Here is a 288,358-nt window from a genome sequence, read left to right on the forward strand (position 1 = left end):
AATGTCCCCTACCTATAATCACTTATTCGTCAAAGGTCTACCTCAGGTTTTAGTTTTAGAAAACCAAATATTGCTTGGTTTTGAAATTTTATAGAATTTTTTCAATACCCTTGTCAGTCTTGCAATGAATTAATCTATCGATTAAAAAAAACTCAACTCTTTATATTGTCTATATTGTCGCGTTATTAAAATAGCCAATTTTTTGCAATTTTGTTTTACCCCTATTTACCCTATTAAATGACGGAATTTTTAAAAATCCTTCATTTGTATTGAGCTTTAGGTTATTATATTTCAAATAAGCTATAAAAGATATTTGTATTTCTACTAGTTTATTTAAAATTTTGAATTGAAATTTTTTCCGCAAAATTTCAAGTGGAACGGGAGAAAATGGCGTCACTTTTTTGTAGTGGCTGCCCTGGTTCATCGATTTATAAGACGTTATCACGTCAAAAAATTTAACATAAAAATAAAATTTTTATTTTTCTCAGAATGACATCGTAAAATACCTATACTTATTCTTGCAAAATAAAAATATAATATAAACTCACTTAAGCTCCCTGAAACTCATGTGTCGAAAGTCATATTATAGTTTTAAGGTTAAAATTCATACGATGTACATTTCTGTGCAGAGAACTGACACATAAATGCAGATAGACAGACCAACTTGTGGAAATACAAACTTTCTTCCTGAAAAATTAAATTAAATTCCTTCGCAAAAGAATAAAAACCTCTGTGTGTGGGGCATTAAAAGTACAGTTCCCTAGATACTATATACATTTCCTCTACTACCACATCAAACGAAACGAATTGTAAAAAAAAAAAAACAAGATGAACTCTCATAAAAAAACCTCTAGAGTCACAAAAAATGAAAAAATGTGTGCGTTTTTAAGTCTCGCATTTCAAAAGTTCAAATGAAAATTGTAAATCTCGTCATAAACAAACATTAATGTTTATTAAAACGAAGCATTTTATTGCTATAAGACTTCTTCTTTTCTTTTTAATTATTCAGTTTGTGCAGAGGAAAAAGTTTATACTTGGGGACACAAAAAATAATGTCATATATGCAAATCCTTTTTTAGGTTATATAACTTTGAAATTTTCTTCTTCTTAAGTTAACTTTATAGCGAAATCTCTGTCTTACATAAGTCTCTGTAGGGACTTGATTTTTTTTATCTGTATGTTGGTTAAAGAACTTGAAATTGAGAGGTAATACATAATCGTATAAATTTACATAAGCCGGATTCATATAATATGAGTTTTTTTGGGTTTTATTTCATGTAATTATTTTTATTTTTTTAAGTTTCAAGACTTAACAGTAATTTTATGTGTGAGGAGAGTTGAAAAGGCTGAATGTTATAGTGATTATCGAATTTATTTGCAGGGAACAGAACCAAAAAACTTCCTCCATTTGAAGAAAAGCTTGTTATAGAACCCGTTCTTTGATTTGACTCTAGATAAATATATGAGGATTTGTGCTATGTTCGTAAAAATATCAGTTCTGTTTTGTTTTCATTGACTTCCGTTTTATAGCTCTTTACCCAGTTACTAAATTTCACCAGCTTCAATACGTTCACTACTTACTGGAGGAAGCAAGGAATTAGCTTCACATGAGAAATAACTTCACCTCTAGTGGGAAATATTTTCATATTTTTTCTGGTGAATCTTCTTTTCACTGGAAATTCATAACTAAACCAGGAAAAAGTGGAATTATTTCCCCCTAGAGGGGAAGTTATTCCCAATGTGAAGGTAGTTTCCTGCACCTTACTGCAACGAATTTTCCTGAAAAAAAAAAAAAACAAAACTACCACTGCATTCGGGTCAAACACTGTAACAACTGTAATTTATTTTGTTTTCAAATTATTTGAATTTTTTTCTTCTAGAAATGGGAAGGAACTCTTTTTGGTGGTTGGATTTTTTCTTGTTTCTCTTGATTAAATATATCCTGTGAAGAATTGTCATTTGATAAGATTTTTATGACGATCTGTTCTATGATATGATTCGCAGTGATTAGTTGAGTTAAAATCCACTGCCTTTTTATTAACTAAAAAATGGGCCAATTTTCGCTACAAAAGGCAACACCATATTATCCTGTTAAAAAAAAACTTAAAAAAACGCAGTTTTGTATTTTTTGCTCCCTTACTAATGGTACCTATGACCTATCATAGAACCGTTTTTAAAAGACTCAACTAATTTTTAGGAAATTATTTGCACGGAAGCGTTTGAATAAAATCGATTTTTTCAAAAAAAAACATTCATTATAACATTCATTTGATTTTCCAGGACTTTAATATTCAATATAAAAACTTTGCTGACCCTAGTTAGATTTTTATATTTTTTCAATAGATTCGCTAATGCAAGCGATCTTTTTAAGTTTAAAAGGAACCCTTTATAAAGTTTTAAGGTAGCCCATGAGACATGTTCCATGAAAAATGTCCCATGAGACATGACCCGTGAGACATGTCCTTTGTATATAAAATCTATAGTACTATCATGAAGTGCAATTTTTTAGTTTGTTCGTTACCTGAGTGGTCGCGAGGGCGCTTAGATCGAATTAATAATGGGAGAAAGGAGATGAGATATACATTTCTGTTTGAAATTTGACATATTTTTTAGTTCGTTCGCTAGCTTACTTTTTGCTAGTACTATAGATTTTATATACAAAGGACATGTCCCATGAGAAATGTCCCATGAGACAGACATATCTCATGAGACATATCTCATGAGACATATGTCATGAGAAATATTAGCGTCAGTTTAAAAATGACAACAATTCATCTGATCTCCGATGTTGACTCAACGACGATCACCGACGAACTGAATAATTTGATTAGATTAAGATTTGTTTTTATTTTGACTTAAAACTAGGCTTATAATTAGAAGGGGCCTAACTTATTTCTACTGACTAAATTGATATTTTTATAAAATATAAATACATATTTTTGTTGACTTAGGGCCAGTTTGTTCACAGTCGATTATCTTTTAATCAAGGATTATTCCATAGAAAAATCCATGATTAAAAGATAATCGAGTGTGAAGAAATCGGCCCTTAATCTATTACATGGAAATTTAAAAAATTGAAAATTTGAAAATTGAATAATTTGATTGTGATCTCACCATTTTATAGCAAAATGAGTTCGTTATAAAAATATTTAAGGCCCATTTGCTGAAACGAGTCTTAAATATTTATGTGAAACATAAACCCTTAAGTTCTACATTACGGTTTGCACGAACTTCAAACTGTGTCATAAATTCCTCTAAGTTTAACATAACTTAGGGGGAAGAAATAGTAGAACTTAAGCTGTTATGTTCTACCTAGGCACTTTTATTTTGATAAAATTGATGTCGGTAGTACAAAGGACATGAATTATTATCAATTTAATAAAAATAAACTTACATTCATTAACTTAAACCATCCACAGATGGTACAATTTACACCACAGTTTTTTGTATGAGGCACTATTTTGCTGTCATATTTCATTGACTAATTTTGACACACCAGCACATTTACACACACACACGAATAATTTTTGTTTAACCAATTAACACTTATTTTTGGCTCAAATATACTTTTTTACACTTTTATTCCGCAAGATAAAGACACAAACTTGAAAATTTAACGATATTGTTGTATATTAATTGCTAAATTGCTCAAAATCTATTTAAATTATTTGACGTTTCTATTGATTTGACTTTTGAATTTGAAGTTCTCAGCGATTTATATCATGAAAGTAAATCATTGCTAGGTTAAACATAAATATTTTTTAGCAACTTAGAATAAACTAAGTAAAACACAAGAGTTATGTTCGACCTAGCTAAGATGAGAATTTATGACTAGTATGAGCAAATGGGCCTAAATGTTTCATTAATTTTTTGTTTTTATTTAAAAAAAAAAGATTACAAGTAGGCCAGTGGCATAGCTACCCCTTTGAGGGCCCCTTATCCAAAATATATTAGGGGAACCATTCCCCTTTATTAGTACATACCCTTTTTCAACTAAAACACTTACACTTATGTGTGTTCAGAGACATAAAGAGTTCGGTATGGAGTATTGAACTGATTTAAAATAAAATGGCCAACTGGATCGCAGGGACCTCCAGGATCTTTAAATTTTCAAAACTTTTTTATGCAAATTATGTAAATATTTGTATACAAAAACAACTAAGCTAAGGGCTAAGCAATTTACATGTTAAATACAACAACACCTTAGCCCTTGCCTTTGGGCTTACACCAATTTTAAATTCTAGAAGAAAATTTTTCATGAATCAAGCTTTGCACAATTTATACCGAAGTTATTTTTCTATCAAACAGGAATTAAGGGTTTCAAAAACCTGAATATTTTCTGATAGAATTGCATGTGACTGTTAATTTGCCTATTATGTCACTTATCGACTTGGTGTAGAAACATTCGCGAATGTTTAAGAAATCAAACAAATTTTACAAATTCCAAATCGATTCGTTACTTTAATTCGGTTTATTGTGGGAGTGTGAATATTGTATTGTGACTTGGTTTTGAGTTCTGCTTATATTATTAGCTTTTTAAAAGAATTTTTTGAATTCTGTTAGAAGAGACACAAAAAAAACGTGACATAAGGTAAAAAAAAATTACCCCATTATTTCACCCAGTCATCACAAAACACAGCCAAAAACGATGTAATGAAAGAAAATCCCTTCAATATGTCTATCACCGAACCGATTTTCCATCATTCTCTATCCAACTAAACTTTTAAATTATAATTAAATTTCAATAAATTTCCACTCAAGATACACCTAACCATAACATCGTTTATCAATCATTCAAAATCATTAGTAATGCGGTTTCGTAACACATTTTATTCAAAAGAACCAATTACTTTTAAAAGCAATAGCTCTTTGCTAATTTTATTCACCTCCCTTAATCCCAGCTTACTAACAACAAAAAATATAAAAAGAAGAAAAAAAAAAAACACCTTTCTCACGCCAAACCATCTGGAAATCTAGAGACTTATTTGCTCCTTGACGCAATTATTCTATTCCTCTACTACCTACTCGCTATACTCGATAGGGACACCAACAAGACACCCGAACGAACGAACGAACGACAACGACAAGTTCAAATATTTCCACTCCTTAATATCATTTCGCTATCGATTGACAGCCACTCCTGAGGCGGAATAAATTTATTATACTCCATTACATTTACACACTAGATAAGGTATAGGTTTGGGGCTGATGGTTTATACAGAAGTGACAAGGGAAAGGCAGAAGGGTGTTAGATCGTTATATTTTCATGTTGAAAGTTGGAACAGTACCTCTCTATAGGTAACTTCTGGAGAATAGAGTAGCTGCCAAGTTAATCGCATAGCAACCTCAGGGTAGTCATAATAATAAATTGAAAATTTTCAAAACCAACGAAAACCTCCTTACACCTCAATCAGTCGTATCGTATGTAGGTGATGGGATTCTCGCTACCTGGATGCTGGTGGGGAGCATTCTGCAAAAGAAATTTGGTGACGTTGATGATGAACTATATACCGCAAACAAGAACAGGAAGTTTTGTTCTGCAAAGCGATTTTCACAATTCGTATAGGGACCGCATGTTACATGCGGTTCATTAAAAATAAAATGAAAAACGAAAAAATTGAACTCAACTAAAAATTCTTTTGCTTTATTTTTGTCTGAAATTTTAAAGTTGAATTTCACCACCAAAATTTTTTTCTTTACAACGACTTAACTTGATCCGCCTTTCGTTCAGTTTTTGAATGCTACATTTTTTTACAATTCCAAATTATCAAGCCTTCTAATGACACATAAATTAATCCTTGAAATACTCCGTCAAGCTTTGATTAGTAGGATGGACTATCACGCCAAAGGTGTAGGGTTCAAATCCAGCCTCCATTTGAACATTTTATGAATTTTGAATCTCACTTTAGTCATCATAAATCCAAATGGTTGCGAATTTTAATACATTAGCCTTTACCTTTAAATAGGATCGTTTTGTCAAAAATGTATTTATTATGATCTCACAAAAGACTATTAGGAATTCGATCAAATTGTTTTTTCTCTTAACTCGATCAATATCACTGGATTACAGCCAAAATGGACACTCAATCCCACTATTTTTTTCTTACGTACTTTGACCTCAGGGACTCGGAAATCACTTTAAAAAAAATTACGTTGGATAGGTTTTCGAGATATGATTTTTCAAAGTTTTTTGTCGTTGTTTTTTTCCAACCTATTTATTATTCGGGCTATATCTTGAGTTATAAACGACTAATCTGAACAGACATATTAAAAAAAAAATGGTGTTTAGCTGTGGTTTTATTGTATGCACTTTGTATTTAAGATTACTTTTTATCATTAATTTAAACCATAAAAACACTAAATGCAAGAAATATTTTCAAACATAGAAAATAGTAAATCTATTTTCATTTGGAACATTTTATAAAATAAAAAAATAGTTTCGGGATTTAGGATAAACGATATAATATGAGAATATTTTTTAGAAAAAAATTACCACTTTCTAAAATGTGTTGAAGGACAATGGTTTAAAAAAGACCAAAAACAGTAGATTTTGAAAGTCCATAGGTATTTTATCCAATTTTAACCGTATTCAGTTTTTGTGACCATTATTTTGCAAGATAAAGTATCTTCTTTTCTCTTTTACATTTTCAATATCTATAAATGCACAAAAAATAAAAATAGACCATTTCGTAAAAACATCAAAAATTTCGTTTTTTTTTTCTCTTTTTTGTACAGTTTTTCTTAATTTTTTTACAATATATCAATATTAAATTTTCTTAGAAGGATACACGTCGATAGGAAATTTAATCATCTACAAAAAATCTTTTAATACAAATTTTCAAATTCAGCTTGCTTTTCAAGTTATAGACAAAAACTCAAAAAGTATTAGAAAATTGATGGTTACAAAAATAATTTATCTATAGATTTTGAAGAAAATTATCTTTTTATCTTTGCCAGAAAGTGTACTAAACATAAAAAATTTAAAACTATGAGGATTCAAAAGATTTTTTTTTTCAGAAATTTTCTTTAAAAACTCAATTTTTTTGAAATGTTTTAATACATTGCACTTAAATATCTGGAGTTAACCAGAAAAGTTGTTCTTGTGTTTGTTGCTTATTTACTCAGCTTATTTACTCGGCTTTTCTGTTCAGATTAGTCGTTTATTACTCAAGATAAAGCCCGAATACTAAGTAGGCTGGAAAAAACAACGAAAAAAACTTTGAAAAATCATATCTCGCAAACCTATCCGAAAATATTTTTTTAGATAAGATTTTCGAGTTTTTCGAAAATAGTAAAAAAATCAGTTTTTGATGTCGGAGGTATAACCACAAGTATGATATATCAAAAAATCAGGAAAAATACCACGATTACAAAAATCTGGGTCCCTGGAACTAATTTATTTCCTATCAATGGGTAGTGGTGATTTTTTAAGATGTACCACCAGACGGTTATACATCTTGCAAAAAATAATATTCTGACTTTTGTATGAAAATCACTATTTCGCGACTCTTCAAGGGGTAATGCCGTTGTTAAAACGTCTGGGACCCAGATTTTTGTAATCGTGGTATTTTTCCTGATTTTTTGATAATATATAATACTTGTGGTTATACCTCCGACATCAAAAACTGATTTTGCTACCATTTTCGTTAACATCTGGCAAGGGTAATGCTGCGAATAAATCGTCTGGAACCGAACTTTTTGCACAAAAATCGGAAAAAATGCATTTTTCAACTTCCCATAAACCATAGAATGCCGTGAAACAAACCTGCCAGACTTTCGAATTCTTGATCAGGACGCTATTACCTACACATACAAATGACCCATTTTCGGTTATACCTCCACACTCGGTCTATATAATGTAAAAATTGTTTTTCAAATTACAAAAAACATCTATTTTAAATATTTTGAAATTTAAACCATGTTTGTATGGAATTTAATTTCTTGTCAATAACAAAAAAAAATTTTTTTAATTTTTTGGACACTAATATGTATGTATAAAACATACAAGTACTCAAAACAATTTAATTTTTTTTTTAAATCCAAAAATATTTTGGGAAATTATTTCTTAATTATTATTTAATTCATCTTAAGGTTATTAAAACGTTTTTAAATACAAATATTCGTTGGAATACTTTGTTTTTTTTTTCAATATATTTACATATGTATCTCAAAAATTTGGATTTTTAATTTAAAACCTAGACTTTATAAACTCAAGAATTAAACATTTTCTCCACTTGAATATCGATTTTAAGCTTACTTTTTAACTAGAAAATGTTAATTTTGATCACCTTTTATGGAAATCGACTGAAAATTGACGAAGCTAGAGTGTTGCTAATGCCTGAAGGCCTAACAATTTGCTGTCCTTAAATCCAGATTTTGGAAATATGTATAATTTTATTGAAAAAAACTAAGTATCTTCAATTTTAATATTTTCAATATGCCCTACAAAACGTATTATGTCGCACGGAAAAAATGTTTTCTAATTATGTTTTTTTTTTTTTATTGAAATGTAAAAATCTGTAACTTTTCTAAAAAAAAAAAACAGAATCCAAAAAATAAGTTAAATTAGATATTTGGCATATACAAATTATTTTATTTTTTCTTTCTAATAACATTATTAAAATCTAAAATTATTTAAAATACTTTTCATTCTGATTTTTGGTGAATTATTTCTCAAATATCAAACTTCACGGTTTTGACTTTCGTTCATATCTCGAGTTGCAGATTTAAAAAATTTTTTTTTTTATATGTGTAGTACAATATCTATTGATTCCAATATCAATCTTGTTTCTATCACTTTTTGTTAAGAAAATAGCTTTTTGACCCTTTTCTAAATTTATTATGTAGGTACCTGTTTACCCTAATCAAATTTCAAATTTTTAAAAATCCTTGACAGGATGTCACTAGGTAATCCATGTGCAAACTGTTTCTCTAGACACTAACTTCAAATATAACTCTCAACTGGTATAACGATGAGGGTAGGTCGTCCTATGGTGGGATCTTCTTACTCGATTAAAATAACATAAACTAAAAAAATCTTCGATTATAGTACGTATACGCCACAGTGCACCACAATATCGTAATTTATGTGCTCGCCTCAATTTTCACATTTAAATATGTACCTCTAAACCTCTTAGGTCCATTTTCTTCACTCGGAGTTGAACATAACTTGAGAATTTTTAATATAAAAATTCACAAGTTTTGTTCAACTCCGAGTGAAGAAAATGGACCTTAATAGACGATAACTAAAACTGTAATTTGAATTAATTTTCAACATTGTTTTTTCTAGTAATAGTTGATATAAAGGATTTTTTTGGTGCCCACGAAACCAAAACTATGTGAATAAATGAATTTCGAAAAAGTGAAATTCCCCTTAAAACAATACCAAACAAAATGACAGAACACTTGCGGCATTCCCACATGTCATCTGAAATGTAATAGATATCTTGTCACCATTAAATTGAAAAATTGAAATATTATATTTTGCACAGGGTTGATATTTAAATATATCATCTTTTTGCAACCCCTATTTTAAAAAAATAGAAATAAATACAAAAAAAAAATATGAAAGAGAAAAACAATCAATTGCACCCTTACAGAAAATAAAAAAAAAACTAAAAGAGTATTAGACTTTTGCTGTCAAATTTTACGATCGATTTTTTTTACTTTTTTTTTAAACAAAAAAATATGTCAATATTTCAAGGATATTTTCTGTTCCATTTTTTTTTTTTTGTTGTTTGCCATTGTTATCTGTTCGATTTTCTATATAGAATTCAATATCTTGATGTAAGAGGATATACTTAGCGGTGTAGGCGGATTAAAGACATGCGGACTGAATAAAGAAGAACACTTGTTGGTTTTTTGAAGGTTCGTCTTGTCCTGTTGATGACTACGAGTATCAGTAGAAATAAGAGTAATGTTGAGTATTTGCAAATTTAAGCTTTTTATCATATTTTTTTGTCTGCAAAATTTAGATGTTAATAGAATGGTTGTTGTACACGCAGATATTACGTGGAAGGAATTTTCTTCGATACACGCGTTTATTTTCTAAATCTGACCTTGGGATATCTCATTGAAATAAGAAAAAAATAAAATGTCTGTTGTATTTTGAGCTGAATAATGAGAATGATCAATTTAAATTTTATTTCAAGGATTATCGAAAGAAATTGTAATGAAATACAAAATTGAATACAATTCAATTGATTTGTAACGTCAGATAGAATGAGATTTTCTTAGAAATTTTTTGATTATGTAATTTGTATTACATTTATATTGAACAAATTTATTTATTTGAAATAAATAAAATCGACTTATTTTGTTGGTTTTTATAAATAAAAGCAATAAAGGGAAGCCATACAAAAACCACACAAGTAGGAGTATCTTTTTTTAATAGAACATTTTGACTTTGAATATCTCATAGCAGAACAATTTTAATTATGAGTTATTAGAAAAGCAAATTTATTTTGGAAATTTCATTTTGTGTTAAAAAATATGATTTTGATTTCAATTTAACTGAAAAATTTCTTGGTATTTTATTTAGAAAAGGTTATAATTGTTTGTATCAGTTGTGCAATTCTAAGAGTGAAAATAACAAGATATTAAACAATATATAATTTAAAATTTAGAATTTAAAGTACAAAAAGAATGCTATGTTTTAAATAATTAAAATTCTAAGAATTATGTATTAGAATTCAAATTACAAAAATTGTTAAGACTTTTTTTTATACAAATTTGGTAAATGTATATGAAAATAAAAACATAAAATTCGTTATTAAAATTAAAAATAAAACAACACATTTAATCATATTAAGATCCAAAAAAGTATGCAGTTTAATTTCTTTTATAAAGATGCATTTAAAAAAAAAAAATTCAAAATCGTTAGAGCCTTTTTTTTTAAAGCTATTTTTTTATAAATAATTCTTTGAAATAAAGTTTTAAAATAAAGTTGGTATGGTTTGCATTTTTTGACAATTTTATTAATCAACACCTTAAACTAAAATTTCAAAAAAAATTCAATGTGCCGTTTTCGAAAATTCGATTTTTCAAAAAAAAAAAAATTTCAAAATTATTTTTGATTTATATATTAAAACTATGTAAGAGCTTTTGTGTAAAAATTTTCGTTGAAATTAAGCAAATCGTTTGGGAGAGAATCAGATTTAAAAAATACGGTTCTATGGGAGGTACCGTTAATAACGCTTTTTGAAAAAAAAAAACTTTTTTGTTAAATAAATGTTTTGTTGCATTTTAAAGAAAAAAAAATATATAAATTAATAAAAAAGAAAGAAGTAGGCTTTTTTCTTAATATTATATTATGTTTTTGACTGTATCAATCTTGAACTACATCTTAAGTTATTGAAGCGATTTTCTTCAAACTTATAGAAGTTATAAGGTTGTCAGGTTCCCTATTTTATGCAAAAGCGTTTAAGTAACCCTTTAGTTAAAAAATTAGTAAAAATTTCAAAAAAAAAAACAAAACAAGTTTTCTTTTTGAAAAATGAATTTTTTGAAACGTAGCGTGTCTTTTAATTACACTGTGTTACAAAATAAAAATCATGTCAATTACTTTGTAAATGACCTAGCAGAGGTTGTAGTTATTACTGAGTACATCATATTTCGGCACTTGAAATTTTTCGTAGCCCCTTAAAATTTCAAGTTATCGTCAAAAAACTGTTTTTCATATTATTTTCAGATTTCAACGATTTTTTACTCAGCCATTTTTCGGTCAATTTCAGATTTTTTTTACAGTTTTAAACAAAAGAGTAGGTACTTGTTCTTTTTGAAAATATTTTTTTATTATGCTCAAACACCAAATTGGGTGTAGATTTTATGGGCTGAATCTCAAAGTACAACATTTTTTCACAGTTTTTTAGAGTTCGGAGAACAATAATAATGTTCATAAAAAAAATTTCAAAACACAAAATGTAGCTTAAAACGGTCTTCGGACTCTAAAAAACTGTGAAAAAATGATGTACTTTTAGATTCAGCCCATAAAATCTACACCCAATTTGGTGCTTGAGCATATTAAAATTTTTTTTCAGAAAGAACAATTTTTGACGATAACTTGACATTTTGGGGGTCTACGAAAAATTTCAAGTGCCGAAATATAATGTTCTCAGGAAAACCTCTGCTAGGTCATTTACAAAGTAATTGACATGATTTTTATTTTGTAACACAGTGTTATTTGAACAGCATACCCAATTTTGATTTGGAAAATGTTAGAAAATTTGTATGTATATAATGTATGTACAAAAAATTATCTTAATAAACATTTCTAAAGATTTTTAAAATTTGTTTTCGTTTGGATGTCAAAACCTTTTTTAATGATATTTTAGCGATGTAAAAAATAATTTAAAATTGATGGTACTATTTTAAAAAATGAAGATTGTTTTTCTCAAAAACGGTTCCCAGGTTTTTTGAAAAAATATTGATATTTTTTAACCAATATTAAATGATTTCTCAAAAAAGGAGTAAGGGACTTCACAGATTTCAAGGAAATAATTTTTTTTTTAAATGGATAATTTAGAAATTTTGTTAATATTTTTCGATAATTTTTTTTTTTAAATACCTAGATAAATTAAAAAAAAAAAATGTATATACAACGTGACTCCGCGTCGCACGATGGGATAAAATCGCTAAAAGAACATAATAGTGCCGCGTATAACGAAGAAGAATATTTCACGAACTTGAAGCATATTTAATATATTTTTCCAATAGTAAGAGCCAAAAAGTGCCTAAAGGTTTCCAAATTATTGCTTGTAAACATATTGTTAAATTTTGAGTCCCTATCCATCGCGATGCATCGGTTCTATCCCATTTCGCTCCATCAGTTTTTAAGTCTATTTACTTCAAATCATGTAGAGAAGTGCGACATAGTGGAAGCTGTTAAATTTCAATACCACATCTTGTTTTTATCTGCTAAACGCTTAAAAAAAAAAAACCACAAATCCAATTCATGCAACCCAGTTATAATCTTAAATTTTTCGTGTAGCTTTGAGAGCGTTTATATTTTCCTTTTCAACAAAGCCTATGCAAATGGTTTATCAAAAATAGAATAATCTAATCCAATAAAGCTCAGAATCAATATTTCGAGTTTTAAAATTCTTAATAATGTTTTTACAACTTTTTATACAGTAAATTTGTATTTATTTATTTATTTATTTTGTACTTAGGTTTAAGATATTAATGAACTATTTATTTAGTATAGATTAAAAGCATGTTGATGGTGAATAACGTGGATTTGGATTATAAGGTCCTGTACTCGATGTTGGTGGTCGTTTTGGGAATCCAGGTCGGCCACGGTTAGGAAAAGTCGTCGCACCAACACCAATCATTGAACTCAAAGCAGCAATAAGTGCAAAAATAACTACAAGAAACATTTTTGCGTTCATGTTGAATTATTTTTGTTGAAATCTTTAAACAACACTGATGATAGAGATAACCATTGTATTGCACTGATGCTTAAACAATTATGATGAGTATTTATATTTTTTTTATATGTATAAATAAAGTTTCCCTGTGAGATAACGAAATGTCTGTTTTTTTATTTGTTTGAACTTTTTATTATTTTATTTTGTTTTCGATTGCAATTTGTAAAGCACAAAGTTTATTTTGTGGGGGGATTCCTGGGAGAGTATTTGTAAAATGTACATATTGACTTTTTTTGTTAGGGTTCTTTGTTTTGTTTTTCTCGGTTTTATTTTTATAGGAAAGTAAATCAATCAAAAATGTAAATCACTTTCCACCAAATCCGGACATTGGTGGTATTGGATTTGGTGAAGAATTTAATTTCAAGCACGTAAACGTATTTAGTAGATATTTGTTAATATTATTATTTGTTTTTGACGAAAATATTTCTGTAAGCTTTCGCAGTACATGAAATGAATTTTTAGAAAAAAAATAATAATAATTAAAAAAATACAAAATTATCATGCACAATGTCATACAACAAAATCAGTTGATTTGTACATTGTACTTTGTACATCTTAAAAATATCAAAAAATTTCTTTGATTCCTACGGGTATGCAATGATTTAATTCACCAATAGGCTTCTCGCGGCTGTATTTCAGCAAAAAAGTTTCTATATTGATAATTTTTACTATATCAAAACTGTCTTATGAGAAATTTCTATTAGCTTCGTCTTTAATGTTACAATTTTGAAAGACCGTTTTCTTTTTTCATAAAACTACACAAAACTTACCATAACTTTAATCAGCTTTAATTTAACACTATTTTTAAAAATAGCAGGTACACATTTTATGAAAAAAGTACGTATACGCCACAGTACACTGAGGTTATTTTTTTTTATTTCTGCCTTTCGGGAATAATTAAAAAATATTCGAAAAATGAAGTTAATCACTGTGCAGTTCGAAGATTGGTATTTCTTGTTTATTTTGTAAATGTATTTAATCAATCTCAAAAAAATTTGCTGACGTACACAAACTTTTAAGTTAATGTTAAGAGTCTTATTCTTTACAGCTTTGCACAAGAACTCACAATTAGGGTTTCAATATTATAAAATACGTAACATAAGTATCAGGAGCGAACGCAGATGGAGTTCTGGGGGTTGAGACCTCCTCCGAAATATGTGTAATGGAAATGTGAAACTTAAACTACAAAAATAAATTTTTAATTCGTAGCCATTTTTTACTAAAGCAAAAAAACACATTTTTTACAGATTTTACCTTGTGCAGGTTTTCCCAAATAACATAAAATCTATAAGTTTTCTGGCAAACTTGTCATTGACTTTTTTGTTCATTATTGTATTCTTCATAAGAATAAATTTATAAAACACTATGTTTATGATACGTTTATCGAAGAAAATCGGCCCCAAAGTCAAAAATTATCATGGTTAAGAAAAAAATAATTCTATTTAAAAATTAATATCTGAGCAATAAAAAAAGATAATAACATTTTTTAAATGCAAGTACAAGCAATAGCATTTCTTCTAAAAATCAAGGTATTAATGAAGTTTTCATCATAAGTATTAACGGAGTTATTAACATTAACATGAGTAAAGGCATACCAAAGTAAGCGTTTTCTTAAATCATCGTGGAACAATTTTTTTCTTAGAATATACCCAAGAATCATCCCTTAAAATTTTCTTATCTCAATCCGGGACAACCTGTATATCGGAATCTTCACTAGCGGGAGTTCATATTTTAAGGAAATTTTTTGTTGGGTATTGCCTACAAATTTTTAAACGGGAGTAAGAAAAAACATATATTAATAGTTAATGTATTTTTTGAAACCTCAGCCGAAATTTTTGTCTATCTTCGCCCCCGATAGGTATGTATTTATATATAATTTCTTACACAAATCACATTCAAGAAGTTCGTTGTTTTGCCTTTGAGAATAGAGTTCTTAAAACATAACTAATAAAATATAAGTTCTTACCATGAAATGCTTTGTATCACAGATAACGAATTATGGATCCATTCAATTATTTTTCAAATGAGTATTCCAAAATGAATCAAGTATTCCAAAATCGTTTTTATACATGAATAAATAGTTTTTTTCTTTTTTACTATAAAATCAAATAATTTATTCTTATTTACAAACAAAACAAGAGTGCAACATTTCTAATCATATTATTTCTAATAGATACAAATTCGGACAATGATTGATAATATAATATTTCGACTCCTAAAAGTAAGAATATCAAAATATGAAAAAATCCCCTCACAACATTTTTTGTAGTTCACATTATTTCATCTCAAAGAGATAATAGATAACTACAAAAAAAAAATAAAACCAAAAAATTAAGTATTTTTTTTCTTAAACAAGCTAATAGAATTTTTATCGCAAACAAAAATATGTATAAATATTCATCCCAAAGTAAAATCTTCACCAGAAGTCTTCAGTTACCACATCGATTGACACAGATTAGCAAAACACATTTTCCACTTTACATCAAAATGAACGTAAACGTATTTCTTATTGTTGTTATGGCACTCATTGCTGTTTTGACAACTGGAGCTGAGGCAACATTTGGCGGACGTGGATCTGGACGACCAGGATCGAGTACAGGACCTCACAATCCAAATCCAAGATCACGCTTTTAAAAAAATTTGTTTTAAAATCTGTTATATATTTTTAATTTCAATATAAAATAAAGAATTTTTTTTTTAATTATAAAATAAAAGTTTGTTTGAATTTATGTCTGAAGTTCTGAAGGGTTCAAATTGGAAGTTGCATGCAGTAAAAGAGTACGTATACGTCACAGTGAACTAAATTTTTTGAAAAGTAGTTTTTGAAAAAAAAAAAAACATACACATTACACATTGATGGTTTTATTCACTGGATGAATATTAATAAGAAAACGGGCTCCAAGGTTTCGAATTGAGTAAACAAATGTATTATAGGTTTAATTAAAAAAAAAAGTCCTGACAATGCGACATTGTTTTCAATGTTTTCATACAAAATATCGATTTCTTAAAAATTAACTCACTTTTTTTTCCTCACTTCAACAAACTCATACTTGGCATTCTTATAATTTCGTTTTTGATTTAATTGTTATCGATTACTTCGAGTATTCTATTATTTCGTTTGGAATTTAGTTGTCTTTAGCTCACTACGATCTTAATTGTTTCGCCATCATTTGTTTTTTTTTTTTTTTTAATAATCGGAACAAATTCTTGCGAATGTTTCACGTTAATTTGAGGGTCCTTTAATTCTTAACATTCACAATTAAAAAAAAAACGCGAACTAATTAAAACTAACTAAAAAAAAATAGCAGACCTTTTAAATTTTACGCTGTGCTTACCTTTGAATCAAAATTCTTTAAAAACAAAAACAATCCATAAAACCTGATACCCAAGTAAACGAAAAACCGAATAAAGGATTGCGAAGTGATCCTGAGTAATTGTTTGAAAAACGAAATATCACAAATCAAAGTAAAAAAAAAAAACGAAACAAACAAACAAGCCAAGGTTAAAGATTTTCTACCATTTTTTAAAGTTTAACTGAATTTTTAATACTCCAAAACTAGCCGAGCCGTCATCAAATTTTTTGAAATATTTCACATTAAAATGATGAAATTTTATCAGAATCAAAATAATTTTGACTAAAATAAAACTAAAAAATTAATTTTGGAAATTTTTGTCATTAATTTTGAGGTAATATTTAAAATGATCTAAATAAAAGTTGTAGATCATTTAATTAATCTACAACTCTCACATTTAACTTTATTCGATAAGAGGTTACTTTTGCCAGAAAATAAAAAAAAACCTTTTTTTTACCACCGCAGTTACTCGGAAATCACTTTAACAAAAAATTACGATGGAAACGTTTTCGAGAAATGATTTTTCAAAGTTTTTTGTCGTTGTTTTTATAGCCTACTTAGTATTCGGGCTAAATCTTGAAAGTTTAGTTAATAAGCAACAAACACTAGAACAACTTTTCTGGGTCACTCCAAATGTTTAAGTGGAATGTATTGAAACATTTAAAAAAATCGAGTTGTTAAAGGAAATTTCTGCAAAAAAAACTTTATTACTGAAAGAAAAAATCAAAATCTTTTGAATCCTCATTGATTTAAATTTTTCATGTGAAGTACACTTCCTGGCAAAGATAAAAAGTTTTTCTTCAAAATCTATGGATAAACTATAAAGATAATATGACCATTTTTAAAACGATCAATATTTCCGACTTTTTCTGTTACTTTTTGAGTTTTTTGTCTATAACTTGAAAACAAGCCGAATAAAAAAATTTTAAATTGAAATATTGTGAAAAACCTAAGAAAAACTATTCATAAAAGAGAAAACAAATTTTTGATGTTTTTACTAAATGGTCTATTTTTATCATTTGAGCATATATAGTTATTGAACATGTAAAGTAGAAAAGAAGATACTTTATCTTTCAACATAATGGTCACAAAAATTGAATACGGCTAAAATTAGATAAAATATGGACTTTCAAAATCTACTGTTTTTGGTCCGTTTAGCCCGAATACTAAGTAGGCTGGAAAAAACAACGACTAAAAACTTTGAAAAATCATATCTCGTAAACCTATCCATAAATATTTTATTAGATAAGTTTTTTGAGTTTTCTAGGCTCAAATCTATACGAAAAGTATAACGGCACTTGGTGTCCACAAAATTTTTTATTTTTTGTACCTAAACTAGTGTTATTTGCAGTGGTTTCTGTGTTGGCAAAGCCTGCATCTTGAAAATTGTAGATTTCACAACACAATTGTCTTTCAGTATTGTTTTTGTTCAGCTGTGACAATTATATCAAAAGATCAATAAATTTAAAAGTGTTTACAATTTATTTTATTTCAGATTTATCAATTTCACATACAAAATTTAACTTTATAAATAAATAAATAAATAATATTATAGATTTCTGTTTAGCTGATTAGTTTCTTAAAAGCGACGTCTTGGATTTGGATTAAAAGGTCCTGTACTCGATCCTGGCCGTGGAAATCCATTTCCTCCAGGTCTGCGACCACCAAAAGTTGCCTCAGCTCCAGTTGTCAAAAAAGCAATAATTGCCATAACAACAATAAGAAATACGTTTACGTTCATCTTGATGTGTGAAGATTTGCTAACCTGTATCAATTGACTTGGTCGCTCAAGACTGATGCTGATTTAACTTTGGGATGAGTATTTATATATTTTGTTGTCTTCGATAAGACATACAATTCCATGTTTTGTTTTTTTATTTTTTATTGTGTGATGCCCCTTATCTTGTTGAGATGAAATGTGAAGTACAAAACACACTTCTAGGGGACTTTTCCGTACTTTTAGTGTACCTACTTTTTTATGACGTAGAGATTTATGTTCTTATCTATGTAGGTATAAGAAATTAGAAGTAATAAGCACTGGAAAGGGTATTTCATACTTTGAAAAGCTATTAGAGAAAAGTTCTTTTAATGATTTGTATTCAACTCAAATTTGTCTCATTAAAGCTTTTTGAAAATTCAATATTTAAAAAAAAGAGGTTGTCTGTAAAGCTGGTTTACGGACGATGATTTTACGTGATAACGTCGTCAGAAAACAGGTTGTGTGGTTTTGTTTAAAATGAGTCAATTGAAGTGTTTGATTATTTCAAACAATCATTATTTACAAGAAAAAGCTAAAAAAAAATAACTTTTTTCTTTTATCATTATATTAATTTTTTTATTTTAAAAGGTTACAAAAAAAAATTATGCAATTTAAAAGTCAAGTATTTCTTCTTAAGAATAAAAACATTTTAAAATTTTTACAATGCGCAAAAAGTACAAAAATAATTTATTGAAAACAATCATATTCAAAAAAAGCAAAAAAAAAAAACATGAATTTATCTTCTCACGTCATTAATTCCATTTTTTTCCAATTAGTCTTAGCTCAAAATATAATATTGATCAGGTCTATGAGACATCTACAAAAAGAGCTAGAATTTTTTGAACTCGATCAAATTTCATTAAAAAAAGCAAAAAAAAAAAAACATTTATTTTTATGTTCTCACGCTATGGAATCAATTTTTTTGTTTCACAACCTATACAAAATTTTATACCATGTGAAAGCTTATTATTTCACCTTTTATCAATCTCATTTCAAAGATGCCTACAGGAGAAGTTAGAATTTATCAAAGTCAATCAAGTCGAATTTCCAGACTGAGATTACGGTATTTCCCACACTGGTGGCTGTTCGGGGGGCAACAGATCTCCACTGGTGTTTTGAGGTTTTTCGCAAGTTTCTTGATTCAACATTGTGTAGCTGTGTGTGATATACCAAATGAAAGATAATTGTATCAGGATGCTCACATGAGTATAATATAATAGTATAATAAAATTTCTATCTGCTCTTGGTCAAAAGTTATAACCTGTTGAATTCTAAAATTCTGTTTTACCGTTATCTAAAAATTGTGTTTACGTAAATGATTAAAAGTTCGCACACATATAGTCGTAGTCATGGTCTATCATTACTCTGTACACTTTATTCCTGTGTCTCTTAAAGAAAAAAAAGATAAAAATAAAAAACGATGAAAATCGGTTAAAAACGGTCAAAAAACGTGTTTTTTAAAAACTTGTTTCTTCCGTTATTCAGTCAAAACTCACTAAAGGATTCTAAAAATGCACATGTATGCACAGCACATGTATATATATAAGGCCAAAACCTACATGTCCTATAAGACTGAGATTTTTTTAACGCTCCAAAGAAAAATCTACAAATCAAAAACTACCCAAAAATACCCCTAAAAAACAAGGTGTTTTTCAAAAAATCATATTTCGAAACGCAGGGTGTTGGAAAAAAAATCCGTATTAGACCCCTAATTTTTTTTTCTCTCATCTTTCACCTGGCACCTTTAGAATTGTCAAAAAAAATTTGTTTCCTTACCCAAAATCATCATTACGTGTACAACGTGCAAACAAAACGTTATAGCTTAGTTTCAAAATTATTTAGAATTTTTTCTTAGATGCAGTTATTCTTAAATTAGTCTCATCTATCTATAGCAGAAAAAAACAACTCTCTACAACTTCGCGTTTAGATTTTAGCCCAAATTTCATCTTTCCGTTCTACCCCTGTTTACCCTATTAAATGACGGAATTTTTAAAAATCCTTCATTTGGATTTAGCTTTAGGTTATTATCTTTCAAATAAGCTATAGAAGATTTCTGTATCTCTAATAGTTTATTTTTAATTTTGAATTGAAATTTTTGCTGCACTGCGAAAGTGCGAGAGTGGAACGGGAGAAAATGGCTTCACTTTTTTGTGGTGGCTGCCATGGTTCATCGATTTATAAGACGTTATCACGTCAAAAAACAATTTTTCTTTTAAATAATTGATGTTCAAAATTATTTTACTTACCCAAACGCAATAAAATTCCACTAGCTTTAAAAAATAAAATTTTCAAAAAATACAATAAAAACAATTATGCTTACCAAAAAATGTAAATATATTTTTTATTCATTTGTATAATTTACAGAAAAATTATTTTTTTGTTGTTGTTGTGTGTTTATATTCGTAGATATTATATAAACTTTTCTTACGTACATTTATAATAATTTTTATTTTATTATTTATTTTTTTATTAAATAATATAAAAATAAAAACAAATTTTTAAACTAAGTTTTACTTTGTTTTTATATAAAAAATTAATTACATATTTTGTTATTTTATTAAATCTGTTTTTTTTTTTTTTTAATTTTCAAGGAACACATTTTTTGAGATAAAAAAAATAAAACATTTAAACAAAAAAATAAATATAAAAATAGAAATAGAAAACAAAAAATTATTTATAGTTAAAAATTAAATTCATAAGTTTATACATTAACTAAAAAATATATACTAATTAATTACATTTATAAAGAAATAAAAAAAAGTTGTAGAATAAATTGCATTACGATTTTTCTCAATAACAAGAGTCTTATGTGTTAAGTAACATTTATTTTAATTTATTGGTTTTTTTTTTAATATACGAAGATATACATAGATATAGATAAATATTTATGATTAAGAATGCATTTTTTTCAGTTTTTTCTTATTATTATATATATATTTTTTTATGTATTTACTTGTTCTAGATTATGAACAAGGTGCACATATATTAACTAGATACATTTATTTATATATATAATTTTTTATTTATTTCAATTTTTCAGTATTCTATTTAATTAACAATAAGTTTTCTTAAAGGTATTCTGGAATTTTAATAATTTTTTTTTTATTTATAATCATTCTACATAATTATTTATATTGTTTTTTTTTTTGAAAAAGAAAATTTTTTAGCTGTATAAGTTTTAAAGTTCGTCTTGATATCAGCTTTATTTAAGCTGATTTTTGTTTGGCCAGATAAGTATTTATAATGTAAGTACAAAGTTAATGCTTTAATTTAAGTTGAATGACAGCGATTTTTAAGTTAGATTTAAAAGAGGTCAGAAGTTAGCAAATAACATTTGGAATGAGGTGGACTTTGGGTTTTTTTTTAAGTGTTTGGACTTTTTTTTTTAATGTGAAATTGGTCAATTTATTTTTAGTTTTGCTTCACAATCTTCAAGATATTCCTTATCAACTGTCCCAAGAACGTCTGAGAAATTTTTTACTGTTAGCAAAATAATAGGTTTTTAGTTTTTTTTTTGCATTTTAATTACAAATTGGCCCAACAGAATATCGTCGAAATAATATTTGGTTTTCGGGAACGATCGAAAGTCGTTATTTTTCATAAAGGCACCTTCCACAGATGGGCACTGGTTTTTGGAACCATTTAATAATATTAAATAATAAAAAAAATGCTAAATAAATTGTAAAATAGCTTTTGAACCTAGTGACCTACCCTCTCAAAAACTCCGAAAACCCAAGTGGCTCTAGGAAATGCACTTCATATGAACGCTTTGGATTTTCCAACTTAAATTTAATATACCCAAACTGAATTTCAGCCCAATATCTGAAGTTTTTTTCCGGTAATTATAGCCATTTCTCTTCTATAACTCCAAAATTAAGTGGCGCCCAACGCAGAACCAATTGTAGTTGAACTATGTTAATCACTGAACTTTTTCCTACTTTCTTGTTGCTGGTTTTTCTACAAACAAGTTGTGCGTGCTTATTACTTTAATTTTACTACGTAGAATAACTTCTTTCAAAAATTATAATGCTGTTGACAATATCCGCTGCAACACAAGATCGAAAAAAGTGGCAAACAAATTTCGTTGAAACACAATAAATTTGAGATGATCTTCAAAGCCAATATTGGAATAAGCATTCCAGGGAATACATATATTTGTATTCAATGATACCCCATCAAAATTACCTACTAACCTCTTTACACCACTTTCAGTTATTATTTTAATTTTTGTTTAGAAATAACAAAAACAAAAAAAAAAAACAAAATAATTTTATACAATTAATTAACATTTACTACATTATTTACAAATATATATATAAATTTTATTAATTTTTTTTAATAAGTTTCTTTTCGAATAAGTTACATTTGAATTCTAAAAAATAGAACACCAAATCTTCAAGCCATTTCAAAAATTAACAACAGTTCAATAAAATTAGATCCCACTTCTGATCCAATGTTAATAATTTATTTAAAAAAAAGATAAAATCAAAAATTAAACAAATTTTCCATAAAAAAAATTTAAAATTCAATTCATGTAATTTCTAACAAATAACAAACTTTTTTCCTAGTCACTGCATCTTGAATAAAAATAAATCAGAAAAAATACAAGTCTATTAACAAAAAAAAAAAAAAAAATAGAAAAAGTTTCAAAAACTTTTGTTTTTTTTTTTCAATTACTCACGAAGAATTCAAATATTCTTGCATAAATCAGGACAACTGGGAAAAACAAAAAACTTTTTCCCTTCTTTTAATATCATCAACCTTATGTTGCATGTCCCATGTCGGTTTATTAATAAAAACACGCAAAAAAACAAAAAACAAAAAGAAAAAATACATTGAAATTCAATATCGTAGTATCCTACCGCATTTCAATTAAATAGCAAAAACCAAAAAACAAAAAGAATAAACAAGGGCAAAAATAAATTAACAAATCAGGGCAACAAAAGGACATCTTTTTCTCTCCTGGATCAGATGTCACCATAGAGTCACCATCTCATCTACCACACCCGCATCAAGCATCACACACACACAGACACATTTATTTTCTCTCGCACTTTTTCTTATTTTTTTTTTTTTTTATATTAAATCAAACTTTCACCATGGAGATCCTTTGGATACCTACATATAAAAAGGATTCCATCACACACTCGTGTCGTGTGTCCAAACATGAAAAAAGTTTTTCGTGTAGTTGGTTGGTTTACTCCTTGACTCACGCTAATTTAGTCACAAACGCCCATCGCTGTGTATCCAGCGCTGAATTGCATCGTTCAGCTGATATACCATCCATATCATGGACATCTCTCGTATCCAGGCAAATGTTCATTTTGGAATGTTTGATGAAGCCACCGTCACGCATTGTCCATATTTGGTTCTCGGACTCATCGCAAATCTTCATTACCACCTGGGAGCCTCTAGCGAAATTGACAAGTGTCAGACAAAGGTCGTGATGTTTGATTTGGCCGCGCTTCGTTAGTGTCCATTCTTGATTGCCACCAGTGTTGTGACATTGATAGATGCCTATATTAAGGACATACAGAGATGTGAGCCAATATAATTAAGGACACAATTTAATTAAGAGCCAGAGCAAAAGTGAGAGTTATAAAATATCATGTCAGTCAATATGTCAAGACTCTTACCAACAGTTCCATCCATCAAATGGCCCAAAGTATCCAGGCAGAATGGGCCTTGTCGCAATTGACCATATTGCTGTGTATCTGGAACCTGCAAGTCAGGATACACATGTTCCAAATACCATTTGAATGGTTTGCAGTGAAGTTTTTCCTTAAGTGCCAGTCGGTCGTCAATGCTGGAAAAAGTTTTTTGTTCTTCCATCTTCCAAAAATTCTACTACTTTCAAGTTTTTTTAGTATACTTACTTGCCAAAGGGAATATTCTTAGCTAATGGAACGGCTGCATAATAATATTGCTTATAGTCATCCATCCAAACTTCGGCAGCCCTTCGGGTATTTCGAGCAAATACATTACCACTTCCTCCGGGAAATGTGTAAGGATGTCGTTTCCGGAATACATGACCAACTCTGCTGCATGGAATTATTTCCAAACTACCACCACATTGCCAAACTCTGAAGGAAATCTCAAGATTCTCCCCGCCCCAGACATCCATTTTCATATCGTATTTGCCCAAACTATTGAAATAGGCTTTATTGATGACAAATAGGCCGCCGGCAATCATTGGAGTTCGAATGGCAGAAGTTGGATCGTGTTGCCGTTGGGCACGTTCCGATGCACTCAAATATTCCCACTTGAATATCAAATTCCAATCGAAACCACCGCGTAAATCGGCTGATGCGCCAATGTATTGGAAATTGTCCATGCTGATGACATCGATGACGGGACACACGACACGTGTTGGATCTTCGGCAACACGTTCGAGCAGGGGTTCGAGCCAGTTTTCATTGCATTCAACGTGGCTGTCGAGGAAGGTTAGGACTTCGGCAATGGCGGCGTCAGCGCCACGAACTCGCGAACGGACGAGACCTTCGCGTTTGTCGTTGCGAATTATTCGAACTTTGTCGATTTTGGCTAATTCGTAGCCATCTTCAGCTGAAATTAGTGGGGATTTTGTGAGATATTGGAATGGGAATTTTTTTTAATGATTGATGGAACTTACGATGGTCACTGAAGTCGTCGACGAGGATTATTTCTTTTATTAGTCGTTCCGGACTTCGATTAAGGACACTGTAAGAGAAAATTGGAAAAAAGGCAATAATTGGCTGTGATAAATCAGTTAAAAAATGCTTTTCTCAGAAAAAAATGGGAGTTGTTAAAAAATCCAGTAAGGCAATAACCTTGTCATTTAAACCGAAGGAAACACTACCAAAAAAAACAAAAACCTTCTGAAATGCTTCGTAATTTAGCATTTTCGTTGCCAATTAAGCTCTTTAAAGGACCAGTTTGTAATTAAAGCTACAGCAAGGCATTCGTATGTTTTCAAAGTAATTAAGTTTTCGAAAATTTGAACTGAGAGATGCGTTTCTGCAGACCCAGGATGTATCTGAGAGAAGTATCTCGATTTTCTGTTAAGGATTTTAATTCTTGGAAAATGTTTGCTGACCCGAGACATTTTCAAAAGTTTCCAGTTGAGTAAGATGGATTTTGTGAAACAAGATCATCAGCATTATACAGCAGCGTCATATTTGCTATGTAATCTTCGGGAAATACGAAATTTAATGAATTCACGATTTACGTAGGTATTAGCCTATCATTACGAAGAAATTAATGACAGCTCCCATCACGTATGTAAGCATTTCATTGAAAGTAGTTTACGTGTATAATCGAATTTAAAATCCAAAATCAAAGGCTCCTTCATCAGTTATAGCTGATGATGGTCGATATTTTTAAAGGTGGCGCGTGCATGCATAATCTATAAATTCGTGTTAACCTTTTCAAATTCATAGAAAAGAGAAAGTAGGAGTGAAAATCCGTAGTTTTCAAACGAAAATTTTGCTTAAAGTGTATTTTTGCGGCTACTTGCTTTACAGAGATTTTTTCCACACTAATGAAATTCGGTACATGGCTTTTATTTGAATCAGAAATAATGAATCAAAGCCTTGGAGACCTCAAAGATATTTTTGGTAAAAGGGTGTTTTTTATGGTGCTCAAATTTTTGTGGAAAATGTATGACAAAATCTAGCATAATTTTATAATTTTTTTTTTTTTTTTTTTATTTGCCAAAAATGATTCATTTTGTTTTATCCATAAAATTATCTAGATTGACAAATGTGACTATTTTGAGTGAAAAAAAAATCAAATTAAATAAGTTCCCAGAAAATAAGTTTACAGAAGGATTGAATTTTCATTTCAGCAGGGATTTTCCAATGATAACAATTTTTTTTTTTTTAATGTGAAAAATTATTCGGGTAGCTTTAACAACTTTTACTTACGCTTTTTTCTCAAAACAATAAGTTTTTGAGTTTATGGATAGGTAAATCAAAAACTAATTCTTTCATCGTTTATCGCCTAAAATGACTGATAGCTACACTTATGACTGTTTTAAAACCAAATAGCAAACATTTCTATTGCAACCAGTTTAGAAAATACTAGTTTTTTTTCGTTCAGTGTATTTTAAATTTCATAATCTTACATTTTCTTTCACCACAAATTTTTTGCAATAATTGACTCAGTTTTCATAACTGTTGTACCTTCTTTTTTTTTTAAATACCTATTAAATTATTATACAAAAATCTATGGGAACGTAGGTAGGTGGCCAACTTTTTTAAAAATATGCGCGTCTAACTGCTGGAACACAATGGTGTCGGAGCCGGAGTCGTAACTGGAATAGCTGTCAAAGTATTGAATGTACGCAAATGCAAATTTACGAACACAAGGCGACGCAACTGGAATCGGAGCAGCAGCCGGAGTCGGAAGAGTTGACCAACTTTTAACTTTTACGTACGACACATGTGACGTTTGCATTTTTGACGTGAATAACTAGGTGATTATACCTACCTATTTTTTTTTTTTTTATAATTTTTCAATAAAAAAGTGGATACATAATGTATTTAAGAAATAAATGCGAACAAAAAAATATTTTCTGTGCGTACTTTTTGTGAGACATACGTTACGGCTCCGGCTCCGATTTTGCATTGTGTTCCAGCAGTAAAGGGAATTTCATAATGCACTGGTCAACAAGGTTTTTGCCACAATAAATTTTGTATTGGCCTCCGCTTTTGAAATATTACCGTTAGAAAATGCCAAAAAAAGTCGTTTTGGCTGTTTTCGAGGTTATGTTTTTATGTGGGGTAATTTATTATGAATAAATTTGCAACGGTATCTATAAGAACTGGTTTTATTCTTCCAAAAATGTTTAAATCTTTCTGATATCTCTTTTGCTGCCCGAGATATTGAAAATTTAGGTTGCGGTCTTTGACTCAGAAACAGCACTGGCCAACCAAATTAAACTTTTTTTTGTCACAAGAACCAAAATATACTTTTCTGAATATTTTTTGGTTGCTGGTCAGAAAAATTCTATTAGCCTTCGTTCTTGAAATATTACCGTTATTAAATGCAGAAAAAAGTTTTTTTTTTACAACGGTTATATTTCAAGAACGGAGGCTAATAGAATTTTTTTGACTGCGGATTCAAGTTCAGCAACCCAAAAACCTTCCGAAAAGTATATTTTGGTTCTTGTGGAAAAAATTCTGTGACCAGTGACTTAAACTTTAGATTAAGTTTAGTTTCTATTTGGCTTATTAACTGAAATTTAAGATATCTCGAGCAACAAAAGAGATATCGAGAAAATTTAAACAGTTTTTGAAAGAAGAATAACAGATATTATAATCTCAGTTCCCCAAAAACTACTAGAAAAGTATACTTTGGTTTTGTGGCAAAAAAAAGTTAAATCTCTGGAGCCCAAAGTACTGATGCAATTTTCTTTGAACATGGTAGTTAAGAGTTTTTAGTAATTCCCTGGAGGGAAAATTGAAATTTTTTACTTTACTTGTCATATGACTAAAATGGAAAAAGTTATTTTTCTCAAAAACAGCTCTAACGATTTTGATTTCTAAAAAAATACGTGCTCTGTGGCAAATAAAGTCATACTTTTGAAACAAGACAAAAAAAATTGTATGAACAATTATTAACAGTACCGTTGTCTTGATTTCTGACTTCCTCATAAACGACTAAGCCGATTTTAGCAAAATATTTTATATAGAAGCGTCTTAAAATGTCAAAAAATATTTAAAATCTGCTGTTTTGAATTAAACAAAAATTCAATTTTTTTTTAATCATTTTTTGCAAACGGGTTGATATTTTTTTTTTGAAATTTTGTTTTTATGTGTGTCGAATAATATTTTCTTCAGAATAGCATAGCTTTTTGACCTAGTCATGGAGTGACTGGAGGGTGGCCATACCGAAGGTACTTGAAATTTGGATTCAGCGGGTCGAAATACATGTCGGCAGGTAGGTTCGTTCAAAATTACACACCACTTTTTTATATGTGGAATTTTAATCAGTTTTTCAATGACTACATCCATTATGGTAGAAATTTTCTAAAAAAGCATGACTGAAATTACTTGTGACAAATTTGAATGCCAGCCAATTGATGGTAGCTGTCAGTTATAAGTGAAATTTTTTTTAGTGTTTTGATCATATTATTTATTATTTTTTATATAAAATAGAGATTTTGGTGCAAGCTGCCCCAAAAACTTTTTTTGTTGCCTTAGGTTTTCATTATTTTAAAATCAAAGTCATTTTTATTTTTCGAAAATTGAAATTATCAAATTAAATGCCTCTTTCATAATTCAAAGTTGAAAAGTTGATGGAAAAGAAAACTGCTCGAATCCAGTTTTAAAAATCACGCAAATATTCCAAACATTTTGTTTTGTTGTTGTTTATAGAAAAGAAGAAGTATGAAATATTTTAAATATTTTCACTTCTTGACTACCATTTAAAAAATCGATTAAAGATGAAAGCCGAATAACTTGAATTTTTCCTTACTATCCTAAGACCAGTGCCAATAATTTTTGAAAATAAAAAAATTATTAGCAGCATATGGGTGGTGGGAAAATTTAGGATAAATGGTATATGAAAGGGGAAAAATAAATTGCCCACAAAATTGGGGGAAAGGGGGTGGGTGGGCGAAAAAGTGGGGTGGGTGTCAAAAATCATGGTTTTTTACGATTTATGTCAAAACTAGATGTCCTATCGAAAAAAGTCAAATGCAAAAGTTGTAGGTAGTATAAATGTCTACAACTTTTACTCAAACAATTTTTTTCTATAACCACAAAAATATTGGAAAAAATGCAAAAATACGATTTTTTGATTTTTTATTTTTATCTCTTACAAAAATGATTGGATTTTAACAAAACTTGGTTAAAAACTACTTTGTTATGTTTTCTATCTACTTAAAATGTTTTTTGAGCAAAAAGTGAATTTTTGGATTTTTGACAAATTTAATTTGAAAAAATAGCCTATTTTTCAATCAAAAAAGTTACCGAAAAAATTTTTGATTTTTGAAAAGTTTGGAATGAAATTATTTAGATTAAAACCTATTAAAGTTTTTGAGATATTGAATTTTGAACGTCCAAAACACTATTTTTGTGATGTTTTGCATGGTAATATCTCAAAAACGTGATGTGATAGATTTTTTCTGACTTCAGCGCACAAAAATTAGAAAAATAAACTTTGATTTCTTTAAAACAAACTTTTTGACTAGTGAATTCGAACAGGGAAGAAAAAATCGAATGCCTTGTTCGAATTCACAAGTCAAAAAGTTTTTTTTTATAAAAACCAAAGTATATTTTTCTAATGGTTTTTTGTGCGCTGAGCTCGAATCCGAAGTCAGACAAAAACTATCACATCACGTTTTTGAGATATTACCATGCAAAACATCACAAAAATAGTGTTTTGGACGTTCAAAATTCAATATCTCAAAAACTTTTCACGTTAGAGCTATCCTAATGCTAGATTCAAATTAAGAAGGTCAAAGGCCATTAGAAAAGTATAATTTAGTTTCTATGGAAAATTATTTCTCGCCAATATTACTGTCATTTACGGAAAAATCAATCTTAAAAATCATTTTTTTGTCTTTTTCAATTTTTCTCAATATTTTCTAAAACAAAAGTATAGTTTTTCCACACAATCTTAAATAATAGGTTTTAATCTAAATAATTTCATTCCAAACTTTTCAAAACTCAAAAATTTTTTCGGTAACTTTTTTGATTGAAAAATAGGCTATTTTTTCAAATTAAATTTGTCAAAAATCCAAAAGTTCACTTTTTGCTCAAAAAACATTTTAAGTAGATAGAAAACATAACAAAGTAGTTTTTAACCAAGTTTTGTCAAAATCCAATCATTTTTGTAAAAGATAAAAATAAAAAATCAAAAAATCGTATTTTAGCATTTTTTCCAATATTTTTGAGGTTATAGAAAAAAATTGTTTGAGTAATAGTTGTAGACATTTATACTAACTACAACTTTTGCATTTGACTTTTTTCGATAGGATATCTAGTTTTGACATAAATCGTAAAAAACCATGATTTTTGACAAACACCCCACTTTTTCGCCCACCCACCCCCTTTCCCCCAATTTTTTTGTGGGCAATTTATTTTTGCCTTTTCATATACCATTTATCCTAAATTTTCTCACCACCCTTATGCTGCTAATAATTTGTTCAACTTTTGCCCTCTGAAAACCGGATTGGCACTGGTCTACCTGGCGAATACCACATTTACAAAATTTTTTATGAACATTGATTATGTAAACCATTTTTCCTAAATGAAAACAATTATTTTCCCAACAAAGAAAATGTGAATATAAAATACGATTTTTGAGGTTAGACAAAAAATACCTTGACTTTACAAATCTGAGTTTTCACTATAGTTCCTTCGACAATAACTAAATATTTGTATCCTTACCTTACTATCGTCCGTAACAATGTTGAACGGGCTTCGTTGTGGAATGTTATAATGACACTTGTCTCTGGCAAATCCTTTCTCCATTTTTTCTTACGGCACCTGAAATGATAAAATGAAAGAGAAAACAAAAACATTAAGAAAAAAATCCAAAACAAATTTTGTCTGAAAGAAATGTTTTTACAAAATTAGAAAACAGGTTTTATTTTTTTTTTTTTTTTTGGAAGAAAATATTTTTCTGATTAAATTCTAGAAAAGCAAAGAAGCTCTTGAATATACACAAGCCCAAGCAATTCCTTGCCTTCTACCCTTTTTCATGTGAGTTTACATAAATTGAAATTCTTCATTTTGATTAGCATCCCTTACAAGTTGGTTGGTATAGCAAGTTGATATCACTTTTGGGCAATCTTCTTATTGCCAAGAAGAGATAGATAAACGAGAGACACTCAAATTTACTATGTGCATGGAGTTGAAATGCGTAATATTCAGATGCATGCATCGAAGCTTACAATTTTGTGTTTGGTAACTCGATTAGTTCCTCAAGAACGACCAATATCCGATTGGGCTAAAGTATAGAGTGTTGGGAATGAGTTTGATGGAGTTTGAGTGACTATATCACAATCAAACGCCAGACCCGAAAACCACTAACTTTGACAAAAGATTCTGTATGTGTACGTTGATCCCAATCCTCCTGTCTATTGTAATATAATGGTATTTCATTCAGTTTGAATTTAATTTTAGATTTCATTTGCTTTTTGAAATTGTGCTGGTACTGAGTATAGAACACAATATTATGTACTCTGTAAGATACAAATCTGTTTAGTAATATAATGCCATATGTTGTATAGATGGACTTTGTATAGACAGAAGAGAAGATGTGAAACATTTGAGGGTGCACCAAAAAGCATTGGAATTTGTATTACACACACATATCTTTGCATTTATCCCCTTTGAATTGTCGGTTTTCTAGGTGGATAAACAATGTTTAATTACCTTGGAACAAATTTTGTTACGACAATATTGTGTAAGGACTTGATGGATAACAAGTTATTTGTATTGGACAGTAAGAAAATTTTGTTGAAAATTAAAAAAATCAAATACTAGAAGTCTAGTTACTTTAAACATCCAGCTGTGATTATTGGTTGAGTTGTTGAAAATGTTGACTAGGCCAAATCTTTTTCTAGAGAATCAAAACGATGTTGTTCAAAGACAATCAAAAAAAATTAAGAGAAATTTAAATCTTGGAAAATTTGAATAATATAATAAAAATAATTAGAGACTCTCACAAAGCATGCCGAAGAATTAAAAAATTAGGTAAAAACATTTCTTTGGGAAAACTGTTTAACTGATTGGAGTAACTAAAGCAAATTATTAGGGAACCCGGCCAAACAGCTCTGATTTTGACGATTTTTTTTTTTCAAACGTAGGTAATTAAAAATACTTTAAATACTTTACTTTAATTTAAAAATTGCCGATGTTGCGTATTGTTGTTTAAGATTAAAATTAAATTTTTTTTTTCATAAAACAAATGATAGCAAAAGATTCCCTAGGTAATTTAAGGAAAAAAAATATGAGTGAAAAATAAAATTTAAATCCACTAAATTTAATTAAGAGTTTTTTAAAAAAAAGGTCCTCAAACTCAGACTTAAAAAAAAAAAATGTTATTAAAAAAATTTATAATGACTTTTTTCCAAACTTTTTCTAATAAAATATGAATTTATTTTAAGAAAAATGTTGGCCATAATTATTGTCAGTTGAATTCCGAAGCAGAAAAGGTAATATATATCATACTTTTGAAAAAAAAAAAATTAAAAATTACTTCAATTTCCATGGTTTTTTTTTTTTTTTTTTTGATAAAAACTGAATTTTTGCATTGAAATAATTAATTTTCTCAAAGACTTTGGTAAATAAGAACTTTAAATTTTTGCTATTTAACTTTCAACAGTAAGGGTTATTAAATGAATAAAAAATAATTTTATGTTTAACTTTAAAAAAAAGTAAGTAAAATTTTTTTTCAAAACTTTTATTAAAAAACCGTTCTTCGAAAATGAAATACTTTTAAATTTTTTTCATAAACCGTAATACATATTGACATTTCCTTTTATAATTTCAAATCATACTAAATGCGGCCAAAAATATTTGAAAATAAATGCATTTTGTATTACGAAAAAGTTTAAAAAACGACATGTTAAAATTTTTTCAATAATTTTTTTTTTTTTCAAAAATCTGAGTTCAGTTACCATTCTTTCAAAAGCCCTTAATTCAATTAACTTAATTTTAATTTTAAAAATATGACTAGGCTTCTAGCTTTTTAAAAATGTATATTTAAATATTGTAGGTGTTGCCGTTATGTTCAAATATTTTTTTTGTGTTTGAAGTCAATTAATAAGAAAATTGCATCTATCACTTGAACGATGGAAGATTGTCCCTCACTCCCATATATTTTTTTCCTTGAATTTCCTAGACAATCTTTTGGCATCAATTAATTTATGAAATTTAAGAAAAATTTTTGAAAAAAAATTTTGTTTGTTCACAAAAATCTTCAATTAAATTTAAAAAATCAAAACGGCAACACCGGCAATTTTTAATCTATAGACTTTAAAGTATTTTTAATTACCGACGTTTGAAAAACCATATCATCAAAATCTAAGCTGTTCGGCCGGGTTCCCTAATATTGCCAATTATTGAGCTTTAGTTACTCTACTAATTAAAATAACCCAGTAACGTGCTTGCCACCAAAAGTAGGTACTGAAGAAAAAAAAGATGGATTTAAAAAACTTCTATCAATGTTCTTTGTTAGAATAGAACAGTCCGTTAAATTTGGCTCCCAGAAACTTTACCTCGGTTTTGGCAAGCTTCTGTTATGGACAGTAGTTGAGATTTGACAGAGTTTATTTTGAAGCCCCAACGCAGTCAAAACTCGAATAGTTGTATGCTACTTTCAATTCTTCTAGCGGCCTTTATGGGAGAGCCACATCCTGCTAGAGTTTTGAAAGTGGATCAAGAATTTATTGCTTTTCTGTGAATCCAAACAGCATAATAAGAACTGTGTTGTTTTCGCTGGAGTAAGTTTTCAGTCAGTCAGTGGTTACAATGGTCGGTGGCACAAAAGGCGTATTTTCCAGGTCACCTGGTTTGGTGATCTGAGTTGCCGTCTGGTACTGGAAGTCATTGAAATGCAGTTAAAAGGTTTTTAACATTTCAGCTCACTCAGCACCGTTTGGCGTAATATCTTCAACATTTTTTCAACAGCAAGCAGCGATTCGGATCATGAAGCAGAAGCACAACCCAGCGGTGCATTTCATCAGCAACAAAAGATTGGATGTAGATAGGCTGCAGAGAGACTTTGAACAAACCATCACACTCCCTCCAAAAAAAAGAAACTTAGTAAATACTGAAATTGATGCTGCTATTTATTATCTGGAAATGGCCATCAAAAGACAATTAAAAACAGCCAAAGACACCAAAGGACCGCTACCAACATTTCCTAGAGTGTAGAACTAACTCCAAACAACCAACATCATGTTCCTTAGCTCCATTCAACACTACAGCAATACACAGTTCTAGAAGAGACTGTTTGTCCAGATTGGACCTGATACTTTTAACCGAATTGAAAACGTACAACTAAGACGGATAAAGCAACATTCAGAAATACATAACTTTTAAGTAATCCAGTTGATAATTAAAAACTGTGCACCCCAGAAGAAATTGCGGAAAAAAACACTAGTTTACAAAAAAATAATTGGACCCCAAGTGCAGTTATACTTTTCGTATAGATTTGAACCCAGAAAAAAAAATATATATTTATAGGTTTTCGAGAAACGATTTTTCAAAGTTTTTTGTTGTTGATTTTTGTTCAGCCTACTTAGTATTCGGGCTATATCTTGAGTAATAAACGACTTATTTGAACAGAAAATTTGGCGACTAAAAGCTGATTAAATATGCAACAAACGCTAGAACAACTTTTCTAGTATGACCATTTATGTAACGATCAGTATTTTCGACTTTTTCTGTTACTTTTTGAGTTTTTGTCTATAACTTGAAAAGCAAGCCGAATTTGAAAATTTGTACTAGGTAAGTAATATTTTGTAGATTATTCAGTTTCCTATCGATGTGTATCCTTTAAAAAAAATTAAAATTTAAATATTGTAAAAAACTTAAGAAAAACTATTCATAAAAGAGAAAAAACGAAATTTTTGATGTTTTTACTAAATGGTCTATTTTTATCATTTGAGCATTTATAGATATTGAACATGTAAAGGAGAAAAGAAGATACTTTATCTTTCAACATGATGGTCACAAAAATTGAATACGTTTAAAATTGGATAGAATATGGACTTTCAAAATCTACTGTTTTTGGTCTTTTTGAACCATTTTTCTACTAAGTTCAATCGGTTCCCTTGATGGTTCCTTCTGTTGACAAAAGTATACATATATTCGTTCATCAGTTCAGTCATAACTTTAAAAAAACTTATCGTAATTTCACAAACGAGGTATCATTGGAGCCGTATTTCCTGTGAGCTAGTAATTATTTTATTTAACATAAAATTAAATACCTATAGCGCCCTCTACATGTTAAAACATGAACTTTTTTTTGTTATGTGGTGTTCATTTCATAGATATATTCTACCAATTATAACAAAGCCATATATTCTATTCTAACAGTTAAATGATTGTAAGCAATAATATGCTAAAGAAGTACCAGAATTTAGCCTTGAAGTCGTTTGAAAATTTTAATTTGGTAATTGCTGGGTATAGAAAAAATTCACCTTTAAAGAGAGCCAGAACACATTACAAGACAGAACAAATTTGTCCAATCTTATTTATTGAAGCTTGATTATGTTTACATATTTCCAATCCTCTTGATTTACTTGTGTCTGTTTTGAATAATGTATTTTGATTTGTAATTTCCTAAAAAGATTGACCATAAAAATCAACCTCAATGGATTTATTACACAATCGTGTTATTACTTTTCAAGACCTCCAGCAAAACCTCCAGCAGTTAACAGAGCAACAGCTGTGCAAAAATACAATACAAAATTGGTAATAAATATAAACGAAAATTAAGTATCTCTCTTCAACATGATAAGGTCAAACAAAATGCATCCATCACCCACTTTATTATTAAGAAGATCCTTAAGAACAACTCAAAACAAAAAACCCACATAATTATAATCTACTCTCCTCCTATTAGAAGCATGCTGTATGTATACTTGTGTGACCCCAAAGGCGTTAAACTGTTCTCGTTCTTCATCACCGACCACCGTCAAATGAATTGTCCGGTTTTTTTCTTGCAAATTTTCTACTTTATGTGATGATGAGTTAAAAGGTTTTAAGGATATCTTCTGTTTTTTTTTTTTTTCATTTTCATTTTATTTCTTGCTCATAAAGCTTAATCCTCTTAACCACCATGGATTTGGGAGAGATTTAATGGTTAAATTTATTATCCAATCCCCAAAGCGACCTAATTGTGTTAAAACAGAGAGGTAAATTTGAAATAATAAGACCGAGGGTTTATCCTTTTTGTTTATATATGTGTGAAGATTTGTTTTTCCTTTTTTTTTTTATTTTGGAAACCGCTTAAGGAAAGGATAATATTTCAATCCTATATATACACTTTACTTCCAAAAAAAAAAGGACACACTTCCGATTTCGTCCTTGTTGTCCTTGGTGCGAGGGAATTTTCATGAACCGAAACAAATGTTGTCCTCTCGTTTAGATTGTGTCCCAAAAATGTTTTGACAACTTTCGATAATTTCTCCGAATCTGGGATTGTATAGATATCCTTGAAGTCAGGATTTATTTCCTCTCTTTTTTTCGTATAAAGCAAAAACCAATATAATCAGAAAACGATTTAACCATTTAGATACTGTCAGTGCACTTCATCTGGTAAACAAGAGACATTTCGAAACATATCGAGATAAGTTTATTTTTTTTTTGTTTGATTTTCTGACTTTTCCAAAAGGAAAATTCCTTTGTCAACAAAATAAAAAAAAATAATAAAAAAAAAAGGAAATGATTTACACAATATTCTGCTCAAATTTATTGGAGGACCCTATTGTGTGTGTCTTTTTTGTAACGTTCGTTGCCTCTGAAGGGTTTTTATTTATCTGCTACTTGTTTTCCTTTTTTTATATTTTAAACAAAAAAAGGATATTATCTTCCTTCAAATACTCATATCGATATAATTCGAGTATAATAAACATTTAAACTGTCAATTCATTGCGTTTGTCCAATGAGTCGAAAGGATATCAGAGTTCCTTAACAAAACAATAACAACAACAAAAATATTATACAAAACAGAGATATCCTTTTGTGAAAAAGTCGTCGTTTCTTTGTTGTGGAGAAAAGCTGCCGCAGGCCTCAATATACTCTACAACAGCCTTCATTTTCAAATAAAAAAAGAGTATGGGTGTGTGATGGGGTATTTCAATAAATGAAAAGGACAAAAGAAAAACCCTTTTTTTTTTGTATGATGGCAAATCGGAAACAATATTTTTATATCTTTTATATTCCAATTTAACACTACAAAGAATTTATTATTTGCATGCAACATTTTATTGAATTGCTTGTTTTATAGAATTCAAGTTGTAGTCGTTGTCCTTTTATCATTTTTGGATGAGTTTTATTGCTTTAATCACCAAGTGGAAAACAAACTCAATCAGTATATAGCTTTGCAAAAAGGGCAAAGCGATTTTTCCTTTAAAAGAGGTGTGTTTGATTTTTTGTTTTCAAACAAAAAAGAAAAGTTATTTTGTTTCAGGAAATAAAAGTGACATCCTGTGTAAGTTAACTCAATCGATTTCACACCAATGAACAAGTTATAATTTTCTTTTTTTTTGTTCGTGTTTTATCTTTTGGGTTTTATTGCTTCAAAGTCAATCATGGACTATAGGACTAATAAAAACACTTAATGTGTTTCAAATAAAAATTTATAGGAATGAAAGGAAAGTTTTGTGAAAAAAAAATAACACGAAAAGGCTTTTGAAGCAAAAGGAATTTGATGTATTTTACTAGTTTTTATCATAAAATCTAAGAAGAAGAATAGAGCCTTTTAAAGTTAAAACAAGAAATAAATGTGTACCGGATATTGTTATTATTGTTCATTTATAGAAATTGTAATGAATTTGTTTTCTATGCTAGCATTTTTTGATCCAACATCCTGGAACCTGGGGGATTTTTCAACACCTAAGAAATAAGAAATAAAATTAGGGTCAAAAGTTGGACAACTTTTGCGCATACAGCTGCGAGCAAAAAAATAGCAGCGATTTGAAAAATATTTGGAATAAAGCATTAAACATTAAAAGAGTTTTGATTTTGGAAATTTTTTTAGGTAAAACTCCTTAAGTTTCCTGAAAATTAAAATTTTAGTAAAAATGGAATTTAATTTATTTCTATTAAGCTAAGAAATAATCCAAAAACAAAATAAGCCTCAAATTTAAGCGAGCAAAATAATGGCAGTGATTTTCTTTTTCTATTAAATTTAAATAAAACAAGGGCGAAAAAAGTTCAATTAAACTGTATTTTATTAGAGAAAAGGTAGTATTCGCTCCCATGACCGTTATTTTTAACTACCGCTTCGCAACGACCTTCCATGAAGTCGTAAAGTCCATGAGATCTTTGAGTTGCAATGATCACCAAACCTGCTCCACAACGGTTTATAGCTCCCGTTATTTTAAGTTTTGGCTTAAGACACATCTCCTTTTATATCCCCCCAAAGTTTCTAGAAGGGATTGAGGTCTGAAAGACTGAGCAGGTTACTTAATGACCTCAATCTTAGTATCTTGAAACCATTGTCTGGCTGCTCTGCTACTGTTTTTTGGGTTATTATCCTGTGGGAAGACCCATTTAAGCTTCATTTGGTGTCGGGGTAATAGAAGCATAATGTTTTGCAAACTATTCAGGTGCCAGAGCTGGATAATTATACTTTTGATACAAGATATAAGGCCAAGTCCACAGTAGCAGACCTTTCAGACCTCAATCCCTTCTAGAAACTTTGGGGGGATATAAAAGGAGATGTGTCTTAAGCCAAAACTTAAAATAACGGGAGCTATGAACCGTTGTTGAGCAGGTTTGGTGATCTATAGCACCTCAAAGATCTCATGGACTTTACGACTTCATGGAAGGTCGTTGCTAAGCGGTAGTTAAAAATAACGGTCATGGGAGCGAATACTACATTTTCTCTAATAAAATACCGTTTAATTGAACTTTTTTCGCCCTTGTTTTATTTAAATTTAATAGAAAAAGAAAATCACTGCTATTATTTTGCTCGCTTAAATTTGAGGCTTATATTGTTTTTGGATTATTTCTTAGCTTAATAGAAATAAATTAAATTCCATTTTTACTAAAATTTAAATTTTAATGAAACTTAAGGAGTTTTACTTAAAAAAATTTCCAAAATCAAAGCTCTTTTAATGTTTAATGCTTTATTTCAAATATTTTTCAAATCGCTGCTATTTTTTTGCTCGCAGCTGTATGTATAGTTTTTTTTTTTATTTACTCTCTATCCAATCTTTATAAAGTATTATTTCCTAGCTTCTTCTATCGGTTTGCTCATTCATTTTATTATCTATTTAATCAATGTGAACTCATAATTTGGTGGTAAGAGGAAGAACATTCCTTGACTAAAGAACCACAAAGTAACCTTTGTTACCATTTTCGTCCCATGAACCCTTTATGTCAACTGCATGACAAACATTTCAGCACAATTTGCGGTACCGTTTTCTTGGTTGATGTCACCAATTTTAGACCATGCTGGCTGTTTGTCCATCCAAATTTTATAGGATTCTTTCATACAAATTTTTTATCAAGAATTAATGAATTTTTACATCACTTTACCAAAGTTTTTCATCAATTAACGTAAAATTTAATTAAATTTCGGTGATATTTTTCGTTAGTCAACGTATTTTTTGATTAATTTATGCAAGGAACTTTCGTAAAGTAACGAATTTTTTGGTAAATTTTATGAATATTTTAATTAAATTACGAAAAAATATTCGTTAGCTAACGAAACTTTTCGTTCTATTAATTTTAAGCATACTCAAATTTTTCATTCATTTATCCCTAAATTTTTTAATAAAATCTCTGAAATTCAAAAAAAGTGGAGTGGAGCGATAATTTTTAACCATTAAAAAAAAAAAACATATTCTGAATTTTAATTTTTGAATTTTTATTGATGAGGGATATTCTAACTTAAATACATGGAATAAAAAAATTAAATTAAAATCATGAAAAACCTTTTTCTTTTTTCAAAATATTTTTTGTTTTTATTTGTTTTTATTTTTTCAATTTTCTCATAAACTAGAAGACATATAAACATATAGTTTTCACTGTTCGATAAGGAATCAATTGAGGTAGTTTTCTGGGTGAAAAATTGTTTTATTAAAATTCACAGTCTAGACAAAAATAGTATAAAATGAGTTTAAAAAAATTTTTTTTCGCCTATTTTTAACTTTGAATCGATTATTTCAAAAAGTATTAGTAATATTAAATTGATTTAAAAATAAGAATCAAATACACAATTTTGCCTTTCGGAAGTAGTATCATTTATTACTGTAAGTGTTGCCGTTGTTTTTTAATAATTTTTTTTTATTTTGATAATTTTTTTTAGAAAAATGACCCTCCCACCTAAACGGGGGGAGATAGACCCCCCTTCCAAAGAAAACAATGTTTGTATTGAGTTCCTCTACAAAAACCCGTTATCAAATCCTGGCGCCCAAGTTATCCTACTACGTGCCGAAACAACATTTTTGTTCTATACCTAAAAGCTCGAATTTCTGTATCTGGGTTTAAATCAAAAAAAATTTTTTTCTAAGCCAATTTTGAAGTGATTTTCATAAAAAATACCTCGATTGATTGGGAAATAAATATAGTTTTAGAATTTATTTTTAAATAGCATGTTGTTTTGAAAACATATACCTTAAATTGATGCCGAAGTTGGGCAAATGACGAAAAAAATGGAATTTTTGAACTTTGACAGCTTATAAATTCTAAGTGGTTTAACCGAGTTACATTTTTTATTTACATACATTGTTGAAAAGGTATGTATATCTACTATCAGAAACTGTAAAAAAATGGGTACAAAATTAACGAAGCTAGAATTTTTTCAATGGGTGAAGGTCTAAAAAACCGTTTTTTGCCCGTAACTCCAGATTTTGGGGGTGTTAGGGGATTTTCAAACACCGTTTCGTAATCAGTGCGAATAGCTCTACAAAACCTAATAGGTCTCCGCCCGCGTATATTTTGAGTGTTACACCGTGTAATTGGTTGCTAATATCTCGGGAACCAAACCTCAGAAAATAAAATTTAAGTTTTCAGTTATGAATAGGCTTAAATGGAACTTTCATTCAATATCTTACTCGAGGGACTTAAAGGAAATTTTTGAAAATCTATTTTTTTTTTTTGGATATGGGTTTTGAAATTCTGCAAAAAATGAATTTGTAAATTTTTGGTTTTTTTCAAAAATCTGAAAAAAATGATTTTGTAAATTTTTTAAGCAAAAACATAGCTCATATCTGTAAACCAAAACTTTTTTCGAGACTATATAGTCAAAGTCGGATTGTAAAAAAAGGATGACAAAAAGTGTTTGGTTGGTAATATCTCAGGAACTAGACCTCCAAGAAACTTTTGGTTTTCAATAATGAAAAGAGCTTGAAGACACATTTTTTTTAGATATCTCATTCGATGGATTTGGACAAAATTTTTTTAAAATGTATTTTTTTTTTTTATTTGTTAAGTTTGACCAATTTTTAAGTGTAAATATTCCACTGTTATTAGGCTTTTTTGGTTAACATAGAGAAAAGGCGAAGCAAACAAGTTCTATCCTATTATTTTTCACAACGTTTTCGATTACAAAATGATACGATCAGTTAAATTTAGATGTGCTAACCTCTTAGTTGTTTCCTTCTACAATCATAATTCTTTGCCGCCGGGTACAAAGGGGTTAAGTCATAAAATTGCACTTTTCGGGTTTTGATAAAATAAGAATAAGCTCTTTTTTCTCTTTTAGTTTGTATCAAAAACATAAGTTAAGAGATACTCTTTCCTATAAAAATAAGAGAATCAATGCTCAAAAATTCATCGATTCAGCTTCAATCGCATTTTTTGGCAAACTATCATTTATGACTTAGCCCCTTTGTACCCGGCGGCAAAGAATTCCTCTAGAAATAGTTACGGTCACTAGGTTAGGTATCGCTAAGTTGATTCTGATTCCTGCAACCATTTATCTACTGAAAATTTAAGCTTGATGATTAAAAAAGAATTTGAAGAATTTATTCAAAATAATTCAATTTACTTTCAAAAAAACAAAAAGGTCAGCTTAACGAGTATACCTAAAACAATTTCAATCAAATTCTAAACATTTGTTGCCAATTTTCCACGCCACCACCATATAAATTTTATTTTTTCCATTTTAAAGCCAAACGCTTCTATTTGATGACAAAATTCTATAAACTCCAATACTCAAATCCACAGTTTTTGACAGCAAATCTCAGCGAATTGGGCCAAAATCAATTACATGAAACCAAAAAGACTGACATACACAACAAAACTGTCGCATGGCCATTTAAAAAAAAAATCTAAAAATAAAAATAAAAAAAAAAACATCTAAAACTTTATGAAATAAAAACCCTGTCTGTCACTCAATTGTAATTTAATCCTACTGCCACCACAATACGCAAAAAACTCCCTCTCTCAGTGATAAAGTCTGATGATGTCGTCGTCGACGACGACGGACAGAAAATTTTACAAAAATGTAACTCCCTATTCTAATTTTGTTGTTTTTTGTTTTCCACCCAGAAATGGGAATTTTCTCTGACAGAAATATGGCAGTAGTATGCTAAGCAAAAAAAAAAAAAAAACCAACAACAAAGGAACAGAAACTCTGACGTTCAACACTCCTGTTGTATGCCATTTCAAGGACTAAAACTCCTACCGTCGTCGCGTCATCGTCAGTGACAAAGAATTTATAACCAAGCAACGTTTAGAAAAATATTTATTCCATTGCATCAAGTTTAAAAGGACGAACTGTGAACAAAAAAAAATAGAACAACAAAAAAAAATATCCCACAATATATGCAACTCAGAAAATGCAAGACGGCTGCTATAGAATTTGTTTGTATTAAACTAATTTTTTTTTTATATTTTCATACGAATAATACCAAGGATCCGTTAAGCTCCTGGTTGACGTTGAATAATAATAATTATTTTAATCAGCTTTCCTTGAGCTGTATATTTCAAATTCATCTTCTCTCCACATCCCCACACCACGAACAGTGAACATGTTTGAGGTTTTTATCATGACTCTCTCACAATGATGTGGTAGATGGCTTTTGTTTTCGAATATGGTATTGTAATGGAATGCAAAAGTTTAAGGATCTACTGTCCAGTAGATTTGTTCAAAAAATAAAAAAAATGCATAATGGAGTTTAATTCAAAGCAAAAAGAAAAAAGTAAAATAGAGAAAATGAACAAAAAAACACAAACAAAATCCTTTTGTTCGTTAAAATGGAATAAGGGCATCCTGAGAAGTTTCTTCTTAACTCTAAAGCTTCTGTTTGTGTGTGTAAGTTTGTTAGGTATTTGTTTTTTCTTTTATAGTTAACTTTAAAATTAAAAAACCGTCTTTTTTTTGTTTGCATGTCTTGACAAAGTATTTCATTTTTATAAACAAATAAGATAAATTTAAAGTGAAACTTTAAATAAGGTTTGGAAATAGTTTTGAAAATATTTACAGAATGTATTTTGTAGAAGTTAGTTGGTTAGAAATGTAAGTGTTTGCGGATTTAAGATACAACTAAGCATAAGCAGAAGTCTATTTATCACTTAATTACTTGGAATTTTGAAGGGAAATTAACACTCCTCAAGAGGTAACTTTTTTTCTGGTTGGTTTTTGTTAAAATTCCATCGGCACTGTTCAGAATCAACTTGCCCATGCTGAGTGAAGCTGATGTGGGCAAAATACATTCAGTTTTGGAAAAAGAATAAATAGTGGAGCTACGAAGACTTTTCATAATTGAGGAGCATTTTTTCAAAACTCAACAAACGCATTTTTTGCGAAAATGAGTTATTGGTATCGAAATTTTTGGCACGACCAGGCGCACAAGATGACGAAATAAAAATATTAAAAAAGTGAACAGTTTTAATTTAAAAAAATATTTAAAATCGAGCGTTTTTTCAAAAGTCAACAAAATGTCTCGGTTTAGCAAAAGTCCACAAACTTTGCCTATGGTTGGAAAGTAATTTATTATTATATGGGTTGTTTGGTTTTAGTTGTTTATTGGTATTTTTTTTACGAGGTGTAGGTATAATACAGCATCCTTTTTTTGATCGTATGATTCAAGTCCTGCCGTTCATTTGGTAGGTTAATCTGAGCTTCGGAAATCCACACACGGACACATGCCAATAAGCTTTACTAATGAAAGAGCACATGGAACTCTCCAAAGTAAAAATCATTTGATTGGGGAAATAGAGGGATATTTTATCAAGAAAGAGGTTTTGAAATAAATAAAAAATGTGACAAAAGTGATACCCAATGGAAATTTTTAAAAATATTCTATAAACCACATGCACCAAGAATGAAACTACCGTCGACTCCCTCTTAAACTTTCACGGGACACAAACATTTTTTTGAGTTAGAGGCAAATTAAAGTTAGAGTGATTAACATTGAAAATTTTGAAAAAGTTCGAGTTAGAGGGAAATTCAACTTGGAAATAGTTTGACTTAGAGGGAGTCGACAGTATTTTACGTGAAGTTTTTTTTTTGGAAATATGTATTTTTCGGCGTTAAATCACATAGGTAAATATTTTTTTATGTAGCTTTATTTTGATTTTACTTAAAATTGACCATAACAATTTTTATTACATGTATCGCACCCGTGACATAATATTGTCTCACCCGTGAAACTGATTACTCATTTTTCTGTTTATTTATAAGTATAACATTTAAATGTTATTTGGCTTGTAAAGGATTGAACTTAAAACTTAAAATAAATTCGCAGAGATTCTGTAAGAAAAAAAAAGGTTGTCTGTAAAGCCGTTTTAGGGACGATGATTTTACGTGATAACGTCGTCAGAAAACTCGATCAATTTTCATTAAAAAAGCAAAAAAAAAACATTTATTTTTATGTCCTCACGCTATGGAATCAATTTTTTTGTTTGACAACCTATAAATTTTATACCATGTGAAAGCTTATTATTTCACCTTTCATATGACGTATCAATCTCATTTCAAAGATGCCTACAAGAGAAGTTAGAATTTTCTAAAGTCAACCATGTGGAATTTCCAGACTGAGATTACGGTGCTTCCCACACTGGTGGCTGTTCGGGGGGCAACAGATCTCCACTAGTGGTTTGATGTTTTTCGCAAGTTTCTTGATTTAACATTGTGTGGCTTGTAGTTAGTCTAGCGTTATGTGTGATATACCAATTGAAAGGTAATTGTATCAGGATGCTCATAAATGTTTAATCATATTTCTATCTCCTCTTGGTAAAAAGTTATAAACTGTTGAATTCTAAAATTTTATTTTACCGTTATCTCAAAATTGTGTTTACGAAAATGATTGAAATTTCGCACACATATAGTCGTAGTCATGGTCTATCATTACTCTATATGTAATATTCCTCTATCTATTAAAGAAAAAAAGGTAAAAATAAAAAACTATAAAAATCGGTTAAAAACGGCCAAAAAACCTGTTTTTTTTTTAATTTATTTTTCTCCGTATTCAGTCAAAACTCTTTTAACGATTCCAATTTTTTGCACATGTATGCACATTTATCAGCCCTACATGTCCCATATAGCTTGAGATTTTTTGAACGCTAAAAAAAAAGCTAATAATCAAAAACTACCCAAAAATACCCCTAAAAAAGTAGGCTTTTTTCAAAAATTCATATTGCGAAACGCAGAGTGTTGGAAAAAAATCCGTATCAGACTCCTAATTTTTTTTTCCTTCATCTTTCACCTGACACCTTTTGAATTGTCAAAAAAAATTTCCCCTACCCATAATCAACATTTTTTCATACCCACAACACCTGATCAACGTTCAAACAAAACGTTATAGCGGAGTTCCAGAATTTTTTCTTAAATGCAGTTATCCTTAAATCAGTCTCTTCTATCTATAACAAAAAGAATCAACTCTCTACGACCACGGTTTTAGATCTTAGCCCAGTTTTCATCTTTCCGTTTTACCCCTGTTTACCCTATTAAATGACGGAATTTTTAAAAATCCTTCATTTGGATTATGCTTTAGATTATTACACTGGTTTACAAGGGTTTTGTTGCCGAAACAAAAATATACTTTTCTGAAGGTTTTCAGTGTGTTGAACTCGAATCCGAAGTCAGAAACAACTAATCAGCTCCCGTTTTTGAGATATTACCGTTAGAAAATGCAAACAAACGTTTTTTTTTATTTCTTCGGACCTTATTCTTTTGTATAAGGAAAATTGTTTGAGAATATTTAGTAACGGTTTAAGAACAGTTTTCCATCTTTCGATACCTGTTTAAATCTTTTCAATATCTTTTGTATTGCATTAAATTAAGTAAGTGGGTTTTTCTTCATATATCATAAAGGAGATAATGACGTTATAAAATTTATAAAAATACCAAACAACTGAGGATATCTCGGGCAGTAAAAAAGATATCGGAAAGATTTAAACAGATTTAAAAAGGTGACAAATAGTTCTTATAAAAACCGTTACTAAATATGGTCAAACAATTTTTCTTATATAAAAGAATAAGGTTCGAAGTACTGCATACTCTAACGGTAATATTTCAAAAACGGGAGCTGATGAATTTTTTTTGACTTCGGATTCGAGCTCAGCACACCGAAAACCTTTAGAAAAGTATATTTTTGTTTCGGCAACAAAAAAAAAAATTTAATTTTGTTAACCAGTGTTAGGTATCTTTTAAATAAGCTTTAGGAGATTTTTGTATCTCTAATAGTTTATTTTTAATTTTGAATTTAAATTTTTTGCCGCACTGTGAAAGTGCGAGAGTGTAACGCTAGAAAATGGCGTCACTTTTTTGTGGCGGCTGCCATGGTTCATCGATTTTTAAGACGTTATCACATCAAAAATTTGTTTGAAGAATATAATGGCAAATTAACCCATATGAAAACATGATAAACTCAAATTGAGAATAGGTTTTAGATGAAGCCGGGAAAAACAATCCAGTCCTTAAAATATTTTTGATGAAGGAATGTTTTTTGAGAGGTTTAGTTACGTGTGAGAATAGTATAACAGCTGGCATATTTTTTTGTTTAACTTGGTGAAAGTGTTTCATTGGTTAATTTAAAAAATTATCTAGATTTTAAGTGTGACAAAAATGATTCCCCAATGAAATTTTTAAAAATGTTTTACTCACCACATGCACTAAGAATCTAAACTCTCAATTCAACTATTTTATGTGAAGTTATGAATAGTTAATGATACTTAAAAATGGATGTATTTTTTTGCCGTGAAAGCACATAAATATTTTTTTTTTTTTGTTAATTAATCCATGTAGTTTAATACAGCATTTTCCACTTATCTTATTCATGACATAAAGTTGTCCCACCCGTGAAGCTGATTTTTATTTTTTTTTTTTATGTAAGGATACCATTTTTATGTTCGTTTTTAAAGGATTTTCGAATAAATTCTCAAAGATTCTGTAAGAACATTCTGTAAGGCCAACAAAGTACTAATGATTTAAAAGTACATATCGTCGCCGTATAAAGCAAAAATGTTCTAAGTAACAAAAAGCAATTTTTACAGGGGAAGATTTTTAAGTTTCAAATTGGTTTAAAGCGACAATTTTCTGCTCGGTTGAAATTTACTCAGGTTATGTTTTTTTAAAAAGTTTGTTCTTTTCTCTTGAATAAAATATACAAGTTTACCTCATTAGTAGGTGCATACTATTTTTAAATATTTTTTAAAACTAAAAACCCAAAATTGGACATAGAACTATTCCTATAAAAGTACGTCTTTTCCTTAAATAAAAAGTGGACTTAGAACAAAATATGATGGGACTTAAAGACTTAAAAGACTACTTCCCTGTTTTTATTGTTCTACATATTATGTCCCATTAAATTATATTATCTGAGGAATGAAATTTTTTTGACAAAAACGGTTTTCAAATTCGGAAAGAGCACCGAGCAAATTAGTAAAACTGCATCATTAACTTATTTTCGGTAAAAAAGTGGATTTAGAACAATTTTGCTTTACGCCAACAATTTTGACCCACAGAATATGATTTATCTCTAATTTGTTTGGTCAACTAAAGTGAAAACATACACAAAAAGCATCATTTATTTTGGAGTAATCATGTTTTTCCCTAACACCACAAATTTACATCTATCTGTTTAAAATTCATTGTTAAGCCCTAGGTATATAATTCTATTATGAATAATCATTTAATCTAGGGACTTCTAGTTCATTACATTTATTTAAGTTTTTTAATTTTGCCAATTTATTATTATTAAAATAATCTAATAGCTCCTTCCTTAAGGAGAAACAATGTCAACGAAAAAAATATCTGGCAAACACAAAAGACCTTAGGCCAAATGTCATTAACATTATCCCAATAAGAAAAAAAAAAAAAAAACTAAATAAAAATTATTCCTAATCTCCCCTTAAGCTTAATTAGACCTCATTTACAGATGAAAACAATGTTTCGCATGGATTTTCTATACAAAGGACCCTAAGGACTTTTGGATTAATGTACTGTGTTTTCCTTTTTTTTTTTGTCTCATTCTCTTGCCGCAAATTTTTCGGATTATTTTGTTGGTATTTTTTTTTTTTTGTCTGTTTTTATGTTTGGACATTTCTAATCCTACATTAATTGAGTTTTTGTCATATTTGATTAATGAACATGAACGAGAGCAAAAAGGACAACAAAAAAAAAGAAAAAACCAAAACTCACAAAAATATTATTTACTACTACCACCACCACGAAAGTGGCTCTGAATTCCTGAAACTGAAATATTTCTCTACACTTTTTCCCATAAAGGGAATATCAAAAAGAAATAAATTGTGACATTAATGAATTCCCCCTGCTGATACCAATTAATTGATTCCACGTCGAAATATTTTTCCGGGGGCTTCGTGATATTTTAGGATCACAGATTTTTATTTACCCTATACTCTCCCCAGTCAAGCCATTCATCACACCCCAACAAAAAAAAAACCACCATCGTACACAACCAAAATCTAAGGTACGTGTTTTTGTGACAAAATAACGAATAACGAATAAATAAAATGAAATTAAACACTTTGGGTGGGGCTTAATGTGGATTAATACAAATTCAAAATCGACCCTACCCCAAAGTCTCCAAAACAACAACAGCAAAATGCTTCTTTTCTTTTTTTTCGTTTTTGTCAAACCCCCGTGACACTTCAATCCATCCCCGATAAAATCCTTAATTATGGGAGAAAATCCTTTTTAAAAAATGTCTTTACCTCTCGAGTCAGCAAAAAAAAAGCTGTAAAGAGGACAAAAAAAAACACCAAAAATGTATATAAAAATCTTTAAGGACACAATTTCATTGTTAGCCGGCACGTTTCCGCAATAAGAAATCCTGTGTTTATTTTTGTGTATCTTGTTGATGTGGGGCAAAATTAAACGATGTCACATTGGACATATCAATTTCCTTCTGTCAGACTTTGTAATCCTTAGGTACTTTATTAATGAAATACACAACGGAGTTGTACTAACTTGCGTAAAAGATTTATGTCTTAAAGTGTGAGTGTGTAAATTTTGTGTGTAATTAAGGTCTAACTTGGAAAAGGAAAACCCCGAGAAAGAAGTGGTTAAATCAAAGTAAACAGAAATGAAAGCAACAAACAAATTTAATTGTAGAGTGAAATATATTTTTTTCTTCAAATAGAAATTTTCTTCAAACGAATGTTTTTTTTTTTTTAAGTAAATAACATTCCAAATCCTTTTTGTGTATAGTAAGGTGGAAAAGTAAACAAATTTTGCACTTTGTGATAAAAGCATGAAATATGCAGCGAAGTTGGTAGTAAAAGTAATTTTGAAATATTTGTGTACTTTGTACTACATCTGGAAGGGTTGATGCAAGAAGGTAGTCTATATTGCACTTGTGTTTTTGCATTTCAAAGTAATAAAACAGTCTCTGATATAGGAATAATATCGATAACTCTTTGAAAATAAATTTGTAGGAACTTCACACATTCCGCACAAGAACTAAGGATAAAATGAGTGAGCTCACACTCTTTTTTCAAGTTAAATCAATCAAAATATTAGAAAATAAACTTTAAATATTCAACCACATGAGTGAAAACAGTTTTTTTTACAAGCTTTAAATATTGTTTCGGTAAAAAAAATGTTACACATACGCCACAGTGAACCACTTTGATATTTTTTGATGTGATATCGTCTTATAAATCGATGAACCATGGCACCCACCACAAAAAAGTGACACCATTCTCTAACGTTCCACTTGAAATTTTTAGCAGTGCGGCAAAAATTTCAATTAAAAATTAAAAATAAACTATTAGAGATACAAAAATCTTCTATAGCTTATTTGAAAGACCTAAAGTTAAATATATTTGAAGGATTTTAAAAAATTCAATCTTTTAATAGGGTAAATAGGGGTAAAACAAAATTTCAAAAAATTGACTATTTTCTAAACGCGATAATCTAAAGAGTTGAATTTTTTTTTAATCAATAGATAAATTTATTGCAACACTGACAATGGTATTGAAAAAGTTCTGAAAAATTCCAAAACCAAGCAATTTATGGTTTTCTAAAACCAAATTATGAGGTAGACCTTTAACAAAGTAGTGATTATAGGTAGGGGAATTTTTTTTTTTGACAATTTGAAAAACGTCATTCGAAAGATAATAAAAAAAAAGTTAGTGGTCTGATACGGATTTTTTTAAGTCTCTGCGTTTCGAAATATGAATTTTTGAAAAACACCTACTTATTTTGGGGTATTTTTGGGTGAGTGTTTATTTTTTTTAATTTTTTATAGCATTCAAAAAATCTCAAGCTTATAGAACATGTTGTCTATGACTGTGCGCATACATGTGCATAAAATTGGTATTTCAAAATGGTTTTTGACCGAATAACGGGAAAAATAAGTTTTTTGTCCCAAGTTTTTTTTACCTTTTTTAACCGTTTTTTATTTTTATCTTTTTTTCTTCAACAGATAAATAAATGAAATTTATACTGTAGATATTTAATAGACAGGACTATATTTGAATCGATGATTGTTAAAACAACATAAGTAACATTTTTATTTTTTTTTCAGGAGAGACAAGAAACTCTGTATTTTTGACGGCGCGGCCGCATTGACAATTTTAGCTTTAAATTCGGTTTAGAGGCCTTGTTGAGAGTTGAAACTAACTAAAAGTTTTAAAAAAATATCTTTATCAAAGAAGATTTAACAAAAAATAAATATTTTTTATATGTTGTTTTAACACCCAACGTTTTGTTGGGAGGCAAAACCACTTAATTACTTGGAAATAATGTTGTTTTGACACTTATTTTACATCCAAAGTATTAGCAAATTTAATGGAAATGAATAAAAGACCATTATAATTCAGCAATTTTATTAATACATACATTAAAAAACAAGAACATTAAACAAAAAGGCGAAAGTGGACGTTCCACGGCCAGCAATGAATTTGTTATTTTTTGACGTAGTTAAGTCTTTCTAATATTGTGCAAAAGTTTTATCCTTGTGACGTAGGTACATCAAAATAGTATAAAATGCATTTTTGCATTTAACACTTTTTATTGATTGCCTCATTGATATAATTTTAATGTTTATTTGAAGTGAAAAATATGATGGTTTGTAATTTACCCTGAGTTTGAAGACCTTGATCTTTAATATCAAAACAAGAGAACCCAAATTAGAAGCCTTTTAAGAAAACAGTTACGTGTTTTTTTTTAAAGTTCGGATTTTCAATTCTTTGCTGGTTTTAATCGCTTGAAACCTCTCAAACTCGAAAACTCGAAGTTGATTGCTTAAAAGTTTATATTAAGATTTCTATTGGCATGATATTCAAGATTTTATCTTCATGCTCAGGTAAAATAACAGAGAATGATACTTCGTATTCAAAATAAAAATTAAATTCAATATGTCCTTCACATATTGCAAGATGCATTAACACAATACTAATATTGCAATATCTTACATTTTAAATGCAATGCATTGAAAAGTTCATAGTAAAACTTTTCCTTGGTTATAGTTTTTTCATTTGTAACTGCCGAACGTCCAACTTAGAATTATCTGTATTTATATCCATATTTTAAAGACCTAGAAAAATTTGAAAGATGCCATTCCACTCAAATGACCACGAACAACTGGCTGACAGTAAATCATCGAAAAAACTGTAAGAAATAACAGTTTACTTACTTCGTTTTTCCAGCGTTGAATGTAAAAACAAATTAATATCAAGTACTTAAGGTGTTTTAATACTCAATTTCAAAATTGGCAGAAGAGATAATGTTGTTTTAGCACTCAATGCGTATTTTAACCTCGAAATTTTATATGATCCAAATATCAAATCATGTTGGTTTTGCTCTCAACGCTAGTTCTACCCATAAGCAATACAAAACAGTTATAAAAGTGGTTTCAAAAAATTTGTCACTTATGTTGTTTTAACAATCACCGATTCATTTGTATAATTAAATATAATTTCAATCAATTTTGTAGTCACAATTTTGAGATAACGGTAAAATAAAGTTTTATTTTTCAACAGGTTCTATCTTTTGATCTAAAGCAAAAACAAATTTAATTTAAATTTATTGAGCATCCTGATGGTTTAACCTTTGATTTGGTATATCACACATAACCGTACATTGACTACAAGCTACACAATGTTAAATTAAAAAACTTGCGAAATACTTCAAAACACCTGTGGAGATCTGTTGATCATGAACAGCTACCGGTGGAATTTCGACATGGTTGGCTTTAAAAAATTCTAACTTTTTTTCTAGGCATCGCAGAAATAAGATTGAAACGTCATATGAAAGGTGAAATTATAAGCTTTTACATAATATAAAATTTGTTATAGGTTGTCTAAAAAATTGATTCAATAGCGTGAGAATATAAAATCATATGTTTTTTTTTTTTTGCTTTTTTTGATGAAAATTGATCGAGTTCAAAAAATTCTAGCTCTTTTTGCAGATGCCTAATAGACATGATCGATATATATATTTTGAGCTAAAGCAATAAGCTTTTAGGTGGTATAAAATTTAGTATAGGTTGTTATATAAAAAAAATGAATTTTTGGGTAATGGAAATGATTTTTTCACTTTTTTCAAAAGAAATTATTGTTTTTAATAATTTATTTTAATACTCTTTGCTCATTGTAAAAACTAAAAAAATTTTTTTGTAAACTTTTAAAATAAAAAATTAATATAATGAGAAAAGAAAAAAGGTAATTTTTTTTAGCTTTTTCTTGTAAATTATGATTGTTTGAAATGAATAAACGCTTCAATTGACTCATTTTAAAAGCACACAACCTGTTTTCTTACGACGTTATCACGTAAAATCATCGTCCGTAAACCGGCTTTACAGACAACCTCTTTTTCTATAATTACCACTCTTCGCGAATCGGGGGTAGAATAAACTGTTCCCTGCAAACTCTTCTTTCTTATGTTTGTCCAACCTGCCTAATTCTTCAAATCTTTTGATAAACTATTGTTCAGTTCACTGTGGTGTATGTGTAACATTTTTTGTTTGCTTTTAACATAAATTAAACTCGGTGCATTTTCGGCAATACTTGTCCTTGAAATAAAATTCCCTTTTATCCTTTTAAAAAAATATCCAAAAACTCTTAACTACCAAGTATGAAGTTTCAGTGTTCTTTGCTTGTGCCTTAAGCACAAAATTGATTCAATCCAAAATCGCCTATTCTCTATCGTCATAACGCCAACCTTGATGGTAAACTTGAACTCTATTTATTTTACGAAATCTTAATTTTCTCTACTGCACCAACATAAAAAGCCTATATTTACCTATCCACTTAAGGGCCAGCTACTTAAAACATCAGGGTCATTTTTAAACCACTACGAAACCAACCAAAATTCTATTTTTCTTACACAAATTTAATATTCTCACAGACACATGTTTAAAAAATTCAGCAGTTTTTAAAAGAAAACTTAAAAATGCTTAAAGCCAAAAATCCTGCAATTTTCTCTCTCTGCCAAAAACTACGTTCCGCTTGAATTTTCACACTCGAGAATTTTAAATTTTTTATAAAGCATCTACTTGAACCTTTGTAAAATAAACTGAAAAAAAAAAACAGCAAGAAAAAAAATAAATAGGATCAAAGGACTCTCCATCTCGTCTAATCCCGTTAAAAATAAATTCACTAGTTTTTCGTTGTTGTTGTTTTTGTACCTTCCTTGTTCTCCATTTACAAAACAAGGACACTGGAATCCGTGACACGAGTTGTTGATAAGGACGACAACAATTTTCCACGACAAACTTCAAGATAAATATAAAGAGAACATAAGGTTTACGTCTATTTTTGATGTTAGGTTAGGTGGTATAGCCTCAAGGTAAATCTAATGGTTCTATACAAAAATACCTTTAAGTTTAGTTCCTACTTCCTTTTTGTATATCTACAAGACGAACAAAAATATTCTTTTGACAAGGATGGTGTGTGTGGTTGAGAGAGGAATTCCTTTTTCTTTTTATTTATAGAAGATACTCTTTATGGAATGTAAACATTATAAAAAGGGGACAAGATGGTGTGGCACATCCTGTTTGGACAATTTGTTGTCTCTTGATGGGTTAAATGAAAGATTTGCTTGATTGATGATCAAATGAAGAGCTCACTTAGGAACACATAATTGACTGATAACAAAAAAAAAAAATGATGTAAAACATAATGAAGTTCTTTTCATAATTTGATTTCTTTTGAAAAGAAAAGGGTTTCAAGGAGGGCTCAAAGGACACACACAAAATAAGGAGTGTTTACATTCAAAGAAGTTAAGATTTAAAATAAGTCGTGAATCAGTCAGTTTTTGAGAAGGATAAAAGAGGATCTTTCTGACTTTGTTTTTTTTTATAGAAACTCTCTTTTCTTGTTTGAAGAGGTGCATTGGTGTGTGAAATATCAAAATTCGTTTGGGAGGGGGGTCCTTTTGCTTTTGTGGACGATTAAATTTTGATTGAATCAGGTACTCATCTGTGAGATTTTTTTTTTTTTTTTTTGAAGAAATGCAAAGTTTTACATTGAGGGCTCTTTTAAGGGTTCAAGTGGTTGGAGTGATAAAGAACGAATTTCTGGGAAGGACATCAAAATGAGTTTAAATCTCAAGAAGATTTTCTTTTTATCAGCTAAGGAGTATTAAATCAAAAAAAGAAATAATTTTCTTATTTATTTTTAAATCATTTTTATTTCAAGGTATGTATAACTTAGGATATTTAACAATAATTTTTAGAACTTAATAAACTTAAAAACGACGAGGCCTGTTATTGATCGGACTGAAAGGTCCTGTTTTTGGTCTTCGTTGTTGTGATTGAAGAGTATGACGACCTCCGTTAACTTGGGCACTGACTGGTGATATTGTTATTGTTATACCTGCGAGAACAGCAAAAAGTAGCCACAAAAATAATTTTGTATTCATTTTGAATATTTTGTTTTTGTTTTTTTTTTTTTTTTTTTTTTCAAATCTCGAGAAAAAATCTTATTCGGAACTTTTATTAATGACTAGTGATGAAGAATTAACTAAGAGATAAGTATTTATACCTACACAGTTCTAAGCTTAAAGTTTTTTTTTTATTGATAACACCGAGTTTGGGGTAAATTTATTAATTTTTTGTTATCTATAAGGTGATTTTTATTTATATTGGGAAGAACATTTTTTAAGGGGATTTTTTATTGCTAAATGCAATGACAAAACAAATGCAAACGGTGAATTTTAGCAGCGGAGAACTAAACAAGCCAAATTCAAGAATTTTTTTTTACTGAAATATGAGTTCACTATATGGGCAGGCCTATACTTTTAGTTTTAAAAAAAGAGGTTGTCTATAAAGCCGGTTTACGGGCGATGATTTTACGTGATAACGTCGTAAGAAAACAGGTTGTGTGCTTTTGAAATGAGTCAATTGAAGCGTTTATTTATTTCAAACAATCATAATTTACAAGAATTAATTTTTTTATTTTAAAAGCTTACAAAAAAAATTACGTATACCATTAAAAAGCCAAATATTTCTTCGACATAATAAAACCATTTTTAAATTTTTACAATGCGCAAAAAGTATTAAAATAATTTATTAAAAACAATCATTTCTTATGAAAAAAGTGAAAAAATCATTTCCATCACCCAAAAATCCATTTTTTTGATATAACAACCTATAATAAATTTTATACCACCTGAAAGCTTATTGCTTCAGCTCAAAATATATATATCGATTATGTCTATTAGGCATCTACAAAAAGAGCTAGATTTTTTTTAACTCGATCAATTTTTATCAAAAAAAGCAAAAAAAAAACACATAATTTTATGTTCTCACGCTATTGAATCAATTTTTTTTAGACAATCTATAAAAAAATTTATATCATGTAAAAGCTTATAATTTCACCTTTCATATGACGTTTCAATCTTATTTCTGCGATGCCTAGAAAAAAAGTTAGAATTTTTTAAAGCCAACCATGTCGAAATTCCACTGGTGGCTGTTCATGATCAACAGATCTCCACAGGTGTTTTGAGCTATTTCGCAAGTTTTTTAATTTAACATTGTGTAGCTTGTAGTGAATGAACAGTTATGAACAGATATACCAAATCAAAACATCATCAGGATCCTCAATAAAGTTAAATCAAATTTGTATTTGCTTTAGATCAAAAGATAGAACCTGTTGAATAATAAAACTTTATTTTACCGTTATCTCAAAATTGTGACTACAAAATTGATTGAAATTTTGCACAAATATAGTCCTGTCTATTATCTATCTACGATATAAATTTTATTTATTTATCTGTTGAAGAAAAAAAGATAAAAATAAAAAAATGTTAAAAAAGGTCAAAAAACTTGGGGCAAAAAAACTTGTTTTTCCCGTTATTCGGTGAAAAATCATTTTGAAATACAAATTTTTGGCACATGTATGCGCACAGTCATAGACAACATGTTCTATAAGCTTGAGATTTTTTGAATGCTACAAAAAATAAAAAAAAAAAAAAAACACCCAAAAATACCCCAAAATAAGTAGGTGTTTTTCAAAAATTCATATTTCGAAACGCAGGGACTTAAAAAAAATCCGTATGAGATCCCTAACTTTTTTTTTATTATCTTTCGAATGACGTTTTTCAAATTTTCAAACAAAAATTCCCCTACCTAAAACCACTACTTTGTCAAAGGTCTATCTCATGTTTTAGTTTTAGAAAACCATTTATTGCTTGGTTTTGAAATTTTATAGAATTTTTTCAATACCATTGTCAGTCTTGCAATAAATTTATCTATTGATTAAAAAAAAATTCAACTCTTTACATTGTCGCGTTTAGAAAATAGCCAATTTTTTGAAATTTTGTTTTACCCCTATTTACCCTATTAAAAGATGGAATTTTTTAAAATCCTTCAAATGTATTCAACTTTAAATTATTATCTTTCAAATAAGCTATAAAAGATTTTTGTATCTCTAATAGTTTATTTTTAATTGAAATTTTTGCCGCACTGCTAAAAAAATCAAGTGGAACGTTAGAAAATGGCGTCACTTTTTCGTGGTGACTGCCATGGTTTATCGATTTTTAAGACGTTATCACGTCAAAAAACTATGTATTTATTTTTTTCAGATTTTGGAAAAGGTTTTTATCCCTTGCCGAAAAAAATGCATTTTTAAAAATTACCTCCAAATTCATCGAGTGAGACATTAAAAGATAGGTCTTTTTAAGCTCTATTCATAAACTTGCAACCAAAAGCCGATATCTTTTGACTAAAGTCTCGAAACTAGTTTTAGTTTCCAGATTCGAGTTCACAGTTAACAGGCCTATGGATTTAGGTGAAAAAATTTCAAATTTATCTTTTTTCAGATTTTCGCGAAAAAATCAAGGTTAACCCCTTACCGATAAAAAAATGCATTTTTTTAAATTTCACCCGAATTCATCGTATGAGACATTAAAAGAAAGGTCTCTTTAAGCTCTATTTATAACTGAAAACAAAAAGTTTCTAAGAGGTCTGCTTGCTGAGTTATTTGCGTTACTACATTATTTCTCGTGAGACCCTGGCATCCGTTGGGGGCTCGGAGCCTCGGCTGCTGCAGTAATGAAGAAAAAATAAATTTTGATGCCTCAGATGGATATCAGTCAAAATATGACGTCTTCAAACAAAAGTGCAAATTATTCACAATTCGGCGGACGCAGCTCAATGATACCTATGGTAGGTTTTTGCTACAAATGGAAAGACGAATTATACATTTGTGTCTGGAAAAGAATGAACTTTTATAATTACTCTGCACTATTAGAAAAACACTATTTTGAAAAAGCTGAGAAGTTGTGTGAAATTGACTTCATATTCCAGCAAAATAAAACTCTTACCGACGTCTCTCGAAAGCTAAGAAACTAGTTTGAAGAGAAACAATTCTCGATTTGGCGTCTCAAAGTCCCAATTTAAACCCATTGAAAACCCTTGTTGATTATTTAGTCGACAATACAACAATGTTCCAGATCTTCGAAAAAAGAAAAATTTTAATATCACCGAATTAAGTAACATTTCATCTTTTAAATATCTCAACTAACACAATAACTTTTGTAAATTGAAATCTCGTAATAACTACTTTTTAAAAAGCTTGTATTGAGCTTGCTTCAGAATCTAATTGCTTTTAGAACTTCAAACTTGTTTAACAACTTCTAATAACTTGTTTAAATACTGTTAAAGAATCTTAACAGAAGAAAGCTTATTTTTCGGATAAATTTCGGTTAATTAACGTTATAGAAGCTTTGCTGAAATTACCAAGTTTTGTATTTGATTTTTGGTTTTGATATTAAGTAATCTAGCGCACACATTTTTTGGTGTTGACATTGCTATACAAAGTCTTCTGAAACTATCTGTCAAATCTCAAAGCTTCGATTGAGCTTCGGTAGATCTTCGTTTAAGCTTCTTATAGAACTTATAAGTACATTGTTATAAAGGGTCCAAATTTTATAACGTTCTTCTTTTTCCATGTCCTACAACCTTAATAAACTTTAACAGAAGCTAAAATGTAGCTTCGGTAATGCTTTTATAGGAACTGAAATGTTAAGTATTAAAATCCTCATTTCTCCTTATCTTAATTTCCCCCATTTAAATAAAGAAACCTTAAATAAGTGTAGCTATCTAATATGTTAAGAAAATACAAAAATAATTATCTTAAATTGATCAAAGACTACTCCAAAATAATATTCTACAAATAAGATCACACTCATATCTTAAATGAAAATAAACAATCATTTCATTAACAAACAAACACAAAACACATACATACATATTTTATAAGCACATAAATCTAGGACAACAAAAAAAAAAAAAACAGTTCAAGTGTAATGAAACCTTATATAATATAAAAGCCACTCAATTTATGTTAACAAATAATTCCTTTCAGAGTCTTTTTGAAAAGTCAAATAGGGTACCTACCTACTTTGTTCATTTGTATCTCTTACACACATCATTTCTCATTCTCTCATCTTCCTGTCTACGTTTACCTACATAAAAAAAAAAAAATACATTTTATATGCTCCCAAATATTTATACAGGAAACACTCAAAAGAAAAATGATGAGAAATGTTTTTCCATTCTTCATTTATTTCACACATGAATAAATGCAAATAGGTGTCTGTGTATATGGTGTAGATTGTACCTAACATTTTGATGCCAAATACCAAATCAAAAAGATGAGTTTCCTTCAATATCCTTTTTCCCAAAAAAAAATTCAGAGACAGAAAAAAAGAAAAAATTCAAATTCAGGACAAAAAGTTGTTTTTTTTTTTTTTTTCATTCCAAACGAATCCCAATCCCACATGATTGAACTATTTTCCCAGCTTTATCGTTGATTAAAAATATATATATATCTATGCTTTTCTATCTATCTGACAAACACACACACAAAGACATAGAAACAGAGAGGAAATACACCTCTCTTTCGTTACAACTCATCAAACCAGCTGATGAAAATGCCACCGAAGCATAAATAAGTACTTTTCTGAATATGAAGCGACCCTCTTCCTGGGGTTGAATTGTGTACTGTGTTCATTTTTGTAGGGAAGCACTTACCCTTACAGAAAAAAATCAACCCCTCTCGGCTATATTTCGAAAACCATATGGGTTTACATATCTTCTCCTAAAAACAGGCAGTATAAATCCTTAAAAGTTCGTAGAGAGCACCAAAAAACTAAACCAGGTTTTGTGTGTCCTCATGCTTGACAAAGCATCACCCAGAATCAATTCGAATCCTGGAACCAGATTCACAACCATCACCACAGATGGTATTTTTGCTTTTTTAAATTAATTTCATCTCTGTCTTCTTTATTCCAAATGGCAACTAATCAATCAATCGATGGGGGGAATCTAATTCCAAAGGCAAAGTCATCGTGTGGTGCCTGCTTCCGAATTCAACTTCAAATTCAACTTCAAAGCACAGAAAAACCCCCAAAAAACCCTCTCGAAAACCCTCTCAAAAAATAAAGAAAATCATAGCTTATTGAATCTAAAATCTATGTACTCACATTGGATGCCTTGTGTCGGGAACCTCTCGATTGCTTGGCAATGCATCACTTGCCTCCTGATTGAAGCGATTCCGTATGTACGGATCTTCTCCGGTCCTCAAGGCACCACCACGAATATATCCAACCTCATCAAAGTACTCCCATTCTGTACCGCTGCCTGTACCAACACCAGCGCCACCTGATGGTGAGGTTTCCTCCGGCATTAATCCATTCAGCCCCAGTCCGCCCACTCTTGGATGGGGAACCAGTTCGCCGGCTGATCCACCTCCACCGGATACGATGGCGTTTTGTTGGCGGTGAAATATGTGCTGTTGTTGTGGCTTATCGGCGCCGTAATTGCGCTGCTGCTGCTGGTGTGCCAAGAGTGGTGTAGACGATGGTTGGAACTCGTCCTGGTATTGGAGGGCTGTTGCCACTTCACGTAGCCGCAACGCTCGATTCTCCACCTGATGGAAACATGAGAGAGAAAAGAGAGAAACAAAAAGAAGTGATGAAGATAAATTGTGTATTTTTGGGAGCTTTTTCTTTTTTTTTTTTGAGGAGGATTAAGTGGATGCAATTAGAAATAGTATAGTATCCTTATGGTGAAAATGGTTGCCTTTGTCTGTATACAGACAGAGAGTTGGTACTACCTATGACGAAGAGAGAAGAAGGTTGATGAAAGAAAGCATTTAGTCACTCAAGATCAAGACAAAGACATGGGGATAAACCCATAGTTTCATCAAAAAGCACAAAAAACAGTCTTTTTATTTTTTTGAAGTGAATAGTGAATGGGGCAAAGGAAAGGAGTTGTGGTGGGTGTTTAATTCTAATTTAGATTTTATGTATCTCTCATGAAGGATTGGTTGTTCTCGAGAAGCTTTTCTCAGGAGTTGTAGGTAGGTGACTTTTATTTTACTCCCATAAGAGGTAGCAATGTTTCTTTTAATAGATTAAGGGCTTTTGTATAAGGAATGGAAAAATAGTTTTTGGCATTTAAATAGAAAAAATGTGTCGCGATGAATAAAAAGGAAGTTTTATTTGGATCAGATGTACAAAAGTAAATTTTAAATGGCTGAGAAATTCTTTTTAAAGGTGACGTCAAAAGGAAAATCCCCAGATGTGAGGGTTACACCATTAGCTTACAGTAAAAATAAATCCTTACTCAGAACGCAGAACGCAGAAAAGAATACCCGGAAGTCACAATTGATGCTGAACACCAGGAGGTTTTTGTATTGATCAGACCAAAACTATCGGCAACATACCACTTCGTTTGTTATTCTTCTACTTCAAGCAGACTTTAATATCGTCAAAAGAGAGTTGGGGTATTTTAGGGGATTGCTTTGTGAAGCAGGGGTATCCCACACGAAGAAAAAAGGCACATTAAAATAAAATGATGCCCACCTGAAATCCGACCCTCTTAAAACGGTACGATTTCCGCTTCAAATAAGTTGAATCCGCTTAAAGTAAGTGGATTACTTTTAAATTTGCACATACAAGAAATGGAGAAGATTTGTCCGCTTAATTTAAGACGGAAACCATCTTGGAAAAAAAACATGCAGAAATCCGCTTAATTTGTTGCGGAATCCGATTCTTTTAAATGGGCTGTATTTTTTCGAGCTGCAGCCTTAGCTGAACAAACTTGTTGATAACAGCTTTGAGTGATAACCCAGAGAGTAGGTAAACTGAATTTATTTCAGAACCAACACTAATGGTACCAAAATAATTTGCACGACTGGGGTCGCACGTACTTGCTCTTATGCTTAAAGTAACTCTAATGTTAAAGCCTTGTGTTTTTATTCAAGAAATTTAAAATTTGATATTTTGAAGAAATTTCAAAAGTAGTATACAAAAATTTTAAAAATTAAATTAAACAATTAAATCTCTTTTTATAGTTAATTAAACACCGTTTTAAATGATCTTTTATAAAAAAACCAAGTATGCCATTTTATTTCTTGTATAAAAAGGTATTTTAAGAAAAAAAAAATTCGAAAATCGTTGGAGCTGTTTTTTTAAAAAAATAATTTTGTATAAACAAAAATTTTCTAACATTGTTCATAAAAAAAAGTTGGTATGCCGTTTTGAAGAAATAATTAATTTACACATAAAAACGAAATTTAAAGATTTTTCGTCAAACCGTTTTCAAAAAATTGATTTTTCGAAAAAAAAATTTTGAAATATTTTTTTAAAAATCCAAAAGTGTGTTTTTTGAAAATTTTCTTAAATTTTAATATTACCTTTACTTAAACGCTCTTGTTTAAAAATTTTCGTTGAAAGCGGATTAGTCTTGTACGAGCTATTCATAAATCAAAAAAACTGTTCTGAGACAGGTACCGTTAATAACGGTACAAAAAATATTTTTTTTTATTTCAAAAGTTGACTCTTAAGTGTAATACTTCACACAAAAATTTTAATCAATATTGTTAGAGCCGTTTTTGAAAAAAATTAACTTTTCTATTCCCGTTATATGGCAGGTACCGTTAGTTTTGGTCATAAAAATAAAATTCCAATTTCCCCTCTAGGGAATCACCCAAAACTGCTAAATACCAAGTTTGAAGAAAATCACTTCACTCGTTTAGGCTGCAGCTTCAGATAGAGACAGACACACAGACAGACAGACAGACAGAATTGCCGGACTCACTTTTTTGGAATTCTCCACCATCGTAATGTCACGTAAAATTGTTATCTCGAGTTCGATTTTTTTTACGAATCCTAAATTTGCTGTATATCGCAAGTAAAAATGTCAAATTTTCCGAAAACGGCTTTAAGAAAATAAGTTAAAACTTTTGAAATATTTATTGTTAACAATGTGCTGAGAAAGCACCGTAAATGTTTAAATTTTGATTTTAACGAAATTTTGTATACAAAAACGTTAGATATATAATAACATTTTCAAAAACCAAATTTTTTTATTTCTTTTTTAAATATCAATATTTTTGTTGTCGTTTTTTTTTTTACTTTAGGTCGATGAATTTTTATAAAACATTGTTTTTATGTGTCGATTTATATTTTCCTTTGGCATACCAATTTTTTTTAATTTGTTTTACTAAAAAATTACTTAAAAGGATAAAATGTGAAAATACAACTGTTTTGCATAAAACTCTGAAGTCTGAAGCAATAAATTTGATTGAAAAAAAGAGGTTGTCTGTAAGGCCGGTTTACGGAAGATGATTTTACGTGATAACGTCGTCAGAAAACAGGTTGTATGCTTTTGTTTACTTATTTCAAACAATCATAAAGCTAAAAAAAAAGTCTAAAAATAATTTATTGAAAACAATCATTTTCATCAAAAAAAGCAAAAAAAACATGAATTTTTATTTTCTCACGTCATTAATTCCATTTTTTTCCCTAACAACCTATACAAAATTTTATACCATCTGAAAGCTTATTGTCTTAGCTCAAAATATATATATAGATCAGGTCTATGAGTCCTAGACAGCGTTACCACTTGCAGAAAAAAAGTCGAAGTAGATTTGAAGAAAAAATGGAAGTAGATTGAGAAAAATCGAAGTAGATTTCAATATATCCTTTTTTTTAATAAAAATCAACTAAAACCAAAAATTTGAATTCTTTCAAACTCCATATTTTCGGTATAAATATATTTCTATACATTATTTTATAACAATTTTTAGTAAAATATTTGGTTTTCTGCAAAAAGAAGTAGAATTGGCTTATATTTTGATAATTTGAAGTAGATTGTAACAGAGATTTTAAAATGAAGTAGATTTCGTTATTTTTGTGATGGTGCGAAGTAGGAAGTAGATTTAAATATTTTTTGAAAAAAAGAAGTACCTAGATCTACTTCAATTGAAGTAAAGTGGTACCACTGGTCCTAGAGCTAGAATTTTTTGAACTCGATCAAATTTCATTAAAAAAAGCAAAAAAAAACATTTATTTTTATGTTCTCAGGCTATGGAATCAATTTTTTTGTTTGACAGCCTATAAAAAATTTTATACCATGTGAAAGCTTATTGTTTTACCTTTCATATGAGATATGACGTATCAATCTCATTTCAAAGATGCCTACAAGAAAAGTTAGAATTTTTTTAAGTCAACCATGTCGTATTTCCAGACTGAGATTACGGTACTTCCCATATGGTGGCTGTTCGGGGGGCAACGGATCTCCACTGGTGTTTTGATGTTTTTCGCAAGTTTCTTGATTTAACATTGTGTAGCTTGTAGTTAGCCTACCGTTATGTGTGATATACCAAATGAAAGGCAATTGTATCAATAAAATTTCTATCTGCTCTTGGTCAAAAGTTATAACCTGTTGAATTCTAAAATTTTGTTTTACCGTTATCTCAAAATTGTGTTTACCAAAATGATTGAAACTTCACACACATTTAGTCGTGGTCATGGTCTATCATTACTTTAATTACTTTATTCCTGTATCTATTAAAGAAAAACAGATAAAAATAAAAAACGATGAAAATCGGTTAAAAACGGTCAAAAAACGTGTTTTTTAAAAACTTGTTTCTTCCGTTAGTCAGTCAAAAGTCACTAAACGATTTAAATTTTTTGCACATGTATGCATAAGTCCAAAACCTATAAGATTGAGAATTTTTGAACGCTCCAAAAAAAAGCTAAAAATCAAAAACTACCCAAAAATACCCCTAAAAAACAAGGTGTTTTTCAAAAATTCATATTTCGAATATTTAGAATTGTCAAAAAAAAGTTCCCTACCCAAAATCATCATTTTGCCATAGCCCCAACACGTGTACAACGTTCAAACAAAACGTTATAGCTTAGTTTCAATTTTTTTTAAATTATATAAGCTTATTAAGGTTATTATCTTTCAAATAAGCTATAGAAGATGTTTGTATCTCTATTAGTTTATTTTTAATTTTGAATTGAAATTTTTTGCAGCACTGCGAAAGTGCGAGAGTGTGTAACGTTAGAAAATGGCGTCACTTTTTTGTGATGGCTGCCATGGTTCATCGATTTATAAGACGTTATCACGTCAAAAGTTTTTACGTAATTCGTAGATTATTCACATTTTATGAAAAACCATCAAGATATGTTTTATAGCTACTTTAACTAAAAAAATCAATATTCGTCAAAAATTGTTTTCACCTCCAAATAGCATAGACTTAACATTGTCAAAAGAAATTACACTTACCTACATTAATAGACAAAAAGATTTCTTGTGTGAAGTTCCAACTTTTTCGTTACGAGCAATGTATACCTACAATCAAAATATTTTCAGTAACATTAACGACCTATGAGCTATAGGTACAACAAAAAACTGATATTTTCAAAAATGTATGTTTTAGGAAATACTGAAATCTTCGTAACGATCAATCGGAGGAACAAAAGAATAAAAAATCATTTTTTTTTCGGAAATACATATTATCTGAAAGTTTTGTGTAGGTATAATAAAATATTCCCAGATATGAATATTTCCAAAATTCAAGTTGAAAGTGAAAGTAAATACCTACCAGGTCAATAACCTTAGAAAGAAACAGTTAATAAAAACTCGTTAAACAAAATACAAACTCGATTTTGTTGACCAGTAAATCGAGTAGGTATTAAATAATGACAATCAATAACTTTTTCAACAGAATAGATGTTTTTATAAAATCATTTAAATTACTTTCTTTAATTCAACAACTAACACTCATCCAATAAAAAATATCGAAAGTCAAGTATATAATTAACAAAAAAAACAGACAAATTTATTTGTTTTAAAACAAACAACAACAAAATACTTGAAAAATTCCAGTTTATTTAATAAAATAAATCTAATCAAAATTCTTCTCACCAAATCAAATACCTACTTTTTTTTTACCCCCAAACATTTTCTAACAAATAAGCCGAAAACAAGTTCTAAATTAACTGCGGTGTGACTATAAATAAGTTTCCATCAATCAGTATAAGAAAACACCAAATTAAACTTTGAACTATTTTTATTATATTGTTTAGCGACATCGATCTTTAAAAATGCCATATGTGTGCGGAGTATCAACGGGGTGTCAAAAGCAATTAACTTTTAAAGACACAAACAAAAATGTTTCTATAATTAACTTGAATTAAATCGAATTGAGTCTCAAAAAAAAAAAAAAAACACTCACATCTTAACAACAAAAGTGTGTCATTCTAATCATAGAGCGTCTCGCAGTAATTGACATTGAACTTAGCATTGAAATTGATTGTCGCGAGATTTTTTTTTTTTTAGTTTTTCTATTTTATTGTATTCTATCAGGGTAAAGATTTATGACAACGACGATGTGAACCACTTTTATGAAATGATTATTTACTTACAATTTCGTTTATTTGATTAGACGCAAAATTTTTCGGAATTTTGGAATAGATACCTACAGAATTTTGAAATCCAGAATTTTGTATTTACAGAATTTTTGATTTACAGAGTTTTATAAAACAGGATTTTGAATTTTCAGAATTATTTTATAAAATAGAATTTTGAATTTACAGAATTTTAAAATACAGAATTTTGGAATGCAGAATTTTGGAAGCCGAATTTTGGCACATACAGAATTTCGGCAAACTTATTTCATCAATATTTAGCTCAAAATAAAAGTTTAAAATATTCAAGATAGCAAAACAAAATTTTTACTACTGGATTTTACTGATAGCTATAAATTGAGCCCTAAGAACTTAAAGCATAGATCTGTCCTGTATTCAAAAAAGAGGTTGTCTGTAAAGCCGGTTTACGGACGATGATTTTACGTGATAACGTCGTAAGAAAACTCGATCAATTTTTATCAAAAAAAGCAAAAAAAAAAAACATATAATTTTATGTTCTCACGCTATTGAATCAATTTTTTTCAATGACAACCTATAAAAGATTTTATATCATGTGATATATTTCACCTTTCATTTCATAAGGACATACTTAAATTTTTATAATGCGCAAAAAGTATAAAAATAATTTATTGAAAACAATCATTTTCATCAAAAAAAGCAAAGAAAACATGAATTTTTATATTCTCTCGTTATTAATTCCATTTTTTTTTCCTAACAACCTATAAAAAGTTTTATACCATCTGAAAGCTTATTATCTTAGCTTAAAATATATATATCGATCAGGTCTATGAGACATCTACAAAAAGAGCTAGAATTTTTTGAACTCGATCAAATTTCATAAAAAAAAAGAAAAAAAAACAGGCTATGGAATCAATTTTTTTGTTTGACAACCTATAAAAAATATATACCAGGCGAAAGCTTATTATTTCACCTTTCATATGACGTATCAATCTCATTTCAAAGATGCCTACAAGAGAAGTTAGAATTTTTTAAAATCAACCATGTCGAATTTCAGACTGAGATTACGGTACTTACCACACTGGTGGCTGTTCGGGGTGCAACAGATCTCCACTGGTGTTTTGAGGGTTTTCGCAAGTTTCTTGATTTAATATTGTGTAGCTTGTAGTTAGTCTACCGTTATGTGTGATATACCAAATGAAAGGTAATTGTATCATAAAAGTTTAATAAAATTTCTATCTGCTCTTGGTCAAAAGTTATAGCCTGTTGAATTCTAAAATTTTATTTTACCATTATCTAAAAATTGTTATTACGAAAATAATTGAAACTTCGCACACATATAGTCGTTGTCATAGTCTATCATTACTCTATATACTTTATTCCTGTATCTATTAAAAAAAAAATGATAAAAATAAAAAAACGATGAAAATCGGTTAAAAACGGTCAAAAAACGTGTGTTTTACAAAACTTGTTTCTTCCGTTATTCAGTCAAAACTTACTAAACGATTCCAATTCCAATGCTACATGTCCTATAAGTTTGAGATTTTTTGAAAGCTCAAAAAAAAAGCTAAAAATCAAAAATTACCCAAAAATACCCCTAAAAAACAAGGTGTTTTTCAAAAATTCATATTTCGAAACGCAGAGTGTTGGAAAAAAATCCGTATCAGACGCCTAATTTATTTTCTCTCATCTTTCACCTGGCGTCTTTAGAATTGTCAAAAAAAAATTCCTTTACCCAAAATCATCATTTTGTCATAGCCCCAACACGTGTACAACGTTCAAACAAAACGTTAAAGCTTAGTTTCAATTTTTTTTAGAATTTTTTCTTAAATTCAGTTATTCTTTAATTAATCTCATCTATCTTTAGCAAAAAAATCAATTCTCTACGACTTCGCGTTTAGATTTTAGCCCGAATTTCATCTTTCCGTTTTACTCCTGTGTACCCTACCTTTCAAATAAGCTATAGAAGATTTTTGTATCTCTAATAGTTTATTTTTAATTTTTAATTGAAATTTTTTGCCGCACTGCGAAAGTGCGATAGTGTAACGTTAAAAAATGGCGTCACTTTTTTGTGATGGCTGCCATGGTTCATCGATTTATAAGACGTTATCACGTCAAAAACATTTTGATTGAAAAAAATCCTTATCATTTTCTTTCATTAAACTGTTCAACATTTCTTTATATCTCCATTTATTTTTTCACTACCACTGAGATTTTAATAATAGCCAACACTTCTTTTATTTGAATTTTTCTTCATTAAAATAAGATTGTGACTTTTTATGTATGTGTGGCAATACAATAAACACTTCCTCATTTAATCTAAGAGAAAAAAAAATAAATAATCATAAAGAAATGGCCAATTAAGTTCTTGGTAAAGTCTCTTTTTATTATATTTCCCATAACCACACTCAAATTACCTAGTTATGTCAACATTAATTCCCAATGTGTCCTTTTTCTGACCAACCCGAGTTATAAAACAAGGATATAAAAGTCTAGCAGTCCACAGAGGCGAAGTTAATAAGAAAAATCATTCATTAAGCATGTTAATCATATATAGTTTAGGTTATGAAGAATTCTTTATGGTGACTGATGGAGTCAAAAGGTTATGAAATTAATTAAATAAATGGATTTAAGTGTAATTCAAGGAATTTTAATAATTTTTTGGGATTGGTTATTAGAACTTTATTAAAAAGAAATGGTATAGTAAAATTTTGTATTAGTTATTTCAAGAATTAAACTTGGAAACGAACTAAATTTTGTGTGTTTCAAAAAGCTTGTTAATGTTCAACTTTTTTTAATTGTATTTAAAAAGCTATCAAAAGTAAACAAGGTAGATAAATAAATGAAAAAAATTTAATGAACTTGTCCAAATATTTAATAATTTACAAAAGAAACCAAGTCAAAAGACACCGAAATTGTTTGATTAAAAACACCTCATTTAAATTAATTGATTACTGACATTGTTTTATTATTTGTTTATTTTTCTAACAGAAAGAAAACATAAACATTTTGTAATGACATTCAATTTAATTGAAAAAAAAAAACATCAAAAACACCTGGTGCTTTAAAATAAGCTTTTAACGGTATTGCTTTTAGATCCTTTTGAAATATAAAAAAGTACTTTATTGAAACCACTGAACACAACACGTGTCGAGATATTCTTTTTTTAAATAAAAAAAAATTCCTTTTTTTTTCGGGAATTAGGTACCTACTTCAATAAAACATCCACTAACGTATCAATATAAATAAGTAAAATAGTTGAAAATATGAGGACAGTGGTTAAGGTATTATTTTCTTCGAGAGAAAACAAAAATGGATTTAGGGTTTCAAGAAAAAAAGAGTCCTTGATAAAAAAGGGTAAAAAAAAGGATGATAACTACGGATTTCCACGAAATTCCTGAAATAGTTTTTTTTCGCTTAATAATTTATTTATTCAACAAAAACTTTGAAAATACATTATGTATCTACTTACTTTTACTTTGTGATTTAATTTTTAAAGCAAAATATATTTAAAAAAATATTGCCTCCTGATGTTTGTATTCAAATTTTAATATGATTTACATTTATGTAATTTGCGCGCGACTGGTGTAACTTTTTAGGGCGTGGCGACTACGGTTGTAAAAAATCATTTTTTTAAATAAACTAAATTCGACGAATATTAAAAAAAAAAATATTTAATGCACACATTTTTCATTGAATTTTTTTTAGCAGAAAACTTTTTATTTGCAATAATTTTTTTTTCAATGCAAAATATTTTTATTTGCAATAAAAAATTTATCTATGCAAATAATATTTTGTTTTAAAACCAAAATATTTTAGTGCAATAAATGAGTCGTTATAATTTGAAAGTGTTTTAAGTCACATTTTATATGCTTTTCAAAAATGTAATTTTTTTTAATCAAGCACAACAATTTAACGGATTTTTTGTAAAAATATTAAGTAGAGTAACTCACACACATAATAGTTGCAATATTTTATTAAGAAAAGAGATTCGTTTCAAGTGCCGTTAGTTTGAAAGTCAATTTAGTCTTTTTTTTACATGGACTTATACCTCTTTCAAATATAAGGACTCAAAATTTTTTTTAATGCCAAATTTTTTTCAGTTGCAATCAAATTTTTTTGTTTAACCCTTCGGACCCAGCGTTACTCTAATGTAACATATTTTTAAAAATTCGTAAAATATATTGCATTAAATAATTTTTTAGGTTTCGATGGCTTAATTGAAAGATAATAATGCCTTGTTACTGGATTATTACTAAAAGTTCGTCAAATATCATACTTTTATTTTTTTTTTTTGTCGAAAAAAGGACTGAAATTAATTTTTTTTTGAAAATTTTTGTTTTTTTTTATATATGGCCATAATTTTGAAAAAAAAAGATATAAAAAATGTTAATCCAGAAAGTATTTTGTTTTTAAGCTTAGAAGAAGTAGCATACATTATTGTTCCATAAAAAGTTATTTTCTCAGTTGCCCGACTAAATATTGATTTTCATAGCTTAGGTGCGAAAGGGTTAATGTGAATTTTTTTCAGTTGCAATAAATGTTTATTTTTTAAAGCAATATTTTTTTTGCCATAAATATTTATTTTTTACATTTTAAATGCAATTTTTTTTTAATTGATATTTTTACAACTTTAGCGAAGACTTAGCACTTTGTTTAAAAAATATTTAAAACACAAATTAAATAAAACGTTTTAAAAGTATTTTAGTTCGAAACGAATTATGTAAATTATCTTGTGTCGATATTTTAAAGAAAAAAAAAATGCGTCGCTTTTTATAAAATTAATTAAAATTTGAAATAATTTAGCGGGACCCCACTTTTATTGCAAAAAATTTTCCTAAAACTAGCCCTTTACCCCAAGTTAAAAAAAAAGGAATGTATACCCAAAAAGTAAACGAGTACAAAAATTTACATTTTCAACCTTTTTTTTCAGTCTGGAAAACTTACACAAAAATGATATAAAAAAGTTTGAGTTTTGCTTTAAGAAACAATTTCTATATATTTTTTTCACAAATGCACTATGTTAGCGAGAGAAAAGTATTTTTAATTTTGCCATATTGTGATTTAGCTGTACAATTTTTCACAAAAACACCAAACGCTATATCGTCCCGTTTCTGCGTGAACCACGTATCTACAAAGCAAATTTTGTTTAGTTCTTAAAAGAAATATACATTTTTCTTGAAATTAGAAATATGAATTGAACAAAAGGAAATCAAGTTATGTTTAAGACATATTGATTGAGTTGTTTCTACACTTAAACCTTTATAACTATTATTTCTGTAAGTTTTAGAGCAATGTTTAACAGAAAATTAAATCTTTTAAAAAAATGTACTTACGAGGTTCAAGTAGAAACGGGACGATATGTCTATGTCTTCTAATTTTTGAGAAAATTGAAAAATTATTTTATCAGATTTTTCTTTTTTCAAAATATTTTTTGTTTTTATTTGTTTTTATTTTTTAATTTTCTCAAAAACTAGAAGACATAGAAACATATAGTTTTCACTGTTCGATAAGGAATCAATTGAGGCAGTTTTCTGTGTGAGTAATTTTTTTTTTATTAAAATTCACAGTCTGGACAAAAATAATATAAAATGAGTTTAAAAAATTTTTTTTCACCTATTTTTAACTTTGAAATCGATTATTTCAAAAACTATTGGCTATATTATATTGATTTAAAAATTAAAATTAAGTGTACAGTTTTGCCTTTCAGAAATGGTATCATTTATTACTGTAAGTGTTGCCGTTGTTTTTTAATAATTTTTTTTTTTATTTTGATAATTTTTTTTTAGAAAACTGCCCCTCCCACCTAAACGGGGGGAGATAGACCCCCCTCCCAAAGGAGAAAATGTTTGTATTAAACTTCTCTACAAAAACCTGTTATCAAATCCTGGCGCCCAAGTTATCCTACTACGTGCCCAAAACAACATTTTTGTTCTATAGCTAAAAGTTCGAATTTCTGTATCTGGGTTGAAATCGTAAATTTTTTTTTTCTAAGCCGATTTTAAACAGATTTTCATAAAAAATACCTCGTTTGATTTTTAAATAAATATTATTTTAGAATATATTTTTAAAAGAGCATGTTGTTGTGAAAATATATACTTTAATTTGATGTCGAAGTTGGGTAAATGACGAAAAAAATGGAATTTTTGAACTTTGACAGCTTATAAATTCTATGTGGTTTAACCGATATACATGTTTTATACATTGTTGAAAAGGAATGTATATCTCCTATCAGAAACTGTAAAAAAAAATGGGTATAAATTTGACGTAGCTAGAATTTTGTCAATGGGTGAAGATCCAAAAAACCGTTTTTTGCCCCAAACTCCAGATTTTAAATACCGTTTCGTAATCAGTGCGACTAGCTCTACAAAACGTGATAGGCATTCGCCCGCGTATATTTTGAGTGTTACACCGTGTTATTAACTATTTTCAAAAATAGACTAGGAAAAAAGTAAGTGACAAAAAAAGTAAGTGATTTTGAGACAAAGTATGAATGTCTGCGAATTTACTTCAAATTTTTATATAAATTTTTTGGCTTCATAAACAAATATTCGTAGCTTCTATTTCAAAAAGGGGATTAAAATATAGAAGTTGGTGGATATATTTTAAAAGTGAGTTATTTATGTCACGGGTCAAATTAGACCTTGCATCAAAATATGTGTCACGCTTTCGTTGATTGATTTGGTCTTAACATTATTGCTTATAAATTCTTTTGAGACTTAATTTTTTTTTTTTAATATTCCACATCGATAAACAACGTCTGTATCAAATGATTGCTTGATATTTTTTATTTATCTCAAAACATAAAACAAAATGGACATAAAGATGCAATTACATTTTCGTCTGTGATAAATTGCTATGAAAAATGATATAAAAATAATTCTACTTAAATGGTCCCACAAATTAAACAAAATAAAACACATTACTACATCATAGAGTAATTTTAGGGGAAGAAACGAACCAAAAAAAAAAAAAAATCCCATTACATATAAATCCTTAACTTCACATAAAAATATCCATTATTTTCCCAAAAGCAAAATACACACACAAAAAATGATATTTTTCAATAAAATTTCTGACCAGAGAACAATAATAGAGTTTTTTTTGGTAGTTTAAGAGAAAAAAAAACTATATAAGAAAAGAGAAAATAAAAAATAAAACAAAAAAAATATAATATTCCAATTTGCCATGTTAAGTCATTAACTCGAGGCTCAGCTGTAACAGTAATATAAAAGCATAAAATGCAGCCCTATGGACATGTGCTAGTGCTCTGCTCTCGATGTGGCTTATGGCTTTATGGCCAAAATTCCATGAACTCATTGCTCCTACAGCTACGTAGATACAACTTCAAATAAAATTAGGGTGACCATTTCAAATTCTGAAATAGTTGTTATGAACAAATATTCACTTAGAACGATCAATGTCATTTTGAGAGCAATATTGACGGAAGACTAAGTCAGAATGAACTTTTTATCTTTAAAAAACTCGAAGTGATTTAAAAAAAAAATCATGAAAATCCTACAAATTGTCAAAATGGTCACCCCAAAGTTACTGACTATTCGAATTGCGCTTGAACTGCTCTACTGCCCACATTTGATTAATTTTGCTCGTAACCATGCCATGTAGTTGTCCGTCCGTTCGTCGTAGTTATCATCGTTGTCCGAGTTCGAGTCCTCATAGCACCAAAGCCAAACGAAACGAATGTAAAAGAATGGAAATTATTTCGAAATTGAAAGTTGAACGTCTAAAGTTGTAAGCACACAGATGGTTGGATTTGTTACTGGGGATGTTTGCTAATTGACAAACGTTAAGTTTAAGCAGAAAATATTCAAAACTTCAAATGCAGCGCAGTCTTCATCATGATGATTTTCAGTTCAAGGTATAATAAGTATTTGAAGAAGCAATTTAGCGTGCAGATGATGGTTTTTATGGAGAACAAAAATGGAATTATGAATAAATTAAATAGAACCTATCTCTTGTGGGGATTTAAGCAGAAATTAAATGTTAAATAATGTCAACAAATGTTTTGTTTTTTTTTTTCTATTTTACAATAATCTTTGAGCAAGTTATATAGATGTCATGGACATTAGAAATTAATATTTAATTCGGAATATAAATTATGATAAATGAAATAGAATGGTGTTTAACCTCAGGCTCATTTTGAAAGTAGAACAGAATTATGTATAGATGAATATTTAGACAATATAGGTAGTTCTTAACTTAAGAATTTTAGAGAGAAGTTAATGTCACATCACGCATGAAGCAAAAAAGTTAAAACAAAATAGTTAAAGTTTGCAAAACAAAAAAAAAAGTCGAAGAACGTCACATTTCATAGATAAAAATTCATTTTGAACTTCTTATATCTCAAAAACTTGACGTCATATATTTTTTTCGACTTCGGATTTGAATTAAGAATATTAAAATCTATGAGAAAAGTATATTTTGGTTTACCGAAAAAAAAAATTAATTCTCAGTTTAATAGAACATTGAAATTTTTAATTATATCATGTTTTCTTACTTAAAAACATAGTTGGCAACCATATAGCCCTAAAATATTCAATTTCTAATAAAACATAAATAGAAGAGATGTCAATATTGTGCTAATTTCAAAAATAAATCCATTAAATAGCGTAATAAGAGGTCTAAAAGTGTGTTTTACTAATTTGGCACTTTTTGAACTTTGTTTTCAAAGTTTTCAAAATTTTTTATGGAATATCTTCTCTAATATATAAAAATCTCATGTCGCAGTGTTTGTTACCAAACTCCCACGAAACGGCTGGACTGATTTTTATGAAATTTTGTAAACATATCGGCCAACATCTATTTTTCATACCTCTAAATTGTTAGGGTGGTCCAGCAAAATTTTTTCATATCTTCTTGGAACGATCTTTTCGAAATTTTTTGTGTATGTCGGGAAGTCTAAGAATCGGCCATTTGACCAACATGAATTTTTATATGATAAAATGGTTAGGGTGGTCCAACCAAAAAAATTTTCCAACCAAAAAAATTTTTAATCAATGTTACATGAAATCTTACGTTTTTTGAGTAATTAAAGTGTAAATTTGAATAAATAGGCCAAAATTGTAAACAATGATAAAAATTTTTTTTCGAATTCAAGCTTTTTTCATTTTTTGAATTTTACTAGAACATGTTCTATATACTAATGTAAAATTTTTTTACACCATCAGAAAAAAGACATTTTAACGAACGTCATGCTCACTGACTTTTTGAAAAAAGCTGATATTTTGACACGTGAATTTTCGATTGAAAATTAGAGAGTTTTTTTGGTATTAAGTCAAAATAAGGTGAACAAATTAATATTTTCAATCAAATAAATTACAGTGTATTTGGGACATAATAAGGTAAGTTTTCACCAAATTTCGTAGAAAAATTTTTGTTTTTGAAAAAGATAAAAATAAAAAACCAAAAACTCGGTTTTTTGAATTTTTCACATAAATTTTGAGGTTATGTGAAAAAATTGTTGATACAAAAGTTGTAGATCTTTTTATTACCTACAACTTTGCAAAACAACTCTTTTCGATCGGATTTGTAGTTTTGCCGGAAATCGAGATATACCATTTTTTACCATTAAAAACTCAACCCACCCACTTCCCGAACTCGGCTCGCCCGTAATTTATTTTTCCTTTAATTTTCATCATATTCACCTCCTTTTCCAATGGGTTTCATTCTACTATGATTTTTTTTGGTTTCAAAAATTATCGACCCTGGTCTATATTGTTTTCAAGAGGTTCAAAAAAGTTAGTTTTAAAACTCATATGAATAGCCTAAATTGGAAGTATTTCATATTCTTAATACAGAAACTTTAAGCCTGAAAACACATTTCTTTATTTATATGTTTGATGTTATGACCCGTATTTTTTTTTTTTTTTGGAAAAGATTGACACACTCCAAAATTAAAAGTAAATAGCGAAGTCCGCCGGGTCAGCTAGTAAATCTATAAATCCTAAATTTCTAGCTTATAGGTACTATTTTGAAAAAGAAAATTTTATTTAAAGGCTTGTTCTGGCCGCCATTTTGGAGCCGCTATTTTGAGTACTAAAAAATTTAGCAGCTTTTTCGTATTCTCCATACTAATATCCTTCAATGAATTTTGAAGCAAAAAAGTACCTAAGGCACCACTGTACGGCGGCGAACTGTTCTGGTTTCAGGCGAAATCATGAAGATCATCACAAAATGTATAAATCTGAAGAGTGTTGGCATCCAACCCATTTCTTGGATTAGGAATTAAAACTAGTGAATTTTGTAAGTTCACTTAAAATGCCAAATAAATTTGAAAACTAGAAACCACGTTATAACCAATTTTCAGGAAGAAGCTTTCAAACTTATGATAAATTCGTTTACTGGAAAAAAAAAACGCAAACCAATGGCAGCAATGGCATAGAATCAAGAACAGAAAAAGTTTCTTAAATTTTAACCAAAACTTTTGGAATCATCGAAGTAAGTTTATTTACCGAAGTATCCACTATTAATAGTTTACAAACAACATTTTCAGAAACAGCTTGATGAACAATGTGGCTACTGAATCAAAACAGGCTTCTGCAGAGCAAAAAAACAAACAAAAATAAATAAATTTATTCGAGTTGCAGATATTTTGTTACCTATTTGTTTATTTTTTTTTTTTTAAGAGAGCCTTTTTTTACATTTATAATCAATTGGCCCTTTCGGGTCGGATTTAAAACTACGCCAGTAATAAAAATGAAATAAAAACTTTTGCTCAGTTCCGTTTTGAAATTTTTAGAACAAGCTGCGCGTGTTTTCTTTAAGCCGCAGGAAGGTTCTGGGGTTTTTCTAGCTGCTCCACATGCTTATTCGTACACGGAAAAAAAAATTTGATAATAACAGCTATCAAATTACCATTTTTGAGTGACAAAAGTCGTCCAACAATTAAAATATCAATTTTGATATTTTCTTCTTCTTCTTCTCCATTATCGACAATAGTCATGATCTCGGATGGGGTCACAACTCTCCCAATCTACTGCTTCACACTACGGCTCCGCATGTGGGGTTCGCCGATCAATTTTGATATTTTATCATATCATTTTGACATTTTTTTTTTTTTTAATTTTAGGTGGATAGTGAAAATTTCACTTTGACAATTAAAATATCAATGTTGACTAGATTTTACGTTTTAGTTTATTATAATGAAACCTATTTCTTTCTTTTTCTTTTTTATTGTTTTTATTATTTTAAGTATTTTCTTCCTTTTTCAAAACATTATTTAAAGTGAATATTCTTTACAAAATAGTGGTGATATTATTTTTTTCTATTATAGGTGTTTTATTATTTTCTCCCAAACTATGTGAAGTAAAATCTTATTGCCGATCAAATTTTCTCAATAAATCATACATTTTACTTCGAAAAAACACAAAGCGCCTTTAAATTAGTACACATTAAGAATTTTTTATTTAATATTTTTTAATGAGAAATTGATACGAAAAAATGATAATAAAATATCAAAAAAAATTTCCAAAATGTGACATTTAAATATCATCCTGATAGTAAAAATATTGTTTTAACATTTTAAATATCATAAAACACATTTTATAGAGCATTTTTGGCTGATATTTAAAAAATGTTAAATTGATATTGGTTTTTTTTTTCGGTGTACCATGGTTGCTTTACTTTTCTTTTTGCTTGTAATTGGAAGGGTCCGGTATCTTTAGGTATGCTATATGCAGGTTTTAGGAATAATTATTCCACTTATTGTTTCGGAAATACCTATACATAGGTCTACTAACCTAAGTTTATTATTTAGGTTTTGCGTTGCGTCAAATGGGAACTCTTTATAGGTCTCGCGTTTAATAGATTGCATACATTTTAGAGAAAATTTCTGCAAAAAAAAACTTTATTACTGAAAGAAAAAATCAAAATCTTTCTAATCCTTATAATTTTAAATTTTTTGTGTATAGTACGCTTTCTGGCAAAGATAAAAAGATACTTTTCTTCAAAATCTATGGATAAATTATAAATATATGACCATTTTTGTAACGATAAATATTTTCGACTTTTTCTGTTACTTTTTGAGTTTCTGCCTATAACTTGAAAAGCAAGCCGAATTTGAAAATTTTTATTATGTAATTTTTTGTAGATAATTAAATTTTCTATCGATTTATATCCTTTAAAGAAAATTTAATATTTAAATATTGTAAAAAACTTAAGAAAAACTATTCATAAAAGAGAAAAAAAACGAAATTTTTGATGTTTTTTACTAAATTGTCTATTTTTATCATTTGAGCATTTATAGATATTGAACATGTAAAGGAGAAAAGAAGATACTTTATTTTTCAACATAATGGACCCAAAAATTTAATACGACTAAAATTGGATAAAATATGGACTTAAAAAATCTACTGTTTTTGGTCTTTTTGAACCATTTTTCTTTTCAGATTAGTCGTTTATTACTCAAGATATGGCCAATACTAAGTAAGCTGGAAAAAACAACGATAAAAAACTTTGAAAAGTCATATCTCGGAAACCTATCCATAAATATTTTTTTAAGATAAGTATTTCGAGTTATCTGGGCTCAAATCTATAGTATATAAAGTATAACGGCACTTGGTGTCCAAAAAATTTATATTTTTTTGTAAACTAGTGTTATAAAAGTCAATTTAATAGTAAGTTGGATGTATCAGTTCTTACTTTAAAAAAAAGTAATAAATAAAATTAACAGGCAAATTATTTCAAAAACCTATTCACATTTCCCAATAAAGCTTTAGTACGAAATCACGTTCGCTGATTTAGCCTAGTAAGCTATTCAAATTCAAAAAGTCTTTTAAATTCCATGTTTAAGTAATAAAGTCAAATAAAGCTTAAAATAAATTATGCCTTGTTGAATTAATTTGAATAATAAATACAAATTCAACATATAAAACAAATAAAAATATAAACATAATCTATTTTAAATCAAACAAAAAGAATATAGATACACGCATATATAAATTCGAAATAAAAAAAAACAAAAACAAGAATTAATCCATTCCATTAATTCCAATATTTTTCGTAAGCCACCTTTTTTGTTAAAAAAAAATGACATCAATTGATTTGGGCTTAACAAAAAACAAGTATATTGGCATCATCAGTGCCATTGTATTTATATACCGATCAAACTAATTAACAAATAAGATTTTTTTTTGTATTCCATTTAAAACAGAAAATAATTCAAAAAACAAAAAAATAGTCCAGCTTTGTTATCATTCAACCAAAGTGTCAATATTTACCACTTCTTTAATACTTAAGGCGCTTAATTTAAATTTGTATACGATTAATGCATTGCGCCATCAATTTTTATTAAATCCTCTTGGTTTTACAACTGCAAAACAAACTCATTATTAGGTCAATTACATTATTTCAGTCCATCAGATTTGTGTGTATGTTTTGCCAACTTTTATAAATATCACTCATTAATTTATAACCCCCTCGTTTGTCGCCAGCTATACGGTGTCAAATATTGTATACGTGTTGTCATAGTACAAGTACCTATTTCTGCTTCTTCTCAACCCCCCTCAAACCACTAAAACCAATTTGCTGCAACTAAAATTAATCGTTTCTATTTTAAACTCATAAAATATTTATTTAGATACACAAGTACATTATCTAGATATAGCTTTTCGGCTAATTCCCCCTAAAATTCTAAAATTAGAAAATTTATAAATTGGCCTGAATATTGCAAATGCATTAAAACGAATTGGCGAGGAGCAAAATGTGACAAACCATATTATCAAATAACATGCATATGAGTAGGTTGGTACATACATGTGCCCGTCAATGTTTTGTCACTGTCACCACTGAGGAGTGGTAGCAGTGACGTTATCGTCGCATCACATTAAATGTAGCTTGCTGGTTAAATTAACTAGAAAATTGCTACTGCAACTCATCATTAATTCCTAGCACAAAAACCAGCTTAGCTGATTTGATTAAACATTTGCCAACACACTGCGATAAACATAATTGAGATTTTTGGAAAAGTGGCCGTCTTAGGGTAAGGGGGGGGTACATTTGACTTTGCGTTTTTCGGTATGATCGTGCCCTTAATTAACAATAGTTTGGATGAAGAAAGAAGCTTAGTTTGATTTAAAGAAATTTTGCGAAATTTCGCAGTCTTTCATTAACTTTTCGCGAACTACCACTTGTTTTCGTGTTTTCTGTATTTCTGATCTAATTTTTGACCACCGGTATGTAAGCGATTTCTGAACCTACTAAAACAGTTTTTTTTAATGGTGAATAAATATTTTGATAGCACTAAGGTCCAATTTATTCACACTCCATTAAATTTAAAGTCGCCATTAAAAAAGGGAAATTTTAAAATTTGTATGCGATTTGACAGTTTTATAATTTTTAATGGAGCCTTTAAAAATAATGGAGAGTGAATAAATTGGGCCTAAGCTTAAAATCAAGTAAATTAAAAACAGCTTTGTAAAAAAATAGTATTAGTTATTGAAAAAATAGAAAAACAGTTCTGTGGCTCCTTCGGGGCACCTTTGACTTTTGCAATATGGGCACAGTTTTACGTTGATTTTGGGGAATTATATATTAAATAAATTATTTAAAAATAAATCGACATCGATTAATTTTGATTAAGATTTAAATGGAGAGATTTTTTGAAATATTTTATGGGTTTTTGTTTTTTCTTCTTCTTTTTAGAAAATAAATTTTTTGATTTTTTTTTTTTCGTTATATTGTTTAGTAGATTGTTTAAAACCAAAAAATTTTTTTTTTTCTAATTAAACAATAGATAAGCAAGATTCGCTGATAGTTTTAAAAATATAATGCACACGATGTGGGGTTTAATCCACCATTGTCAAATGTTCCCCTTTCAAAGTCAAATGTGCCCCGGTCCCGGGGCACTTTTGACAAAATGACTTTTTTTAGAAAGCATTATTTTTTTAAATGTTGTAATATGGTAAAACAAAAAAATTTACTGTTAGTATAATTTTGAATAGTCAATAAATCAAATACAAAACAAAACATTGGAAAAAATTAATTCGAAAATACAGACCTTTAAAAACTAAGTGTCAAATGTACCCCCTTCTCCCCTATTTTGCAAATAAAATTTCAAACAAATTATTTCACGCGAAATTAAAAAATTAAAAAGTAGGTAAATAATTTTAATCTAAATTTTAGAGAATCTATGCTTTTGAGAAAAAAAACTCATTTAATTAGGGTCATACTCATATTTATAGACAAAATACGGCCAAGCCGTTAAGGAGTTGTTTCGAAACTTTTTAATAGTAAAATTCCATTTGGTCTTGCAAATACACTAGTCTGGAAAATAAATAAATTGACCTTCGCATGTCAAAAATATATCAAAATGAATATGGAATACTTAAATACTATTATAGTGGAATGATATATTTATGAAGATTCGAGAGTGTTCGAATCGTTATGATTCATAAAGAAATGCAAAGATTTTACATAAGATCGCAACCAGTGGCTTGATTTTCAGCTGAAAAATATTAGTTTTTCCATATTTTTGCAAGGTATTTGTACCGCAGTTTTAATTTTTTAGCAATTTAACATCAAATTTCTGTTATATATCGACCATTCTTCTTGAAGTTGAAAAAGCCATTCAAAGGATCATAGCCCGTATGAAGCAACTTTCAGCGACACCAACCCTACAAATGTCACAGTTGACAGCTCGATATACAGAAACTAGAAATGATCGAGAGGAAAGATCTGCACTAGACTTTTCTTCGACTGATAGTTGCGGAAATCCATATACTTTATAGAAACAAGTGACTCTTTGAAGAGCCAAAAATCATATAATTGGCAAAGTAGGTAGGTACTGTAATCGATGAAGAAACTTATAGAAAATATCGACAATTAATTAATTAGAAGTAGGTAAATAAGTTAAGTCGAATTATTGTAAAACACAAATTCAATAAACCCAAATTGAACTGAATTGAGTGTGATTATCAAAGAAGGTGAATCAAACAGTGAAATTTTCTTGATCGATGTCAAAGGGATCGTCGAAAAATTCATTGACAACAATTCTTCGAAGGGAAATTAGATTGCAATTCGTTGAATTCAGATCAGCTTCGCAAGGTCAGGACCTTCCACGAGCAAGCGAGTGTGCTGGTTTACAGCCAGGAAAAGCGCAAAAAACGCTTCGTGTTTTAAAAAATGGCAAGCAACTTATTTCGAAAAATTTTCATTTGAACCATCGCACAAATAGTAACATTCTCTTTTTGAAGTGAAAACTTCTTTAGTATCGTAGTGATTTGAAACAAGATGAAACGAAAACGCGACACGAACATTCAACTTGTTATAACTTTTTTGTTTTAATAGGTAGATGAATGAAATTTGTAGATAGGTCATTAAATAAACTATAATTGTACAAAATTTCAATTAATTTCATACTCAAAATTCTGAGATAACGGTAAAAAGATGTTCTTTTTCTATACACGTTATTTCTTTTGATCTAGAGCACATACAAATTTGATTTGACTTTAATACGAATGCTGATAACATAACCTTTTATTTGATATATCACACATAACGGTACATACTCTACAAGTTACACAATCTTAAATTGAAAAATACCTCAAAACACCTGTGGAGATCTGTTGCCGATGACCAGCCACCAGTGTAGGAAGTACCTTAATCTCAGTCTGGAAATTCGACATCGTTGACTTTAAAAAATTCTTACTTCTCTTGTAGGCATCTTTGAAATGAGATTGATACGTCATATGAAAGGTGAAACAATAAGCTTTCACATGGTATAATTTTTTACAGGTTGTCAAACAAAAAAATTGATTTAATAGCATGAGAACATAAAAATAAATGTTTTTTTATGAAATTTCATCGAGTTTAAAAAATTCTAGCTCTTTTTGTAGATGTCTCATAGACCTGATCGATATATTTTATTTTGAGCTAAGGCAATAAGCTTTCAGATGGTGTAAAAATTTGTATAGGTTTTTAGGAAAAAAATGGATTTAATAGCGTGAGAGATGAAAATGATTGTTTTCAATAAATTCTTTTTAAACTTTTGTGCATTATAATAAATATGACTTTATTCTTCAGGAAATTTTATAAGCTTAATGGTGTAAGTTTTTAAAGTGAAAATTTCTTTAGTATCATAGTGATTTGAAACAAGATGAAACGAAAAATTGACAGGAAAAATCAATTGATTATAACTTTTTTGTTTTATTTGTTTTATTGAAGCGTCATATAAAAGGTGATATAAAATTTGTTACAGGTTGTTAGAATAAAAAAAGGTAGGTTTTTTTGATTTTCTTTGCAAGAAAAATGATGTTTTAAGGTTTCACTTCTAACACTTGTGAATTGTACACATGATTTTTTTTTTATTTCTTGGTTTTAAAAGTATTTCGATGAAAATAATTTCGATACATTAAGTTGACCATTCTACAGTCCAAGTCACAATCAATTTGACAATATCTGGTCAGTTAAGAAACTTAGAGGTGCAAAAAAGACTCCAGAGTCAATTACCTAAAGATTTAATGTTTATTTGGAACACTATACCTGTATCCACATAAAAAAAACCTCCCTGAGCCAATGTCTGGCCGATTTGTATACCAATAATAAAAGCTAGAAAAGGGCCAACAAAATACTTATTAGAAAAAGAATTTTTCTGAGATTATTTTTCTTTAATGTATTAAAATGAGTCAGGTACCTACTTAAAAGTTAAAATAACCATTTTTCAGTATAATAAGTTCTCGATCTACAAACAAAGCCTGCAAGGCAAAACCAATTAATAGCTTTCCATTTTCACCCGAGTCCGAGCAACTAAGATTAGATCCACTTTCTTGAGATAAAAGATACTATTAAAATCTTTGTCAATTCCATTGGACAATGCTCCTACACGTTTCGTATAATATGATAAGAATTTTAAAAGGATCTTGAGTTTTGGAAAAAACTAAGTTGATGTTTCAAAAGCTTTTGATAACTAGTTCTACATTCGTATTGAAGGAGAACACTGGGTATTTCTTACACAATCTTATCTTCGGGTCTTGCCGAATTGTATTTGGTAAAACCTACTGAGAAACTTTACTAAATAGTCGTTCAATACGAATGTGAAATTAGTTACCCAAATTAAATTTTCTCTTTCATTTAAATATATCGAACCTTAAATCAATGTGCATTAAGTATATCCTTTTACATCCCTGCCTTTGTTCCGCCCTTGCTTTTCTATAGTGAATACCTGTGCCAAACTGATGCCCATACTGAACAATCATAATTACTTAGCTAATCAATTCAACTAATTAAGCTCACAGACACGTGGATTTCAAAGGTGCTGCTATTTCCATCGACATTGTGTCAGTTCAATAGTGAGAGTCATATTCGGTTGTCTCTTTACAAAATACTGTCAATGTCCAATATGCCAATGACATAATCCATTCAATTACCTCCCATCAATCCATCTAATTTCCAAATTCCCAAAATAGACAGATAGATCGATAAATTCTATATACATACATTGGCAATTATTCGTTGTTTCATGATATCAATGTAACACTTTGACACCTTACTCTGGGTAATTTGATGGTTCCGACTTGTTGAGTTGGCCAAACAATATTAGAGTACGCGCATTTGAATTAAAAGAGAATTAATTTAAATTGATTTTTAAAAATGTGAGACAAATTATATAGCTTATGATTTGAATTTGATTATAATGTTAGCAGCTATTAAAATGTATTATTACGTCAGCTGAATTGGAACAGTTATTCATTCATATTCATAATAATTTAAGCCTGTTATAATGCTTATTAACAAATTTGAACACACGAAAAAAAAAACAAAAATTAAGATACGGTTTGGTGAGTTTGAATGATTTTATTATGGAAATAATACACCGTTTTTTATTGTGTCAATGGGTTTAAATTTTTTTTGTTTGTTGACGACCTTGAGATGAGCAATCTTTTGTAGAAATACTTTTTTTTGTTTTTTTTTTTTTTTTCAATGATAAATTAAAAAATGAAAAACCAAAACAAACTTTGAAAAATAATAATTGAAAAACTTGCAAAGTTGTGCACTTGAATGGTCCTCTGAGTAAAAGTACCTAAGAAAATAAAAAACTATGTGTGCATTTGTGGAATAAAACAAATGCATTTGATGAAAGGTGGAAATTTTCAGAGAAATATCGAAAACATTGATATTATATTTGAAAGTATGTTTTCTAACTCAAAAGAAGCAGATAAAAATTTATCAATGTCACAGTCACTTTCTTACTTGTTAAATTAATTTTTGAAGAAACCACAAAACTATTTTCGAATTGAAATTCGAAACACACAAGTCAAAAAGTACTTGGGTTAAGGTTCATATGACAAAGGCAATACCTATGAGAATATGATTTTAATGATTGAATCACTCATTGAGTATTGGAGTCAATATAAATTGAAATATTGTTTTCTGTGACAGATATCTTTGCACAATGGGATGGATGCATTTTTTATAAAAGTTCTTAGGAGAAGAATAAATAATACTTTCTATAGAAATGTTATGGTTCAGTCCTAAATCAAGTTTTTTTTTTTGTTTTTTTTTTCTAAAAAATGTTAAGTTATGAATATTACCTAATAGTTTTTATTTGCTATATAACATTATGAAGCGTGAAGAATAATATGAGTCAAGTCCACTTCCTTGAAAGTTCGATGTTTTAGAATTAATTCAAGACAATTAAAGATATTGGGTTGTAAAATATTTTTTCAAAACAGAGCTTTCTTAAGATGTGTGAATTATTTTTTTGAATCGAAATAACGATGTCTCTCATATAGCAATTTTAGAAAATTTTGATTTTCTCGAAAAATGCTACTAGGTTTTTGGTTAGAAATTAAAGAGTTTATCTTTTAATAGAAAATAAAAAAAAATTGAACTGAACTTCTGTCAAACAACTAATTCAAGTTTCAGCTTAAACACAGGCATTTAAAAATTTTAAAAAAATAAAAATTTGTTTTTTTTTTTTTATTTGAAAAACCAACTTTTTAAAAACGCGATAGGTATTGCATTTTTTTTTTTTTTTTTTAGTTTTGGTTTTAGGAGTTGGTTAATAATTGCTTGAAAATGACATATGTACTAACTCTATTAATTTTTTTTTTGCTCTTTTTCCAAAAAATTGTTTTTATTGTAGTTTCTTTTTTTCTTCTTAAAATACATACATATCTTAACCAAATAAATCAAATGGCATACTTTTTTGGAGCCATACCTTATTATTAACAGTGTTTTCTTACGATTTCTGGCAAAAGCAGACGCCTACCGAAAATAAAATGCACGACTGAGGTCGCACGAACTTGCTCTTAGAGTTAAAGTTGCTTAAATTTTTAAGAACTTTTATATAAAAATTTGGAAAAAAAAATAAAATTCGTTTTTAAAAAAAAAATAAAATAATATCTGAAATTAAATTGCCCCCAAAAACAAGTATGCAGTTTTGATTGATATATTAACATGCATTTTTAGAAAAAATTATTTCAAAATCGTTAGAGCGGTTTTTTAAAAAACTAATTTTTTATAAATAATTTTTTGGAAAAAAAGTTTAAAAATAAAATTGGTATGCCATTTTGTAGAAATCACTAATCAACATCTAAAAACAAAATTTCAACAAAATTCAATGTCCCGTTTTCAAATTTTTTTTAAAAATCCAAAAATTATTTTTTTCAAAATTTTATTTTTGGCTTATATTTAAATTATATAAATGCTTCTTCACAAAAAGTTTCGTTGAAATCCAATAAGCAGTTTTGGAGATAATCGGATTTGAAAAAAACGGTTCTACGGCAGGTACCGTTAATAATGATTTTCAAAAAAAAAATTTTTTTCATTGAAAGATAGACCTTAGCTTAAAACTAACATTTGAATTTTTTAAACAAAATCGTTAGAGCTGTTTTCGAGATATTTCAATTTTACTAAAATCGGTATATGACAAGTACCGTTATTTTTGGTCCAAAAAAATTAATTCCAAAAACCCCTCTGGAGAGTCGCAGAATAACGCTTTATACCAAGTTTGACATTAATCGGTCCATCCGTTTAGGCTGTAGCTCCTTATACAGACAGACAGACTGCAGACTGACAGACAGACTGACAGACAGACTGACAGACAGACAGACAGACAGACGGACTTCCGGGACCCACTTTTTTGGCATTGTCTACCATCGTAATGTCATGGAAAAATGTTATCTCAACTTTTTTTTTTTGTACGAATGCATAACTTGATATACAGGGTGTCCCACAGTCACCGCCCCAAATGAAAACCATAGATTCCTGAGGTCATTTTAAGTCGAAAAACTTAAGAGGCAATTTTCTCGTTTTCGTCCCGTTTTCGAGTTACCACGGTTTTTATGATTTTTGCTCTCTTGTCCTTTAACTGGCCTTATCTTTGCCAAACAACGTTTGATTTGAAAGATTTTTTTACAACCAATCAAGAATTCATTACAGCTTAAGTTTGTCTCAAAACTTTTTTTTCTGCGGATAACCGTTTCTCCGCCATTTTGCATCAAACACAATTTTCTTCGTTTTTTAAGTTGTTGTTTGCACTTTCATATCAATTAAGTAAAAAAAACACGTTAATAAGTATTAATTTTTTGTGCTTTTTATTAAAGCCCAGTTTATTTCTATAAAAAAAAATAAGTTTCATTTCATAAAAAAGGCTACTGAAAGTAATTAAAAAAAAAAATAAACAAACTGAGTGAATAAAAAAAAAATAATTTTTAAATAAAAAATTAATTTAAATGAATTAAAACTTTTTCTGAGCTTTGTCTATTTGTTCTTTTCTTAACCACAATAGCTCAGAAAAAGTTTTTAATTCATTTAAATTAATTTTTTATTTAAAAATTATTTTTTTTTATTCACTCAGTTTGTTTATTTTTTTTTAATTACTTTCAGTAGCCTTTTTTATGAAATGAAACTTATTTTTTTTTATAGAAATAAACTGGGCTTTAATAAAAAGCACAAAAAATTAATACTTATTAACGTGTTTTTTTTTACTTAATTGATATGAAAGTGCAAACAACAACTTAAAAAACGAGGAAAATTGTGTTTGATGCAAAATGGCGGAGAAACGGTTATCCGCAGAAAAAAAAGTTTTGAGACAAACTTAAACTGTAATGAATTCTTGATTGGTTTTAAAAAAAATCTTTCAAATCAAACGTAGTTTGGCAAAGATAAGGGCAGTTAAAGGACAAGATATCAAAAAAAAAAATAAACAAACTGAGTGAATAAAAAAAAAATAATTTTTAAATAAAAAATTAATTTAAATGAATTAAAACTTTTTCTGAGCTTTGTCTATTTGTTCTTTTCTTAACCACAATAGCTCAGAAAAAGTTTTTAATTCATTTAAATTAATTTTTTATTTAAAAATTATTTTTTTTTTATTCACTCAGTTTGTTTATTTTTTTTTAATTACTTTCAGTAGCCTTTTTTATGAAATGAAACTTATTTTTTTTTATAGAAATAAACTGGGCTTTAATAAAAAGCACAAAAAATTAATACTTATTAACGTGTTTTTTTTTACTTAATTGATATGAAAGTGCAAACAACAACTTAAAAAACGAGGAAAATTGTGTTTGATGCAAAATGGCGGAGAAACGGTTATCCGCAGAAAAAAAAGTTTTGAGACAAACTTAAACTGTAATGAATTCTTGATTGGTTTTAAAAAAAATCTTTCAAATCAAACGTAGTTTGGCAAAGATAAGGGCAGTTAAAGGACAAGATATCAAAAAAAAAAATAAACAAACTGAGTGAATAAAAAAAAAATAATTTTTAAATAAAAAATTAATTTAAATGAATTAAAACTTTTTCTGAGCTTTGTCTATTTGTTCTTTTCTTAACCACAATAGCTCAGAAAAAGTTTTTAATTCATTTAAATTAATTTTTTATTTAAAAATTATTTTTTTTTTATTCACTCAGTTTGTTTATTTTTTTTTAATTACTTTCAGTAGCCTTTTTTATGAAATGAAACTTATTTTTTTTTATAGAAATAAACTGGGCTTTAATAAAAAGCACAAAAAATTAATACTTATTAACGTGTTTTTTTTTACTTAATTGATATGAAAGTGCAAACAACAACTTAAAAAACGAGGAAAATTGTGTTTGATGCAAAATGGCGGAGAAACGGTTATCCGCAGAAAAAAAAGTTTTGAGACAAACTTAAACTGTAATGAATTCTTGATTGGTTTTAAAAAAAATCTTTCAAATCAAACGTAGTTTGGCAAAGATAAGGGCAGTTAAAGGACAAGATATCAAAAATCAGAAAAACCGTGGTAACTCGAAAACGGGACTAAAACGAGAAAATTGCCTCTTAAGTTTTTCGACTTAAAATGACCTCAGGAATCTATGGTTTTCATTTGGGGCGGTGACTGTGGGACACCCTGTATAGTACCTATATCGCAAGTAAAAATGTATGTTTCAAAAAAGCTTTAAGGTAAAATATTAATTTTTTTTTTTTAAGATTAATTAATTTATATTGATAACTACTAATTTGAGATTTTGAAAAAAAAGCATTCGGTTACTCTAAAAAAAAAAACAATATTGTAAAATGGAAAAAAGGAAAAAAAAAACATAGTAGGTAGGTACACAGGTAAAATAGACATTTGAAAATTTAAAAAATTGTTACACTCATGAAACTTGGCAAAAAGTTTGCTTTTGGGATAAAAACCAGGAATAAAAAAGTTCGCGCTCAAAAAAAAATTGAAAAAAAAAGTGAAAAAATTGTTATTGAAATATCTTCATATGACACATGTTTTTAAGGTACTTTTTTGATTCTGAATCAAATGACATAAAAATAAAGTCAAAACGATTGCTCTAAGAAAAGGATTAATAAACAAGGATGCTTGTTTCTTGACCTCAACAGGTAAAATGTAACCCAAACCCATGTAAAAACATGCTACACTGATGAAATTCGGGATGAATGTTGAGTTATGTGTGAGAAAGGTATCATAACTGCTGACTTACCTATATTTTAAAACTTGGTGAAAAAGTTTTATTTGGTATAAGAGTTAAGAATCTATAAAGTGTATAAAATTATATTGAGTGAAAGGCTGTTTTTTTTTCTTAGAAATGATGAAATTCGGAACTAGTACCAGAAAAAGTGGAAAAAATTGTTACACCAATAAAAATTGGTAAAAATGTTTCATTTATAACAGAAACCAAGAGCACAAACAGTGAGTTTAAAAAAAAATAAATAGGTGAAAGGGTGTTTTTTTCGAAGAAATAGTAAAATCTGTAATTAGTCCCAAAAAGGCTATTTTTTAGTTTGATTTGCTGTTCCCCTAAAATAATATAGTTTACAGTGAGTATTCGCAGTAATATATGTAATATGTGCTGATAAATCATGCTTACAAGGGTGCGACAGTATCTAACTGTTGAGTTAAACTGTTGTGCCTCGGCGAAACGCATTATTTTGACTAAAAGTTCAAAAACTATATTCCGGCAATTCTTAAATCTCGCTCTGAAAAAGTACGAAATACACGGTGGTCTTGAAAACGCGGCAGGTTTTGTAAAAATGGACCCCAAAAGTAATGATGCAGATTTGTTCGAAATGATCTTAGGATTCCAAATTTGTAAATTTCAAAATCGTACTGATCCCTTTTTTGAGTTACTGGCATTTTACATTGGGAAAAAAATTTAAACAAAAAACAAAAGCACATTATAATGTCCTATACCTTTTTGGAAAGCTAAAATATACACCTTGAATTGGATGATTATTTGAAGTTGATTGAGTAAATAGTTTTTGAGAAATTTAATTTCAAAGTCAAAATTTAAAAAAAAAAAATAATTTTTTGTATTTAAGTTAAATTTTTTTTTTTAATTTGAATTACAAAGTACAAGTTTTTTTTTCAAAATTTAATGTTCTATTTAGTTCCTAGTCAAATCCTTAAAAATAGATGCAAAAAACTATTCTAGTTTTTCAAAAATTTTATATTTGTTCCTAAGGAAAAATTTTTATAATGGTTTTTTAATGAACAAATTTGTGAGTTCTAATCACACTTAGTGTAACTCAGAATCAACCCCAAGAACGAAGTGGTATTTTGAGGTTTTTTGTTCATTTTTTGCTGTTTTTTTTAATGTTTTTTTTGCCATTTTTAGAGTTTTGTATTTTTTTTTTTCATTTTTATATTTTTTTAAGTTATTTTTATTACGTTCTGAGTATTTCAGGACTATTTTTGAAATGTAAGAGTTATAATGTTACGTATAATAGAAAAATATCCCACATTACATAGATTTCAGGACAGCTAAGGCCCTGCGGGACCACAAAACCTTTTCTCGATTTTTATCGTGAGAGCCATTTTTCATGAATCCATTTTGACTTTTCGCGTTAATTTAAAAAAAAGAAGACGTCCTGATCAGCATCGTGTTACAGTGACCTTTTTTCAATTTAAAAAAAAGCTAAAAAAAAATTGGAGAAAAGGTACATTTTTCCTTAAATCTAGAAAACTAAGATACTTTTGAACATGCGGTTTTTTGCTTTTGACTTAAAATCAATGAAAGCATTGATTTGTATAAAAAAAAATTTTCCCTTTATTAAAAACAATTGAATAAAATAAACTGAATGTAAAAAAAATATTTTTTTCTAAAATAATAACTTTAAAATTAAATTTCTCAAAAATTATTTACTCAATCAACTTCATATAAACATCAAATTCAAGGAGTATATTTTAGCTTTTCAAAAAGGTATAGGACATTATAATGTGCTTTCGTTTTTTGTTTAAATTTTTAACCCAAATGCGCTCCCGCGTGCATATATGTAAAATGCCTGTAACTCAAAAAAGGGATCAGGTACGATTTTGAAATTTACAAATTTGGAATCCTGAGATCATTTCGAACAAATCTGCATCATTACTTTTGGAGTCCATTTTTATAAAACCTGCCGCGTTTTGCAAGACCACCGTGAATATTAAAATTGTCTCCCTTGAAATTGATATTTGTTGTTCATACGATAGCCGAGACTGAAACATCACCTAATATACATTCTACAACTAGTGCCAAAACGACGACAAAACCAAGAGACAGAAAAAGTTGAATAGAACCAAAGAAACCATCAATAGAAACTTAGCTAAAATAAATATAATTTAATTAATATTTAAGAGTTGTTTGTAGAATGCAAAAACTTTTTCAAAGATTTGAGTAAAATTTTTCAACAAAAAGTCCAACAAAAACAACCATTAAATCATCAATCCAGCGTATATAATTTCATTAAGAGAAAGTTGCTTTAAACATACCAAAATCAAAGCAAAATTCCTGCTCGCCATTGAAATTATTTGAAAATAAAGTTTTGTGAAAATTTCCATTAAAAACCATCCATAACTCTAAATAAATACAATTATTTTCTATAAAAAAAAAACAAAAATCACAAAATGAGCCAGAAGGTTTGGAGTTTGGACTTCCAAACGTACCTATCCCACTCTTTAGCGCCATCCGCTATAAGGTTATTTAGCGGAAGGATCTATCAATTAAATTTCGACTCTCTGTAAAATGCCAAAAATGTTCGTTTATCATTTATGCTTTTTGCTAAAATTTCCTTTTATCCGTTCTCCCAGAGGGCGTTTTATGAAAACTTTCTAATAAAATTAAATTAAATACCTCACAAAGGGCTTCAAGTTTTTTTTGTTTAGTAAATTATACGCCTATATTAGAAATCATTCTCCATCCCCCTTTATTTTCTTTCACCATTTACACGCAAAAACATTGAAAATATTTCAAAACTAAATTTGAATATTACAAAATATCAAATGCAAAAAGCTTCTTCCAGATAAGAAGAGAATACAAGAAAAAAAAATAAATTTACAAACTTTTGTTTGCCAGCTAAAAAACTACCCTTTGGAGAAGGAAAAACAATCTTCAACCATTCGGAGGTCATTAAAAACAATCACCCATGACCTTTTCTTTAGGTTTTTTCTCTCAAAAAAAGGCGCGAAACTTCCGCCAACAGGCTATAAAACTGTTTGCAAAGTAATAAAACGCCAACGGGTTCCAATTAAATGTTTTTTTTTTTTTATGATTTCCTTTTTTCTATGCCATCGCATCGGCATGAAACTTTTTGACAAATTCATCCTTAAAAAATCACGTTTTCATTTTAGGTTTTTATTTTTTTATTTATTTCATTGTTTGGTTTGGGTTTCAAAGTATCTCCTCGAGTGTTTCGTTTCGTTTATCTTTTACTATTTTCATAAAGAGCACGGCAGCGCTATCCGGATTTATATATCTATCTACTATAAACGAAAAATCCCTCTCAGCATGATTGAAAATTGAACAATAGATTCTTTGAATGTTCATGCATGGTTGTCCAGGGACGGATTTGATAGGTAGAAAGTAGGAATTTTGATTAGGGTCTCGTTTCAGTTTGGTCTGATGCGATGGTCTAAGCGGCGATCATCGAGTTACTAAGCTCATAAAGTTAGACGTTATCAGATCTGAGGCAAGGCCCTGTTCTTTCAAGATAATACCAAGTTTTGTACTTAGCAACCCTACTCAAAGTCTTAAAAACACTAAAAAAAACTTGTTCATCAGCCTAAAAGAATGGGATTTGATAAACAAAAGAGCTAAAACATACATCAGATTCAAGGTTAGACCCAGTTCTTTCTGAAAAATACCAAGCGCCATCTCTTATGTACAAAAAATAGTGCTTGACAATCCTACACAAAAGCTAAAAAAACGCGAAAAACACTTATTTTTTAGTGAAATGTATGATATTTGATAGAGGAAAGGGGTTAAACATACAGCAAATCTAAGGTAAGACCCTGTTATTTTTAAATAATATCAAGCGCCATGACTTGTTAGCGAAAAATTACTTGCCTTTTTTCTTTTCTCATGATATTAATTTTTTTATTTTAAAAGCTTACAAAAAAAATTATACCATTAAAAAGCCAAATATTTCTTCTAAATAATAAAACCAGTTTTGAATTTTTGCAATGCGCAAAAAGTATTAAAATAATTTATAACCTAAAAAGAATCATTTCTTATGAAAAAAGTGAAAAAATCATTTCCATCACCCAAAAATTCATTTTTTTGATATAACAACCTATAATAAATATTATACCAACTGAAAGCTTATTGCTTCAGCTCAAAATATATATATATCAATCATGTCTATTAGGCATCTACAAAAAGAGCTATAATTTTTTGAACTCGATCAATTTTCATCAAAAAAAGCAAAAAAAAAAAACACATAATTTTATGTTCTCACGCTATTGAATCAATTTTTTTTTAGACAATCTATAAAAAAAAATTGTATCATGTAAATAATAATTCCACCTTTCATATGACGTTTCAATCTAATTTCTGCGATGCCTAGAAAAATAAAATAGAATTTTTTAAAGCCAACCATGTCGAAATTCCAAACTGAGATTACGGTACTTCCCACACAAGTGTTTTGAGGTATTTCGCAAGTTTTTTAACTTAACATTGTGTAGCTTGTAGTGAATGTACAGTTATGTGTGATATATTAAATGAAAGGTAACATCATTAGGATCCTCAATAAAGTTAAATCAAATTTGTATTTGCTTTAGATCAAAAAATAGAACCTGTTGAATAAAAAATAAATTGTGACTACAAAATTGATTGAAATTTTGCACAGATATAGTCCTGTCTATTATCTATCTACAATATAAATTTCATGTATACGGTTAAAAAAGGTAAAAAAAACTTGGGACAAAAACACTTGTTTTTCCCGTTATTCGGTCAAAAACCATTTTGAAATACCAATTTTTTGCACATGTATGCGCACAGTCATAGACTATATGATCTATAAGCTTGAAATTTTTTGAATGCTACAAAAAATAAAAAAAAATAAAAACTCACTTAAAAATACCCTAAAATAAGTAGGTGTTTTTCAAAAATTCATATTTTGAAACGCAGAGACTTAAAAAAAAAAAAGTATCAGAAACCTATTTTTTTTAATTATCTTTCGAATGACGTTTTTCAAATTGTAAAAAAGAAATTCCCCTACCTATAATCACTACTTTATCAAAGGTCTACCTCATGTTTTAGTTTTAGAAAACCATTAATAGCTTGGTTTTAAAATTTTTTTAGAATTTTTTCAATACCATTGTCAGTCTTGCAATAAGTTTATCTATTGATTAAAAAAAATTCAACTCTTTACATTGTCGCGTTTAGAAAATAGCCAATTTTTTGAAATTTTGTTTTACCCCTATTTACCCTATTCAAAGATGGATTTTTTTTAAATCCTTCAAATATATTTAACTTTAGGTTATTATCTTTCAAATAAGCTATAGAAGATTTTTCTATCTCTAATAGTTTATTTTTAATTTTTAATTGAAATTTTTGCCGCGCTGCGAAAGTGCGAGAGTGGACCTTTTTTTCATTGCAAATTTGTTTCAGTTGCAATAAATATTTTTTTTAACTCAAATTTTATGTATTTCCAACAATTATTTTTTTTTTAATTTGTAATGGATAACAAATGCATTAGGTAAAAAAAATGATTTTTACAACCTTTTTCTATACATAACCAAATCCGTCCCAGATCATTACGTTGTAACGTTGATGTAGCTTTTCAAGAGAAAAAAAATAAAATAACACACTTTTTATTGCTTCCTGTAATGTTCAGCAACAACAACTACTATGTACTAGGTACGACAAATACTTCAAAAATGTATCTAAAACAAACATTAGAAGAAAAGGAAGAAAGGTTAACAGAGAAAAGAAAAAATACCAAACAAAAAGTAGGTAAATAAGACTTTTTAGCCAAAAATTAAAAAAAAAAGGAAGGGAAATTCGGATAAAAGAATCGATCATCTGGATTGGAAGTCGATAAGGATATAAAGTTAAAGTTAAAGTCGAAAAGAAAATAGACGTAGTATAGACAAGTTAGGTACGAACGAAAATAGGGTTTAATGTTTGTATATCCTTCTTTCTATTGTGTAAGTGTAAAGGAAAGAAGAAAAAGAATGTGGCGATACCCATAAAACTCATTTTAAGCGAATTAATGGCTGCCATTGTGTGCTGTATATCGCAATTTGATACAAAATTGAATTACCACAAACGGAAGCGGCACTGAGCCGTCTATAAGTAAACACATACATAAATATCGAAAGCTAAAGGATTTCGTAGAGGAGCAGAGCACGTATCATTTTTCACTCACAATTTCAATTCTATTCAGCTGTTGCCTTCCATGTTCATGAAAATAGAAAAAAATATAAATAAAAAGTAAAAAAAAAAGATTTAATTCAAAAAAGTGAAAATAATATTAGCAGGTACCTTTTTTTTACCTAACCTACGAGTTACTAGTACCTATATTTGCTTAAGTGTGTGAGTATATAGAAATTCGAATAAACAAAGTTTCCTTCAAAAAAGTTTATTGAGTTAAATCGTGTAAAAACTCACACCCAATGTTTTCAAATGCCACGAACGTTCGTTCAAAAGTTGAGTAATTTGAGTAAGTGGAAGTTTAAAATAGGGATCTACATTTTTTATTTAGATAACACTTCTTGAGTTTGAGAAAAAAAGGATACATAAATATAGAATATCTCTTACTTATTGGAAATAGATACAATTGAGGTTAAAAAAGATAAGAGTTTTTTGATGTTTTTTTTTTTAATGAATTAAAGTAGGAACAGTTATAGGTACCTAATCAATTAGAGCTAAACGGCCATTTAACGATACAAAATACATATTTTCTCAATAGGTGCATTCAATCCTTTAAACTTGAAATTACCTCCCTTACTAAGACGTTTCAATCAATTGAAATTTTTTCAAGACTTCATTAATTGAATTTTGAAATATTATAAAATTAAAGAAAACCAAACCAAGACCAAATTTAAGATTTTAAAGATCTTAAACATTTTTTAAGCCTAACATTATTCCTGAAGAAGGTTGTAATCACAACCCAAACGTCGAATAAATATTAGGATAAACAAAATTGACCTCAAGCACACTTAGGAGTTAATATTACATAATTTTTGATATAAGACCCAATTTTGTAGCTTAAACCGTTTTGAAAATATTCAAGATTTTGTCTAAAAACAAAAACTCAAAAGTAAGCTTTCAAAATCCAAAAAAATGAGAAATTCAAAAAATTTGTTTTGCTTAAATTCTAAGTACATTCCGTTAAAATAATTCTCAATTTTATAGTAACCTCAAAATTATCAAAAAAATTTTTAAAAAATCAACTTTTTTAAAAATTTTGATAATAATTATTTTCGTTAGTTAGTAAGTTAGTTTGAATATCGACTGCAAGTGAAACTTATAAAAAAGTATTAATAAAAAGCAAAAAAGATTACACATGTATTTTTCAGTAATCAAATACTGAATTTTTCACTCTTAAATAAAACAAACCTATTCTTACGGATCATGTATTATGCCTACGCTTGAAACAGCTCTATTCCGAAAACGATTGGATTTAAAGAAAAAGTGCATAAGGCAATATTTTTAGATAATTTTATAACGAACAGATTTTAAATAGACCTTATTGACCTCCGAGCAACAGTTCACGAGATATATGCGAAAAACATTCGTGACCTTTTGACCTCTATAACTTCTAACGCGGACTCGATATCAATGTCGATTTTTCACATCTTTATAACAACGCCATAACGAAGGTCTGTACCAAAATCGAGCCCAGTAGGAATTTTTCAGCAGATAAAACCTAAAATTACTGGACTAATATTCTTGTTATTAATTTGTATGGTGAATAAATTTTCCATTTTTTGTTCATGGATTTTGTTAGACTAAAAATATCCTCACAAGCGATACAGAATTATGAAGTTCAAGGTAATTTGAGTAATTCAAAAAGGTTACTTTAAGTTATTAATTCTCTTAACAATCTTGTTGATCTTTTCACAAGACTAAAGAGCGCCAATAAGTGAAACTCAGAAGTCTTAACTCTACCAAATGTGTTTGGTTTACCTAAATACCAGTACTAACAAGCTAAAAACTTGTGAGTCGATCTTCAATCCTTTCAAGACGAAAAAACAATAATTTTCTAGTAAACCAAAATGCGTTTATATATGTATTGAAATTAAAAGAAAGTAAACATTTTATTTTAATAAATACAAGTTATTTTATTGTTTGTTAATAATTCATTCACTATATTTTAAAAACGAGTTCTCCTTTGGGTAAAAACTGGTGAAGTTTTCGGTGTACGCAGGCCACCATTCATGTTATGCCTGCCTCCGGTATCAAATTTGGCCTCGACAGCGGTTGAAATTAGAGCAATCACAGCAAATATAACCACGAAAAATATTTGGAAATTCATTTTGATTTTATTGTTCAAGTAAAATTTTTTATTGAACTGTAGCTTCTTGAGTTGTGATGATTGATTTGGGACTGAACAGATTATTTATACAAAAATTTAATCTTAAAAATTACCAAAAAGCACTTCGCTTTGCGAGGGGGACTTTTTGTAATTCGAAAAATGTAAAACCCAGAAAGCAATAGAGAATACAAAAAAAAAGTGGATCCCGCAATTCTGTCTATCTGTAAGTCAGTCTGTCTGTTTGTCAGTCTGTATCTTTCTCGAACTGGAGCCTAAGTTCCTGAAATGATTTTCTACAAGCTTTGTAGATCAACTTTTTAAAAAATTTTAATAATAATTTATTTTCGTTAATATGAGTTGAGGTAAAACAAAGTGAGCGTTTATTTAATTCATCGCTAAGTGATATAAACAGCCTATTTTACCCTTAATGTATCCTTTTTACCCTTTTACAGTAATACTTGTAGAGTATTATTTTTAATAAAAAAAAGTACCTTGTTCAGTATCTTATTTTGTTTTTACTTGACTTGGGCATGGGCATAGCAAAAAGGAAATTTTATGTATATGGGAATGTATGTTTCCTAATATTTTCTACACTACTTATCAAAATTCGATAAATGTAATATTTTTAAAAGCACCTTTGCAATTCGCTGGTTATTCACTTACGATCAAATGGATGGAATCACTCCTATTTGCCATTTAAAAAGAACAAATGCGATGGTTACAGTAATTTTTCTGAAATATTTTTGATCTCATTTCATAACTTGAACATTTAACTTTAAAATTTTGTGAGTGGGTGTTAACTATAACATACTTAAACTTTATCAAATCTGACTGCAACCACTTTTTTCCATCTAAAAATCCAAATTAGGACACTAAGGGTTTATATGTAAAAAAAAAAATTTTGGAAATCTCTTAAGTCGTTTACTAGAAAAATTAAATTAAAATAAACTGTTTTGTTAAAGATACCGCTAAGAGAAAATTGAAAAAAACAAAGAACTATTTTCATCAAAAGAAAAATCTTTCTCAAGATAAATAATTTCAATTTTCTTATCAGTATTAAAGGAGTAGTTGAGAAGATCAGGTTCGTCCAAAATGTAGGTATATTTCAGAGTAGGTGGCCCATATTTTTAGTTCTAAAAAGTTGAATTTAAAATTCACGGAAAATAAATAATTCCGTTAAGGCTGTAGATCTTGTTATTATACAGATGTGGTGCTCTTTTGTTCAGATTTCAGGGTTTTCCAAAAAAAAAAAAAAAAAAAAACAGTTTAATTATTCAGATTTAGAGAAAAAGAACTCTGTTTAATTACCAATTTTCTAAAATTGATTTTCTTTCCAAAATAAAAATATATGTTTCTACTAACGATAAACTAACATAGTAGGTATACCTACTTTATACTATACAACCTACAGAGTTCAATAAGCAATAGGGCACTCTACCTTAAAAACATAATATTTTGCTGAATATTTTGTAGGTAAAATAAATCGTTTTTTTTTTTTAATATTAATATTGTTGAAACTCGTGCTGTTAAAATAGGATAGCATAATTCATAAGCAAACAAAAATTTGCAGGGTTTTATATATTTTCCTCCGAAAATAAATAAACCTAGAAAATTGAAATACACAAAATAAGATTAAAATTGTTATTTTTCTACGAAATCTCTGTTGATTTTTTTTTTAAGATTAAAAAAATGTATAAATAATCTGTTCGAAACACAACACAACACAACAGAGTGCAGTTTTTATTCCATTGAAAAATATTAATTCAACAAGTACGAATTTAAAATTTCAAAAATATGAATTTCCTAGTATATTTTGGGTGGGTGTATTTAACGTGATAGCGTTGTCAAGAGTAGAGTTATTACTAGAGGCAGTTATTATGTAAATGGTTGACTACGTGTACCAGAAAATATTAAAAATTAAACTAATATAATTTAAAAGGTTTGTTTTTACTCTAAATATTTTGATACATTCATCAAAAATTAATTATTCTCTCGATATCAAGTTGTGTGCATTTTATTTATTTTTATTTTACTACATTTTTAAAGCAATACCAAATATTTGTGTCAAAAAACAAATAAAATTGTTCTGTATTTAAGGGAAAATGAGTCAAAGATGTTCAAAAAAAAATAATAATATCAAACATTTTTAGATTACTTTTTTGACCGCCCCTAGAAATGATTTTATGTTTTTATCAAAAAAAAAAAAATATTTCTAATATATGTATTTTGTTTTTTTTTTTTTTTTTTGACGTGATAACGTCTTATAAATCGATGAACCATGGCAGCCACCACAAAAAAGTGACGCCATTTTCTAGCGTTCCACTCTCGCACTTTCGCAGTGCGGCAAAAAATTTCAATTAAAAATTAAAAATAAACTATTAGAGATACAAAAATCTTCTATAGCTTATTTGAAAGATAATAGCTTAAAGTTAAATACATTTGAAGGATTTTTAAAAATTCCATCTTTTAATAGGTTAAATAGGGGTAAAACAAAATTTCAAAAAATTGGCTATTTTCTAAACGTGACAATGTAAAGAGTTGAATTTTTTTCTTAATAGATAAATTTATTGCAAGACTGACAATGGTATTGAAAAAATTCTGAAAAAATTCCAAAACCAAGCTATTAATGGTTTTCTAAAACTAAAACATGAGGTAGACCTTTGACAAAGTAGTGATTATAGGTAGGGGAATTTTTTTTTGACAATTTGAAAAACGTCATTCGAAAGATAATTAAAAAAAAAGTTAGGGGTTTGATACGGACTTTTTTTTAAGTCTCTGCGTTTCGAAATATGAATTTTTGAAAAACACCTACTTATTTTGGGGTATTTTTGGGTGAGCTTGATGCTACTTTTTGTAGCATTCAAAAAATTTCAAGCTTTAAGAACATGAAGTCTATGATTGTGCAAAAAATTGGTATTTAAAAATAGTTTTTGACCGAATAACGGGAAAAACAAGTTTTTTTGTCCCAAGTTTTTTGACCTTTTTTAACCGTTTCTTATTTTTATCTTTTTTTCTTTAACAGATAAATAAATGAAATTTATATTGTAGATAGATAATACCTTGACAGGACTATATCTGTGCAAAATTTCAATCAATTTTGTAGTCACAATTTTGAGATAACTGTTAAATAAAGTTTTATTATTCAAGAGGTTCTACCTTTTGATCTAAAGCAAATACAAATTTGATTTAACTTTATTGAGCAACCTGATGATGTTACCTTTCATTTGGTATATCACATATAACTGTACATTCACCACAAGCTACACAATGTTAAATTAAAAAAACTTGCGAAATACCTCAAAACACCTGTGGAGATCTGTTGATCATGAAGAGCCAGTGGGAAGTACCGTAATCTCAGTTTGGAATTTCGACATGGTTGGCTTCAAAAAAGTCTTTTTTTTCCCGTTTTTGAAAAAAAAAAACAGTTCTTTTTTGTTTTGTTAAGGTATATATCACAAATACCATTAATTTTGTCTTTAAAAATATTGATACAATTTCGCCTCTAGAAAATCTTAAAAAGCTTTTATATACATACAAAGCTTGTAGAAAATCGTTTCAGGAACTAAGGCTCTAGTTCGAGAAATACACAGACTGACGAACAGACAGACTGACTTACAGATAGACAGAATTGCGGGATCTACTTTTTTTTTGTATTCTCTGTTGCTTTCTGGGTTTAACATTTTTCGAATTACAAAAAGTCCCCCTCCCAAAGCCAAGTGCTTTTTGGCAATTTTTAAGATTAAATTTTTGTATAAATAATCTGTTCAGTCCCAAATCAATCATCACAACTCAACAAGCTATAGTTCCATAAAAAATTCTACTTGAAAATAAAATTAAAATGAATTTCCAAATATTTTTCGTGGTTATATTTGCTGTGATTGCTCTAATTTCAACTGCTGTCCAGGCCAAATTTGATACCGGAGGCAGACATAACATTAATGGTGGCCTGCGTACACCGAAAACCTCACCAGTTTTTACCCAAAGGAGAACACGTTTTTAAAATATAGGGGGAAGTGGTCACCCTTCGTACAGTTTTCACTTATTTTTTTTTAGTTATTTATTTACTCACTCCAGCTTCGAGAAAATGGACTTTATTTGTAATATGTATATTATTACACTTTACAAAAAAATTTGACACTTCTTAGTCAAAGGCTTAAATAGTTATAGCCATTTTACTGGGATTAGATTTTTGTACGAATCCTCCCCACCCGTGGGGTACCTTCGTACAGCACATGGGGTACATTCGTACAGGATATTTAAAAAGTTAATTTGACTAACTTTTGATTTGTCAAATGCCAAATTTGAGTTTTAAAACATTAAATTACTTATTAATTTATTAATTAATTGAACTTGACTCAGAAAAAAACAAAAACAAATAAAAAACTTTATTTTTCGCGATTCGACGATTCTGAAACAAATTATTATTTACATATATAAAAATACCAACCTTAATTTACTATAGAATGCGAAAAACTTATTATAGAGGTTTAAATTTCATTTCAATAAAACTGTAACTCCGTGTTTTGATTGTTATCTGCTCAAGAAAATTTACTGGCGGGCATACGTATGCGTACGAATGTGCCCCATGTTTGACTGTACGAATGCTCCCCAAGCTGTACATATTGCAGAAAAATCGATTTTTGAAAAAATGTACTGAGATTTTGCAATATTTATAATTAAAACACAAATTTAACACTTTAAACAACAATTCTTCATTACTGTTTAGCCAAAATCATACTTAACTTAAACACAACATGACATCAAATGTACATAAAAAAATTACTCAGAGCACTAAAAAACACTAAAAGTCTTGTGGCGACCGAATCCGTTGCACTTAGGATTCAAAATTTATCTAGCAGCTCGGCGCCTACTATGTCTATGCACACTAGTAAGCACGTGTTTGAATACCGTTTAGTTTTTGTTTTAAGCTCACTGTACGAAGGGTGACCGTGTACGAAGGGTGACCACTTCCCCCTATTAAATGAACAATAAAATAACTTATATTTATACAAATGAAATGTTTACTTTCTTTTAATTTCAATATATAAACGCATTTTGGTTTACTAGAAAATTATTGTTTTTTCGTCTTGAAAGGATTGCAAGATCGACTCACAAGTTTTTAGCTTGTTAGTACTGGTATTTAGGTAAACCAAACACATTTGGTAGAGTTAAGACTTCTGAGTTTCACTTATTGGCGCTCTTTAGTCTTGTGAAAAGATTAACAAGATTGTTAAGAGAATTTTTCACTTAAAGTAACCTTAGACTTTGAATTACTCAAATTACCTTGAATTTCATAATTCTGTATCGCTTGTGAGAATATTTTTAGTCTAACAAAATCCATGAACAAAAAATGGAAAATTTATTCACCATACAAAATAATAACAAAAAAATATTCATAATAACCATAAATTAGAAAAAAAAGAAATTCTATTAAAAATGTATACAAAATAATTCAAGGATCTTGTTCGACGGGTTTTATATTAAAATCTATTCTATATTATGTATAGGCAAATCCCCTAAAGATTTATAAACGTATAAGGAAAAAATTCCAAACTTTACAATGAACCTTCTTCGTTCGCATTATTACAATACATCGCCAAAATACACCCTCAAAATGGTACATCATTAATTCAAATACTGAAATTCCATCAGAAGTAGATAATGTATAATACGATCTAGGTAGTATCCTAGTTTTTATAAAACAGCCCCTAAATATACCTTAACACTAGTCATATTGCATATACAAAAAAAAAAAATATCCTTAACCTAAATTTTAGTAAAATATTCAAAACATCCCAGCGCAATCTACCCGAAACGAACCTATGCTTGTAAATTATTAATGAGCGGATCTCGAGGTAGGTTCTTTTGAACTCACTTTAAATGGCATCAATTCATTTTTTTTTTTCATCTAAACCGATGCTATAAGCAATCAAGGAGGAGAAAGACTATGATTTGGGATTTACCGCGCAGTTAAGAAATTTCAAAGTTGTTTTTATGGAATTGGAATATCCTTGGAAATCTAAACAAAAAAAAAATGGTCGAATTAATTTCTTCGGGTTTTTTTGTATACCTAAAAAGAATTATGTGAGGTTATGTTTGAAATGTTAAACAACTACACAATTCTTAAAAGAGGACACACAAAAGCAAAGAAAAAAAAAAACTAAAAACATCAAAAAGGACTCTCGCTCTTCCTTAAGGATGATTCTTCTGGTTTCATTGTAAAGTAAAAAGATCCTGTGACAACGACACAACGGAATCGATATAAATCAGGATATTTTTTTTTCCGGCAACTGACACATACAAAGAGAGATGTCGTATAATATAAAAAGTATACACCTACCTACTCGTAAACAGGGATGAGAATGCTAAGCCCGAAAAGTGAAACATACTGCCCAAAAAAACGAAGTAGATTTGGAAAATATGTAGCAGATAATGAAAAAAAAAATATACATATTATAAAACAAAGGAAAAAAAAAAAACCAGCACCGATTTAAATGAGACCTGCATGGCTTGAAAGCGCATCACTCGTAAATAACAAATATGATTTTTTTTCTCAAAAAGCCATCCCCGTGATTGCTATAATGATTTTTAATTTCAAATTATAAAGTGTTTTTTATTACAAAATTATTTTCATTGACTTGGTCTTAGTTCCATGAGCAAAGATGTGCCATCTGCCATATAATAACCTAAGATTGTTTTTTAAAAGCCGATGTCTGATTTATTTTATGCAAAATGCATGACCGGACCCACAGCCATTATGTGGATCTGGGCGGTGACATAAAATAATTGATATCTTGGATGGGTCTTTGATTTGGATGTATATGATGTGAAATTCTTGCAGTGCCTAAAGAGCACTAACAATGCATTCTTAACAAAAAATGAAACAAGATGACACATCTTAAATGAAATTTTGTTCGTTAGAAAAAATTTGTTAAACGAAGTAGAAATAGGTTGCTACGTAGCAGATACATCAAAATAAATTAATGAAGTAGATCTGCTACATATGAAGTAAATACTCATCTCTGCTCGTAAATATAGGGAAGTGCTTTTAATGCACTTTATTGCTGTTAGTCAGTTAAAGCCTTTTTGGGTCATTGAACTGGATTCGCATAGAGAGGAGGATGAGATTCACACTAATGGATGTCCTTTCGTTTATATGGATGTCGTGTGTTGGAATTTGCCTTTGCTTTTGCTCTGCCTGTGGGGTTTGTTATTTTTTTTTTGTGTGCTTTTTTTTTGCAAAATTTCTACTGCTACTATCAGAGAGGTATAGTAGGTATGTTAAAAGAAAAGAAGAGACTTATTCCATTTAATTTGACAGGAAGAGTGGAAAAGGATAAATCTTAATTGGACACTGGACAAGGCTTGTATTCGTATATGTGTCGTATTCTGGCCTATGAGAGTAAATTGCAATTTGAAGCAGATTTCAAACGAGTATCAAGTAGTTTTAGGCTATTAGATGATTTTTTTTTTGCAGTGCACCTTTAACCCATCTTTTAATTGCGTTCTGAACTTTTTTTTTTTAAAGTACCTATATAGGAAAATTGAAAAAAAAAGACTAAAAATGTACCAAAATTTACTAATTTTTTTTTTTGGAAAAGCCTAAAAAATCTTAACCTTTTTGTTATGAAACTTAGATCCTTGTAAGATTTTGAACGTCAGAAAAAACACTAATTTTCCCGTGAACCACCAAATGAATGTATAAAAATATTAAAATTAAAAACAAGCAATTATTTTATTTTATAAATATATATTAATTTATTATTTGATAATCATTATATTTATTTTAAAAACGAGTTCTCCTTTGGGTAAAAACTGGTGAAGTTTTTGGTGTACGTAGTCCACCATTGATATTGTGTCTGCCTCCGGTATCAAATTTGGCCTCGACAGCGGTTGAAATTAGAGCAATCACAGCAAATATAACCACGAAAAATATTTGAAAATTCATTTTGATTTTATTGTTCTGGTTGAAATTTTTTTGTTGAATGAAGTTCAAACTGCAGCTTGTTGAGTTGTGATGATTGATTTTGGATTGAACAGATTATTTATACAAAATTTTATTATTATAAAAAATGCGTAAAAAAGCACTTTGATTTTTTAAGGGGATTTTTTTTGTCTTGAAAAGATGTAGGGTAAACCCCAGAAACTTTTCAAATTTTTTTTTTTTTTCAAGTGAGTTATCTTTTGCAAACCTTAATCTTTTAAGAACAAAATAAAACACGGAGACGTCAAATCTCATGATAATTATTTTTTATTATTATTTTTTTTTACTATGAGTGAGAATTTATTATTTTCCTACCAAGTTGAAAAAATCATACGTATGGGATATTATTGTTTCCTTAAATTAAATTGTCAATTGATTTTGAATAATGACTTTTAATAGGTTGGTCTTTTGAAAAAATGTTTTTTTGTCATAATTTAAAAAATCAATGATTTTTAGACTTGAAAAAATATATTTTTATTTTGTGGTTTTTAAGGTGAAATATAACAAATCAACTTAACCTTCTAAATAGGAATGTTATATGGACTACATTTTTTAGTCAAGCAAGAATCCTTAATCAAATTAATAACATTTGAGGCACACAATGCCCACACCAGTAGATTTACCTTTTCTAAATTATAAATTAAAACAGGTCACTGTGGTGTATACGTACTATTTTTTATAAGGGTAGTATAGCGAAAATAAAAGTCGGGCTATCCTGGGCTTACGTTGGGCAAACGAACCACAGTACAAAACCAGCAATTTTTACTATCAATAAAAATTTATACAATGAATAAAAAATAATTTTTTGTGATTTTTTAAGTGAAAAAAAATATAATTTATTTATATGTACATACGTTAAAGTATTTTTAAGAAAAGTTATTGTGTAATAACATAAGTAAAGAATTTTTAAATTCATTTCATGATAGATATATATCTAGATCATGATAGTACATATTAAAAAATTTACAACTATGAGAAATAGGTTCGCGCTGTCCATAGTTTGTAGAATAAGGATTTTCAAATATAAAATTTCTCGTTCTCAAAGGTCGACAAGAGTTTGCATTCCTACCAATAAACATCTGGAGTTATAATCAAGGTTTACATAAGCATTTGTTCCGAAATTTCTTAAAGCAAACCTCAAAAAATTTTTTTGAACATTTTTAATTGTTATTATAAGTTTTTTCGTATCGGGACACCAATTGACTGAACAATACTCCAATAATGGTCGTACAAGAGAACAATAAATGGCTTTTAATGTGTACGGATCCTTAAAATCAGTAGAATTCCGTTTAAGGAAACCTAACATTTAATTGGATTTTGAAACAATGTAAGAAACGTTTGAATTAAAGTTGTATAATTTTAGGACTAAAGGTGACCCAGGGGCGTATACAGGTTTACTTCTTGGGGGGGGGTCATGCCAAAATTTTTGGCACAACAATTTTGATAGGTGGAAAATGTGATAGTTGAATCGAACAAAAACGGAATGTGATTCGTTTGCTTCCATTGAATAATTTGCCTAAAAGCAACTAGGTATGTATATATTTTTTCCGCTAGCATAAAGTAATTTTAAAAGTTACAATAAAAAATAAAATCTTTTTTTATGTAATAAACAGTGGTAACTTTTGAATTAAATGTCTTCTTAACCTCAGGCAAACGAATCGAATTTGAAAATAATTTTTTTTTTTAATTTTGTTTTAAAATTGAATGAAAAAATTTAGTTTGGAGTTTGATACACCAAATCGAGCTAAGAAAAAACTTAAAAGAAAATAAAGTTTCTTCTTTGTTTTATATACTGATGAAAATGACACTCGGTTTCGTGACTACACGGTGCTATTACACCTCAAAAGATAATTTTTGAATAAATTACCTCAGTACAGACAAAATTAAAAATTAATTGTCTAATTTTTGTTTTAAATAATTTTTTGTTGTATTGTTTTCGTATTAGAAGTGACACAAAAATGTAAAATTTTCGGGGTGGTCGTGAATTTTTTCTCGTTATAACTTAAACAGTTTTGGGCGTGCAAAAAAAAAACATAATATAAATATAAATTTAGATTTGTACAAAAATTATGATAAGATTTTTTCGGTTAGATGAACCTTAATCGAGAAAAAAATGTAATATTGACGACTATGTCCGAAAATTTTACCTACATTTTTTCGTTGAAAACTTTTTATACGGAAACATTACAAAAAAAAAAGTTTTTTAATAAAAAAAAAATAGAGAATGAGTTTTTCTACAAAACAAGACAAAACAATCTTTTCTACAACAAACGGAAGCCGAGAAAATCACAAAAAGGCATTTTTCAAAATGGCGGCCAAAAATTTTTTTGTAAAAATGTACTTATTTATGAAATATCAATGCTTTCCGAATATTCTCAGATGATTCACTTATGTAGTTATAGTAAAAACTGAGATTTTTGCCAAAAATTGAACAAACCTCAAAAAACTTCAGTTCTGCAAGATTTCTAAAATTATAGTTTGCCTTAAACGCGATTGAAGATTGAGTAATGTATGAAAATCGATGAGTTCTTGAGGATTAATCCGTTTATTTTTATAGGGAAAGTTGCTCTAATGATGATTTTTTTTTTACATACCCAATTCAATTTTTTTTTCGTATTCTTGTACGGATTTTAAATCTACACAAAACTCTACAGCAGAACTCAACTTAGTGTCTGTCAATTTGTAATATTATCGAACTAATGAAAATAATCCTAATCCAGCATAGCATTCGCTAAAAATATGATCGCATCCCCAAAAAATGGTAAAATAGGTTGTTTGAATACCAAAAATTTTGTTCACTTTTCATTTTCGTTCATGTTCTAAAACTTCAATATTTTGAAAACGGTCTTTCTTAAAGGAATTGAGTATAACATAACAATTTCTTGTTTAAGTTTTGAGTTCTTGGGGGGGGTCATGACCCCGTGACCCCCCCCCCCCCTTGTATACGCCGTTGAGGTGACCTAGCGAAAAAAATCTTGGGTTATCCTTGGCTATCTTTGGGCAATCAAAACAGGCAGGTTTGAAAAAATATTTGGGAATGCCAACTTCACATAGCCCAGCTTAATCTGTCTGAATTGAATTGAGAAGACTCTACTTTGAAGATAATGAATGAATAAAACAAAATTTGGATATTATTGTGAGAACAAGTTTTTATTTAAAGAAATGTTTCATGATAGTTTTTTCAACATTAAATCAACGTTGAATATATTACATTTTACGTTGCGTTTTTTCCCTCAGTGTTCTTATTCTTTTCTATTACAACATCCGCCTTATGTTTAAGTGCTAAAATATTTGCAAAAAAAAAAATTTTTGGTTGTCATTTTGAGGACTTTTTATTTTTTCAGAAGCAAATTTTGTTTTTGGAATATGTCTTAAACGTAGGGCGGAAAAAAATGATTTTTGGTTTGTATCCTTTTCTTGCCGTTTGAAGAAAAAAAAAATAATTTTTATGGACTTTAGAAAAAAGTTATATTTTGAACGAAAATTCCTATACAAAAATTGTTTTATGAATATATTCTAAAAACGATGGTTTTTGGTATGTAAATAGAACTCATAGTGGACAAGAGATTGCATTGGTTTTTAAAAGGATTTTTCATTTTTCCAAATAATTTTTTAATGGTAGACAAACAAAAATTTTGAAGTAGAAAAAATTGTACAAAAGATGTACAAACGAATTATACTATTTTGGTTTAAAAATTTTGATGTCACAGTTCTGGCTTCAAGGAGCTGAGTTATCGGTTATATTCAGACTCTGTTCTTTAAGGTGAAGACCATTTAAAAAACAGGTACAGGTTATACACTGTTCTTGAATTATATTAGTCTCATATCAGCGATATAATTACATTATTACAATTTCAATTGCAACAAAACATGTACAATAAACAAACAATCTTTTTGGCCTTTTAATAAAAAAAGTTGTACAAATGTTTTTTTTTCTAAATACAGTCGAAAAATGTATTTCGTATATTTTTTACGCAAAACCCCCCTGAAAAATTAAAATACACAAATTATGATTAATAGAGTGTTTTTTTTTTATTTAAACTTTATTTAAGATTAAGAAGCTGTATAAATAATCTGGTTAAGGTAGAATAAATCATCACAACTCAACGAGTTCTACTTCTTAATTCATTACCTAAAAAAATTTAAGGAAAACAAAATCAAAATGAATTTCAAAGTATTTTTGGTGTTTATACTTGCCCTAATTGCTGTATTAACAACCGCTGTCGAAGCCAGATTTATAGGAGGAAGTCGCGGTGGTAGCCGTCCACCAAGACCATCAGGAACTTATACTTACAGCAAAACAGTTCGATTTTGAACAAAATCAATGTAATTTTATTATTATTTATTAATAAAAAGAAATTATAAAAATTTTAAAATGGTTTTTTATTTCACATTTTGGTTTATCTACAAGAAAATTAAGGAATATTTGGTTTATAAAAGCGATGCCTGTAATTTTTGAAACTTTAAATATTTTATATTATATTTATATTTATTTGGATAAATATTTTATAAATTTTTAACATTGAATTTTAATCACCTTCTTTTTTTCCACGATACATATGAATATCTACAAACAATTGTGTGAATATAAAATCAATATTCTCATCTGTGTAATTACTGAAAAATTGTTTTTATTTTGTTGAATGCTGATTTATTGGTATAGATTTTAAATAAAAAACAAAAATAAGATTGCCTCTGGGCTTTACATTTTTTTCATGAAAACAAAAATCCCCTTCGAAAATAAAATACACACAAAATAAGATTAAAAAATGTTTTTTTCTATAAATTTTCAATTTTCAGAGATTAAAAAATTTGTATATAAATAATCTCTCTCTTCAATGTCAAATAAATAGTAATCAGAATCACTTCACAATTCAATAAGCTGCAGTTGAATTTTATATACAAAATAATATAAAAATGAATTTTAAAGTATTTTTGATGGTTTTATTTGCTGTGATTGCTGTAACAACAACTCTTGTCGAGGCTAGATTTAATGTTGGCGGTGGTGGACATAATGTAAATGGTCATTTACGAATTGTTAAGAGCACAGGACCTTTTGGATCGAGTGAGAGGAGAACTCGTTTTTAAAATAAATTTGATGATTAATAACACAATAAAAGAAATTCATAAATAAAAAACTGTGTTTTATTGGTTTTAAAATAGGGTTGCCACATTAATTTTTTCATTCATAAGAAATTTGAATTTAATGTTAATGCAGATTTAATTTGTATGAAAATCGAATAAAAGAGGTAAACTCTTTAAGTTTCTTATGAAAAATTAAAATTCGATGAACTATGGTTAATAAAATGACAATTTTTTTGTATTTTGATACGATTTTAATTTTTTTTTTTATTAATTTGTATAAATTTTATTGGAGCAGTACCATTTCAAAATATTTTATTATTTTTTATCAAACTTTTATAAAAAAAAATCTACCACTTATTTAAAAAAGTTATTGATAATATTTGGACTGTTGCCTGTTGAGCAAAAGAATCCTATGAATGAAAAATGAATAAAAATTAATGCGGAAAATCGACTAATACAGAAAAGTTATGTTTGCCAGAAAAAAAAATTATGTAAACAATCATTCATGCTCGTTTACTCAAAAGAAACAAAATTATGTTTAAAACCATTATGACAGATTATATGCTTAGGTTCAAATAAAATATTTAATTTTAGTATCGTCAAAAAAAAAAAAAAACAAATAAAAATAACGGAAAAAAACTTGAAATAATCAAAGTATACCTAATATTGACTTGAACTTTTTTAGCAAACAGACAATAAAATATTTTATAAATAAGGTTTATATCCAATAATAATAATAATTAATCTTATTTTGCAATAATATATCACTACAAACAAATTCGCTGTCCAAAAAATTAAAGGAACAAAAAAATGTAAAATTTTCTTTGTGAATATCTATAGGCTGTATGTTAGTGAAAAATGATAGCATAGAGATAAAACAAAAGCATGGGAAAGTTACAATCATCTATATTCTTACGATTTTAGTATCAAATTTTTGTTTTCGAATGTTGTTATCGCACAATCGTTTTTGATGTCAGCTAAGTTTGGATGCAGTATAAGAAGTGTCTCAATATTTGAGCTCCAAAAAGTATGCAATTTAATTTTTTTTTAAACATACATTTTTGAAAACAAAATTTCAAATTCGTTACCGGTTTTAAATAAAATGCACGACTGAGTCGCACGTACTTGCTCTTGTAGTTCAAAATATCTTTATCTTAAATATCTATTGAAAATTTAATATTTTGTTTAGTCTGGAGAAAAAAAATCAAAAAAAATCGAAAGTTAAAAAAATTAAATTTTTTTAAATTTTATTTAAAAAAAAAAAATTTTACATCTTACACTTCAATATGATGTATGTAAATTTTGAATAAAATTGACTTATGCTTTGATGAAATATATGAACTTAAAAAATATGTCAATTTTTGAAAAACGGCAACGCCATATTTCCGCTCTGAGCAGTTTTGTTAGAATCAATAAAAGTATTACGGACACCAAATTTAATCAAAATCGTTAGAGCCGTTTTCGAGAAAATTGCAATACCTCGAAAACGTAATATGGGAGATATGCGCTAAAAAAGAGATATTAAAAAAATAAAAAAATGGGTCTAGAGAATTACGCAAAAATCAGCTGTACCAAGTTTCAAGCAAATCCATCCATCCGTTTAGGCCCTAGCTCGATGTACAGATGGACGCACAAACGCACACCACACACAGGCCGACGCACAATGGGGCAAATCGACCCAAAAGCTGGCAATAATTAATAAAACAAAATTGCAAATAATCTTAATTTTTTAATATTTTCTAATAGAGTAATATCCATCCTTTAAAAAAATTATTTTAATTTTTTTCTAGCCCTTCCCGTTTTTTCACAACACAGTTTTGTTTAAGCTTAATTAGTAGTCAGCTGAGCCAGAAGTGAAATTGTTGATTTTTCATAGTGATCTTTGAGAACAGTTTTTCATTTTTTTTTGTTGATTCCTTAAAAATTTAAGTATGCAGCCTTCAACTTCGGGTATGTAAGAGTTATTTAAACAATTTTTTTTTTGTTGTATGTAAATATATAGGTATGTCAAATTTTAGTGAAGTTCCGTGATCAGTTTTTTAAAAGTGTTATTTTAGAGGTTCTGTTGAAATCCATTGACTTTTTAATGTGTTCCGAGTGGGATCGAGTTGTGTTTAATGTGATTGTAAAATGTTTGTGATGTTTATTTTGTGATTCCGTCAAAAAAACGTGCTCGTTTTGCACCCTTTTTGTGATATGTGAATTTTCGTAACTTTTGAACCTTAACTTTTTTTCTTTTTTTTATTTCACAATCTCTTCAAATTCAATTTTTTTTACAAGAAAGCAACTTGTAGAAATTACGAAAAGATGTGAGAGTGTTATGTTTGAGGATCAGATGGATTTAAAAAAAAAATATATTCTAAATATGACAAAAAGTACCGAAATTAGCCAAGTTAATGAATTCAATAGACTTTTTTCGCATTTTAAATCCGAGTTCAAAATGCGGTGGGTCAAAGCTTCTAGAATCGAACAAAGATTTAATGCAACAAACGAAAACTGGCCCAATACCTCAATTGTTTTTAAAAAGGCAGAAGAATCTGTAAAGAAACGTGGTCGTCCAAAAAAATTGCAGTCTTATCCCCCAGAAGCACTCTAGCGCTATTGAAACCTTCAAGCATTCCCGAAGCAAACATTTTTGTTGAAACTAACGTATCTGATGACGAAAGTGATGAATAAACTTATCTTATAATTTTGTTTTAGTTTTTTTTTTAATTAAATTTAAAAAAGTCGATGAAAATAAAAACTTTAAATTAAAAAAAAAAAATTTTTTTTAAATCAGATTTTCTCTACAATAAGGGTAAAGTTGGATAAAAGCATGGATACAAATTATGTCAGATAAGAAATTAATATATTATTAAGTATCTTGAGCCTTAAAATAACCTTTTAGAAGCATATATACAAAATTTCAGGTTCCTAGCTCTTACGGTTGATTTAATACCACGTTTTAAGGCATTCTGCCCCACTGTTCGACGGTAGGCATGACGGAAACCCCTTTTTTGATCTTTTCCATCATCGTAATGTTGGTTTTGATTAAAACATCGAATTTTTTTTTCTACACGAAACCAATACTTGCCCTATGCTTTAGAGCAAGTAAAAAGTACATAAATTGTTATAGCTAATTTTTGTTGCCATTTTATAAATAATATTAATCAACAGTTAAAACAAAAATTTCAATAAAATTCAATGTTGCGTTTTCGAAAATTTGATTTTTTAAACAATATTTTTTTCTTCAAAATTTTATTATTGAAAAAAATTTCCTTCAGTTACGACTCTGAATACCGCTCTAACTCTATAAATGCTTTTAAAATTTAATTAATCTTTGGGTAGAACATTAGTAATAATTTCTAACCGACTTCAAAAATGTAGGAGGTTCTCTATTCGTCTATATTTTTTTTTTTTTTTTTTTTGTTTATGTTTGTTACCTAAGAACTTTCGACTGGGTGAAACGATTTTAATGATTGTTTTTGTATTTGAAAGCTTTCGACTTTCGTATCCATGAGTAAATAAAATGCACGACTGGGTCGCACGAACTTGCTCTGAGAGTTAAAGTTGCTTAAATTTTTAAGACTTTTTATATAGAAATTTGGAAAAAAAAAAATAAAATTCGTTTTAAAAAAAAAAATTAAATAAAATCTGAAATTAAATTGCCCTCCAAAACAAGTATGCAGTTTTGATTGATATATTAAGATGCATTTTTAGAAAAAAAAAATTTCAAAATCGTTAGAGCCGTTTTTTAAAAAACTAATTTTTTATAAATAATTTTTTGGAGAAAAAGTTTTAAAATAAAATTGGTATGCCATTCTTTAGAAATCACTAATCAACATCTAAAAACAAAATTTCAAAAAAATTCAATGTCCCGTTTTCGAAAATTTGATTTAAAAAAAAAAAATTTTCAAATTTTTTTAAAAAATCCAAAAATTATTTTTTTCAAAATCTTATTTTTGACTTATATTTAAATTATATAAATGCTTCTTCACAAAAAGTTTCGTTAAATCGAATAAGCAGTTTCGGAGATAATCGGATTTAAAAAAAAACGGTTCTATGGCAGGTACAGTTAATAATGATTCTCAAAAAAAATTTTTTTCATTGAAAGATAGACCTTAGCTTAAAACTAACATTTGAATTTTTTAAACAAAATCGTTAGAGCCGTTTTCGAGATATTTCAATTTTACTAAAATCGGTATATGACAAGTACCGTTATTTTTGGTCCAAAAAAATTAATTCCAAAAACACCTCTGGAGATTCGCCAAATAACGCTACATACTAAGTTTGACATTAATCGGTCCATCCGTTTAGGCTGTAGCTCCTTATACAGACAGACAGACAGACAGACTGACAGACAGACAGACGGACTTCCGGGACCCACTTTTTTGGCATTGTCTGCCATCGTAATGTCATGGAAAAATGTTATCTCAACTTTTTTTTTTTGTACGAATGCATAACTTGATATATAGTACCTATATCGCAAGTAAAAAAGGCTATCAAAGAATTCTGGTTTTAGCTTTTTAAGCAATGATGTGTTTTTTACGTTTTTTTTAAATTAATTTTTCAAACTAAGGTTATGAAAATCCCCTACGTTAATATGCAATACCTACTTTAATACACCTACCACTGTTTTATTTAAATCAAATTTCCATTATGAAAAAGCTTTTTTTTTCTTGGCTTTTTTACTACGTTTACCTACTAAGATTGTAGTAGATACTTAGACTCACAATAATTCAAATAACCAATTTACACTCAAATGACTTCAACTTAACTGAGGCGGACATAAATAGTATTAATTAAATGCAAATCTTTACAATAATTCTTATGCTCCACACAGATAGTCTTCCGAATTAATGAAAAGCAAACACCACATTCAATATCCCAAACAATGCAAAGAATTTTAATATACATTCAAGAACTTTCGAAAAAAAAATCACCAAAAAAAAAACGGACAATGAATACTTGAGAGTAAATAATTGAACGAAAAAAAAAAATACCAAAAGTAGGTTTTTAAGCTGAATAACATTGCTTCAATTGAACAATTGGGGCAAAATCAAATGCTGAATAATAAAAATGCAAGTAAGATAAAACAAAAAATGTAAAAAAAAAGCGATGATTAGAAAGAGAGACGAATAAAAAATAAAATAAAAAAAAGAGAGAGAAAACCCACATACCTAAATATATAAATGCTTCTGGGAGAAAAGAACCTTATTTTTTTTTTTGTCATCCTCCTACCATCAACATCGCCCAAGAATACCAAATTAGTGCAATTCGGTTGGGCATGGTTGAGTTTTTCGAACCCTATATATTTTCTACTCTCTTGTAACCCAAATTATTCAGCTATATAGAGCTATTTTCTGATTTTCTCCACTTAATTTAGTTTGTTGGTTTTTTTTTGGTCTACAGTCGTGATTGTCAAAAAAAAATTAAAGAAAAAAAAAATCAAACTCTTGAACTTGTCACAAGTCACACACTGTGTAAGGTACGTGATGATGAAAGACCTATAAAGACTTAACAACTAATGGCTAAAATATCGATAGCGGAGAAGGAAAAAAAATAAAATATTGTCAAAGACTTTCGTAAATGGGAACATGGTCATGGATTAATGAACTAATGGTTTGAGTATAGAGCTTCTTAATCATTGCAGTCACGTTTTGATGAATTTTTTTGTATTTTTCTCTTCCTTTAGTTTTGTCAGTCAATCACTTTCGAATAAAATGATTGAACATTAAAGAAAAATAATAATTTGATTGAATTTATTATTCTATAGTTTATTGTTGAGGAATTTTTCTTTGTTTGCAATAAACTGTGTTTATGGATGGTTTGCTTAAAATAATTGGTTAACTGAGTTAAAAGATGACTTCATGCTGAATTTTGATGATAAATTGAAATTTTCTTTGTTGATAATTTTAGTTAAAAAAAAATTTAAACTATAATCAAGCAAAAGAAAATCAAAACTTCAATTTACAATGATTATCAAGTGAAATCCCCAATTGGGCGCCAGTTTGAAATTTTTCTAACGCAACAAGAAGAGAACCTAGGACATTTAAAAAGGAAAAGAACTTTCAAAACTCTAAGACCAGTGAGTTTGACTGTACTTAAAAATTTTAGAGTTGCAGATGAAGACTTGGTTGAAATAAAAGATCTCCAATAAATTTCTGCCCATTCAGGTATGAATTTTAATATTTTCTCGCAGTTAGTTCGTAATTATTTGAAAGTTTTTTGTACATTTACTTTCCTTAAAAAATTTAGTTACTACCTTTACTTGAATGCAGAAAAATTTCTCGTTAAAAGACGCCAAAAGCCATTATAAAATGTTTCCTAAGATTTAATAATAATAGGTAATAAAGCTTCGATTCCGAATTCATTAAAGTGATTTCTCATAATTTTAATTTCCCAATTATTTTGAGAGCATACGAAGCTCCATTGTTAACACTTTTTCTCAATTTAATTTCCTCAAATTTTTTCACATACAGGTCACACGATTTCAGAAAATAATGACATCCAAAATAACCTCCATAATGCATTGCATACATACTTTTTATTAACTGAAATATGCGACAACTTTTACACTTATTCCATTACTCTTAAAGTTTTTTAAATTGCAAAATATTTTTTATGAATTTATTCGGAAGCAAATATTGTATGATTAATGGGACTAAAAGTCAACAAGTAATCAACAAAATATTCATATTGCCAATTAAGGTGGTCTGAAAAATGTGTTTAAATAGCTTCATTGTTCTTTTTCAAAAGCTTATAAACTCTCATAGGTACAACAAATTGAATTAATTTTCAAGCAAACTTGTTAACACTAACTCTTGTAGTTTTACTTTCATTCACGCGGAAAATAGCATTGCCTTATACTGAAACTATAAACAAATTATAGCTCTTATAGATAATTTTATTCAAAAGTTACACAATATTTTTCAAATGAAGATGAAAGTGAATGAAAAAAAAAAAAAAAAACGAAATGAAACGAAAGAATGTGGGTATAACGTCACCAAATTTGATTTCCTTCTTTTCAAAACATCTTTATAGCATGCATGGTTGATGTGTGTTTAGTAATTAATTTACAAAAAAATGTAAATTGGATGACAGAGTCGCATGAACCTACTCGTAATTTTACTTTTAGTTCTCATGATGGTATTTTGATTTAATACTGCCAACAAGTTAGAGGTTTTTCATAAGACTGAGCATTCATAATTTTCAAATTACAAAATCAATAATCTGTTTCAAATAATTCGCGAGTGCGAATTAATAAATATTTTATTTCAATACGAGATTATAAATTTCGAGATTTTAGTTTGCGAGATTTCAATGTTGCGAGATTTTGGTAAACGAAATTTTGAATTTGCGAGATTTTGATAAAAAAGATTTCATAATGCGAGATTTTCAGGTGCGAGGTTTTAAGAACAAGATTTTAAAATGCGGTCAATTGTACCCAACCCGTTTGATTTTCTATAATATTTCTCAACGATCAAACTGTTTAGAAAGTCTATAATGTAAGCAGGATCTTTTTTCCAATTTTAATTATAAGTTTCAATGTAGTTAACGAATATAATTTTTCAATATATTTTAATACAGTAATCGTATCGACTTGATTTTGATGTCAGCATAAAAAAATAACTAATAAACGTTTTTATGATTCCACAGACGTTTTTTAATGTTCTGTAGACCTTCGCCCACCTTTTCTTCCTCTAAAAAATACCTACCCTTCAACACAACATTTTTACTTGCGATATATAGGTACTATAACTATATGTATATCAATAATAATAATAATAATCGATGACAGAGAATGCCAAAAAAGTGTGTCCCGGAAGTCCGTCTGTCGGTTTGTCTGTCAGTATATGGAGCTACAACTAAACGGATGGACCGATTAATGTCAAACTTGGTATATTATATAGCGTTATTTGGCGACTCTATAGAGGAGTTTTTGGAATTAATTTTTTTGGACAAAAAATAACTGTACTTGCCATTTTACCGATTGTAGTAAAGTTGACAACTCCAACGATTTTGTTAAAAAAATTGAATTGTAAGTTTAAAGACAAGGTCTATCTTTCAATGAAAAAAAAAAATTTTTTGATTATTATCATTACACTGGTTTACAAGGGTTTTGTTGCCGAAACAAAAATATACTTTTTCAAAGGTTTTCGGTGTGCTGAACTCGAATCCGAAGTCATAAACAACTAATCAGCTCCCGTTTTTTGAGATATTACCGTTAGAAAATGCAAAAAAAAGATTTTTTCAGTTCTTCGGACCTTATTCTTTTGTATAAGGAAAATCGTTTGAGCATATTTAGTAACGGTTTCTATTAAAACTGTTTTCCATCTTTCGATACCTGTTTAAATCTTTTCAATATCTTTTGTATTGCCCGAGATATCATAACATGAAGTAAGTGGGTTTGGCTTCATACATCATAAAGGAGATAATGACGTTATAAAGTTTATAAAAATACCAAACAACTGAGGATATCTCGGGCAGTAAAAAAGATATCGGAAAGATTTAAACAGATTTAAAAAGGTGGAAAATAGTTCTTTTTTAATTTTTAATTTTAATTTATTTACATCAATCGAGTTACAATACTCTACAGACTACGAAATAATACAATAATAATACAATAAATAATACAATATAAAATTATCTATTTAAAAAATATAAATTTAACAAATTTTTAAAAGTTTCTCTACTATATTGAAAATTAAAATCAAAATCATTCAAAATAGCATTTACTTCTTTCACACAGCGATTTATAGGCTCATTTAATGCATAATTCGTTCTATAATTTGCTTCCTGGAATAAATTACGATTTCTAAGGAAGCGACTTGGAGCATAAAAATGAATTAATTCAAGCAAAAAAAAAACAATTAATGCGATAAGATAATATATCTCTTATAAAAGTTATTGAATAAATTTTGCGTCGGTTCTCAAGAGTATGTATGCTAATAAGCTGACATCTAGTATTATAATGCGGCATACTATCTATATTCCAATGCATTTTATTTATTTTTTTTGGACCTTCTCAATTCTTAGTGAATATGATTTATAACACGGATTCCACACCACACTACAATATTCAAGAACTGATCTGACATATGCTACAAACAAAGATTTAAGTGCGAATGGATATTTTAAGCCTTTGGAATTCCGAATAACGAAACCTAACATTGAATTGGCTTTACTGACTATAAAATCAACATGCAGATTAAACTTTAAATTAGAGTCAAAGATAACTCCAAGATCCTTCTTTTCATAAACTCTTTCGAGAACAACGTTATCAATACAATAATTAGACAACAAGGGAGATGAGCAACGAGTAAAGGAAAAACTATTACATTTAGAAATATTAAGAAACAATTTGTTTTTATTGCACCATAACCAAAGCCTATTAAGATCTTCTTGTAACAAATAACAATCATTAGGATTTTTTATACAAGAAAACATCTTCAAATCATCCGCAAACAATAGACATGACGAAGAAGAAAAAACATTAGGTAAGTCATTTATAAATAAAAGAAACAGGAGTGGACCAAGATGACTACCTTGTGGAACTCCAGACGTTACTATTATAGATTTAGAGGTTGTTGAATCAATTTTAACATATTGTGTGCGACCGATTAGATATGAATTTAACCAATCCAGCATTTTCGAATGAAAACCTATTTGATTAAGTTTATTTATTAGAATTTTATGATCCACTCGGTCATAAGCTTTGGCAAAATCTGTAAAGATAACATCCACTTGATAACCCTTTGCCATATTTTTCAAAAGAAAGTTAGTGAAAAGTGTTAAATTAGTACAAGTGGATCTACCAGATATAAATCCATGTTGGTATGGAGATATTATTTCTTTTAAAAGAAATGAAAACCGATCGCATAAAATTTTTTCAAACAATTTTGGAATCACAGATAATTTACTAATTGGTCTATAATTTGAAATGTTTTGTTTTGAACCACTTTTAAATATTTGAGTAACGAAAGTTGTTTTCCATTCAGAAAGAAATTCGCCATTTTCCAACGAATTATTAAAAATAAAACATAAAATTCTGGAAAAGGAAGGAGCACATTTCTTTAAAACAATTGAAGGAACTCCATCAGGACCCGCTGAAATATCTTCATTGAGACCCGATAAAGCTACCTCAATTTCATGTAAAGAAAGCTGTAAGCTGCCAATATTAACAAAATTTTCCGAAAAACCGTTACTAAATATGCTCAAACAATTTTCCTTATATAAAAGAAAAAGGTCCGAAGTACTGCATGTTCTAACGGTAATATTTAAAAAAAGGGGGGCTGATTAATTTTTTTGACTTCGGATTCGATTTCAGCACACCGAAAACCTTCAGAAAAGTATATTTTTGTTTCGGCAACAAAAAAAAAGTTTAATTTTGTTAACCAGTGTTATTAACGGTACCCCTCATTGAAACTTCTAATTCGATTTCAGCGAAAGTTTTTGTAATATTTTAATATTAGCCAAAACTAAAATTTAAAAACAATAATTTTTGGATTTAAAAAATCAAATTTTCGAAAATCGAAGATTGAATTTTTTGAAATTTATGTTTGGCATTCGAATTTTATTTTAAAACTTTTTTCAAAAAAAAATTATTTATAAAAGTATACTTTTTTAAAATTTTAAGATGGATGGATAAAACAAATGAAATTGCATACTAGTTTTAGAGGGCAATTTGATTTCAGATGCTGTTTTATTCCTTTGAAAAACGATTTTTGTTTTCATAATTATGTACCTAAAATAAATACATTTACTAAATTTCTATATAAAAATTCCAAGAAATTATATCATCTTGAACCCTAACAGCAAGTTCGTGCGACCCAGTCGTGCAATTTATTTTAAAGTCTCTTTGATACTTTACCAAGTTTCATGAAAGTATGTAACAATTTTTGTATTTAATTGATTTTTTTTTACTATTTTTCTTACAAATTTACATACATTATAGGTACTTCTATAAATAGTTTATATTACAGAGAAATTCTATAAAAAATATATTAGATTGTTGTTGTTTAATTGATATAGTCTAAGAGCCAGGAGCAGATTTCTTGCGTGAGAGGTAACCGATTCATATGAATGTCAGAGGTAGCGTGGGTCATGGTGATGACGAATACCTTAGTCTGCCTGCATTTATTTGGGGCGTTGTCGAGAAAAAGCGCATCAAAAGTACCATTTTTCTGAAAATCGATTTAGTGAGGGTAACCACTTAAAATTTATTGATAACCAACGCCACATACTCACTGATAACAAATATACCAATGGCAGACATTTTAAGTGCGGCCAAACCCCCGGCAGACTGTCCCGAAAATGGTTTTTTTTTTTGGCGTTTTTAGACTTTGGGGTAACCACCTAAAATTAATCGCATCCTGTAGCAGTGGACTCCCTGATGACAAAAATACCCATGGCAGACATTTTAAGTGGGGCCAAACCCCCGGCAGACGCTCCTCAGTGTTGAGGATCTAAATAGAATTTTCATAACATAATATTGTCTACGCCTGGGTTACTGTGGTGTATGAGTAACATTTGTTTTGAATATCTTAAACACTTAATAACACAGCCACAAAAAAAAAAAAAAAGTTCTTACCTGGGGTTGCAACTAGATTTTTCATATAGTTTTTGGGTCGCTGAAACCGAATCCGTAGTCCGTTTTGCCCCATCACGTTAGGTTTTTGAGATATCTTAAAAAAATGTCAGAGTTTTGAGTTTAGACATTTTTTGAGGATATTTCAAAAACCTGATGTGATACGGCAAAATAAACTACGGATTCAGTTTTAGCGACTCAAAAACTATATGAAAAACCTAGTCGCAGATAAGAACTTTTGTCTTTTTGATTTTGACATTTTTGTGAGGATATCTCAGAAACCTGACGTGATAGGGCGAAACTGACTCTGAATCTGGATTCAGCGATCTAAAAACTATATGATTAACATATTCGCACATCCAGATCAGAGAAAAAAATATTTTGTTTTCGTGACATTTTTTGAGGTTATCTCAAAAACGTGACGTGATGGGGCAAAACGGACTTCGGATTCGGTTTCAGTGACCCAAAAACTATATGAAAAATCTAGTCGCAACCCCAGGTCAGAACTTTTATTTTTTTTTTGTGTGACTGTGTAATTAAACATAGAATTCTGTAAAAGTGATCTACTAACCTTGCATATGAAATATTTTTTATAAGAATTATATACAATTTAATAATAATGTCTATGAACAAATAAGTGGTTTAGCAATGGGAAACCCTCTTGGTGCTTTTGCTGCTAAGTGTTTCATGGCCAATTTCGAAACAAATGTCAAAACCAATTTTCATATCACCCTAAATAAACTAAATTTGCAGCTTTAAATTCGTTTTGCTACCGTGCTATCCAAATTCCCCTTAGTGAACAAAATTATAATAAAGAAGTTAGAAATATTTATCGAATAGCTGAAGTTAATGGATACAATAAAAATTTAGTAAATTCTTTATTAAAAAAGCATGAAATTAAAAGAGATTTGAAAAATTTAACATCATTAACTCCATCTATAGGTAATCCATTTACCTATATACATAAGTAGTTCATTCGTTGAGGGATTAACTTATTCTTTAGGAAAAATATTCAAAAAGTATTTTATTAAATTATCTCCAAATACAACAAGGAATAAAGTAAAAAAATTTTTAGGAACAGTTAAAGATAAAACAGAAACCATTGAAAAATCAGGGATATATTCGGTTATTTGTCAAAATTGTGATGAGGTATACATTGGTCAGACAAGAAGATCAGTAAAGACAAGATGGTCAGAACACTACAAATCAATTTTTTATAAAAAAAATAAACGAGTCCACTCCTGCCGACCATATGATCAATAACAATAGCTGGGTTTCGATTGTTAAAACAAGTAAATAAACCTAAATTATTAGATGCATTTGAAGAAATTTACATAAATAAAACAAAAAATATGAACAAAAATAAAACATTTGAACGATCTTTGCTGCACAAATTTTTAGAACCACTTTCGGCCAAAGAAATATTTGAGACAAAATTCTAGATGCATTTATTCACTTTAACTTTATTATATATTTCGTTTATAACCTTTAAAAATTATTATTAAGAAAAATTTTTTTAAAAAATTTATGTTTAGTAGTAGAGTAACTAAAGCAAATTATTAGGGAACCCGGCCGAACAGCTCTGATTTTGACGATTTTTTTTTTCAAACGTAGGTAATTAAAAATACTTTAAAGTCTATAGATTAAAAATTGCCGGTGTTGCCGTATTGTTTTTTAAAATTAAATTTTTTTTAACAAAACCATTTTTTTTGCTTAAATTTCGTAAAATAAATGATAGCAAAAGGTTCTCTAGGTAATTTAAGGAAAATATACATATAAAAGGCTGTAAGGGATAATCTTCCATCGTTTAAGCGATAAATGCAATTTTCTAACATTCTGACCTCAAACACAAAACAAATATTTTGAAAACAACGGCAACACCTACAATATTTTAAAATACATTTTTAAAAAGCCAGAAGCTCATTCTTATCTCTAAATTTAAATCCACTAAATTTAATCAAGACTTTTTGAAAAAATGGTCCTCAAACTCAGAATTAAAAAAAAAATGTTATTAGAAAAATTTAAAATGACTTTTTTCCAAACTTTTTCTAATAAAATATGAATTTATTTAAAAAAAATTTTTTGCCATAAATATTATCAGTTGAATTTCGAAGCAAAAAAGGTAAAATATATCACACTTTTGAAAAAAAAAAATGAAAAATTACTTCAATTTCAATGGTTTTTTTTTATTAAAACTGAATTGCATTGAAATAATAAATTTTCTCAAAGACTGTGGTAAATAGGAACTTTAAATTTTTGCTATTTAACTTTCAACAGTAAGGGTTATTAAATGAATAAAAAATAATTTTATGTTTAGATGTTGAACTTTAAAAAAAAAAATAAGTTACATTTTTTTTCAAAACTTTTATTAAAAAAAGTTCTTCGAAAATGAAATACTTTATAATTTTGTTCATAAACCGTAATACAAATTGACATTTCCTTTTATAATTTGAAATCATAATAAATGCGGCCAAAAAAATTTGAAAATAAATGCATTTTATGTTGCGACCAAGTTTAAAAAACGACATGTTCAAATTTTTTCAATAATTTTTTTTTTTTTCAAAAATCTGAGTTCAATTACCATTCTTTCAAAAGCCGTTCATTCAATTAACTTAATTTTAATTTTACATATATGACTAAGCTTCTAGCTTTTAAAAAATGTATATTTGAATATTGTAGGTGTTGCCGTTGTGTTCAAATATTTTTTTTTGTGTTTAAAGTCAATTAATAAGAAAATTGCATCTATCGCTTGAACTATGGAAGATTGTCCCTCACTCCCATATATTTTTTTTTCCCTTTAATTTCCTAGACAATCTTTTGGCATCAATTAATTTATGAAATTTAAGAAAAATTTTTGGAAAAAAATTTGTTTTTGTTCATAAAAATCTTCAATTAAATTTAAAAAATCAAAACGACAACACCAGCAATTTTTAATCTATAGACTTTAAAGTATTTTTAATTACCGACATTTGAAAAAAAAGATCATCAAAATCTAAGCTGTTCGGCCGGATTCCCTAATATTGCCAATTTTTGAGCTTTAGTTACTCCACTATACTATAGAGAAATTCTAGAAAAAATATATCAGATTGTTTTTGTTTAATTGATACATCAGTGTTTAGGATCAAAATAGAATTTTCAAAACATAATACTGTTTACGCTTAGGTCACTGTGGTGTATTAGTAACATTTTTTTGAAAATCTTAAACACTTTATAATTAAACATAGAATTCTGTTAAATTGATCTAGTAACCTTGCATATGAAATATTTTTTAAAAGAAATTACATACAAAAATTTTAATTAAAGCCTTCAGAACCGTTTTTTTTTTTTTTTTTTAAGAAAAGTAAGTTTATTGTTGCAAGTAACGTTAATTTTTGTTCTGAAAATAAAATTTCAATCTCGCATTTTTCACTTATCGGTAGATTCTTAAAGCATAACGTATCACGCATTAATATTTCTACACAACCAATAGAGCACCTTTAAATATGAATATACCAATCGCCATACCAATGACATTCCCACCATAAAATTTTAATTTTCATAAATTTTTTTTTTTTATATGTATTTCAAATTGAAAACACAGATACCAGTTTTATTTTATTCATTATGCAACCAGAATTATAGGTCTTCCTCTGCCTGTGAACTGAGTCAAGTTCAAAAACATTCAAAAGATAAATATCAACCAATAAAATAATTTGATGTCTAGCGTTTATGTAAATAAAGATGACTGCGACTTGTCAAACTGGAAACCTTAAGCAACTGTGTGATGATGGTAGCTATTTTGAGAAACTTGGAAGCAGAAAAATAGTATAAAAATTATAATTAAGTCGTAATTATATTGGTTACAAAAATGAAGAATCAATGATTACGAAGTCATTTAGAAGGCGGATTTTATTTATACGATGCGTTTTGTTTGTTTGTTTTTAACATTTTGCCGCAACAACTCATTTGGAAAACAAGTTTTCTAAATTAATGAAGACGCACCCTTAAGAATTGGCAATGCCAATAATAATAATAAAGAAGTTGCACTGCACGCCCTGGATTGTACTGAGCCATAACGCAATACAATTTAAATGCAGTCACTACTCTTGCTACTTTATCCGTGTCAAACAAGAGTCTATAGTCTAGAGTCTGGTTTTTTTATCTGAAATGTATTCAGAGATAGCTGGGTGGAATTGTGAAGCAGTGTGAATGAGTTTCAAAATGAGCGTTGTTGGTAGTTATCATCGTTGTTTTTGTTGTTGTTGTTGTATCGTCGTCATCGTGTCATCATTGTCGTCAAATCCATTGCTGGGACAACATTTCATGAATTGCAAATCAGTAACATCCATCCATCGGCAAAAGAGTGCTGTGATGATGGTGTTCAAGCGTACAGAAAAAAACATACCAACCTGTCCCGTCCAACTGCAAAACTATGTGAATTTTATATTTTCCATTCGTTCAACAGTGCGGCATTGAGGGGAAGAGGGTAGGAAACAATTCGTTTTGGATCACGTACAAATGGGTAGCTCTTGGAAAAGCCATTTAGGATTTAACAGTACTTACCATTCATAGTATCATGGGGTAAACAATTTTTGGGATAAAAATAGAACACTCTTCGCATTATGAACCCAACTCTGGCTTGATTGTTGATAGAGAAGAGAAGCAAATAGTTGAAAATATAAATTATGGAATTGCATGAAAAATACTAAAATGAAGACAAAATAATATGAATAATTGAGTTTTGAAAAAGAAGAAGATTGGTTTATTCGAAAATGAGTAAAGAGAAAATCATTTTAGAGGATTTAAAAAATCAAACTTGAATACAAATGCTTTGCATTCTAATTAAATTTTTTACTTTCTTAAAAAGCAGGTTCAAAATTGAAGCAGTGCAGTTCAAAAAGGACTTACTAGAGGAAAGAATATAAATTTAACTATAGATAAGTAATTTTAGACCTAACTTTCACAAAGGGGTTTTAGTATAGGAAATAAGGGACTTACATACAGCGGAAACAAATAGACGCATAGCCTTCCGAAAATATTAAGAATAAAAGAATATTAAGAGGATACGACATGGAATGATTTAAAAAGTGTTTTGAATGATCATTTGAAAGATATCGTCATTTAAAAAATAAAATGCACGACTGGGGTTGCACGTACTTGCTCTTATGCTTAAAGTAACTCTAATGTTAAAGCTTTTTAATCAAGAAAATTAGGAAAAATTTGATATTTTCAAGAAATTTCATAGGTAGTGTAAAAAAATAAAATCTGTTTTTATAATTAATTAAACACCGTTTTAAATGATGTTTAAAAAAAAAAAACCAAGTATGCCATTTTATTACTTGTATAAAAAGGTATTTTTAGAAAACAATTTTCGAAAATCGTAGGAGCCGTTTTTTTTTTAAATAATTTTTTATATATAAAAAATTTTTAATATTTTTCAAAAAAATATTTGGTATGCCATTTTGAGGAAATAATTAATTTACACATAAAAACTAAATTTCAAAATTTTTCATTAATCCGTTTTCAAAAAATTGATTTTCAAAATAAAAATTTTGAAATATTTTTTAAAAATCCAAAAATGAGTTTTTTGAAAATTTTCTAAAGTTTTAATATTACCTTTAGTTAAACACTTTTGTATAAAAATTTTCATTAAAATCGGGTTAATGTTGTACGAGATATTCAGAAACAAAAAAAACCGTTCTATGACAGGTACCGTTAATAACGGTACAAAAAATATTTTTTTTGTTTTAAAAGTTGGCTCTTATGTGTAATACTACAAACAAAAATTTTAATCAAAATCGTTTTGGCCGCATTTATTATGATTTCAAATTATAAAAGGAAATGTCAATATGTATTACGGTTTATGAAAAAAATTAAAAAGTATTTCATTTTCGAAGAACTTTTTTTAATAAAAGTTTTGAAAAAAAATGTAACTTATTTTTTTTTTTTTTAAAGTTCAACATCTAAACATAAAATTATTTTGTATTCATTTAATTACCCTTACTGTTGAAAGTTAAATAGCAAAAATTTAAAGTTCCTATTTACCACAGTCTTTGAGAAAATTTATTATTTCAATGCAATTCAGTTTTAATAAAAAAAACCATTGAAATTGAAGTAATTTTTAATTTTTTTTTTCAAAAGTGTGATATATTTTACCTTTTTTGCTTCGAAATTCAACTGATAATATATATGGCAAAAAATTTTTTTTAAATAAATTCATATTTTATTAGAAAAAGTTTGGAAAAAAGTCATTTTAAATTTTTCTAATAACATTTTTTTTTTAATTCTGAGTTTGAGGACCATTTTTTCAAAAACTCTTAATTAAATTTAGTGGATATAAATTTAAGAGATAAGAATGAGCTTCTGGCTTTTTTAAAATGTATTTTAAAATATTGTAGGTGTTGCCGTTGTTTTCAAAATATTTGTTTTGTGTTTGAGGTCAGAATGTTAGAAAATTGCATTTATCGCTTAAACGATGGAAGATTGTCCCTTACTGCCTTTTATATATTTTCCTTAAATTACCTAGAGAATCTTTTGCTATCATTTGTTTTATGAAATTTAAGCAAAAAAATGGTTTTGTTAAAAAAAAATTTAATTTTAATTTAAAAAAAAACAATACGGCAACACCGGCAATTTTTAATCTATAGACTTTAAAGTATTTTTAATTACCTACGTTTGAAAAAAAAAATCGTCAAAATCAGAGCTGTTCGGCCGGGTTCCCTAATAATTTGCTTTAGTTACTCTACTATAAAGCTCTTTAAAAATTCATGAAAGAATATTTATAATTTTGTTTTGTAAGATACATATATTTAATAAAGGAAATGGTAACGGAGTTACGAATAACAGAGTTACGCGCGACAGAGTTACGGCCGTCAAAGTTACGCGAAACCGAAGTTACGAAAAACTAGAGTTACGAATTCCAAAGTTTTGTTAAGCTATGACATGTGATTTTTGGGTTGGCAACAATTGCGAGGAACGATATGGAATTATGGAAACATAAATAAGAAAATATCGATACGTAGGTGCAATATTAGTTGGACAAATAAGAAGTTAATTTCAATTATGTCCCCCAAACTTACATAAGTATACTTAAGTTTTTTTTCTATTTCAACGTTTTTGCGATCTTCTTACAAAAACAAAACCCTATATGTATATCTATAGGTACCTATCCAATCAAAATTTTACAAGATTAAATAACACCCATTTTCGTTTTACTCTTTTAGTTCTGACCAATGAGAAAAATGTTAATCTCTTGTTTGTATTTCCATAATTCCATATCGTTTCTCGCAATTGTTGCCAACCCAAAAATCACATGTCATTGCTTAACATAACTTTAGAATTCGTAACTATAGTTTTTCGTAACTTCGGTTTCGCGTAACTTTGACGCTCGTAACTCTGTCGCCCGTAACTCTGGTATTCGTAACTTCGTCGGTTTCCCTTAATAAAGATATGGAAATAATATCAAAATTGTATTAAAAAACATGATTTTAAGTAGTTTTCACCTCCATACGAAACATGGCATACTATTTCTTGTATAACAAAATATTTTTTGGATTTTTTTTTTTTTTTGAAAATCTTTAGGTAGAGCCGTTTTTTTTATAATAGAAAAATTTTCGAAAAAGTTTCAAAAATAATTTGAAATGTCATTAAAAAAGAAATATTAATTTCGTGTATTTTTTTTCTTAGTTTTGACATTAAGGCTACTAAAACGTTTTGAGACAAAAATTGCTTAAATCGTGTACCTACGAGAAAATCAAACAAGAAAACGGTTCTCTATGGCAGTCCAAAAAATATTTGTTTTTTTATATCGAAAGTAGGACCTTATTTGCTACAGTACCTACTTATATTTGTTTTTATCAAAATCGTTAGAGCCATTTTTAAGAAAAAGAACTTTAACTACACTGGTCAACAAGGTTTTTGCCACAAGAACCAAAATATACTTTTCTAGTAGTTTTTGGGGTGCTGAATCCGAATCTGAAGACAGAAAAGTTTGATTGGCCTTCGTTTTTGAAATATTACCGTTAGAAAATGTCAAAAAACGTAATTTTGGCTGTTTTCGAGGTTTTGTTTTTATGAGGAGTAAATCATTATGAATAAATTTGTAACGTTGCCTATAGGAGCTAGTTTTATTCTTTCAAAAAATGTTTAAATCTTTCCGATATCTCTTTTATTGCCCGAGATATTTAAAATTTAAGTAGCGGTCTTTGAATCAGAAACAACACTGGCCAACCAAATTAAACTTTTTTTGCCACAAGAATCAAAATATACTTTTCTAAAGGTTTTTGGGTTGCTGAACTCGAATCCACAGTCAGAAAAATTTTATTAGCCTTCGTTCTTGAAATATTACCGTTATAAAATTAAAAAAAAGGGTTTTTTTTATAACGGTTATATTTCAAGAACGGAGCCTAATAGAATTTTTCCGACTGCGGATTTGAGTTCAGCAACTCGAAAACCTTCAGAAAAGTATATTTTGGTTCTTGTGGCAAAAATTCTGGGACCAGTGACTTATACTTTAGATTAAGTTTAGTTTCTCTTTGGCTTATTAAATGAAACTTAAGATATCTTTAGCAATAAAAGAGATATCGGGAAAATTTAAACATTTTTTGAAAGAAGAATACATGTTGTTATAATAACCGTTACAAATTTGTTTATAATGAATTACCCCACATAAAAACAGAATCTCGAAAACAGCCGAAATGACGTTTTTTAGCATTTTATAACGGTAATATTTAAAAAACGGAGGCCAATCAAATTTTCTGATTTCAGATTTGGATTCAGCACCCGAAAAACTACTAGAAAAGTATATTTTGGTTCTTGTGGCAAAAAAAAGTTAAATTTTGTTGACCAGTGCTATTTTGCTTATATTTTCATATTTTGATCCTAAGAAAAAATTTCTAAACATTGAACGAAGTTTTAAGTCATACAACCATTATCTTGATGTCTGAATTTTTCAAAAACGATTAAACCGATTTCAACGAATTTTTTATACAAAAATAAATTATAATAATTAAGACAAATTTTCAAAATAAATTAGTTTCGGATTTCTTAAAAAACTTTAATTTTTTTATACAAAATTTTATGATTCCTTATTAGAGATCGGCATACCTTTCAATTTTTTTGAAAATGTATTAATTATTTTATATGATACAAAAAATTATTTGAAATGTTTGAAAAATGTATACAAAAAAAAAAACGATATCCTACATTTGACCTTAAATAACGGGTAGGGGTCAATATTCTGCCGGGGTCCAAATTTCTTTTTCAAAATTCAGTTTTTAATAATTATGTCCTACAAAAATCTGCAAAAACTTCAAAAAAACTGTTTGAAAATGTTAAAAAGCTTAAATACGGTTTTTCATTTCATACAATGTTTTGGGATTTCAATTTCGTAAAAATAATTTCAAAGCTTAATGCTCAGCTCCGTTAATATCTCTGTGAACATACATTACATTTTAGGATTTTGGGTTTTCTTCATCTTTAGTTTTTGGGATTTTGGGTTTTCGAGATTCTGACTTACAGGGATTTTAGGCTTTCAGACTTTTGGGATATTTTCCATCTTACAATTTTCGTTCTTTTAAGTCGAACAGAAGTTTATATCTTACTATTTCTCCAAAAAGAATTATTGATAAAGTGGGTTCTTTTATCAACATAAAATAAACAAAACTTAATGATACCATTTAATCTGATATTGAAGTTTGAGTAAATAATGTTAAAAGCTAATAGTATCAAATACAACCTTGTTTTCTTTCAAGTAATTGCCTTCTTCATTCGCCCAAAAGATTTTCCTTAATTAGAATACTTCCAAAAACGGTCTTCTTACCTGCAAATAGAAAAAAAAAAAAAACATTTTATTAATTAAATATGAAAATACCTTTAATTATCTTAAATAAGGACTTTATGTAACTATAGTAACTCCACAATGTAACTTAATACCTTCAATGGTTTTTTTAAAGACCTTACCTCTACTACCTTTTTATCATCTTTTGCACAAAACAAACAATTCATACCCAATTAACTTTGCTACTATAATATACCTACCTAATAATGATGACTTTATACCTTAACCTTACCTACTTTCCATCATCTTTCTACCTATCCGTTATAACGTTCCTATAGCAAAAAAATTATTCAAAAGCCTTATACCACACACACAACTTTGTTGGAAAGAACCCGAATCCTTATGAAGAACTAAAACTGAACTCAAGTGAACACAATTCACATTATATTCCTTTACGCTTTTTCACTTTGAAATAAAGTCAATTCTCTTACTGTGTCTCTTCTGTGTAATGCAAAAAAGGAAACCACAACCGCAGCACCTTTCTATCTATACACAGTCATCCTGTCATCAAGTTTGTGGTGAAACTAAGTGTGATACATTTTCGTTTCTTACTGTACCTTCACTTTCTTCTATATAGGGTGGATTTTGTTTTGTTTTTTTTTTTCTCTTCTGTCACCAACTTTTTACAGTTCCGCCTTTCACAACGCCCGTCATCTCCTTTTCGTAACACACACAAACACATTCGCATTAGTTCAGCTTATTAACCAAGAACACTTCAGTTATTGTAACGGTAACCTAAGACGAAACGATACCAAAGGAAGAGTAGTGCCTTCCTTGCTTCTTCTGAAGAGCTTCAACTTTTAATGTTGCAACTTTGTGTTTGGACATAATGTGTAAAGGGTATGAGAGGGTACGTGTGTATGAGTGAGTGTGAATTATAAGCCCTATCTGCATAATGATGCTAAAAAAACAACATCACCGCATCCAACAGGAACTAAACAAACAAAAAATAAGGCACAGTGTACAACTTGTTTGCGATTAATTATAGCACTGGCATGGCGCACGGGCTGGGCTTGGGCGTCCATTCGTCGTGTCGTCGTCATGGAACGAATATATACCGGTACCGGCAGGTCATAAGGTGCTGTGTGAACTTAATTCCCAACAAACACAGAGTTCACTTCTCCACTTCCATAAAACCAGGGGCGGATTTGGTGATAAATCATGTGCAAGGCCCAGCCATTTTGATAGGGGCCAACTCTTGAGACTGTTTTTAACTGCATGAATGTTCAAAGAACCTTGCGCCGTAAAAACATAGTATTGGCGCCGAGGATCAAGTTTCCGTTGGAGGGCCCTTGTTTTATGGGGGCCCCACTAAATTTACTATAATTGTCTGTTATAGTTGAAGCAATAGAAGTTGAAGCAAAGAAAGTTTAACGGGTCTTGAAATTAGATCAATTAAAAAACAATGCATTTGAAATAAAATAAATGATTTGTTGCAACTGAAAAATATTTGTATTATTTATTGCAAGTAAAATAAATTTGCATTTAAAAAAATAAATGTTATTGCAACTTAAAAATATTTGCAAAGAAAATAAAATTTTTATTGCAAAATAACGATTAAAAAAGTATTTTACATAAAAGCCAACTTTTGAAATTAAAAAAATCCCAATTTCAACGAAAATTTTTATACAAAACCGTTGAGGTAAAAGTAATATTAAAATTTTAGAAAATTTTCAAAAATCACATTTTTGGATTTTTAAAAAATATTTCAAATTTTTTTTTTTTTTTTTTGAAAAGTCATTTTTTTGAAAAACGGGTTGGTGAAAAATTTTGAAATTTCGTTTTTATTTGTAAATTAATTATTTCTTCAAAATGGGATACCAACTTTTTTTTTTGAAAAATTTTAGAAAATTTTTATGTAGGTACCTATAAAAAATTATTTTTTTAAAAAACGGCTTTAACGATTATCGAATTTTTTTTTTCTAAAAATTCTATTTTATACAAAAAATCAAATGGCATCCTTGTTTTTTTGTAAAACATCATTCAAAACGGTGTTTAGTCAGTTATAAAAAGAGATTTTATTATTTGCTTTTTACTACTAATGAAATTCCTCAAAAATATCAAATTTTCTCTAATTTTGTTCACTAAAAAGCTTTCAAATTAGAATAACTTTTACCATAGGAGCATTTTATTTTTTAATGCAAAAATTTTTTAATTGCAATAAAACAAAACAAATGCATTAAAAAAAATATTTTTTACAACCCTGCTTGAAATGCAATTGAATTTTTGGATTTTTTTTCCAAGAAGAAGGGCGCCCCTTAAGGATGCTTTGTTTTCAAAAATTTAATTCATTCCAATTTCAAATAATTACAAAGCCAACATTTTTTTTTCGGTTTTCAAAAATGAGCTTTAAAAAATGGGCCCTAAAAGAAAATTACCCCAAATTACCTTAATCCGCCACTGACCATAACTGACCCAATTTGCTATTATTATAGAGAATGTGTGCTAGGTGAATGTTTGGCATGTTGCTGGTACTACAAAATAAGACACAGGGGACTTCGAGTTGGGGTATAAATAAAATATTGTTTGGATAATGGCTTACGTTGTTAGGTAAGTTGATAGCAAAACTTTATGAGTGAGGATAACATATTTTTTTGTTGTTGTTTTTTTTTTTTTTTGTAGTTTTAAAAGACTGTACAGAAAAAAATAATATTATCAAAACAACAGAAAAACACAGGAACACAACAATGTCAGTTAATTTTAAAACAAAAAACAACACAAAAAAAAAAGAAAGAAAGAAAAGTTCAATTCAGTTTTTGAAAGTAAAAGTAAATTTACCATAAACGGTTATATTTTTCTTGCTTCAAATTGGGTATAACGTTTGTAATTTCTCGTTTGACCTTTGTAATCTTTTCTCCCACAATCTCATCTCATTAGCAGGAAACGAGATTTTTGTTGTCGTAGTCGACGAGTAAGATGAGAGGATATTTCTACAATAGTACAACATGAAGATAAAAATAGTTTTTTTTTTATCGTCCTTTATAGGGTCCTTGGAAAGGGAAACACGAGTTGGGAGATATTTTGTAATGGCGGTGTTTTATGGGCAATAGAAGAAGATTGTTTAAAATAAAGATTAGACGTGTGTGGTAATTTTTGTTGGTTTGTTAAAATATGTACGAAGAAGAATAGTGTTTGAGCAAATTAGGCCATCAAAGTTGAGATTTCAATCACTAATTTTATGATTGGGAAGACGGGATAATGGCACACATATATAACAAAAGATTCAACCATTTGAAGTGTTTATCTGTTTGAAGGACATAAAACGTAGGGATCAATAGGAAGAAAATTTTCTTATCAGATTCTTTAAAACCTTTCAGAAAGGATGATAGGAGAAAAATAATTTTAACAAAAAGGAAATATTTAGATAAAATGAATCACATTTGGAAATGTATTGTAAAATATCATATTTTTTTAAACATTTACTTCTATTCTTATCCTTCTGAAACACTGGTAGGAAATCCTCCTTTAAATAAAACTATACTTTTCTAAAGGATTTTTGTGTGCTGATTCCGAATCCGTAGTCAAAATTAACGTTTTTAGGACTTTCCCGTTAGAAAATCTCGAAAACCCATTTTTTTGCTGTTTTTGAAGCATTATTTTGGCGTAATGTAAACTTTTTCAAATAGATTTGTCACGGTTGATAAAAGAACTTATTTTTTTCTTTCAAATTTAGTTTCAATCTCCTCAATATCTCTTTTCTTATTCGAGATATCTAAATTTAAGTAAGTTAAGTAGGTTTGGCATATCTTACCATAAAGAAACTGCTCATTAAAAATTCATATTACTTTCTCCCAAGAACATTTTCGAATATATTTTAGTATGCTGATTTTGAATCCAATTTCAAAAAAAATTCGATCAGCTCCTGTTTTTGAGATATAGGACTTTTTTTTTGAGATTTTCTAACCAAAAACTTGATTTTGTGATTCTCTAACGCGTATACATATCTCAAAATCCTGACGTGCTTCAGGTAAGTCAAATCTTTCATAATTTTAAAAAATTTTTTAAAGAAGAAAAATTAAAGATACATTTTGCAGACCAGTGTAATCGATGATTGAGGACCGGTTCATAGCCCCGAAATAAATTTTCAAATATCACTCATACACCACAGTGTACCATAGGTATTATTTTTTCTCTATTGTTAAATTGAATACAAATAGGATCTTATGTTGGATGTTGCATTCAGCTTACTTTAACTGAAAAAATGCAAAGAAAATGAAAATGCAAAGCTAATATTTTACTCTAAATTGGAATAGAAAACGGCTTGCCGCCAAAATATCAAAATAGCGAGAAACAGGCAAGTGGATGAAAACGCATACCGTAACATGGGGTTACTTTGCTCCGTTTTTTGCACTATTTTTAGAAAACCTCTTAAAAATGGTAGAGACATTTTTGTATCTATTTGTTTTTTTCTTTTAATTCATTAATAAGGCATGAAATAATGCATTAATTCCAAAAAAAACATTCAAATAACAGTAAAAATATTTTGTTTTTTAAGTTGAAAAGTGGGGCAAAGTAGTCCAAGGGACGGGGTTACTTTGCTCCACCTGAAGTTTTTAACTTTACTGCCTGTATTTAAAGAGCTGGAGCAAAGTTAGTATTCTATTTTAATAGCCCTGGATCAAAGCTTCAAATCTGTCAGAAAAAAAATTTTTAAGTACACACACAATTCTTTTTTTTACAAAAAACAAAACAGCCTCTTTTATTTCGTTAATTGATTATAAATAAACACGAATTTAAAGAAAAAAAAACAGAAAACTTCATTAATTTAACCAAAATAAGTTTAAAATAAACATGAATAACAATTTACAAACGAAAAAATAGTTCACTTTTGAAAACAATAAAAACATACATAGAATTAAAAACACATTTAATTATAAAAATAAATATGCTCCTGGGGCAAAGTAACCCCAAAACAAAAAAAAAACTGCTTAGTCACATAAAAAAAATGCAATAATTATTATTTATTAATTAAACAAACAAATGACAAGCGCAGAGCAATAACAAAATAATATCATAACTAGAATATTTGTTCTTACTTTGTAAATTATAACCCAACTGGTTTTACACACCAAATTTTTCACCACAAAAAAAACACGAATTTCCTACCTCAAATTCACAGGTCAACTGCTTCTTAAAAACTGCCGGCAGATGGTCCGTTGCAACACGTGGCAAATGTATATATGTGTGTGTTTATATTACAGTAGCTTCGATATAGAGAATCTAACATTTCTGAGCGTGAATCAAGAAACTAACTTTTTTCGTCAGTGGCGCAAAGTTACCCCCGCCGGGGCAAAGTAACCCCATGTTACGGTACTTAAAATTTGTATTAAATTTCCACAGATAAATGTTTCCACTTTAGCAAATTGAAAATCTTTAAAAGATTCTGTTTTTTTATAGGTACATTTTTTTTCAAAAAAAAAAAAATAATAATAACACTATTGAGGAAAATTAAAGGACAATAAAAAAAACTGCGTATTTTTAGGGATTTTTCAACTAGGTTGAAAAATACATTCGGATTGAATCTAGCAATAGGGCACATTATTTAAGGGTACTTTTTCGATCAAAAAACGTTATGATTTCTTTTTATCTAGAAAAATGGTACACTTATAAAATTTAGCACTGGGGTTATATTTTTCATACAAATTTAGAATCAAGAATATCCATTTTATTTTACTTGCGATATACATAGGTACTATATATCAAGTTATGCATTCGTACAAAAAAAAAACTTGAGATAACATTTTTCCATGACATTACGATGGTAGGCAATGCCAAAAAAAATAATTTTTGGATTTTTAAAAAAAATTTGAAAATTTTTTTTTGAAAAATTCAAATTTTCGAAAACGGGACATTGAATTTTTTTGAAAGTTTGTTTTTAGTGCTGATTAGTGATTTCTACAAAATGGCATACCAGTTTTATTTTTAAACTTTTTTTTCCAAAAAATTTTATTTATAAAAAATTAGTTTTTTAAAAAACGGCTCTAACGATTTTGAAAATTTTTTTTCTAAAAATGCACCTTAATATGTCAATCAAAACTGCATACTTGTTTTGGAGGGCAATTTGATTTCAGATTTTATTTTATTAAAAAAAAAAAAAACGAATTTTTTTTTTTTTTAATTTCTATATAAAAAGTCTTAAAAATTTAAGCAACTTTAACACTACGAGCAAGTTCGTGCGACCCAGTCGTGCATTTTATTTTTAAGAGAAATTGGAACTAATATCGAAACATCATGAGAATAAAATTCTTTATCTTTGAAATTCGGTTGAAGTTATGAGAACCAAAAATTTAAAGCGTCCATTGAAACACATAAGCAGAATAAATTAAAGGATTAAAAAAATGCAATTTTTTCGAGGTTTTTCAAAATTTTTCCGTTCCTTTTTTTTAGAAAAAAAATGTAAAACTTGGAAAAAAAATTCAACTAAACCACTATTATATGGAACGCATAACTTTTTCTTTCAACTTAAATTTTCTTTTGTTAAAAGATCGTTATGAAAGCTTGATCGAATTAGAAGTAAGACGACCCGGGGAAGCCTTCATGTTAAAAATACAATCTCCCAAAAAATTGAACTCGACCGACTTAGTTCGTATTGCCATGTTCAAAGGAGTGATCCTGAAAACCCCGTCAAAAAAATGCAAACACACCAGCATTCAGTTGGCCTCAGAAATGGAACAATACAAAACCGGGAGGCTTGTCACCGCGCCGATTTCTGAGGTCAAACCTCACACTTGTGATCCCTTCGACATCGAGACCATAACAGCGCCAAGACAAGGAAGAAGAAAAAGGTCGATATGAACACTTCGGTGAAATCAAAATTTGGACGAGAAAGGATCTTTTTGTGTTTAACCATCAATATCTCAGAAACCGCTGATTGCACAAAAAAAAATTAAGAAACATTTTTAAGCCAAGAATGAATTTTCCACAAATATCTAGTACCTATGGGTTTTTGAAAGAAATACTTTATTTTAGTTTTTGCATTAATTTAAAAAATCAAGAAAAAAAAAGCTTTTGGTTGCTTTTGGGATAATTATATATTAGATATTATAAAATTTATTTCACTTCAATAAAGTTGTTTTAAAATTATACTACCCGCAGGTTTTATGCAAAAAACAAAACTTCAACCGATATAAATATTTGAACAGATTGATTGATGTGGTAAATCTATTAGATATCATTTGAATAATTGTCTGAAAATTAACCAAACCTTCCGGCCTAATATCATAAATATTCGTAAAAAGTGCAATTTTTTTAATTAAATAGAAAACCCATATTTTTCTTCTAATTAATTATATCCAAAAACTTTGTTTTTTGAAATTGATGAGGGTTTACGATTATTTCACACCACAATATTGCGGTGAATAAATTTGCATCTATTGTTTTGGTTCCCTATACAAAAAGAGGTTTCAGTATTTCATGTGAATGGATCTATGTTTTTTTTCTCTTTAAAACAATGATACGTGTATTTATAGTAGCGAAGTGTATAGTGTTTATATGTTTACCCTTTTAATGTCACATAAAACAATAAAAAGGCCAGACAGTACACTCTGCATTACAAAAACTGGATTTGTACATTAATATAACTGGTTTACAGCCAAATGGACACTCAATCCCACTATTTTTTTCTTAAGTACTTTAACCTAAGGGACTCGGAAATCACTTTAAAAAAAATTACGATGGATACGTTTTCGAGGTATGATTTTTCAAAGTTTTTTGTTTTTTCCAGCCTACTTAGTATTCGGGCTATATCTTCAGTAATAAACGACTAATCTGAACAGAAAAGCTGGCGACTGAAAGCTGAGTAAATAAGCAACAAACGCTAAAACAACTTTTCTGGGGCACTCCAGATGTTTAAGTGCAATGTATTACAACATTTAAAAAAAATTGAGTTTTTAAAGAAAATTTCTGCAAAAAAAAACTTTATTACTGAAAAAAAAAATCAAAATCTTTCGAATTCTCATAGTTTTAAATTTTTTGTATAAAGTACACTTTCTGGCAAAGATAAAAAAAAATACTTTTCTTCAAAATCTATGGATAAATTATTAAGATATGACCATTTTTGTAACGATCCGTATTTTCGACTTTTTCTGTTACTTTTTGAGTTATTGTCTATAACTTGAAAAGCAAGCCGAATTTGAAAATTTTTATTAAGTAATTTTTTGTAAAAAATTGAATTTCCTATCGATTTATATCCTTTAAAGAAAATTTAAAATTGAAATATTGTAAAAAACTTAAGAAAAACTATTCATAAAAGAGAAAAATGGTCTATTTTTATCATTTGAGTATTTATAGATATTGAATATGTAAAGGAGAAAAGAAGATACTTTATCTTTCAACATAATGGCTAAAATTGGATAAAAGATGGATTATCAAAATCTAATGTTTTTTTTGTCTTTTTGAACCATTTTTCTTTTTAGATAAGATTCTCGAGTTTTCTGATAACGAAAGATTCACTCCGTGAATTAAATCAAGTGACACGGATTGTCATTTCAATCGAATTGAAACATGCATGAAGCTTTTTATATCATCTGTTGGCACAGCCATTTGTGTCACTAAAAATACTCGACTCGAGAATGAGTTAAACCCCTTTAAGCCTGTGTGTTCTTTATATGCCGGCATACAGCCCCGACGTTTTCAAACAGACACGAATCCCCAATCTAATAATTTAAAGAGTGTGTGTGCGAGCAGAGCAGATCCTGGTCTTCACGTGCCCCCATTCCCCCGCTTTACAGACACGCACGCACGCATCGCATAAATTCCCATTTCATACATTTCGCTAAAAACGGGGACATTTATCTGAAGTTTCATTGTTTCAAATGCATCCCTCGAGTGCCATTAGGAGATTTATGTGTTTAGTTATAAAGACAGCGCTCAAGCTCATTCCAAAGTATGACATTCATAAATTCAAATTAAAATCCAAATAACAAATAATAAACATTTTTTTGATTACCCGCATTTTGTATAGGTACTCGTTGAATTGAATTTTGAAAAGTTTTTGAAATTATCTGTTATCACAAAAACGTAAAAACAGGTTAAAGAATTCAGTTTTGAGTTTTGCAAATATACATAATTCTTCTCCAAGCAGCTCTGAGGTATTCAAAAGCATCCAAGTTTGAACTTATTAATAAGATATGGTCTTTGTTTTTTTTTTTTCACATCCTTGCTGGATCCTTGTTTTTTTTTATATGCTTACTTCTGCTGCTACTGCTTGTGTTTCTGGTTTTTCCGACTCGGGGAATCTTTGGATTTTCTCAAAATGAATGTTTGTTCTGGTTTCTTGTGGTGCCCTGGGGCATTTAACTCTTTTAACTTTGAATGCTTTTTCACTTCCCTGCATTTGGCTCAGCAGAAGCAGGAATGACTTTCTCTTCCCTGCGCATCGTTCGACAGTCGAAACGAGTCGAGTCGGTCTGTCGTCCTGGGGAATGCAGTTTTTTGTTGTTTTTTTCTTCTTGTTCGTTCTTAATTTTTTTATGTTATTTTTTTTTTCTATTTTTCTGTGAACTTTTTCGAAAGGGAAAAAATAATAATTCTTTCACTTGGAAATTTGTCTGCTCTGTCAGAGAGTGAAAGAATGTTTTTTTTGTTCTTATTCCTTTTTTCGTATGAAGGTAAGTATTTTTGTTAGAGAGAGATTTTTTTCTAATAGGTTTTTTTTTTATATTAATGTTTGGATAAAGTTTTCGTCCTTTTTTACATGCACATAGTGTTTGGCAAAAAGAGAAGGAAAATACCAAGAAGAAAAAAAAAATTATATGAAAATATCTAAAATTACCATCTAAATGTTAGGTCATTCCAGATGGATGCTGTGTTGAAGCCTTTAGGGTTGATTGTGAGAGAACTGGGGAAATTCAGACATTAGAATATGAGATATGTTTTTTTTTTTTTTTGTTAAGGTGTTTGTAGATTTAGATTGTCTTTTAACGCCCAATTACATATGTGCATGATAAATTTTGTTAGTTAAATTAGATTTGAACAAGAAAATTTGGTACATATTACCTATTTAAGAATCGTGTTTTTTTTTTATTGTCAATATTTATTGTAAGAGGGTTTTAAAGAGGCAAAACATTTTTGCCAATTTTGCTCGTCAGCTAACAACACTGTTTTCAAATAGATAAATTTTGAGTCTTTTAGTTTAAAATGTGCATCTTTGCAACATAGATAAAAAACAAAAACACATTTCACTGATTTCCAAAAAAATTACCAAAAAAGAAATAGCATTTGTTCGCTGTGGTGTATAAGTATTTTTTTTTTAATATGAATTTAAAATGTATCTTAGAAACTACGATTTACGAAAACATAAGACAGGCGAAAATACAAATTAGATTAAAGTTTTAATTTTGTTTGTTTGGAAACAGATTTTTGAAGTAATTATAGTTAAAAAAAAATGGCTACACCTGGACACAGTGATCAGAAGAAATTTTAAATAACAAATTCATACAAATTCATACAAATTCATAAAGAAAAATGGTTAAAAAAGACCAAAAACACTATATTTTGAAAGTCCATATTTTATCAAATTTTAGCCGTATTAAGTTTTTGAGACCATTTTGTTGAAAAATAAAGTATCTTCTTTTCTCCTGTTCAATTTCTATAAATGTTCAAAGTTTAAAACTAGACTATTTAGTAAAAACATCAAAAATATCGTGTTTTATCTTTTATTGATAAGTTTTTACAATATTTCAATTTAAAATTTTTTGAAAAGGATACATATCGATAGGAAATTTAATTATCTACAAAAAATTACTTAATAAAAATTATCGAATTCGGCTTGATTTTCAAGTTATAGACAAAAATTCAAAAAGTAACGAAAAGAGTCGAAAATTTTGATCGTTACAAAAATGGTCATATCTTTATAACTTATCCATTGATTTTGAAGAAAATTATCTAATTATCTTTGCCAGAGAGTGTACTATACATATAAAATTTTAAAGATTTTGAATTTTTTCTTTTTAGTAAGGAATTTTTGTTTGTAAAAATTTTCTTTAAAAAATCGATTTTTTTAAAAATTGCACTTAAACATCTGGAGTTACCCAGAAAAGTTAATATAGTAATTCTTGCTTATTTATTCAGCTTTTAGCTTATTTATTCAGCTTTCAGCTTATTTATTCAGCTTTCTTTTGTTCATATTGAAAGGTTATTACTAAAGACATAGCCCGAATGTTAAGTATGGTGGGAATAACAACGACAAAAAACTTTCGAAAAAATCATATCTCGAAAACGAATCCATCGTTCTTTTTTTTAAAGTGATTTCCGAGTTCCTGAGGTCAAAGTACGTAAGAAAAAAGTAGTTATATTTACCAGTTTTGCATTAATTTTCAATCTTTTCATACAAAATATCGATAAATTACAGGTAGCTGTAAAGTGTTTTACTTAAAAAATTCGGTAAAACTGTAAACGTTGATAGAAAATTTTCAAAATTTGTAAAAAATGTCTTAATCACTAAAAAGAGTGTACGAAAAACTTATTTTAATTTTTTTTTTTTTGAAAATGTTGAGCCATAAAAAATTTACTGTCAATATCATGAAAACAACAAAATTTACTTTTATTTTTAACTGGGTTTAGAAAAATTAAAAATAAGTTTCCCATGCACTGTTTTTAGTGCTTAAGAAATTTACAAATTTTGAATATTTAATGTTATCTAAGCGTTTATTATTTCATTTCTGAACGACATCTACAAAAAGAGCTGGAATTGTTTTTTTAAATGCAATCAGTTTTCATAAGAAAAACAAACTTTTTTCCTTCCATTAACCTTATGACCATTTTTTTTTTTTTTCACAACTTATAATAAATTTTATATCAACGGATAGCTTGTAATTGACTTTAATTATATGCCTCATTTATGTACAATTCCTACAAGAAAATTTAAAATTTTGTGTGTTCAGGTTAAAATTGAGATTATGGTACTTCTCTCACAGGTTGTTCACAGTGCTTTGACTAGTGAACAAAAATAAAAAAAAAAATCATGTGTTCCATTAACACGTGGTAGAAGTGAAACCTTAAAAAATCATTTTTCTTGCAAAAAAAAAAAATAAAATAGAAAAAATCTACCTATTTTTATTCTATCACCTTCAAATCCATGTTTTTTATATGACAACCTATATAAATTTTATATCATCATCTTAGCTCAAAATATATATATCGATCAGGTCTATGAGACATCTACAAAAAGAGCTAGAATTTTTTAAACTCGATGAAATTTCATCCAAAAAGCAAAAAAAAAACATTTATTTTTATGTTCTCATGCTATTAAATCAATTTTTTTGTTGACAACCTATAAAAAATTTTATACCATGTGAAAGCTTATTGTTTCACCTTGTATAATGAAGTATAAATCTTATTTCAAAGATGTCTACAAGAGAAGTTAGAATTTTTTAAAGTCAACCATGTCGAATTTCCAGACTGATATTACGGTACCTACTTCCTACACTAGTAGTCTAAGAGCCAGCGACCTAAAGTTTGCAGGTAATTGCTTAGTATTCACCCCTATGAAATATGTTTAAGGACATCCCCAGGCATGTTACTGCAAAAAAAAAAGTCTCGTGAGACGTGGCAAAAACGGTCTGCCAAGCACTTGAATGTGAAAAAAATTTTAAATTAAGAACTCGACCTTAAATCAAAAAAAAAATATTTAAAGAGAACGGCAACACTTACAAAACTAAACGATACCTTTTTTTAAAGGTAAAAAGTTATACTACTTTTTGGTTTTTATATAAATGTTTTTTGATGAATAGTTTTTGAAACAAAAAATTTCAAACACAAAATTTTGAAAAAAAATTCAAAAAAAGTTCAAACAGTTTTTTTTTTTCATAAAATTTACCCAATCAAGTATTATTTTTTTTTGTTTTAATTTCTCTTATATATTTTGAGTCAAACACCGAAAACTAAAAGTCAAAATCTCTTTTACTTTTCGAGAAAACTGAAAATTACCAAACCTTCTATTTTTTCACCAACGCCAAAATTACGGCTATTAATTATGTCTTTCAGAAAGGAAGTAAGATGTTCACGGGTTTTATTGCAGGAATCGTTCAATGGGTTATAAAAAAGATAAAACCGCGGAGTGCTATTAAATGAGAGGGTGGGAAGTGGAGATAGGGGTGCAAAAGCCCCCATTTTGGTTTTTTCAATATATCTCGTAAACAAAGCAATATTTTGAGATATTGTTCTTAATAAGTTTTGTAGAGAATAAAATTTCCTATAATAATAATGTTTTTTAAAAATTTATAAAAAAAATTTTCTTAACAAAACAGTCAAAACAAACAAAAAAAAATCAAACAAAATCAATTTTTTTAGTTTTTTTACTTTTTTGGTTGTGTCTCTTATTTGGGCTGAGATAGACATTAACATTGCTCTAATAAAACATAGAAGATTAAATTTTCTTTGAAATGCTGGTCTCATCAAATTTTTTCATTGAAAATTAACCAATATATGGCCATTTGAACCTATCTTTTTTTCGCAGATTCAGTTTTTCTCAAGTAAAAAAGAAAAATTTGAGGGGAAAGTACTATAACTTAGCAACCAAGAATTGATAGCGGTTTTTTGTAGAAGGGTTAAATACAATCATTTTTTACTATGGGAGGGGGTGTCTATCTTCCCCCGTTTAGGCGGAAGGGGTTATTAAAAAAAAGAAAAATACTTAAAATCAAAAAAATTTAATAAAAAACAACGGTAACACTTACAGTTATGAACGATACTTTTTTCGAAAGCTAAAATTATACACTAAATTTAAATTTTTAAGTTAAGTTATTTAAATCAATTGTTTTCAAAATAAATGAATGAGCCTGGTAAAGAAAGTAGTTTTTGCATTTTTTAATTTTTTAAGGAAAACAAGAAGGCATAGGAACATAATGATTTTCAGTTTTTGATAAGAAATCAATTGAGGCTGTTTACTTTATGGATAAACTTCGTATTGAAATCCAAAGTCATTCTTAAAATAGTAATCAACGTGTTTTTTAAACTTTTTTTTCTAAAATTTTGACTTTGAAATCGTTTATTTCGAAATAGTCGGTTTAAATAACTTAACTTAAAAATTTAAATTTAGTGTATAATTTTAGCTTTCGAAAAAAGTATCGTTCATAACTGTAAGTGTTACCGTTGTTTTTTATTAAATTTTTTTGATTTTAAGTATTTTTCTTTTTTTTAATAACCCCTTCCGCCTAAACGGGGGAAGATAGACACCCCCTCCCATAGTAAAAAATGATTGTATTTAACCCTTCTACAAAAAACCGCTATCAATTCTTGGTTGCTAAGTTATAGTACTTTCCCCTCAAATTTTTCTTTTTTACTTGAGAAAAACTGAATCTGCGAAAAAAAGATAGGTTCAAATGGCCATATTTTGGTTAATTTTCAATGAAAAAATTTGATGAGACCAGCATTTCAAAGAAAATTTAATCTTCTATGTTTTATTAGAGCAATGTTAATGTCTATCTCAGCCCAAATAAGAGACACAACCAAAAAAGTAAAAAAACTAAAAAAATTGATTTTGTTTGATTTTTTTTTTGTTTGTTTTGACTGTTTTGTTAAGAAAATTTTTTTTATAAATTTTTAAAAAACATTATTATTATAGGAAATTTTATTCTCTACAAAACTTATTAAGAACAATATCTCAAAATTATGCTTTGTTTACGAGATATATTGAAAAAACCAAAATGGGGGCTTTTGCACCCCTATCTCCAGTTCCCACCCTCTCATTTAATAGCACTCCACGGTTTTATCTTTTTTATAACCCATTGAACGATTCCTGCAATAAAACCCGTGAACATCTTACTTCCTTTCTGAAAGACATAATTAATAGCCGTAATTTTGACGTTGGTGAAAAAATAGAAGGTTTGGTAATTTTCAGTTTTCTCGAAAAGTAAAAGAGATTTTGACTTTTAGTTTTCGGTGTTTGACTCAAAATATATAAGAGAAATTAAAACAAAAAAAAAAAATAATACTTGATTGGGTAAATTTTATGAAAAAAAAAAACTGTTTGAACTTTTTTTGAATTTTTTTTCAAAATTTTGTGTTTGAAATTTTTTGTTTCAAAAACTATTCATCAAAAAACATTTATATAAAAACCAAAAAGTAGTATAACTTTTTACCTTTAAAAAAAGGTATCGTTTAGTTTTGTAAGTGTTGCCGTTCTCTTTAAATATTTTTTTTTTGATTTAAGGTCGAGTTCTTAATTTAAAATTTTTTTCACATTCAAGTGCTTGGCAGACCGTTTTTGCCACGTCTCACGAGACTTTTTTTTTTGCAGTAACATGCCTGGGGATGTCCTTAAACATATTTCATAGGGGTGAATACTAAGCAATTACCTGCAAACTTTAGGTCGCTGGCTCTCGGTCTATAGTAGCTGGTCATCGCCAACAGATCTCCACAGGTGTTTTGAGGTGTTTTTAAATTTTTTTCAATTTAAGATTGTGTAACTTGTAGAGCACGTAACGTTATGTGTGATATATCAAATAAAAGGTTATAATCAGCATGCATATTAAAGTTAAATCAAATTTGTATGTGCACTAGATCAAAAGATATAACGTGTGTTGGAAAAGAACATCTTTTTACCGTTATCTCCGAATTTTGAACATGAAATTAATTGCAATTTTGTACAATTATAATTTATTTAATTACCTATCTACAGTACTAATTTCATTCATCTATCTATTAAAACAAAAAAGTTATAACAAGTTGAAGTCGTGTCGCGTTTTCGTTTCATCTTGTTTCAAATCACTACGATATTAAAGAAGTTTTCACTTCAAAAAAAATAATGTGTTCAACTGTGCAATTCACAGGTGGTAAAAGTGAAACCTTAAAAAATCATCTTTCCAAAATCCAAAAAATCTACCTTTTTTTCATTTCATCACCTCTAAATTAATTTTTTTGTATATGAAAAACTAAAATAAATTGTATATCATCTGAAAGCTTAATGTTTTAGTTCAAAATATTTATATCGACCATGTCTATACAACTTCTACAAAAAAAAACTAGAATTTTTTGACCCCAATCAGTTTTCAGCAAAAAAGAAAAAAAATCAATCTTTTTCCCCTTCTAACACCATTAAATCCATTTTTTGAAATGACAATCTATAATAAATTTTGTATCATCTGAAAGCTTATTATTTCACCTTTTATATGACGTTTCATTTACATTTCTACCATGTCTACAAAAAAAGTATGAATTTTTTAAAGCCAACCATGTCGAAATTTCATACTGAGCACTGGTAGCTGGTCATCGGCAACAGATTTTTGAGGTACTTTTTAAGCTTTTCAATTTAAGATTGTGTAACTTGTAGAGCACGGTTATGTGTGATATATCAAATGATAGGTAATATAAGCAGTAAGCATGCGTATTTAAGTCAAATCAAATTTGTATGTGCTCTAGATCAAAAGATATAACGTGTTTAAAAAAATACATCTTTTCACTTGATATTAATTGAAATTTTGCACAATTATAGTTTATTTAATTACCTATCTACAGCATAAATTTCATTCACCTATTTATTAAAACAAAAAAGTTATAATCAATTGATTTTCCTGTCGCTTTTTCGTTTCATTTTGATTCAAATTACTACGATACTTCAAAAACAAAAATGCAATATTGATCTTCTAAGCTATGGAGCTGGTCATGCATATATGTTGAATCACTGTTGTTTGCTATTTTTAATTTTGTTTTGCTTATTTTGGGGGATTAGTGGGACTTTGAAAAACACTGAAAAAAATTTTAGTCATTGTCATAGTTCGAGATTTTATTTTTGTGCATTTTAATTTGAAAAGTACCAAGGTTTTATTTTTTTTTATTTACGAATAATAATCATGGATATATTGAGACCTTGTATGAGTAGTTATATTTAATTTTTAAATAAATTTAAATTTTAGTGAATTATCGAAAAAAGTTGCTCTTTGCCTAAGGCATACAGTTTCATCTAAATTAAGCCTACAAAGTTGTAGTAGCATAAAAAATTAACAACTTTTTGAAAGGTATTAAGTTTATTTTTAATTAGTTAAGTAGGTACTAGTTTTAAGAAAAACTTTGAGAAGAAATGCATAAAAAACTGCTTTTAAACGATTTTTTCCATTTTGGTTATGTTTATAAAATAAGTTTAGCAACAGTTTTAGTGTCGTTACACTGTATTAATATTTAACTTTGCGAAAATGCAAAGTTTTCATGCTAATTTTTACTAACCTTAAAAATTTTCAACGTTTGTAGGACAAGGACAACAAAATTTACAAATTAACAAAAATGGATTTCTTTTATAAAAAATTTAACCCTCTACTGCATACGAAGCCAAATATGGTCGTGTTTGTCTGTTTGTATGCACTTTTCTCTTTATGTCACAAAAAAATGGTAAAGATTCAATACTATCCTCTTCTTTGTGTTTCTGAGAAACAATAGAGATAGTTTTTTTGAGTGTCCGACACAAAATAAAGGTGTATTTTATGATCGCAGGTGAGTCGATCAGTCGTGTGCATTGTAATCGAAAGTGTAGAATATATTCATACTTTAAGTGTTAATTCTTGAGTTTGTTTGGAATTAAAAATTTATTTTTGATCGATTGTTTAATTGTGTATGCTATTAACCAATTTTTATTGAAAAAAAATTATTGGCCTGGTCTTGGGAGGGCAAAAAGTACGGAAGCTATATTTGGCTTCGTATGCATAAAGGGGTTGTAAATCTACACAATTTGTTAAATTTTTTTGTTGGAAAATTTTGTTTCTTTTCATTGTTATTTTGCTTGGAAGCTATGTTTTACTTCAGAAATGGAGCCACTTCGCGTAACCACAAAAGTTTAAGGGGGAGTTGGGCTCACCTATAATATTTTTCAATCATTTTATTACTTTTTAGTTTTTGTATCTGGGAGTGGGTGAAAATATTGGAGCAAGACTCACTTCGAAAGTGGAAAGAATATGAACCAGAAAAAATATATATAACGGACAAAAGCAAATTGCTTTTCTCGGTTCCATGTTTTAAAATGCGCCAAATTTGAATTATTTCTTAACCTTTTGTAATGCAAAATATTTATTTTACTTTATTTTGTTTTTAAATGATGAATATTTGTATTTTGATATTTTTTATTGTATTTTTTACATAATCTGAATAAATAAAATAAGTAAAATTTCTTACCCCTTAATGCATACGAAGCCAAATTTGGCTTATAAACAAATTTTTTAAACAAATTAATTTAAACAAATTTTTTTAATAAAAACCGTTTTGAAACAACCCAAATAACCCATGTAAAGCATTTTTTAATTTTTTCGTCCGCTAATATTAATTCATGCAGTAGAGGGTTAAGAATTAAATATGTTAATAATTATTTTGTATTAATTGAAGACAAACAAATGTTCCATACAATTTAAAAATGATTTAAAATCCAAATTACGTTTTTTGACTCAAAGCAACCCAACTAACAATTTTACTTCCACGAGGTTAAGATTTTTAATTTCTTGCAGCTATTATCTCTACAGGGCTTGTATTTAGTTTGTGAATCGAAAATTCAAACTTTCGAGGCTTAACTTTCGTTAACCGCTTCCTAGAAACCTAGTGCAAGTGGAATCTAAAAATTTCTACAAGCATTAATGTAAACATTTCGTTTAAATTTCAATATGGACACATGAAATTCCATTGTAGAACACAAGAAATAAAAGCCAATAACTGACTTCTTTTAAATGGCTTTGCAAAAGAAATTTTATTAGAACTGCTTACAAAATCTTTATGAATGCTTTGTATTTTTTTTATTTAATTCGAAAATTATTTGACTCAAAAATGACTTAGGTAGGTATTTAAGTATGGTTGAAGTACCTACAATACAACTTATACAATTGCCTTGAATGCATTTATTATTATAATTCTATATTACCGAAATTATGTCAATAGTATATAAGTCGTGATATTCATTAAATAAAAAAAAACATTACGTTGAATTTCAAATAAACCGCATTAAACGGTTTTGCCTTTTTAACACAAAATAGATGTGTTATAGTTACTGCATTTTAATATTTGAATTAAAAAATTGTTGAATCATTGTTTTTGATTGAAAATATTACAAAGTATGTTTTATATTACTTTCAAATATAACGACTTACATAAATGTTTATTTTGTATCTCTGTATGAGAAAAAAAAGAAGTTCAATTTCAGGCGCATGCGCGAAAAGCTTTTAGTTTTATATGTTTGCCTTAGCGAAGTTAGGGGACATTTATTTATATTTGTAGAGATCCTTTAAGTACAAGCAAAACATTGTAAAAAGCATTTAATTTTATAAGTTTGCCTAAGCGAACTAATTTTATTTCTAGAAGCCCTGTGAAAGTGAGTACAAGCTAAATTTTTTAAACTGTCAGGCAAACTCATGAGAATAAGAAATATTTGGATAAGTGCCATTATGGTGACCATTTTTGGTTTTTTTATTCATTGTTATAAAGAAATAAATAAAAAAGTGAATCTTTTCATATCGGTAATTGGTTTAAAATAGTGATATTAAAAATGGTTTACTGACCAATTTGGAGTTCATATTCAAGTAAGTAGAGAAGAAAGGAAAACAAGATTTTAATCTTCTCCACTTATTTAATTTTAAAATATTGATAGACATTTTAGATTTTTACCTAAGTTCAAAACAAAGTTAATTCTCTTATTTTTAAGAAAAAGCCAAAAGCCCAAAAAAATTAAAAAATTTTTTTCTGCTTCGGAAAAATGCAAGTTGACGGCATCCGGGTGAAACCTCTAAAGTCTAAAAAAACCGAATTTTTCAGATATTTTTTTCTGCTCCAGAAAAATTGTTCTTGAGTAAAAAGTTATTCTCTTTCATCTTCTCAATAATGATAAGATTTGACAATCAGAATATAATATAATTAAGTCTTTATTAAATAATTTTTTACAAGATAAGAAAAATCAGAAAATACCTAACCAAAAATAATAACTTTGAAAAAAAAAACACAAATGGTCACCATATTCTTTAAGATAGTGCAACTCATCAGGAATTAAGTCGAAGCCCTTAGAAAGTTCTGGTTTCAACTAGTCCAAATTTGAAACTCTTTTGTTATATACCTGAGTAGCTCGATGGGTAAGGTACCGGACTTTCAATCAGGATGTACGAGGTTCAAATCCAGCAAAATTCGTCAAGTAAGTAGAAGTTTTTTTCTTAATATAATTGTGTTTGGAAATTTAATTTCAGAACCAAAACTTGTCTGGATGGAAAACAAAGAAGAAAATGAAAAAATAAAATGTAATAGGTACACAAAAAAAAAATTCTAAAAAAATTCTAAAAAAAAAATTCTATACCTCGTTTAGACTTTCGCAATCATTCCACAAGTCTGCTCAGAGCTTCTAAATAAAAATAAAGCATTTTAACCTATCTGCAAAATGTATCGCCTCTTGATGAACGGGGATATAGTCCGGAAGATAAAAACACTACATTGGGAAGCGTCACCAAAGACGAACATCTAGATAAATCAAATTTCCTAAATTTGTTGCAAATGGTGCAAACCGTTTTTAAGATATAAACAATCATATACAAAAGTGGGCGTGGCAGGGGCGTGAAAATTTCGTCAAATTTTTTAAGATTTATTGTTATTACATCTACAACAATTATTCTTTGCAAAGTCAATTTTCTTTTTGGAAAATTGATTTTTATCCTATCCATCTCCATACATTCTCGTACCAAGTGTTCCCCAAACTAAGGCTTGCAGTCTTCAACGTTCAGTTTTGTGTCTTGTTTTAAAAATCAATTTTTTTGATAGCGGATTGATGAATTTGCTTAAAATTTCGTTTTTGTTATGTTTTTTTTTTTTTTTTTGAAAAATGCACACACGTTTATTTTGCTAAAAATGTCTCATTGACATCAAATATCACACTTTTGTTTGAAAATTAAATTAATCTAAAAAAGACAAAATTTTCAATGCACATTTTACAAAATTAACAAATTAAAGAGAAGTTTGTGCACCCTCCTTTGCCTTGTTTAAAAGGTTAATAAAGCTTTACTGAACATTTTAAATATAGGTAAGTAATTTATTAAACAATCTTTTGTTTTCACAATCTGATTAATTATGTTCTCCAACCGTAAACCACATTGGTTTTACAGATTATTTAAAAATTCCATAATTAAGTATATTTTGTATCACAGTAGATATTATTGATAAAACAATTTTTAATTAACACAATAAAACTTAAAAAGCTCGATAAATTTTAATAATTTGTATTAAACATTATTAATGAACTAGCATTCATTAATATAAATATATTTCACACCAATTATTATTGTATACTGACGAATATTTTTTGATTAAAATGAAAAATTAAAAATACAAAAAGTCAAAAACAGTATTTTCCAATATAAAAAATAAAATAAAATTATTATCATTTAAAAAAAAAATTGATTGAAATAACAACAAAAGTACTATGTATATTCGTAGTTTATATTTATTTATATTTTATTTTTTTAAGCCATTGATCAAGAGGAAACTCACAATTTAAGTGCCATATCTGTCCATGATGCTGGTGTCAATTGCATTGTTTTTGTTTATATTTTTTTTTATGTCGAAATAAAAAAAAAAACATCTCATTTCAAGTGGAAATAAATATATCCAACCTCGATGAGAATTTTGTTTTCATATAAAGTTCAATTGGATGCGGTTTTATTGTCATTTCAAAATGAAAAAAAAAAACCTATATTTCCCTCTCATATCGATATTATTTGAAACTACTTGAAAATAAAATTGTTTAATTTTTTTTATGAAATTTTATTATTGTTTCGAAAACAACGAAAATATTTCACCTCTCGTAAATATTATTTTAATAGAATTTATGTGTTTTATATTTTTTGTGTCTGAATCAAATTGTTATTTATTAGTTTTAATCTTCTAAAACTAGGTACTTTTAGAGAGGCAAAATATATAACATTATTTCTGAAATGAAATTCTCTCTATCAGGGAAGACTAAAACCACTCCCACTTTAACCAGCATTTCATCGCACCAAAATCTAAGCTATATAACTATGGGGAAATAAATTTCCATTATAAGCTCCTACTGACCCAGTTTTCAAAATTGCTAATGCCCGTAAGCCCGTCATATAAAACGGGCAACAACCAAAAGCAGCTATATAGACCAGGAAGGCCGGTACCGCCTATAGTTCCGTATATAACTACTCTATGCATTTGGATGCGGTGGTGGCACCCATAAAACATTATAATAAATTTTGCCAAAGAAAATCCCTAATAGATTTACACAAACCCCCGCATAACTGTATACACACAAACAGATAGAGAGAGCTCATAAACCCTACTCGAAGGATAAAATATTCCTTCGAATTTCGAAATCTCCTCTTCCTGATGAGCCTTATACAAGACAACAACAAAAAAAAAGGATAAAAGTCCCTGAATGGATGCGAAATCCTTTTTCGCTTGGCTTACAGCATCACTTTTATCCGAATTTACCAAAAAGCCGCTCAGTGCCCATTGATTTTTTTTTTATATTTCTGTTAGTTTTGGAAGTAAAATTCGATTCGAAGGCGACTGATGCTATTGATTCAAGAGTGAGAGAGTGTATGTCTGTGAGTTTAACTTTGAACACATATTTTTCCGATGGGCATTATTTCGGTTAAGGAGTGAAACTCTTGCCAAAAAAAATTCCATCCCAGCAAACCTGCCAAAGATTAAATTCATAAATATATGGAAGTGGCATTTTATGGGTCGACTTGGACATGCGGGTATAACTTTTTCTTTGGCGCGCATTGCAACGTTATATAGATGAAGAAAACAATCTTATATCCTGGAGGTGAAATAATTTGAAATGTAGGCAAGCTGTATGCTCTGACAGTGTTGAAGGATAAACGAGCAATGTAACCTTAAATATTTTGTGAAGAAAACTTTGTTTGAAAAACATTTTTGTGGGCTCTTTGATAAATCACTTTCGTACCTATTCTATTTGAAAGAGGCAGGTATAACTTCGCTTTTTGGGGAAGAACAAACTTTGTGTTGAGCAAAGTATTTTCTTAAAGAGAAGTAGAGTGTTTTTGGACTTTCAGGAAATGTATTTTGTTCTTTAAAATTGCAGCAAGTAGTTAGTCATCGTAAAATTTTCGAAACCGATTTTTTCATGACAAATGCTTATTTTTAAACTTGGACTAGAAAGTAAAAAGCATCACATAACTCTGGATGGGATTAAGAAGCAATAAAGTTTTATTTTTATTAGTCTTGATATAAATGTAGGTACTGCCAGTCTAGAGATTAATTTGTAAGAAATATTAAACTTAACAATAAAACGTGACACTAGGACTATAAAAAATTAATCAAAAGGTGGGTCTTCCAATAGTCTCAGTCTGTTGTGTGTTTTTCTAGTTTATCATTATTAATAACTGTGATGAATTATTGATCGTTGATAATGCATTATTAAAGCCGTTAAGATTTAACATTAAATTAAAAAATTGTGAATGCAATATTCGAATTCCTTAGAAAATTCTACATCTATTTCATATGCGCATTCTCTTTAAAATATGAGACATAAAAAGTTCTAGCGACATGAAAAAGTAGAAGCCAAATTCGCACCCGCCCGACAAACAATTTTGGTTCTATAAAGCTTTACAGAAGATGCTATTGATGCTTCTAAAAAGCATTATAGAAGCAAAGTTGTTAGTAGGGCGTGTGCCTATCACGTCACAAAAAAGAGGTGTGCCTACAGAGGGTTAATAGGTAACATCACTCTAGAGCTAACAAAAACAGCTTATATTGGATAATTTTTGTTCACGCACGTTATGGATGAAGGGAGCAATAGTTTTTTTTTTTAAATATTTATAAGGAAAAACACAACCAGACAAAGCATAATGATCTAGTTCTAGATAAACATTAGAGAATCCCTTCTTATTTGTCTACCAATAATGCCGTTTATTTGAGCTCCGTGAAGCCAGAACTGCGACCTCAAAATTTTTGAACTAAACTTGTCAAATTCGTTTGTCCACCTCTTAACCATGTTTGTCAACCCAAAATTTTCGTTTGTTCAACCTACAAAACATTTTAGAGCAAAATCTTTTTTTTTAGGAAGTCTGAAAAATAAAAAATCGTCTAAAACGCTTAAATTTTGAGATAAACCAATAAAACCAATCCGCCTCGAATTCTATACATATCGAATATTATAGTTTAGGAGCTATTCAAAAAACATATTTTGTTCTGAAAAATTACTTTTGAAAAAAAAAGTAATTTTTGGGGATTTTATGGGGCTCTGGATTTTTCAGTACAAATTTTGTTTGTTAAATGTCTCCTAAACGACAATTTTTGGTATACGTAAAAAACTCGAGGTGGGAAAACGAAAGGAATTTGAATTTAAAAAAAAGTAATTTTAAGGATTTTAGGGGACTACCTATCAATTTTTCAGTAAAAAATTTGTTTTTTGAATATCTCCTAAACCTAGGGTGGATAAACGAAGATTTTTTTGTTTGTATCCATTTCTCGAGGTGGACAAACGGTGGCCATTTAGGGATTTTAGAATAAATGATATTGTGTATGAGAGTTGCTATGAAAAAAATTGATTTTTAAGGATTTTAGTAGAAAAGCGATAATATTTGTATGTACGTAGAACTGGAGGTGGACAAAACGATTGCAATCCATTGGTCCACTTTCCAACAATTTTGTGTTTAAGTAAATTGAAATCTAGCATTGTACTCAATTTTTGAACTCGAAGCAGGACGTTTTAAAGTAAGAGCGGAATCGTTAAGTCGTCTTCTGACAACCGGTGCAACATACAGTGTGGTTTTTGATTTTTGCCTTAAATTATTTAATGGTTCCGAAGGTAAAATTTATATGTTTAATTACTACTCGATTACAGCAAAGTGAAAAGGAGTTTAATGTACGTTCATATGTTCAATCTTTGCTTATTAACAACTTATCGTAATTTTAAAAAGCAGGTATCTTTGAAAGAGTCATGCTTGTGCACTAATTACACTGTTCGGCAAAAAACTAAAAAAAAGTCGGGAGCAAGAACTTTATAAGGTGATTTTGATTTACTTTAGTGTGCGTGCTGAATTCAAAACTGTTTACAGATTTTTTCTATCACGTCTAGTTTTTGAGCTATACTCATCACTATTTTCGCTATAGGTAAAGCTTCAAAAACTAATTTTTAAATGAGTTTTTTTTTTTATGTTTAGTCAAAAATATATATTTTCCGTTATATGTTGCTCTTTATAAGTCCAAATCAGAGGACGCAAGATGGAATTTGATTCAAAAAACCATTCATTACTTTGAAAAAAATAATCAAGATTTTGAGATATCTATCATAAATTTCTTTTTTCAATATCTTTGAGAAAAAAAATAGTTTTGAAAAAATATAAATACCTTTAGGACGTGTTAATATGGCGTTTTGAGATTGCATAAGTAGTTAAAAAAAAAAAAAAAATAACGGTGATGTAATTCGATGTCAAATGTACCCAAAAAAAACGCATTTTTGACCTATTAACATTCAATTATTTCAAAAACGTGACGTGCCAGTGAAATTTTGACTTCAGATCCGGACTCAGCACACAAAATTTCTCTCGGAAAGTAGGGTTGGGTTCTTGCTCTATATCCGTTGCCGACCAGTGTTATTATAGAATAAGTCATTGAATTGAATATAGCACCCTCTTCGCTTTTGAGATAAAAGTCATGAACTAATTTCTTTTAATGTTCAATGGCTCTGGTTACAGCCCAAAACATTTTAATTAAAACTTAGTTTAAAAATTTAACCCCAACTACAATAAAATAACAGAAAAAATTATTTTCAGATTAATTAAAAGAATTAAAAATTTTAACATAAAAAATATATTATTATTCTCATGTTAATTTATATGAGAATAAGAAAATATTCGTTATCTTTTAAAATATTTAAAATTGTAAAAACTAGTTTTTACAATAATTTTCTTGAGTAAAATTGCAAGAAGAAAAAAAAAATAAAGACGGATGGTTCTGTTAACCGATTAAAAATCCACTAAGAAAAGAAGTCATTGCGACACATCTGGACAAATCGCTAAGAATTGTTAAAGTAGTAAAAATTTTTAATTTTTATCGAACTTTAGATTTTGTTGTTTTTTACTTTTTATACGTTGGTAAAGCATTCGACTGATGCCCCATGAGCTGTAGGTTTGATCCCAATAGGTTGTCAATTTTTTCTTTTTTTTTATTTAAATAGATTCTTTTTCTTTCAAAGTTGAAAAAACTTTGATTTTAGGATGTTTTATAACGGCAAATCGCTTTAAACTAACGATATTCTAATTTGATTTCAAAATTATCGTCAACAATCTAAAATCATTCCGAAAAATAGTTGGATCAAAGTGGTTTTCGTTGATTTTAAGTTGTTTTTTTAATCAGTGTAGGAAAATTTTTAATTTTTTTATGTAATTTAAATAAAATATTTTTTTCGCAGTATTTTTTTAATCCCATACATTTATTGAAACCGCATCAAAATTTTTTAACAATTCTTGAGTTTTGTTTCTTTTTAACCAATATCTGTCAATTGAGGTTGAATTAACGGCACAAGAATACTATTAAACGTGAACATTTTGAACATTGTCGTAAACAATTCATTAAGAATAAATTATTACGCATACGCCCCAGTGACCTCTTAAAAAATATTTTTATTTTTTATTTATAAAAATTTATAAAAAAAAATGTTACTATTAAAAATAAAAAAGATCTAGTTTTATACAAAAGCTTTCATTATCTCGAGCCAACTAGCTATAAATATTTGTGTACTTCGCTCGAGAAATATTCTCAAAATTAAAAAGCCAGCAAAACTCCACATCACGTTATTTTTGTTGTTTGGTAAATTGCAAATTGAAACAAAAGAGTTGTTCTTAATATTAATACAAAAAAAAAACATTAAAATCATTAAACCTCCAGTTTACGACTTTGCGTACTTAGATTCAAAAAAATGTAATCAAACCCAAAACGCCAGCATTTAAAGTGGCATCATTTTTCACTTGTCTGATGCTTCTCCACTTGGATGCTTTTTTGATGTTTTTTTTTTTTTCTTTTATTAGTCATACTTTTAAAAACTTTCTTTCCCATCTCTTAATTGGCATTGGCGATTGGCAACCGAAAACTGACAGAAGCGGTAGCAGACATAAACAAAACTTAAACATGCAGAGCACAACCACCACAGAGCACATCAAGTGTATCTGCTCAGCTTTATGGTCGATTAAATGTAGGCCACTATCCCACTATACCGACTCTGTGCGATGCGCTAGACATGGAAATATCGATATTAAAAATGGAAACACTATTAATAGCGTGTCATTACCTCCGGCTCCGGTCTATAGGCGCCTTTAATTTTTTTTTTTCAACATCCTACAAAAAAGCAGTGTGAATTTTAAATGAATTTGTTCATTGCACTAACGGTTAAGAAAATATACATAATTTGAAAAGATAAAAAAAAAACCAATGGCTAGTAAGTGATTAGTGGGAAGCTTTACTTTTTTTTTGCCTCAAATATTTGCACTCTCTTGAGGCGTCTCGTCTTTGTCGCATTCATTAAATTCAATGACAGCATGAAGACATTAACGCGACGAGCTACCGACAATGAAGATGGCAGCAACTTAATGAACATACAGACGACAACCGGCACTCGTGGTGGCATTTAAGTGAATATATATTTTTTTGAATTTTTAATATTTATCTAATATTCAAATTAATTCTTCAGGGAGCGAACTGAAGCAAAACGATGTTCTTCTGATTGTCTATGAAAAAAGCAAATGACGCAAAGAAGAAAAAAAAAAACGGAATTCATTTAGAAGGTGGTTTTGGGGGTTAGAAAGCTTTAGGGGTTTTAGCCTTTTAGATTGAAGATAACTTCCTGGCTGTGGAAAGGTTAAGTTTAACATGATCGCTATTAATAGTCCGCATAAAGTTCTTGGTGGTTTGACCTTTCGCAAAATAAAGAAGATACGGAAAACCAACATCTAGTGGTTTATCTTATTTTAAACATATTATGGAAGTGGTTTAGTCTTTATATATGTTACCCTCTTTAACAAAACTGTCTGAATTTCAACGACGCATAGTCGGTTAAACTTTAAAACAAACATTCTTGGTCGTGGAGAAAAAAAGGAAACATCGTTGTTTTAATTTTAAATGGCAAATTTTCAAAGAAGATTTTTGAAACTCAGAAAGAAGTTTATGAAATTATGATTTTCACATAATATACAATCATATACAATTTTAAATTTTATAGTAATAATAATAGAATTCGGATTTAGATATTACCGTGAACATAAAAAGCAACAATTTCGACAGCTTTCGTAGCAGTCTTCCTTTAAACATTGACTATTTTTAAGTCAAACTTTAAAAATGTTAATATTGAATTTTAATACAAAATAATTTAAGTTATACTTTTAATTATCTTACAAAAAGCAATTTCGAATTTAAAGTAGAAGAATTTTACTCGGCATCAGAATTATAAAAATATCAATTGAAAAACAATGCATTTGAAAAATTGAAAAATATTTGCATTTAAAAAAATATTTATATAATACATATAATATAAAATAAATTGCACGACTGGGTTCGCGCGTACTTGCTCTTATGGTAAAAGTTACTCTAATGTTAAAGCTCTTCATTAAACAAAATAAGGGAAAATTTAAAATTTGATATTTTCACGGAATTTCATAAGTGGTGCAAAAATACGGTTTTATATGATCTTTTACAAAAAACTAAGTATGCAATTTTATTTCTTGTATAAAAAGGATTTTTTAGAAAAAAATTTTCGAAAAAAAAAATAATTTTTATATATAAAATTTTTTGTAACATTCTTCAAAAAAAGTTTGGTATGGCATTTTGAAGAAATAATTAATTTACACATAAAAACGGAATTTCAAAATTTTTCACCAACCCGTTTCCAAAAAATTGATTTTACAAAAAAAATTTTGAAATATTTTTAAAAAATCTAAAAATGTGTTTTTTGAAAAATTTTAATTTTTTTTTAAATAAAAATTGTTGAAACGTTTCTGTATTTTTTACGAGAAATTCATAAATCAAAAAAACCGTTCTATGGCAGGTACCGTTAATAACAGTACAAAAAATATTTTTTTTATTTCCAAAGGGAACTTTTATGTGTTTCACTACATACAAAAATTTTGATCAAAATCGTAAGAGCCATTTTTGAACAAAATTAACTTTTCCGTTATATAACAGGTACCGTTAATTTTGGTCCTAAAAAAAAATTTCAATTTGTCCTCTAAGGAGGTCACCCAAAACTGTTAACTACCAAGTTTGAAGAAAATCTTTCCATTAGTTTAGGCGGTAGCTCGAGGTACAAACAGACAGACAGACAGAATTGCCGGACCCACTCTTTTGGCATTTTCCATCATCGCTATGTCATGTAAAATTGTTATCTCGAGTTCGAATTTTTTTTTTTACGAATCCTAAACTTGCCTTATAGTACCTACCTATATCGCAAGTCAAAAATTAAAAATTGCATTAAAAAAAAATGTTATTGCAACATTTCTAATTGAAGGTAGAAGAAGTTGTAAAAATATCAATTCCAAAAAAAAATGCATTTGAAATTAAAAAGACAAATTTTATTGCAACTGAAAAATATTTGCATTAAAAAATATTTGTTGGAAATAAAAAATTTTGCATTAAAAAACAGTGTCCACTGCTACTGAAAAATATTTGCATTGAAAATAAAATTTTTATTGCAAATACAAATATTTCGCATTAAAAAATTTTTTTATGGCAAATAAAAAATTTTCTATTTCACATTGAAAAAAAAAATTGAATGCATTTTACATGTGCATTAAACATTTTGTTTTTAATATTCGTCGAATTTCTTACAATTTTAACTATTTGGCCTTACTTATGTCAAAATTGTTTGACGAATATTAAAAAAAAAAACAGTTTGTATAGATTTTTTTTTGAAGTTATACTTCTTATGGGAGGGTGGGTATGAAAATTTACTTTTTGACAAGAATGTCAAAGGGATTATGACGCGATCACCCTGGGTAGCAGGGCTGTCGTTTCACCTTTAGAGTAGGCAGTACTTTAGTATTTAAAAATGCAGTACGGCAAACATAAAACACACAACACGTTGCAAGTTACATGTTTCATGTGGCAAGTTGCATGTGGCAAGTCGTATGTGGCAAGTTGCATGTGGCAAGTTGCATGTGGCAAGTTGTATGTGGCAAGTTGCGTGTGGCAAGTTGCATGTGGCAAGTTGCGTGTGGCAAGTTGCATGTGGCAAGTTACATGTGGCAAGTTGCATGTGGCAAGCTGCATGTGGTAATTTCCATGTGGCAAGTTGCCAGGGTTGCAAAAAGCTCACATTTCAGCTCAGCTCACAGCTCAGCTCAAATTTGAGCTAGGTACCATAGCTTAGCTCATTTGAGCTGAGTTGAAAGTGAGCTGAGCTGAAAGTGAGCGCCCCAACTTCCAACGCCTATATCTCGGAATTTTGAAGAAAATGAAAAAAATTTTTTTGATGCCAAAAGGTAGCGGGGACTCTAACCTACATTTGACTACAACTCTCATCCCTGTAGGTCCACGCGTTCTCAAACCGGGAGAGCTTAAAAGTACAAAAAAAAATAGGCACGATTCTGAAAAATAGGCATGATGTGGCGGTTTAACATGGAAGGCGATTTTTTAAAAATCTGACAATGTGCAAAGCGTAGGCCCATGACACAAGCTATCATTTGGCATCACTCCCAAAAATTACTCTCAAGCGGTTTAGCTTCCAGGAGCGTTTAAAGATTCGGGGATTTTTCGAAAAAAAAATTTACCCCAACTTTCAAAACTGATTTTCTCGGAATTTTAAAAAAAGTCGAAAAACCGGATTATACCACTATCGGGTAGCTGAGAATATAAGCTTTCATATGGCACCACTCCCCTGTCTCTAGATCAAAGCGTTCCAACGCCTATATCTCGGAATTTTGAAAAAAATGAAAAAAATTTGTTTGATGCCAAAAGGTAGCGGGGACTCTAACCTACATTTGGGTACAACTCTCATCCCTGTAGGTCCACGCGTTCTCAAACCGGGAGAGCTTAAAAGTAAAAAAAAATAGGCACGATTCTGAAAAAATAGGCATGATGTGGCGGTTTAACATGGAAGGCGATTTTTTAAAAATCTGACAATGTGCAAAGCGTAGGCCCATGACACAAGCTATCATTTGGCATCACTCCCAAAAATTACTCTCAAGCGGTTTAGCTTCCAGGAGCGTTTAAAGATTCGGGGATTTTTCGAAAAAAAAATTTACCCCAACTTTCAAAACTGATTTTCTCGGAATTTTAAAAAAAGTCGAAAAACCGGATTATACCACTATCGGGTAGCTGAGAATATAAGCTTTCATATGGCACCACTCCCCTGTCTCTAGATCAAAGCGTTCCAACGCCTATATCTCGGAATTTTGAAAAAAATGAAAAAAATTTGTTTGATGCCAAAAGGTAGCGGGGACTCTAACCTACATTTGGGTACAACTCTCATCCCTGTAGGTCCACGCGTTCTCAAACCGGGAGAGCTTAAAAGTAAAAAAAAATAGGCACGATTCTGAAAAAATAGGCATGATGTGGCGGTTTAACATGGAAGGCGATTTTTTAAAAATCTGACAATGTGCAAAGCGTAGGCCCATGACACAAGCTATCATTTGGCATCACTCCCAAAAATTACTCTCAAGCGGTTTAGCTTCCAGGAGCGTTTAAAGATTCGGGGATTTTTCGAAAAAAAAATTTACCCCAACTTTCAAAACTGATTTTCTCGGAATTTTAAAAAAAGTCGAAAAACCGGATTATACCACTATCGGGTAGCTGAGAATATAAGCTTTCATATGGCACCACTCCCCTGTCTCTAGATCAAAGCGTTCCAACGCCTATATCTCGGAATTTTGAAAAAAATGAAAAAAATTTGTTTGATGCCAAAAGGTAGCGGGGACTCTAACCTACATTTGGGTACAACTCTCATCCCTGTAGGTCCACGCGTTCTCAAACCGGGAGAGCTTAAAAGTAAAAAAAAATAGGCACGATTCTGAAAAAATAGGCATGATGTGGCGGTTTAACATGGAAGGCGATTTTTTAAAAATCTGACAATGTGCAAAGCGTAGGCCCATGACACAAGCTATCATTTGGCATCACTCCCAAAAATTACTCTCAAGCGGTTTAGCTTCCAGGAGCGTTTAAAGATTCGGGGATTTTTCGAAAAAAAAAATTTACCCCAACTTTCAAAACCGATTTTCTCGGAATTTTAAAAAAAGTCGAAAAACCGGATTGTACCGGAATTTTTTTTCTTATGATAAAAAAAGAAATATTTTACTAAAAAAATAGAAATATATTTACTATCAAAAACACCAAGAGAAAAGATCACGAAAAATTATCTGTCTAGAAACAAACAACTTAAGCTATGGTGTTTTATAAAAGTTTAAAATATCTTCATATTTCATTATACTTTCCAAATAAAAATCAATGTATCCTCTCACCCATCACAGCTCAGCTCAGCTCACTTTACCTTAGCTCACCCAACAGCTCACCGACAGCTCAGCTCAACCATCAGCTCAGCTCACTTTCAGCTTAGCTCAAATGAGCTGAGCTATGGTACATAGCTCAAAAGTGAGCTAGCTCAAAATTTGAGCTGAGCTGCGAGCTGAGCTCAGCTCACTTTTGAGCTTTGTAGCAACCCTGCAAGTTCCATATTGCTACTTACTACTAGTGCTGAAGCACACACAATCCTCATAAAATTACCATATAGCACATTTTATGCGCAATTCATTTACTTTCGTTAACCATATACCGTAAGTTCTGAACCGCACAACATGAGTAAATTTCACAGATTAAATTGAAAACTACATGGACGCAAGGAGGATGAAAGAATTAATTTATTGTTCACTTGATAAAAATGTAAAAAAACGAAGTGTGGATTAATTAATTTAATAATAGAAATTAAAAATATCAAATGAAATTCATTTATATATACTGAATGAGAAGTATAACTTCAGTCGCGTGTACATGTGTACACACACTCTTTTTTTTTTTTCAATGAAAAACATTTTTTATTTGCAATAAAATTTTTTTTATGCAAAACATTTTTACTACCAATAAAAATTTTATTTTCAATGCAAATATTTTTCTGTGGCAATAACATTTTTTTTAATGCATTTTTTCTTTAGTTGCAATAAATATTTTTTTTTAATACAAATTTTTTTTAGTAGAAACAAATATTTTTTATCTTAAATTTGTAATGGAAATCAAATGCGTTAAACAAAGATTTTTACAACCCTGCTCGGCATATTAGTGTATCTAGTTACTAGAGCTCTCTTGAATGAGAGCCACCTCCTTAAAAATTTATAATATTTATAGTTAAGTTTAATAAGAAAATTATTAAAAACTAAAAAAAAAAACATACAATTTTTTTTTTTTTTAATTGCTCTTTAAGTGGTTTTGACCTCCAAACGTTTGCCATAATTATTTTTTGTTAAATAAATAATTTTAATTTTACTGGCCTCTAAGGGCCAAGAAAAAGGAAATATTAATCTTAACAAAGATTTACAAAATTTCAATTAGAACAAACAAATTTTTTTTACAAATTTTGCGATTGAGGTTGCCCAAAGTTTCATGTAGATATTTTTACTTTCTATTACTTTCGGTTTCAGAAAATCTCAATAAAATTTCAAATTGATCTAAGCCATGACGCTATTAAGCTAAACGATTTAAAAAAAAAAACACTATTTGCCCATTTATGTTATGGTCACCAACAACAAAAAAAACTGTTCAATGGTAACACTAATTAATGCGGCACAAGCCATGTGGTTTCCTGTGCTCCAAAGTTTCATGCTAATGTAATCAATTCAAAAGTTTTCTTTCTTCCGAGACACAATTAGTTGATAGCTTTGTGTTGATGGTAGGTTATAGGTATTCCAACTATAAAACCTCAAACCCATAACACAATAACGGTACATAGTCGGTAGGTAATAAAACCCTTTTGTTCATTTTATTTTTCCACCCGATATGGTCATTTTAACTCTGATTTCCTTATTACCTAGTTGCTGCTCTGGTAATGATTGGCAGCAATCGTGGTTATAATCATAAATTGCATTAAATAATCATTTTTCATTCCGCCAACCGTCACTCTTTTTTTCCTCTTCAAGACTTGCTTCGCTAGCAACAGCTAGCAGCCAGCTGCACACGAAATATCAAATTCCAAAACCAAAAATAATAATAAAAAAAAGACCTTCTCCCCTTGTGATGATGCCTTGTGCCTTTATAGTTTATCGTTTCGGATGAACTCATGAATTCCAACTTTTACTTTCATTATTTAAGAGGTAAGTGAACAGATCAAAGTCTAATTAAGCCACTGTGATCGCATCATCGCAAATACCACGGAAGATTATATTATTACGACTTTGAGTCGGTCTTCTTCTTCAGTTTCAGTCTTCACTTCGTTTTTTGGTCTTTGGAATAACCTTAACGCAAAACAACGCACACCTGAGATGTTACTTCATGTCAATGGTGGCTGACTGCCAACAACGACACGAATTATACGATATCTACTATTTGCGGCGGAAACTAAAGCCAATCCAAGAGTCAAGCCTCAGCCAAAGCCAATAATAATTTTCCTTTCACAAGAAACGTGTCTTTGGATCTTCATCATCACATCTGAAGACCCGTTTTGCCATCTTCGGAAGCTAGTTACGGATGCATTGAAAGTGAATTGCACTCTCAAGTCAAAAAAAAAAAGTGTAATTCACATTATTGCGCCTGTGTCTTTTGCATCTTTTCCAGCAGCATCAGGAACATTGCAATCTTTTTTATTATTTTTTTATATGCCTCTATATCTGCATGTGGAATTCTTGTCGTGCTTCGATTTAGATTGCCTCCAGGTACCTAGTTCTTGTTTTTTGTATTTTTTTTTTAGAGTTTATTTACGTGTTTGTACGCCGCAAAGATGCATCTCACGATGGCGCAGTAAAAATTCCACTAGATTCATCCAATAAAGTGATTTTCTTTGTATATGGGAATTTTAATCTTTTAGTGTCACACTACGTTTCAAGAAATTATAGATTCATTTTTTACTTTCGATGCAAAATATGTTAGCAAAAATAAGTATTTTCCAAAAACTTCCTGGACACAATCTCCTCTATTGAAATCTCCAAAGCATTAAAAAAGAAATGGCATTTTGAAATCTTAAAATGCGAAAATCAATCTCAAAACCCAGAGCTCAGAATGCTTAATCTTAAAAATCTTAATATCCAGGGAGCACAAATACTCCTAATTCCAAAAACCCTTGAACTCGAAATTTCGAAATTTGAGGATACACCATTTAGTTCAAAAATTTCAAAAACACAATAACAAAAAACTCCTGGAAACTAAAGTTCTAAAAAATCAAATCAAATCAAAATTCAAAATCCAGGGATCCTGAGAAAACGGAATTCTTTTCTGAAAGCTCGAAATAGCGAAAAACTCCTAAAAACCTAAAATTTTGGAAAATCAAAATTCAGAAAGGTGAAATTCAATGTTTGATGAAAATATTAAATTCAAGACCGAAATCCTGAATGTCCAAATTTCGGGTTCAGATTCTCGGTTTTCAGGAAGTTATTTTTCAATTTTTAAGACATTTTTGGGGGCTAAGGCTTGTCAGGGTTTTGATTGAAATTTTGGTTTCACAGAATTCTAGGTTCTTTTGGACTCGAAATTTCTAAGGCATAAGTCAAAATTCCAACAAAAAAAAAAACAACGAAAAACTCGATACACAACAAAACCCAAGCTATCAAAAACTCAACTTCGGAAAACCCAAAACCATAAAACTCATTCCAAAAATCTATAATCTCAATCTCAAGATCCAGAGAACCTAAAACTCTCCTTATCCCAAAACCTCGAAAACACAAGATCCACAAATTTTAAAATTTCAAGATCATTCCAAATATCAGCATCCTAAATTCATGAAATCCAAAATTCAAAATCTAGGGAACCTGAAATCCTGAAAAATAATGAAAATCAAATATATTAATTCAAAACCGAAATTCTGAATATTTAAAATTTGTTATTTGAGGTTTCTCTGTTTTCGGTATGTTGGGTCTTGGTTTTTTTTTGTTTAGATGTTGATTGAAATCTTAATTTTTACACAATTTTAGAATCCAAAGTCAAAAAACACAAAACCCAATGTGCCAAGACTTCAAAACTTGAAAAAGTCAAAATTAAGAGAACCTGAAACCTCCGAAACCAAGAATCCAGAGAAAAAGGTATGAAAGAATCTGGAAAAAAATCGAAATTGAATTTCGGGTTTTCAACTTTTTGATCGAAATTTTGGTTGTACAGAATTTTGGGTTTTTGTAATTTTTCTCTTGATTTCACTTCAAATTTCTGAGTATAGTTTCTTTAAAACCCAGAAAACCCATAATTTACCGAATCTTAAACTTTGGAAGAAATGACGAAAAGTTCCAAAAAGCCTAAGCTGACAACCATTAAAATCGAAAAATTAAATTCAAACCCCAAAATGCTAAGTTTTAAAGTTTGGTATTTGAGGTATCTTCGTTTTTGTGGATCTTGAGTTTTCTATAATTTTGGTCTTTAAGATTTTGATAGAAATTTTGGTTAAACAAATTGTGTGTAGGTACTTTTTCTCCCTTCAACGTTCTGACTATTTTTGTATTTAATGGCAGACTTTTGACTTTTATTAGATTTGAGGGTTTCTGGATACAGGGTTTTCTGCATTTTGGTTTTGGGGGCAAAAATGATGTTTACTTAGATTAGAGTTTTCAAAATCCAAAAATCTTACAATTTGTGATTTTACGATTAAGAATTTTCTCGATTTTGGTGTTTTGGGGAATTTATATTTTGCAGGTTTTGGGTTTCATTGTGAATTCAAGATTCTAAAATACTTCAAATAAAGTTATCTTTCAACATTACGATGAATATTCGAATTTTGAGTTTTCAAGATACAGAATTTTTTTTTTGGGTGTTTCAGTAATTCGGGTGTTACCAATTCTTGTGTTGATAGGAAGCTAAATTATTTTGGATATAATAGTGAGGTTTTTGAAGTTTGTTTTTTATACCTCAACAAATTCAATGCTTTTCATAAAATTGGGATTCAATCGTACGACACGAAGTGTTCAAATGAGATAATCGGGCGCCAGAGAAGAACCTACAAAGATTACTAAGCAAAAAAGTTACATAGTAACTCGTAACTGGTTTGACATTTTCGTTTTTTTTTTTTTTTTTTTTGCTTCATTTTATTTTATTTTGTTCCAAGTGAAGAACTGACCTTGCTTGTTTGTTGATCTCAGCACAGAATGAGTAATGAAAAAAATAATAAATAAAATAAAAAAAAATACAAATAAAAATTATATAGTTAAATAAGCACTTTCACTGGATTTTTGGTTGTTTTTAATTGTTTTATTATTTCTTCTTTTTTTTTTTGATTTTTTGTTTAAAGCAACACTTTTAACTGCTAAGAGGCTTAAAATAATAACGATGAAGATGGACCACAACATAATTCAGAGTAAAAGTTTAGTCATCATTAAAAATAAAACAGCTCATTATAATTATATTGTAGTGTTCAGACAACAAAAAGTAAACAAAAAAAAACTCTTGAAATTGAAAGTCTTTTCGGAGTAAGAATTTAATGGTAAAACTTCAAGCAAAGTTAGTTAATCTGATAGAAATATGGAAAGGGGGCAGACACACTATTTTTGAAAAGGTGAAAAATTAATTATAAGCGGAATGCGGGTAAGTTCATATAATGTGTGAGCTCAAACATCTTCTTGGTGTGCAATAATAAGAAAGTATTTCAAATTAATGCCATACAGATCTCAAGAAGTATTTGAAGTGTTAAAAAATTCGAAAGGCAATGGCAATATAAAACTATTAACTAATAAGGACATCTTAAAAGTTTATGTTAAGAAGCATCTAATTATAAGACCAATACTCTTTACTTTGTTCAATTTGTTCAAACATTTAAACTAAACAATAAGTTGTTGTTGTTGCTATACAAAAGGTCTACCTCTTGAAAAATTAATATTTTTCTTCTTTTATTTCTGATTTCAACGAAAATTTTGACATAAATACGCTTTAGTAGATTTTATTTAAAAATTTAGAAAAAAAATTCAAAAATAACGATTTTGGAATTTTTTTTTAAATATTGCAAACTTTTTTTTGAAAAATCAATTTTAACAGCATATATGCGATATACATACATAGGTAATATACATCAAATTATGAATTCGTAAAAAAAAACTAAAATGCACGACTGGCTCGCACGCACTTGCTCTTAAAGTAAAAGTTGTTTAGAATGTTTAAATTTCTTATAGCATTCGCCAACAAAAATTTTAATAATAAAATAAATAAAAAAAAAATTTTACATTTTTAAATTAAAAAAAAAATTCTCAAGAAATTATTATTCGAAACTTAAAAATAAAATTAAAAAAAAAATTACCAACCCGTTTTCAAAAACTTGATTTAAAAAAAAAAAATTGTCTAAACATAGGTACCTACATTTTATAAGCCGCTTTTTTTAGCATTCTATATCAGAGCGTTACTTGTAACGGAAAAGTTTAATTTTGTCAAAAACGGGACCTACGATTTTAATTAAAAAAATTAATCAAATAGTTTTAAACAAGTTTTATTTTTTAATAGTTTTTTTTTCAAATATCGGTACCGGAACCGTTTTTTTTAATTCTGACTATCTATCAAATAACTTGTTCAATATTAACGAATTTGTATGCAAATGGATTTATACTGCCTTGATATTTATTTAATTTTTGTTTTTTTTTTTTTCAAAATGTATCTACATTTATAAAAACTAGTTGTTAAAAACGGCTCTCACGATTTTAATTTTTTTTTTGTTAATGCATCTTAATAGAAGGAATAAAACTATATCGTGCATTTTATTTTTTTTTATTTTCGAAAATTTTATAGGTACCTATACAAAAAAAATTATTTTTTCAAAAAAAAATACAAAAATTCGTTCTTATACAAGAAATTAAATGGCATACTTCATTTGGAGATTAAAATCATTTAAAAAGATGTGTTTTTTGACGTGATAACGTCTTATAAATCAATGAACCATGGCAGCCACCACAAAAAAAGTGACGCCATTTTCTAGCGTTCCACTCTCGCACTTTCGCAGTGCGAGCAAAAATTTCAATTCAAAATTAAAAATAAACTATTAGTGACACAAAAATCTTCTATAGCTTATTTGAAAGATAATAACCTAAAGTTAAATACATTTGAAGGATTTTAAAAAATTCTATCTTTTAATAGGGTAAATAGGGGTAAACAAAACTGCGAAAAATTGGCTATTTTCTAAATGCGACAATGTAAAGAGTTGAATTTTTTTTAATCGATAGATAAATTTATTGCAAGACTGACATTGATATTGAAAAAAATTCTAAAAATTCCAAAACCAAGTAATAAATGATATTCTAAAACTAAAACATGAGGTAGACCTTTGACAAAGTAGTGATTATAGGTAGGGAAAATTTTTTTTGACAATTTGAAAAACGTGATTCGAAAGATAATTTAAAAAAAAGTTAGGGGTTTGATATGGATTTTTTTTTAAGTCTCTGAGTTTCAAAATATGAATTTTTGAAAAACACCTACTTATTTTGGGGTGTTTTTGGGTGAGTTTTTATTTTTTTTTTTTTTAATTTTTTGTTGCATTCAAAAAATCTCAAGCATATAGAACATCTATTCTATGACTGTATATACATATGTACAAAAAATTGGTATTTTAAAATGATTTTTAACCGAATAACGGGAAAAACAATTTTTTTTGTCCCAAGTTTTTTGACCGTTTTTTATTTTTATCTTTTTTTCTTCAACAGATAAATGAATGAAATTTATAGTTAAAAATAGGGGTTGGGGTCAAAATTCTGCCGGGGTCAAAATTCTTTTGTCAAAATTCTGCTTTCAAAATTCTGCTTTACAAAATTCTGCCTTCAAAATTCTGCTTTTCAAAATTCTGTTTTTCAAAATTCTGTTTTTCAAAATTCTGCTTTTCATAATTCTGCTTTTCAAAATTCTGCAAAAAAGGGTTTGGAAAATGTTAAAAAGCGCGCGCTTTTTAACATTTTCCAAACCCTTTTTTAATTTTTTGCAGAATTCTGTAAAATCATCTTTTTGAAAAATTATCTGCTTATTTGATTACTTACCTACATAATTTGTCATTTTTTAAATGCGAATTAATTTTTGTTTTATAAATGAATAAATTTGAAAATATTAAGAAAAGGTTTTTAATACTAAACATTTCCGAAAATAACTAAAAATTTATTAATTTATCAAATAAAGATGAATATTCAAAAATTTGAATAAGAAAAGGAATATACAACATCGGTTCCAATTAGTATACATATTTTATTCGAACCAATGTTGAATTACATTAATGAGGTGTATTTTTCTTTAGCCAGCGCATATGCTATAAAAAAAAAAAAAAACAGAATTAGCAGAATTTTTTTCTTCAAATATAATGCTGGCAGAATTTTGAAAAGCAGAATTTTGAAAAACAGAATAGAAAAAAAGCTGAATTTTGAAAAACAGAATTTTCGCTGAAAATGCAGAATTTTGAAAAGCAGAATTTTGAAGCCAGAATTTTGACCCGATCTCTAAAAATAGATAATAAATAGGACTATATCTGTTCAAAATTTTAATTAATTTTGTTGTCACAATTTTAAGATAACGGTACAATAAAGTTCTATTTTTTATTAGATTATATCTTTTGATCTAGAGCAAATACAAACTTGATTTAAATTTATTGAGCTTCTTGATAATATTACCTTTCTTTTGATGTATCACACATAACTGTACATTCACTGCAAGCTGCACAATGTTAAATTAAAAAACTTGCGAAATACCTCAAAACATCTGTGGAGATCTGTTTATCATGAACAACAGCCACCAGTGTGGGATGTACCGTAATCTCAGTAACTTTTTTTCTAGGCATCGCAGAAATAAGATTGAAAGGTCATATGAAAGGTGAAATTATAAGCTTTAACATGATATAAAATTTTGTATAGGTTGTCTAAAAAAAATATATTCAATAGCGTGAGGACATAAAATTATATGTTTTTTTTTGCTTTTTTTGATGAAAATTGATCGAGTTCAAAAAATTCTAGCTCTTTTTGTAGATGCCTAATAGACATGATCGATATATATATTTTGATCTGATAATAAAATTTATTATAGGTTGTTGTATCAAAAAAATGAATTTTTGGGTGATGGAAATGATTTTTTCACTTTTTTCATAAGAAATGATTGTTTTTAATAATACTTTTTGCGCATTGTAAAAATTAAAAAATGGTTTTATTATTAAGTAATCAGTTGAAAGTTTTTCAAATTCTTGGCTAACCTATATCCATATTCACCTTTATCTAAAACTCAACTCTGAACTAATTTGATGGCTTAACCGAATAAATATTAGAAAAAAATTCGTTTAAAGTCAAGTTTCATTATTTTTTCGAAGCTTAATTTTTTCTACTAATCCAAATTAGCTAACACAATAAAAAAATGAGAAATTTGTAACACACGTAATTGGATAATAGCTTTTTGTTAAAAAAAATATATAATCTTTTCAATCTATCTGAAAGGTAACACTGGCCTCTCAACAAGACACAGAGATAGGAAGCAAAAGGTGAGAAGATGTAATTAAATTAGAGATTCTGTTTTACATCGAGTTAACTTTCTTTGTAAATTAATCTTTTTCGTTGTTGCAATTTTTTTTGTAATTTTCTTTTGCTTATATTTTTAAGCATCATGGAAGGTGCTATTGCAAGAGTATTCCACTTAAATGAAAAGTTTAAATTAAACTTTGCAATTCTCTAATTAACAATTATTTGCAGTGTTTTACTATTCAACAAAAAAAAAAAAAGTTCAAAAAAGAAAGAAGAGTTAAAACAAGAAAACAATAATTGTTTTTATTTTTCTTATTCTTCAGGTAAAAAAGGGTTAAGGCTAAAGTAGACTTTTTTTCAGTACAAAAAATAAAGGAGACTTCTTCGAGTAGGTAGATTAACTTGACTTCTTTTCATTCACTTGCACTTGAGATTCTATTTGTAATTCATTTTCTCCATCCAGAAGGCGTTACTATCAAAGTAGGTAAAGATAAATATAGAAAGAACAAGTTTAAAGGTATTTCTCTATTCCCTATTCCCTATTCACTATAAGTTCAAACTTCTTTATAAAATCGAAAGAAAAAAAAACCAGATTGAAAAAACTTGTTGTCTATAAAAATGGTTATAAATAAAAATGGCAATTTTTTACTCGGATAAAAGAAAAAAAAAGATGCAATCAATTTTAAAGTCAAAAGTGTTATTTTTCATTCATCTAGTAACGCCTAGGGAATGTGGGGAAGGAGACTCGAGACTGGAGAGTAACAAAAGAAATCAAATTTATATTATGAAGTTAGCCATCAAACTGGGGGGGATTTACTACAACAATAAAGAGCTGTTGTAGGTCTTTAACGAAACAAATTATGGGGTTTTTGTGATGAATGAATGTTAACAATTTTGAGTTATGTATGTTTTTTTGATAAGTGGCTAGTGTGAACAGAATGATAATTTATCAAAATAAGTCATTTATGGGGAATGTAATTGATTGTGTTTTCAAGTAGGTAATAATACTTTAATTAATTGGAAGTGAAATTAAGACACTAATTGACATAAAATTGCTGATTATAGTTTTTTATGACTCAGAGAAAAGGGTAGACGATTGAGGTAAATGACATTCAGCAATTATTTGTCTCTGCAGTTTATAAGTTTTTATAAGGTCCAAATTGATAGAAGAATACGGTTACAAGAGCACTCGTAAATTATAAAAAAAAAAAAACCTTCAGTTTAATGACTTAGAAGTTGCGAGTTATTGCCACTATAAGTTACTTTAAGTTGTTTAACTGATTTCATAACGATGGAAATAGCTTTTCAAGATAACAATCAATGATAACAATATTTATGATAAATACAAATATTTGGGTTGCTTCTAAATGCGGTATTTTTTGTCATTTAAAAAATCTTCAAAAGTAGTTTATTTTCTCTAATTGATTGTGTGAAGTGGAGACGTCATAAATTATTTATATATAAATTTAAGTAACCAGTTATAGTAAAATAATCAACTATATTTTTAGGACTTTATAAAAGTATGTGCCCATATTACTTTAATTCTACTAGTAATATTATGTAAAAAAAAAATAATAAGATAATAATTCTTATAGTAAAGTACTTAAACTTAAGATTAAAGACCTTACATATTTATATCTGTATGTTTTGTAGAAAAACGGAATAACATTTTAAATCCAATCATAATTTACAAGAAAAAGCTAAAAAAAAATATTTTTTCCTTTTCTCGTTATAACAATTTTTGTATATGAAAAGCTTGCAAAAAAATGACATCATTAAAAAGTTTTATGTTTCTTCTAAAGAATAAAGCCATATTTAAATTTTTACAATGCGTAAAAGGTATAAAAATAATTTATTAAAAACAATCATTTTTCATGAAAAAAGTGAAAAATATCAAACATCATCATCAATCCATTTTTTACTATCAAAATATATAATAAATTTTATACCATCTAAAAGTCTGTTGTTTCAGATCAATATATTTATATAAACCATGTCTGTATGACATCTAAAAAAGAGCTAGAATTTTTTAAACCCAATCAATTTTCATCATTTTTATCTTCTTCCACCATTAAATCCATTTTTTTATATGACAACCTATGATAAATTTTATATTATTTGAAAGCTCATTATTTCACCTTTTATATGATGCTTCAATCATATTTCTACGATGCCTACAAAAAAAGGATGAATTTTTTAAAGCCCTCCATGTCGAAATTTCAAACTGAGAATATGGTACTTCCCACACTGGTGGCTGGTAGTGCGCAACAGATCTCCACAGGTGTTTTGAGATATTTCTGAAGTTTTTTTTTTAATTTAAGATTATGTAGTTTGTAGTGAATTTACCGTTATGTTTGATATATCAAATGAAAGGTAATATTATCAGCATGCTCAATAAAATTTTAATGTGCTCTAGATCAAAAGAAAGAACGTGTTGAAAAATAGAACTTTATTTTACCGTTATCTTTATTTTGCCAAAATGGAGTTGAGTTAATATATCAAGTGTCGGGGTTGATTTATAAGACAACGAGTTATAATTTTTAAAGATCTATGCACATTAGGGTGGGTCAAAAAAATCAAAATTCTTTTTTTCTGATTTGGTACTCCGAAAAATCGATTGCTAGATACCCCTAGAATATACATACCAAATATGAGCTCTTAATATTAATGTGAAAGTAATCCACTTCGCAATTTTCCATTTTTACATCAAGCTTCTACTAAAAAAAATCATTTTTTTTAAAAATCGACTCTTTAGCAAATTTCTTTACATATTCTTGTAGGAAATTGAACGCTTTACAAAAAAGGCCTTGTACACTTTTTTCGTTTATCTAACCGTTTAATAGATATTTGAGGTCCAAAAATCCAGAAAATCCTTCAAAATTCGTTTTTTGTTCTTAATTTTGTAACAAATTGAAAAATTATAATCAACAAATGCGCAAGACATATTCTTGTAGAAAATAAATTTTTCCACAAAAAAGGTGTTATTAACTTTTTTTATTAATCTAACCATTCTAAAGATATTCGAGGTCAAATTTAAAAAAAAATTATAAAAACATTTTTTACTTTTCAAAATTTTCTTATTCACTGAAAATTCATTATTTTCAAATTTGCAAGATATAGTCTTGTACAACATTTTTAACAATGCACAGTGGGTCCCGCCATAGGTCAAAAATAAAAAAGTAAATGTCAATTTTTTAAAATCCAATGATTAAACAACGCTCTACAATCTCCCATCGAACCAAAACCAAAAAAAAATTTGACGGTTACCCTTTTTTTCATTTCTTAATCGCTGCAGTTTTTTAATCTCTGCAGTTATAAGGTGTGAACTTTCGATAGTGATAGCGGGTGTTAAAAATTGTGAACAGTATTTAATTGTTATGGATATTAAACGAGAAGGTTAATACTTTCTAAAAAAATAAATTATATTGTTAAATAACATTAAGGCTAATTGTAATGGGGCTCGTTAGCGAAGCAATTTTAACCATTTTTATTTAGCTCAATTTTCATTAAATTAGAGATTTAGTTGGTTTGCCTTCGAGTGCCCTCTACAATTTAAGTTCTCAAATGAAGAATACCGTCCTACCTTTCGAAATAAAAGCGCCGTTTTTTCCCCTTTTTTCCCCTTTTCGAGTAATACGAGTTTAAATGACGTTACACGGAGAAAAAAAAATTACAACGTAAAACTAAAAAAATTCCTTTTTGGCACTATTATTTTTATAAAAGACTGAACTAGAGGGTAAGGGTAAAGTGCTCGACTGACAGGCAGGTCCATTTCCGGCATTAACCATTTTTTTTTTATATTTTCAAAAAAAAAAATTTTTTACCTTTTTTTATTTTTCTTGAAAATAACCAAAATTTTAAAAAACTGACTTGATGCATTTTTTTGCAATAATAAATCATATAAAATGATAATACAGGTGTTTCATTAAAAAAAAAAATGGTCATTATATTTTTGACCGCACTTTGTATGGGAGGTGACCCACTGTGCAATGTTGCGTTTGATATAATACATATGTTAAATTTCAACTTTGGAGTTTGACATTTACAAACCACTAGATATTCATAATTCACTATTCAGGTCACGATTAAAATAAAGGGTCACTGTGGTGTATGTGTAACTTTATTTAAATTTATTATAGAAAAAAAAACGCACTATGATTTGTTACATACAAATACAAATACATACAATTTTTTTTCTATTTTTGATTATATGATTGTTCACGTTAATGTTTGCATATGGTAAACAGCACCAAAGGGCCTCTCATTAGAAATTGAAAAAAAATTTTTTCAACAGAAGAAAATATTTTAATTTCTTGTACCTATGATAAAAAAAAATACAAAAAAAGGCCTTTCTAAAAAAAAATCATACATACGAAAAAAATTTTAAAAAGAAATTACAAAATATTAATCGACACATAAAAGAAAAAAATTCATTGGCTCGTTTTCAAAAATATTTACAAAAAAAAATTTTGAATTTTGAAAAAAATCAAAAAGAAGTTTTTTGAATTTTGTTTCCTAATTTTAATATAACAGTTTCCAAACCAAATTAGCGCAAAAAGACAGAATACTAATATTTATGCTGCCCTATCTCCTGATCCACACAAGCTTTTTTCTGACATTTTTTAAAAATTTAATAGATAGTGCTTTCCAAGCTTGAAATGGTAAAATATCTGGAATCTATGATTAATAGCGAAGCTACTTTTGATAATGATATATTAATCATTGAGTAAACGTAACCTCGATGAAGAAGCGAGAGAATTCTGCTATCTTCTGTCATCGAAAAATTCCTTCTAAGCTGAAAGAAAGGCTTCATGTCACGGTACTCACATACGGTTCACATACGGAAGTAATGGAATAAGAAGTACCAAGCTCCTAAGAAGCCTACACGTTAAAAAAAAATATATTGACGTGTACCGTTTTCAATATTCCGAAAACATGGCATGGCAACCATAAAAACCGGAAACCCTAGTCAGACTGTGATATATATTCTTAACCAGTCCCAAATAAGAGCTATATGTTTCTTTGGACTAAAGTTTTAAATCATGCGAAAAATGCATTCATTCGAACTTAAACTTAAATTAAATACCCCAATTGATTTAAAAAAATATTTTAAATGAATCAGGCATTTAATTTCAATCCATTTAGTTTTGGTTGAAGCTTAATACCTACACTTCCACCAACCAACCCTATAAATTCACAGCGAGTGCATAAGTGCAACCATGTGCTATAATCGTATCCCTTTTAAAATAGCTTGCTTCTTTTTATCAGCATCCAACTGAATTAACGCCCAAGTGCATGGCTCCAGACCTATTATATTCATGTACACATAAAACTGAGATTGATAACCCATTCGACCGCCACCTTCATCGTCGCCACTATATTTTGCAAGGCTTTTTTGTGGGGTGCGGATGGAACTTGTGTGTGTGTGTGTTTGGTGATGTCGTAATTTGGTTGAACTTGCTTGCTATGCTAATGCCTGCTTTCATCGTGTACATCCCCAAACTGCGCCAAACCAATGTGGCTGATGACGACAACCAACAACGACGACGACGAGGACGCTTCCAGAGACCTTCTTCTTGGTCTCATCTCCCCTCTTTATAATCTACTACTCTTTCGTACAACGTAACGTACAGAACCAAGTGCGGACGAATGCGCATCGAGTGGCATCGAATAATTAGCCTTCAGTTAACCGGCACTGTTTCATCTCTCTCTCTCGTTGTCGTTGTCGTTTTTGTATATGATATTGCCGCGCGTTCATATCATTATCACAGATGAAGTTGACACTTGATAATTAATGCATTTATATTATTACACAGGGCTCTTCTCAATGTGCCACTTTAAAATGCACTTTGCACAAAATTTATCTTCTCCCAGATAAATCGATTTATATCGATTTGCTGCAGGCAAACTTACAAAACATATATCGACATACGAGTTCGAGTATATGTTTGCATATAAAAAAAAAATCAGCAAAACACACATCACATATTGAGAAAATGTAAAAATATCACTTGAAGGTGTTGGACTTGGTTGCCAACTTGGATGAAATTAAAATTTATATTTTTAGTTTTTTTTGTCACAAATATATCGAATATTCTCTTAAAACTGGAAGTTAATAGACTTGAATTTAAAGGACGTGTTTAAGGAACTTCATGGAACAAGATTTCTAACAAAATTGCACCTTTTTTTTTGTTTCATTCAGTTTCTTCACTGAGGGAAAAAACAATTTAAAATCAATGAAAACCACGTTGATTCAACTATTTTCTTATTTCAAATATTTTTTATTTCATTTTGAAGTGAAAACTTCTTTAGTATCGTAGTGATTTGAAACAAGATGAAACGAAAACGCGACACGACTTCAACTTGTTATAACTTTTTTGTTTTAATAGATAGATGTATGAAATTTGTACTGTAGATAGGTAATTAAATAGATTATAATTGTACAAAATTTCAATTAATTTCATATTCAAAATTTGGAGATAACGGTAAGAAGATGTTCTTTTCCAACACACGTTATATATTTTGATATAGTGAACATACAAATTTGGTTTAACTTTAATACGCATGCTGATAACATAACCTTTTATTTGATATATCACACGTAACGGTACGTGCTCTACAAGTTACACAATCTTAAATTGAAAAAAGTTTTAAAATACCTCAAAACACCTGTGGAGATCTGTTGGCGATGACCAGCTAACAGTGTAGGAAGTACTGTAATCTCAGTCTGGAAATTCGACATGGGTGACTTTAAAAAATTCTAACTTCTCTTGTAGACATCTTTGAAATAAGATTTATACATCATTACACAAGGTGAAACAATAAACTTTCACATGGTATAAAATTTTGTATAGGTTGTCAAACAAAAAAATTGGTTTAATAGCATGAGAACATAAAAATAAATGTTTTTTTTTGCTTTTTGGATGAAATTTCATCGAGTTTAAAAAATTCTAGCTCTTTTTGTAAATGTCTCATAGACCTGATCGATATATATATTTTGAGCTTGGACAATAAGCTTTCAGATGGTATACAATTTTTTATAGGTTGTTAGGGAAAAAATGCATTAAATAGCGTGAGAAGACAAAAATACGTGTTTTTTCGCTTTTTTTTATGGAAATTGATCAAGTTCAAAAAATTCTAGCTCTTTTTGTAGATGTCTCATAGACCTGATCGATATATATATTTTGAGCTTAGACAATAAGCTTTCAGATGATATAAAATTTATATAGGTTGTCATATAAAAAACATGGATTTGAAGGTGATAGAATAAAAATAGGTAGATTTTTTCTATTTTTTTTTTTTTGCAAGAAAAATGATTTTATAAGGTTTCACTTCAACCACGTGTGAATTGCACACATGATTTTTTTTTTTTTTTAATATCAAAGTAGAACATCGTTAGTTTAAAGAGGTTTACCGTTATAAAACATCTTTAAACCAAAGTTGGTTCAACTTTAAAAAAAAACCATCAATTTATTAAAAAAATAAAAAAAAAGGACAGCCGCTGGGGATCGAACCTACAACTCTTGGGTTACTAGGCGAATGCTTGAACAACGTGCTATCTCAAAAAAGCTGAAGTCCGACAAAAATAAAAAAAATTCTTACTTTGTTTCAATTTTATTATGAAGAGGTTTCATGTTAATTTTTTCAACATTAAATCAACGTTGATGATTTTACATTTTACGTTGCGTTTTTTCCCTCAGTGTTAACTATTTTTTACTAATTTGGCATCGCTGATTTCAAATCTGCCCTCAGTTGTTTTTTCTAAAAGCTGCTCTATTTTGGGTGATACAGGTACTAGGGAAATGCTTAAAAACTAGTAAAAAATCGATTAATGAGATTTTTTAACTGGAATACCCCAAAAATGCGAGCTGATAGAAACATTCTGATATCAGATTCGAGCCTAGAATACCCACAACCTCATGAACAGTATTACTTTGTTCCTGAAACAAAACCACTGCAAGCTTGAGAAATGCGTAAAAAGTTACAAAAAATCGATTATTGAGATTTTATTACAGGAATATCTCGAAAACGCGAGCTTCAGATTCGAGTTCGGCATCTCAAAAACCTTCGCAAAAGTTCATCTTAACTTAACAAACCCTTGTTTCCCAGTGTAATTAGTAAACTCAGCTGGACCTAAAAATCCCTGGAAAGCCAAGGATACCCGAGTAAAAATAAAAATTGAATTAAAAAAAAAAATTTTTTTGGTCGCCACTCCACCACCGCCGTTTGTTGTACAAATTTTGCACCACCGACCGGTGCAGCACAGGCGCAAATTTTCATTTTATATGGAAAATTTCACAGCACCATGATAAATAATTTTGGATTTAAAAATACTTTGAATTATCAATCTAACGCCTTAACCACTCGATCACCAAATCATGTTAGTGTGGACTGGCAGCATGGTGCGGCTGTGGTGCGGCGGAATAATAATTTTTGAACTAGGTGCGACTGTGGTTTGGCAATGGTGCAGTGGAATAGAAATGTTTGATCATAGTGCGGCTGTGGTGCAGCGTTGTTGGTACTGCGGAATACTAATTTTTCAGCATGGTGCGGCGGAATAATAATTCTTGAAAAACGTACGGCTGTGATGCGGAGAAATAGTAATTTTTGAACATGGTGCGGCTGTGGTCAGGCGATTGTACGGTGGAATAGAAATTTGTTATCACTGTGCGGCTGTGATTCGGCGCGCGATGGTTCGGTTCTCAAAAATGCGGCGATTTCATTTTTACTCGGCTATGCTCTGTGCAGAAAGATGATCTCCAGAAAAATGCATTTTTTAAACTTCACTTAAATAACCATCGTTGGCAATACTATTTTTGAACTTTACATAGAGTTTTCCGTTCCATTTGGCATTAAGCCAATAATATTCACACGACTACACGCAGTGTCCTTGTTACGAATAGATTTTTGCAGAGTGGCAGAGTTTTTGGCATCCATTTCGAATCTGGCGACTCCGATTTCAAGTTAAAAACTTATAAACTTGGTCATGTACGACGAAATGAAACGTAACGCAACGCCACGCTGCGATGCCATTTCTTAGTTTTTAAACTAATCGAACAGTTTTGCAGACATAACGACGACGACCACGAAGTTGATAAGGAAGAAGAAGAAGAAAACGGACTGTATTTATCTTAACACTCTTGAATCAGTGGCATTGCCATTCGTGCCACTTAAAAAAGGTAACTTACTAACAAGATACAATGGCAAAGATAATTGCCAACAATCATCATATTGTATTACCAAGTTAGTTGAAGCGCAATATACTTTGCTGCCCCATTTAGCATTAGAAATGCAATGCAATGCAATTGTGCTTTGCGAATGCATTGTTGTTCAACAAAAAAATTAAGTTTTCTCCTTCATCTTGAAGAGAAGCATGACGAAACAGCATCGCACAGTTTAGTTGGAAAACTCCATCTTCTATCTCTTTTGCTCCTTCTACCAAATTTGGAGCAACAAACTTTTATCATATCGAGAGTGCCATTCAAACTATGAACAAGCAGCAAAATTGTATCTTTATTCAAATGGATTCACAGTATCTTTCGTCGGTGTTGCACAAAATCCAAAAAAAAAAAAAGGAACAACTGTGTGCGAACGAACTGCCGAAGTGAATGCATTCAATTGTGACGAATAGCCTTGTAGAGCGGGACGAAAAAATGGTACCAAATGCGAGAGAAGATCGGATTGGGGATGTAGAAAAGAGGATGAGAATGAGAATAAGCATGAAATGACTTTAGTATTTTTTCGAAATCTACCACACACACAACTTTTGCTAACTCTTGTTGGAAACACTGCTGGATGGATGCAATGCAAAGTTGCGCATCAATGATTATGCATTTGGAAATCTTTTATTTTTCTGTTTTTTATTTGTCAGAGATTGCTGCACTTAGATACATCACATCACTTAGCGCAGTTTTGGGGGAAAACAATGCAATGAATCTAGTACCTAACGGTAGATACACAGGGTGGTTTATAGGTACTTGCATCAGGTGCGCAATTTTGAATACATTGTATTTGAAGAGGACTAAAAATTAAGAAATAAAGGTTACTCATGCAAATACTCTTGATTGTCCTCAAAATAGGAGCATCATTATGAAAAAATGAGATTATAAGGATGTTATGATTTCAAGGTGGAATTTTTGCTAGTATTAATCACTTATATGGAAGCAATTATTTGCAAATTGCTCTATTGACTATAAAGATGCTATGTCAAGTACATTTACTTTTTTGTTTCCGATACGAAGGTACACATTATTTTTAGTTATTAAAAAATGAGTGAACAGTATTTTTGAGTTCATGGAAGCATAACTCAATAGTCTCCTCAATCAATCTGAGCTTAAGACTCATACCAAACGTTGATATTTTTCTGGCCAAAACACAATGTGACGAGGAATCATTTGTATTTCTATTAAAAATGCAATTCTTTGGAAATTTTTATACGATTTTGAAGTTTGACTTTCTCGATTCACATCCACTTTTTGCAAAAAAAATAATAGTGAGAGGTTTAAAAATGAGGTATGTATACTTTACATTCAGTATCCACAAAATGAACCTTTATACAAAGCCCTCTTTCAAAGAACCTAGGAAGCCCTATATAAATCCCGTAGAGGCAAGGACAGGAAATTGAAAAGAGCGAATTAAAACCTTCTAGATGGCTTTGAGAGAAAAATTCGTTCGGTAATGTAATATGGGAAGGCAGACATCCATAACAAGACCGCCAGTTTTGCTAAAAGAACACCTGATAAACCAGATATATGAGCACCAGCTTATTCCTTCAGTTTCAAGAGCTTGGAGCCGAAGTTTTAAACAGTGGTTTACATAAAAATGTACCCTTGTTGACTTGCCCGAAGCAACAAATACCAGATTGCGTATACCACACACCTTAGTAGAGATGAGATGTTGACCGCGAACAAAAATCACTAGACGGCATTCTACAAGCAGAGCATTCAAAACTGCAACTAATCATAGAGACAACCTTGACAGCCACATGGAAAAAGGGAATTTCTGTAAAACTTTGATAAAAATGAAAGACCCGACAAAAAATTGTCCTAGAACACATAGAAGAACACATGGAAGTCACACTTGATGCTCAACAAACATGATTCCATGCTGGAATTGATAACATCAACACCTTTAGGATCATATTTGAACAGTACGTTGATAACCGATTAGGTTAGGTTAGGTTATATGGGCTGACAGTTGATTTTGTTACCGTCACACTTAGATCAATGTAGATCCCTTGTGATACCCTGAAGTATTGTAACTTCATGAAAAAGTGTTAACCTATGAATGCTACGGTTGTTCAAGCCATTTGAAGGACTTGACAAAGTTCAGTAGGCTATTGCCTGAGAGTTCCAATAATTCTTCTAATTCATTAAAGAAGTAGTTTCCTAAGAAATTTTTCCTAGTGCGACAGAGTGCTGGGCAGTGACAGAGGAAGTGAACAGTGTTTTCCTGTTCGTCCTCATTGCCGCAGCCTCTGCATATATCATCCTTACTAAGCCCCATTTTCTTTTTGTGGTATCCTAGTAGGTTATGTCCCGTTAAGACGCCTATTAGGGATCTTAAGGAAGGTTTGACCGCAGGTTTCTAGGAGGTTCCATCTTTCATTGGTTTTTTGTGAAATATTGTTGACGATATTTCGCTTTATTTCACATTGTGGGATTCTGATGTTATGGTCTATGAGAGAGGGATCAAGAACTGAGCCCTCCCTTGCAAGCTCATCCGCTTTTTCGTTGCCGAACACATCGCTGTGGCCGGGAACCCAGCAGAGTCTTACATTATGCTGCATACCAAGAACCCTAAGCTCTTAGCGACAGCAAGAAACAAGCTTTGACTTGATTAAGGTGGCAGAAATCGCTCGCTGATAACCGATTAACTTCACCTGCTGTTCAATTCATCGCATTCGAGAAAACTTTTTTTAGCGTCATGCGTATTATAGAAACAACATAAGATGGTACCAGGCAGGGCATCATACTGTCACTAATTTTGAATTGTATTGGTTTGATATAGAAAACGAAAAAATCGGGTTGGGGTCAAAATTCTGCCTGGGTCAAATTTCTTTTTTCAAAATTCTGCTTTCAAAATTCTGCTTTTCATAATTCTGTTTTACAAAATTCCGCAAAAAACTAAAAAATGGAAAGTGTTTAAAAGCGCGCGTCAGTTATTTTTATGTTAATTGCTTGTTTGATAAATTACATTGTTTGTTTTATAAATATAAATTAAAAAATATTAAGAAAAGATGTTAAATCTTAAATAATTTCGAAAAATAATTTGAATCTTATTAATTTATCAACTTTTAAGTATATGTTCGAAAAATTTGATTAAAAAAGGAATATTTTGTATCTTTCTTTTTAGTTTCTAATAGTTTTCAACGGTTTATAGATGTGAATTATAAGAACGTCTGTATATGCATTATAACAAATGTTTGGGACAGTTAGACAATAAACAGTAAGGAAAGTAGTTAAGTTGCTATGAAAAAAAAAACAGAATTAGCAGAACTTGTTTGTTCAAAATATATGCTGGCACAATTTTGAAAAGCAGAACAGAAAAAAAGCAGAATTTTGAAAAACAGAATTTTCGTAAAAAAAGCAGAATTTTGAAGAACAGAATTTTGAAGCCAAAATTTTGACCCGATCGGGTCAAAATTCTGGCTTCAAAGTTCTGTTTTTCAAAATACTGCTTTTTTTTATGAAAATTCTGTTTTTAAAATTCTGCTTTTTTTCTATTCTGTCTTTCAAAATTCTGCTTTTTAAAATTCTGTTTTTCAAAATTCTGCCAGCATATTTTTTTAACCAAAAAATTCTGCTAATTCTGTTTTTTTTTTCATAGCACATGAGCTTACATCTCATTAATCCATTATAGTAATTCAACTTTACTACTTTCGTTACAAACAATGAACATAAAAAAAAACTGACAAAGTAGTAAGTAAGCAAATAAGCAGCGAGGAGATAGTTTTACCAAATTCTGGAAAAAATTAAAAATCAAACATTTTTTAACAATTTTTTAATGTTTTACAGAATTTTGTAAAACAGAATTATGAAAAGCAAAATTTTGAAAAACTGAATTTTGAAAAGCAGAATTTTGAAAGCAGAATTTTGAAAAAAGAATTTTGACCCCGGCAGAATTTTGACCCCAACCCATCTAGAACATCAAGATTTTCTCGGACAACGCATAATTACTCGCAGACTCTACCTCACATAATGTTGATTTCGTACTGTCATACGGATACAGCTATTGGAAAGCTCATCAACACTATTAGAAGGAAGCTTTAAACGTTCTTAAATAGATGCCTAAGTAACATCTTTAGGATTTTCCTGGTCAATCAAAGAACTTTATATGAGAACGAAGACTTAAATTGCGTAAAACAGGCAAGCAGAAGATTGTGAAGATCCAGAAGATCGAGAAGCACAGGGCGGAAAAAGACAAAGTCAGCGCAGCTTGAGAAAGAGCTTGAGGGGTCTGAAGTACGTCTCTGGCAACAACAAATTTATTGCTCGCAAGTGTAGTTGAGTCACTAGTCCCCCTTTGGGATCACCTACAATCTTAAAAGGTCTTAAGACTGAAGTAAATTATTTAAGTAGGAGTTGTGAGTTGTAAGTGTTTCAAACCGAGGCAATCAACTAAAGGGAAGAAATACTATTGTTTGAGACAACTCAACCCCAAACATCTGGTGCTCCAGCTGTAAAAACAAGGGTCATGCAGCCAGTTCAGAAGTATTCTCAATTCTAAAAGCAAAACTAAAAAAAAAGAATAAGTTGACTATCACCAAAAAAGTCAATAACTTATCAGTGAATTCTGCCTCCATCTCAACCTTCAATGATGACCACAAAGAAAACAAGAACACAACCTTTATCACAATGAGGTTTGTAAAACAAAAAATCAAACCTTAAACCTTCCCGCAGTAATAAAAATTATAACATCACAAAGAGGAAAAACATGTACTGACTCAACTTTAAGACCTAAAGAAGAGACCAAAAGCCAGGAATTTCTTCCTATTTTAAAAACAAACGCATACGTAAACAAAAAAATTATATCGTGCTATCAATTCTATATTCAACTCCATCCGATTAATACTATCTCAGTCGGTAAAGTCGGCACGCAATCTGAAGAGAATGTTAGGATTCCACAAAAAGAACTTATGAACAATAGGATTTTAGAAGAGGAACAATGGAGTACCTAGTCTGTGCGTCCTAATGGAAACCCTTGTACCTCCAACAAACAATTTATAGAGGCTTCGAGTCGAAAACTCCGGAGCCCACAAGGAAATTCTGGATTTTTACTTGCAAACTGTTCAAGTGGTTCTTATAGCAAGTTGCAACCATTTTATAAAACCCTGTCCGAGGTCGTTTATACTAATTAAGAAAAATTCATATATTCCGCCTACATTCTTCTTCTTTTCTAACTTCCTATTAAGAAATAATTGTTTTAAGTCTACTCTACATTTATTTTAATTTATACATAACACTTTATCTTATAAAATTTGCAACAATCCATCAAGACAGCTTGACTGAACAAAAATAACAAAAAAAAACAGGTACCCGAACATATTCAAAGTCCATGATACAAAAACCACTATAGTTTTCCGCACATTTGGGTGATTCATTTTCATATCAAAAAGTCAGACGAATCTACAAACTACAACAACAAACCGACAACAAACTTTGCAGTAAAATACCACACCACACACCCATCATCAAGTTAAAAAAAAATAAATGTAAACTACTATAGGCAAAATGCACTCTAGATGGCCAGGCCAGGCCAGGCTAGGCTAACAGCAGCCGGCGCACCCGGCAAAGCTTGAAAATATAAATATAAATATGCAATAGGTACCACCTACCTACACCAAATAGCAATTTTTCATCAAATTGAACGTGAATGCAATAAATTGCATGCAGAAAAAGCGTTACACAAAAAAAAAATGAAACACATCAACCTTCTAGCTGAATTTTACCCCAACTTGTAAGTTAGGACTTTGCATTTTATTGTATTCCGTGAATGTTTGCACAAGCACACCTACTCTAAAGGTAAGGTACTTTAGTTTTTTGGACTCGGATGGAAAAAGAGGAAAAACAAATTTGGTTGCAAAAATAAAACCGAAAACAAGACCATTTTTCCTTATTTCATTTCATTTCAGCAGCATGCAGCACCTTCACCACAGAAGCGTAAGAAGATGTTTTGAATTGAAATTGAGCTCATGTTTCCTGTTTGAAGTGTTTACCTTTCTGTGTTCCTCGTGGAATGATTTTTCGTTTTTGCAACACCTTGAGTACAGGGTGATTTTGGAAGAAATCAAATTTCTCAACAACTGATAACATTAAAAAAAGAAAACAAAATATTGTACAATGTAAAAGCGTTAAAATTAAGTTTTATAAAATTTAAGGGTCTTTCAATCGCAAGAGCAATTTTCGAGATAATTAAACTTTTGTTAAAAGTTTAAGGACTTATGGCAAATCAATATTCACGCTGTTATGTTCGATGTAATTTACTTTCGGGTTAGGTTAGGTTGAACGGGGTGATAAACCGACAAGTCGAGTTATCCCACTCGGATCTAGATGGATCCATTGTGATCCCCAGGGTTAGGGTGGGCAGGAGTGAGGATAGGTAAGGGAAGGGTTTAGGGAATTAGGTGTTGGAATTAGTGTTGTGGGCCTCCCTGAACCATCCTGAAATTTGGATAAATTTCATTATGTTTTTCAGTGGCAAGGACGAGACGTCATCTAACTCATCGAAGAAGTAATCTCCGAGAGTTGATTTCCTACTTTTTGCTAAGCTGGGGCATTCACAAAAGAAGTGGTATGAGCCCTCCTCCGCCTCTTCGTCTTGACACCCTCTATATAAGTCTGATGAGACAATACCCATTCTACTCATGTGGGTTCCCATTGAGTTGTGACCTGTAAGGATACCAATCAATAGGGACAACTGAGGCCTGCTTAGCTTAAGTATGGTTTCAGTTTTGTTCTTAGAAATGGTCGGCCATAGATTTCTTGAAACACGACAGGTTTCAAGAGCTGACCATCAATCGTTTGCAGAGTTCAAGAAGCTTTGCTTTATTCTGCTTTTTTCGTGTTCCATTGGCATTAGCACCCATGAAACGGTTTGGCACGGATCAAGTGTTGATCCTGTTTTGGCCAATTCATCTGCCCTTTCATTCCCCTGTATATCACGATGTCCTGGGACCCATCGAAGGGTAACTATGTTCGTTATGTTTAGGGACCTTAGTGTCTTACGACACCGGTCAACTAGTTTGGACTTCGTGACAATAGAGGAAATGGCTTTGATTGCTGCCTGGCTGTCTATAAAGATATCAATATTTTTGTTCTTTAAATTGAGTGCGGAGAGTATGTTAGCTGCTTCGCAAACTGCAAAAACTTCCGCTTGAAAAACACTACAGAAGTCAGGGAGTTTCAGTGATTTGTTTATGGGAGGGTTATCTGAAAAGATGCCTGACCCTACGCCTAGGTCTGTTTTAGACCCGTCAGTGAAAACCGAGACATGATCTGCAATAATGACCCTGTTTGACTCCCAGAGTTCCCTTGTAGGGAAGTCTGTTAGCGCTACTGGGTTGAAATCCAGTTCCATTGGCATTAGCACCCATGAAACGGTTTGGCACGGATCAAGTGTTGATCCTGTTTTGGCCAATTCATCTGCCCTTTCATTCCCCTGTATATCACGATGTCCTGGGACCCATCGAAGGGTAACTATGTTCGTTATGTTTAGGGACCTTAGTGTCTTACGACACCGGTCAACTAGTTTGGACTTCGTGACAATAGAGGAAATGGCTTTGATTGCTGCCTGGCTGTCTATAAAGATATCAATATTTTTGTTCTTTAAATTGAGTGCGGAGAGTATGTTAGCTGCTTCGCAAACTGCAAAAACTTCCGCTTGAAAAACACTACAGAAGTCAGGGAGTTTCAGTGATTTGTTTATGGGAGGGTTATCTGAAAAGATGCCTGACCCTACGCCTAGGTCTGTTTTAGACCCGTCAGTGAAAACCGAGACATGATCTGCAATAATGACCCTGTTTGACTCCCAGAGTTCCCTTGTAGGGAAGTCTGTTAGCGCTACTGGGTTGAAATCATTGAATGGAAGATTATAGTCAGTTTGAATGTTACTTGCAACATAGTTCATTATTATTTTATGACCCAAGTGGCCCCCTTTCCAGTTCTTGCCCTCCTTCAAACGAAGGGCACTTATGGCCGCCGATTCTTTTGTAAAAAGGTCAATCGGGGCAAGTGAAAGGAATGTTTCTAGGGCTGATGTGGGTGTAGTTCTCATGGCACTAGTGGTACCTATACACGCGAGTCTCTGAATTTTGGTCATAGTTTTAAGGTTGACTGTTTTATCTAGGGCTGGCCACCAGACCAGGCATGCATACGTCAGAATTGGCCTTATAATGGCTGTATACATCCAATGAATCGTTTTGGGATTGGGCCCCCATTTTTTACCAAAAATTCTACTACAGGTGTAAAAGGCAATAGAGGCTTTCTTTTCACGTTCTTTTATATTTTCTTTCCAATTAAGTTTTCTATCGATTATCAACCCAAGATATTTAGCTTTACCAGTAATGGTGAGAGGAGTCCCATTTATTGTGGGAGGGTTAATATTTGGGATATTTCTTTTCCTAGTAAATAATACTAGTTCTGTTTTAAGTGGGTTTACATTGAGACCGCAGCCTGTGGCCCAGTTGTTGAGCTTGTTAAGGGCTGTTTGAAGAAGATCTCGCAGGGTCGGAACAAATTTTCCCGAGGCCATGATGATATAGTCGTCGGCATAAGCCACAACTTTTACGCCGTTTTGGCTAAGCTTGGTTAAGATCTGGTTAACAACTAAGAGCCAGAGTAGGGGTGACAGGACTCCTCCTTGTGGAGTGCCCTTACAAGTTCTTACCTTCAGCTTGCTGCTACCCATTTCTGTATTTACAAGTCTAGTTTGAAGCATCGAATCAATCCAGTTTGACAGATTCGAATCGACACCGCTGGTGTCCAGGGTTTGCCGTATGGCTGCATTTTCAACATTGTTGAAGGCCCTTTCAATATCCAGGAATGCTCCCAGAGTGAATTCCTTGTGGTGGATTGAATGTTCAATCGTACCCACAACTTCATGTAATGCTGTCTCAACAGATTTGCCCTTCATATATGCATGTTGGGCCTGTATGAGAACATTGTCGTCGAGTTTAAACCGAATGTGCGTTTCAATTAGTCTTTCTAAGGTCTTTAAAAGAAAGGAAGATAGGCTAATCGGCCTGAAGTCTTTAGGTTCCGTGTGGGATGGCTTTCGGGTTTCTTGAACTTTATTACGTTCGTTAAGTTCTTCTTCTATGCATGATGCTGACCCTGAAACAATAAGTATTTCGGGGGGCTTTCTAATCCTAATTTAAGTGACACAAGTTGAGAGTATGAACGGCTGAGGTTACGAACATGAAAAGGGGAATAAGGGAACGAGAGTGAACATCTTATCCTACTTCCGAAACATTGAAAAGAGAACCCTTTTCTTAGTTGTTATGGCAAATTATGTTGAACTTTAGATTTGGAAAGTCAAAATCGGAATCCGTATCATCCTTGTCGAGTAGTTTTAGCTATTTCGAAGTCCAGTGAGCGTTTGATGTTTCTGAAACTGACCAAGCAGGAACAAGTGTTGAATATTGTATGTTGTAACGTGTCTATGCAAATCCAAATTTGGATGTGAGCTGGTGGAACTAGATGACTTTAACAAGCACGTTTTGCTTTTGTCAGTGGTGGACTATTAGGACTATTATGATGGTTTGGAATATAGAGTTTCGTCAGAAATCTAGTTTTCGATTTGCTGAATTTCGCCAGTTTGACAGAAATTACCAGAAAATTACAAGACATTTTAGTTAAAATTTGAAAGCATCGCGAGTAATCTTTCAATTTAAGCAGAGTTTTACCAATTTTGCTAAAAGTATCCAGTTTTTGAAAAAAAAAACTTACAGAAATTTCTGAAATCTACTAATTTTGCTGAAATTAACAAGTTTTACTGAAATTTACCAATTTTCTGTCAGAAATTTACCAGTTTTGCTGAAATTTACCGGTATCATTAGAAATTTACTTGTTTTGTCAATATTTAACAGTTTTTGCTGTTTTCAAATTCTCCAGTTTCCCCAGAATTGTGCAGTTTCAGAAAAAAATAAACAGTTTCAGCAGAAATTTATGAGTTCTGTAGAAATTATTCAACTTTATCAGAAATATAGCTTCGGCAGATATTCACAGAAGAATATTTTTGAACAAGAAGAAGATGACCAAATTTCTGTTCAAGACCATCAACAGACTTCAAAAAGAGCATACAAATTATGTGAGACTTTCTGATGCTAGGAACTTTACTGACCAAAAGCGAATTCGTTGCTGCTAAAGCAAACTACCAAAATCAAAAAAATGATAAATTTAAAGTTAAAAATTGTTCTCAGAAGTAATAAGAAACAAGCGCAGAAGAAGTGAATTCAATTTAAGGCAAAGAGTATAGAGTTTCTCGGGGTGAAAGAAATATCTGCGCAAGGCAGAAAAAACAGCTACAGAGGCAGCGGAGATACTGTCTATAAATCTAGAACTAAATATTGTCATTAATGGACAGTGGAAAACTTTAGCTTTGCGAAAAAAAAGAGTCTGAAAAGCTCGTCTGTTTGTTAGAATGTTTGTGGGTCTGTATAAGAAGCTACAGCCTAAATGAATGGGCCGATCCACTTTAAACTTGAACGTAGCAGTTTTTGGATACCGTTCAGAGGGGTTTTTGGAACTATTTATTTTGGACCCAAAATACCAATTTTGGAAAAGTTTAATTTTATCGTAAACAATTTGTTTCAAAAATTCAAGAAATAGTTTAAGGAAAGGTACTATGTATATCTTTTAACCCTTTCGAACCCATCATTTTACTCTCATGTAACATATATTTTTTAAACATTCGTAAAAAATATTCCATTAAAGAATTTTTTTAGGTTTCGATTGCTTAATTGAAAGATAATAATGTCTAGTTACTGGATTAGTACAAAAAGTTAGTAAAATATCATACTTTTAATTTTTTTTTTATCGAAAAAGGGACTGAAATTAATTTTTTTTTCTTTTTGCTAAACGTTTTTTTTTATATGGTCATAATTTTGAAAAAAAAAGATGTAAATCCAGAAAGTGTTTTCTTTTTTAGCTTAACATTATTATATAAAAAATTATTTTCTCAGTTGTCCGGCTTTTTTTGGTGGTCATAAACAGTGTATGTAACTTACAAGTTACATGAGAGTAACACATTAGTTTTGCTATTTATTATTTTGTAAAATAACTTTTTGCTATTCATATTTCTTTGTTGTAATGTGTTTGACACGATAATACTGAACTTTTTTTTTTTTTTTTGATATTGATTTTCATAGTTTGGGTTCGAAAGGGTTAATAAAAAAAATTTTTTTTTTAATCGTTAGTAACGGTACCTCCCATTGAACCATATTTTAAATTTCTGACTATCTTCCAAATAATTTGTTTAATTTAAACTAATTTTTGTATGAAAAACATTTTATATTACCTTAATATAAATCAAAAAATAAAATTAAAAAAAAACTATTTTTTTTTTTTTTGTTTTTAAAACACATTTTCGAAAACGTGACATTGAATTTTTTTTAATTTTGGTTTTAGGTATTGATTTTAGGATGTTGTTAAGTATTTGGTACATAATGGCATACCATTTTTATTTTGAATTTTTTTTTTTCAAAAAATGTTTTAAGAAGGCATAAAAAAATTTGTTTTTTTAAACAACGGCTCTAACGAACTTAATTTTTTTTTTTTAAATGCATCTTAATAGAAGAAATTAAAGTGTTTACTTTTTTCGCAACTCAATTTAATTTAAAATCTAGTTTTATTTTTTCATTTGAATCAAGAATTATTTATTGTTTTTTTTTTTTCATATACATACCTAGCTACATTTACCTAGCAAATTTGTTATACAAAGTCTTAAAAATTTTAGCAACTTGAGTTCAAAGAGCAAGTTCGTGCCACACAATCGTGCATTTTTTTTTTCTGAAATTGTTCTGAATATTTAAATTTTCGAGATTTTTCCTTTAAAAGAAAGTTTTTGTTTTTCATACAAATCCAGGTTCCGCTAACTTGAATTCTTGTCTTCTAAAAAAAATCCAACTTTTTCAACACAAATTAGCAGAACATGGATTTGTATGAGAAATTTTTTGTTTGGAAAATCTTGAAAAATACTTCGGAAAAAAAATTATTCTAGAATTAATACAATTTTACAAAAAAAAATATATTTTTTTTATGTCCTCGTAATTCATAAATGAAAATATCATCATTTTTGTTATGAACCCTAGCAATTTCTACTAGACTGTAGGTTTTCTTTGTTGAAAATAAAAAAAAATACCAAAATCAAAATTAAATGTTTAAAGAATCCAATTTAAAAATCAATTTAGGAATGCAATTTTTTTTTTTTACTTTTTTTTGGATTAAAAAAATTGAAGTGTTTCTATACCTAACCTTTATCTAAAATCCTCTCTAGCTTGGTATCAATTAGGTCGCAGAGTGTTTTTTTTTTTTGTGAGTTATGTCGCATCGCTGATTTATTTCATAGAAAAAGATTACTCCAGTCAAAGCGTCATTTGACCTTGCGATGAGAGGCACTGTCTGTTTTTATTTCATGGATCGATGGGGGTATATTTAAAAGGCTTAAACCCCATTTCTCACCACCTGATCATTCTTTTTAGCGGAGTTATTCACAAAAATGCATTTTTTGGGATATTTTACTTCTAAGCTAATATCTTTGCTCCAGATTATCGTAGACCAAAAAATAAACATACATTCTCTTCCTTATAATATTTTCTATCGTTGTATGTAATTTCATTGTATTTGAGTGAGTAAATATAAAATGGCAGCCATTTAAAGTCAAATTCTTGTTGTTAAAAAACACATTTTTGTCATTATTTCGAAAAAAGCTTATATTATGATTGACATTTTTCTAACCTATTTTGTAGCCCTGTTCATGTCCTGCATTTTACAGAAAAAATGAGCTCTTTATCACCAAAGATGGCCGAGCTATTGATAAATGAACGCATGCAAAACCGGTGCGAAAACACCCAAAAATATCGTTTTTTGGGAATAACTCGACTTCAGAATGTCCTACGGCAAAAAATAAAGCAATGAATTGTTCGTTACAACATTTTCTATCAATTTAGTGCACAATCTTTTTGTTGAAACAAATAAAAAATAAGTAATATTAAGTCAAAGTCGTTTTTTTGTTTAGCAAACTCTTGCCTTATTATTTTGCAAACGGTGCGAATATTGGCTAAGAAAATAAAATATTATTGTAGTCCTTTAAATTATCTACATTTAAAAAAAAAATTTAGCTTTCTACGACCCACGGGAGCCGAGTTATTATAATTTTAAGAAAGCATTAATCCGTACGAAAATTCAAAAAAATTTCCCTTGTTTATGATTCGAATACTAGTTCTCAGTGAGAGGGTTGTTTTCATTGTTTCTTGTTATAAGAGAATTTGTCTTATGTTTTTTCGTTGGTCATTTGGACCTTTTTTAAAAAATTAATTTCTCGGCTCGTGTGGGTCGTAGAGAGCTAATTTTTTTTTTAAATTGTAGATAATTTAAAGGACTACAATAATATTTTATTTTCTTAGCCAATACTCGCACCGTTTGCAAAATAATAAGGCAAGAGTTTGCTAAACAAAAAAACGACTTTGACTTAATATTACTTATTTTTTATTTGTTTCAACAAAAAGATTGTGCACTAAATTGATAGAAAATGTTGTAACGAACAATTCATTGCTTTATTTTTTGCCGTAGGACATTCTGAAGTCGAGTTATTCCCAAAAAACGATATTTTTGGGTGTTTTCGCACCGGTTTTGCATGCGTTCATTTATCAATAGCTCGGCCATCTTTGGTGATAAAGAGCTCATTTTTTCTGTAAAATGCAGGACATGAACAGGGCTACAAAATAGGTTAGAAAAATGTCAATCATAATATAAGCTTTTTTCGAAATAATGACAAAAATGTGTTTTTTAACAACAAGAATTTGACTTTAAATGGTTGCCATTTTATATTTACTCACTCAAATACAATGAAATTACATACAACGATAGAAAATATTATAAGGAAGAGAATGTATGTTTATTTTTTGGTCTGCGATAATCTGGAGCAAAGATATTAGCTTAGAAGTAAAATATCCTAAAAAATGCATTTTTGTGAATAACTCCGCTAAAAAGAATGATCAGGTGGTGAGAAATTGGGTTTAAGTCTTTTAAATATACCCCCATCGATCCATGAAATAAAAACAGACAGTGCCTCTCATCGCAAGGTGAGACCCTTTTTTCCGACGCTTTGACTGGAGTAGATGCATAATAGGATTTATTAAATCATCGCGAGCTCTTCTATCGAATTAGTTGTTGTAACACAAAACAACCTCATACAAAATCAATCCGCATGTACCATTTTATATCTATAACACGAAAGTGAGAGATGTGTGATGTGAGTTTAATTGAATCCTATTCAATCAATGCACTTGCACACTTTGATTGCAAGTATATCTAGTATATTGCTTGATTCTCATACAAATTAAATTTGAATCTAGTCAAAATGCAAAATGTTGTAGTTGCTATAGTTGTTCTGTGTTGCAAGTTTTCAATGCTAACAACTGAATTGGAAAAGATTTACTCAAATCCATCACCATCACTCTGGGTCATATAGATTGTTTAGTGTGATGCATCTCCATTTATAACACATAAAATTGAAATTGATACACATTCATTCTAACATTTTCAATGGATTTATTTTATAAAAAAAAATATATTGTACGTGTGTGTTTTCTTTTGTATTTCGTTTAGTTCTATGAAATCTGAATTATTGAATTGATTGTAAAATTGTATACAGATATCGCAATGTGCAAGCAGCTCAATTAGGAAATTTAATGGTTTCGCCTTGATAACCTTAAAAATTAATAGATTTGAAAAATAGGTTCTTTATACTTGGTTCTTATAACTTGAACTTGATTTTGCTAAAAGTTTGCGAAGAACTTACAATTAAATATAAAGCAGTTTTATCAATATTTTCCACAATTTGCAGACTTGCAAGAAAGCTTGCGAACATTATGGAATACATTGTTGAAACTGCTAGATAATTGTAACTTCTTCGCAAAATTTTTGCAAAGCTTAAACTTGCACTAAGACATTTCAATATTTGACTTGCTTTTTTTTAATTTTCAAATTTGTTTGAAAGATATTTACGTTTGCAAAACCAGATATCAAAAATAGGAATGCTTTGCATATTCTGCAACAAAAATTTTTTTTCTTCTTTTCGAAGGAATAATGCGCAAGATTTAGGACAAAGATCACAAACTGAATTTTTGCATTCAAATTATGCGAAAGCAATCAACAGAGCTAGATGTAAATGTTCGCAAGTACTTCCTTCTTTAGCCAATTTTTTTCCAATAAAAATGTTCGAAAATCTGAGAGAAGTTTGAATAAGGTATGTGGTTCGCACATACTTTTACAAGCCATGTGGCTTCTTTGCAAATACTTTGAAAGGTTGCTAGAACTAACAATTACATATGTAGCAGTTTTAATAATATTTTCCATAATGTTCGCAAACTTGAAGATTTGCAAACGTTTTGAAATATATTGTTAAAACTGCTACATAATTGTGGTTTCTTCGCAAACTATTTGCAAAACCCAAAATTGTCTTAAAAGTTATTTAATTTGCTTTACTTTTTTTCTTAAAAACTTTTAAATTTCTTCAAAGATATTTGCATTACGCAATAACGTATAAGAGTTATCTGCTTATTACTTGAAATTTATTATGAACAGACAGCGCACCTAAACGATCGGAACTACCAGAGCGTGAAGTTATTGTTCGCAAATATTTCCTTCTTTAGCAAAACTTTTTTCATATTGTTACAACGTTCGAAAATCTGAGGCTAGTTTGCATATCTTTGCAAACCATATCACTTCTTAGCAAACATTGCGAAATTCAATAATTAACAGTTTCAACAATATTTTCCATGTTCGCAATGTTGAAGACTTTAAACAAGCTTGTGAAAATGTTCTTAAAACTGTAAACTGTATAACTGTAAGTTGTTGCAAAATTTTTAGCTAAACTCGAAATTCTTCTTCTTTTCAATTTTCAAACTTTTTTTAGGTATTTGCGCTTCGCAAAGGAAATTTTCCGAACCTAATGTTATATGCTTACCCGTTACTTATACTTAAAACAAAAAAAAATTAACTATTACCCAAAATTTGCGATGTTTTGCATAGTCTCCGTTGAGACTATTAGTTTGCTAGTTTTAGACATTTTGCGAGCTAGCCAGGACGAATTATTAGAATAAGCAGAACTTGAAGTAAATGTTCGCAAATATTTTCTGTCTTAGCAAAACTTTTCTTATGAAAGCTTTTAAAGATCTAAGACTAGTTTGAATAAAAAATAAATATACATTTGCACACTGCGCAAGGTTGCTATTTGCAACAAGTAACAGTGTTAACGTTATTTTTCAAAATGTTCCCAAGCTGAGCGAGTGCAAACAAATTTGCGAATATGATGTTAAAACTGCTACACAATTGTGAGCAAAAGTTTTGCAAAACCCAAACTTATGCTAGACATATTGTTTCTTCCTTTGCTTTTTTTTTGCTTATTACTTATAATTTTAAAGTGAACATTTTTACAAGTCTCTAAAATGTTTGATGCTTTGCGTAGTCTTCATCGAGAATTTTCGTGTTCCTTAAATAACCTGCAAGTCTTAGGACAGAGATCACAAACTGAGTTCTTATATTAAAATTTTGCGAGCGCTTCGCACCCCATGTGGCCTTTTCGCAAACATTGCGCAAGCTTTCTAATTGAATGCATTTTAAAATTTTCGTTCGAAAGTCTAAGAAAACAATCTTAACTATCTTTACTTCCGAGCTCCGATACTGAGATATACCTTTTCTTCCATTTTAGATCACAAGAATACATCATCCGTATCTTATCTAAATAATTGACTATCAACTATGTGCGACTACCGTTGCATTAATATCTAATAATCACACTCCATATATAAGCACATTTAACTATCAACAAACACGAGCGGTATACGATATAGAAGATTTTCTAGACTGGAATAGAAATGTTAACGCAATTTCGGAATCAGCAGCCAGAATAATTACAAATTGCATGCAAAATTTACTGCAAAATTTCTAAAAAGAAGAGAAAGATTATAGAGTACAAACCTACAAACTATTATAAGTGAGTGAGTTGGAACAATAATTTGTAATGCACAAGTGCATCGCCAGAGATTTCAATGTTGCCCTTTGTGGTTCATGGAAAAACTGATATCGTAGTTTAGAATAAAGTATTTTTTTTTTTTTTTGTAAAATATGATTTTTGCATTGCTTTTGTTTATTATTATTTTTAGCATGGTTGAGTTTTTGTTACTGTATATGGATGACTGATAATAAAAACACAATGACGTTGAAAAAAAAAAAATTAATGCAATAGCACGATGCAAAAAAATGCATAATATGTAACTGTATAAAATTTGTTTTGAAATAATTTGCAACATGTGATTGACTTTTGAAGCATAACAAATTGTCAAGGTTTTTAATATTATTAAATGACAACATGAGTGAGAAAAAACAAAACCAAAAAAATATAAAGGTTCGTGACGGTAACTTTGTGTAAAAATGATATTTCACATATTGTTCATTAGACCGGAAAATTCGTACAAAATGCAGTATGATGTCGAATTTTTCCAGTTCAATATACAATATAATGTGAAATATCATTTGTTTTTTTTTTACAATTTGTTGAGTCAAGAAGACTTAGCTATAGTGTTACTTCTCACTAATATTTTGTTTTTCTATTTTTATTTCTATTTTAGACACGAAGGTGGCTTTCCATTTTATTAATGATCAGTAGCAAGCTGATCAGCCATTCCAAGTGATCTGTCTTGCTCACTCTAGCAAAGGGTAAGTATCTAAGTATATCTAGAAGGTTTTGAACACAAAATTTTGACTGGAGCGTTGTGCGTCATTCGCTTAGCTTGGTGTACAGTGCCCACATGCATTTTCTGACGTTCAGTGACTCAGTTCTTTTATTCTTAGGTCCTTTGCACGGTGCACAAATTAACTGTGAGTACAGTATAAGAATCCAATTGCTGCACCATCGATCGTCAAAAAACGCATTTGTAGAAGTCTTAAGCCCGGGACTTACTTGCATTGCGTGGTAAAGCTGCCGGCAATGTCCAGATAGATGTAACAGCTCAAGCCGTGTCGGAATGGTCTTTGAAAACCTGGAAGTTTTTTTTCTCGCAAGAAAGACGTGCGATGCTGCAACGGCACCGCCCGTCTGTATACTCAATTAAACTTTTAGTAAAAAAAAAAAGACCAAATTTGGTGCGTCATTGAATGTAAAAAAAAATGCATGTGTGCACCAGGCCTTAAATTCCAAAAATCTGTGGTTTCCTTTATTACTTCGCATGAACGAGATTCATGTGATTATAATTGCTTCTAAAGCCTGTCCCCCACATGAAATGACAAACTATCTAGTATTCAGTAAATTAATAAAATTCACGATTTGATCGTACGAACATCCTCTAAGAGTTCAAGATGCTACAATTTCTAAAACAAAAAAAAAAATAATAAAAATTTATTTCAAAAAAAAAAAAACAAAAACAAATAAAATTAAGCTCCAAAAAAAAACTTCAATTTTTTGAAAAAAAAAAAGTCAAAATCAGTCAAGCAGTTTTTAAAAACATATATTTTTCATCAAAATAGTCGATAATTCAAAGAAAATAATGCGTTTTTAATAACTTACAAAGAAGGAAATGAAAATGGTTGAAACTAAATTATTAAAATTCACCAATGTAAAAAAACTAAATATATTTTTAAATAATAAAAAATAATCAAAATAAAATTGGTATGCCATTTTGTATTATGTTAATAAACAACTTAATCAAAATTATTTCAAACAAAATCATTGAGGAGTAAAAATTTGAAAAAAAAAAATATGTGAAATACAAATTTCTTCAAATTTTGGATTTTTGACCATGCATTTGCTTCAATATTATATTATGTAAAATAGCTAATGTATGGTCAAATAGAAAATTGTAAGAAATCCGATTTATATTTAAAACAAAAATATTTGATGCACACAAATTTGCATTTTTTTTGTTTTTCAATGCAGAAAACTTTATTTAAAATATTTAAACATTTTTTTTAATGCAAAATATTTATCTTTAAAAAACAAATTTATTTTCAATTCAAGTATTTTTTTTACATTTTTGCAAAAATATAAAAAAAAATTAAATAAAAATATTGCAATAAAAATATTTTTTATTGAAAAATATTTTTAGTTGTATTTAATATTTTTTTTTTTTTTTTCTATTCAAAAATTGAAAATTGCTCTTTATATGCAATAAATATTTTTTTAAATTGATATTTTTACAACTGAAAAAACTGTTTTTGTTTTCCTAGACAATTCTAAATAAATTGCACGACTGGGGTCGCACGTACTTGCTCTTATGCTTAAAGTAACTCTAATGTTCAAGCGTTTTATTCAAGAAATTTAAATTTTGATATTTTGAAGAAATTTCATAAATAGTGTAAAAAAATAAAATCTGTTTTTATAATTAATAAAACACCGTTTTAAATGATCTTATACAAAAAACAAAGTATGCCATTTTATTTCTTGTATAAAAAGGTATTTTTAGAAAAAAAAATTTCGAAAATCGTTGGAGTCGTTTTTTAAAAAAATAATTTTTTATATATAAAAATTTTCTAACATTTTTCAAAAAAAAAGTTGGTATGTCATTTTGAAGAAATAATTAATTTACACAAAAAAACAAGATTTCAAAATTTTTCGTGAACCCGTTTTCAAAAAATTGATTTTTTGAAAAAAAAAATTGAAATATTTTTTAAAAATCCAAAAATGTGTTTTTTGAAAATTTTCTTTAATTTTAATATTATTTTCTACTTAAACACTTTTGTATACAAAATTTCTTTGAAATCGGGTGAGTCTTGTACGAGATATTTAGAAACCAAAAAAACCGTTCTATGGCAAGTACCGTTTATAACGGTACAAAAAAATATTTTTTTTATTTCAAAAGTTGGCTTTTATATGTAATACTACACACAAAAATTTTAATCAATATCGTTAGAGCCGTTTTTGAAAAAAATTAACTTTTGTATTTCCGTTATATGGCAGGTACCGTTAGTTTTGGTCATAAAAATAAAATTTTAATTTACCCTCTAGGGAATCACCCAAAACTGCTAAATACCAAGTTTGAATAAAATCACTTCACTCGTTTAGGATCCAGTTCCAGATAGAGACAGACAGACAGAGAGAATTGCCGGACCCACTTTTTGGCATTCTCCATCATCGTAATGTCACGTAAAATTGTTATCTCGAGTTCGATTTTTTTTACGAATCCCAAACTTGCCCTATAGTACCTATATCGCAAGTAAAAAATTACTCAATACAAATTACTTGATACAATCACAAAATTTGTAAAAGAATAGACAGCTTTTTCTTTTCATATGCCACTCTTATCTACTTTTTCCACCCAAAGCATTGTACAAAAAGCTACTACCTACTCGAAAATGGTACATTAAATCAAATTCGAAGTACGCACCGATAATGTTGTTAAAAAAAAATAGGAATAAGAAAATACTCAAGCTCAGTTCAAAATTTCAAAATGTTCTTGGAAGAAAGATACAAAAATTCAACGGATCCAATTTGTCTATAAGAATCAAATTTGTTCTCAGATGCTCTTTAGATCAAAAACATGTTTCTCCTAGTCAAACGTATCTTTCAAATCTGCAGAGCCATTTATTAAAATTGAAGTATTGTGTATTGTGAAAAAAAATTTAATGAAATAGATACCGAATGAAATAAGAAAGCTAAAATTGGAACAGCACCAGGATTAGACTAAATTCGAATTCATATAAAAGGTAACCAAAGGTACCTTATATCATTTACGAACATTTATGAAAGCTTGTGAATAGGTTAGCTTAAAAAGCAGATCGATGTAAATGCTAATTCAACGGATTCCAAACTACTATACACTGCAGACCAGATATCAAGATTTTTTGCCTTAAAATCAATGATAAACCGTTTTTCAAATTACAAGTTATTTTTATTTAAAACAAATGTTCAGTTAATTCTTCTAAACCCAAAATGTTCAAAACAATTCCAAAAACCTAAAATATAAAATTCTAAAAAAACATAAATCCAAATATTTTATATAATTCACCAAAAATAATAGATTTTGGTTAGAGTTTGCCCACCAAACATATGCTTTTTCCATTAATTTTTGATTTTATAGAAAACTCTCATATCCCTTCTATATAAGCATATCAATTTAAATAAAAACCCGCAGCACAATGAAATTTTATAGTCATTCATAACGAAAATTTCCGGCGTGGTTTTTCAGCTTTTATGGTTTCTATTTATTCGAAATCGTGGTACACACACGATATTAAAAGCCTTTGTGTTATTAAAACCTTTTTACCAAAACTTTATGCATATTATATTTGGGCAAATCTGTATATATTATGTCTGCATGCGGCCCCCTTTCACTTTAAGTCACAATACAATTGATTATAAATTTGTCGAAAGTCTAGAATGTAGAGTTGCAAATTATGACTTTATTCTACCAGAAGGTGGTCTTAGTACTTTCTAATACTTTCTAGTACTTTCTAATACTTTTATGAATTTAGACCTCAAAAACAAACCTTGAAAATTTGATGCATTGTTTAAAGTCATAATTACAGAGTGTCAATGGTCAAGGCCTTTTTTAGAGCTAACACAATCCCCCAGACTATTTATGCTAGCGTGCATTTGATTACGTAACCCCAAAAACGATCAGATCTATTTTACGAGTATCTACTATGACAACGCCACCGCCGCAGCGCAGCGTGTGCTCTATACGACACGGACAATCGTCCAACCGACCGACCAACCGACACGAGACGTACTTTGTACTTTTTTGGTTGCGGCACCGCATAGGAATAGAGGAAACCAAATATAATCAAAGCACCTTTCACCAAACGCTTTTTCACTAAATTGGGTTTGGAAAAGGCACCAAGCTGATGATGGTGTGCCACAGAGTAATTTGGTGACTGGTGGAATATAGCGACACATCATTGTGTGTCGACTTGGGCTGTGTGTTTTTGGAACTTTGTTGAATCTAAAACTTTCAAGTTATGTATTGATTGCCTGCAGATTCAATTAAATGACAGATTTTTTTTTCTGTGCCAAACTTGGACTAGAAGGCTTGGTCTTGCTTTGGTACCAATTTCCTATCGAATGATTTCAAGCAAATATTCTGTTGAGTCAGTCACCAGTGAACAACAACTGCGAACCAAATATTTAACAAAAAAACAATTTACTATCACAAACGAGAGTTGCTTATTTTTTTTTTTTTTGAACAAACAAAAAGTCCTTTCAACAGTTTTCAAGTTTTTTAAGGTTTTTTATTTCCTCGTTTCTGATAAAAAAAAGTACATAGTTTGTGCAAAAGAAGCAGAAAAAACCTCATTAAAATTATTATAGTTTCGTGTATATTTGTCCCCACACTTCTAGTTGGTACACATTCTTTTTTGATACCTACCCTACCCATTCAAGCTTTTACCCCAGACCCAGAGCAGTGAGTAGTCCAGTTCAGGATTCAGACCGACCTCCCATACGCTAGAGCGTTAATTTTTAGGGTGAGGCGTTCTCATTAAAAAATAATATGGTCTGTGAGTTTGACAGCTTTAATGTTTTCATAAAAAAAAAAAAAAAAACTTGTCATCATCATCGTCAACGTTGTAAATGAACACGATGAATGATGATGATGAATACCAACGTAACATACTCTCTTGTTTTGGGTTTTTGAAGAATGCTGTTGGTGTTTCTGATGATGATGATGATGGCTCTCCGGGTATGTTACAGTGATTTTTTTGAAATTAAATTTCAAAAGAATTGATATAAGAACAAATTAAATTTTGTCATTTTTTTTTTATTTAATACACACAAAAGAAGAGAAAAAAAAAGTTACTTTTAGAATAATAGGTAAATCATTACATATAAATTTTTTTTCTTTTTCTCCATTCATCATTATATAGCAACTAATTAAAAAAATAAAACATTTATATACGAAATGACAAAAGAGTGTAGAAAACAAAGAAATGCGTTCATTGTTTATGTAGACAATGACAATGACAATGTTGGAAAATTAAAAAAAAAAAAATAAGTACACCCATCACCACCCAACACCTATTTTTTTAATGTAAAGTAAAAAAAAAATAAGGTAATTAGTCTCGGGACATTAAAAAAAAAAACAGGACCTGTTGGAGTTTTCATATTCCACCAAATAAAGTTGAGTAAAAAATTCTGGCTAAATATTTATTTTTCAGTAAAATATGTGGTTTAAAAAGGTTCCCGATTGAATTTAAAAAAAAGAAATCGAAATTGCAATTTTATTAAGCATTTTATGAATTCCAGAAATTAAAAAAATATATCGTTGTTGATAAACAAAGATGAAACCACATGCAAATTTAAATTGGATGACGAATTTGAAAGATGAATGCGGGTTTACATTCGTTCTTGTTGATTCTCAGAATTTCAAGTGGAATGAAGTTGAATTTCTCATATTTCAGAAATTCAATATTAAAATCTGGTTAATTTAAAATAAAATATATTTAAGTAAAATATTTATTTGTGTAATAAAAGTGATAAATCACTTAATATGTTGGTTTGCAAGCTGTTACTAACAACCCAATTACGTATGATCGGTTCGTTTATATTTTGTCACCAGTAGTTGTTAGGTCGAACTCCACAATATGCCAAAGGTAAACTAAGGTTATATTGTTTAAGTCTTTAAATATTCAATCAATGTCAATTATATTAAAAATTAAGCCAACAATTAAATTAGAGAAATATCTTAAAGGGTCACTGTGGTGTATGTGTAACTTTTTGTTGTTGTATTTAAAAAATTAAATGCAAATTAAAAGTGTTCATAATCTCATAAACTCATACTTATAGAATCTGTGATAGTCTAAGAGCCAATTATGAAAATGTTTAAGTATAAACATATAAGTCAAATGGAACAAAATGGAATAAAAGATATGGTAGAATTTGTTTTAATATTCTGTGAATGAAATGAAATGGAATAACAGATTTGGTAGAATCTGTTATGCAAACCATTTTCTTCAATTATTGGGAAACTATCGCTTCGAAATGCAACATGAAAAAAATGTTAAAGAAATTTCCGACACTTTTGTATATTGACAGTTATTTACAGAATAGGTAAAATTATATCTACGAGTTAAAATTTTGCCAATTGAAAACTTAGTGACATGCAATTAATACAATTAAGTAAAATTTAAAATATTAAAAATTAAGAATTTTTTTCAAAAGAAAGTTGTGATAGTTTTCAAATGCAATTTTTCAAAATACATCCTCGACATGCGTTAAGAAAAATTTTCAATTTAAAGACAAAGCTAAGAACACCTTAAAAAGAGGAATCATGCTGTTAATACTATTCAGGTGGAGATGGGATATTGGAGGGGAACCATTCTCTAGTTCATTGACATTGATGATGAGATTGTCGAGGCAAATTGGTCGTTTAATATGACTGACGATTTTGTTACCCGTCAAAATTTTATGAAATACAAAAATGTCAGCCATTTAGGGCTTGGTATGTAGCGTTATTTTGCGACTCTCCAGAGGGGTTTTTGGAATTAATTTTTTTGGACCAAAAATAAGGGTACTTGTCATATACCGATTTTAGTAAAATTAAAATATCTCGAAAACGGCTTCAACGATTTTGTTTAAAAAATTCAAATGTAAGTTTTAAGCTAAGGTCTATCTTTTAATGAAAAAAAATTGTTTTGAAAATCATTATTAACGGTACCTGCAATAGAACCGTCGTTTTTTTCAAATCTGATTATCTCCGAAACTGCTTATTCGATTTCAACGAAACTTTTTGTGAAGAATCATTAAATGCTAAATTTTATATAATTTAAATATAAACCAAAATTAAAATTTTCAAAAAAAAATAATTTTTGGATTTTTAAAAAAATTTTGAAAATTTTTTTTTGAAAAATCAAATTTTCGAAAACGGGACATAGAATTTTTTTGAAATTTTGTTTGAAGATGTTGATTAGTGATTTCTACAAAATGGCATACCAATTTTTATTTTAAAATTTTTTTTCCAAAAAATTATTTATACAAAATTAGTTTTTGAAAAAAAAACGGCTCTAACGATTTTGAAAAATTTTTTTCTAAAAATGCATCTTAATATATCAATCAAAACTGCATACTTGTTTTGGAGGGCAATTTGATTTCAGATTTTATTTTATTTTTTTAACGAATTTTATTTTTTTTTTCCAAATTTTTTATATAAAAAGTCTTAAAAATTTAAGCAACTTTAACTCTAAGAGTTTAGATTTTGTTTAGTTTTGGCTACAATCTGGCAACTAAGACAAAAATGATATTCTCATGCCTAAGTTAGGGGTACAATTAAAATTTTTTGTAAAGTTTTTTTGATTCGAAATTGTTTGTATATCAACAATAAATATATTGATTTGTACGAGAGAAAAGCTATAACCCTATAATATTTCTCAACTTTAAATGATGAATGGTCTATTTTCACCTATTTTCACAAAAAAAATTTTTGGCTAGAAATTAGAACCTTATTTTGTTATAAGAATGTTTTCGTCTGGTTTTTACAGGATGATAATTTTACTAATATTATATTATATTTAAAAAAAATACAACTCAATCAGCATAATGCTCGACGAAAAATCACTTCTAGCTTTTTACTTCTCTGAATGTTTTAATAAAAAAAGTCAGTCAGTGGCGATATTGTGTTTCAGGATCCTATTCAAACATACAGTTTTTTTTTTCTTTCAGAACTAAAAAAAATCAAACGTATCTTGTTAAAAAACAATATCTATTCTCTAATAAGCAAAGTTTTTGCAAAAATTCAACCTTAAACTAGATAACTAGTTATAAGATAGCTAAAATTTGAGAATAAATTTTTTTAAGTGGGCCTTTGTTAAGGTGTTAAGTCTCTGAAATGGTAGAATAAGATTGAAGTTTCAATTTTGTTTTGCAAATCTGGATTTTATCTTTTCGAAAAAGTGAATCGGTGATTGTTAAAACAACATAAGTGACAAATTTTTTGAAACCACTTTTATAACTGTTTTGCATTGCTTATGGGTAGAGCTAGCGTTGAGAGCAAAACCAACATGATTTTATATTTGGATCATATAAAATTTCGAGGTTAAAATACGCATTTAGTGCTAAAACAACATATCTCTTCTGCCAATTTTGAAATTGAGTGTTAAAACACCTTAAGTACTTCATATTAATTTGTTTTTTTACATTCAACGCTGGAAAAATGAAGTAAGTAAACTGTTGTTTCTTACAGTTTTTCGATGATTTAGTGTCAGTCAGTTGTTCGCGGTCATTCGAATGGAATTGCATCTTTCAAAATGTTCTTGTTAATAAGTTAAATTGGTACCAAATGAAAAAACCTATATCTTAGGAAAAAGTTTTTGAATTTTTCTCTGCATTTGGATTAAGAATGTAAGATATTGCAATATTAGTATTGGTAATGCATCTTGCAATGTGTGAATATTGAATTGAATTTTTATTTTGAATATAAAATATGATGCTCTGTTATTTTCCCTGAGCCATTAACTTCGACATTTTGTTCTAGAGTTTTCAAGCTATTAATACTAGCAAAGAATTGAAAATGCAAACTTAAAAAAAAAAATTCGTAAATCTTGTCTTAAAGGCTTCTAGTTTGGGATCTATTGGGTTGATATTCAAAATCAAGGTTTTTAAACTCAGGGAAAATTACAAACCATCATATTTATCACTTCAAATAAACATTAAAATTACATCAATGACACAATCAATAAAAAGTGTTAAATGCAAAAACGCATTTTATACTATTTTGAAGTACCTACGTCACAAGGATAAAACTTTTGCACAATATTAGTAAGACTTAACTATGTCAAAAAATAACAAATTCATTGCTGGCCGTGGAACGTCAACTTTCGCCTATTTGTTTAGTGTTCTTTTTTTTTTAATGTATGTATTAATAAAATTGCTGAATTATGATGGTCTTTTATTCATTTCCATTAAATTTGCTAATACTTTGGATTTAAAATGAGTGTCAAAACAACATTATTTCCAAGTAATTAAGTGGTTTTGACTCCCAACAAAACGTTGGATGTTAAAACAACATATAAAAAATATTTATTTTTTGTTAAATCTTCTTTGATAAAGATATTTTTTTTAAACTTTTAGTTAGTTTCAACTCCCAACAAGGTCTCTAAACCGAATTTAAAGCTAAAGTTGTCAATGCGGCCGCGTCGTCAAAAGTACAGAGTTTTTTGTCTCTACTGAATAAAAATAAAAATGTTACTTATGTTGTTTTAACAATCACCGATTCAAGTAATGTTGCAATAACTTCATCAATTAGAGCAAATATATTATTTTTTCATTAAAAAAATGATATTATTTTTCAGAAAAAGGTTCTGAAGAACCATGTTTTTTTCATGAGAAAACATATTCACTTGTTCACCTTCTTTCTCTAAGTTTCTTCTTCTAAAAACTTGTTTATTTTGTATTAATGTCTAACACCCTTAAGCCAAGTTAATTTATTTTATTGTAAATGAATTTCTTCTATTTCTAGAAAATGCTCTCTGCACAGAATTTAAAATAATAATCTCTTAAAACAAACAAAAAGTCAAAACAATTAATTTCAGAACAAAAAAATAATACAATAATTTTCATTGTCAAAAATTATCACGAACCAAAATGTTAGATACCTGCATATACAATGCCTTCTGCAAAGATTTACTTCCTCTGCAGAGAGTAAATAAACCGCACTCTGCTAGAATACAAGTATCTTTCTATATCTCTGTGTCCATAATAATAACACAAAAGGAAGCCATAAAATAACTCACGTAACAGCAAAACACGTCCCAGGATTATACTACAATAAACTTATAAAACAATGTTATCTCTAAAAAATAAAAACATATACAGATTGAGTAAAAGAGAGGGAGAGAGAAAAAAAGAATAAAAGAGAGAAATGAAAAAAAAAATCCTAGAAGACAAGACAAATTGGCGAGAAATAACTACCTTTATCTTATATTGCCTGTTTAAATAGACTTTAAAGTCAATGCCCTCAAAAAAGACTCATCTGCACTATGCAACTAGACATCAAACGAAGGACTGACTTAAGAGCTGCAAAACATAATAAAGCTCTTCGTGATTTAATATGTTTTTTTGTAGATTTTTTTTTATCAGGAATTTTTTCTAATTTTTTTTTTTTTTCTTATCAAAAAGTAAGTTAGTTATGCTTATCTAAGATGAAAGCAACCTTTAGTTTCCACCTTTTACAGAAATAAATTATCACTGATTTAAGATAAAAAGATGATAATTCTATTTGTTTGACACACAACAGCTGTCATAATATCATTTATAATCATAATAAAAAAGAATAAAAGTGTAAACAGGCCATCAAAAGTCGTTCGTTTTACTCACCTTGCCAGTACTCGATTGGAGATAATAGACCATTACGAACATCCAGATGACAGTAACGAATGCAATTAATTTGACGTTTCGTCGCATTTTGTTTTGTTGTTGATTTCTAGCACAATGAAAATGATGATAAGAACGAAAATCACTTTTTTCTATTTATTTATAATTATTTGCTCTCAATTTTTTATTCAAGAGCAAAAAAAACAACAACTTTTTTTTGTTTGCACTCTTCACTGATCTATAATTGCACTTTTCCCTTAGAAACGATTCAATGATGAGCTAATAGATTATTTATTTTATTTTTTTTTTTTTTATTTAATATTTCAATAAAAGAAATTTAGCACAACTTTTGTAAACCATTAAAAATAAGTATAAACAAAAAAATCAATTGAAAATGCGTGGGTGTAGGTTAAAGAAGTGTAAACAAACAGCACCAAAATCAATAAAATTTATTTGCACGAAATTTGTTTAAATATAACTTCCCCAATTTTTCAAAGAAATTGCCCGCAAAAATCGGTTTTTATTCAGTGATTTTTCCTTTTTCAAAGAATACACTTTTCACCACTTTAAAATGGCTTAAATGGCTTAAATGGTTTAAATTCTAAAATAAAAATTGATTGATTTCCGTTCGGAAAGAATTCACCAAAAAAGAGCAAACGTCCGTCCGGATCCGGTCAACAAACAACGAGTCAATTGGCCGAAAAGGTTTTTTCTGTGTGTGTTAATAATACCACCATCAACTACTCTCTACCTTTTCTCATCTGCTAAAGAAGACGACAAACCTAAGAAGACTGATATAAACTGTCTACGAATCAGCTAGCGATAGCGAACGTATAATCCAACGCCAGCCGCTCGATCTGGCTGAAAGTTTGCAACTGAAGAACTGTGAAACAAAACACACAAAATGTTGACGGAGTATAATGGAATTTGTGTTGGGTATATTTTGTTAAGGTTTGTTGTAAAGAGAACTTGGGTGCCAACCAACATCAGTCCCCCATATTAGCCCCCAACCAAAGCAAAAAGAGCCAACAAAATGCATGTTAAGCAAGCAATTGGGATATTATACGGGAATTGTGGGATGATGGCTATAAAAATCGCATGTGGCGCCTCATTTTTATATACCAATAAAATTGTGTGAGATTGGGGTTTGGGGGTAATGGGGAACTCAATTTAAGAGAAAGATAAAAAATAACAGATATCAAATCGAAAGAGAAAATTTGTGTTTATCAATGAATTGGAGAGTTTTGTTTACTTTTTACTACGAGGAATATATTTTTTGTAGCATGAAATTAAAGATATGACTGTGGGCTGTTGAGAGAAAAATGTCATGTGAGCATATGAGCACATGAGATGATACAAAGTGAAGCAATAAGAAGAAGAGAAGTAACTGAAGAAGAGTATAAATTGCATCGAAATTAGTGTTACCATTTCTGTGAATAATTAAAAGTATTCTTCTATGCTCGAACAATCCTTATAAATTTAAGTACTGACGAGATGTTTCAACTTTTTTAAAATTTTCCAGAAAAATGTATACCAAACTGGTTTCTTTATAGCAGCTCTAGTTTTTTAAAATATTTATTTGAGGGCATGTTCATGCTAATTGCGAAATGTTTGTTTATTTTAAGCGTTTATTAACATTTTCCAGATAAATGTAAATAAACCGAAGGTTTTTGAGCTCAGTAAGGCTCAAAATCACATAGGTTTTGTTTTTGGAAACTCTCAGTTTTTGTATTAAAAAAAAATTCACGACTGGGTCACACGTACCTACTTGCTTTTGAGGTAAAAGGAATTTTATAAGACATCTAAACAAAATAAAAGGGTTTGTTTTAAATGATTTTGACCATTAAAGAAAATATGCAACTTGATTTCTTGGATAAAAACAGGAATTTTTAGAAATGAAAAATTGAAAATTGTTTAAGCAATGTTTTGAAAATATATTTTTACTTTACAGGGTGTCCCAAAATTTAACGTCGAAACGAAAACGGTAGATAGCGTAGGTGGTGACAGTTATCAGAAAAATAATTTTAAAAAATCGCAGCCATATATTTTGCGAGTTATGTTATAACCCTGCTACCAAATGCATTCAAAAATTTTTATTCAACTGCATCAGTTTTGTAGCCAATATCACTTTTTTGCCCAACTAAATACTAAAAAAATTTACATGACCCTAATTCATTGAACCGTAGTGTAAAAAAAATGCACTACGATGTTTCGGCAAGTATGTATCAAGTTATGCATTCGTACAAAAAAAAAAAAGTTGAGATAGCATTTTTCCATGACATTACGATGGTAGAGAATGCCAAAAAAGTGGGTCCTGGAAGTCCGTCTGTCTGTAAACGAAGCTACAGCCTTAACGGATATACCGATTGATGTCAAACTTGGTATGTAGCGTTATTTGGCGACTCTCCAAAGGGATTTTTGGAATTAATTTTTTTGGACCAAAAATAACGGTACTTGTCATATACCGATTTTAGTAAAATTGAAATTGCTCAAAAACGGCTCCAACGATTTTGTTAAAAAAATTCAAATGTAAGTTTTAAAACAAGGTCTAACTTTTAATATGAAAAAAAAATTTTGAAAATCATTATTAACGGTACCTCAGAATCCTTAGAACCGTTTTTTTCAAATCCGATTATCTCAACGAAACTTTTTGTGAAGAAGCATTTATATAATTTTAATATAAGCCAAAAATAAAATTAAAAAAAAAATAATTTTTGGATTTTTAAAAAAATTTTCAAAATTTTTTTTTTGAAAAATCAAGTTTTCGAAAACGGGACATTGAATTTTTTTGAAATTTTGTTTTTAGATGTTGATTAGTGATTTCTACAAAATGGCATACCAATTTTATTTTAAAACTTTTTTTCCAAAAAATTATTTGTAACAAATGAGTTTTTTAAAAAACGGCTCTAACGATTTTGAATTTTTTTTTTCTAAAAATGCATCTTAATATATCAATCAAAACTGCATACTTGTTTTGGAGGGCAAATTGATTTCAGATTTTATTTTATTTTTTTAACAAACGAATTTAATTTTTTTTTTTGTACCTGTATAGTAGGTACCTACATTTTCCAAATTTCTGTATAAAAAGTCTTAAAAATTTAAGCAACTTTAATTCTAAGAGCAAGTTCGTGCGACCCAGTCGTGCATTTTATTATCTTAAGAAATCCGACTTTTTTATTAGGTAATTTTTCCATATTTTTCAATTTTTGTACACTTTCCGAACTGAATTTGTATTTTTAAACGTAGAAAAGTGCTGATTTTTTAAAAGATAAAAGAAGTTTAATTAATACTCTTAAAGTAATAGTTGGTAGACTACGTTTTAGGAAAGGTTTATGAATGAAAATAGTAGAAAATTTTTTTTCAGTATTTAGTTGGGCAAAAACGTGATATTGGCTTTAAAACTGATGCAGCTGATTTTTTTGAATGCATTTGGGAGCAGGGTTATTCGAGGTTCCTTAGAAAAAGAAAACTTAAGATTTTTAGTCACGCCACATGAAAAACCGTCATAGGGTGACCATTTTTTCGATTTTTTTTTCGAATGCCCATAACTCGCAAATTATATGGCTGCGATTTTTTAATTATTTTTTTGGTAACTGTCACCACCTACGCTATCTACCGTTTTCGTTTCGACGTTAAATTTTGGGACACCCTGTATACAAATATACATAGGTACCTATACCTAAAAAATTTTGAAACATTTTTCCGAAGATTGTATTATTTTAGAAAATATTAGTCAACATTATTTTTGAAGTTATACCTCTTATGGGAGGGTGGGTATGAAAATTTACTTTTTGACAAGAATGTCAAAGGGATTATGACGCGATCACCCTGGGTAGCAGGGCTGTCGTTTCACCTTTAGAGTAGGCAGTACTTTAGTATTTAAAAATGCAGTACGCCGCAGTACGGCAAACATAAAACACACAACACGTTGCAAGTTACATGTTTCATGTGGCAAGTTGTTTGTGGCAAGTTGCGTGTGGCAAGTTGCATGTGGCAAGTTACATGTGATAATTTCCATGTGGCAAGTTTCCAGAGCTGCAAAAAGCTCACATTTCAGCTCAGCTCACAGCTCAGCTCAAATTTGAGCTAGGTTAGCTCATTTGAGCTGAGCTGGAAGTGAGCTGAGCTGAAAGTGAGCGCCCCAACTTCCAACGCCTATATCTCGAAATTTTGAGGAAAATGAAAAAAAATTTTTTGATGCCAAAAGGTGGGACTCTAACCTACATTTGGGTACAACTCTCATCCCTGTAGGTCCACGCGTTCTCAAACCGGGAGAACTTAAAAGTAAAAAAAAAATAGGCACGATTCTGAAAAAAAAGGCATGATGCGGCGGTTTAACATGGAAGGCGATTTTTTAAAAATTTGACAATATGCAAAGCGTAGGCCCATGACACAAGCTATCATTTGGCATCACTCCCGAAAATTGCTCTCAAGCGATTTAGCTTCCAGGAGCGTTCAAAGATTCGGGGATTTTTCGAAAAAAAATTTTACCCCAACTTTCAAACGCGATTTTCTCGGAATTTTTAATAAAATCGAAAAACCGGATTATACCACTATCGGGTAGCTGAGAATATAAGCTTTCATATGGCACCACTCCCCTGTCTCTAGATCAAAGCGTTCCAACGCCTATATCGCGGAATTTTGAAGAAAATGAAAATAAAATTTTTGATGCCAAAAGGTAGCGGGGACTCTAACCTACATTTGGGTACAACTCCCATTTCTGTAGGTCCACGCGTTCTCAAACCGGGAGAACTTAAAAGTAAAAAAAAATAGGCACGATTCTGAAAAAATAGGCATGATGTGGCGGTTTAACATTTAAGGCGATTTTTTTAAAATCTGATAATGTGCAAAGCGTAGGCCCATGACACAAGCTATCATTTGGCATCACTCCCAAAAATTGCTCTCAAGCGGTTTAGCTACCAGGAGCATTCAAAGATTCGTTTATTTTTCGAACAAAAAATTTACCCAAACTTTCAAACGCGATTTTATCGGAATTTTGAAAAAAAATCGAGAAACCGGATTATACCACTATCGGGTAGCTGAAAATATAAGCTTTCATATGGCACCACTCCCCTGCCTCTAGATCAAAGCGTTCAGCTCCCAGAAGTTTTTTCGCGCCCCCAACTTCCAACGCCTATATTGCGGAATTTGAAGAAAATGAAAATAAAATTTTTGATGCCAAAAGGTAGCGGGGACTCTAACCTACATTTGGGTAAAACTCCCATTCCTGTAGGTCCACGCGTTCTCAAACCGGGAGAACTTAAAAGTAAAAAAAATAGGCACGATTCTGAAAAAAAGGCATGATGTGGCGGTTTAACATTTAAGGCGATTTTTTTAAAATCTGATAATGTGCAAAGCGTAGGCCCATGACACAAGCTACCATTTGGCATCACTCCCAAAAATTGCTCTCAAGCGGTTTAGCTACCAGGAGCGTTCAAAGATTCGGGGATTTTTCGAAATTAAAAATTTACCCCAACTTTCAAACGCGATTTTCTCGGAATTTTGAAAAAAAGTCGAAAAACCGGATTGTACCGGAATTTTTTTTATGATAAAAAAAGAAATATTTTACTAAAAAAATAGAAATATATTTACTATTGAAAAAACCAAGAGAAAAGATCACGAAAAATTATCTGTTTTATTTATAAAAATATCCATGTGTTAAAATAATTCCGTTAATAACTAGAACCAAACATCTTAAGCTATGGTGTTTTATAAAAGTTTAAAATATCTTCAAATTTCATTATACTTTCCAAATAAAAATCAATGTATCCTCTCACCCATCACAGCTCAGCTCAGCTCACTTTACCTTAGCTCACCCAACAGCTCAGCTCAGCTCACCGACAGCTCAGCTCACCCAACAGCTCAGCTCAACCATCAGCTCAGCTCACTTTCAGCTCAGCTCAAATGAGCTGGAGCTATGGTACATAGCTCAAAAGTGAGCTAGCTCAAAATTTGAGCTGAGCTGTGAGCTGAGCTCAGCTCACTTTTGAGCTTTGTAGCAACCCTGCAAGTTCCATATTGCTACTACTAGTGCTGAAGAAGCGCACACAATTCTCATAAAATTACCATATCGCACATTTTATGCGCAATTCATTTACTTTCGTTAAGCATATACCGTACGTTCTGAACCGCACAACATGAGTAAATTTCACAGAATAAATTGAAAACTACATGGTCGCAAGGAGGATGAAAGAATTAATTTATTGTTCACTTGATAAAAATGTAAAAAAACGACGTGTGGATAAATTACTTTAATAATAGAAATTAAAAATATCAAATGAAATTCATTTACATATACTGAATGAGAAGTATAACTTCAGTCGCGTGTACATGTGTACACACACTCTTTTTTTTTTTTTAATTTTTGTTCTAGATGTTGATTAATAAAATTAATTATACCAAAATTTAAATCTTAATCTTTTAAATAAAATACATTTTATTACCTAGCTTTTTTAAAAAACGGCTCTAGATAATTTTGAATTCTCTTGGTGGGTGAATTATTGGAGAAGTTGAAATATTTTTATGAGCAAAATTAACGGAACCTACTTGCTATATGATCAAAATTGAAATGGTTGTTTTTCTCAAAAAGTGGCTCTAATGATTTTGATTAAAAAAATACGTGAACCATGGCAGATTATGCGATATTTTTTGAAATAAATAATATTTTTTAAACTGTTATAAAGGCATCTGTTATAGAACCGTTTTATTATTTTATTAGTCTCCGACTTTCGTTTATAACGACTTAACCGATTTCAACGAAATTTTTTTGTACGAAAACCTTCTAGTAACTTCAATTTAATAAAAAAAATATTTTTATTTGGGTAAAAAAAAATTGTTTTTTTTTTTTGAAAAATTTGGTTTTTTGTGCCGATGAATTATAAGTTTTTTTTGATTTTGTTTAGCATTTTTGTAAATAAAAGAATATTTTTTTAAACCATTTCAACAATAAAACAAAGCGTAAAAATCTCTGTTAAGAAATTAAATTGCATACTTGACTTGGTATTTAAAACATTTCAGATAAATAAATAAAATTTTATATTTTTTTTTTTTTAAGTTTTTGCTAATTTTCTAATGAAATTGTAAATATTCTTGAATGAATTTTTACACAAAAAAGCTTTAATATTTTAAACAACTTTTCCCACAGAAGAAAGTTTGTGCAACTTAGTCGTGCATTTTGCCTTAACAATTTTTTTTTTTTTGACGTGATAACGTCTTATAAATCGATGAACCATGGCAGCCACCACAAAAAAAGTGACGCCATTTTCTAACGTTACACTCTCGCACTTTCGCAATGCGGCAAAAAATTTCAATTCAAAATTAAAAATAAACTATTAGAGATACAAAAATCTTCTATAGCTTATTTGAAAGATAATGATCTAAAGCTTAATCCAAATGAAGGATTTTTAAAAATTCCGTCATTTAATAGGGTAAACAGGGGTAAAACGGAAAGATGAAATTTGGGCTAAAATCTAAACTCGAAGTCGTAGAGAATTGATTTTTGTTTGCTATAGATAGATGAGATTAATTTAAGAATAACTGCATTAAAGAAAAAATTCTAAAAAATTTTGAAACTAAGCTATAACGTTTTCGAAATATGAATCTTTGAAAAACACCTTGTTTTTTAGGGGTTATTTTTGGGTATTTTTTGATTTTAAGCTTTTTTTGGAGCGTTCAAAAAATCTCAAACTTATAGGACATGTAGGTTTTGGCCTTATGCATAAATGTGCAAAAATCGTTTAGTGGGGTTTGACTGAATAACGGAAGAAACAAGTTTTTAAAAAACACGTTTTTTGACCGTTTTTAACCGATATTCATCGTTTTTTATTTTTAGTTTCAATCATTTTCGTAAACACAATTTTGAGATAACGGTAAAATAAAATTTTAAATTTCAATAGCTTATAACTTTTGACCAAGAGCAGATAGAAATTTTATTAAACTTTTATGAGCATTCTGATACAATTACCTTTCATTTGTTATATAACACATAACGGTAGACTAACTAAAAGCTACACAATGTTAGATCAAGAAACTTGCGAAAAACCTCAAAACACCAGTGGAGATCTGTTGCCCCCCGAACAGCTACCAGTGTGGGAAGTACCGTAATCTCAGTCTGGAAATTCGACATGATTGACTTTAAAAAATTCTAACTTCTCTTGTAGGCATCTTTGAAATGAGATTGATACGTCATATAAAAGGTGAAATAATAAGCTTTCACATGGTATATATTTTTTATAGGTTGTCAAACAAAAAAATTGATTCCATAGCCTGAGAACATAAAAATAAATGTTTTTTTTTTGCTTTTTTAATAAAATTTGATCGAGTGAAAAAAAAATTCTAGCTCTTTTTGTAGATGTCTCATAGACCTGATCGATATATATGTTTTGAGCTAAGACAATAAGCTTTCAGATGGTATAAAATTTTGTATAGGTTGTTAGGGAAAAAAATGGAATTAATGACGTGAGAAGGTAAAAATTCATGTTTTTTTTTGCTTTTTTTGATGAAAATGATTGTTTTCCATAAATTATTTTTATACTTTTTGCGCATTGTAAAAATTTAAAAATTGTTTTATTCTTAAAAAGAAATAACTTGCTTTTAAATTGCATAATTTTTTTTATAAGCTTTTAAAATAAAAAAATTAATATAATGAGAAAAAAAAAAGGTATTTTTTTTAGCTTTTTCTTGTAAATTATGATTGTTTAAAATAAGTAAACGCTTCAATTGACTCATTTTAAACAAAAGCACACAACCTGTTTTCTGACGACGTTATCACGTAAAATCATCGTCCGTAAATCGGCTTTACAGACAACCTCTTTTTTTTAAGAAAAAAATAATTTTTTTTTTTTTTTTTTTGATTTAGAAAAATTGTATTTTATTTTTTTTTTTTTTTTCAAAATATATCAAAAAAAAAAAACTACGAAAAAATAATTTTCCACAAAATTAACGATATTTTCTTGTTTCATACTTTTTGAAGAGTGATTTTGGGAGTATGATTTATTACTCTAGAAACCGTTATGTTCAATTCAATGTCAATTCAATTCAAACTACAGCCCAAATAAGATAATTTCGCAAATTATCTCATTTCAAATGACAAAAATTATAGGAAATTATTTTTCCTTTCCGTTTAAAAAACTTTTTTTTTAACTTAAAAATTGGAAAAAAAATAATAACCAATTTTTTATTTCAGAATACCGGAGCTGTATGCTAACGATTGTTCAAAATTTCTTTTTTTTTAACTTTGATTTGATTTTTTTTAACAAAGAAACAAACTTTTCAAAAAGTATGGCAATCTGCTTTAAGTAATCCGCACCAATATTATCATTTCGAAATCATGTTTTCTAATCAGAATCAAATTCAAAATCTATTTTGACATTTCAATAACTTGCCAAAAGAGAGCGCATCACAAAATAGAGAACACAAAAGAGTGAACTGTCAAAACATACCAATGATGACAGCACGACACAAACCCAACCCACCCATTTTCACACAGATTTTTGTTTCGTATATTTTCGATTTTTCCAACAGAAAAAACACAAAAATTACAAAATTTCACTTCAATTTTTACCAAACAAACATTTATTTAAGAACACTTTAAATTTTTTTATATTTCGAAAAAAATTATTTACGAAATTTTGTATATTTTTATTACAAAATTGGAATACATTTTTATTGTCCTTAAGGATTTACATATTTTTTTTTGAGGTTATATCAAAGATGTTAGTTTTGTATTGCTTTTTTTTTTCTTTTCATTACAAATATTTCATTTAAATGGTGTTTTTTGTAATTGTTTGCAATTTAAAATATACAAATAGCACTTTTGGTCACGAAGAGTTCATAAAAAAAAAACGATTTAATTAATTAAATAAAATTATTATAAAAACAACAAGACACGAGACAGTAAACACAGAGAAAATATTTTTGACCAAACGACGACAACGAATTTTCCTCTGAAATGAAAAACTCACAAATGCATAAATTCCCAACACCCTTGTACAAAATTGGGGGGTTTTTCATTCTCTTATCTTTGTATTTAAAGAGAATTGGGGGTTGTAAAAATGCATTTTAATAAAAGCCAACTTTAGGGGAAGCTTTTTGCTATGTCAACTCAGAGATTTTCACGGTTCTCTTTACAACACCAAAACAAATTTCTCTTAAAATGTTCGTAAACAGAGAGAAAATACAATTAAAATGGCACAAAAATTGACTAAAAGAAACAGGTGACAGACTGACAGGTGTGGGTTAAGGGAAGGTTTGTTAAAACAAGTGCCATGCGCCCTAGTTTGTAGTCAATTCACCCTGGGGTGAGGTTTATAAAGTTTTATTAGTTTTTTTTTTTTTTGTTCTTACGTTTTTTTGTGCAGTTGCATGTTTAGAGACAATATTTTGTTTATACAGGAGAACAAACTGCAAAGAGCGCAAGTTGTGAACTAATAATAGAAATAATTTCGTACACGATTTCATTGATAGATAAGATAGTGCGGTATAGCATCGTAGAGGAATGGAGATGATGGTTTTCTATGGTGTAGAAGCTTTTTTGTTATGTCAGGCTATAAGGAAAGGTATTTGCATTACTTTAAGCACGTGATTGAGGTCTTTAAGGGACAATAACTAGGGTAAATATTGATTGGTAAATAAATAACAATATCTTCAGACTTGACTTTTGACACGCTATTTTGATATTTAAATATCTTCTATATTCATTTTGTTTGTGTGAGTGTTTTGATGTTAAGAATTTGTCAGGTTGTTATTTGATATTAAAATGGGTTTTTTTGGTATTTCTAGTTTGAGGAATTTTTGTTCTTATTTTTTGGTGGGGTAGAAATAACAATAACACAAATTTTGTTAAGACGTTTATTACTCCTATCGTCTGACAAGTTCTTCTTCTCCATTTAAGTACAGGAAAAATAGGCATTATAATAAAACAAGCTGTCATTTGCAATATGGACGAAGGATAAAAAAAATGTCACAAAAATGTTTGACCGTTAACTTTGTAAAAAATTTGACTGCTTAACTTTGGATAGCCAAAAACACCGTAAAAAAGAACTGATACAAAAAATTCTATTTGCTTGTCTGTCCGTCTCTATCTAAAGCTACTACCAAAAACACTGAAGCAATTTAGTTCAAGGATTTCCCAAATGTCAACATTCCAGAATCCATATAGGGGGATTTTTAAATTTGTTTAGTACTAAATTATTCATTAATAAGGTACTAAAATTAACAGAACTTGCCAAATGTCCAAAATGGAAAGATTAATTTTTCTCAAAAAGGAATCAAATGGTTTTGATTTGAACAAGTACCCTTTGTCAAATAAGGTCCTACATTTGTAATAAAATAAATTCACGACTGTTCGCACGTACTTGCTTTTATGTTAAACGTTGCTTAGAATACAAAAGCTTTTAAAAAGTTCAGAAATTGAATGAAAACTTTAAGATAATATGAAATTTGTTTTTAAAATTGCAAAACATACCTATCTTTAAGTGGTTTTGAGACCTCCAAACGAAGTAGATATTCATAAGATTTTTGTTTTAACAAATAATAAAACAATACAAAAAAAAAAAACAAATTACAGATCCATGGTTTCTGAGTTATTCAATTTTTCGCTAAAATAAGTCAGCGGAGAAAATCTGAAATGATTAGCTTTTAGCTGTTAAATTGCTTTTAAACTCCATGAACTTCTTCCTTATTCCGTGACCTTTCTTTATTAAAATATTTTGTTCTTTTTCGTCGGCTACAGGTCTGATTTGAATATATATTTTTTACCTAGTTCTCGATCGACGTTTCGATTGTGGTTACAATCTTCTTCAGGATCTAAGAAAAATATTTATCTTTTTCTGAAGTGTTGTTTTTCAAGAAAAATATTTCTCTTAGATCCTGAAGAAGATTGTAACCACAATCGAAACGTCGATCGAGAACTAGCTAAAAAATATATACATATTCAAATCAGACCTGTAGCCGACGAAAAAGAACAAAATACTCCATGAACTTCATTCTTACAGCCTTAACTGTTTCATTGTTTTTCTAAATTCCGCTAAAATAAGACTGAAGTTAGCGAATGAAAATAACAAAATAATAATTTGTTTGATGTCCAATATTGTAGCTATAACACGGTGTTACAAAAATGAGGTTTTAAAATATACGCGGGCGGAGACCTATCAGGTTTTGTAGAGCTAGTCGCACTGAATACGAAACGGTATTTAAAAATCCCCTAACACCCCCAAAATCTGGAGTTACGGGCAAAAAAACGGTTTTTTGGACCTTCGCCCATTGAAAAAATTCTAGCTTCGACAATTTTTTACCCATTTTCGATTTTTTTACAGTTTCTGATAGAAGATAAATATACCTTTTTAACAATGTATAAAACATGTAACTCGGTTAAACCACTTAGAATTTATAAGATGTCAAAGTTCAAAAATTCAATTTTTTTTGTCATTTGCCCAACTTCGGCATCAATTTAAAGTATATGTTTTCAAAACAACATGCTATTTAAAAAATATATTCTAAAACTATATCTATTTCCCAATTGATCGAAGTATTTTTTATGAAAATCACTTCAATATTGGCTTAGAAAAAAAAAATTTTCGATTTCAACCCAGATACAGAAATTCGAACTTTTAGGTATAGAACAAAAATGTTGTTTCGGCACGTAGTAGGATAAGTTGGGCGCCAGGATTTGATGAAGGGTTTTTGTAGAGGAGCTGAATACAAACATTTTTTTCTTTGGGAGGGGGGTCTATCTCCCCCCGTTTAGGTGGGAGGGGCATTTTTCTAAAAAAAATTATCAAAATAAAAAAAAATTATTAAAAAACAACGGCAACACTTACAGTAATAAATGATACCATTTCCAAAAGGCAAAATTGTGCATTTGATTCTAATTTTTAAATCAATATAATATTACCAATAGTTTTTGAAATAATCGATTTCAAAGTTAAAAATAGGGGAACAAATTTTTTTTAAAACTCATTTTATACTATTTTTGTCCAGACTGCGAATTTTAGTAAATAAATTACTTAGACAGAAAACTGCCTCAATTGATTCCTTATCGAACCGTGAAAACTATATGTTTCTATGTCTTCTAGTTTTTGGGAAAATTGAAAAATTATTTTATCAGATTTTTCTTTTTTCAAAATATTTTTTGTTTTTATTTTTTTTTATTTTTCAATTTTCTCAAAAACTAGAAGACATAGAAACATATAGTTTTCACTGTTCGATAAGGAATTAATTGAGGCAATTTTCTGTCTAAGTAACTTATTTACTAAAATTCACAGTCTGGACAAAAATAGTATAAAATGAGTTTTAAAAAAAATTTGTTCCCCTATTTTTAACTTTGAAATCGATTATTTCAAAAACTATTGGTAATATTATATTGATTTAAAAATTAGAATCAAATGCACAATTTTGCCTTTTGGAAATGGTATCATTTATTACTGTAAGTGTTGCCGTTGTTTTTTAATAATTTTTTTTTATTTTGATAATTTTTTTTAGAAAAATGCCCCTCCCACCTAAACGGGGGGAGATAGACCCCCCTCCCAAAGAAAAAAATGTTTGTATTCAGCTCCTCTACAAAAACCCTTCATCAAATCCTGGCGCCCAACTTATCCTACTACGTGCCGAAACAACATTTTTGTTCTATACCTAAAAGTTCGAATTTCTGTATCTGGGTTGAAATCGAAAATTTTTTTTTTCTAAGCCAATATTGAAGTGATTTTCATAAAAAATACTTCGATCAATTGGAAAATAGATATAGTTTTAGAATATATTTTTTAAATAGCATGTTGTTTTGAAAACATATACTTTAAATTGATGCCGAAGTTGGGCAAATGACAAAAAAAATTGAATTTTTGAACTTTGACATCTTATAAATTCTAAGTGGTTTAACCGAGTTACATGTTTTATACATTGTTAAAAAGGTATATTTATCTTCTATCAGAAACTGTAAAAAAATCGAAAATGGGTAAAAAATTGTCGAAGCTAGAATTTTTTCAATGGGCGAAGGTCCAAAAAACCGTTTTTTGCCCGTAACTCCAGATTTTGGGGGTGTTAGGGGATTTTTAAATACCGTTTCGTATTCAGTGCGACTAGCTCTACAAAACCTGATAGGTCTCCGCCCGCGTATTTTTTGAGTGTTACACCGTGTAATTAGTGCTTATTTACTGCGCAAAACTTAATTTTGTTACTCTCCTTGTTCTCAGTCATTTTTATTTCCATTTTTAAGTTTAAAAAGTGCACTTCTGGATTGCTTATGCCAGTGGAGATATTTATTTATGTGTGTTTTGAAAATTTTTGTGACTCAAACACTTTTTGAAACATTAAAGATTTTGTTAATAAAATTAAGCTTAAAAGTGAGCTTTCAAAATCAAAAAAATGCGAACAAAAAAAAATAATAACGAAGGTGTTGCTGTTTGGAAAAATCCTCGACCTGCAAGTTTCTAAAATTTTTATACTTCATATCCCAATTTTGTAAATATAGACCAGTGCCAATCCGGTTTTCAGAAGGCAAAAGTTGAACAAATTATTAGCAGCATAAGGGTGGTGGGAAAATTTAGGATAAATGGTATATGTAAGGGGAAAAATAAATTGCCCACAAAAAAATTGGGGGAAAGGGGGTGGGTGGGCGAAAAAGTGGGGTGGGTGTCAAAAATCATGGTTTTTTTACAATTTCTGTCAAAATTAGACGTCCTATCGAAAAAAGTCAAATGCAAAAGTTGTAGGTAGTATAAATGTCTACAACTTTTACTCAAACAATTTTTTTCTTTAACCTCAAAAATATTGAAAAAAATACGATTTTTTGATTTTTTATTTTTATCTTTTACAAAAATAGTTGGATTTTAACAAAACTTGGTTAAAAATTACTTTGTTATGTTTTCTATCTATTAAAAATGTTTTTTGAGCAAAAAGTTAATTTTTGACGAATTTAATTTGAAAAAAATAGCCTATTTTTCAATCAAAAAAGTTACCGAAAAAATTTTAAATTTTTGAAAAGTTTGAAATGCAATTATTTAGCTTAAAACCGTTTTTTAAAGATTGTTTGGAAAAACAATACTTTTGTTTTAGAAAACATTGAGAAAAATTGAAAAAAAAAACAAGAAAAAAACGATTTTTTAGATTGATTTTTCCGTAAATGACAGTAATATTGACGAGAAATAATTTTCCATAGAAACCAAATTATACTTTTCTAATGGTCATTGACCTTTTTAATTTGAATCAAGTATAGGTACTAGAATAGCTCTAACGTGCAAAGTTTTTGAGATATTGAATTTTGAACGTTCCAAACACTATTTTTCTGATTTTTGGCATGGTCATATGTCAAAAACGTGATGTGATAGAATTTTTCTGACTTCAGATTCGAGCTCAGCGCACAAAAAACCATTAGAAAAATATACTTTGATTTCTATAAAAAAAAAAAACTTTTTGACTAGTGAAATCGAACAGGGCAGAAAAAATCGAATGCCTTGTTCGATTTCAAAAATCCAAAAATTAATTTTTTGCTCAAAGAACATTTTTAATAGATGAAAACATAACAAAGTAATTTTTAACCAAGTTTTGTAAAAATCCAACTATTTTTGTAAAATATAAAAATAAAAAATCAAAAAATCGTATTTTTGCATTTTTTTCAATATTTTTGAGGTTATAGAAAAAAATTGTTTGAGTAAAAGTTGTAGACATTTATACTACCTACAACTTTTGCGTTTAACTTTTTTCGATAGGACGTCTAATTTTGACAGAAATGGTAAAAAAAACATGATTTTTGACACCCACCCCACTTTTTCGCCCACCCACCCCTTTCCCCCAATTTTTATTTATTTTTCCCCTTTCATATACCATTTATCCTAAATTTTCCCACCACCCATATGCTGCTAATAATTTTTTTATTTTCAAAAATTATTGGCACTGGTCATAAAAATATGAATGAATTTGAAGTCCAAAAAAAGTATGAAATTTGACTCCTTTTATTAAAATGCATCTTTAGAAAAAAGAATTTAAAAATCGTTAGTACCGTTTTTTTTTTTTAAATTAATTTTTGTAACTACTTTTAATACCTAAGTAATTTTTTTGAAAAAAAAATTGAAAATAAAGTTGAAATACTATTTTGTAGCAATTAATAAACAAAATTTCAAAAAGATCAATGTCCCGTTTTTGATAACATTGTTTTTCAAAAAAAAATTTTTTTTTTAATCCAAAAAATATTTGTTTTTCCAAATTTTATTTTTGATTTATAGAAAAACTATATAAGTGTATCTATTTAAAAAGTTTCATTGAAATTGAGCAAATCGTTTGGGTTTCATATTAAAAAAACGATTCCATGGGATTTACCGTTTATAACGATTTTTGAAAAAAAAAAACACTTTTGTGTAGAAACTAAAACTTGAATTTTTTTTATCAAAGTCGTAGGAGCCATTCTTTAGAAAATTTAAAGTTTTTTTTAACATTTTGGCCACACTTTGATGGGCGGATCCGTGTACCGACTGTGTTTTTAATCTCAATGATAAACCAATGATGAATTTTGGATTAAAGAAAAAATATTTTTTTTTTTTTTTTGAAAATAAAATTTTACTAAAACGGGACATTCAAAGTTTTGGTTTAAGCATTGATTAATAACTGCTACGAAATGGCATAAGAAATTTATTTAAAATTTTTCTTATTTTATGTTAATCTTAATAAAATAAATCAATTTGCATACTTTTTTGGAGATCAATTTTATTTAAGATTTTGTTTTTTTATTGTTGAAAAAACGAATTTAGTATCTACGTATCGTACGTAAGAAATTTCCTATCTTGCAAACAAAATTTCTTAACTATAGGAGTAGGCTCTGACTGAGACTCACCACATTTTTGAAAAATATTATATTTTAAAATCGTTAAAATTTTAGTAACTGCAATTTGGTTTTAATGCACTGCCACCTGCCGATCCTTTCACTTCATTCACAAATTTTTATAGCAGCAATTTTAAAAGGAAATAGACTATCAACTTTGTTCCAAAGCCAGCTGTTATTTACCAGTTCATTAGATTTTCAATAATTTTCCATCATGATTGATTAAGTTTTTATAAAAAATCCAATAAAATCAGCATTCATTTAGTGTCATTTACACGTAAATATATATTTTTTTTTTTTTACTTACACAAAAGTCACATCGATTCCAATTCAAGCCATCTGTTCTGATAAACCGGAAATGAAAAATTCATTCTTGAATTATTGTGTGTGAAGTGAATTATGCTAAATTGTTGAGATAAAAAAAAAAAATAACAAAATGACCAATGGTATAAAAGCCTTTGTTCTCTTATTCGATATTGTTGCAAATTTCACATTCATACAAAAATACACACATAAAACGTATATTTGTTGAATAAAAAAAAATAATAAATGAAGAAAAAGAACCATCGCAATGATTACTACCAATCCACCATTCAGTCGTGAAATTCATTGTTACGTTTCCGTCCGATGAAAGTCATTCAAGCATTCAGCCCTTTGACCAATGCAACGTTTGTGTTCATCGGGACGGCAAATGAAAGATTATTTAAATTATTTTTAAAGCCGGAAACATTTTAATCGAAAAAGCTTTTTTTTAACAGATTTTTTTTTTTTGCATAAATGTTAACATTATGTAGGCAATACCGCAAATTTTCAAACATGTGTGTATTGGAACATAAAAGCAACCTTTAAATTGGAATCGACTTTAAAAGCTCGTTGATTGATGCATTTACAGCCGAGTCTCGTTTTAGTACGGGAATGTTAGACTTTTGCTGGGAAAAAATTCCAAATTGCATTTTGACTTAAGGGCTCAAAAGAGCATCAAGACACGACTCAAAAATCACATTTTGCACAATCGCACCTAGAGTCATTTGGCCGCCATTTTGTTTTTTTATAAAAATTTTAGTTTTTCACATAACTCGCGTATTTAAGCTTTTTTTGAAAATTAGTTTGTAGTTAGTTTTGAAAAACTAAATTTTTTATTAAAACAAAAACAAAATGGCGGCCAACTCTAGGTGCGATTGTGTAAAATGTGGTTTTAGACTCGTGTCTTGATGCTCTTTTGAGCCCTGAAGTCAAAATGCAATTCGGAATATTTTTCCAGACCCCCATTTAACAAAATCTAACTTTCCCGTACTATTTTCAAGAAGGTATTTTAAGAAGCGACTTTTAAGAGGATCCTTTCGAAACTGGCGCGAGTGTTTTTGTTTAACATGATAAAGTCTTATAAATCGATGAACCATGGTAGCATCCACGAAAAAGTGACGCAATTTTTTGCCGTTCCGCCTGAAATTTTTAGCAGTGTGACATAAATTTCAATTAAAAATTTAAAATAAACTATTAGAGATACAAAAATCTTCTACGGCTTATTTGAAAGATAATAACCTAAAGGTGAATACCAAAATAGGGCAAATAGGGGTAAAACGAAATTGCAAAAATGTGGCTCTTTTCTAAACGCGACGTTGTAATTAAATGAATTTTTTTTAATCGATATTTATAAATTTATTGTTAGGCTGGCAAAGGTATTGAAAAAATTTTAATGAACGGTTTTTTAAAACTAAAATATTTGGTAGACCTTTGACAAAGTGGTGATTAAGGTAGGGGACATTTTTTTGCCAAAATGCCATTTGAAAGATAATATAAAAAAGATCATGGCGTTTTGAAATATGAATTTTTGAAAAACACCTACTTTTCTAGGGATACTCTTAAGTGTTTATTTTTTTGAATTTTTCGGATCTTTCAAAAAATCTCAAACATGTCCAAAAAATTGAAATTAAAAAATGATTTTTGATTGAATAACTGGAAAAACAAGTTGTTTGACCGTTTTTAATCGTGTTTTATTTTTATCTTTTTTTTAACAGATAAAGAAATGAAATTTATACTTTAGTCTAGATAGATATTATGCAGGACTTTATTTGTAAAAAATTTCAATCAATTTCGTAGTCACAATTTTGAGATAACGGTAAAATTATTTTTTTTTTAACACGTTATATCTTCTGACCTGGAGCAGATAAAAATTTGATTTAACTTTACTAAGCATGCTGATAATATTACCTTTTCTTGATGTATAACACATAACGGTACATTCATCACAAGGTACACAATCTTTAATTAAAAAACTTCAAAAAAAACCACAAAACACTTGTGGAGATTTGTTGCCCATGACCAGCCACCAGTGTAAGAGGTACCGTAATCTCACTTTGAAATTTTGACATGGTTGGCTTTAAAGAATTCTTACTTTTTTTTTGTAGGCATCGTACATATATGATTGAAGGATCATATTAAAGCACAAATAATAAGGTTTTAGATAATATAAAATTTATTATAGGCTGTCATAGAAGAAATTGGACTTCAAGGTAATGAAAGAAAAAAAAATTGATTATGATGAAAATTGATTGGGTTCAACAAATTCCAGCTCTTTTTGTAGATGTCGCACAGACATGGTTGATGTAAATATATATAGCTAAAATAATAGGCTCTTCTTGTACATTGATTGGATTCAAAAAGTTATTCCGTTTTTCTACAAAACATACAGTACAGATATAAATACGTAAGGTCTTAATCTTAAGCTAAACTGATTTGCTTTAAGATTTATTATCTTCTGAATTTTTAAGCAAGAAAGTTGCTCTGTTTTCTTATGAATGAGGTTATCACGTAAAATTATTCTCCGTAAACCGACATTACAGGCAACCACTTTTTTTTCTATTTTTGATCTTTTAACAAGTGTCTTGTTTTTTATCTATTTTTTTAAGAGTAAGAGGTTAAAAATGTTATTTTAATAGATTTAAAACTTAAACTGTTTAAAGCAAACTTATAGAATTATAAAAAAAAATCAATTAAATGAAAGAATTCAATTATTTAGAAGCGTTTTTATTCAAACAAACTTTGGTGTACTTTGTACTTAGAACCTTGTTGTTCTAGGGTCGTGACGCGATGTATTGATGGGGTTTTATCAGCAGCTGTCTAATTGCCTACGTGCCTCGTCTGGTTTGTATACATTATCTTTGATTTTAAGTTAAATCTGGGAATTTCCAATGATTCATAATTTTAACGAAAAATAATAATTAATCTGAGTTTCAGTTTGTTTTTTTTTTTTTGTTGCTTAAATAATCGTTTTAACAAATGCAAAAAATCAGTTGGTTCTTGAAAGTCATTCAATCAATATGTTGCTGATAAAATTAATATTTACTTTTTTATTTTTTGCCCTAACATGCAGTTTACCAGCCCTTGTAGTTGATAACAATCAACTCGAATCTATTTCTGATGTTAAGGAAGTTGAAAGCAGCTACAATGCAGTAAGTTTAAATTTTTCATTTATTTATTCAAATTTAATAACTTTAAACTTATTTTTATTCTTTAAAATAGCCACTGCATATAAGACACAAACGTCAACGAAATTGCCCATTGAGGCCAATTTTAATAGGAAAACAATATGTGTGGGTTCCAAAATGCTAAAGGATTAAAAAGAAATTAAATTTTACTAAAAAAAACTTATTTTTAAGTTTAAAAATAAAAAATAAATGTGATTTTTTTTATTTCGAATCAACGAAATTTTATTGTAAATATGTATATTAAAATAAAATAAAGTGCTCCACTAAATAACACGTACTTACTTGTGATACATTTTTCTAAGATTGTTGTTTTATTGTTTTAATGATGTAGACCTTTAAAATTTCTTTTAGCTCTAAAAAAATTCTTATATAAAATTTTTTAAACTAAAAGGCAATTATACAAAGAAATAAAATTGCTGTTGGATACTTTGACCAGCAGCAATGTAAAAATATCAATTAAAAAAAATTGAGTTTGAAATTTAAAAATAAATTATTTATTACAATTAAAAATATTTTGAATTAAAATCAATGCAAAATGTGTGCATTCATAGCTTCAATACTATCTATGGGGACCTTATTTCGAGGAGCGAAACCCGGGAGAGATATAAAATTTGTGTGATCATTTTAAAAATACTCATTCTTCAAAAAAAATGATACTTAATTTTTCCTAATTTTGATATCAAGATTTCTTAAACGATTTTATGGCATTATTTTGGTTGAAATCATTTAAGTCGTTAACGAGGAAGTCAAAAATCAAGAACACTGTTTAAACTGCTAATTTCTAAAAAAAAAAATATTTTTTAAATCAAAATCGTGTGAGCTGTATTTTAAGGTTTTAATTTTATTTTAAATGATTTTGAAATTGTGTAACCTTTAATTCAATTTTTAACATGTTCTTAAAAGTTTAGAAATTTAGCTGGGTTTGTTACTCTTTCACATGTTCATTGTTAGAAAAAAACCTTTTCCTGTGTAGCTTTTCAACCTGACAAACACAAGCTGGAACTGAATAATTAAAGAAAAATTTTAAAAAGTAATGGCGCATAATTATAAACGAGTTAGTAAAATGCTAAAGTCATTTTAATAAGTTACTAAGTCAAAAAGCAGACCGATTTTCGATTTAGTAAATTACTAAAATGGCTTTAGCATTTTACTAAATCATTTAAAATATTGAGCAAATGTTTTTTTCCGAAAAATTAGAAAAACTTATATTTCCCATGCACTTCTTTTCATGTTTTCCGTACAAAGTGCTCGTTATTAAAATTTTGATTAAAAATATCAGAAAATGTGCAATTACGGGGCAATCACCGGACAATCACGGGACAATTTATAAAATACGGGACACTTATACTTTCCGGGTTTCTTAAAAAAATTCGTAAAAAAAATCGAACTCAAGATAACAGTTTTACATGACATTACGATGAATGCCAAAAAGTGGGTCCGGCAATTATGTCTGTCTGTCCGTCTGTGTGTACCTCGAGCTACAGCCTAAACTAATGGAGCGATTTCCTTAAAACTTGGTTAGTTAACAGTTTTGGGTAATTCCCTAGAGGACAAATTGAAATTTTTTTTTTAGGACCAAAACTAACGGTACCTGTCATATAACGGAAATAGAAAACTTAATTTTTTTCAAAAACGGCTCTAACGATTTTCATTAAAATTTTTGTGAGTAGTGAAGCACATAAAAGCTTCCTTTGGAAATAAAAAAAAAATATTTTTTGTACCGTTATTAACGGTACCTGCCATAGAACGGTTTTTGTTGATTTATGAATTTCTCGTAAACGACAAAACAGATTTTGAGAAAAATTTGTATATACAGAAACGTTTAAATATTCATTATTTGAAAAAAAAAATTAAATTTTTCAAAAAAACACATTTTTGGATTTTTAAAAAATAAATATTTCAATTTTTTTTTTTTGAAAAATCAATTTTTTGGAAACGGGTTGGTAAAAAATTTTGAAATTCCGTTTTTATGTGTAAATTTATTATTATTTTAAAATGGCATACCAACTTTTATTTTTAAAAATGTTAGAAAATTTTTATATATAAAAAATTATTTTTTTTAAAAACGGATGTAACGATTTTCGAAAAATTTTTTCTAAAAATTCCTTTTTATACAAGAAATAAAATGGCATACTTAGTTTTTTGTAAAAGATCATTTAAAACGGTATTTAATTATTTATTAAAACAGATTTTATTTTTTTTGCACCACTTATGAAATTCCGTGAAAATATCAAATTTTAAATTTTCCCTTATTTTAACATTAGAGTAGCTTTTACCATAAGAGCAAGTACGTGCGACCCTAGTCGTGCAATTTATTTATTTGCTATATAATACAGTCAAATAAGGAGAAAAAAGGGGTAAATCTCGGAATGAATGTTAGTAGAAATTTTTTTTGCTCAATATCTTCCTTTTGCCATTCTATAACATATCTCAAAAGTCTAGAAAAATCTCATGTCCGCTTGTCGCGATTTCAAGGTCAAATCGCGAAATGGAGATTTTCAAAATTAGCAAAAATAGGCTATGGTATTATATACACATATGATACATGATTTCAAGGTATTTTTTAATGCTGATTCCAAAAAATCTAAAATCGAGACAATCTGACGTCTCTGGAAAAAGTTATACCTGTTTTTCATCTGTCAACTCATATTATTATAACAGTTGCAAACTTACTGCCGAAAAACCCTTAAAAGTTATGGTAGATGAACCAAATTTTGCATGAAGATTTTAGAATCCATCATTATTAATAATCAAAACAATCCATTACAAAAAATATATATACCTACGAAATAATGGTATTTTTTGATGGAATGGCAAATTTTAGGATATGCACTAAAGAAGATTCTTGTTCATCTTAGGAATAAGTGCTGCTAATAGGCTAATTTTTTCATTTTAATCTTTGTTTGGATATTCTTTAACTACCCTCAAAAATCTAAAAAAATCTCATGTTCGCAAGTCCTAATTTTCTTGGTTTGAAAATAAGGTGCAGATTTTAAAAAATTGAAAAACTACACTTTAGATATTTGTGTCAGATCAACATGAATAAGGTGCATTACTTTTCAGGGATGGTCAAGTTGACTTGTTTGTGAGTTTTGTTGGAATAAGTGTTAAAAAATACCTTTAAATCATGTCGCTTATGTTGGTATACATATAAAAATTTAAACTTTTCTTATTAATTTTTTAAAATCTGCACCTTATTTTCAAACCAAGAAAATTAGGACTTGCGGACATGAGATTTTTTTAAATTTTTGAGGGTAGTTAAAGAATATTCAAACAAAGATTAAAATGAAAAAATTAGCCTATTAGCACTTATTCCTAAGATGAACAAGAATCTTCTTTAGTGCATATCCTAAAATTTGCCCCTCCATCAAAAAATACCATTATTTCGTAGGTTTATATATTTTTTGTAATGGATTGTTTTGATTTTTAATAATGATGGATTCTAAAATCTTCATGCAAAATTTGGTTCATCTACCATAACTTTTAAGGGTTTTTCGGCAGTAAGTTTGCAACTGTTATAATAATATGAGTTGACAGATGAAAAACAGGTATAACTTTTTTTAGAGACGTCAGATTGTCTTGATTTTAGATTTTTTGGAATCAGCATTAAAAAATACCTTGAAATCATGTATCATATGTGTATATAATACCATAGCCTATTTTTGCTAATTTTGAAAATCTCCATTTCACGATTTGACCTTGAAATCGCGACAAGCGGACATGAGATTTTTCTAGACTTTTGAGATATGTTATAGAATGGCAAAAGGAAGATATTGAGCAAAAAAAATTTCTACTAACATTCATTCAGAGGTTAAACCCTTATTTGACTGGATTAATACCTAATTTATTTTTCAATGAATAATAGAAAGAATTGATTAAAATAACTTCATTTTAAAATTAATATTAAGTTTATAATTCTAGCTTTTGAAAAAAGTATCAATCAAAACTGTAAGTGTTGCCGTTGTTTTTTAATAATTTTTTTTAATTTTAAGTATTTTTTTTAGAAAATTGCCCCTTCCTCCAAAACGGGGGGACATTGACCCTCCCTCCCATAGTAAACAATGATTGTATTTAACCCCTGTACAAAATCTGATTATCAGTTCTTGGTGCTTAAGTAATCACACTTTCCCCTCAAATGTTTATGTTTTACTGAGTAAAACTAAAAATGCGAAAAAAAAGATAGATTAAAATGGCCATACTTCGGTCAATTTTCAATGAAAAAATTTAGTGAGTACAGGGTTTTGAAGGAAATTTAATCTTCTTTTGATCTTTGGAGCAATGTTTATGTCTATCTCAACCCAAAAAAAATGTACAACTAAAAAAGCAAAAAAACTCAAAAAAATTTTTTGATATTTTTTTTATGATTATTTCGGCTATTTTGGTATGGAAATTTTTTTTTCAATTTTTAAAAAACATTATTCCAATTGGAAATTTAATTTTCTACAAAAAGTTGTTTATAACCCATTGAACGATTCCTGCAATAAAAACCCGTGAACGTCTTAGTTCCTTATTACCCTGTTTTTTTTCGACATAATCAATAGCTTATATTGAGCAAGTTAAAAATACTTGGTATAAGTGAAAGCTAGAGAATAACGAGAAATCAATTGCTTTCTTTAATCTTTTATCATGTCCTTGTCGAGCTTTTGGAATTATTCAGACTTTTGACGAGTCGAGGAATTTCAAAAATTGATATCACCAAATCCTCATTTGACGTAAGTTTGATGTGGAGCTTCGTTAAATGTCAAAACAACAAAAACATTACTGTTAAAAAAGAGCCAAGTTCTCCTATGTTGAAATTATGCTGGCACAAAAAGTATTGAGATGTAAAAGTGTACCAAGTTCTAAAGTTTGGGTTCAAATTCGTATCAATAAAATTTTGATTGTTCTCTTGACAATTTTTCTTTTTATTACCGATTTTTAAAGTTATTTCAAAAATTGCCAAGTAAACAATCAAGATTTTATTGATACGAATTTGAACCCAAACTTTAGAACTTGGTACACTTTTACATCTCAATACTTTTTGTGCCAGCATAATTTCAACATAGGAGAACTTGGCTCTTTTTTAACAGTAATGTTTTTGTTGTGATTTCACTACTTTTTGCAAGGTATGACTGTAGAATTGAAAATCTCAATATTTGATGAAAATTCGTGAAAGTGGGCGGTTTCCACGCCCCCTTTGTATAAACTACCAGCTCTACCATTCTACCAAATTTCAAGATTCTACGATAATCAGAAGTGCCCCATAATATTTTATGAAAATTCAGCGGAAATGGGCGGTTGCCACGCCCCCTGGCTGAAATTCTCAAATTTTAAATTTTTTCCTTTTTATAATCTACCAGCTCTACCATTCTACCAAATTTCAAGATTCTACGATAATCAGAAGTGCTCTATAATATTTTATGAAAAATCAGCGGAAATGGGCGGTTGCCACGCCCCCTGGCTGAAATTCTCAAGTTTTAAATTTTTTCCTTTGTATAAACTACCAGCTCTACCATTCTACCGAATTTCAAGATTCTACGATAATCAGAAGTGCTCTATAATATTTTATGAAAATTCAGTGGAAATGGGCGGTTGCCACGCCCCCTGGCTGAAATTCTCAAATTTTAAATTTTTTCCTTTTTATAAACTACCAGCTCTACCATTCTACCAAATTTCAAGATTCTACGATAATCAGAAGTGCTCTATAATATTTGATGAAAATTCAGCGGAAATGGGCGGATGCCACGCCCCCTGAATTGAAAATCTCAAATTTTCGATTTTTTCCTTTGTTTACACCACAAGTCCTATCACTGTGTAAAATTTCAAGTTTCTACGATATCGGGAAGTTCTCCATAATTTTGATGATCTGTCAGTGAGTCAGTGAGTCAGTGAATCAGTGAGTCAGTGAGTCAGTGAGTCAGTGAGTCAGTTACGGTTTTTGCGATTTTTGAAGCCCTATATCTCAGAAACTACTCATCGTAGGAAGCTGAAATTTTGTGAGGTGTTTGGTTTTGATCAGCTCAACAAATGTAGCGAGTTTGAAATTTCTAGCATCTTTGGTATGGAAGTTAGAAGGGGGTCGAAAATGGCCTGAGTTGTTTCCTGTAAATAAGGGTGTAGTGCCAAAGTTGCTAGAGAACTTGGCTGGGCACTACCGTGCCCCTTGATTACCTCCTTAAAATGTTTTTTCACAATTACTAATTTTTTGTATAGTAACCTTTTTATCAAAAATTTGTGTTCATTATTTTATGGTAAACATTTCTCATACAAATTTCGACAGTATCACATTAAGCAGTTTACTGTCTGACCTGTTATACAATTTTCAGAAATAAGAAAACAAGATGAATCTTTTTGCATTTGAATTTATATCACTTTTGGATATTTATTATTTAAAGCCATGAGTATTTCGGCTAACAAAAAATTCCGTTCAATGTCTTTGTGAACAATCGGGAACGTAAATTATAGTACCTCCATCTAATCTTGGCTTCAATGGGCATCGACGAGCCTGGCGTGCAATTCTCTTTGATAAAATTGGATCCATTTCATGAAATCCCAATATCTGTGAGACAATTTACTATTATCATTAAAATTAGCTCTTTAAAAATATTCGTTTTTAGTTAATTATACCTCTGGAAGACTCATGTCAGGATTTCCATCTGTTAAAACATTTTCTGCTTTATCGACGCCGTCCATCATTGTTGGCAGTCCATAAGCCAAAGATAGAATTACAAAAGTAAGTATAACTTTAAAAAGCTTCATATTGATTCTAGCCAAATTTTAAATTAGAACTGTGTTTCGGTTTACTAAATACAACTTGCTTTTATAGAAAATTTATTGTTGTTTATTGTTGTTGATTTATAAATTCTTACTATCTAATTTTTCATTTGAATTATTCTATTTTTTTTTTACTCATTGATGGATTTTCTCAGAATAAGACAACTGATAGTATTAACAATTAATCTCTTTTAATTAGCTAGAGTGCGACTTATTTTGTGGTTTTAAGATGACCTGGCGATAAAAACCCTTGTTATATAGAGTTTTATGGCAAACTGTCTGGCGTGATTTCTTAATAAGTTCGCAAACCAGAAATTTTTGAATGAAAACAACTTTAACAGCTCAAAGGTTATCTTTGTGTGCAACGGTGGGGGTATAATGACGTTTTTGTTCAATACCTAGCTTACCTATATTTGTAGTACTCTTAGTTAACTGGAAAATCTTTATGGGAATCACCTACGCCTGCAATATAATTTTAGCAACGTCTTTAAAGTAAAACTTACAAAAATTGCATTATCAATATAAGTAATACCATCAGTATCAGTATCAGTATCAGTATCAGTATCAGTATCAGTATCAGTATCAGTATCAGTATCAGTATCAGTATCAGTATCAGTATCAGTATAAATATCAGTATCAGTATCAGTATCAGTATCAGTATCAGTATCAGTATCAGTATCAGTATCAGTATCAGTATCAGTATCAGTATCAGTATCAGTATCAATATCAGTATCAGTATCAGTATCAGTATCAGTATCAGTATCAGTATCAGTATCAGTATCAGTATCAGTATCAGTATCAGTATCAGTATCAGTATCAGTATCAGTATCAGTATCAGTATCAGTATCAGTATCAGTATCAGTATCAGTATCAGTATCAGTATCAGTATCAGTATCAGTATCAGTATCAGTATCAGTATCAGTATCAGTATCAGTATCAGTATCAGTATCAGTATCAGTATCAGTATCAGTATCAGTATCAGTATCAGTATCAGTATCAGTATCAGTATCAGTATCAGTATCAGTATCAGTATCAGTATCAGTATCAGTATCAGTATCAGTATCAGTATCAGTATCAGTATAAATATCAGTATCAGTATCAGTATCAGTATCAGTATCAGTATCAGTATCAGTATCAGTATCAGTATCAGTATCAGTATCAGTATCAGTATCAGTATCAGTATCAGTATCAGTATCAGTATCAGTATCAGTATCAGTATCAGTATCAGTATCAGTATCAGTATCAGTATCAGTATCAGTATCAGTATCAGTATCAGTATCAGTATCAGTATCAGTATCAGTATCAGTATCAGTATCAGTATCAGTATCAGTATCAGTATCAGTATCAGTATCAGTATCAGTATCAGTATCAGTATCAGTATCAGTATCAGTATCAGTATCAGTATCAGTATCAGTATCAGTATCAGTATCAGTATCAGTATCAGTATCAGTATCAGTATCAGTATCAGTATCAGTATCAGTATCAGTATCAGTATCAGTATCAGTATCAGTATCAGTATCAGTATCAGTATCAGTATCAGTATCAGTATCAGTATCAGTATCAGTATCAGTATCAGTATCAGTATCAGTATCAGTATCAGTATCAGTATCAGTATCAGTATCAGTATCAGTATCAGTATCAGTATCAGTATCAGTATCAGTATCAGTATCAGTATCAGTATCAGTATCAGTATGAGTATGAGTATGAGTATGAGTATGAGTATGAGTATGAGTATGAGTATGAGTATGAGTATGAGTATGAGTATGAGTATGAGTATGAGTATGAGTATGAGTATGAGTATGAGTATGAGTATGAGTATGAGTATGAGTATGAGTATGAGTATGAGTATGAGTATGAGTATGAGTATGAGTATGAGTATGAGTATGAGTATGAGTATGAGTATGAGTATGAGTATGAGTATGAGTATGAGTATGAGTATGAGTATGAGTATCAGTATCAGTATCAGTATCAGTATCATAACTTTTTCTGATTTCTCCTCATTTCTTAAGAAGCTCTCTAAATGGAAGATCACAATTCGACAGAACTTTTTCAGTTTTCAAATTCTGGTGAAATGCATTTGCATCACAAAAAGTTGTAAGGTACATTGCACGATGTTACACAAACAAAAAAAAACAATATATCTCGTCTATAAAAGCCCTATGAGCTGTGACCCAGCCAAATGAAATTCAGTTGTAGTTGTTTATTCATCGAATCAATATCACCATGCTACTTCTTAAATACTTTTTAACTTTTGCACTGATAACTTTGGCCTTTGGTCGACCATCAGTAGTGGATACAAAATCAGTGATCCCCTCTGAATCAATTGATGGGACATTTCAGGAGGTTTGTATACATTTTAAACATTCATTGAATTGAGCTTATCAATATTTTCTTACAGCCTTCTGGTTTAGATGAAACTGATACGAGAAGATTTAAAAGACAATATCCATGTCCGTTGAGGCCTGTAATTGCAAATTGGAATTGCTATGCTACCTAAGTGTGACTAAAAATTTTCAAGTTAGAAAAAGTGGCTTTTTAGACATAGATTCAATCGAATTTTGAGACTTTGAACTTTTGTATTTGTATAAAATAAAAAAATCAGTTTGGTTGTGAGAAATTGGGTTTAAGCCTTTTAAATATATATCTCTATCGATCCATGAAATAAAAACTGCCAGTGCCTCTGCGCGCAAGGTCAAATGACTCTTTGACTGGAGTAATGGTTAATTGAAAGAAGGTGCAAAAAGGACAATTTTTACACTGAAAAAAAATAACAAATTTTGATTTTTAGGAGATTGGTAAAGTTTTTTTGTCATAATTTTTGATCGTTTACTGAAAAAGAAATCACTTCACACAGCATTTTATACCTATTTGTTGTTACTTTTGAAAAATATTTGTATAGATTTAACTAAGCATGTAGCTTTTTTAGTTGCTTATATGGCAAACCAAAGAAATCAATGATTTTTACACTTGACAAAATACTTGTATGTTGTGGTGTTGAAGGTGAAATGCAGCAAATCAACTTAAGCTTCGACAGGAATGTTAAATGGACTACATTCAATCAAGTAAAAATTCAAAGTCAAATAAATAATATTTCAGGCACAGCACAATGCCCACACCAGTGGATTTACTTTTTCTAAATTATAAATTAAAAAGGTCACTGTGGTGTATGTGTACTTTTTTTTTTGTGAGGTGAATAAAAACTAATGCTTCCTACTAAGCGTAGGATAGTAAATATAAATATTGGGCTATCCTGGGCTAACCTTCGGCAAAAAAACCTTTAACTAACTATTTTTTCACAGCAAAAAAATAGCAATTTTTTCGGTTTCTGATATGAAAAAAACAGTTTTTTGTTGTATCTTTTGAAAAAATAGTGGAATAAGAAAACAAAAATTGGGCTATCCTGGGCTAAAGTTAAGCAAACGAACCACAATGCAAAACTAACAATTTTTACACTAAATACAAAAACTTTATTTTTTGTGAAAAAAAAATTCCGTTATAATTTTAGAACTATAGAATTGATCATACCGGATGGTATGCGGTGGCGGTCAAGTCAAAAATTATCATGGGTAAGAAAAAAAGAATGCCCTTTAAAAATAAATATCTGAGCAATAAAAAAAGACATTAACATTTTTTTAATTTTCTAAGCGTTTTTTTTTTAATCATCGCTAAAGGGTTTCAATTTTGCAGATAGAGAGTTACTGTAGAACAAGTTTATTCTTTGAATATACCCAAAAATAGGGTGCCTTTTGTTTAGCCTTTTTTACTTTGATTTCTGTTGTTTCGTTTTTGACACAGTTTTTTTTTTATTAGTTCGCCATCCTTTATTTGGGTTTTCGTTTACTTCGTATTTCGATCATTTCGCCCAAATCGAACAGGGCAGAAAAAATCGAATGCCTTGTTCGATTTCACTAGTCAAAAAGTTTTTTTTTATAGAAATCAAAGTATATTTTTGTAATGGTTTTTTGTGCGCTGAGCTCGAATCTGAAGTCATAAAAATTCTTTCACATCACGTTTTTGACATATTACCATGCCAAAAATCAGAAAAATAGTATTTGCGACGTTCAAAATTCAATATCTCAAAAACTTTGCACGTTAGAGCTATTCTAGTGCTTGATTCAAATTAAAAAGGTCAATGACCATTAGAAAAGTATAATTTGGTTTCTATGGAAAATTATTTATCGCCAATATTACTGTCATTTACGGAAAAATCAATCTTAAAAATCATTTTTTTGTTTTTTTCAATTTTTCTCAATATTTTCTAAAACAAAAGTATAGTTTTTCCACACAATCTTTAAAAAACGGTTTTAAGCTAAATAATTGCATTCCAAACTTTTCAAAAATCAAAAACTTTTTCGGTAACTTTTTTTATTGAAAAATAAGCTATTTTTTCAAATTAAATTCGTCAAAAATTCAAAAATTAATTTTTTGCTCAAAAAACATTTTTAATAGATAGAAAACATAACAAAGTAATTTTTAACCAAGTTTTGTTAAAATCCAACTATTTTTGTAAAAGATAAAAATAAAAAATCAAAAAATCGTATTTTTGCATTTTTTTCAATATTTTTGAGGTTATAGAAAAAAATTGTGTAGGTAAAAGTTGTAGACATTTATACTACCTACAACTTTTGCATTTGACTTTTTTCGATAGGACGTCTAATTTTGACAGAAATCGTAAAAAACCATGATTTTTGACACCCACCCCACTTTTTCGCCCACCCACCCCCTTTCCCCCAATTTTTTTGTGGGCAATTTATTTTTCCCCTTTCATATACCATTTATCCTAAATTTTCCCACCACCCTTTTGCTGCTAATAATTTTTTCAACTTTTGCCTTCTGAAAACCGGATTGGCACTGGTCTACAACTATAACTTCGCCTTGTGTCTTCTTGATTTTTATTTATTTCGCATTTTCATTACAAGTCCAATGAGTTGTTTCGTCAAGGTTCATTTCGCTTTTAGTTTATTTTGGCATCTGGTTATTCCGTCTTCAGTTTTGTGGATTGTTTTGGGTTTTGAAGACTTTTGGATTAAAGTCAAGCAAATCCTTATAATATAACAGATCTGTTACCTTAATTTTTAAAATTAATAGGCACTCAAAATGACGCGAATTATTCGCCACCATTTGTTTCGCCATTTTTTTGTGGATGTTAATAGCCTAAGGGCGTTAAAATTCGCGCGAAACAAATGGTGGAAAAAATATAAAAAGTCCAAGTGAACTAAAGGCTACTTAATTCCAAAACGAGATAATGAAAAAAACGAAGTAGTCAAAACTAAAAACGAAGTCATAAGAAAACGGAGTATAAGTTTGTCGAAATAAGGAAAAATGAAATAAATAAAAAACTAAACAATACAAATACGAAACAATAAAATAGCGAATCGACTTAGACGGAACAACCAAAAATCATCCCCCGAAATAATTTTATCTCATCCCTGTATATCTTAAACAAAACCCTTAATTTTTAAGACCTTAAAACATCCAACCTATAGAGAAGTGGACTAGACCCATTATTCTGAACGCCTCATATATAATTTATATATACAAGTTTCTTTACAGAATAATTTCTCGTGGGGTCTCAGCATCCCCGGAGCACAACAAATACAACTTGCTTTTATAGACAACTATATGTTGTTTATTGTTGTCGCTTTATAAATTCTTATTATCTATATTTTTCTTTTGAATTATACTATTTTTACTTGCGATATAGGTACTGTAGGGCAAGTTTAGGATTCGTAAAAAAAATCGAACTCGAGATAACAATTTTACATGACATTACGATGATGGAGAATGCCAAAAAAGTGGGTCCGGCAATTCTGTCTGTCTGTCTGTCTGTCTGTCTGTCTGTCTGTCTGTCTGTCTGTCTGTCTGTCTGTCCGTCTGTCTCTATCTGGAGCTGCAGCCTAAACGAGTGAAGTGATTTTCTTCAAACTTGGTAGTTAGCAGTTTTTGGTGATTCCCTAGAGGGGAAATTGAAATTTTTTTTTATGACCAAAACTAACGGTACCTGCCATATAACGGAAATAGAAAAGTTAATTTTTTTCAAAAACGGCTATAACGATTTTGATTAAAATTTTTGTGTGTAATACTACACATAAGGGCCAACTTTTTAAATAAAAAAAATATTTTTTGTACCGTTATTAACGGTACCTGTCATAGAACGGTTTTTTTCGTTTCTGAATATCTCGTACAAAATAAACCCGATTTAAATGAAAATTTTTATACAAAAGTGTGTAAGTAAAGATAATATTAAAATTTTCAAAAAACGCATTTTTGGTTTTTTAAAAAATATTTCAAAATTTTTTTTTGAAAAATCAATTTTTTGAAAACGGATCAATGAAAAATTTTGAAATTTAGTTCTTATGTGTAAATTAATTATTTCTTCAAAATGGCATACCAACTTTTTTTTGAAAAATGTTAAAAAAATTTTATATATAAAAAATTATTTTTTTAAAAAACGGCTCCTACAATTTTCAAAATTTTTTTTCTAAAAATACCTTTTTATACGAGAAATAAAATGGCATATTTGTTTTTTTTTTTAAGATATTTTAAAACGGAGTTTTATTAATTATAAAAACAGATTTAATTTTTTTATACTACTTATGAAATTTCTTCAAAATATCGAATTTTAAATTTCTTGAATAAAAAGCTTTAACATTATAGTTACTTTAAGCATAAGAGCAAGTACGTGCGACCCCAGTCGTGCAATTTATTTTTTTTGGACTCATTGATGGATTTTCTCAGAATAGCATCAGTTCAGTATCAGTATCAGTAATCAGTATTCAGTAATCAGTATCTTTTGATTTTAGAACACTTTATAACTTTTTTTCTGATTTCTCTTCATTTCTCAAGAAGCTCTCTACAAGGCAGATCACAATTCGACAGAACTTTATTTAATTAAAAGCTTGTTTTATCAGTTTCCAAATTCTGAAGAAATTCAACTGCATCGCAAGAGGTTGTAAAGTACATTGCAAGACGTTACAAAAAAAAACAATAAATCCCGTCTATAAAAGCCCTGTGAGCTGTGACCCAGCGAAATAAAATTCAGTTGTGGTTGTTTATTCATTGAATCAATATCACCATGTTACTTCTTAAATACTTTTTAACTTTTGCACTGATAACTTTGGCCTTTGGTCGACCATCAGTATTGGATACAAAATCAGTGATTTCCTCTGAATCGCTTGAAGATATATTTCAGGAGGTTTGTATACATTTTAAACATTCATTGAATTCATTGAGCTTATCAATATTTTCTTACAGCCTTCTGGTTTAGATGAAACTGATACGAGAAGATATAAAAGACAATATCCATGTCCATTAAGGCCTGTAGTTGTACCTGGTCTTGGAATTGCTATGCTTCCAAAGTGTGACTAAGAATTTCCAAGTTCGAATAAATTGCTTTTTAGACATCGATTCAATTAATTTTTGAAACTTTGAACTTTTGTACTTGTATAAAATTAAAAAATCAGTTTGTTTGATGTTTCAATGTAGAAATAATCTACATACTCGTAGATGATTATACAAATTTATGTACGAGTAGGTTCTCTTATTTCGAGAACTTATTTGAGAGTACAAAATATGAGTGCCCCAACGTTGACCATAACAACGAATGGCTTATACATGTCATGGGAAAGTATGGATTTGGCAATTGCAGTGATAACGGTGAAAGGCTTGATTTGTAGATTTTTGCAGCACAAGATGTTTCACAAAATAAGCTGGGTGTCAAGGGGCGGAAAAGCACTTTGCAACCATTTAAACGATAGAAAATATTATAAGGAAGACATTGTTTGTTTATTTTTTGGTCTACAACATACTGGATGTAAGATATTCGTTTAAAAGCAAAATATCCCAAAAAATGATCAGGTGGTAAGAAATTTCGTTTTAAGCCTTTTAAATAAACCTCTATTGATCCATGAATTTAAAACTAGACTGGAAAAATGGTTAGTTGAGAGAAATTGTAAAAAAGACAGTTTTTATACTGAAAAAAAAAATTATTTTTAAGAGGTTGGTAATTTGATAAATGTTTTTTGTCATAATTTTTGAACTAGGGAACGAGTACTGAAAAAGAAATCACTTCACACGCCATTTTATATTTGTTGTTATATTTTGATAAATGTTTGAAATAGATTTTACTAAGCATGTAGCTTTTCTAGGTTCTGAAAAACCAAAAAAATCAATGATTTTTACACTTCTTGAAAAAATATTTGTATGTTGTGGTTTTGAAGGTGAAATGAAGCAAATCAACTTAAGCCTCACCAGGAATGTTATATGGACTACATTCAATCTTTCTACATTCACTTTTTCTAAATTATAAAATAAAAGGGTCACTGTGGTGTATGCGTACTATTTTTTTTTTTTTTGTTGTGAGGTAAATAAAAACTAATGCTTCTATAATTTCTAAACGTAGGATAGTGAAAATAAATGTTGGGCCTTTGGGCTATCCTGGGCTAACATTGGGCAAACAAACCACGGTTTTTTCACAAGAAAAAACAAATCACAATTTTTTCGGTTCCTGATATGAAAAAATGTTTTTTGTTGTAAATGTGCAAAACCAACAATTTGTACACTGAATGTAATTCCGGTACAACTTTAGAACTAAGAGTGGGCTAGCGAAAACAAATCATGGAATATACTGACCTAACCTTGGACAATCGACAACCGGGCAGGTTTGAAAAAATAAATAAGCATTTGGGGTAGCCAACTTCACATAGCCCATCGAGTTTTATAACAAATGAAAGGTCTCTTTAAGCTTTATCCATAAATGAAACCCAAGCGTTTATTTTAGATCTGGTTGCTGAGTTATAAGAGGCATTCAGAATAATAACACTGTTCGGCAACGAAAAAAGAGCTTAAACCAAACCATACTTTTCTAAAGGATTTTTGTATGCTGATTCAAAATTTCACTGGCACTCCACGTTTTCGAAATATTTGAATTTTAACAGGTCAAAAACGCGTTTTTTTGGTACTTTTGGCGTTGAATTTAATCACCGTTAAATTTTTTTTGCAAAACTACTTTTTTCTAGAAGATATTTGATATAGAAGTGTGTGATATGATATTATTTCTGTTTAAGACCTAGTAACAACAATTATTTAAAAAGTTCTTCTTAATTTTGTGTGCTTGATAGAGCCGTTCTTTTTTGGATTTTATATTGCTAATATTAATTGATGGAGGTTCTCCAATATGATTTACCAGATATAATCCAGGATATTTCACTGATTCAATTAGCTACTTAATATTACGAACAAGATGACGCTCCAGCCCACTAAGGACACGAATTTTAAGATTGGCTGATGAAGATTACGGTTATCATTGGATGGGAAGAAATGGACCTGTTCAATGATTTGCAATCTCTCCAAAAACTGCAAAATATTGGCTTTTTTTATGAACAAGAGTGAAAAGCGTTACTTATTTGACATCAATAGCACTTCTTGTGGAACAAGAAGAATGTTTTCTCTGAATCATCATTAAAAAAGGGACAATAAATAGAATAAATTAATATCCCCAATAAAATCCAAAAAACGGGCTCTATTAAGCACACGAAATCAAGGAGCACACTTTAAATAATTGTTGTACACAGAAATAAACTTAAACTACAAAAATAAATCTTTTAATTCGTAACCATTTTTGACTAAAGCAAACAAACACATTTTTTTGAGATTTTACCTGTTGCAGGTTTTCCTAAATATCATAAAATCTATGAGTTTTCTGGCAAACTTGTAATTAACATTTTTGTTCATTATTGTTTAATTCATAAGAATAAATTTATAAAACACTATATTTATAATACATTTATCGAAGAAATTCGGCCCCAAAGTCAAAATTATCATGGGTAAGAAAAAAATAATTCCATTTAAAAATTAATATCTGAGTAATTAAAAAAGATATTAACATTTTTTAAATGCAGGTACTAAGAATAGCATTTCTTCTAAAAATCAAGACATTAATGAAGTTTTTAATATAAATATTAACGGAGTTACTAACCTTAACATGAGTAAAGGCATACCAAAGTAAGCGTTTTCTTAAATCATCGTTAAAGGGTATCAACTTTGCAGATAGAGAGTTACTGTAGAGCAATTTTTTTCTTAGAATATACCCAAGAATCATCCCTCAAAATCTTCTTATCTCATCCCGGTATACCCTGTATAAGAAAAAACAAAACCCTTAATTTTTAAGACCTCAAAATTTGTTCAGTTTTTTTTTTATTTTGACGCTAGATGGCGCCCCAATAGGGTAAAAGTATTTTTTTATTTGAAATAGGTTTATGTTGACTTATGAGGTCATTTTTTGTTTAAATGCAGCTTTAGAGGAAATATTTGGTTCTTGTCAACAATAAACACCCGTTTTCAAAAAGGTATAAAATAAACCATCTTTCTAGGATAAGGGATTTAGTCAGGACATGCATGTTTTGTTTTGGGGTTGATAATAAACGATTCAATTATAAAATCCACCAAAAATATATTGAATTTATACACGCTTTTAGTGGTTGCGATACCACATCATAAAAATAAAACCAATAAAAAAACAATAATTCTAAGACTTTTGAAAACAAATTTAAAACAAGTTGTATTTATTTACCCATCACATAATTAACACAAATCCTTAAAATTTTTCTCATCTCAACCCCATAGAGGAGCAAAATCAACTGATGGTTTTCCTTCTAAAACTGCTTTCAACTGTTTCTCACTTTCACGTTTAGTCCTTATTGGAAAACGATATCCATAAATTGTATACTGTTTTCAAAAAAAATAAAAATTTTTGTAAAGGCTATTAAATTTCAAAATGTATTAAATGCATTCAACAATAAAATTTTAAACATACAGCATAATTTTCCTTATCTCCATAATAATCCTTTGATTCGGTAGTAGTTTGCAATTTATTGTCAACAGCAACAACTGCTGACAAACAGAATGCCAATGCAATTAGTGCAAGAGTAAATATCAATTTAATAAGTAACATATTGATTAAATCACTTCCAAGTAATAACTGTATTTGGTTTTGCAGTTGCAATCAATTTATTTATATTGACTTTAATGAATGACTCGGCAAATTGAGAAGGAGATATTGATATGTTTTGTATAAAATTACTGAGTCATTGCTATTTTACTGATTAAATTTATTATTTCATTTTTAAATACACAAGAGAGTCTGTAAAATACTCTACTTATGGTATACGTTAATGGCTCTTATAATTCGATGTTTCTATTATGGTTGACACCACTGACATGTCATATGTATGTACTTCAAAAAATCTACTACGAACGTTTGATCTAGACTCTAGAGGATGTAACTTTGACACCTAAGGCACCTCAAATATATCACATTTGGCGTTAAAAAAATCTTAAACTTATAAAACAAAAAGTTTATAGTTGTGCGCATTCTTTTGCAAAAAATTGGTATTCTTAAATGATTTTTGATCGAATAACGGGAAAAACAAGTTTTTTCGTCACAAGTTTTTTGACCGTTTTTAACCGTTTTTATCTTTTTTTTCTTCAACAGATATGCTGTAGATAGATAATAGGCAGAACCATATTTTTGCAAAATTTCAATAAATTTCGTATTCAAAATTTTGAGATAACGTTGTATTTTTCATTATTTAACTTTATTGAGCATGCTGATAATAATACCTTTCATTTGATATATCAAACACAACGGTACATTCACTACAAGCTACACAATGTTAAATTAAAAAACTTAAGAAATACCCCAAAACACCTGTGGAGATCTGTTGCCCATGACCAGCCACCAGTGTAATAGGTACCGTAATCTTAGTTTTAAATTTCGACATCGACATACTTTTTTGTAGGCATCGTAGAAATATGATTAAAGCGTCATATGATAGGTGAAATAATAAGCTTTTAGATGATATACAATTTGTTTTAGGTTGCCATTTAAAAAAATGGACTTTCAGATAATTGAAGAAAAAGAAGATTAATTTTCTTGCTTTTTTTATGAAAATTGATTGGGTTCCAAAAATTCTAGCTCTTTTTGTTTGATGTTTTGCAGACTTGGTTGATATGAATATTTTGAGATGAAATAACTACTTTCAAATTATAAAAAATTAATTATAGATTTTAATATAAAAAAAAAATTTATTTAATGCGGTGTTAGAAAAAAAAAGTTTGATTTTTTTACTTTTTTCATGAAATATGATTGTTTTCAATAGATTATTTGTACACCTTTTACGCATTGTAAAAATTTAAGTATGACTTTATTCTTTAGAAGAAATATTAAACTTTTTGTGGTGTAATTTTTTTGTAAGCTTCTCATATAAAAAAATTGATATAATGAGAAAAGAAATAAAAATGTATTTTTTTTAGGTTTTTCTTGTAATTTATCATAAGATTCAAAAAGTTATTCCGTTTTTCACAAAACATACAGATATAAATTAGTAAGGTCTTAATCTTTAGCTGAAGTACTATACTATAAGAATTATTATTATAGTTTTTTTTAACAAGAAAGATGATAAATAAATAATTTTTAGACCATTTTTTTAACAAAATCATTTTTTCCTTATTGCGTTATAACGTAAAATTATCTTCTGTTAACAGACAACCACTTTTTTATTCGAAAGCTGATTCCTGCAATGTGGTCCTATTTCAATTTTTTTCAGTTCTGACAATAGAATCCATGAGAAAACCATTAGCCCATTAGGTAATCCAAGTTTCGATCCATAGAAGTCGGTTTTGTTTTTGGTAAAAATGATAATTTAAAAACTAGGAAAAGTTTAAGCTGACTGTTATTATTTAAAAGTTGAAATTAAAGCCTTCATTAGTTATCATTATTCAGCAAAAATTTAAACTGATTAACATAATGTTATCACCTCATTAATTTAAAGAAAGAAAAATGTCTCATATGTATTGAGAAGTTGTCATTTCCAAAGCCTATAAAAGTCAGACATGTCAATGAAATTTGAAACAGTTGTAATTTGAAAATCATTGAATAAATATTAATAACAATAAAAAACAATGTTGTTTTTTGAATTCATATTGAGTTTTGCACTTATAACATTGGTCTTTGGTCTTCCTGTTGAAAAACCATTGGATGAAACCAGAAATAGAAGTCTTCAAGAGGTTTGTAAACTTTTGTATATACATGCATAATTGTATGTATTTGAAATTTATTTTTTTTTTTTCCCTTTCAGCCTTTTGGTTTCGTGGATCCAAATTTTAAGAGGAATTCACATCCACTAAAGTGTAAAATGGTGTTGGTTAATTTACCTGATGGAGAAATTGCATTCCTACCTGTGTGTGACTATAGAGTCAAAGATTAAGTTGGATTTGAACTTTTTTTTAAATAAATTGATTTGAAAGACAACACAATACCTAGACTTTTTTTAAATTAGTCCCATTTTTCAAAGCTGCGTATTACGTAAGCTCAAAAAGTTGTTTTTAAAAAATAAATAAACCCATAAATGACTACAATCTCATAAATTTTAAAATTAAAAAAAAACCTGCTCGGTTTCTCGAAACAAATTTTTTTTACTTCCAATTCGAATTATGAATTGGTAATATATAAATTTATTAGGAAAAAATATTTTTGTTCAACAAAAACTTAAATATTGAATTTTGTTGAACTTGTAATTTTATATTTCAAATTTTTTAATCTTTGCTGGTAAAACATACATAGTTGGCAACAATATAACGCCAAAAAAGTCTATTTATTAGTAAACTTAACCGGAATATTGGCAAAATAATAAAAGATATAAAAGTATGTTTAACTAATTTACCATTTTTTGGAACGGCTCAACGTTTATAAAAATACTTACGACAAGAAAAATAGCATCAGTTCCGATGAATTTTTTTTTTATAAAAAAAACAAAGTTTTAGTTTTTCAAAATAGCATTAATCCTTATAGACCAGTGCCGATGCCTTCAAAAACATTAAAAAGTACAAAAAAATCATAGTAGGATGAAACCCATTGGAAAAGGCGGTGAATATGATGAAAATTAAAGGAAAAATAAATTACGGGCGAGCCGAGTTCGGGAAGTGGGTGGGTTGAGTTTTTAATGGTAAAAAATGGTATATCTCGATTTCCGGCAAAACTACAAGTCCTATAGAAAAAAGTTGTATGACAAAGTTGTAGGTAATAAAAAGGTCTACAACTTTTGCATCAACAATTTTTTCACATAAAATCAAAATTTATGTGAAAAATTAAAAAACCGAGTTTTTGGTTTTTTATTTTTATCTTTTTTTAAAAACAAAAATTTTTCTACGAAATTTTGTGAAAACTTACCTTATTATGCCCCAAATACACTGTAATATATTTGATTTAAAATATTTATTTGTTCACCTTATTTTGACTTAATACCAAAAAAACATCCTAATTTTCAATCGAAAATTCACGTGTCAAAATATCAGCTTTTTTCAAAAAATCGGTGGCCATTTCGTTTGTTAAAATGTCTATTTTCTGATGATGTAAAAAAAAATTTACATTAATATACTAAAGAACATGTTTTAGTAAAATGCAAAAAATGAAAAAAGCTGGAATTCGAAAAATTTTTTTTATCATTGTTTACAATTTTGGCCTATTTATTCAAATTTACACTTTAATTACTCAAAAAAACGTAGGATTTCATGTAATATTGATTAATATTACGGTTTTTGAGTAATTTAAGTGTAAATTTTAATAAATAGTCTAAAATTTTAAATAATGATAAAAAAATTTTCGAATTCAAGCTTTTTGCTTTTAGCGAGAACATGTACTATGGTATACTAATGTAAATTTTTGTTTACACTATTGGAAAGTAGAGATTTTAACGAACAAAATACCCACCGATTTTTTGAAAAAAGCTGATATTTTGACACGTGAATTTTCGATTGAAAATTAGGGTGTTTTTTTGGTATTAAGTCAAAAAAAAGGTTAAAAAATTAATATTTTAAATTAAATAAATTACATTGTATTTGGGATATAATAAGGTAAGTTTTCACCAAATTTCGTAGAAAATTTTTTGTTTTTGAAAAAGATAAAAATAAAAAACCAAAAACTCCGTTTTTTGAATTTTTCACATAAATTTTGAGGTTATGTGAAAAAATTGTTAATACAAAAGTTGTAGATCTTTTTTTTACCTACAACTTTGTCATACAATTTTTTTCTATAGGTCTTGTAGTTTTGCCGGAAATCGAGATATACCATTTTTTACCATTAAAAACTCAACCCATCCACTTCCCGAACTCGGCTCGCCCTTAATTTATTTTTCCTTTAATTTTCATCATATTCACCTCCTTTTCCAATGGGTTTCATTCTCCTATGATTTTTTTTCGTTTCAAAAATTATCGACCCTATTAGTCTATTAGTTTGATTCAATCTCTTTCCAAAATAAAACTTAAAAAATTAAATTTTTAGTCTGACTAAGAAACAAACACAAAACAAATAGGTCGTACTAAAAGAACGACCAAAATTATAGTTTTTTAAATTTTATAAATTACACTTGCTCAAATTTATACGTTGAGCCGTTTATGTTGTGGACCCACCCAGCCTTATGGCATACCGGAATAACCTCAAAAGTACTCAAAAAAAAGTTTTTATTTTCTAACAGTTATATTTCAAAAACAAGAATTGATGGAGTATTTTCTGCCTTCGGATTCGAATTCTGCACATCAAAAAGCTTTGGAAAAGTATTGTTTAGTAATGGAAGACCAATTTATTCTCTTAAAACTTCTTAACTTTTCATAAAAAAAAACTTAAATAAACCTTAAAACAATTGATTTTTTGAACAATTAATAATTTTTGACGGTTTTTTAATGGATTAAATAATTTAAAAATTGTTGTTTTTTTTTGTAAAATGTTTCCAATATGATTCATACATAAATTATAATGTTTTCTTCTAATTGAATTTTTTGGGAGCTATTAACTATAAAAATTTTAGTAATTGTTTGTTAATTTTTGTGATCAAAAATCAAATATTGTATTTTTTGGAAAATATTTTCTGGTGTAATCTTATTTGTAGGGAATCACATAAACTACTACTTAATTTACTTTATGATGATTTCCATCGAAAGAAGTCTTATACGAAAACCCGATATTTACAATATCTAACATAACTTTTGTCAGCGAAAAAGGATTAATGGGGTCTTTTAACAATCAATTTTGAATGAGGAACCAAAATTCTCCACCAATTTTTAGCCTGTAGTGAATTTTGTCCATGTTTTGATTTTATTTCTGGCTATTTTGACTTGACTACGGAAAAACTCCATAAAACCCTACCTACCAAATTTAAATCAATATACATATTAGTTTCATCCCTAGTTTTTTTTTACAGGAAAAATCCATGGGCGTGACATGATGTTTCTGGGTCCGGTTTTCGGTTTTTGTTTGAAAACAAATAAAAGCATCGAATTTCAAAAACTAAATTACATGATAAACAAGTTTTTTATGTCCCAAGTTTTTTGACTATTTTTAACCGTTTTTTAATTTTTTTTATAACAGTAAATGAATGGAAATTTATACTGTAGATAGATAAATAGACAGGACTATATTTATGCAAAATTTTAGATAATTTTTTAGCTTTTTCCTGTAAATTATGGTTACATTTAAAAAGTTATTCCGTTTTTCTAAAAATCATACGATGTAAAAATAAGGTCTTTATCTTTAGCTGAAGTACTATTATAGGTACTATAAGAATTAGGTATTGTCTTATACATTTTTTTACAAGAAAATTGACAATTTTTTTTAACAAAAAATGGCGTTATAACGTAAAATTATCGTCAGTTAACCGACTTTTACAGACAACCAATTTTTTTTTCTAAAAAGGAATTAGTTCAAACTGATACCAGTTATTAATTAAAATATGGAATTAAAGCTCTTCATTAATGATCATTATTCAGCAAAATTTAAACTGTTACATGTTATCACTTCATTAATTCTGAGAAAAATAAATAAATCTAACATTGACAAGTTGTCATTTCCAAAACCTATATAAAAGGCAATCATTTCAATGGAAATAGAAACAGTTGTAAGTTGAAATTTTTCGAATAAATATTAAATAAAAATGTTGTTTTTTAAAATCATATTAAGTTTTGCACTAATAGCACTGATCTTTGGTCTTCCTGTTGAAAAACCATTGAGTGAAAGCGTAATAAAAATTATTCAAAATGTTTGTGTACTTTAATATACCTAATTCTTTTTGAAATTATTTTAACTACTTATCTATGCATTTTCTCACTTTTAGCGTCTTCGTTACTTGGATCCAAATCCACCCAAAGGTAAAATCGATTTGGGTAATTATAATTATTTACCTAATGGAGAGATTGAATTCCAACTTATCAAAGTCAAAGATGCAGTAACCAGTAAGGTCTTGCTTTAATTAAGGCGCGCTGATTGCACAAGGAAATTCAGGAGTGTTTTGTAATCTTAAATACATTTTTTTATAGCATCAATAAAATAAAATTTTTAATTTAGTTTTATTACTAATTTTAAAAGAAATGATTAAAAATTATTTTTAAAACTACGAAAACAGCTTTTTAGATAATTTTAATCTCCAAACTAAGTATACCATTTAATTTCTTGTATAACAAAGAAAGTTTTTAGAGTTTTTTTTTTTAATTTGTAGGAAACGTTGTTTTTTTAAATAATTTTTATTAAATAACAAATTTCAAACAAAATTTTGGTATGCTATTCTTAAGAAATTAATATTCAACACATAAAAACAAGATTTCAAAAAAAAATTACTAACCCGTTTTCAAAACATTGATTTTTTCAAAAAAAAAAATATTTTAAACTTTTTAAAAAAATTTTAACATTAAGGCTGCTAAAAGATTTTTGTATAAAAACGTTCGTTGGAATATTTCGGTTTATGAGAAAGTAACAAATCAAGAAAATGGTTATATGTTAGGTAAGTACCGTTAATAGCGGATACAAAATATTTTTTTAATTCAAAAGGAGGACGTTATTTGGTTAAGGTTGGATATATGAACCCAGACCTCTGCTCTGGTGCGAAAATTCATCACACATAGAATTGTGCAGGGGCGTACGTTAAGTTGTCGGGGCTCCGGGGCAAGACCACATTTTGGGACTCCTTTGATATTTGGGGGCCCCTTCGATATAGGTATTATTATTATTTTTTTTTTTTTTTTTTTTTTTTTTCAAAATACAGGTTTATTTTTTTGTGGGGCCCCCTGACGATATTTTTTTAGGATGAAATATTATGTGGCTGGCTACAAATTAATTATGCATTACAAATTAATTATGCATAATTTGTCTGTCTTGTGTCCGAAGTGATTCATCTCTCATATCTTTTTTTTTGGCTTCGTTACTTTTATAATAAGCTGAATTCTCTGAATTGTCTCCAGTCAAGGCCCTGACATGTTGGGGGTCCCGGGGCACCGCCCCACAGTGGGAAAAAAGTGGAAAAAACTCATTGGTGTGAAAGCTGGATTTTTGTATATGTTGGATGTTTTTCTTACAGTTATTATGATGTAGAATCAGGATGTGAAAGCATTTCTTTCAACAAAAATTTCTAGATTTAGAAATTTGTATTCAAAGTTGAAAAATTATGAAAACTGATGTAAATATGAGTATTTTTTAAATGGTATAAAATCAGTTAAATTTTGACTTTTCAAAAAAAATTTTTTTGTAAATATATTAAAAATAAACTGTTTAACAATATCAGTTACAAGTTTAGCGGAAAAATTTTTTTTCGATTTTTCATTTTAAGAATACTTATAATTTTCCGGAATTTTGAGTTCAAAGATTGTTTTAACTACTTCCTCTGTTTCCCTCTGTGGGCGGACTCATATCATATGATAGTGTTGAATCTCAGCAACATTTGGCATCAAAAATCTCATCCTAGTTCGTCCTAATAAACTTTTAAGAGCAATTTGAAGCTAAGCAAATGTGAAAAAACGTATTTTCTAAAAAAGCATATTGTAATAAAAAATGGAAAGATTTTTTTAAAAATCATGTGTTTTAATATGTATTTTTATCCGATGAATTCAAATCTAACGTTAGTTTGAAAATACCTACATAAAAAAAAAAAAATATCGAAAAATACATAAAAAATGGACGGTTTTCAACGTTTTATGAAATTTATTTAAAATTTTCTGGGGTACGAATATTAGATTCACAGCCGTTTCCTGAAACTTAAGCATTTATGTTCTAAATAAACTCTTATGTGGCAGTTTACGCTGAGGAAAAAGTAGAGAATAGGAGCTTATGTGCAACTTAAATTATTGAAGTTTCGTTTCAGCAAATGGCCCTCAGAGCACAAAAAACTAATATAAAGATATGACTAAAATTTAAACCTACAAATTGTTTCTTAAATTTCTTCCTAAGTCTTAAACAATAATTAAGCTTGCAAGAAAATCTTATTTTCTGAAACTTTATGAGAAAGAGAGGGGTTAGTAAATTATACTCATTTCTGAGTACAATTCAGTCTAATTTTTCATATAATTTTCTCTCTATTATATCTCAAACCCAAACCGTTAGAATTTTGATCGAATGATTTTTCTTTGTTTAAGAAGCTTTTTTAAGTTGAAGCAAATTAACAACTGTTATCTTTCTAGTCAATGGTGATTTCGATTGAATTCAGCGTGAACATTGGTTTATAAAAATGTCTGTTTTGTTTTCAATTTCGCGATCAGTTTTAGCTGAATTAATTATTAAAAAAGAAGAATCGTTTGAATTGATATCTTAAAATGTAGTTAGTGGGTTCGGCTTCATATATCATAAAGGAGATAATGACGGTATAATTTATATGGTAGATATACCATGCCAAACAACTCAAGATATCTCAGGCAGTAAAAAAGATATGGAAAAGATTTAAACAGGTCTTGAAAGAAGGAAATCAGTTATTATATAAACCGTTAGTAAATATATTCAGACAATTTTACTTATATAAAAGAATAAGGTCCGAAATAGTAACCTTATTCTTTTATATTCATTTTCTAACGTTAATATTTCAAAAACAGGAGCTGATTAATTTTTTATGACTTCGGATTCGAGTTCAAAACATAGAAAACCTTCAGAAAAGTATATTTTGGTTACTGCAAGTCACGTTGTCTTCGTTAAATTTCATACAAAAGTACTAGTTTTCAACTTTTTTCAACTTAAATAGCTATTTTTCACTTTAGTGGGCGGGGCAGTGGGCGGAAATTACTGGTGTTGATGTATCTTCATATTTCCTATCATTCCTGAAAATTTCATCAAAAACGGTCTAGTAGTTTAGATTTTACGGAGTTTTTTCCACTCTCCCATACAAGGTTCCCCACTGTGCGCCCCGCTAAGCCCCTGGAATTGTGCCACAGACCACTTGACAAAAAAATTGCTATTTCTTCGTGTCAAAAAATAACACTATCGACAGTAAAGGTATAAGACACCACTAGTCAGGTAGAATAAGCATTTAAAAACAAAATTGTAACAATCATGAAACTTGGCAACAAGTTTGTTTTTGGGAGAGGAACCAAGGATCAAAAAAGTCTATGAAAAAAATTGTTGAAAGGCTGTTTTTTCGCGGACAAGAGGAAGGGGAAAAGGTCAAAAATATACCTAGTGAAAAAAGTTGTTTGCAGAATATCATCATATGACATATGTTTTTAAGGTGTTTTTTGATGCTGAATCTAATGACATAAAAATAAAGTCAATACGATTGCTCTAAGAAAAGTTTTAGTCGATTAAAAACGAGAATGCTTATTTTTTGACTTCAACAGGTATATATTATCGAAAACCATGTGAAAAACAAGATACATTCGTTATGATAAAGTTTCTAAAAATATTTTTGGTGAAAGGGTGTTTTTTTAGATGTAGAGAAAATATGGGTTTATTGGAAAAACAAAGTAATAAAAGATGTACCCTATTGAAATTCAGCAATAATGTTACTTTTGAGATTAGAAACAAGAATCTAGAGTGTCTATAAGAATATCATGGTTGAAAGGGTGTTTTTTTTTTTGAGTGAAAACAAAAATGATGGGCCACCTTAATGAAATTTGGTAAAAACGTTGAATTTGTATCCAATAGAAAGCAAGAATAAAGAGTTTTTATAAAAAAAAAATAGGTGAAATGGTGTTTTTTGGAAGAGACAGTTTAATTAATTGGCTTTTTGAGACTACATAATTACAGATTTCACTGTCTTTTCGAAATAAACACCGTTTCACGCTATTTTTTTGTATAGACTTTTTTGGTCCTTGGTTCTTATCTCAAAATAAACTTTTTGCCAAGTTTGATGAGTGGAACAGTTTTTTTTTTTTAATTTGTTGATTGTATGTACCTATTATTTTACCTGTACTATACCAGAAACATGAAAAGCAATTTTTTTTTTTTTTTTCATTTTTCACAAATTGCTCATGATTTTGAGATGAAATTAAATCTTTTCATTAGTGAACATTATTCAGCATTTTTTATTTATGTTATCAGTTCATAAATAATACAGAGAAGAAATCAATGAATCAAAACAAGATGTCTATCTCTCTAGTATTGACAAGTTGTCAATTTTAAAGCCTATATAAGCCAATCATGTCAGTGAAATCAGAAACAGTTGTTAATTGAAATTTATTGAATAAAAATATATCAAAAAATAATGTTGTTGTATAAATGTTTATTGAGTTTTGCACTTATAGCATTGGTTATAGGTCTTCCTGTTCAAGAGCTTTTGGATGAAATCAGAGAAAGGAGCACACAAGAGGTTTGTACTATGAATTAATACACAATTTTATTTAATAATAATCCTTTATTAAACCTATATTTACCTAAATACTTATGTAAGTATTTCCATATTTTTAGCCTCTTGGTGTTGTGAGCCCAAATACTGGAAGAGATGAACATCCACCCATATGTAAACGAATATTGTATAGAAGGTTACCTGATGGAGAGGTTTTATATCATCATGTTTGCAATTAGAGTTTAAGTTTAAAATAAAATAAATCCAATTGAAAAACAATGAAACTTTATTTTAAGTTTACTTAATAACTTATTAAAGGGTTTAGGCTACATCTTGGATGCTGGAAAAAAGTGCACTCGCATTTTTTTAACGAAAAATGTGTAAAGAAAAAATGTTTGAAATTATTTTTTATTTTCATAAAAATTATTAAGAAATGGTGTTTCTTCAGTAAATCTCTGTAAATGCATTTTAAAATAAATGCATGTAGCAAAACTCAAGCTGTTTTGAATATTTCCACTTCAAATTTAGTAAAAAAAAACTTTATAACATTACTCCGCACATAAATTTGAACGGTATACTAAAAATAGGTAAAATACATATCAAAGTTTGAGTATTTGGCATGCATTTGAAGTAATGGATTAAGTTCTTAGACGTTATACACGAATCATTAGCTTTTTGGTACCCAAATGTATAGATTTTACTGTCTCTTCGGACAAAAACACCCTTTCAACCATTTTTTTTTATAAAAACTCAAGATTTTACCAAATTTCACTAGGGTGGCCTATCAATTTTGTTCAACTAAAAAAAAAACACCCTTTTAACCATGATATTCTTATAGACATTTTAGTTTCTTTTTTCCAAACTCAAAAGTAATATAATTACTGAATTTAAATAGGGTGCTACTACTATTAGTTAGTTTTTCCAATATACCCACATTTTCTCTACACCTTAAAGAAACACCCTTTCAAATGAAAAAAAAAATTGTTCAAGTTCCCATGGCAAAAACAACATTTTAATAAATTTCCTAAGGGTACCTTTTATACCTACCATTGATTTTATCGGACTTATAGCGGATTTTCATTATTTCTAAAAAAAAAAACACCCTTTCACCTTAAATTTTTTTTTACTTGCTATATAGGGCAAGTATTGGTTTCGTGTCGAAAAAAAAAATTGAGGTTTTAATCAAAACCAACATTACGATTATGGAGAACTCCAAAAAAGTGGGTCTCGCAATTCCGTTCGTGCTTCTGTGCGGTTGTGCGTCCATCTGTACACATTTCCACAGCCTAAACGGGTGGATGGATTTTGTTCAAATTTGGTACAGATGATTTTTATGGAATTCTAAAAGTTGTTTTTTTTTTTGTATTTTTAAATCTTACTTAGAAAGTGTACCCCCCCCCCATACAAATTTTTCAAGTTATACCAAATAACTCGAAAACGACTCTAACGATTTTGATAAAAAAATTTGTGTATAATTTTAAAAACAAGACCCAACTTTTGATTAAAAAAAAAATTTTTTGGAAGGTTACTAACGGTACCTGCCATAGAACCACTTTATTGGTTAAAAAATATCTCTTACAAGACTAACCCTAACTAACCTCTAATATAAAAATGTTAGAAAATTTTCAAAAAACACATTTTTGGATTTTTAAAAAATATTTCAAAAATTTTTTTTGAAAAATCAATTTTTTGAAAACGGGTTTTTGAAATGTTTCGAAATTTTGTTTTTTAGTGTAAATTAATTATTTCTTCAAAATGGCATACCAATATTTTTCTTTTTTAATGTAAGAACATTTTTATATATAAAAAATTAATTTAAAAAAAAAAAACGGCTCTAACGATTTTCAAATTTTTTTTCTCAAAATTCCTTTTCATACAATAAATCAGATGGCATACTTCGTTTTGTAATCAAAACCTTTCAAAATGGAGTTTTATTAATTATAAAAACAGATTCTAGGTACTTTTTTACATAATGGAAAATAGTTGAATTAAATCTAATTATTATATTATTATATTATTATATTATTATATTATATTATTATATTATTATAGCCGTTAAGCATTATACATTTTTGTAATTTTTTGGCGTTTTGACAAAGTTTCCTTCAACCCTGGAGTTTAAAAATCTAGCAGTTCCTTGGGATGTAAACAATTCGGTCAAAAAATTATAACTACCAGATTTGACACACGGCTTGATGTTAATATAATATAATGTTATTCTAAAAACTCGGTTCGATGGCCGAGTTGCTTCCTGATCTATAATAACTATCTTAAAAAATGTCAAACTTTAATGAAAAACTCAATGTCTGAATTTAATTGATTTTATTTTAATTACAAACTTAAACTCTAATTGCAAGCGGAAAGAACTACACCCTGACCACCACCAGGAAAATTAATCGGTTCCAGTTGACAATTAACTTGAGGTATTTATGTTCTTCTTGTTGTGTTTAATGGCTATAAGTAAGAGTAAACAAACATGCAGAATGAATTTGAAAAAGAATTAAATAATTATCTTTACACCTCTTCAAGCCTCATATCTGTGGTTTTAGCGAATGGTTTTTCAACAGGAATCCCGAAAGCTAGTGTTATAAGAGCTAAGCTTAAGATGCATTTAAAAAAAACAATATTCTTTCTTAAGTATTTGTATTCAATAAATATCAATTTAAAACTGTTTCTAATTTGAACGATACGATTGGCTTTTATAGCCTTTTCAATGGCAACAGTAGACAGCTTGGTGTGATTCATTCACTTGTACTTAGAATTAGTGAACTGATAACATTAATCAGTTTAAATTTCGCTGAATTATGAAAATGATTAGGTATACTAATGAAGAGATTTAATTTCATCTTTAAATAAACGAATAACGACCAAAACTATCTTTTTACAAGTGACAAATAATAAAATCTGGAATAGAAACTATTTCGATATCTTTGTTTTTTTGTGTTCTTTTTGTAAACGGATGTATTTTCCTGTGTATAAATTAAGTGGGTTATCACAAAAGATGTATTGTTTTTCAATTTATATTTCATTACTGATATCTGAAGTTATGATAAAAGTTAATTTCTGTGAGAGAGAAGTATATCTTTTTCTATCTTCAATCGCGTGTAATTCAGAATATTTTTTAACTGGATCTGCAATCAACTTGGTTGAAATTCTTGAACAAATTTCATAGCTACTATGCTTAAGTGTCAAAAAATTGCACAGCACTGGGGTGGAATCGGCTAAAATGATATTTGACAATTATATTTTTTACTATCAAATTTTATAGTCAACTATTTTCCATCTGTGTAAGGTGATCGTTTTGAGATCATTTTTAATTTTGGTTTACTTGGTATCACTTTGGTTTGACATCTGTCAAACGTCAGTAAATTTTAAAATAACCGATGAAGAGTTTCAGTTTTTCACTTCCAAAGCTACAATAATTGAGAAGATAATTTATTAAAAACGTAAGTTAATATTTTTTAAAACGCTTAAAATAATAATTTATAACTTTAATATCTACCTAGCAAACAAAACTCGAAAAGGATCGCTTAAAAAGAATACCACAAAATATTGTATAAATTTCAATTCAGATGGCAAATCCAAAATGTTAAATATACTCAAAAAAGTATCTTATGTTATTTGAAAATTTTGTACGAGTCTATTAAAAACATGAAATATTATTTTGAAATTTTTTTTTGTGTAAAAAGGTATAATTCGACGGTTAAACTTCATAACCTCGTAAGTCGTTTTTGCAAGTTTTTCAGAAATCAAAAAACAATATATTGTGTTTCTTGGTTTTGTATGGGATTTATCAATACGAGCTTTTGAATTTCGTCATTCCTGAAAAATGTTCAAAACAACATTGTTGAACTGAATATACCAAAAGATAGCTCTGAATTTTCTGAATTGTTTGCATTAATAATATTTTTTTCGAATTTTTCGACCTACGAGGTTATGAAGTTTAGCCGTCGAATTGTACATTACTTTGAGTCGGAGAGGTAAAATATAATTTAATTTGTTCCTCAATTCTGACTCTTCTATTTTCTATTTCATATTCATTTACTTTATTTTAATTTGTGGGCTTAACATAATTGCACAGGCACTGAAGAAAAAAAATTCGAAAATTTGGATGATTTTTCTCCATAGCACAGGTCTTTCATAGCTATTTTAAGTTGGTTTTAAATTGCTGTTTCTTTTCTAGTACCAGAAATATTGTGATCCATGGTTAATTGACGATGTGGATCTTCATCTAGTAGATACTTATCTAGATCTACAACAATACATATTGAGGGTCAGAATTTCTTGGGCTGCTGATGTGAGGATGGTTTCTATATCCTGAAGACATCTTTTAGCAAAAATTATCTGTCAATCTATGTAAGATTTCGGTATCCTTTTAAAATAACACGGTGCGACAAATACACCCGACAAATTACATAGTGTAGGCTGTTCATATGGTCGAATAATGCATTGAAATATTTTTGTTATATTTTTAGAACCCTACATTTTTTGTTTTATTTACAAAAAAAAACATTATTACAGACTTTATGAGGTAAAATCTTAGTCATTTTTTTAACAATTCTCAATATGTTATATGTTTTTGGAAAGATTGTTTTTAGACCTTTTGAATGATGTATGAAGTCTGTTGTTTAAACAATTTAAATGAAGGTTTTTATCCCATAAATCTTGAAAAAGTGGTTTTTTCCTCAAAAAATGACCGAGATATTGATAGATTACCTCATAAAGTCTGTAAAAATGGTTTTTTGTAAATAAAAAAAAAGGAGGGTTCTTAAAATTTAACAAAAATATTTGTATGTATTATTCGAATACACGAACAGCCTACATTATGTTACTTGTCGGGTGTATTTAATTTTTGAAGTGAAAACTTCTTTAGTATCGTAGTGATTTGAAACAAGATGAAACGAAAACGCGACACGACTTCAACTTGTTATAACTTTTTTGTTTTAATAGATAGATAAATGAAATTTGCACTGTAGATAGGTAATTAAATAAACTATAATTGTACAAAATTTCAATTAATTTCATATTCAAAATTCGGAGATAACGGTACAAAGATGTTCTTTTTCTACACACGTTATATCTTTTGATCTAGTGCACACACAAATTTGATTTTACTGTAATATGCATGCTGATAACATAACCTTTTATTTGATATATCACACATAACGGTAGGTGCTCTACAAGTTACACAATCTTAAATTGAAATTTTATAATACCTCAAAACACCTGTAGAGATCTGTTGCCGATGACCAGCCACCAGTGTAAGAATTACCGTTATCTCAGTTTGAAATATCGACATGGTTGGATTTAAAAAAATCTTACTTTTTTTGTAGGCATGGTAGAAATATGATTGATACGTCTTATAAAAAGTGAAATAAGCTTTCAGATCATATTTTATCATAGGTTGTCATTTAAATAATCATTTTTAGCAAAAAAACAAAACCGACATCCATGGATCAAAACTGGGTTTTATGGTTTTTAAAATAGTTCCTATGGCTAAAAATGAACGAAATTGAAATGGGACCACACTGCAGCCACCAGCTTTCCAATACAAAAAGAATTATCAAAATTATCAGTCTAAAGTTATGCGGTAACAAACATAAAAAAAAAAAAATACAGACGAATTGAATACCTCCTCCTTTTTGGAAGTCGGTAAAAAATAGATTTAATGGGAGAAAAAAGATTGATTTTTGTACTTTTTTTGATGAAAAAATTGATTGAGACATGGTCGATATTGATATATTAAGATTCTGAACAGTAATCATAAATTTATTTTCATTAAACAAACATATAAAAACAATACAACATGATTATATTAAATAAACAAAGTATTTTATAACAAAGTATAAAATCTCTAACTTCAACACCCCCACTAGATTTTTATACTTTTAAAAAACCTATAAATCTACAACAGTTGTTGTGTTTTGTTGCAGGAAGTCCTTTAGTCATCACGTCTGCAGGCATCGCTTCAGTTTTCAAATATGTTACTTTTAATTTCTTTTCTTCAACAAGATCTCGAACGAAATGATGCCTTATATCAATGTGTTTTGAACGTGCATGATATATGTTATTTTTAGAGAGGTTTATTGCACTCTTGTTATCACATTGTAATATTAGTTCTTGATTCCAATTTATGAGTTCTCGCAATAAAGATTGAAGCCAAAGCGCTTCTTGAGATGTTGAGGCTAAAGCCATATACTCAGCCTCTGTGGTGGAGAGAGCGACAGTAGGTTGTTTCTTTGCATTCCATGAAATAGGTCCCCCTTGGTATTTAAAGAGGTAACCAGTAGTAGATTTTCTGTCATCGGAGTCACTAGCCCAGTCAGCATCCGAAAAACCTTCTAGACATCCTTCATTGTCACGAGAGTATTCCAGTTTATAGTCTAGTGTTCCTTTTATATAACGAAAAAGTCGTTTAACCGCTCCCCAGTGGGATTTTGAAGGATTGCTATTAAATCTTAATAAAGCCCCCACTGCAAAAGATAAATCTGGGCGACTTACTTGTGCTGCATATAAAATGCTGCCGATTGCTTCTTGGTATGGAACGGTTTTCATATAATCAGTTTCTTCTTTACTTGGTTGACATGTTTCTTTGATGAGTTTCTGATTGATATCTAGGGGTGTGGACACCGGATTACAATCCTCCATATTAAAACGCTTGAGGATGTTCTTTAAGTACGTCCGTTGGTCTATCCACAACTTTCCCTCTTCTCGATTGCGTGTTATTTGCATGCCAAGCCAAATTTTCTTTGATTATTCTTTTTTCATTTTTGTTGTTGGTAAAAATCAGTATGTCGTCAACGTAAATGGCGACAAAAGTCTTGTCTTTACTTTTCGTCTTGTAATAGATGCATGGATCGGTTTTTGATTGTAAAAGCCCAATTTGTTTCAATGTTTCGTCCAATTTCTTGTTCCAAACCCTGCTTGCTTGTTTGAGACCACAGTGATTTCTTGAGTTTACATACTTTATTTTGAACATTATCAAAACCTTCTGGTAGATTCATGTAAACTTCTTCGTCAAGTTCGCTTTGTAGGAAGGCAGTCACAACGTCCATTTGATCAATATCCAAATCATAGCGTACAGCCAAGCTTAAAAGTACCCTTATGGACGTGTACCTTACGACTGGAGAGAATGTTTCTTGATAATCGATCCCTTGACGTTGCGAATAACCCTTTACGACCAATCTAGCTTTATATTTTTCAACATTACCACTTGCATCTTTTTTTGTCTTGAATGTCCACTTGGAATTTATGGCTTTCTTTCCTTTTGGTAATGGAACTAATTCCCAAGTATCGTTTTTCATAAGAGCTGCATATTCATCGTTCATTGCTTTTTTCCACTCAGACATATGTTCACTTTTCATTGCTTCAGTGACTGTTTTTGGGTCTTCTTCACTGTCGCTAGCCATGTAGGATAGATAACCGTATCTTTCTGGTGGATTTGTTATTCTCGTAGATCGTCTTATTGCTTCTTCGGATATTTCTTCAGATATGATTCTTTCTGGAGATTCTTCATCGATGAAATCATTTTGTGCATCAGAAAAGCTATTTTCACTAGTCGAATCGTCACTTATTTGGATTGGTATTTCATCACTAGTATCTTCTGATGAATTTTCACTAACATCACTTATCTGGATTGATAATTCATTACTAATATCTTCTGATGAATCTTCATTTTCATTCCCCACTGAATCACATCCTGTAAAAATATCACAATAAGATGTATCATTTGTCTTACCATCCTTTGGAAAAATTTGCTCATGGAAAACTGCATCTCGACTTGTAATGACTTCTCTTATCTTGGTATCATAAAAGCGATATGATTTCGAGTGTGTTGAGTATCCGACAAAAATTACTTCTTTTCCCTTGGCATCGAGTTTCATTCGCTTTTCTTTGGGAATATGAATTACTGCTTGACAACCGAAAACTTTAAGGTGTTGCAGATTCACTCTTCTTCCCACTCCAAACTTCTTCAGGTGTTTTTTCTTTTGTACCTTTACAAGGTGTTCTGTTTGTTAAATAAACTGCCGTATTTGCAGCTTCAGCCCAAAAACGTTTGTGTAAGCCAGAATCGATGAGAAGACAACGAGCTTTTTCGATGATGGTTCTATTCATTCTTTCTGCCAACCCATTTTGCTGTGGAGAATATGGAACCGTTGTTTGATGTTGAATACCTGCATCTGTTAATATTTTCTTCATCTTAAAATTGCAGTATTCTTTGCCATTGTCGCTTCTTATGGCCTTAATTTTTTTACCAGTCTGATTCTCTACAAAGTTTTTGAACTCAAGGAATTTCTCCGCTACCTCAGTCTTGCTTTTAATGAAAAATGCAAAGACTTTTCTTGAAAAGTCATCAATGAAAAGAAGCATGTACTGTGAACCACCAATTGATTTGTGTTCAAGTGGACCACAAAGATCTGTATGTACAAGTTCTAATATTGATTCTGCTCTAGTACCAATTGACTTAAATGGCTGGCGTGCCATTTTACCTTTGATACATGTAATGCAATTGATTTTTGAACTATCGCAATCAATATTCTGCACTGCTTTCGGAATCATAACTTTTGTGGTTTCAATACTTGGATGTCCTACACGCTTATGCCAAAGTTCGAGGTTTGAAGCTGAATTTTTCGTAACATATGCACTCTGGTTGGTTGGCCTGTTGAGTCGAAACATATTGTTCACTAAAGTTGCAGTTGCAACTATAGCACCTCTTTGGTCTTTAACTAGACATCCATTCTTGGAAAAAATGACTGAAAGACCGTTCTGAACAATTTTCGAGACAGATAAAAGGTTTATGCATAGGTCAGGAACGTGAAGCACCTCCAAAAATTCAACCTCACTTTCTTTGAATTTTCCAATTGATACATTCATTTCTACTGTACCTATACCTTGGACTTGCATTTTCGAATTATTTGCAACAATTACCTCAGAATTAAGATTTTCCATCTTACTTGAAAAATATGCACTATTTGAGCACATATGAGCTGATGCTCCCGAATTGAAATACCATTCATCTTTTTCAAGAGCTGTGACTGAAAAACAGCTTAACATCGCAGTCTTCTTTTCTTGATGGTTCTTATTCTTTTTTGGACATTTAGTAGCAATATGCCCAAATTCGTTGCAGTTGTAACATTTAGGACCTTTAAAATTCTTGTTCCCAAAGTTTTTCTTATTCTTGCCAACAAAAGCAGTGTCATGGCTCGCATCCATTTTAACATCTTGAAGCAACTTAGTTTTAATGCTATCCCCAGTAATAGAAATCCCAGAGCTTTGGATTCCCATTATCATAGGCTTGTATTCATCGGGGAGACCAGCCATAAGCATAGACCCTACCCATTCTTCATCTAGTTTAAGACCTATAGACCTGAGCTTGTCTGCTGTATTTAACACTTCGTTAACGTACGCATCTACGGAAGAAAAATCTTTCAGTTTCGTAGAACAAAACTTCTGAATAAGCCCAACTCTCCTCACAAGACCAGAATCTTCAAAAATTTTCTGGAGAGATTCCCAAATTTCTTTAGCACTTTTGCAATGCCTTATATGAGGATAAATGGATCGTTCAACAAGCAATATAAGCTCCGATTTCGCATTTAAGAGCTTTGCTGCATCCTTCTCACTTTCATCAGAAACAGCCTTCCAAAGCCCCTTCATTTGGAAATAAGCTTCAACAGAAAACTTCCAGTCTTCAAAATTTTCGGTTCCCCGAAGCTTTTCAATATTGTATTTCATTTCAGACATCTTTTTCTTTAATACAAATTGCCTTATAATTTTGTATTTATTTCGTGATAAGGCCCATAACCTGATATATTAAGATTCTGAACAGTAATCATAAATTTATTTTCATTAAACAAACATATAAAAACAATACAACATGATTATATTAAATAAACAAAGTATTTTATAACAAAGTATAAAATCTCTATCTTCAACAGATATAAATATTTTGAGCTGAAACAATAAGCTTTTGGGTGATATAAAATTTATTATAGGTGGGTGGATTTAAAGGTGATAGAATAAAAAAAGATAGACTTTTTCGATTTTTTTGTTTTTTTGCAAGAAAAATGATTTTTTAAGGTTTCACTTCTACCACGTGTGAATTGCACACATGATTTTTTTTTTATTTTGTAGCACAGTGTAATCTGCGGGGTTTTGTCCTTATTTTGTCAAGATCTTGATCACAGCTTGAAAAAAATTGCCTCGACCGACGACTTCTCCAGCCCCTTCATTCCGCCAACTTTTTAATCTCCCCTCACATTTGACATCAGTTTTGCTGTAACCTGCACTCCTTTGGGAAGATTGACTGAAGTGCTTCTGCCACACTAATTCCGATTTGGCAGATTTTATTTTAAAGGGCAAACGCTGATAGAAATCTAACAGGCGTCATATAGGCGATTCGACTCTTCGGGTATCTAGACTTGGCGAATGAAAATCAATCATCAATAAACAGGAAGATAGATATAAACAAACCAAGGATGGTCCAAGGTGAAGATGTTAAAAAAGAATGGTCCTTGTTTTGATCATTGTGCAACTCCAACTCTTATAATGGTCCTTGTTGTTTATTGACAGCTTCCGATTTGGTTGTAAAAAAAAATGAAGAAAGCTGTAAATTATAAATTAAAATATGGGCAAATTGAAGTTGAAAGAGTTTGTGAACTAGCCCCACTACGAGGGTTAAAGCAAAAATCATATAACAAGTTATTATGAATGATTGATTTTTTTACAACCGAACGGGTGGATTGCTTGGCGGTGGGCGCGGACTATACGACTGTGCGGCCGGCTGGAAGTCGTAATTTGTGTCCAAAAAAAAAATATAAAAATACGACATTGTAGGTCGGAATGTGGTCTACAAATATTATTTTAATAATTTTTTCGATATTCATCACCCAAAAATAGATTATGTCAAAAAACAAATGGCATGTCCTAAATTTTTGACTTTTTTAATCGATATCTCGAAAACGGTTCATGATACACAAAAAATGTGTATGCATGAATTGTAGAACTCGTTAAAAGCTACAAAAAAGCTTCTTGTAAAATTTTCGCATCTCGTCTGATAGCCGAGTTATTGTCAAAAAAAAAAAACAATTTTATCCTTTTTTTCAAAATGGCGGAAAAAGCTCATAGGAAATCTTTGTCGAAAACTTCAAGTTAAGCTTTTTTAAGCATCCTCTACAACATATCCTAAATTTAGCTTTCTCGGTCATTTTGCATTTCTAAGCCGTTTATTCCGACATAATGACTGGCCTAACGCATATTAACATAAAACGGTGTTTAATGTAGACTAGAACCTTATCAAACATTTTTCCTAATAAAATGACCTCATAAGTCAACAATCAACATATACCTATTTTAAATGAGAAAAAACTTTAACCCTCTTGGAGCGCCATCTAGTGTCAAAATATGTCTTTTTTTATTACATACTTTGAAATAGTTTTTCCACTTAGGAATTTGGTTCTCGAAAAACCCTTATACCGAACGCTCAAGTATTCATAGTATAGTGTGAAAATTTAAGAATTTCAATCCAGGGCACAGTGTGGTAATTCGCCAATCTGACTGGACAAAATAGAAAAAAAAAAAGTTTAGCTACATGATTTTAAATCATGAGCAGAGCTTCTCAATACAATGGGTAACTGTAATTCATGTTTGGTTTTTTTGTTTTCATCTCGGATTATCGTAAGCTAAGCTTGAAAGTTGGTTCTTGTCAACAGTTGGATGGAGATAATACAAAGTATTCTATTTTTCGCTTGAGTTTGGTTGACGACTAAAAACGCTGTGGAAGTTTGTATGTATGTCACCTGGCAAAAACGTGTGAAAAAGTTCTATTTCTTAATAAAACCTAATTATTCTGCCTCTCTTTTTTCGTGAATAGCAATAGAGTTTTTATTTATTGAGATTTTTCAAGCGTTTTTTTTAAATAATTAAGTATATCCATAAGAATATGTTTACGGAATCATAAATTCAAAAATGCATTTTCTTCATCACTATTTTAACCCACTTTTTGCAGAAATTAAAGATTTCTTTTTAAAAAATCTTTCTTTTTTATAGAATTTTATCTATTCACATTCATTTGTTTAAAACTGTTTAGAAAAAAAGTCGATTTAACGCGAGTTATTAATTTTGTCCAGCTAGATTCGTGATTGGCCACACTGTGCAGGGGGCGGGCGTGGTAACCGCCCATTTTCACTGAATTTTCATCAAATATAGAGATTTTCAATTCTACAGCCATACCTTGCAAAAAGTAGTGAAATCACAACAAAAACATTACTGTTAAAAAAAGAGCCAAGTTCTCCTATGTTGAAATTATGCTGGCACAAAAAGTACTGAGATGTAAAAGTGTACCAAGTTCTAAAGTTTGGGTTCAAATTCATATCAATAAAATTTTGATTGTTCTCTTGACATATCGTTTGTGGCTTCCATTTCGAAACGAAATAGACTTATTTTGATCTTATGCTTCTCCACAATTTACCATTGCTTTGATCCGATAAAGCACTCGAACATTAAACCACGAAAATGATATTTTTTGCACAAAAAACTCTGTTCATAAAAATTAGACAAATAGTTTTACTAGACTAATCATTTATAACACATATTTTCTTCACATTCTCAAACACTTATGAAAAACTCAGCTTCAAATTATTATCACAATAAATTTCCCTAAATCTTTTAATTTTATATAAATTAAATTACTTATTTCACTAACTAAAATTCTATTATAAAATAATCACAGACTTCATAATATTTTGTCTCTCCATCTTCAATTCGAGGTCTTAATTCACAGTTATGCGTTTTGAGTTCTTTGTGTGTTGTCGTCACACTGTAAAAGTCTTCATCTCCCATAGATTTCTAAAAAAAAGGAAACAATTTTATTAATAAGTTGAACCTTTTAATTTAATTCGTTTCTATTTGAAAAAAAAAAAAAAATAATAATAAAACTTACATCAACATATTCAACAATTGGATTATTTAATTTAGAATTATCAGTTTCAATTGCCGGTCGAGCGAAACTTAGTGCGATCAATGCAAAAATATAAATAAATTTGATGAAAATCATTTTTAATTCTGATTTTATTTTGTGATGCTTGAAAATTGAACTTGCAACTGTTAGTAAACTGATTGATCTCGTAAGCTTTTATACACATTATTTTGTGTACCATATTGTTTTTGCAGTTTCATCATCACATCCGCTCACAAATTCTTATGCTGGTTTGTATGAATCATTGGAATTTTATTTTGTGGGATTCACATTTTTTTCCTAGCAAAATAACTAAAATGTAATGGATTTGAAATTTTTTAAATTCTTTTTGCGTAAACAGGATGACAGGGAAAAAATTCCAAATGCGATGGGTATTTATATTTGGTAGGATGTAAATTCCAATTTTAAACTAGGAATATTACCATTGGGATCCCTCTGATATTCTTAGCCTTTTTCGATGGCCTGGCACCAATGATAACATACGTATAGCATAATCACCTATTTTTGAATGTATTTAATAGACAAAAGATAGAAGTTCTACTGTTCTAGACTTCCGATCGATTTAAATATTCATTCATACCGAGTTGAGAAGATGATAAGACTGATTTTGATGGTCGTTTGTGTTCTTTGCTTTTTGTTGGTCATTGGGTTTTTACAGATTAAGAAATTAATAATACAAACAACTTCATCTTTTTGCAATAACTTATTATAGGGTGTTACGAATTTATTTATTCTTTAATATAGAGGAAATGAATTGAAAAGAATAAACTACCAGCTCTACCATTCTACCAAATTTCAAGATTCTACGATAATCAGAAGTGCTCTATAATATTTGATAAAAATTTAGCAGAAATGGGCGGTTGCCCCACCCCCTGAATTGAAAATCTCAAATTTTCGGTTTTTTCCTTTGTATACACCACAAGTCCTATCACCGTGTAAAATTTAAAGTTTCTACGATATCACGATAGACAACAAAAACAAATCCTTTGAAAAATTAGTTGTTGAACGATAAAATGAGAGAAAAGACAAAATTGTGCTAAAAATAATAAGGAATGGACAGTGGACAATTGGAAAAAAGTTGAGGTCTAAGGACCAAGTGTCATGAGAAAAAGTCTAAAAGGAAAAAGTTCTGGATTTGCCTGATAACTCCCATGAAATCAATCCGAATAAAAACCTGTGGACAATTATTAAAGGACAGCTAAGGAAGAGATATTGCACCACAAAAACTTATCTTATTTCGTCTAGTTATTGATGATTGTTGTTTGGTTTTGTGACGAAGATATCGAAAATATATCCAAACGATCGAAGGCCATAAATTCAATCATTATACCCATCTATTTATAGTCGAGTCCCCGAGAACAGCAAATAAGAAATAAATTATAAATGTAGAAGTAAATAGTGCAAGCATTAATGAGAAGGATACCAACAATAATTCGTGGAGCACGAAAAAAAAGCAAGACTCGAGATCAATTCCAGCTTTGGAGAATCTTTAAAACCAAAGTATCCTCTGGTGGTGCATTGAGATGGAAAAATGTTGACAACAGGAAATATTAAAAAGGATCGAGTTCCAGTACTTGTCTCAGATAGTTTTTAAAAAATTGCTGGGCGTTTCCAAACTAGATAAAGGGATTGGAAAAAAATTTTCGAAGACGTTTTTGAATTAGTGGAGCAGTGGAATGATTCGTAGTATGAATTTCGACACTTAGTTAGGCTGCTAATACCGGTCTCACAAAAGGAGCAGCTTGTAGTCATCATATATTTCATATAAATAATATAATACATACATACTAGAATAATAATTTCAAATATTTTTTTTTCATTGTAGTTTTGCTTATGAAGTTCAGAAGAGATTTCACCTTTTAAAAGCTTTCGAGATGTTTGGGATTAATATTCTTGAGAAAATTTTTATCTGTTAATACCTATCTGTATTCAAGTTCTTTTACTGGTCAAATTGAAAAAGAAACTCAAGAGAACATTGCCATAAGTAAAATAAAAAAAGAAAAACGAATCCGGTACAACATTCCTTCAAAGGGAATGTTGAATCCCTTAAAATTTTAAAAACAAAAGCATCTTCATTCTTCCATCTGGCTCCAGAAATTCGGCACGTTTATGATATTATTATCAAGAGAGAAAAAATAACCTTAAAAATGTACGTCTGGTGAATGATATCAACTGCAAAAAGAAGTTTTCGATAAATTACTTTCCTAGGATGTGAAAGAATATCAATTTATTTATCACATGGTTGAACAAAATCTAAAGAAACCCAATATAGAATAGAGAACACATCATTAGTCAATGAAGAGATCGCTTTTGTCAAATACTTTGAAGAAAATTTCACAGCCAGTCTGCAGAGCTTTTGCTGTGGAAAAAAACCAAATCAAGTCGAGTCTCAATTAAGTAATGCTGAGGAAATAGCAGAAATCATCAGCAAATATTACCCTCTTAAATCAACTGGACCGGAGGTAGCTTACATTACAAACTTAAAAAGCTTCGACTACCAGTAATATGCTACTCCTTATAATTCTTTTGACAAAAGCATCCAAAGGAAAACTGCTGAAATTTCAGTACGATGTGATTTTCATTCTTCTCGATAACTGCGAGTACCTAAATACTGTTAAATCCACGGAACCATGTCTGCGAATATTTTACAATTATATTAGTTCATCTGTTTTCGTACCAGGATGTATAAGATGATATTCTACTAAATCTAAACAAATAACAAGTAAAAATGCACTTTACTCCCGGTATTTTGTAACTTTTTTTTTTTGTTATGAATGAAAAAAAAAATTCCATATAGTTTCCATCGCACTTGTAATTATTTAATTGTTATCTCTGAATCAAAACGGAAATTGTTACCACATCGAAACTACTTCATTAGTGGACCATGACAAGAGGAAATCCCATAACTTTTTTCTAGGTATTTGTTTTATTAAAGGTGGTTTGTGTACTTTATGTACATAAACTTAAAGTTCAAACATGTAATTGATGTCGCTTAACCCAGTTTATTGTCAGACAGTTGAGCATCTTCGAAGAATCAACAATCAACTATTTTCTTTGACAACACTTAAGTTATACGCCTCTTGACCACTGACACCTTTTTGTTTGGCTTAAACAAACTCTGTAAATGTACCTGATGCTCTGCCAACAAACAATAGCTTGTACTTACCAACAGTAATTACTTTTCAATTGCTCATTCAGCGTTTATTAATTTATAATTTAATAGGCACAAGCAGACACAGTGTAAGTAGGTACACAGAGTCAGTAATAATTATATTCATTTCTGTTTATTCACTTCAAGTTGTGTAATCGGTTTGGTTTTTTTTTTTGCAGAATGATATTTTATCTTTTTTTTGTCTTCTCTATGATTTAACAGCCATCACATAAAAGATTGATGGCCCAATCGTTTATGGATGATTAAATCAAACGTATGGGTAATTTCAATAATTAAGATATTGTTTGCCTAAAACTGATTAAGGCTTTTGTGTGTAATTTAGTGTGAACATTACAATTTAATTACATCCCAACATTAAGTCATGTCATATAAAATGTCTTTAATTTTGAATCTTGTGGGAGAGTTTAGTAAATCATATGAAGGTACTTAAGAAACCCTGGATGTTAAATGAAAGGCCTTCATGATAACACTGGAGACTTGCGGCAGTAAAAATAGAAAAAGACGAAAAAAAGAAAACCAGATAGGAGACGAAGCATTTCCACTGAAATCTTATTTGCTTACACCATCTAGTGGTAGGTACTTTGAAGACAGTAAATCTTATTTTAGGCACAAACATCCTAACTTTTATTACTTTTGTTGAAAGACAAAACGAAATGGATGGAATTTGGATTAATGGAACCTGATGGAGAGTCAATGTGGCTTCATCACAACTAAACTGCATTCCAGGAAAATTACGCTTAGTGCAAGGAGCTCCTCAGAAACAGCATTAAAATTATAGAGAATACCTTAAAAAATAAAGAAAACCAAATTCCAAAACTGTTATTATTAAGTTTCATTTAAATTCTATAAAAGCTAAAACAAAAAAGTATTGCAGGTATTTAATCTATTTCAGCTTAAATTCCTAAAACCCAGTTTCTTCCGAAATGCAATTAAAAATTTTAAAGTGGTTTGGTCTCATGTTTTCTGGATCTGGCACCAATTGTGGTTGTGATTGTTGTATCTAGTAGAATTTCTTCATAAAATGCCTTCCGAATTTTGCTAGCGGACTTTGAATTGTATGTTGGACACCTTCAAATTGTCTGTTTCAGAGATTTCTGTAAATAAGGTTTCAGAGATATTATTTCGTACTAAAGGATAAGGAGTTCCTGCCGGCGATTGTATTAATGAATTTGGTGGTGGAGAAATGCAGATCAAGATGAACTAGGCCACAAGGGTGTTTGCATAAACGTCAAAAATCTGCGTTAGTACAATGGTTTTTCTGCTTAGTTTGCAGGCCTGCTTAGCTTAAAAGAGTCACTAAATAAATGTAAAAAAATCAAAAAGAAAATAAATAAAATTAAAAAAAAAATGCTAAAATAATTCCTAAAAATTCTTTTTTTATAAAAATATGGCCATCAAATATAAATGAAATTATGGAAGGTTTTAAGAATCTCAGAGCAAATCCAATGCTCAAAGTTATAGGTTGTGTTTACACATTCCTTTTCTCGCTCCTTCTTGTGACAAAGTAAGCTACTTTAACAAAAAAGAAATATGTTCGAGAAATCTTTAGGTAAAATGTTTTTTGTCTTTTCTTTCATAGGCAATTTTCTATATCAAACAAAAGATTATTGACGGTTTTTTGTAGTTATTTCAGAAGCTGTCATGATGCTAACGTTTGCAAAATGGCCCAATCAGAAAGAAACTAAAGTAGAATCCAGGGGTTGTAGTAGGTTTTGATCATATTTTGGGGTGACTCAGCTTATCCACTTACAACCTTGCTTCTGGTTTCTTTCCGTGATAATGTCTACCTAACTCCTATGGAGAAGAGGTATAACTACGTTCATAGTTCCACGAGCGTTTAGGAGGCTAAAAGAAAAATTCCACATTCTGAAACACGTTGTCATAAAAAAGCTTCAATCTTCAATACATTATCTTTTACAGTGTTGAACAACATTATAGTTAATAGAGAGTCACTGGGGGAGGACTTTGTTCTTGAAGAACAGGATTCCGAAGTTGATGACCTGATTTACCTAAATGAAAACAACGTAACTGAACTGAAGCAAACAAAAAAGAAACCAAATCGCAATGCTTTTCTGTACATAATACCTATAATATAATACAGTCTTATCAGAGTGGGAAAGCTGGCTCGATCGTCATCAAATTACTACAACTCTTTAGTTGGCTTCTGAAGAGTATAATATTTCAAGTAGGAACTCGATGAGAGAAAAGCGAAAAGCAGGAAACTTGAAATTCTGAATACCAAACGATATGGTCTTCTCTAATAACCCACAAATTTTTCTACGACTGATATTACGCAATTTAGCTATTAGGAATGAAATTCAATTATTCACGAACGATGGCCGATGAAAAATCGGTGATACTCTGTTCTCTGATTCCAATAGCTCATTCAACTAAACTAGAAAAGACTTCTGTTAGATAAAATAAAGTACTCGGAGCATCGATGGAAAATTTGTGGTGATTTAAAAATAAATTGCAACACTATTTTATCGCCAACAAATCGGGGTTTACCAAATATTACTGCTTTTTATGTTTGTGGGATAGATTAGATTTTTGCTTAAATTTTAAAAATGTTTTACAAGCTTATTTTTCTGACGCATCACTTTTATGCATATAAAGTAAATTTCCCAAAATAAAAAATTTGATCTAAACAACAAAATCGTTGTGTGCTTTTGAGTAATAAATAATACCACACCTGTTTTATAAACAATCCTTAGGAAATTAAACTAAACAAACAAAACGTGTTGAGCGGTTGCTCTTGTTTGCTTGTTTTTAAATTTATTTTAAAGTATAAAAGATAGGTTTAATGCAAGAAGTTATAAGTACCGAACCGATACAGTTTCCGAAAAGTTGTCTAGTTATCAGGTTCTAATTATGAATTTTTTGGGATATTTCTTTTAGTATATTTCTACCAGGTCGATTGCTTTTGCTCAACAATTAAATGGATCAGGTTTATCACTGTGCTTGAACATCTTGGGCCTAGGCTTAGGTCTTAATTGTCAAAACTCAAACACCAATACTAACTCGGAAAATGAACAAGTTCGTAAAACCATCGATAATATAAATCAAATCTACAAGCAATATGACCAAATGGAGGATAAATGCATGCCAAATTGGCTCTCAGAAACAGATATATCGATTGTGTCAAGTCATTTTCAACTTTTGAAAATGAAGCAATGAAAGCATTTTCAACTACTGAAGAATTTGTACGTTTCAATCAATCAAAAGCTGCTGCAGAAGAAATGCAACAACGAATGTACAACCCAAATGCTGAATTAGCAGCAAGAGATCCTGATGCTTCAACTTCAATAACAGTTATTAATAAAGCTGCCGGAGATTCAACTAAAAACGGTGCACCTCCTGATAAAGTCAATAGCTTACGAGCATCGCTTGTAAATTTAGTTGGTGACTTTGCTAAAATAGTAGATGAAGAAGTTGCATATTTTAATAATGTTGCAAAAATCGAAGACACTGATCGTTCATTAGAGGAGAATATATTTCGAAAGGAAGTGGAGAAATCTGAACAACAAATTCAAAATACTGCAGTACTAAATTCTGATAGCTATTCTAGAAAACAAATGGCAGAAGCCGTTGGTAAGATTGAGCGTGAAAATGTAGAAAAGACTTCTGCAAATAATAATGCTGCGGAACTTTTAATATTTGGACTTGGATTGCCAGAAAATATTCGTAATTTGATACTTAATGCTGCGATAGAGTATTTAAAGTATGCTGAACGTGATATTTTAAAAAGAATGGAAAATGCAGCAAAAATACCCTTAAATGTACTTTGAAATTATTCAAACATTGGAACATTGTTTTTGATTATTAAAACAAGAATAAATTGATATAAATTGATTACAACTGGTGTTGGTTATTATTAATAGTTTGTTGTTTTCAGACAGTACTTCATATCTTCTCTTTAAGTTTGCTGTTATTAAACTGCACTGCTCGCTGAAGTAGAACATTTTTGAACACTTGTCTTGTAGTTTAGTTATGTAGCTTGAAATATTATTGGTTTCTTCAATATATGAATCTAAATCGTAGTAAACTACAAGTCTCCATTTTGATGCCACCACATCCATTTTTCCGATTGGGTCTAAGTAAATTCCCACATTTTCGTCTAAGTTTTTAATTGTCATATCAGGTGTTGTGCTCATATTGGTTGTTGAACTCTTTGCTCGTCCAAATGCAATTAATACTAATAACATCAACATCAAAAATTTAATTCCATTAACTTGTGTGTTTTTTGATCCATTATATTCTTTTAAACGGGTGAGCTGGCATGTTTGCTGTGAAATTTTACTCTCCGATTCTTCTTCAGAAGTCTCGAGTGGACATAATTTATGTATTGGTCTTTTGTAGAGTCCGTCCTTTGTTCTTAGTGTAACGACTCGTACATTGCCGTCTGACCCTTTGTGGACTTCAACAACGCGTCCCATGGGCCACCTCGACGGTTGGGTATTTTCGTTTTTTATAATAACGATTGCACCTTCCTCCAGATTCTTCTTTTCAGACTTCCACTTGGTACGTTTTTGAAGAGACACCAAGTATTCGTCCTTCCATTTTTGCCAAAAGTCTCGTTTTAATTTTTGCACCAGTTTCCAGCGATCTAGGGACCCAATTTTTTCAAGTTCTCCTGATTCAGGGGAATCCAATAAAGGACGTCCCACCAAAAAATGTCCAGGTGATAATACATCAATGCTGTCTATGTCATTACCCATCGCACATAAGGGACGTGAGTTTAATATTGCTTCTATCTGACATAGCAATGTTGTCATCTCTTCAAATGTTAATTTAGATTCTCCCATTATTCGTTTTAAATGGTGTTTCATTGATTTGACGGCTGCTTCCCAAAGCCCTCCAAAGTGAGGACTTGCGGGTGGGATGAAATGCCATTCCACCTTGTCTTCAGCTAACCTTGAAGCGAGTGACGCGTTGTTTTTGATGGCGTTCTTGAATTCTTGGTCTAAACATCGATTCGCTCCAATGAAATTAGACCCATTGTCTGAATATATATGAGCACTTTTGCCACGTCTTGCAAAAAATCTTCTTAGAGCTGCCCTGAATGCTTCTGTTGTAAGGTCACTCACTGGTTCTAAATGAATGGCTTTAGTAGCCATGCATACAAAAACTGCTATGTAGCCCTTGTACGCTTTCTGTCCTCGACCTCTTGATGTTCGCATCAATATTGGTCCAGCATAGTCGACCCCAACATGTAGAAATGGTGGAGAAACTGTAGTACTTTGCTTTGGCAGATCTCCCATTATTTGGTTCGCACCGCTACTGTTGTATCGAATACAAATCGGACAACTACGACAACATCTTCTTATTAGTGTTTTGATACCAATTATGTAGTATCTTCTTTTAATATATGCTTCCATCACCGAATTTCCACCATGTAGTGTAGCTGCATGTGCTTCTTTAACGATTAAACTGGCTAGTTTACATTTATCCAGTATTATTGGGTGTTTCTGGTTCAAAGGTAACCTTGCATACTTAAGCCTTCCACCCACTCTTAAGATTCCTTCATCATCTAGGTAAGGTTTCATTTGAATTATTTTGCTGCTCAAAGGAATATCCTTTTTGTTTTCAATTTTTTGTAATTCATTGCAAAATTGAATTTTTTGCTGTTGTTTGATGATTAAAATTCTCGCCTGTGACAGTTCGGATACAGTTATTGATCCTGGCGTTATTTGTTTGTATCGAAACCACCGAATAAAACGAAGCACATATGCAACACTTTTCTCAATTTTGTTGATGTTCGATAATCGTTCGATTAAATTCGATACAAAATGTTTCTTGCATTGTAATGTTGACATCGTTCTTAAATCTGTTGATGGTGCCAAGTGTTGCTGTTGCGGCCAATGATGTTTTGATTGTTTCAGCCACTGCGGACCTGTCCACCATAGTTCGTGTGCAGCAATTTTTGAAGGGCATATGCCACGTGATGCAACATCGGCTGGGTTGTCTTTCGAATTTAAATGCAGCCATTCGATTTTATCCATTAGACTCTTGATGTCAGCTACTCTGCTTCGTATAAACTTTTCTTTGCTCTTGTTGTTTTTTATCCACCACAAAGTAATGGTGGAGTCACTCCACCCATAGTATTTTGTATCATTTGAGAAATACTTTTTTATTTTGTTGAGTAACCTTGCAAGTAGTTGAGCTGCACATAACTCTAATTTGGGAAGAGTTTTTTTATTTTTGATGGGTGCCACCTTGGTTTTGGCTGTTAGTATTTTAATTGTCATATTTGTTTTAACATATATGACAGCTGCATATGCTTTTTCTGAAGCATCCGCAAATCCATGCATTTCTATTGGACCTGCTTCGTCATTAAATATCCATCGTGGGATTTTAATTAATTTGATTTCTTGTAAGTTTTGTTGAAAGGTCATCCATTCTGCCTTCATGATTTCATCAAGTTCATCATCCCAGTCATAGTTTGATTGCCACAATCTTTGTATGAATATTTTCGCTCTTATCGTAACTGGAGCAAGCCATCCAATAGGATCGAATATTTTTGCAATATTTGATAACACATTTCTTTTGGTTTTTGAAATGCTCAATTTAGATGAATCTATAACAAATCGGAACTCATCTTGATCTGGATCCCAGTGAAGTCCCAATGTTTTCATAGTGTCGCCTTCTTTGACATTAATTATTTTTTGCTCATCATTCGACATTATGCCAGTCAGCAAATTTTGATTGTTTGAAGACCATTTTCGTAATTGAAAACCAGCATTTGAAAGATTTTCACTTACTGCTCTTATTATGTATCTGCATTCGTCTTCGTTGTTGGCACCTGTCATTAAGTCGTCAACGTAAAATTCTTCTCTTTTAGTTGTTTCTGCAAATGCTTGCATGCAGATGTCGTTTTCTGATATTTCATTATCTTTTTCTATTTCTTCTATCTCCCAGAACCTCTCCATCGATGAAGTAACCGCTGACATGATTTTGCCACATTGTCGTTTCTGGTGTAGTGAGCCGGAAACTACCCACCCGAAAATCGTATTTTGTGCCACTATGCCATTGTGCTTCCTTACTCCTTCTTCAATTAACTTTGGATATAAGTCACTTCCGATGATAATGTCAATACGATCTTTTGTATTCAGGTTTGGATCTGCCAGAATATAGTTTTCCCACTCATTTTTATTAAATTCAAATGATTCGTCAGGTAGTGGTTTTATAAGGGTTGGTAATACCAAAAACTCTGCTTGCATTTTGTTGTTGCTCATAAATCTTAATCTTATCTCTAAATACACTCTTGATTTTGATGTACCCACTGCTGCATCTGAGAGTCCAGTTAATTCTGTACTTATTATTTTCCTTGGCAAGGAGAGGATCTGCGCTGCTTCCTCAGATATCATTGATATTTGAGAACCTTGATCAATCAATGCCCGAAATAGACATGTTTCACCATTTGACGATGTGGCTGATATCTGTGCTGTAGCTAATATTACCATTGGACTCTCTATCTTCTTTACCATCAGGGATGATAATGATTTTTCTTTTTTATTGTTGTTGTCTGAGGGGCTCAATTTTTTGTATTGATTTCCCTCGACCCTTTTCTTCGTTTGGTAGTTTTCGTTGTGTAGTAGAGTGTTATGCGATTTATTACACTTCTTACATTTTATTTGAGAGAAGCATTTGGTTTCTGCACTGTGTTTAAGACATATACTGCATATTTGCTTATTGCGTACATATGCTAAACGATTGGGAATCTCGGTGTTTAAAAATTTCTCACAATAATAAATTCGATGACCACTCTGCATGCAGAAATCACAGTTCCACTCTCTTCTGTCTGATTGAGAATTCCCACTTTGTTTTTTGTATTCTTTGTTTCGAGTCATTGTTTGATGTTGAGATTCAAGGGTTTGAAATAATTGCTCAAGGAAGTCCATAACATCCTCCAGTTTTTGTATTTGGCTTGGTTTTTTGATGTGTTGCTCATATAATTGTAAGCCCTCCTTGTCAAATTTGCGAAGGAGTAGGTGAGCAAATATTTCATCGTTTTCATTGTTATGTTTGCCTATTGTCGATGTGATGATGTAAATACATTCCTTTGCTGCATCGTGAAGCTTTTTAACATTAGAAGGTGATGTAGCGTTCATCATTGGCATGTCCAGCAAGTAATTCAATTGCGTGGAGAAGTTGATTCTTTTATTTTCGTACCTTCTGACGAGAGTCTTCCATGCTTCATTATAGTTTGCCGAAGATCCTTGTATGAGGCTAGCAATAGAAGTTCGAGCTTCACCGGCTATACACGATCGCAAGTGATTTAATTTCACAGAATCTGGCACATTATTCTTATTGTGAACCAAATCTATGAAGAGGTCGGAAAATATCTTCCACTCTTCAATTTTTCCATCGAATTTAGGCAGTTCAATTTTTGGACTTTGTGTTAATATATTTGCATATGGATCAGATTTTATGCTCTCATGTTTTTCTTCCAACTTGAAAAGAAGTAATTTCAGATCTTCTTCCAACTCGATTATATAATTTTCTTCTCTGAATTCCTCTTCTTGTATTGGATTCATCTTAGACAGCTCAACTTGCAGTCGGTCATTCCACCGTTTCAATTTTCCAATCCATATGTTTTTTGTATGAGGATGGGAAATTGCCTCAAGTTTCGCCTCGTCTATTGTTTTTTTTAAACTTTCCATTATTGTACGTAATTTCGTTAAATCTATTTGAGTTTCATGATTTGTTATTGTTTTCATCATGATCTCATTCATTTGTTTTTGCTGCAAGTCTAGTCCAGTGGCTAGCTGCTGATTAACAGTTTTTATTTCTGCTATTTTGCTAGCTAACATTGCTTCGCTTATGCCTTGTTCTACACTGTCCAGATCTTTGTTTTTCAGCAAATTTTGAATTTTCTGAAAGTAGTTCTCTGCTCCTTTCATCCATTGTTCTTTAAAATAGGGAACATCAATAACACCAAGCTTATGAAGTAGCTTGTCATTTTCCTTGAATGCTTGAAGATATTTTTCAGCATAGACAAGAATTTCTTGGTTTTTGCTGCGTGTTGTTACACTTTCTCCATCTTTTAATAACTTTTCAAGGTTTTTTAATATTTCAACCTGTTTTTCAATTACTTTTAAATGCTCTGATGACATTGTTGAATTTGTTTTTTTTTTACTTGTTAAGATTTTTCACTGAATATGATTGTTTTACTTGTCAGTATTTGTAGCTCTGACAACGCTAATTTTCACTTTATATATTTTTTTGGTACTTGTCAGTATTTGTAGCTCTGACAACGCTAATTTTACTTTATCAGTATTTGTAGCTCTGATAACGCTAAACTTCACTCGTTCGTTTATTAAAAATCTCTTACCACTGGTGGGGGAAAATTTTTAATATAGCTCGAAGGACCAAATGATTGAGTAAAACTCGGTTGTAAGTCGAATGAATACTAATTTTATTTCACTACGTTCCTACTATATATATACAATTTTCTAGTCTTATCTTCTATTCTTAATGTCTATGTTCTTATCTATCTATTCTTACTTATGTAATTTATCTGTAGATAACCGTCAGTGTATGCTTAGGGTAATCTGTCTTATCTTTATTTCACATACACATTGGGTTATCTATAGATTTGTTATGTTCATAATGTTTGAACAACTGGATAATAAAAAGTCCATTTTCATTTGGTTTTTGACCACTCTGCTTATTAAACACTATTTACCCGTAATCTTTTCTGTTTTATTATTTTTTTAATGTTGATATTTATTCTTTAAAAGCTTGCATGCAAATTGTATTATTTAATTCAGTTAATTTTGTGAATATTTCTGTTTTTGACAAAATAAAAAGAAGGGAACAAAAATCGTTGTGCCAATTGGAATCAACTCGACACTGATTTGTTGTGCGAGCTCGTGCGTGAGATTGTGTTGAAATCGGTGTTAAGTATCCGAGCAAATGACACTACAAATTAAAATAAAAGGGGAGGTTGTTTGCTGTAAATGGAATTGCGAAATAACGATATTTTCGAATCTCGAGTCTCCTATCAAATTGTTTGGTCGTGCACAGATCCCACCCAACTTGCAGCAAAGCTCAAAATTTTCAAATCAGCCGATCAAATCCTTTCCACATTAACCCATTCCTTCCCAAAGACATTTAAAACTAAAATTTCAAATTTTTGGTAACATAACTTTATTAAATAGAGTCAAAGGAATACAAAAATATTTTTTTCTGGGTTTGCGATTGTCCTAATAATGAGGCTCTTATCACAGATAAAGTAACTTCGTCCTCGCTATCGACATCCTCTATTACCTCACCTATAATGAAAAGTTCAATGTTACCTGGGACATAATTGGGTATGTAATATTTTTTTCTGTGTCTATTTTGTCCTCATCTGTGTTGTAATCTGGATCTGGTGGTATAAATGCAAGGTTAAAAACAGCGTTTCGATCATTTTCTTCGATTCCATTTCTTGCATTTGAAAGATTATCGATTCTCCTTCCATAAAAAGATATATACCTAGTTGAGAATAATAAAATAAAAAATTCTTATTATTTCTAAAAAAATAAAGAGAAAATTCATAAAACGAATATTTGTTCTATTGCAAAATATAGACCAACCTTCAAAAAAACGAGAAAATCGTGATCGCACGTGGAGCGGAGCAATAAATAAGACAACCGTCTTATTTTTGTCACAATAAACTGCACGCTACGTGATAAAAAATTTATCATTTCAGTTTTCATAGAGACTTTTCACTTTATCACTTCATGAACTCGCCTAATACGATTCTCGAACCTATATAAAACACTTTTTTGTTTGAATCTTTTAGAAATACATAGTCACAACGTATTAATGAAGCTTTAAAACTCCCAAACAAAATACCGTTTTTGCTTCTTTTTAAAGCATTCCGGTTATCAACGAATTTAAACTTGTTTTTGTTTTGTTAGTTTTGTTAGTCTGTGTCTGTAGTGCGAGTAAAAATAAAAAAAAGTAGTTCCTACAAAATAAAATTAAATTAAATTATAGAAAAGGTATGTAACAACACATACATTATGTATATTTACAAAGATGTTTAGTGAAAATTTCCTTACAATCGTTTTCTGTGAAAGTGTTTTTTTTTTATTCATTTCTTTTTTTATTTCCCTTACGAATAAATTCGTTATTCCATCCAAAACATTAGTATTATCTAGTAATGGTTAGTAAAAAAAAAAAC

At 29.4% G+C, this 288,358-nt stretch overlaps 2 protein-coding genes and 3 long non-coding RNA genes across 5 annotated transcripts; 2 read left to right on the forward strand and 3 right to left on the reverse strand.

The window, feature by feature from the left end:
* Positions 1-23,580: 23,580 nt before the first annotated feature.
* LOC129921319 (polypeptide N-acetylgalactosaminyltransferase 2) lies at positions 23,581-213,372 on the reverse strand. Its single transcript, XM_056003113.1, has 7 exons — positions 212,412-213,372; positions 60,564-61,009; positions 30,917-31,015; positions 25,171-25,238; positions 24,416-25,103; positions 24,176-24,345; positions 23,581-24,056 (listed from the first exon to the last, which is right to left on the reverse strand). Exons 1-7 carry the CDS (start codon positions 212,496-212,498, stop codon positions 23,749-23,751), a joined length of 1,866 nt encoding a protein of 621 aa, XP_055859088.1. The 5' UTR covers positions 212,499-213,372; the 3' UTR covers positions 23,581-23,748.
* On the forward strand, positions 168,627-171,208 carry LOC129921324 (uncharacterized). The gene is made up of 3 exons (XR_008773499.1): positions 168,627-168,789; positions 170,720-170,785; positions 170,840-171,208. It is a non-coding gene; the product is annotated as an uncharacterized LOC129921324 (long non-coding RNA).
* Positions 213,373-232,503: 19,131 nt separating the features above from the next.
* On the forward strand, positions 232,504-233,004 carry LOC129907734 (uncharacterized). Its single transcript, XR_008771140.1, has 2 exons — positions 232,504-232,667; positions 232,738-233,004. It is a non-coding gene; the product is annotated as an uncharacterized LOC129907734 (long non-coding RNA).
* A 33,916-nt stretch (positions 233,005-266,920) lies between these two features.
* On the reverse strand, positions 266,921-267,688 carry LOC129917101 (uncharacterized). Its single transcript, XM_055997483.1, has one exon. It carries the CDS (start codon positions 267,686-267,688, stop codon positions 266,921-266,923), a length of 768 nt encoding a protein of 255 aa, XP_055853458.1.
* Positions 267,689-273,581: 5,893 nt separating this feature from the next.
* LOC129907034 (uncharacterized) lies at positions 273,582-274,522 on the reverse strand. Its single transcript, XR_008770920.1, has 2 exons — positions 273,978-274,522; positions 273,582-273,883 (listed from the first exon to the last, which is right to left on the reverse strand). It is a non-coding gene; the product is annotated as an uncharacterized LOC129907034 (long non-coding RNA).
* Positions 274,523-288,358: the final 13,836 nt, after the last annotated feature.

This window comes from Episyrphus balteatus, chromosome 1 (genome assembly GCF_945859705.1).
Source record: "Episyrphus balteatus chromosome 1, idEpiBalt1.1, whole genome shotgun sequence".
In the NCBI taxonomy this organism is placed as follows: domain Eukaryota; kingdom Metazoa; phylum Arthropoda; class Insecta; order Diptera; family Syrphidae; genus Episyrphus; species Episyrphus balteatus.

Coding starts and splice junctions, on each gene's coding strand:
- LOC129921319 (XM_056003113.1), bottom strand. CDS start 212,498: ATGCGACGAAACGTCAAATTAATTGCATTCGTTACTGTCATCTGGATG. Junction 61,010..212,411: donor TCCAATCGAGTACTGGCAAG/GTGAGTAAAACG, acceptor TGTTTCCATCAG/GTGGAGAATCGAGCGTTGCG. Junction 24,057..24,175: donor TTTGATGGATGGAACTGTTG/GTAAGAGTCTTG, acceptor TCCTTAATATAG/GCATCTATCAATGTCACAAC.
- LOC129917101 (XM_055997483.1), bottom strand. CDS start 267,688: ATGGAGGATTGTAATCCGGTGTCCACACCCCTAGATATCAATCAGAAA.